At 41.0% G+C, this 263,314-nt stretch overlaps 1 protein-coding gene, 1 non-coding gene and 1 pseudogene across 2 annotated transcripts; all 3 read right to left on the bottom strand.

The window, feature by feature from the left end:
* Positions 1 to 64,297: 64,297 nt before the first annotated feature.
* Trnas-gga (transfer RNA serine (anticodon GGA)) lies at positions 64,298 to 64,381 on the bottom strand. The gene is given in 2 exon segments: positions 64,298 to 64,332; positions 64,342 to 64,381. It is a non-coding gene; the product is annotated as a tRNA-Ser (tRNA).
* Positions 64,382 to 87,401: 23,020 nt separating this feature from the next.
* LOC126481237 (serine/threonine-protein phosphatase 5) lies at positions 87,402 to 200,476 on the bottom strand. The gene is made up of 11 exons (XM_050104850.1): positions 200,199 to 200,476; positions 181,093 to 181,334; positions 180,870 to 181,017; positions 180,626 to 180,747; positions 169,501 to 169,665; positions 153,092 to 153,197; positions 138,887 to 139,029; positions 137,031 to 137,118; positions 113,805 to 114,024; positions 113,553 to 113,634; positions 87,402 to 87,952 (listed from the first exon to the last, which is right to left on the bottom strand). Exons 1-11 carry the CDS (start codon positions 200,293 to 200,295, stop codon positions 87,893 to 87,895), a joined length of 1,473 nt encoding a protein of 490 aa, XP_049960807.1. The 5' UTR covers positions 200,296 to 200,476; the 3' UTR covers positions 87,402 to 87,892.
* A 22,849-nt stretch (positions 200,477 to 223,325) lies between these two features.
* LOC126482854 (U2 spliceosomal RNA) lies at positions 223,326 to 223,496 on the bottom strand (annotated as a pseudogene).
* Between the last annotated feature and the right edge of the window lie 39,818 nt (positions 223,497 to 263,314).

Here is a 263,314-nt window from a genome sequence, read left to right on the forward strand (position 1 = left end):
AGAATTCTCTCACTTCTGATTGCCAGATATTCATCACAGCCAATAGCTTGCAGTTCTAAATGTCGCTATCCCACATGTTTTACTTTGTATCAATCACAACATTAATACCTTTTTTGGAGCACTTTATAAACAATTTCAGAACACGCACAGATACCAAAGTGACTCCTCTTTACATAACTTAATTATCTGAGCATGCCTCTCGTTTCCCCATTACCATAAACTGCCGAATTACATATTACAGATTTCCCCAGAGCATATGAATCGTTCACACTATCCGGATACTTTATCATATACTCAGTTAATTGGTGTGAAAACATTCACTTATCACATTACCTCACATTTACACCTCTATTCACATTAATAACCCTAGTTACCAAATTTAAACTTTTTTTCTGCATCTGGTTTGTAAATGGGTGGATGTACCTAATTTTGGGATGCTGAATACACAGATAAAATCATTTTTCGCTATGATGTCATATTTCCTAGATACACAGCAGAATAAAAAATGGTGATAGCGAAAATTGACACAATTAAATCAAATAAAGATACACACTCAGAACGTTTGAAATGAATACTATTTTGTATGTATATATTGGGCATGATGCCAATAAAACGTCCAAATTATTTCAGAAGACATTTTCATCTTTAATCGTCTTTGGTTCTTGAAACATGTGACGATGGAGCTCGTCTTTTGTTTGTCGTTTCAGCACTCTCACTAACGAGACCCCAGCAGTAGTCACCCATCATCGAAGGGTTCCAATGGCCTCAGTAGCGGTGTTACATGGTAAGAATGTCTTGGTGAAAGCGTTCACCATGCTCATCGCTTACAGTTCCCAAATTTTCCGGGAAGAAATCAAGGTGAGAACGTAAAAAGTGAATTTTAAGCAACATTCTACACCCCATCTTGTTATAGTTGTCCAACAGATCATTCACAAAGATAATATAGTTTTTGTCTTTTCTGTTACCCAAAAAGCCCCTCACAATTGTTTTAAAAGAAGACCAAGCAGCTAATTGGATATCTATGAGTTTGGTATCAAAGTCTGGATCTTTCAGCAATTTTCTTATTTGTGGTCCAACAAATATACCCTCTTTCATCTTTGCCTCACTTAATTTGGGAAACTTTTCTTTTAAGTGATTGGAGGACTCTCCTTTATCCAGAGCTTTTACAGAGGTCTTGATAAGGCCCAACTTGATATGAAGGGGAGGCAACATGATTTTATCAGGCTCAACCAATGGGGTATAGTTCACATTTACGTTTCCAGGAACATATGAGTTTCTTATAGACCATTCCTTGACTGTATAGTGGTTCTTGGTGTCACAGATGTCCCAAAGGCACAAAAAGCAGTAGTATTTCGTGAATCCAGCCTGTAAACCTGTAAGGAGTGCAACAACTTTTAAATCACAGCAAAGCTGCCGTCCGTGGTCCTTATATTTCATTGCCTATAGCAGCAAAGCCATCGTTTCATAAGTTCCTTTCATGTCTACTGCATAAGCCAAAGATTACAAATGGAAATGCATTGCCATTATGCAGTAGTACTGCTTTTGGTTTTACTGGAGTCAATAAATAGTTGCCACACCTATGGATTATGTTCTACACCTAGCTGCATCATCAGACCATTGACATCTCTACATACACATATCGAATTCTGCGTATCGAAATACTGAGTGAAGAAAGCACCTCTTGATCTGAAACAGGAATTTTTGTCCCTGGAGCTAGAAGGTTCTGTTGTTGCAGTCTCGACACCAAGAGTTCAGCTTGCTGTTTCGAAAGTCTTAGTTCGCGAACCAAATCGTCCAATTCCTTTTTAAATCAATTATAATCAAACACACAAAATAACCAATAATTCACATCAGATATAATGTTCCAAACATTATACCTTTTGAAGAAACATTTTTTTTTGTTGCATAGTATTTCATTTCCTGTACAACAGCGAGAACTCTCAGTGAGAGCTGCAACTACTACCATTAGCTGGATTATAAGAACAAATTTAACAACTATCTGACATAAAGGAGGCAGGACTCCTCATGTGTATAAGGCCTCTTTGTATTGTCAGACTTGTATAGGAGCGATGTATGGCACTACTCCACATACTGTACATGATCTTCTGGGCAATTTTAGAAAATTTTAACAGTAATTAGATGGATTGATAATTCTTTGCTTATTTTTTGTCCCCATTTTTCTGAATTAGCTTGACAACATCTGCTGGATTTAGGCTGTCTGGAAAACTTCCTCTGTGAAGATATTCATTAGTTTGGTGGCTCAAAATATTATAAAGTTAAGGTGAATGACATTTAATTATTTTAATACTGATTTCGTCATAAATACTTGAATATTTCTTTTTAAGAGCGTTAATGACAACGAAAAATCCTCTTGAAGATGAAGGACGAATTTTATCAATTTTGTTTTACAAAGTTATTCTTATCTGTTAAGAAAGTGTTGTTACCTAAATTATCTGCTACTGACAGAGAAAAGTTATTAAAAGTGTCTGTCATTACAGAGCTATCTTTAATCGGTTGTTAGCTATTTTTTTACTTTCATGATTCGTTTCTCCTGTTCATTTTTCCCATGCTGCAAATGGTCCATTTATTGCTACTATAGGATTTTTTTCTTCTTAAAGAAATGTCTATTTTGATTTTCTGATAAATTTACTTAGAACTGTATAGTATGATCTATAATATCATTTAAGTCTGTCATTGTTTGTGTCCCTTGATAATAAGTCGAGACTTTTTGCAGTTTTGCATGATATTCTGACTACATTTGTAACCAAGAATTCAGGTGAATTTAATATGCTTCCATCCATTTACTTCTTAGGAAAACAGTTTTCAAAGTATGACTATGATTATGTTACAGAATACTCTATAATTCTCAGAACACAAAGAGTTTGCGTCCATCTTTGCAGTATGTGCTTCCCAATTATTTTTTTAATTCTTCAGTTCTTCTTCCATTTATTAACCTTTTGGTTTTCCAGGTAACTTTAATTTTGTCATACAACGTGATATTAAACGTCTGCAGGTGATCATCACGATCTCAGAGACCATTGATAACGTGGGTTATGGTGTGACTCTGCAGTCTTGATGATTCTACAAAAAGCTCTGAGTGGCAGTGCTGCTGGTCCAGGTGACGTGTGACACTACAGCTCCTCAAAGATGGTAAATTCCTGACTCGTTCCAAACCAGTAGTGACAACGAGTGAAAGGAGAAGATCTTAGTGAACCAAGGCAGGACCAAGAAATGGACGCTGCTATGTTGATGGAAAGCAACTAAAATCATGTAGTAGTGGAAAGGATTAAAGACCAGATGAGATACCTATAAAATTCTACAAAGGTTATGTGAAAGAACTTACTCCTCTTCTAGCAGCAATTTATCGTTGATCGCTGGAGCAACGAATGGTACCTGGCAACTAGAAAAAAGAGCAGGTCATCCCCGTGTTCAAGAATGGGCGTAGGACAGATGCATACAATTATAGACCTATATCGTTGACGTCAGTCTGTTGTCAAATTTTCGAACATGTTTTCTGTTCAAAAATCATAACGTTTTGGAGAAAGAAAATCTCCTCTATAAAAATCAACATAGATTCTGCAAAGAGAGAGATCTTGTGAAACTCAGGTCGCTCTGTTCCTCAATGAGATCCATAGCGCTGCAGACACTGTTGCTCAGGTTGATGCCGCATGCCTTGAATTCAGGAAGGCATTTGACACGGTTCCGCACTGCCGCTTAATGAAAAAAAATACGGGCTTATCGACTATCGGATTAAATTTGCGATTGTATTCAAGACTTCCTTGCACACAGAGCTCAGTCCGTTTCTCTCAGCGGAACATGATCAAGAGAAGTAAATGTAATTTCTGGAGTACCCCAAGGAAGTGTGAGATGACCATTACTGTTTATCATGTATATAAATGATGTAGTAGAAAGTGTCGGAAGCTCTTCAAGACTGTGAGTAGATGATATTGTTGTCTATAAGAAAGTAGCAACTTCAGAAGACAGTATGTTACTTATCCACAAAGGAAGTGGCTTATAAGGTTTTTGTTGGACCAGTTATTGAATATTGTACATCAATAGGAAACCCTTACCGGCCTTGACTGATAGAACAGATAGAGGACATCAAAAGAAGAGTGGCGCATATAGTCACAGGATCATTTACTCGGCGCAAGAACATTACGGATGTACTCACCAAACTCCAGTGGCAGATGTTACAAGAGAGGTGTTGTGCATCACAGAGAGATTTACTATTGAAATTTCCGGGAAGAGTCGGACAACATATTACTTTCTCCTGCATACATATTGAATAATAACCATGAAGTGAAGATTCGAGAAATTACAGCCAATACGGAGGCATAACGACAATCATTCCTCCCACTCGCCATACGCATGTGGACCTGGGTAAGGAGGATAGGTTAGTGGTATCAGAAGTACCCTCCACCACTACGTATAGTGTATATGTAGATGTAGATTGACATGAACGAACTTCGTTATCCACCAGGCATCCAGAAGATGGAGTGGTAGGGCATAAGGCAAATCTAGTACTGTGGAGAGATGGGTAACAGAAATATAGTACTTTGAGCCATCAGTGCATCGACTAGGTGGTAAGGTTAACTGCTTACAATCACAAGAAGAGTAAAAAGGAAGCCTCTTTAGCGTTGGCAGAGTCCCAGAGGTGCTAGTAATTGACCTCAGTGAGAAGGGCAGCGCAGTGCTAGATATCTGAAATAAATACCCACTGTGATGATTAAAAACTATACTTTTGCTCAAGGACAACAAATTACACTGAAGTCTCCGCGATTTATGATGGTATCCTGGACATAATGAAAGACGTAACATAGTTCTTAATGGTACATGTGAGTATTGGGACATGGTATGTTCTGGCTCAAAGTACCATTATCCAAGATAGCGGACATGACGTCATCCAAGAGAGCGGCGAAGATGTTATCCAAGATGGCGGCCGTGACATCATACAAGATGGCGGATTTTGTCGGGAAGTTTGAATTTTGGTGGGAAGATAGGTCAATTGAGCTGTCTCCACTAATCTAACCCCCTCCCCTCCCCAAGAAAAATGGCGGGAAGTTCAAATTCCAGCAGGATAATGCATCAGACCTCTGTTAAGCTAAGAAAATCGCGGGAAGATAGGTCACTTGGGCTACTCCCACTAACCTAAGTCACTCAACCACCACCTCTTCCTAGGAACTGGTGCCAAGTTTGAATTTTAATGTTAAAGGAAGGTCAGTTGGGCTATCTGTACTATGACGTTGAAAATGACGTTGAAGAAAGGACACTTGGACTAACCTCAGTCACCTGACCACCACCTCCTCCTAGGGATATGCGAGAAAAGGACTCGACCAGTGCTGGACACCAGTCTTTATTTAAACAATTTCATGCAGCACAGCTAGCCAGTGTGTTCAGAACGAGTCTGGACTCCAACTGACCTAGTACACAGTACCACCACCAGAAGATGCTCTCATCTGTGACATAATCCAAGATGGTGGGGGGAAATGGCGGGAAACAGTGTGTTCGCCAAGAGGTCCAGACTCAGACTGACCTAGTACACAGTACCACCACCAGAGGGCGCTGTCGTCCATTCCATGACGCAATCCAAGATGGCGGCAAACAGTGTGTTCACCATGAGGTCTAGACCTTGTACAGAGTACCACCACCAGAGAGTGCTGTCATTCATTCCATGACGTAATACAAGATGGTGGGGGGACATGGCGGGAAAAGGACTCTGCCTGTGATGTATATGAGTCTTTACTTTGCAGGCAGCCTATCCACCACGTGATCTAGAGTCCAACTGACATAGTACACAGTACTGCCACCAGACAGTACTGTCATCCCTCCTGTGACATAATCCAAGATGGTGGTCTGGAGGGGGAAAATGATGTGAAAATGACTCAGCCTGCGCTGGGCTGCTGGGGAGAGTAAGGAATGAGTGTACTCTATTTATTTTGGGACATTTTATTTAGGGACGAAGTATATTTATCACAATGACACAAAACACTCGCCCTGATGTGCTTGGGGTCACAATTCACAGTCTGCAGACCTGTAAACTACTTCTAAATAACGCTCTCCAGTCACACAAACAACTCCTAATTCACCAGAATAATTTCAGCACAGACATGCAAACTCTTCCTAAGTAATACAGTACACTGATGTGCAGACATGAAACAGTAAACTGTCCAAATAACGCAAAGCACAGCCTACAGACCTGCTCGCAAAATAATGCAACAGACACGCAATCAACGCCCGCAAGCACCCTCAGCCACCCCCTGTTTACTAGATCGCACAGGAGACTACAGGCAGCCCCAGCAAAGTGACGCGGCCATCAGCTGTCAAACCATGCACAGCTGCCCTCAAGCATGTGGCAGCAACATCACTTTCATACTTGATACCTAAGAAATTCCTCTCGAAATACATCTTCTCCTAGGCACCATTGCTGAGACGACCATGTGATTACATTAGATTAGATTAGATTAGATTAATACTAGTTCCATGGATCATGAATACGATATTTCGTAATGATGTGGAACGAGTCGAATTTTCCAATACATGACATAATTAGGTTAATTTAACAACATACTTAAGTTAATATAACAACTTTATTTTTTTGTGTTTTTTTGTTTTTCTTTATTTTTTATTTTTTTAAATTTTTTTTTAATATTTTTGTTTTTTTTTCTTTTTTTTCTTAATTTACATCTAAAAATTCCTCTATGGAGTAGAAGGAGTTGTCATTCAGAAATTCTTTTAATTTCTTCTTAAATACTTGTTGGTTATCTGTCAAACTTTTGATACTATTTTGTAAGTGACCAAAGACTTTAGTGCCAGTATAATTCACCCCTTTCTGTGCCAAAGTTAGATTTAATCTTGAATAGTGAAGATCGTCCTTTCTCCTAGTATTGTAGTTATGCACACTGCTATTACTTTTGAATTGGGTTTGGTTGTTAATAACAAATTTCATGAGAGAGTATACATACTGAGAAGCTACTGTGAATATCCCTAGATCCTTAAATAAATGTCTGCAGGATGATCTTGGGTGGACTCCAGCTATTATTCTGATTACACGCTTTTGTGCAATAAATACTTTATTCCTCAGTGATGAATTACCCCAAAATATGATGCCAAAATTTGCAATGACCCTTATTGGATAAGTAGCTGAACTCAAACGTTTCAGCAGATCATCAATGTGTTTCTTCCAATTTAATCTCTCATCACCTCTGGGCAGCACGTGTCTTTACGATTGATGAAAGAGTAGCACAGGGCGCACTGTTCCTAGCGCGACATGAGAGGCGCATCTAACCGTACATAACTGCCCAGCGTGACTGACACAACACCGCATGCAGCTACATAGCATTGCATATGCATCTAGCAACATTCCCAATGTTATACTGAAGCTACATGGCTATCTAAATTAATAACCGAGTCGACCTTGCGGAAATTGTGTAGTGTCCCAGAAATAGTTAACGCTCGCTTTTTTGATGTCTCAGCTAGTATGTACAGAAATTCTTGCCCTAACAGAACCTGTTTACGAAAATAGCGCAGAATAACGTCGAATGCAATCTTCCTCGCAGACCTAACATGGTGCCCCAGTCCATCACTTGTTACCCTTCCTGCTTCCAACACACACAAACGTTCCCATCACTATGAAGAGGCTTCTATATTCCAGCACAAAGGATGTGAATGAATCGAGCATTATGATTGGCTCTTATCGAATTTAGCCACCGAATTACTGATGCTGCCAGTATCAAAGCACCATCCATCTTTTCTTTCTTTCTGCAGATGGGACTTTCAGTGGTAAAATTATTTTGCGCAGATGGCTAAATTGCACTGACAGTTAAACCTGCAAAGTTGTCTACAGATCATCAAATACATATGAGACCCACAAGAATATTGGAAGCCAGGAACATACTTACCAGTGTAACTACAATTAAATATTACGATTGCTGCTACAGTCTGACACCGATCAATGTACAGGTAATGTCTCCTCTTGAATACTGTGCTTCTGGAATGAATATCAGTATCTATAGTGCACATAATTTTCCACGTAAAAAAACTCTCTTGTACCCTCGCGGATATTGATGTGATGAATCTATATGTCCCTCACGATAGGACACACAGTCATCCTCTCTAGTCATGCTACAACATAAACCACAGTAACTTTACAATGCAATATATACACATTTTACACCACTTAAGCCACAGTAACTTTACAATACAATATATACACATTTTACACAAACAGTGCAGTTATCTTGTATACGTATATGTACAGCAGCCAAAAACATTATGGTATGCCTACACTTACATCGGCTATATGTCACGATGCTCCTCAACTCTAGGGAAGCACCGTCAGCCTTTTGTTTCTTTCTACAGACGCGACATTCTGCGGCAATAAACTATTTTACACTGATCGCCATATTGCACCGACAACTAAACCTCACAAAGTGCCATACATATCATTAAATATGGCAAGACTCCTACTCAATTACACTGCTCTCCCACTGAGGGCAGGAGCTTGAATATTAGAGCGTGAAACCAATCTCCAACCCAGCAATATATTACCGCGTACCGTGCCAATGTAGTAAACATACAATTCATATCCTCTGCTATACAAAATCATCCCCTTTACATCAGAAAGCCGCCAGTGGATCGAAGTCACTCTCAGAACTGTTGTCCAAAGACTGGCTCGTCTCCCCCCCCCCCCCCCCCCCTACAGTCGGTACAAACACATTACTGTTTCTGGTCTGGAACTGCCTGCTTGCTTGCGTTTCTACACCCATCTCCAGACTCTGGGATTACAAGAACATATCTAATTTCGCATGGTTCGCATACAGCAGTATCCTACTGATCGCTAGTGCAACATAATTCCGAAGATATAGACTGGGAACTATTTCTATACAAACCTGAAACTTTAGCTAGGTGGAATGTGCTCTAGACAACTTAGTAACTGTAAACAAACAGACGAAAAATGATATTTCCACCCATGGATACCGATCTCTGAGATGTAACAGATTCGAAATCATCCCTATAATTTACAAGGTCAACTAAGGTGTTTATCATGTATAGAGACCTGGCAAACGTGTCTTCCACATGCTAAATGCACACCCCACAATCGATCTTCTATCAACTAATTAAAGGCGCGAACTGTGCACAAGCAGCCAACCGAACAATTTACATTGGAGGGAATAACGGTCAGGCACAAATGCACCTCCATATTCATTCTCAAAGTTCCACACGATCATGAAAGCTATCCGACACATACTAAGTACTAGTTCGCTATTAGGTAGCCTAGAGGACAACATGGTAATTGATCTTCCTACACTCCAACAGGCCTCTCCATTCTGACAGCTCCTACTGTTAAAGGGAAACGTGAATCACCTCCGCACAGGTCACCACTGCTGCAGGCCGAGCATGCACAGGTAGAATCAATCATCCTAAGAAATCGGTCACATATACATTTTATCCCTGTACTTACAACCATCTCAGTTGAATGACATTCGACCATGAGCTAGGTATCGGAAATACACCCTGCTGTCGGCAGTGGCTCTGGAAACAGAAATATCACTACCGTTGTTATGACTTGACATACTCTTCCCTTTGCTATCACAGTACTCCAAGTCAAATCCATACCCTCCTTACGACTGGACATGGTCATTTCCTTTCCAAAAACACATACTTTATAAACCTGATGCTCAAACGCGATCCTATCACATATCTCCTACTACTAAGTATAATACTTCGTCTATAACTGATTGCCTATGACGCAAATACTGAGAGAAAATTAGCGATGGGTGGACATGTCTCATAAGTTGTTTCTTGCGAGTCCTACCACCGTGTCCTAGAAAGAGAGACGTAATCAACCAAATGTTAAAAAACCTCGATCCCAACAACTACTGTATGTTACTGTCACAAGCGGTCTTGGTTCTTCAGGTGCACACTAGTATCCATGTTAAAACTTATACACTCCTGGTGTCAATGTGTTCTTTTTTCCATTTCCAGGAGTGTATTTGCTTTATATATCTAGATACGACATTACCTCTGAATGATGTGGTTTTTTGTCCAGACAAATACCGAGACGGTGATCACTGGAGTGTATATAATCAGACCAGCAGCGCACTTACACGTAGCCCACGATGCAACCTCGTGATAAAATCGCTGAACTTTGAAAGATTATCAGCTAAGGGACGTGATATGTAATCGGCATTTGCGACTCCCTCACAACACCCCAGCTAAATATTTCTATAGTATGTGTAAAGTATTCTGTCTCGATACCATGTCAGAGGTTCTGCTATATATTCACTGAGTTATAGGCGATGACTGATTGAGAAGGATCACAAACAGTAGTAAATCGTATGCTTATTGAGGTCGTAGGAAATGTACACTAGCTTTTTAGATCTCTAGTATTACGCTATCCACTAGAAATGGTCTGCGATTTGGAAACCAGTCCTCCCATTCAACCACATACCTACGCTGGATCACAGCCACAAGTAAATCATATTTCTGGCACTCCCATATCTCGAAACGAGTCACCTTTTCAGAACCTAGCTGCTACCGTAAAATTCCAACGCGGTTTTAGTCACCCCCTACACATCTTGCAACTGATCCCATTTCTACAGCTGTCCTTAATGTGATCATTCTAATTTAAATCGGAACTGAGCAGAAGTTGGAGAAAGACATATCCACTACCTTCTGCAACCCGTGCGGAAAGAGAACGACCTGAGTTAGTACAACAGAACTGTGTTTTGACCATTTGGTGGAAATGCGCACAATGTGGTATGTCTCCAAACTAGATACAGATACTACAGTCTGAAACAGATCCGCGTCCATTCAAATCAATCAGCCCAACATGCTATCGTCATTATTCTCTACCACACCTCCCCCCCCTCCCCCAACAGAGAAACATTACGCACTATAAAAGCGCCACTAACTTCATCTGATATAGAAGTCATCTAGGCACTGATGTTGGCACAATGACGCAAAGCTGCAGCTCGGTCCAGTGCGGAGAAAGAGATTTCGCAATGCTCCCCACAATAGCATTCCTAACGGGTCTCCCTGTCCATCATCGAATTTACCTGTCAAATTTCTGCTGCTGCCTATGTGGGACGATCCCATTAAATATGCTGTTTTTTATCCACTGCAGAGGTCAGTTAGACAGTTACAACATAAAGAAACTAGAAGAGTTTGGCTGCGTTGTGGAGAGTTTCCAAACGGGTAACTGAAAGTGATTGACGACGTCTACATTTAAACTCATCTGTCACATTGATGGAATAGATGATGGCTCTGCGTTCCCTTTCGACTGATTCCTTATATTACATTCACGTATGTGATCACTGTTTCGCTGCTAGCAACCCCCAGAAGTTGTCACCCATCCAGAAAACTCATTCCCCAACTCAACCAAGCGTTGTCAGTCAGTCATTATGTGGTAACCAACAGCGCACCAGTGCATGGATGGGATGGAAAAGACAACGCCGATGTACTGTAATAATAAGCAACACTGTTGATAGCGTGAACAGTTTTAGCAATTTTACGGTAACGCCAACACCAGCCAATGATATGACAGAATGTTTCCCCAATTTCAGTATCATACCTAAACCGCCACTTCTATACTTTGCGAATATCATTGCGAATGCAGATAGATGACTGCGCAGTACGTCTATTCAGTGTTAATTCTCGAACACATAAATCATCTAAGTATACCAGATAGTGCTCTACATATTTCTAACACCTCGAGCACAATGCTTAATTTACGATCTATCTCTCTGCGTATGAGAGTCACAGAGCATTCTAGCTGTCTTAGGGTAAAACTAGAGAGTAAAAGACCCTCCTCACGCTGTCATTGACCAACCCTCGCTGCAGCACCTTTACCGAATTAATCTGCAACCGATCAGAAGAAGACTGTTACACTCCACATCTCGTGAATGAATGCAGCTTTCCGAGTCCTAACCCATCCAAGTGCACGAAATTTCTCGAGATGCGCACATGTCGAGATGCTTAGCACTCATTATCGATGTATAGTAACAGATTTCAAAGTGTCGTGATGTAATAGCTGACGGCTAAGAAGAACAATAAACGAATGATTTTTATGCGCGATGGAGCTCTAGACGGATGGAGTTCGACGCATTTGTAAGTAAATCAACCAAGCTATCAACTCTAAAGTATCGTTCTAGAGTCTACGATCTGTACCTGGAAGGTATTGGTAAGAGGGAACATAAACACATGCACTCCTAAGGCTACAACGTTCTGCAATTAAAACGGGCTATAATGTTCGATCGCCTGCGTTTCCAACCTATCAGTCATATGGAATGTAGCGCTGTTGATATTCCAATGTAAGAAATATATTTCAAGCGCAGAACACACATCCATCTTCCCGGTTTCTCTACGATAAACTATATTATCGAACTGTAAAACGAAAAAACTACTTCCTTAAAACATTGGCTCTGCGGGATACGAGCACAATATAGCTTTCCGGAGACGTATAATGTCCACCGTTTACATCTGATCACAGTTGAGAAATTATACGATTCCTGCATCAGGCCTATATAAAATGATCGTTAGTAGCGGGGGATACCTCCTACAAAGGAAACAGATAAAAGCATAGCAGCAGAGTCCGACATGTGAAAATTACAAGTCATTCCGTCACTAACTCTGTAAACAGCGCATCTGTCAGGCAAATGCGTACACGGGCATTGCAGCGCCTCACAAGCTCCTATCGCTGATTTAGTTATGACGCTGAAGTCTCGATTTTATACCCAAGATGCGACAGGGGGGATGCAGTACATCGGCATAAATCAAAGTTCTTTTAGAGGAATGTGTCAAGTTTCATCACACATAAGATGGAAGTCCTCTGATGACCGACAGGCTTACCGTTAAGGATTGCAAGTAGACACTGTAAGTAGACGTGGCTGTATACGAGTAGAATGCAGTCTATGTCACATGACTGATCCATCTGGACAGAACAATGGAAAAATTGACATGCAGTAACTTCTTCTCTAGAATGCATCATCAGCCAACCATTAAATCGTACCTCATTACAGCTCCATCTGAATCGATCACACCATCCACTCTCTATTATCCTTTAACGCAGATGCAAGTAAGTTTAGAGGTGAATGGTTCTATGTCTTCCTGAAAAGCATCAAATACAGTAGTCAAATCGCGTGTATTACTGGTACCTCAATAGACATACAATATAATGCTGCCTCGACGGAAAGAAATTGACTGCCTCCCTGATTCCCTTCGTTTCGATGTCAACGTTTTCTTGGATTCTGCGAGGCAATGCTTATACACGGAAATACAGAAAACAGAGCAAACGCTCTCCAAATGTGGAGGTGACTGGAAATAGTCGAATACAGTGCTATATTCCACCTCCCGATCAGTGCATTTGCGCTAGGTGTTGGCCGCTGTGCCACATTTACAAGCAATTTTAGAACACAGAACGAGAGGTTATGTCATGATCGCATGGACAGATCTGACATAAAATCGATAGAATTGCGAAAAATAACCAGGCAATTGACTGAATATACACCGAAATGCGGGAAAATTGAGGAAGTAATTGCGTATCTTCTGGTTCGCGCCGAACAATTCGTACATGGGAACAAGTATGCAGCAACAAGAGGAATCCGAGAAAACGTCGACATCGAAACGAAGGGAATCAGGGAGGCAGTCAATTTTTTTTCCGTCGAGGCAGCATTATATTGTATGTCTACTGCGGTACCAGTGATCCACGCGATTTGACTATTGTATTTGATGCTTTTCAGGAAGACATAGAACCATTCACTTCTAAATTTACTTGCACCTGCCATCGGCTTTCTCGTTCATAAATTCGACAATAGCGAATTTTAAATCGAAAAATCGTTCCGGGCATTTCCTTTGACTTAACCAGCGTACTTTACAGTAACACATAAAGTCCCCGTACTGTTCGTTCAATTCCACGGAAAACTGTTGCAACTAATAGTGGAATAATGCATGCGACTTCATATTGCAATACTATTCATGCCACTAATTTCTTCATGTGTTACATGCTTGCAAATTTAGCACAAAGTGCTTCTTGATATACTGAACAGTGAATCCCGTCTGTCTATCGTTGTAATTTTTTGCTCTAGCATTGTCAACGGAAGCTTTAAATTCTTTCTACTTAGTACTGTAATTTCATTTCGTATCAAAATTGCAGTGCCCGTCGTTTATGCGAATGCTTAATAGATATTGAGGATTATCATCTCTCTCTCCTGTCATTCCCATTTATGCACAAATGCTTGTGACGATAGATTGCTAGGCTGTCTCTTTCTGTGCAAACGTCCACTGAAACTGTGAATGTCTCTCATACCACGAACAAATAGCGAATGGTAAATAGTGTTGACACCACAATTCTGCTGAACTGAAGAGAGTCGTACTGACCGAAAGATGCCACACTGCTGACTGCAATACCGAGTGCTTCTGCGAAGTTACGAGCAAAGCTGAAAGGTGTCAGGCAAATCCAACACCTTCCATGAAAACCCTGACATGATAGCAAATCTGGCAGTATGTCACATAGCTCCGAATAAATCCTGACATTAAATTAACCAAAGTAATACGATCAACGAGTGAGCAAATGGAATACCACAAACTAACACAAGAACGCCTAAATGCATGTCATACCTTCCCACCGTGAAACAGACGCAGTTCCGAGGGGAGAAACGAGAACAGAAGCCGAGAGCAGAGTCGTGTCAGCTAGAAGGCCCTACGATAAGGGACGGACACCCACATCGCCCGCCGACCGCCAAGACCACCCCCCAGCCCATGTTAAAAGATAGAGCCCTCCAGAAGAACAGTATAGATCTCACGATAACACTAAAAGGGCCACACCAGCTGCAAGTTTTAGCGTGAGACTATACGCGTCTCTGTTACGTTGCAAACATTAAAAACATTGCCCCACCACGAAAAGTATAACGTTTCTGATTGGATAGACAGAATTTTTGTAGGCGGAGCTCAAGGTTGACATTGAGACCCTGATTGGTCAGTTGAAAACACAGCCAGATATCTTTTTCATAAACCAACTTCGGTAAATTGTAGTAAAGAGAAGTTAGAGGGCGAGTTGCTTCCGAGACGGTGAGGTGTGTGGAGCTGCGCCGCCCGCCGCCCCCTGACGCTGACTAACCACCGACAAGGTAATGAAAGCACGCGATACCGCATAAGAGCGACTCAGAACTGCAGAAGTCTCATCTGTTACATCCCTTTTTTACGTAATCTAAGTGTCGATCGTCAATTAAATCTCATAGTGTTCACATTTGCTACTTGAATTTAAAATCTGAAACGCAATGATTTTTCTGTCATATAATTATTGAGAAGCCACATCAGCCGCTGTAATTTACGACAAGTTAAATAAGTAATTAAATATAATTGAGGGTCACTGTAGACCATTTTCATAGTTTTCTCTTTTATGAAACTTAATTTAAACCTAGATTATGAATGTGATATGGCATAGGTCATCCTTCGATCCATTGTAGAACTTGGAAACCGATTCAGGAAATATTCGTTCACATTTTTGTTGAACACAGTTGGTTTTTATCATCCTGTATTAAAATATTTCCTTTCATCAATAGTAAAATTTATAAACAATGTTTTGTGAGTAGAATAAAAATTCCCTTGGTAAACTTAACTGCTTTTTCGATTATTTTACCAGCTAACTAAAAATAGAAAAGCCTTGAACCCCTTCCACTAAATTTAGTTAGTATTAAGGTTCTTTTACAGGGAGTGCAGTGGAGCTGACGCGGAAATCATCAAGTATTTGGTTATATCATCGCTAGTCTCACTGAACTCTTCTGAACTCTACATGTTATGTGTGGTCTGGCGTCTCCTTACCAGCAACAGGTCCCAGGTTCAAACTAGTCAATTCCCTAAAAAACACGCTCAGAGCGTCGTTGCGCGAAAGTGGTAGGGAGACACGACTTAGAACAAACAGACACCACGCAGAATGTTAGAAAGCCGAGAAAGGTCGAGCTGTCGCCCGCACATCGTCCCTGCGTGAAGGTTGACTTGCTAAGGCCGGCCCTGGTTTAACCGAAAGCGTCCTATTTTTGCCGATTTCTGATGAGTACTGCAGTGTAACTGTTTAAGCTAGACTGCTTCAAAACATTTGAAGAATAATGAATGAAATGGGAAACAGACCATATCATTTCACTTTAATTTCCTATCATGCAATGGTTAAATGAGAGTTCTGTATCTTATTTTGAAAAATATACAGTCGATTTTGGTGCCAAATATAACACAAATATCCATACAGCAGGGGTAGTTAACGAAATAGCTGCTTTCAATTTCCACTAGAAAGACCTGATGAAGAGCACTGACAGATTCGCATCTGGATATTTTAAGTTTTTTTGTTGTTGTTATATGAGTTACGAGATGCTTATCCAAACACCACAACTGCTTTGAGGATGTTTATGACAATTTCAACGCAGTTTCAACAAATTAAAGATGATCAAAAACTATTTAAGGTTGAGTTTTGGTGAAGCGCCAACCGTCTTGCCACAGTGGTAACTCCGGTTCCCGTCAGATCACCGAAGTTAAGCGCTGTCGGGCTGGGCTACCACTTGGATGGGTGACCATCCAGTCTGTCCAGCACTGTTGGCAAGCGGAGTGCACTCAGCCCTTGTAACGCAAACTGAGGAGCTACTTGTTTGAGAAGTAGTGGCTCCGGTGACGGAAACTGACAACGGCTAGGAGAGCGGTGTGCTGACCACATGCCCCTCCATATCCGCATCCAGAGATTCCTGTGGGCTGAGGATGACACGGCGGCCGGTCGGTACCGTTGGGATTTCATGGCCTGTTCAGACGGAGTTTAGTTAGTTTTTTAGGTGAAGCAGACTGTCATATTCAGATGTTTTGTCGATAGAATACGACACAACTGCGAAATTTTTTCTTCAGTGACATTAGCAATGAGTTTTCTGCACGCAAAGCAAGGAAATAGAAAGTAAAAATTACAATAAGAACACAATTCTTGGAAATGAAAACTGTTCTCAGCCCTTAATTATAGCCTTTCTTTGTTTTACTTTGCAGCAAATGAAATCTGTTCTTTATTATACAGAGTGATTTTTTCCACCGTGTACAATCTGGAGGGATTGATCGATGAGAGGACACGCAACAAAAAAGGTCTACTGAACTTACCTCCGGAAATAGATGCTTTCCATGCTAGAGACTATTTATTCAATCACATATTGTTACAGTGACTGCGGTCTAATACGCGCTGTAACATGCATTCACAGTTACGGTATGTGTTGAAACTGGTTTCCATGTGCCAAGCTGGAAAATGGGCTGCGACAGGGAAGTGCACTTTCGCCTTTATTGTTTATTATTGTTATGGATGAAATCCTACAGCAAGTATCAGATGCAATTGGATGTCATAAAATGAAAGCAGTGCTTTTTGCCGATGACCTGATGTTATGGGGAAATTGCGAGAAGGAGGTGCAAGAGCAGTTAGATGTATGGGAGGCAACGGCAGCACAATATGGAATGCATTTCTCTGCAAAGAAAAGTGAAATAATTGTCACAACAGGGAAGAAGAATAGGCCAAATGTGGATATAACTTGTGGAGGGGAAAAACTACAAGTGGTAGAGAACTTCAAGTACCTGGGAAGCATGATTGAAAGTAAAGGGGGAAACGCAATGGAAATAAATGAAAGGTGCAGAAAAGCAGGGCAGTTCTACAAATGCAGTAGGGGGCCTATTTGGAGCAAGGAGGTGCCACAGAAATCCAAGGGAATTATATACCGAACCTACTTTGTCCCCATATTGGCAAATGGAAGTGAGACATGGGTAATGCACAAAAGCGACAAAAGTAGAATACAGGCTAGTGAAATGAAGTTCCAGAGGAGCAGGTTGAGTGTAACAAGACGAGACAGATTGCGAAATGTGTATGTGAGGGAAAGGCTAAAGGAGGAACCAGTACAGGACAGGATAGAAAAATCAAGACTGCAGTGGTATGGACACATGAAGAGAATGGATGAGGGAAGAATTCCAAAGAGGATGTTTGATCTGCAACTGGAGGGGAAGAGGCCCAGAGGAAGACCAAGAGATAGATGGGTGAAGGAAGTGAAGGAATGTGTCACGAGAAGAGGAGAGAACTGGACGAAGGTGGAAGAGGGGGAATGGTGGAAAGACAGAACGCGATGGAGAGGCTTGTGTTCCCGACAGACCCAGCCAGTGGCTGGAAACTGTCCAAGATGATGATGATGTGCCTCAACACATGCGTATACGCGCCGTGGCATGTTCTATCTCACACGTTCACATCGGCCAGGCTGCATCTGAACAGCGTAAAAGACAGCATGAATACGCTGCTCCAGTATCTCCATATCTGAAGTGGGCTCTGCATACGCGATATTTTTGAGATGGCCCCATTACCAGAAGCGCACCGGTTGTGATCCGATGAACGAGCAGGCCATGAAACTGTACCCTCTCGTCCGATCCATCGACCAGGGAAGACATGATTGATTTGCGTCCGGACGGTACCATCACGTGACAGCCACACAACCCTTCGAATAGTCACTGGTACTACTACCAGCAGAGGAGCCAAAGTCACACGCAAGAAACGCCGAGAGTTCGGACCTGTTACGCAATATGGAAGGAAGACACGTCCCAAAATACGGTCGCCAATTATCCCGGCCCACACATTCCGGCTGCACCGATGCTGATGATTCGCTGTCATGGGGGTTCTACATACTATCCCATAGATGACTGTTATCAAAGTTGAAGATACCACTCCACGTAAAGGTGGACTCATCTGTGAATAGGATGGATGACACAAATGCCGGAATCGTGGTTGGCTGGTGAAGAAACCGGTGACAAAACTGCTCCCGATGTGGAAAGTCTGTTGCTAGTAAGCCGTGCACACGCTGTAAGTGATAAGGGTGGTAACAATTGTCATTGGGAATGTTCCACACGGTCGTCTGGCTTACCCTGTACTGACGGGCCAACTGCCTTGTACTGACACGGCGGTCGCCTTCCACAGTTTTATCACATTTTTCCTCCAAGTCTGGTGTCCGAACATTTCTGCGGCGTCCTTCATGATTTCCTGCTTCCTGAAATGACAGTGACTCAGACAAACTGCGAAACACTGTTGCAAACATTGAATGCTGTGGTTGTTGTCGGCTGAGATACGCCTCTTGATACAACCTTGCTGCCTACCGCCCTTTGCCATTTACCTTTCCGTGATAAACACCCATGCCGGCAAACTCTCGATTCGAATACGCAACCATTGTGTACAATGCTGTATCGCATCCTAAGGTGAGTCAGCAAGAGAAGTGAATCCGAAACAACATTACCAATTACTATGGTAGGTGAGGGTGCTATGGCATGACGTATGAGGGACAGTATCACCCTCTAGGAGGAAACGAAGCATACTATAACTGTGGCTGCGTGGTACAGCGCGTATAGGACCGCTTTCTCTGTGACAACGTATGATTGAATAAATTGTCTCTAGCATGGAAACGATGCATTTCCGGACATAAGTTCAGAAGACCTTCTTTTGTTCCGTGTCCTTTCATCGATCAGTCCCTGGAGTTTGTACATGGTGGTAAAAATCATCGTGTACATCATAATAAAATCAATGTGCAGTACTTGCCACAAATAGTAAGATATTAATTTTGCTTCATTTTCAGTTATTTTAGAAAGTTTATTCAATTTGTTATTTATTTACGATAATGTTACATTAATTCGTTGTGTGCATTATTTTTCGTCTAGATAGTTCCTGTAAGTAATATTTTTCAGTAACGCTTCATTTATGTCAAACTCACCTTAGGAATTACAAAATTTCCTATATCTGTGTAGGAAAAATTGAAGAAAGGTAGTTTTCTGACGGAAGGAGGGGTGGGTATTTCGCAGCTTTGGCAGTTCTGTGCCAGGAGCGCAGAATCATCTCGGCTTTGAATGAACCGAAGCTGTGGTTATAAATTATTGGTATACATACTTCACGTTCGTCAGTTAATTTATTTTTCCCAGAGTTAATGGAATACTAGTGTTTTCCCATAACTTACGAAAATCATAGGATATCTCCAGCAAACTAAACGTAATAAAGAAAACATGTCTGAATAAACTGAGTCTCACACAAACTCATCACGAAGAAGGTGGACAATAAACTGCAAGAGGTTTTGCAAGCGAGGAGCGTTCAGAGCGCTAACAACACGAAAACGATGATGGTCAAAGAACGGTGAGGTGGGCACTGATGATACTCCATACGCTATTGAGTTCAGCGAAGAACAAAATACCACGTTTCTGAGGCAAAAACCGCTAACAGGCATTAAAGAATGGTCTATACAAACAATGCATACGTAGTAAAAGACATGGTAGATGACCTGCTCGTATACCGTAGCGCGCAGCGTACTAGCTTTCGAGCCAGGGAGATGACCTAGAAACGGATCGAATCGACACGACAGATTAATCGACCGTGACCTGGTACACAAGCCAGGCTGAATGTGATTTTTAGGCGGATTCCCACGCTCTTTTAGGCAGTTGGTGGCCTGGTGCATATATTCCGCTTCAGAGAATACGATACACCAACAGTTAATATACGAGAACACACAAAGCTAATTAATAGTGTTCTTCTGGATGCTCTGCCGAGGTGTTTTCACTTTATCCACAATATTTCGACGACCCACTCAGCCGTACTCCTCGGACGCTGCGAGTTTCGCTGTTGTGAAGAAGACAGCGGCGTCGATCATCCGAATAATTTGCGAAAATGAAGACAACTCGGTGGAACACCCGGAAGGACATTACCAACAAATCGTGACGAGGAGACCTGAGAGTTTACACGATTCACAGACAGATGGCTCTCACGGATTGCTTAGCGCGTGTGGCGTTAGACAGGGCGTCCGGCCACGAATTTAACTAATAAAAATTTTCCAAATCCTGAAAACGTAGACGGGACAGTCACTATGGAAAAGAGAAAAAGAGAGGAAATGATAGATGGTAATGCTAGAATTAATTCGAAATCGTGAGACTCGTCAGAAATACTAAACAACGTAAAATAAAATTACCTGTGAAATTGAAAGTAATGCTAGCCCTTACTTTCGAATAATGTATTGTAGGTATTAAGGAGACTGAATGCAGCTTCTACAGGAAGCTGCAGAATTACAACTTTACAAATGCAATAACTGGATAGTTGGAGGCCTAATTCATGATGCAACAATAGACGTACACTGAAGAGGCAAAGAAACTGGTACACCTGTCTAATATCGTTAGGCCCCTGGCGAGCACGCAGAAGTGCCAACACGACGTGGCATGGACTCGACTAATGTCTGAAGTAGTGCTGGAGGGAATTTGGCGCCATGATTCAAGCAGGGCTGTCCATAAATCCGTAAGAGTGCGAGGGAGTGGAGATCTTTTCTTCACAGCAGGTTGCAAGGCATCCCACATATGCTCAATAATGTTCATGTCTTGGGAGTCTGGTGGCCAGCGGAAGTGTTTATATTCAGATGAGTGTTCCTGGAGCCACTCTGTAGCAATTCTGGACGTGTGGGATGTCGCACTGTTCTGTTGGAATTGCCCAAGTCCGTCGGAATGCACAATGGACATGTATGGATGCAGGTTATCAGACAGGATGCTTACGCACGTGTCACCTGTCAGAGTCGTATCTAGGAGTATCAGTGGTCCCATATCACTCCAACTCCACGCACCCACACAATTACAGAACCTCCACCAGCTTGAACAGTCCCCTGATGACATGCAGCGTCCATATATTCATGAGGTTGTCTCGATACCCGTATCCGTCCATCCGCTCGATACAATTTGAAACGAGACTCGCCCGACCAGGCAATATGTTTCCATGTTTCCAGTCGTCAACAGTCCAATGTCGGTGTCGAGGGGCCCAGGCGAAGTGTAAAGCATTGTGTCGTGCAGTCATCAAGGGTACACGAGTGGGCCTTCAGCTCCGAAAGTCTATGTTGATAATGTTTCGTTGAATGGTTCGCACGCTGACACTTGATGGTCCAGCATTGAAATCCGCAGCAATTTGCGGAAGCGTTGCACTTTGGTCAAGATGAACGATTCTCTTCAGTCGTCATTGTTCCCATTCTTGCAGGGCATTTTTCCAGCTGCAGTGATGTTGAAGATTTTATGTTTTACTGGATTCCTGATATTCATGGTACACTCATGAAATGGTCATATGGGAAAATCACACTTCATCGCTACCTCGGAAATGCTGTGTCCCATCAATCGTGCGCCGACTGTAACACCACGTTCAAACTCACTTAAATCTTGATAACCTGCCATTGTAGCAGCAGTAACCGATCTAACATCCGCACCAGACATTTGTCTTATATTGGCGTTGCCGACCGCAACGCCGTATTCTGCCTGTTTACATATCTCTGTATATGAATACCCATGCTTTCCTTTGGCGCTTCAGTTTAAATTGTAGAATTAATAGCTGTAGAAAAGGCTGTTTCAGTACGGCAAATGTAAACGACTAATAACCAAGGTGCTATCATATCTACTATCTTCACCAATATGCGACTGGCTAGATGAATTTTTGACTGATGAAACCCAGTATGTTCAACAGAAAAAAATAACATCGAATGCGCTCCAAGGATCCGTAGTGGCAGAATTAATGTTCTACATTTATATAAACGATTGATGATAGAAGGTCAGGGACACTAAGAGGGTGCTCGCTGACGACGTTGTCCATAGGGAAGTAGCGTGGCTGGATGATCATAGCGGAATGCAGAAAAAGGTTTTACACAATAACCATGAAGTTTAGTAAATAGGAGTTCTCTTTAAATATGAACAAACATCAAATTACGTTAAAAACGAAAAGAAATATCCGACAGCATCCGATTATAACATTAGTAGTCAACTCCTGGAAACCTTTACGCAAGGATAGTACTAAGTACGTCTACGTAGCTATAAAAAGTAGAGGAAGACGTAGATCCAGAATTTATTTCTTTCGTAAAGGTTGTCCTTCTTGTTGCTAGCCTGTGTTTTATATCTTCTTTACTTCGGCCATCGTGAGTTATTATGCCGCCGAAACAGATAAACTGACTCACTACTTTGAGTGTCTCACTAGCTGCAATATCCTGCTTCCCTGAGACATAGTTAAGGGTAACTCTTAAATAAATTAGTCTTATTATTAGTGGTAGTATTAAATGGAAGATTTATTTTCTGTTTTTGTATTAACACTATCACTATCTTACATTTTCGTTACAACACCTGAACACTTTCTTCTATACTTTGTTCGCCATTTTCTTGTTCTGAAATCGTTAAAACAGAACAAAGCTCCGTTCCTGATGGAATACCTATTAGATTATATACTGAATTTGCGGCTGAGTTAGCCCCTCTTTTAACTATGATCTATCATAGATCTCGTTGGACACATGGAATAAATTTCTTTAATAACGTCTATGCTCACAAAATTGTTTCGTCCTTAGTATACCGGTATCGGTCAGCGATGACCGTTTTCAGATCTATTTTGAAACATATCGTAATATAACGAAGCCATGTTAGGACATGTTTTAAAACGGATGTATAAATGGTCATCGCTGACCGAAACGGTAGTCTACGGACCAAACAATTTTGTGATCACAGACGACAAGTTGCAAGGCCTACTCTGAGATTAAAAGGTTGGCACGGTAGAGGAATTCGTTGCGGGCCGCGACCATGTGGCGGGTTGTGGATGACGATGACGCTTGGTTTGGGGGGCGCTCAACTACGCGGTCATCAGCGCCCGTCCAAAGTCCCATTTTTTTCACAGTCCATTCTAGCCACAGTCACTAATGATGATGAAATGATGAGGACAACACAAACACCCAAACCCCGCGCAGAGAAAATCCCCAACCCCGCCGTGAATCGAACCCGGGATCCCGTGATCCAGAGGTAGCGACGCTAGCCACTAGACCACGAGCTGCAGACAGGTTGTGGACCTCGCTGAACTAAGTTTTTTTTTTTCGTTAGCGCGTCTTATTCGGGTCTGTCTGTTGTTACGCATGAAATTTAAGTTTCAGTAATCGGAAAACATCAATTTTTGATATGGCCGTGTTCGGAATTGTAAACGATTTTATTCTGTCCTCCTCCGTTTTCAGTGTTATTTCTTTTGTTTGAAAAAAGTGCTCATAATCGTTGCATTTCATTGATAAACTGAAGATTATACTGACTCCACGGTCTTTCCATTTGGTAAAAGAACAAGAATATTAAATATTACAATTGTGAGCGTGTGGGTGCTATTCTGTCATTCTGAACAACGGATTAATCTGAGATGTACCCTTTACCCTGTGGCTCCTGCAAGTTGCAATTTCCACCCCCACACTACTACAGAAGTCAGACAGACGCTCCTAACGTTCTAAAGAGAAATGCCTGAAAAACTTTCAGCAATAAATATCTTCTGGAGTCGTCCGCTGTAAGGAAATGACACAAAAATTCACAAAATTTCTTATGTAACTAGTGGGATACTTGAGTACTGGAGTAGTGCTAGTTAGTGTAAGAAAAACATTATTATTAGTGTAAGAAAAACATTATTATTTATTTTGCAAAAATTCTGAGAAACCACAATGGCACTTTTAGCTATGAACTGAACAAGTTATTTCCGGGTTCTTTTCGGAATGTGAAGTTACCTCTTAAAGACAGGATTCGCTAATGAACTTTCTGTACAAAGTTTAAGATTGTTATTGACTTGGCAGAATGGCTGAGAGCCGCGTCTACTCAACTTGAATAATTATCCGTTAGAATGTTGCTAGGTACGGTCGAGGCTGTCGCGTGTGAAATGCAGTGAAGTGTACTGTTGTGGAGGAAATATGGGGCTCGCAAGAGCTGTAGCGCACAATACCGTAAGCTGCGACGAATGCTGTCTGCGCCGCTCGCTACTGACAAATAAGATAACTCTCGTTCTATCTGGATTGACCTTCGCCAATCAAACTCTCCCTACGCCTTGACGAAGTCAAGGACTCCTATTCGCCCCTAGTCTAACTATTGGCGTGGACACCTTTCAGATAACCAGTCCATCGCTATGGCACTCAAAAATTCGCTTGCAGGCGTCTAACTATTGAAAGGGTACAGTACCGCCCGACGCTGAAATAGGTACAACATTCTTCGTTATTCTTGTCGGAACAACATATTTTTTGTAATAATAACTCAATTTCACTTAATACACCGAAGCCGGATACCAGTGTAGGAAAGAATGACAATTTATTTATTTAATTGATCACATGTGCACTCCCGCAAAATAAATCCCTACATCCAGTTTGGTGAGATCTGCGAAATGAATGAATGTATGGTCGTCTGCTAACCGCAGATAGTGAATGTGAATATATGATCAACTTTGAGACGGTCCTTTGGTCACCTTTGGTGGAACCAAAGAGATGAAATTTACCAGAGCTTTGAGCGCCTGAAATGTGGCTGACAAATACGGTAGCAAGGTGCTCCCCCACTTCGACAGAGGTGCGAGAGGACCTAAAGAACGGCCATGTTTTCAGTACTCTGCTGCTGGATCTTGTGTTGGTAAGACTTGTCTTAGGTGTGCTCCGTAAAGATAAAACAGCGGAGAGAATGGTATGCGCCGGCCGCGGTGGTCTAACGGTTCAGGCGCTCAGTCCGGAACCGCGCGACTACTAGGGTCGCAGGTTCGAATCCTGCCTCAGGCGTGGATGTGTGTGATGTCCTTAGGTTAGTCAGGTTTAAGTAGTTCTGAGTTCTAGGGGACTGATGACCACAGATGTTAAGTCCCATAGTGCTCAGAGCCATTTTTGAATGGTATGCATGTGGAATACTTAAGAGTATTTTAGAATAATAATTTCTCTATTTCAGGAACTTTTGTGGGGAGAATTAAATGTCAGGCAAGTAATATTAAGGGGATCGTAGTAATCTTCGGACGTGACCAACAGTCACAATGAAACCACGTGTAGAAATAAGTTGAAATACTTCCAAGTGCTAAAGTTGAGCTGAATTAATGGCGTGTGTACTATAAGTTGGAAATATTTAAGAAATGGCATGTGCAGGACTTGAAATTAGAGACGAGCACTTCCACGTGGTGAGTACGGTGTGAGTCTCAATTTGTGTATGAGACAAAGGATAAAGAGAAGTACTCGTCCATGGTATCAGTTGAGGACTCGCGTGTGTGATGAATATGTTCTTAATATTACTTTGCGTGTTATGCTTCTGTGTGACGCTTGATTCAAACTATAATACTCTGAGAGAGAAGCAAGGTGAGTCAGCCGTCTATCCAGCAACGCCACTTGGCTTGCATTGCACAAGAAGACGTGCATATATCCTCCAGAGTTCGTAGTAGGAAAGGAAAGTTACGAAGTGGGGCAGTGTCGTGTGAAACTGGGATGAATACTAATTCAAGTGGGAAAGCTGAAAGTGATGTGATTATAACGTTGTGACTATTCCTTGTGTTGTATTCCATGTTGCCAGTGTGGTGTATTTCATGTAATTTAAGTATGTGTGGTTTGCATGAGAGAGTAGCAAGATAGTTTCAGAGGCAGTGGGTTATGCATGTTCCTTTTTGTACCGCTCGGTCTGGAGGAAATTTTCGTGATGATGGGTGTGAGAGTCGAAGTGTGAGATATAGCAAAAGATCCACCATCCTATCCAGAAAGTGCACTGTAGTGTTAGATAATTACGAGACCATAAGGTAGAGAATTACCAGTGTAAAGCCATGCCCACTGGGTGGAGTTTCTCATGTGTAATTGTTGTAGAAAATGTAATGATGTGTTTAGGTTATAGAATTTATTGGAATAAAAAGGATAGTGAAAAGAAAAAGATTGGTGGCATTTTCCTTCGAATAGTATGTTGTCATGATATCCAGAATTTATAATGTGTGCGCCATTCATATTCAGTGCGATGGCCACATGTTGATCAATGCCGTTGGGTGAGAAAGAAAATGAGGTATTGCCAGTGCATAGTGAACAGTCAGAGTTGTGTAAATTATAATAGTCAGATGTGCGTTATCCATTTCTGTTGCGTAATATTCAAACAGGAGAATAATTTGTAACTTAATTGTGAGTACTAGAGCTCAAACAATGCTTAATCGCAAGGACTGAATATAGAGTCGCACTCCAATTCGCTCTCGACAGAGGTGCTCTCCCAGTGAAGTACTGAGGAAAGACTTGTTCCTCGCTCTCTTTGTTCTTGTTCCAAGAGCGACAACGGAACCGCCCCTCTCCACGCCAGACATGAAGGGGTATATTTTTCGGTCTCTTCCACTACTCCTTCAGCTCAAAGTGTCAGGAATATCGTCTGCCAATCAGCATTGCTCATCTAAAACGGGAGAATGACGTTTCGTTTAAGGCGACCAATCCGGAAATCTGTAGCATCAGTGTTTGGCGTTTGCTGTCTCCCTATGAAAATCTCTGAAACTGCGCGCTGTGTTTGTAAAGAATGCGTAGGCTGGGCGCTCCCACACAATGCAGCGGAATTTGCTTTTAAGCCAAACACGGGGTCGTCCTCCCTTTCACTTAGGCAAATGCTATTTGCTCTACGGGCGGTCGCCGGCCGATGTAGATAGGTTGACTCGTCCTCTGAAGTTAACGGCCCCCCGGCGTGCAGTTTGCCTCTCTCGAACTAAAAGCCTCTGCGACCGTCGTGTCTTCAATGTGTGTGTGCACGCCAGCCTCGAGTATTTCAATATCGGTGCGCACTTGCGATTTACTAGTTATTTACATATCGTTTACATGAATTCATACAACATTCACTTTATCTTATCGAGTTTGGGTTCGAATGAAGTGTCTTGATGTGCGGAATATGATTGTGAGGGCGGAATATGTAAGGTCAGGAGACCACGACATCTTACACAATATTTCAATAATCGTAGTCTCTCATATTACTTGAATAAAACCACATATATTGCCTTTGATCCATTAAAACCGTCACGACGTCAACTCTGGGATACTTTTACATATTTTAACAGCCTCCTATACTGCATAGTTTCCTTTTTTTTCGTTCACTAATTTGGAGGTTAAGAAAACTTCATACATTTATAATGCCATTACCTGCCCATAAAAATGTTTCTCTCGCAATAAATAAGGTCATAAATACACTCATGTTCATAAATTAAGGATAACTGCAGAATCCGGTCGCAGGTTCGAATCCTGCCTCGGGCATGGATGTGTGTGATGTCCTTAGGTTAGTTAGGTTTAAGTAGTTCTAAGTTCTAGGGGACTGATGACCTCAGAAGGTAAGTCCCATAGTGCTCAGAGCCATTTGAACCATTTTGAACTGCAGAATGTGGTGCCACACAACGTGACACTACACAAAACTGGCACTAGTAGCATAGGTACATAGGGAACAAACACGACACAGATCTGTAAGTCCACGGTATTGGTGATAAGTTGAGGAAATCGTCCTGAAACACAGGTGCTACAAAACGCCACTGTTTCCTGCGCATGTACCCTGACATCAACATGGGATATGATCACCATGCACACATACACACGCTGCACAACGGGTTGGCATAATCTGGATCAGGTGGCCGAGCAGTTGCTGGGGTATAGCCTCACATTGTTGCACCAGTGCCTGTCGGAGCTCCTGAAGTGTCATAGGGTTTTGAAGACGTGCAGTGATACGTCGACTGGGAGCGTCCCAGACGTGCTCGATGGGTTTAGGTCTGGAGAACAGGCAGGCCACTCCATTCGCCTGATATCTTCTGTTTCAAGATACTCCTCCACGATGGCAGCTCAGTGGGGCCATGCGTTATCATCCATCAGGAGAAAGGTGGGACCCACTGCACCCCTGAAAAGGTGGACATACTGGTGCAAAATAACGTCCCGATACACCTGACCTGTTACAGTTCCTCTGTCAAAGGCATGCAGGGGTGTACGTGCACCAGTCATAATCCCACCCCACACCATCAAACCATGACCTCCATACAAGTCCCTTTCAAGGACATTAAGGGATTGGTATCTGGTTCCTGGTTCACGCCAGATGAAAACCTGGCGAGAATCACTGTTCAGACTATACCTGGACTCGACCGTGAACATAACCTGGGACCACTGTTCCAATGACCGTGTACTGCGTTCTTGACACCAAGCTTCACGGGCTCTCCTGTGACCAGCGGTCATTGGAATGCACCTTGCAGTCTCCGGGCGAATAAACCATGTCTGTTTATTCGCCTGTAGACTGTGTCTGGAGACAACTGTTCCTGTGGCTGCGGTAAGGTCCCGAGCAAGGCTACCTGCAGTACTCCGTGGCCGTCTGCGGGCACTGATGGTGAGATATCTTGTGGTGTTGTACACTGTGGACGTCCCGTACTGTAGCACCTGGACACGTTTCCTGTCTGCTGGAATCGTTGCCATAATCTTAGAGCCGGCCTAAGTGGCCGTGCGGTTAAAGGCGCTGCAGTCTGGAACCGCAAGACCGCTACGGTCGCAGGTTCGAATCCTGCCTCGGGCATGGATGTTTGTGATCTCCTTAGGTTAGTTAGGTTTAACTAGTTCTAAGTTCTAGGGGACTAATGACCTCAGCAGTTGAGTCCCATAGTGCTCAGAGCCATTTGAACCATTTGAACCATAATCTTAGATCACACTTTGTGGTACACGGGGGGCCCGTGCTACGACCTGCTGTGTTTGACCAACCTCCAGTCGCCCTAGTATTCTACTCCTCATAACGCCATCAATGTGTGTTCTTTGAGCCCTTTTCAACCGACAGTCGCCATTAGCACGTCTGAAAACGTTTGCACACTTACTCGCTGCACTGTACTCTGACGCCACATTGGACGACCTGCGCGCCGGAAGGGGATGAAATGATGATGAAGACAGTACAACACCCAGTCCCTGAGCGGAGAAAATCCCCGACCTAGCCGGGAATCGAACCCGGGCCCATATGACGGCAACCCGTCACGCTGACCACTCAGCTATCGGGGCAGATACGAAATAAACAAAACTTGTTCTTTCAGGAGTTGCTAAGTAGGGACTAACAGACTTTAACTCGACGTGTAATGTGCTACAGTATTTTCATTTCAATTTTTTATATTGTAATCATAACGAATAGCAATCTCTTCCTCTTAATGAGAATACAATGAATGCAGAGATCGGCGTCACTGAGTGGCGGGATCTTTCGCAATCGTTGACGGACAATTATGTTGTGACTGTAGGCGGCTCTATGTATGTGGCTGCCAATCTAAACATCCCGGTACTCTCATCGGCCACAGGTAGTCTTTCACAGCCAATACGTCTTCCCCACACCGGCCGCTCTCCGTTGCTCCGAAAAACTTTTTCAGAAAACAATTTATTTTACCTTTAAGAAATTAGAAAAACGAAATATAATGATATCAATATTTTCCCTGACATATCCAATAAATATTCGACCCTGCGACGTCGCCCTTAACTAATAGTACTCACTACACCTGATAAAGCCGGCCGAAGTGGCCGTGCGGTTAAAGGCGCTGCAGTCTCGAACCGCAAGACCGCTACGGTCGCAGGTTCGAATCCTGCCTCGGGCATGGATGTTTGTGATGTCCTTAGGTTAGTTAGGTTTAACTAGTTCTAAGTTGAAGTTGACCTCAGCAGTTGAGTCCCATAGTGCTCAGAACCATTTGAACCATTTTGAACACCTGATAAAATGCAATAGTAGGAGTTATCCTTGTTCACCGTTTATTACCGATTTTCCAAGACGCAACGTTACAGGAACTTCCAGACATCGCTTTGAAGCATGATATACGGAAAACAGAAAAGATGTAAAAATAAAATTTCCACAATAGGCTTCAACTTAACTGTAAAAATTTATCGCCAACGGTACACTGACAACTTACGAGAAACGGCAGTTCAAGTCAAAGAAAGCTGTCACACAGAACTGTTAGCCCAGAAGAATTTGAAAAGATGGTGTTTGATCGGGTGGGAGAAGATTCACCAATAAGTTGACGTTAACAAGAGAAATCTTCTTACAGTCATAAAAATACTCAAAATTAGATAATAATTACAATACATAACAACTCCATAAAAATGGAATAATATCTATTACAATATTGTTTGACAAAATAGAAACGAAAAGCTGATTTGTAAGAAATATATAAGTATGAATACCTATTAAAATATAGGTTGCAAATGACATTCGTAAAGACCTAAAGTTTTGTTTTATTAAAATGACTTTTTCCTTCATCTGTATACATGCAAAACCGTCTAGAATCTTTAGAAGAACCTATTTCGTTTCCTTTCATATTTCATTAGCATCATTGCTAAATCAGATAAACGTTCCAAAAACATTTTAGAACGTACGTAGTTTATTACAGTTGTCAAAGGTGCTGTTAGATACATTAGAACAGCTGTGCATACGTCAACATGATTCGGTACGTTTGCCATGCTTCGCCAATAGCAGTTCTGCTATCTTGTGCACCAGACAGGTTCGATGTCTGAAGATTAAGTGAAGTTCTTATCGCCAGCAACTGTACTGGAAGCAGAGTAGGAACCTCATCAGGAAATGTGATTTAAGTTCAGTGCTTATTTTTTAAAATATGGACAAACGTTGCAGTGCTCTGATTGCGTATGTAACTTAATTATTCCAGTTTTCACTCTAAATTTGGTTGTTGATGCTGTCAGACTCTCCCCCTCACAAAGTTCGCCGAAGTTCTTCTCTAATGTTTTCGCTCGTTTGTTAGGGAGTTAACAATCCATACGCCATCAGTAGCTAAGAGTTCATATGCAGCTGCTACAACCAACCTCTCACACTGTTAATCCATCGGATACTACATTAAATGTATCTTGTACACTACATTGAACTAGTATAAGGGCTGTACGATTCAGTCCCCTTTTTGAGACTTGTTACTACGAGGCGTGTTTTTTAAGTAAGTACCGTTTTGAAATTAAAATAAGACGTGCTAAGATATCTCAATAATTTTATTTTTGCATGAAAGCCTGTACCTTAATCTACTTTTCTACATAATTTCCGTCGATATTGAGGCACTTGTCATAACGTTGTACCAGTTTTTGAATACCCTCCTCATAGAAGTCTCCGTTTTGACTTCGTCATCGTCTTGAAGACGCTGACCGCTCAGGTGTTTCTTCAAGAGCAGGGAAAGATGGTAGTCACTGGGCGCAAGATCGGGGCTGTAGGGAGGATGATCTAGAGTTTCCCAACGAAAAGATGTGATGAGATCTTTGGTCTGATTCGCCACATGCGGACGGGCATTGTTTTGCAGCAAAACGATGCCCTTGCTCAACTTCCATGGACTGTTGCTTTGATTCTGGCGTGACCTAGGCCACCCATGTTTCATCGCCCATAACAGTTTGCCTTAAGAAATCATCACCGTCATTGTGGTACCGCTCAAGGAAAGTCAATGCACTGTCTAAACGTTTGGTTTTGTGCACATCCGTCAACATTTTCGGTACCCATTGAGCGCACAATTTTCGGTTATTCAAGTGCTCGGTCACAATGCCATACAAAACACAACGAGAAACATTAGGAGGAAATCGTAAAGCGTCTGTTTTCTCTCACCTTATTGTCCACTTCCTGCACCAAACTTTCATTAACGACCGAAGGACGACCACTCCGTTGTTCATCATGCACAATTGTGCGGCCATCTTTAAATGCTCTCACCCACTTCCTTACCATTCCATCACTCATAATGTTTTCTCCGTAAACTGCACCGATCTCACGATGAATATCGATCGCTTTTAGGCCTTTAGCACTAAGTAATCTTATAACAGCCCATACTTCACAGTCGGCGGGACTCACGATTATCGGAGGCATGTTAAACACTCAGTACACAACGTAAACAAGGAAGAATCAGATTGTAATGGCGTCAGTGCGTAGATTAAGGTACAGGTTTTCATGTAAAAATAAAACTATTGAGATATCTTAGCACGTCTTTTTTTAATTTCAAAGCGGTACTTACTTTAAAAAAAACACGCCTCGTGTTATTCGAATGTAGAGCGCAGATGGTGTCGTACCGTACAGTCAACGCGTTATATGTAGTGGCTTCGGTGTTACCTTGGGACAGCTCTCGTAACAGGTTTTCAAATTATGCTGCAAACGATAAGAACGTAGTTGTAAACGTCTCCTTAAAAGTCTCCATACAGACAAAACTGGAACTGCTAGTTCACGATTAGCCTTCCGAAGAACTCGCCTACCGACTCTATGTGTGCCATGTGACGAATGGTGTCGTCCTGAACACTTGTAAGAAAAACTGTTTGCGACGCTCTTTCATTTGATGTACTTGGTTCAAATGGCTCTGAGCACTATGGGACTTAACATCTCAGGTCATTAGTCCCCTAGAACTTAGAACTACTTAAACCTAACTAACCTAAGGTCATCACACACACATCCATGCCCGAGCCAGGATTCGAACCTACGACCGTAGCAGTCGCGCGGTTCCGGACTGAAGCGCCTAGAACCGCTCGGCCACCGCGGCCGGCATTTGATGTACTGTTTACAGTTGTAAGTTGAATGTAATAAATGCTACGGAAATTCTGAACTCCAATATTCAGTTTGAAACAATCTGTACAATACTATTACTGAACATTCCTTTATGAATACTTAATATAGTGACGGTACTTTTCTATAGCTCGGCGTGAACTGACGTGGAACATAACGTTACGCAGGCTAAACACAGATTGGCTGTGGATTTGACCACAGTGCCTATTTTAAATATCACGTGGGGTTGTTGTCACAAAGTGCTAAAAAACTGTTATGCCTTGGAGTGGGACACTACGTTGAATGGTGGCGGCAGTCATCGAGGTCGGCATCTACATGGGCCACCACCCGTGGACGTGGGTGACCAGTGACTCGGCGGGTGGAAGGCCTGCCAGGCGCTCGAATGCTATAGAGAACGCCAGTAACAACGTAAACCCCCGTTGCTAATAGATATACAGCTGATTTTATCGTCAGGTCGCCTGTGGCAGCTGGGCAGGATCGGCGTGCACCACGCCAGGAATGTGCCGACGGCGGCGGAAGCAGCGGCGTCAGCTCCCAGTGACGTCACGGGGCCACTGGCGTCTCTCGCTACGGCCACGGCAGTGACAGAGGAAGTACACCTGACACAATCCCTGAAGAAGATGGCTCGGCTACGACTGTTTACCTCCTTCTGAGTCATTACTTACAAACTGGAGGGGCAGTCAAATGCAAACCCAACACCCGCCACAACGGGACCATAGAATGATTCCATTCAAAAGCAATCACTACACGTGTTAAGACTTTTATCGCACTGGGAAACGAGACGATCAATTCCTGTTTCGTAGAACGCGATCGGTCTCTGACGGATGCACAGCTGCACCCACTCGGGCACTTCCTCGTCCGATTGAAACCGACGACCACGCGTGTCTTTTTTTAGATCACAAAAGATGTGAAGATCATATGGTGAAAGATCCAGGCTGTATGAAGGATGCTGCAGTGCTTTCCAGTCAAATCACTGAAACGTTACCCTTTGTCCACTTTGTAAGTAGGCTGTTTAGGTTTTTATATTGGTAACGCCACATAGCGCTATGTATGAAAATCACTGATTGTGCTGTGTGCAGTCTGTGGCTGGTTTGAATTGTTGGAACATTCGCTATTGTAGTGTTGGGCATAACCTATACCTTTCATGGATCACATACCGCACAAAAATCTTCGTTACTCGAACTACTGCAATACAGCGAGCGCCAATACTGTCAGCAAATAAAAGATTCTAACTACTGAAGGCCCTAATCACTGGTAGGCATAGTAAGCAAATGAAAGATTTTGATGGAGAACAAAAAATGTATTTACCTTAATAGTGTTCAAAAGTCATTATATGTACACACGTCCAGATCGTCCGCTCTCTAAATCCTGCCATCTCTCTCCCCACATGCACCACTGCTGGCGGCTCATCTCCAACTGCACAACGCTACGCGCTGTTTGTTTACATCCAACTGCCCAACACTACAATAGCAAATATTCCAACAATGCAAACCAGCCACAGACTGCACACAGCACAGCCAGTGATTTTCATACACAGCGGTATGTGGTGTTACCAACATAAAAACCTAAACAGCCTACTTACATAGCCCCCATGCTCCCCACAAAAAAATTGTGTGTCTGTCAGAAAAAGGAAATTTGTAAGACTGGATGCCATGAACTGATATATATATATATATATATATATATATATATATATATATATATATATATATATATATATATATATAATGACTTTTGAACACTATTAAGGTAAATACATTGTTTGTTCTCCATCAAAATCTTTCATTTGCTAACTATGCCTATCAGTAGTTAGTGCCTTCAGTTGTTAGAATCTTTTATTTAGCTGTGTTGCATTAGTTCGCGTAACGAAAAATTTTGTGAGGTAAGTGATTCATGTAAGGTATAGGTTATTATTAGTCAGGGCAATTCTTTTGTAGGGATTATTGAAAGTCAGATTGCGTTGCGCTAAAAAAAATATTGTTTGTCAGTTTCGTGTTGATCAAAATAAGTAAAGAGAGAAATGCCTGACTGCGTTCAGTTTTACTCAGCTGTTTGAAAATCAAATAACGTAGAGGTTTTCCAGCACTGTCATTTATAATTTTTTCTAAGGGGACGTTTCAACTTGGCAGTGTGGGGACGGCCATTATCGTGCATCAGGATGACTCCGTCCGACAGCATTCCCAGAGACCGAGGCAAACAGCATAGCGAACAGTGGAAACATTCCACATCTGCCCCACCAAAGAAATCCAACGCTTTTCGCACAAGTTCCGGTAAGGTCATGAAGACATTCTTATTCATCTGCAAATGCCCTGTGCTCGTACAATTTCTCGAGCGTGGAAACACAATCAATGTGCAACGCTGTGGAGACACTTCGCAGAAATTGCGACATGCCATAAAGTGAAGACGTCCTGGAATGCTGTCGGACAGAATCATCCTGTTGCACAATACCCCCCCCCCCCCTCCTCGCATGCACACACTGCCAATCAGTCGAAGGCTACGCTTCAGCAGTTTGGCTGGGAAACACTGCAACATCCTCTGTGCACTGGCTCTTTCACGGTGTGATTTTCTCATCTTTTCCACCTGATGAAAGACATGCATGTACGTTGGTTTCAGTCGGATGAGGAAGCGCAAGAGAGAGTGCTGTTGTGGATCCGTCGGCGACCACTTCCTACGAAACAGGAATTGATTGTCTCGTCTCCCAGCGAGATAAATGTGTGTCGTGTCGTGAATACTTTTTAATGGTCCCATTGTGGCGGGTGTTCGATTTTCATTTGACTGCCCCTTACTTAATAACCCTTTTCTATAACACAGCCCACACACACACTTCAGTTTACAATCTCTCTCACTCGTCACTTAATTAGCACACCATTACTCTCACTCCCACTTAATTAATTCTTACTTTTATTGAAAAACCAGTCACCTTCTCTCGCTTCTATTAAATCATCATGTAAAAAAATTCTCTTCCTCCTCGGTAAATCATTCCACATGTTTCAATTTAGTTGAAATGAAATGATGTTATGGCATTGTTGGCCGGGAGGTCCCATTTGGGGGAGTTCAGCCGCCGTTGATGTCACTTCGGCGACTTGCGAGTCGTGGATGATGAAAGACACACAACACCCAGTCCCCTGCCGGGAATCGAACCCGGGCCCCCTGCTTGGTAAGCGGTAACGCTACTGCTACGCTACGGAGGCGGACTCCATTTAGTTATTTCTTATTTCGTTCTTATCTTTCTTCTGTAACAGGTGGTTTCTTAACCCGCTGTTTCGGTTCATCATTTGAAACTTTCTCTTTGAATCAAAAGTTTTCCTATGCTTTCCCACAACACGCAGCCTCAAAAGTACTCTCACATAAAAACTACTTACAGTATCACTTCCACTTAATCGCTGCCTCGGAGATGCTGTGTCCCATCACTCGTGCACCAAGTACAACACAACATTCAAACTCACTTAAATCTTGATAACGGAAGTAACCGATACAACAACTGCGCCACACAATTGTTGTCTTATATAGGTGTTGCTGACTGCAGCGCCGTATTCGCCTGTTTTACATACCTCTGTATTTCAATACGCATCCTATACCAGTTTCTTTGGCGCTTCAGTGTAGCTACTCACAGACTGTCTTGTAGTACCACGGTTTCTTAAATCGTTCCCTTTTACAACCAACTTCGTTGCATTCATCGGCACTTTACCGTGTGCGCTGAATCTTAGTGATACCTTACTGAATTTATATAGTTCACTTTCATCATAACAGACACAACTGCCTCCTTTGGCTGAAACACTGACTGCCCAAGTTTGACTGTGTGTTTTAGAAGAGTTGCACGATGTTTCTTTTCTTATCCTTGTTACCTATAACACTGCAAGTATCGTCAGCTTTACCATGATCCGTAGGCATAAATTCATGAAAGGAATCAGTCTTGTCGGCTTGATCCTTGGCTCTAAAAACATTTTCCTCCTCCTTCTTTTCTTTCCTCTCCCACTTACCCTTCACTCTTTGGACAAGGCGGCACAACCACACTTGGAGGCGAATTTGCGTCCCACGGAAATATATGTGCCAGTACTACTTCATTATCCACAACATTTGCAATGTAAGTAGCATCATCAATAGCTTTCTGAACTAGCCCCATAGTATCTACTCGTGCAAGAAAATCATCGCCTGCAGTTCCTCCGTGCATGACACAAAAATCAGTGGCACGTGTACTTCCCTATGTATCTGGCCCAGGCTCCGCGGCCTCAAAACGACAACCATTATCAACCAGTAGCCTAGATACTGCTGCACGTAAATCATATCATCCATGTTGCTTTCACATATTCATTTATTTCAGTACAGCACACACTTACTCCATCTGGCACTTCAGACACCGAAGTTTCACAAAGTATTGGAGCTGATACTATTACACTACCCTCCTTAATCCCCACAACGTCAGTGCTTTACACATCAAGTAAACACTCATTACCAACTTCTTTCTCCCTACTTTCTGCTTCCTCTACTCTTCTATAAGATCCAAATATTTTCATTCCAGCGAGTCACGAAATCGTCCCGCCCGTTGTCCCTTTCTTCCTTTAAATAGATCAACGGTAGCGCACAGTACTGCAGGAGCAGGTAAACTAGGTACAGAAATATTTCTGCCCCCCCCCCCCCCCCCCCGCGTCACCCGGGCAATCTTCTATTCGTGTGCTACAGCTGCGTGGTCTACTTTCATAGTCTGTATATTTTAATTCTACATATTCGTATTGCTCACCTGTGTTTGAGCTACCTCAGTTGATAATATTCTCATTGTTTCCTTCAGGGGAGCCTCCTGTGACAGCGACAGCGATATAGATGACCCTTTAATAGTTACATAAAATCCGACCAACAACAAAAGAAAAAACGACGATGCCAACACGTTAATACACCATTAGAACACAGTTATTACAACTTTTCGCCTGAATAGTTGTTCATAGTTATCATTATCACATATTTAACCACAATGAATCATACTCTTTGCCCGCAACAAAATCGCTGACCATTCCAAACGTTACACATTAGCTCACATACTCAGAACAGGATTTGCGCTCACGTTCTTCATCTTACAAGGGGAGGCCACGACGTTTGGAACGCGGATTTCCTGCAGACTTCGTACACTCGTAGTACCCCATGAGGACAATAAAATGTGTAAGCAGTAGCGCGTACTTCTCAAGCGTTATTGAGAAAATCGCAAGATAAAAATGGTTCAAATGGCTCTGAGCACTATGGGACTCAACTGCTGTGGTCATAAGTCCCCTAGAACTTAGAACTACTTAAACCTAACTAACCTAAGGACAGCACACAACACCCAGCCATCACGAGGCAGAGAAAATCCCTGACCCCGCCGGGAATCGAACCCGGGAACCCGGGCGTGGGAAGCGAGAACGCTACCGCACGACCACGAGATGCGGGCAATCGCAAGATAATTTCGTCAAATATATATCTGTGATTTGAGAAATCCCTTATACCTGGAAGGAGCCCGAAACGACTTGTTACCTCCAAGTTTTGACCGGCACAGACGGCTTTCGAAAGATGTACAATTAATCGTCGCTTTCGACATTTCGATTACAAGTTGCAGGATGGTATTTTTCGTAAAAACATGGAAAACATAAAGTTAAACGGCACCAGCTGCATTGAATAAATGCTATGTATCCGCTGCATAGGTCAGGAGTCCACTACACGCAGCAAGCGGCTACAAGGGGAGCAGGGGTTGTGTGGCGTGGACTGGGCGGTTTTTTAGGTTAGATGGCCTCGGGCAAGTACAGAAAGGGCAACAGCCTCAAAGGGTGCGGGGCAAAGTCAGGACATGCGGGGAACAAGCAGCAATCGGTATTGTAATTGTAAACTGTCGAAGCTGCATAGGTAAAGTACCGGAACTTCAAGCGCTTATAGAAAGCACAGAAGCTGAAATCGTTATAGGTACAGAAAGCTGGCTGAAGCCATAGATAAATTCTGCCGAAATTTTTACAAAGGCACAGACGGTGTTTAGAAAGGATAGATTGCATGCAACCGGTGGTGGCGTGTTTGTCGCTGTTAGTAGTAGTTTATCCTGTAGTGAAGTAGAAGTGGATAGTTCCTGTGAATTATTATGGGTGGAGGTTACACTCAACAACCGAGCTAGGTTAATAGTTGGCTCCTTTTATCGACCTCCCGACTCAGCAGCATTAGTGGCAGAACAACTGAGAGAAAATTTGGAATACATTTCATATAAATTTTCTCAGCATGTTATAGTCTTAGGTGGAGATTTCAGTTTACCAGATATAGACTGGGACACTCAGATGTTTAGGACGGGTGGTAGGGACAGAGCATCAAGTGACATTATACTGAGTGCACTATCCGAAAATTACCTCGAGCAATTAAACAGAGAACCGACTCGTGGAGATAACATCTTGGACCTACTGATAACAAACAGACCCGAACTTTTCTACTCTGTAAGTGGAGAACAGGGAATCAGTGGTCATAAGGCCGTTTCAGCATCCCTGAATATGGAAGTTCATAGGAATATCAAAAAAGGGAGGAAGGTTTATCTGTTTAGCAAGAGTAATAGAAGACAGATTTCAGACTACCTAACAGATCAAAACGAAAATTTCTGTTCCGACACTGGCAATGTTGAGTGTTTATGGAAAAAGTTCAAGGCAATCTTAAAATGCGTTTTAGACAGGTACGTGCCGAGTAAAACTGTGAGGGACGGGAAAAACCCACCGTGGTTCAACAACAAAGTTAGGAAACTACTGCGAAAGCAAAGAGAGCTTAACTCCAAGTGTAAACGCAGCCAAAACCTCTCAGACAAACAGAAGCTAAACGATGTCAAAGTTAGCGTAAGGAGCGCTATGCGTGATGCGATTCGAAAGTAAAATTCTATGTACCGACTTGACAGAAAATCCTAGGAAGTTCTGGTCTTACGTTAAATCAGTAAGTGGCTCGAAACAGCATATCCAGACACTCCGGGATGATGATGGCATTGAAACAGAGGATGACACGCGTAAAGCTGAAATACTAAACGCCTTTTTCCAAAGCTGTTTCACAGAGGAAGACCGCACTGCAGTTCCTTCTATAAATCCTCGCACAAACGAAAAAATGGCTGACATCGAAATAAATGTCCAGGGAATAGAAAAACAACTGGAATCACCCAACAGAGGAAAGTCCACTGGACCTGACGGGATACCAATTCGAATCTACACAGAGTACGCGAAAGAACTTGCCCCCCTTCTAACAGCCGTGTACCGCAAGTCTCTAGAGGAACGGAAGGTTCCAAATGATTGGAAAAGAGCACAGGTAGTCCCGGTCTTCAAGAAGGGTCGTCGGGCAGATGCGCAAAACTATAGACCTATATCTCTGACGTCGATCTGTTGTAGAATTTTTGAACATGTTTTTTGCTCGCGTATCATGTCGTTTTTGGAAGCCCAGAATCTACTCTGTAGGAATCAACATGGATTCCGGAAACAGCGATCGTGTGAGACCCAACTCACTTTATTTGTTCATGAGACCCAGAAAATATTAGATACAGGCCCCCAGGTAGATGCTATTTTCCTTGACTTCCGGAAGGCGTTCGATACAGTTCCGCACTGTCGCCTGATAAAGTAAGAGCCTACGGAATATCAGACCAGCTGCGTGGCTGGATTGAAGAGTTTTTAGCAAACAGAACACAGTATGTTGTTATCAATGGAGAGACGTCTACAGACGTTAAAGTAACATCTTGCGTGCCAAGGTGAGTGTTATGGGACCATTGCTTTTCACAATATATATAAATGACCTAGTAGATAGTGTCGGAAGTTCCATGCGGCTTTTCGCGGATGATGATGTGGTATACAGAGAAGTTGCAGCATTAGAAAGTTGTAGCGAAATGCAGGAAGATCTGCAGCGGATAGGCACTTGGTGCAGGGAGTGGCAACTGACCCTTAACATAGACAAACGTAATGTATTGCGAATACATAGAAAGAAGGATCCTTTATTGTATGATTACATTATAGCGGAACAAACACTGGTAGCAGTTACTTCTGTAAAATATCTGGGAGTATGCGTGCGGAACGATTTGAAGTGGAATGATCATATAAAATTAATTGTTGGTAAGGCGGGTACCAGGTTGAGATTCATTGGGAGAGCCCTTAGAAAATGTAGTCCATCAACAAACAAGGTGGCTTACAAAACACTCGTTCGACCTATACTTGAGTATTGCTCATCAGTGTGGGATCCATACCAGATCGGGTTGACAGAGGAGATAGAGAAGATCCAAAGAAGAGCGGCGCGTTTCGTCACAGGGTTATTTGGTAACCGTGATAGCGTTACGGAGATGTTTAGCAAACTCAAGTGGCAGACTCTGCAAGAGAGGCGCTCTGCATCGCGGTGTAGCTTGCTAGCCAGGTTTCGAGAGGCTGCGTTTCTGGATGAGGTATCGAATATATTGCTTCCCCCTACTTATACCTCCCGAGGAGATCACGAATGTAAAATTAGAGAGATTCGAGCGCGCACGGAGGCTTTCAGACAGTCGTTCTTCCCGCGGACCATACGCGACTGGAACAGAAAAGGGAGGTAATAATAGTGGCACGTAAAGTGCCCTCCGCCAAACACCGTTGGGTGGCTTGCGGAGTATAAATGTAGATGTAGATACGCAAGGCCTTCTGAAGTTTTCTGTGAAAAAACAAACCTCGTTAACATTTTCAAAAACCTGTCTTCCAGACGTTAGTTTGGTAGCAAACCATGCATAACGCCGTATTTCCTTAAAAATCGGCGCTGATAATTGGTTATGCAGTACCGAGTGTATTTTAATAGCGTCTTCCGAGAAGCAATTTCTCGTTCTCTTTCGATTAAATACGAACAGTTTTGAAGACACGGACAAGCATACATTTTCAGTATCACTTTATGCGTTTGGTCGTTTACTAGTCGATAGTTATGAATATTATATTATTTGTGATAATAAAAATTAGTAGACTGCCAAATAACATTGTACATTTAATAAAAGTTCATCCTATTACACGTATTTTTCCCATTATATCAATTTTAATATAAATAGTAAAGAAAATGACTGTCTTGAAAATAAAAAGAAAACTGACGAACGGAACTCGATCCAGCAGTCCGGTGGCTTGAACGCCAACCAATTTTTTTTTTTTTTTTTTTTTTTTTAATTTTGTTCTATAATGTTCGCTGAATTTGTTCAGGGCGTACGTCCGATGACACCCGTTCAGTTTCTTCGTTCATCCGTTCGCTCAGTTGCTTTATTAGAAAGGGAAGCTAACGCTCTGTCCGAACACGCTTTTCTTTTCTTTTCTTTCTTTGTTTTTAAAATCTCATTTTGTTCGTTATTGTATCTGCTCGAGGCGGACGTCGCAAGACAACCATTTCAGTTAGTCGTTGGTCCATTAACTCAGTTTTTTTTTATTACAGAGGGCAGCTAACCCTCTGACCGAACACGCTGAGCTACCGTGCCAGCAACACGCTGAGCTACCGTGCCGGCACCACTCGACTGCAGCCGCTTCATGGTTAAAATGGCCAAGCACAGATATACAGGGTGTTACAAAAAGGTACGGCCAAACTTTTATGAAACATTCCTCACACACAAATAAAGAAAAGATGTTATGTGGACATGTTATAGCTCATTTTAGTTTCGTCAGTATGTAATGTACTTCCTCGATTCACCGCCAGTTGGCCCAATTGAAGGAAGGTAATGTTGACTTCGGTGCTTGTGTTGACATGCGACTCATTGCTCTACAGTACTAGCATCAAGCACATCAGTGCGTAGCATCAACAGGTTAGTGTTCATCACGAACATGGTTTTGCAGTGAGTGCAATGTTTACAAATGCGGAGTTGGCAGATGCCCATTTGATGTATGGATTAGCACGGGGCAATAGCCGTGGCGCGGTACGATTGTATCGAGACAGATTTCCAGAACGAAGGTGTCCCAACAGGAAGACGTTCGAAGCAATTGATCGGCGTCTTAGGGAGCACGAAACATTCCAGCCTATGACTCGCGACTGGGGAAGACCTAGAACGACGAGGATACCTGCAATGGACGAGGCAATTCTTCGTGCAGTTGACGATAACCCTAATGTCGGCGTCAGAGAAGTTGCTGCTGTACAAGGTAACGTTGACCACGTCACTGTATGGAGAGTGCTACGGGAGAATCACTTGTTTCCGTACCATGTACAGCGTGTGCAGGCACTATCGGCTGCTGATTGGCCTCCACGGGTACACTTCTGCGAATGGTTCATCCAACAATGTGTCAATCCTCATTTCAGCGCAAATGTTCTCTTTACGGATGGGGCTTCATTCCAACGTGATCAAATTGTAAATTTTCACAATCAACATATGTGGGCTGACGAGAATCCGCACGCAATTGTGCAATCACGTCATCAACACAGATTTTCTGTGAACGTTTGGGCAGGCATTGTTGGTGATGTAGCCGGTCGGAGTGGCCGAGGGGTTCTAGGCGCTACAGTCTGGAACCACGCGACCGCTACGGTCACAGGTTCGACTCCTGCCTCGGACATGGGTGTGTGTGATGTCCTTAGGTTAGTTAGGTTTAAGTAGTTCTAAGTTCTAGGGGACTGATGACCACAGCAGTTAAGTTCCATAGTGCTCAGAGCCATTTGAAGCATTTTTTGTTGGTGATGTCTTGATTGGGCCCCATGTTCTTCCACCTACGCTCAATGGAGCACGTTATCATGCTTTCATACGGGATACTCTACCTGTGCTGCTAGAACATGTGCCTTTACAAGTACGATACAACATGTGGTTCATGCACGATGGAGCTCCTGCACATTTCAGTCGAAGTGTTTTCTCAACAACAGATTCGGTGACCGATGGATTGGTAGAGGCGGACCAATTCCATGGCCTCCACGCTCTCCTGACCTCAACCCTCTTCACTTTCATTTATGGGGGCATTTCAAAGTTCTTGTCTACGCAATCCCGGTATCAAATGTAGAGACTCTTCGTGCTCGTATTGTGGACGGCTGTGATACAATACGCCATTCTCCAGGGCTGCATCAGCGCATCGGGGATTCCATGCGACGGAAGGTAGATGCATGTATCCTCGCTAACAGAGGACATTTTGAACATTTCCTGTAACAAAGTGTTTGAAGTCACGCTGATACGTTCTGTTGCTGTGTGTTTCCATTCCATGATTAATGTGATTTGAAGAGAAGTAATAAAATAAGCTCTAACATGGAAAGTAAGTGTTTCCGGACACATGTCCACATAACATATTTTCTTTCTTTGTGTGTGAGGAATGTTTCCTGAAAGTTTGGCCGCACCTTTTTGTAACACCCTGTATATTTGACGACCGAAATTATCTTGCGATTTTCTCAGTAATGCTTGAGAAGTACGCGCTACTGCTTACACATTTTGTTGTCCTCATGAAGTACTACGAGTGTACGAAGTTTACAGTAAATCCGCGTTCCAAACGTCGTGGCCTCCCCTTGTTAGACATACAATTGCAACTAGACACCTGGAAAAACCCTTATCAATTCCTCATTGTCCATGATCTAGCAGTAAAAAAAAAAAATCGTGGTCTGAGCTGCTCTAATACTTCGGCATCATACGGACTAGAGGGCCTACTAGCCGACAGACCAACAAGACCAGCGTACATCACAACATCAGACTTCACGGCGGTTGTGACCACTGTCCATCTGGTGGGACGACACGAGCATTGGTCAGAGAGGGACAGGGCCCTCTCAGGGTGACGTATGAATCACACACGCACCGCAGTCACGCCTCCTTTTCAATGGATCGGCTGCACAGGAAGCCCCTGCAGGTAGGCGTGCGAGCGACCCCGCCGGCCTGTGTTTCGGCTGACGCAGCGATTTCCGGCAGCCTTGCGTCTGCAACTGATTCCACTACCGTTTACATAGCAACCGACCCTAGCTGCATCCACAACTACTGGATATATATTCAACAATAAACTGAGTAATGAGTAATATTGTTCTATGGTATTTGTACTTTTATTTGTACTTCTCTGAAGACGCCAGCCTTGGTGACCGAGCGGTTCTAGGCGCTACAGTCTGGAACCGCGCGATCGCTACGGTCGCAGGTTCGAATCCTGCCTCGGGCATGGATGTGTGTGATGTCCTTAGGTTAGTTAGGGTTAAGTAGTTCTAAGTTCTAGGGGACTGATGACCTCAGAAGTTAAGTCCCATAATGCACACAAGGGAGCCTTCCCATCGCACCCCCGTCAGATTTAGTTATAAGTTGGCACAGTGGATAGGGCTTGAAAAACTGAACACAGATCAATAGAGAAAACAGGAAGAAGTTGTGTGGAACTATGAAAAAAGTAAGCAAAATATACAAACTAAGTAGTCCATGTTCAAATGGTTCAAATGGCTCGGAGCACTATGGGACTTAACTTCTGTGGTCATCAGTCCCCTAGAATTTAGAACTTAGAACTACTTAAACCTAACTAACCTAAGGACATACAAACATCCATGCCCGAGGCAGGATTCGAACCTGCGACCGTAGCAGTCCCGCGGTTCCGGACTGCGCGCCTAGAACCACTAGACCACCGCGGCCGGCGTAGTCCATGTGATTGACAAGCAACATCAAGGAGAATGTGAGCTTAGGAGCGCCGTGGTCTCGTGGTTAGCGAGAGCAACTGTGGAATGAGAGGTCCTTTGGTTCAAGTCGTTCCTCGAGCGATAAGTTTAAATTTTTATTTTCAGACAATTATCAAAGTTCAGGCACTCACACATAATCAACTTCGCTCTCCAAAATTCCAGGACATGTTCAGATTTGCTTGGAGATATGCAGGATTTGACGGTCTACACAGGGAAAAATTTGAAAACGTTAAAAACATGTTTTGACAGAGCACAGGGAAAACTGTGCGACTGTGAAACTGTTGCATTCTTTTGTTGCAGTTTATGTGACAAACTGTTATGTTTTCATCACTTATTTGGGAGTAATTATCACATCCACAAGAAAACCTAAATCGGGCAAGGTAAAATCGGTTGACCTATGACCTTGCGATCAAATGTTTTCGGTTCCCATTCGAGAGGCACGTCCTTTCGTCTATTAATCGCACGGTTTTGCGGTGCGGTCGCAAAACACAGACACTAAACTTATTACAGTGAACAGAGACGTCAATGAACGAATGGACAGATCATAAGTTTGCGAAAATAAAGAAAGTAAACTTATCACACGAGGGAAGACTTGAACCAAGGACCTCTCATACCGCAGCTGCTCACGCTAACCACGGGACCACGGCGCTCCTACGCTCACAATCTCCTTGATGTTGCCTATCTTGCACATGGACTACTCAGTTTGTATATTTTGCTTATTTTTTTCATAGTTCCACACAACTTCTTCCTGTTTTCTCTATTGATCTGTGTTCAGTTTTACAAGGCCTATCCACTGTGTCAACTTATAACAAAATCTGAGGGGGGTGCGATGGGGAAGTTCCCTTGTCAAAGCCATTTGAACCATTTTTCTCTGAAGATCCAATTTTCTGTAGAGGTATAGGCTAGCTTAGCAGATAACTGCAAAAATACACACAGGAAAATTCTTTTAAAGTTGTACTGGACCATCAACATACTTTTAACAAATTGAGGGTTCAACCTATCCCTATCTTCAGTCCACTGTGTTGTAATGAGCGAAAATACTCTTTCTGCATTTGCATTGTGCCCTGATATACTGACAAAGTATTCGGCAAGATTTAACGACGATCAACAGAGCTCCAGTCATAAAAATATTTGGCCCATTGTTTTTATTACAAGAAAATCCACTAAATTCAGGATCATTACTATTCCGTTTCAGAAACTGCCTCAAATTACACAATTGGTCAACACATTTTACATCTTCAATTTCAAATCTGCAAATCTTCAAATCTTGCAAATACAAAAGGCCTTTTTCAACATAACTATAGTTAATATCTTTTTCTTATGAGACATGCTTTTGAAACAGGATAGTCGTCAAACATACAGAGCCAACGTTTTAAATATTCATGGTACGACTGATACTGCAACATAGCTTCCACTATAAAAAATTAAACTTCTTTATAAAAGCCTTCTTCTGTTGCATTTTCCAGCTTCTCTTTAACCTTCAGGCATATGAAATTTTCATTTAATCGGTCCTCAAGCACCTTACAAACGGAATTTCAATCACTTCAAGCACAGAATTGTTCTCCTTTTTTAGTCGCAGAATAATTTGGATTCAACACAGATATCAATGAATGCAAATGTCGTAAGTAGGCTTTACATGAAGTATTCTCAAAAACTGAAATAAAACACTCAGTGGTTTGCTTTCAGACAGAAAGTAAGATTTCAGAGCGGGATACATTTCCAATACCCTTTCAATGGCTGGGAGAAAAGACAGCAAACTAGTTTTCACGTCAGACAGAACTTGTTTGTAGTTTACCTCATCAAATTCACAGAAAGAGTGTAACTGTTCGGTTTTAACAGTATAAATAGAAAAATAATTATGAATTTTCACAGTGACGCTCTCCAAACAACAGATCCATGCTGAATTACATTACATAAAAAGTGAGCTGGACGTCCTACACCCATTAAATTGTTCAAAGATGTCTTTAATCTGCTGTATACATTCTTGCCTTCCTTGTGGTTTATACCACCACTTACTAGCAATATCAAAATGTTGTAGTATTTCTGTAATGTGCTGTGCAACAGTGTCAAATGTTTCATTTGCAGTAGGTTTTAGAATTACTTTTGTTTTTAAACCACCAAGTTTGTAGTCAAAATATTGAATAAGAATGGGGAACATTTTTATATTGCCACGGTTACTTCCATTGGTCAAGGCACCAAAACAGGAGGTGCCATTCAAAGCTTCCACGGTTACGTTCAAGGCATGAGGGGCAATTAGATTGTTTATAATGCTTCGAATTTCTGTTCTGGCCGAGCAGATATTTTTAGAAACATCTGAAACAAAATAAATGGTTTCATTTAATTCTGACGTGCAATCCACTGACCGAAAGCTAAAATTATGCCTAACATTATGGAACGCTAGTGCTCCTTCTCCAGCGAGAATTCGGTGACTCAAAGCGGAAGTAGAGTACTGTTGCTGAAATAATGTGTCTATCCTAGACATTGAACTGCAAACCGTAAGATTTTTCTTGTGCTTCTGAGTGGTAATATGATGTTCGAGATCTTGGCCATCTAGTGCAAGAAATTTAAAATATTTCAGTGACACAGAGACATGCATTTCGTTTTAAAACATTTATATAAATTAAATGATATGTATGCTTTGCAGAACTGGAGAATTTTATTGCAAATTCTTCTCATTCTGTTTTCCGAATATAAATAAACTGAATGACTAAGAAACCAAGAAATAAAACTACGATACTAAAACAATCTTTCGAGCTATTTCTTCGCTTTACTGGCCACTGAGACGTAAGTTCGAGCTGCTTCGAATTCAATTCTTCCTTTCTTGAAGGCAGGATATTTGTAAGAACGAACATCTGAGAATGTACACTTGCGTTTAGGTATTGCCAGATATTTTATAAAACTCACTCTGTTGCAATAAACAGCAAATCACCCGCACACATGACTACTGAGTACACGAAATGAAACCTATTATGCGACGCCAAGACATTGTGAATCCGGAACTGAAAATACGGTACGAAAATTTTAAATAATCAATATTTTCGCTCGCTTATGGATCGATTCTTGATCAACAGTGAAAAATCGGTAAAAATGGCGATCCTGCTGCCATCTTTAGAAATACGTAAGGAACTCAGCATTTTAAAGCAGATTGCTGTAGCTAGCGGCTTTCCTATAAATGACGTTACGCGCCCTTACAGTAGGCTTAAGAAACGTATAACAAACAGCAGGAACATACACTCTCACACCAAATAGAACCAGTAAATAATGAAGGAAAACCATTCCCATGAAATTGAACGGCAAAATGTCCCTTCAAATAGAAAAATGCTTTAGGAAATCTGATGTCAGACGTGGCTTTCAGGTTGACAACACCCTAAAACTAAGAATAAAACATAAACTGAAAAGGACGTATGACAAATCTGATGGCTCTGGAGTATACGGGATTGATTGCAGTAACTGTGACAAATATTATGTCCGTCAAACGGGCCGCTCTTTTAACTTAATGTTTAAAGAACATTCACAGCGACGGAAGAAAACTGCTTTGGGACAGCATTTATTTGCAACTGGTCATTCCATAGGGGACACAGAATAGTATGCGTATTCTCCACGGGGTGGAAAAATGCGGTGCTCTTAATTTGCTAGAGAAGCTTGAAATTTGTAAAGAAAAAAAGAAAGAATCAACAAAACTGCTTAACTAGCAGAGCGATTTCATGCCCATGCCTCCTTTGCTTTGTTTGACAATGTTTCACTTTAATAACTGGACGCCTCTGTTCTGTATAGTTTGTTGATACTTTCATTTAGTATAGTGTGTGTATGTGGTAAGATCTTATGGGACCAAACTGCTTAGGTCATCGGTCCCTCAGCTTACACACTACTTAATCTAACTTAAACTAACTTACGCTATGGACAACACACACACCCATGCCCGAGGGAGGACTCGAACCTCCGATGGGGGGGGGGGGGGGGGGAGAGCCGCGCGAACCGTGACAAGACGCCTGAAGACCGCGCGACTACCCCACGCGGCACACACAGTATAGAGCGCATTGCGTATTTACTTCGTTTTCTTAGGTTGTGCGCATAATTCTAGTGTTTTCTTGTTCCTTCTCTGTTTATATAATATACTTCACTAACTAGCTAATATTGTTCATGCACTCCTACGGAGTTTTATCATTCTTTTCTTGCAACGGCGTGCCGCAGGGTACGAGGGGGTCTCTGGGGGTCACGTTCCTCTAACCACTTCTCGCCTATGCGGCATTCTGACGTTAGCACTAACAGAGGGCGCTGATTATATGCGGCAGTCTGTTTTTCTTTCATTGTGACTTATTTAGCTATTTGTTTCATAGTTTTTTATGTTATTCTGTGGACTCTGGATTGTTGTTGTTGTGGTCTTCAGTCCTGAGACTGGTTTGATGCAGCTCTCCATGCTACTCTATCCTGTGCAAGCTTTTTCATCTCCCAGTACCTACTGCAACCTACATCCTTCTGAATTTGCTTAGTGTATTCATCTCTTGGTCTCCCTCTACGATTTTTACCCTCCACGCTGCCCTCCAATACTAAATTGGTGATCCCTTGATGCCTCAGAACATGTCCTACCAACCGATCCCTTCTTCTGGTCAAGTTGTGCCACAAACTTCTCTTCTCCCCAATCCTATTCAATACTTCCTCATTAGTTATGTGATCTACCCATCTAATCTTCAGCATTCTTCTGTAGCACCACATTTCAAAAGCTTCTATTCTCTTCTTGTCCAAACTATTTATCGTCCATGTTTCACTTCCATACATAGCTACACTCCATACGAATACTTTCAGAAATGACTTCCTGACACTTAAATCAATACTGGATGTTAACAAATTTCTCTTCTTCAGAAACGCTTTCCTTCCCATTGCCAGCCTACATTTTATATCCTCTCTACTTTGACCATCATCAGTTATTTTGCTCCCCAAATAGCAAAACTCCTTTACTACTTTAAGTGCCTCATTTCCTAATCTAATTCCCTCAGCATCACCCGACTTAATTAGACTACATTCCATTATCCTTGTTTTGCTTTTGTTGATGTTCATCTTATATCCTCCTTTCAAGACACTGTCCATTCCATTCAACTGCTCTTCCAAGTCCTTTGCTGTCTCTGACAGAATTACAATGTCATCGGCGAACCTCAAAGTTTTTATTTCTTCTCCATGAATTTTAGTACCTACTCCGAATTTTTCTTTTGTCTCCTTTACTGCTTGCTCAACATACAGATTGAATAACATCGGGGAGAGGCTACAACCCTGTCTTACTCCCTTCCCAACCACTGCTTCCCTTTCATGTCCCTCGACTCTTATAACTGCCATCTGGTTTCTGTACAAATTGTAAATAGCCTTTCGCTCCCTGTATTTTACCCCTGTCACCTTTAGAATTTGAAAGAGAATATTCCAGTCAACATTGTCAAAAGCTTTCTCTAAGTCTACAAATGCTAGAAACGTAGGTTTGCCTTTCCTTAATCTTTCTTCTAAGATAAGTCGTAAGGTCAGTATTGCCTCACGTGTTCCAGTGTTTCTACGGAATCCAAACTGATCTTCCCCGAGGTTGGCTTCTACTAGTTTTTCCATTCGTCTGTAAAGAATTCGTGTTAGTATTTTGCAGCTGTGGCTTATTAAGCTGATAGTTCGGTAATTTTCACATCTGTCAACACCTGCTTTCTTTGGGATTGAAATTATTATATTCTTCTTGAAGTCTGAGGGTATTTCGCCTGTTTCATACATCTTGCTCACCAGATGGTAGAGTTTTGTCAGGACTGGCTCTCCCACGGCCGTCAGTAGTTCCAATGGAATATTGTCTACTCCGGGGGCCTTGTTTCGACTCAGGTCTTTCAGTGCTCTGTCAAACTCTTCACGCAGTATCATATCTCCCATTTCATCTTCATCTACATCCTCTTCCATTTCCATAATATTGTCCTCAAGTACATCGCCCTTGTATAGACCCTCTATATACTCCTTCCACCTTTCTGCTTTCCCTTCTTTGCTTAGAACTGGGTTTCCATCTGAGCTCTTGATATTCATACAAGTCGTTGTCTTATCTCCAAAGGTCTCTTTAATTTTCCTGTAGGCGGTATCTATCTTACCCCTAGTGAGATAGGTCTCTACATCCTTACATTTGTCCTCTAGCCATCCCTGCTTAGCCATTTTGCACTTCCTGTCGATCTCATTTTTGAGACGTTTGTATTCCTTTTTGCCTGTTTCACTTACTGCATTTTTATATTTTCTCCTTTCATCAATTAAATTCAATATTTCTTCTGTTACCCAAGGATTTCTACTAGCCCTAGTCTTTTTACCTACTTGATCCTCTGCTGCCTTCACTACTTCATCCCTCAAAGCTACCCATTCTTCTTCTACTGTATTTATTTCCCCCATTCCTGTCAATTGCTCCCTTATGCTCTCCCTGAATCTCTGTACAACCTCTGGTTCTTTTAGTTTATCCAGGTCCCATCTCCTTAAATTCCCACCTTTTTGCAGTTTCTTCAGTTTTAATCTACAGGTCATAACCAATAGATTGTGGTCAGAGTCCACATCTGCCCCTGGAAATGTCTTACAATTTAAAACCTGGTTCCTAAATCTCTGTCTTACCATTATATAATCTATCTGATACCTTTTAGTATCTCCAGGGTTCTTCCATGTATACAACCTTCTTTCATGATTCTTAAACCAAGTGTTAGTTATGATTATGTTGTGCTCTGTGCAAAATTCGACCAGGCGGCTTCCTCTTTCATTTCTGTCCCCCAATCCATATTCACCTACTACGTTTCCTTCTCTCCCTTTTCCTACACTCGAATTCCAGTCACCCATGACTATTAAATTTTTGTCTCCCTTCACAATCTGAATAATTTCTTTTATTTCATCATACATTTCTTCAATTTCTTCGTCATCTGCAGAGCTAGTTGGCATATAAACTTGTACTACTGTAGTAGGCGTGGGCTTCGTATCTATCTTGGCCACAATAATGCGTTCACTATGCTGTTTGTAGTAGCTTACCCGCATTCCTATTTTCCTATTCATTATTAAACCTACTCCTGCATTACCCCTATTTGATTCTGTGTTTATAACCCTGTAGTCACCTGACCAGAAGTCTTGTTCCTCCTGCCACCGAACTTCACTAATTCCCACTATATCTAACTTCAACCTATCCATTTCCCTTTTTAAATTTTCTAACCTACCTGCCCGATTAAGGGATCTGACATTCCACGCTCCGATCCGTAGAACGCCAGTTTTCTTTCTCCTGATAACGACATCCTCTTGAGTAGTCCCCGCCCGGAGATCCGAATGGGGGACTATTTTACCTCCGGAATATTTTACCCAAGAGGACGCCATCATCATGTAATCATACAGTAAAGCTGCATGCCCTCGGGAAAAATTACGGCTGTAGTTTCCCCTTGCTTTCAGCCGTTCGCAGTACCAGCACAGCAAGGCCGTTTTGGTTATTGTTACAAGGCCAGATCAGTCAATCATCCAGACTGTTGCCCTTGCAACTACTGAAAAGGCTGCTGCCCCTCTTCAGGAACCACACGTTTGTCTGGCCTCTCAACAGATACCCCTCCGTTGTGGTTGCACCTACGGTACGGCTATCTGTATCGCTGAGGCACGCAAGCCTCCCCACCAACGGCAAGGTCCATGGTTCATGGGGGGGGGGGGGGGACTCTGGATAGCTGTTTATTATTTATGTCATTATCTATAATATTGCCACTTAGGCATATGTCAGTTACTGTCTCTTAACTCTTCCTCTTTTTAACTATCTAACTTTTGTCGTGTTTTATTTCATCGCTTTTTATTACAGTGGTGCCTCTTATACCTTACAAGCCCATTGCAGACTTTATCTATTGTATCCCCCTTTATTTTAAGTTGTTCAATTAATTATGGAAGAATATGTGTATGCCTTAAGTAGCGATATCTGGTGCACTTGCAACACAAAGCCGGCCGCGGTGGTCTAGCGGTTCTGGCGCTGCAGTCCGGAACCGCGGGACTGCTACGGTCGCAGATTCGAATCCTGCCTCGGGTATGGGTGTGTGTGATGTCCTTAGGTTAGTTCGGTTTAAGTAGTTCTAAGTTCTAGGGGACTTATGACCTAAGATGTTGAGTCCCATAGTGCTCAGAGCCATTTGAACCATTTTTTTTGCAACACAAACATCTTGTGGCTACAGTACGGCAGTTTGTTTTGAACAATAGTGCTGCTCGCAAGGGGACTCTTGCATATGCTGTTATTTGTATATATTTGACGATGCTGGTGCTAATTTTGTGTTTAACTTTTGACGATGCCACTATGGCTGCAGTACATTAGGACATGTTTTTATAGAACAGGTGTGCCTCTTCATACTTAAAGTGCACAAATGTACATGTGTGGCAGTTTACTTTTCATTACGGCCTATTTTATTGTTTTAAGCTGTAGACAATCTGCTAGTGTATTTATGTTTTCCCATATTTTGCTGCAGATGGTCATTATAGATCGAAGCCGGTAGTCTGATGAATGGTCATTATATATCGAAGCCGGTAGTCTGACGAAAAAAAAAAAAAAAAAAAAAAAAAAAAAAAAAAAAAAAAAATACAAATTTGACCACAGACGTAAAGTAAAGGAAATTTATTCTATATTCGGATCACTGTTTTATTCGAGACCATGTCGCAGCTTCTGAAATCTTTAGATAAGGAATTTAAGAAAAATAGAACGGAAATAACTGCAAATATAATTTTATTACGGTCAGCATTGCGAAAAAGGAGGACAATGTAAAAATACGCCCGGGCCCCGGACAGAGAGATAATCCGGACGTCTGGTCACGCTAGTCAGGGGAGAACACAACATGTGTGCTTCTGGCGAGCCAGACATCGGAGTAATGCAGTGAGGCAGAGTAGCTCGACAGGCTCACGTCACCTTCGTTACGTGATGAAAGAAATGCTATTACTAATGCAACAACACGTGCCAAGAGCTTTTATGAACCAGTTCTGTGCTATAACAAACTCGTTAAGCAAGCATGGCAGAATGAGGATCGCTGATATTTTCGTAGTAGCAAGACGTATGCGATAATAACAAGCGACACCAGGCAAACATTAGCCATCACTTTGCTCCATAAATACCCCAGCATTTTAGCTCGTAAGGTAGTTGGTGAGACGGATCGATGGCGTACATAACGTTTGCACTGGATTCCCTGATTATAATAAAGTAACGTCTGGCAAAAATCTCTCGTAGGTTTCTTACACTTTACAGAGCAACGACAGCCGCAACTGAGAGAGATAGCTACCTTGCTATAATCAGCAGTCGCAGAGTTCAACGCCACAGCCTGCTGATGTCGCAGATGGGTGGGCCCGGGGGTCTTCCCTATTGTCCGGAGTCGGACGCCAGGGCCTACCTGAACGGCAGGCCTAGATTGCGACCGTCTTCGCGGTTCAACTGATGAAGAAGAACGGCGGTGAACGCGGGGGGACAGAGGACTTCCCAAATCGGCGTGTGTTAAGTCCAACACACGTACCGCCTTAACTCACTGCGGTACCGCCAGCGTCGGAGCCACCGTAGCACCAACTTAATAAAGGGACAGAAAGTGCGGTGTCATTTACCTTGAGCGGGCTGAAGGCCGCTTACGACGCGAATTCTCGACTAGCTTCGACAGCTGACGTAAACAACGAGTCAAGACACTGATTGTAGCTTGTGGAATAAGTAACTAATTCTCAATACTCTTTCGCTGCACTTACCGGTGACAACAGGTCACCACCATCCTTCCGAGGAAAACTGGCAAGGAGTGAAACGAGAGAGTGCCTATTGACACAAAACCATCTCTACTTCCGCCCTCCCAACAGGCTCTTGCAGCACTCTTGATATTGACGTCCTTGCTGTTAATTTCATCGAAGGTTGTTTTGACTTTTCTATATGCTGAATCAGTCCTTCCTACGACCGTTTATTTTTCGATTTCTTCACATTTTTCCTGCAATCATTTCGCATTGGCTTACTTGCAAAAAAAAAAAAAAAAAAAAAAAAGGTTCAAATGGCTCTGAGCACTACGGGACTCAACATCTTAGGTCATAAGTCCCCTAGAACTTAGAACTACTGAAACCTCACTAACCTAAGGACATCACACACACCCATGCCCGAGGCAGGATTCGAACCTGCGACCGTAGCAGTCCCGCGGTTCCGGACTGCAGCGCCAGAACCGCTAGACCGGCTTACTTGCACTTCCTATTTATTTCATTCATAACTGACTTCCTTTCTGTATCCCTGATCTTTCTGAACTTCCTTCGTTCGTCGGTCAATTGAAGTATTTCTTTTTTTACCCAAGGTTTTACGCAATTATATTTATTGTACCCACGGCTGATTGCCCAATGTTTGAGATTGCTCTTTTTAGAAATTCCATTCTTCTTCATCTAAACCACCTCCTGTGGTATTCATTATCACAGTATCTATAGACTCAGAGAACTTCGAACACATTTCATCGTTCTTCAGTACTTCAGTATTACACTTCATTGCACACTGATTCTTCCGGATGAGTCTCTTAATCTTCATCACAACTAAATTGTGATCGGAGTCTATACCTGTTCTTAGGCATGCCTTACAATCCAATATCTGCTTTCAGAATTCCTATCTCACCATAAAGTAATCCACCTGGAATCTTCCTGTGTATGCATGCCTTTTCCAATTATACACCTCCTCCACCTTCCTCTTGTCAGTTTTGAACAGTATATTCACTGCTACTAGCTGAAATTTATTGCAGAACTCAATATGTCTTCTATCTCATTCCACCATCAGCAACCACATGTCATTGTTGCTGTAGTAGTCTTCAGACCAAAGACTGGCTGGATGCAGCTTTCCGCACTACTCTATCCTGTGCAAGCCTTTTCATCTCGGAATATCTACTGTAACCCACAACTATTTCAACCTGCTTACTGTACACATCTCTTGGTCTCCCACTACAATGTTTCCCCTCATACTTCCCTCCAATGCTAATCTGATGCTTTCTTGATATCTCAGAATGTGTCCTACTTGTTGATTCCTTCTTTTAGTCAAGTTTGCCACAAACGTCTTTTCTCGCCAATTTTCAGCACATCTTCATTTCTTATGCGATTTGCCCATCTAATCTTGAGCGTTCTTCCGTAGCACCACTTTAAAAAGCTTCTATTCTTCTATTCTCTTCTCGTCTGTAATGCTTATCGTCTACTTTTCACATTCGTACAAAGTTACTCTCCAGACAAACGCCTTCAGAAATGACTTTCTATCACTTAAATTTGCGTTACATGTCAGCAAAATTCTCTTCTTCAGAAACGAATTTCTTGCCCTTGCCAGTCTACATTTTATATCCTCTTTTTTACGTTCATCAGTTACTTCACTGCCCAAATAGCAAAAATCGTTTATTACTTTCAGTGTCTCATTTCCTAATCTAAACGCCTCAGCACTGCCTGAATTAATTCGAATATGTTCCATTACCCTCGTTTTGCTTTTGTTAATGTTCGTCTTATATCTTCCTTTCAAGACACTGTCCATTCCGTTCAACTGCTCTTTCAAGGCATTTTCTGTCTCTGACAGAAAAACTCAAAGTTTTTAATTCTTCTCTCTGAACTTTTAATTTATTCTCTAAATTTTTCTTTGGCTGCTTTTATTGCTTGCTCAATGTACAGACTGAACAACACAGGGGATAGGCTACAACTCATGTCACATCCCCTTGTCAACCATTGCTTCTCTGTCATCCCAGTCGACTCTTGTGTCATCTGGCTTATCTACAAGTTGTGTTGCATTCTCCTTTTTACGTGCACTTGGACACAGAGAACAACGAACTGATTAACAAACAAAGAGTCAATAAACGCAATTCTTTATCCAGCAGTGGTGCGAGGGGTGTTCAATAAGTAATGCAACACTTTTTTGTCTGCCAGTTTCGGTTGAAAAACTGCGGAATTTTTTGTGGGACATCATTGAATATTCCCGCTTCATCCCCTGTACGTTCATGAAGCTCCGATACGTAGCGGCGCTATATGCAGCCCTCAAAATGGCGCTTGTAATGGAGGTTCGTTCAAAGCACAGAGCTGTTATTGAGTTTCTTTTGGACGAAAACCAGAGCATCGCAGATATTCGTAGGCACTTGCAGTATTTGGCCACCCATAACAGTCAGCGATTGGCCGCCCAGAATATATAGCGAGCCCAGCCGCCGGCTCTATTAACTAAGGAGCCTTATTTAACGTTGCTCCAGATGTCTACAAGCCAGTTCTCATGTTTCTGCTCCACTAACAGACTTGTGATTTCCGCCGGAATTCTGCATTTCATTTGCACTTCCTGGACACTGGTAAAACCACCTTCAATTTTTATGATTTTCGATAAAGTAATCATCTATGAGGTCACTCCAAAAGAAATGCGCACTATTTTTGTAAAAATACAGTTTTCATTCTGCATGTGTGAAAGTTTTACAGTGTGTAGATACATCCTTCCCGCTTGTTTTCAAACTTAGGTCAACCAGTTCCCGTGAGTGGCGCCGTCACAGCATGTCTTCAAGATGGCTGCTACACTTGACGTTCGTCAGAAGCAACGTGCTTTCATAGAATTCCTGTGCTGTGAAAACGAGACAGTGGGAAATATTCACAAGAGGTTCAAAACGGTGTATAGAGATGCTGCAGTCGATCGCAGTACAGTTAGTCAGTGGGCAAGCAGGTTACGTGATGAAAGCGGGCACGGTAATATTGAGGATTGTCCTCGCAGCGGCAGGCCTCGTACTGCACACAGTCCAGACAATGTGCAGAGAGTTAATGAATTGGTGCTGCTGAAAGACACATCACAGTGAACGAATTGTCACGCTACGTTGGGATAGGGGAAGGAAGTGTTTGCAGAATACTGAAAGTGTTGGCGTTAAAAAAGGTTTGTGCCAGGTGGGTTCCCAGGATGTTGACAGTGGCTCACAAAGAAACAAGAAAAACGGTATGCAGCGAACTTTTGGAACAGTACGAGAATGGTGGAGATGAATTTCTTGGAAGAATTGTGACAGGTGATGAAACATGGCTCCATCATTTTTCACCAGAGACGAAGAGGCAATCAATGGAGTGGCATCATGCAAATTCACCTAAGAAAAAAAAAATTCAAAACCACGCCTTGTGCTGGAAAAGTTATGGCTACGGTGTTTTCCGATTCTGAAGGACTCGTGCTTGTGGACATCATACCAAGTGGAACCACCACAAATTCTGATGCATTTGTGACGACACTGAAAAAACTTCAAGCTCGACTGAGTCGTGTTCGACCACATCGGCAAAAGCAGGATGTTTTGCTGTTGCACGACAATGCATGGCCACATGTCACTCAAAAAACCATGGACGCGATCACAAAACTCGGATGGACAACAATGAAAAACCCGCCTTACAGTCCTGACCTGCCTCCATGTGACTATCATCTCTTTGGGAAACTGAAAGACTCTCTTCGTGGAACAAGGTTTGAATGACTTCGTTGTGCACCAAACAGTGGCTCCAACAGGTTGGTCCAGAATTTTACCGTGCGAGTATACAGGCGCTTGTTCCAAGATGGCGTAAGGCAGTTGACAGGGATGGAAATTATGTGGAAAAACGAAAATATTGTTCCTAAAGGATGTATCTACACATTGTAAAACTTTCAAACATGTAGAATAAAAGATGGATTTAAAAAAAATATATAGTGCGCATTTCTGTTGGAGTGACTCTCGTACAAATTGGCACGTGGTAACAGAATTAGCTATATTAATGATGTGTCGATAAACCATAGAACGGTGATATATTTTATTGCGTTATTCCTAGTTATAATACCACCCATGGCAAACGAGCCCAGAACCACACTCAAAGTCGGGTCCAATGCTGTTTCCTCGTCAATCGGCGAAAAGTCACAGGAAATTCTTCCAACATGCTTATCTTCTGAGAGTTTACGTGGAAGCAGGAACCCTCCGACGAATCAAACTTGGTGCTGGGGCCCACTAATAGCTGTGACAGTAAGTCAGCATTCGAATGCTTAGTGATGGGCCTATATGTCAGTTGATATTGGGAATTAGACAAAAATAAGGCCCACCGCTGTAGCTACAGTCCTGCTCGAGCAGTAACAGGCTGAGAGGAACGAAACAGGGACGTCAACAGCCTGTGATCTGCAAACACGTAAAAGCAGCTTCCGTATAAATACTGATGGAACTGAGTAACCCTGTAAATGATATCGACAGGCTCTTTTTCCAACTGACAGTAATTACATTGTGCCTTATTCAACGTCTTCGACGCAAAGCCAGTTAGTATGTTTGTGTAGGCCGCATGGTGTGACAACACCGCACGACACCATAAGACGAAGCATCCACTGCAAGAACGATAAGTGTGGAGGGGTCGAAGTGTATGAGACACTGGTCATTTAACAGTGCATTCTTTAAACGCTGCAAAGTGCTCTGACTATGCCGGCCGGAGTGGCCGAGCGGTTAAAGGCGCTACGGTCTGGAACAGCACGACCGCTACGGTCGCAGGTTCGAATCCTGCCTCGGGCATGGATGTGTGTGATGTCCTTAGGTTAGTTAGGTTTAAGTAGTTCTAAGTTCTAGGGGACTTATGACCACAGCAGTTGAGTCCCATAGTGCTCAGAGCCATTTGAACCATTTTTTGCTCTGACTACCACCAGACCAAACAAAAGGAAAGCCCTTGTGGCACAAGCAGCTGAATGAAGCTGCCAACTGTGCGATGTTGAGTATGAAACGAATGTAATAATGCCAGTTTTCCTGTGACTGCTTGCAGTTCCGTTACATTTGTGGGGACAGGCAAGTCTTGTATGGCACACAAATGCGACGCAGACGGATGAGTGCCGTAGGCATTAGTAAAGGCCTGGCCAGACAGAATGCGGCCTGTCCGTCCGGCCTGTGGCCTTGAACCGCAGCCTGCAGGCCGCACTGTTGTATCGCTCGTTACTGTATGGCGGCGGTCACACAGAGTGCGGCTCTGACGCACCGGCAGCCGGCCTGCCGCACCGGCCGCCGCCGGTTTGTCACAGATGACAGATTCGCCGCAAGCCGGAGCGGCTGCTTGCCTCTGTTGGCGCACTCAACTGCTCTGCTGTCACTAGAGATGGGTCGAACTCGTTCATTCCAGTGAACTACTTCATTCATTTCACTCTTTGCCGTGAAACGTTCAAATGAAGTAGTTCATTCGTGAAGTACGGAAGCCTGTCGAAGTTGCCCAGTCGCCGCTCAGCCGCTGCTACGCTCGCTTCGCCTCACTCGTACAATGAAGCTTCTTAATACTTCATAATTTTACCAACAGATGGCCGAACTATGCAGTAACGTGCACGCAACGTTTTACGCTCTTACAGCGTCTGAGTTAACTTAAATAGAGCATGGTCGAAGGGGACAAAGGAAAGATAAACAGAGAAGCCTGTCACATATAAAGAAGGTATTACAGTTAATCTTGCTCGAAATTTTCTCATGAAGCGTCCAAAAAAAATCTTTATCTGCCAAATGAAATATTATTTGTTGTATTCATGAACTGAAAAATAGGGCTACCAACGAAATGCAGTCCAATTTTATGTTCCTCGTAAAATTTAATCCAAAATAGAATGAGTATGTTTACCACTGTCACAGTCTATATACCTACGTTAAGTAATTATTCAGAAGTTTTCCTGTAGATTTTATTTTTGTTGAGAATAATAACCCTCCAGATTCAAAACGTCACCTGTCACCTGTAGTCAATGGTACGATTTCAGGTAAAATCCCTCCTTCAGTGTTATTAACAAACCTTTTATTTTCATGTTGGCTGTGCGTGCTCACACAGCCAGCCCCTTCGTTTATATCTTTAATATTCATTCGTCTGCAAGCGCGGCCAACTGTAGGCTACCCGTAGACGCGAAGTACAACTGCACAAATAGTCACGGGTAGTGATGTCAGCACTGCACGTAGCAGCTGACGCTGCCTTCCCCTCGCCCCTCACCTCCCCAACCCCTCGTAAACCTATCTTTCCCCACAAACCCCGCGCGATTCGTCGACAGGCAGCGGAGGGAGGACTGAAGTGAAGGGAGGATGGGTGACGTAGCGCCGATGTAGTGGGAGAGGGAGAGGGGAAGAGAGTGAGTGAACTAGAAAAAAGTGTGGAGTGTGCTATCTGTGAAGAGTTTGAAGTACCAGTTCATTGAAATTGAGTGGTTAGTTCACACTTCACGGAAGTGAAGCGTTCATTTGAACGACTCATTCACGAGCTCCCCATCACTAGCTGTCACACTGGAAGCAGCGGCGTGAGGCGGTTTTTGTCTTGCAGCTCGTAGAGGATGCATCATGAACACAGAGGGACTTATAGAGGAGGTGAGATAATAAAACTTTTTGTATGATACACGCGATGCTGATTGGGAGGTAGAATAATTTTGCCCTCGATATACGCTTGATAGAAAGCTGCATTCTCAAAAATAGTGTTGTCACTGTGTCGTCCATAACTTGCAATATCAACAACTGTTAACTTTTAGTATGGATCAACGATCGCCACGAGAACTAGCGAAAAGAATTGTTCATAACAGAAGAACTGGGATCCACTATCCTTCGGGCATTTTAACCTGATATGCTTTCCGTCTATGCTTCCAATGCAGTTCGGAAACCCCCAAAGTTCTAGAAATCCTTCTTCAGATTTCTTCCACATCTCTGTTGTAGGAGTAGGTAAATACTTGGGCTGTGGAACAGTCCATATTGCGTGGCACACTTCTTTCACAATTTCTGAGACTGTTGAACTCCTAAGCGAAAAGAAAAAGCTACGGTCTGGTGACTGCCGCCTGTAGCCAAGTATCTGGAAAAGATAAAGTAAATTACGCCGACAGAACGAATAGATAATATAACGACCAAAGATATGTTTGTTTAAATTCAATGACAATGTTATGAATACAATGAAACAAAACAATGTATTTAGTGGAAAGTTCTCACTAGCGGGACATACGGAACTAGATGTTACTATCGTTTGCTGTATTCGTAAACACTGCAGATAAATTTATCACACCACTCGTAACTACATCGTGGGATAGCACTTTCTTCAGCCGAACCTTTCATATGATACAGCAAAACTGAAAACAAATAATTTATATGACTTCTGTATGAAGCACAAAGAGGCCACAAATGGTAAAACTTACCTCAAACAAATGGCTAGCTGTACCTTGTATCAATTGGCTTTCTCCAGTTCGTTGTGCACTTCTCGGTGCTACCTTTTTATCAGGCGGTGCAGTTCCTCGAAACATTCTCACGACATACGAAAATATTTGAAGAACATATCTTCGTCAGACTCTAGTTCAATACACAGACGATGGTATTCTCTAGGCTTTCTGTCTTGCTATTAATGTCGTGCACCCAACATCTCTTCTTGGTGCCATTTCGTATCGCTAGTGCGAGGAGGAGTTCTCCCTCGTCCGAGCTACTCATTTCTGCGCTTAAAAAAAAAAAAAAAAAAAGAAAAAAGAAACTCGCACAAAGGTAACATGCCCCGCGTGAAGCTTCCAAATCGCCTAACGCCAAGACAATCGCGCTACGCATGCAAGCTTAATAATGGGGTTCGGCTCCTTCCACAGTGTAACAAACAGCTGACGCAGAAAGAGTCACTGCGGCCGGCCGTTGACTGTGTGGCGTCCCTGGCCGCTGACTGGCCCGGCCACGCCGTCTGTCGCAGCGGCAGGCCGGCTTCTGCCTGGCCAGGCCTTAACATGACCCACATACTCTATATCTGTATTAAAAAGTGGAACACTGTCCGCAGCTCGTGGTCTTGCGGTAGCGTTCTCGCTTCCCGCGCACGGGGTCCTGGGTTCGATTCCCGGCGGGGTCAGGGATTTTCTCTGCCTCGTGATGACTGGGTGTTGTGTGTTCTTCATAATCATTTTCGCACGCTAGTCGCCGAAGTGGCGTCAAGTAAAAAGAACTTGCAATACTGCGGCCGAACTTTCCCGCATGGGGCCTCCCGGCCAACAATGCCATACGATCATCATCATCATCAGTGGAACACTTGGAAAGATTACACTTTAAGCCTGGCTCTCATAACACTTTCAACAATGCTTCCAGATACCACAAATATTCAGCTGGTGTACGGTCAGAGACGGCCATGTCGTCCGAATAATTAGCATAGGATGGCACTTTGACATTTAAGTGGAACCTGATGGCTATTGATCGCAAAAATCTTCTTGGACGCCTCATCCAGTAAATGAATTTTTGAGAAAGAATGACGTTGCCCAAGTTTGTGTATCAGATCTTCTGGGCGGGGTAAAGGGAAGGAATCGACGAGTCTGTGGACAGGCGGTAGCTCTGGAATCTGGAATCCGCACAGCGTCGTATCCCAGCCGATGGCTCCCACAGAACGACCGAAGGCGATGCCCACTGGTTCGCAAACAAAGGTTTAAGCACATCGCAATCCAATCAAAAAATGGTTCAAATGGCTCTGAGCACTATGGGACTTAACTTCTGAGGTCATCAGTCCCCTAGAACTTAGAACTACTTAACCCTAACTAACCTAAGGACATCACACACATCCATGCCGGAGGCAGGATTCGAACCTGCGACCGTAGTGGTCACCCGGTTCCAGACTGTAGCGCCTAGAACCGCTCGGCCACCCCGGCCGGCGGAATCCTATCAATGCTGCAATTCCGCTGCTACACAGTCCCTTAGAGCAGGGGTCTCCAAACTTTTTAGTCCGCGGGCCGCACTGACTCCTCCACAAAGTCATAAGGGCCAAGATCTACCTAGTGGGATTAAAGCACCCTAGCACTCCATGATCACCGTAATGTAAGGCTAAAGGAAAGATGAAATCGCAAAAATCTAAGGTTGTGGGAACAGCTAGCACTGAAACGAACTACGATTTTTATTTAATTGCATAATTTTGATTGGTGGACGTACCTGACCAAAATTCTGGCGTATTTTATTCTGGCGAATTTCACCGACAAAAAAGTATGTCACTGCACATTCTTCACGAAAGCGTCCTGCAAAGTTAACGAAATCTCAAAATCATTGTTAGCAACACTATTACTGTAAGACGTAACAGAGGTAGAGTATGTCAACGCATTGTTATTTCAAGCGGCGCAACAGTAAGTTTAGTTATGTAGTCTTGTAGCGAGTAGCAGAGCCAATGTCGCGGTGTATTGGTCGCGATAGGCCTCGAAACTCAATTGTTGGCAGTATAGGTACCACCCCAAATATTTGGCGGGCCGGACACCGGGGATGTCCGGCCAGCTAACGCGCGCCGGTTTGCCTGGCTCTCGCGGGCCGGTTTCGGCACGCAGGCCGTAGTTTGGAGACCCCTGCCTTAGAGCATGTGGCATGGGCCGAGTCCGAAAAAGTTTTGGCTTTTATTGTCTTTCAAAGTAACATGGGCCTCGAGCCCTGGTGTTTCTCCTAAAGCACTGTCAAAGAGGGAACTGTACTATTCACGCAATGCATTGACATTAACAATCGGCACCGCAGAATTTACTTGCAACACATTGCCTTGAATTGACCATTCAGATAATAAAAACTGTCCATCCCAAAAATATTCGAACTATCTCGTGAACGTAGGATACGAAAGTGGTTTTGGTAGTAGCACGAAAAGTAGCAGGCAGCCTACACACACCTAAAACGGCAAAGGCACTTGGCTGCTGCAGCTGCAGGCTACCTAATGTTTATACATGACACGGTTAAGCAACGTGACATTCGCCCAGAGTCTAACTGAAACTTTACATTCCAATTCGACGCACGCAGTTGTATAATCTATTTGTTAGACCGCCAGATGAGCACTGAAGACTGTTTGGATGAGCACTGAAGACTGTTTGTTTGTTCTGGCAGTCAGGTTGGCCTGTCAACATGTCCGTGTGCACAGGCGCGGCCGAAAACAACATACAAATCCTGTAGGACACAGTCTAGCATCGACTTTGCTTGTCATGAACAAAATGCTCTGGCGCGCTCTGTTACGTGCAATACACGACCGTGGGCAGGACTTCCTTGTTTGCATGTGCAGAGACGTGCGCTGAAGGCGAGAAGTGCGAGTGCGGACTGGGCACGGTCTAAGCGGGAAGGTGGAGTGTGTGTATGTGTAGGGGGGGGGGGGGGGGGGGGCGCTGACTCTTGAATTTCCTCGCTCTTTTCCACTATCCGGCGCTTGTACGTCAAGTTCCTTAACTTCTACTATGTGCAGAGATTTAATTACCAACAACATGTTTTTCATGTCCCGGGTGTCCGGGCCGCCAAATATTTGAGGTGGTACCTATACTGCCGACAATTGAGTTTCGAGGCCTATCGCGACCAATACACCGCGACATTGGCTCTGCTACTCGCCACAAGACTACATAACTAAACTTATTGTTGCACCGCTTGAAATAACAATGCGTTGACATACTCTACCTCTGTTACGTCTTACAGTAATAGTGTTGCTAACAATGATTTTGAGAATTCGTTAACTTTGCAGGACCCTTTCGTGAAGAATGTGCAGTGACATACTTTTTTGTCGGTGAAATTCGCCAAAATAGAGGGCCGAATGCGAGCATCTGAAACATTATGAGTGATAACATCCCTACGCATAACGCCACTATAACTTAAGCCCCAGGTACACCTGAACTTACACTGTCTTCTTAACCCATGCAGATCTGTGACACACTGTTTATAAGATTGCCCATGCTGTGGTTTGAGCCGAAAATACACTGTGTTCCATTTATCTGATGACCATCTGTGCGGCGCAGTAGATGCCGAGCAGCGAGCACTCCGGTGCCCGGCGAACAGATGGCGTGTCTCCAGAATGAGATTTTCACTCTGCAGTGGAGTGTGCGCTGATATGAAACTTCCTGGCGGATTAAAACTGTGCCCGACCGAGACTCGAACTCGGGACCTTTGCCTTTCGCGGGCAAGTGCTCTACCATCTGAGCTACCGAAGCATGACTCACGCCCGGTACTCACAGCTTTACTTCTGCCAGTATCTCGTCTCCTACCTTCCAAACTTTACAGAAGCTCTCCTGCGAACCTTGCAGAACTAGCACTCCTGAAAGAAAGGATACTGCGGAGACATGGCTTAGCCACAGCCTGGGGGATGTTTCCAGAATGAGATTTTCAATCTGCAGCGGAGTGTGCGCTGATATGAAACTTCCTGCCAGATTAAAACTGTGTGCCCGACCGAGACTCGAACTCGGGACCTTTGCCTTTCGCGGGCAAGTGCTCTACCATGAGCTACCGAAGCACGACTCACGCCCGGTACTCACAGCTTTTCTTCTGCCAGTATCTCGTCTCCTCATATCAGCGCACACTCCGTTGCCGAGTGAAAATCTCAGCTGGGACGCTGGCTGACATTTTTGTAAATCACTTAGAAAACAAATTCTTTGATGAAAATCCTAATATCGCTGAGAAAATTGTATATTGCAGGAGATATGTGGACGACTCCATTTTATTATACAAAGGAGATAAAAATGATATCGAAAACTTAGCACAAAAAATGAGCTCTCAACACACGAAAATTAGATTCACCATGGAATTTGAAGAAAACAACCGTATAGATTACTTAGATTTAACACTAATAAAGAAAAATGGGAAGCATGAATTTAGCATATTCAGAAAACCTACGTGTACAGATCTAAATTCAACGAGCGCTCTTGTCACCCACCGCGATACAAATGGGCATATTTTACTTCGATGGTATACAGGCTACTAAGATTGCCACTAAGCCAACACGAAGTAGAAAAGGAGTTAAGTATTTTAAAACAAGTGGCCGTAGCGAACGGATATACGTGTAAGCAGGTGATGAATATTTATAGGAAGATAAAGAAGAGGCAAATGGAACAAACAGAAGGAAGGCAAGTAGCAGTTAAGAGGAACAACAAGAAAAAATATGTAGCTCTCACTTACAATGGAAGAATTGCAGACAAAATTGAAAGATGCTTTCGTAAATCCGACGTTAAAATAGGGTTCCGAACAAATAACACGTTAAAATTGAAGCTCCGGCATAGAATATGTAATAGTAGGAATAAATTTCAGGATTCAGGTGTATATAAAATCAAATGTAATGACTGCTGTAAACAATATATAGGGCAGACTGGTAGGAACTTTGAAACCAGATTCAGGGAGCACACCTACTCTCAAAACAAAACAGCTTTTGGGGCGCATATGGCTGCGACAAAGCACTCAGTCACGAATATTGAAAACAACTTAGACATCCTGCATAGAGCTCACAAGGGACAGTTTCTTAACATTTTAGAAGAGATCGAAATATACACCCACAAAAATAAAGACCCGGATTTAATCCTCAACGAACAAAGCGAATTCAATCATAACGCCTATTTTAGCATTTATGACGACCTACTAAGATGACAACTGTTGCGTATGGAGATCCAGGCCGAGGGATGAGAGATGGTGCGCGGTGGAGAAGCCGGAAGACGCGTGCAACGCCTGGCGTCGTTGACGGGGCCCTCCTGTGCGGCCCTCTTGCCCGCGGCGATGGACAGCAGACGACTGAGCGGACCGCGGCACAACACCAAAGTGGCGGGAACCACGGAAGCAGACCGTAGAAGAAAACAAGTTCACACCAGCATCATAGATATATAAATCGCCCTATGCCTTTTAGATCGTATAAAAATGATAATTTTACTGTTTTTTAATCCTGACAAGTACAGATTTTAGCTTTGACATCTACATATTTTAATTAAATATTTTTAATATAAAAAAGATCTACTGAATACAGTATGTGCAAATGGAATGTAACAAATGTACCAGACGCCACCTGTCGGTAATAGTGTTATAATTAATATAAATGACGTGCACTCTGCCAACCAATTTTATGTGACTTAGCATGTGAAAGTTGCTGAATTGGACGGGTTACTCCTGTAACTTAAATATCAGGTACGTTCTGGTACATTTGATGTTGATTAGATAGGATGAAAAGGATTTGCTTTCGTGAAATAGTAAATTAGTATAATTATTTTTACAGATCTGAAGATGGTTCTGAATGAACCGAAACGGGTCATATGAATAATAAAAAAATTTGCAATCAAGACGGATTTAAAGTAACATTATAAAATCACTGATTGCTGTTATCCCATAAGACATTATGTCTGTTTTTGGAAAGACTAATTAACAGTGTACGTGAACGCTCCGTGTTGTGGGAGCAGAAAAATAAATATTACCACAATAGGGTTTTTGTTCGTCAAGCATGGAATGAAATAGCTGAAGATTGTGGAACAGACAGTAAGTACAAAAAAGTAAAATAAATAGCTACAAAACTCCAAGAAATAAGTAACACAAACAACTTCGTTTATTTTCTAATTTTAATTGTGTATAGATACTATTAAAGTATTTTGATAATGAAATGACGTTCACAATAGTTACAGTATTTGATAATTTCGACATGAAATATATTTGCGTTAATGACTGTTGACATAGTTTTTGAAGGCCTCTCGTCTTGAAGCACTACTGTTTGCTCTGTCATTTTGGAATTCCACGTCTATATTTTCAGGCGAGGTACTGAAGAATAAATGGAAGAACCTACGTCACACTTTCCGCTCTGAACTCACAAAAACTCGTGCTCAACGTTCAGGAGACGAAGGTGGTATGCCGCATTTCCAATCCAATTGGCCGTGGCATTTCCAATCCAATTGGCCGTGGTACGAGCTAATGACCTTCCTGACTGACATAATGACGCCACGGAAGACCAAGACTGATGTACATCACAGTAAAAGAACAGCATCGCAACCCGACGACGTACCATTTTCACCATCTCTTACAGAGAAGGAGAGTGTTTCACCTGATGAAACCAACCAACCCAGGTCTTCAAGACTGTCTGTAAGTTCAGAGGGTAGCGTTTCGATGCCTCCTCCCTCACCCACCCTACACACAAACCAAAACAAGAGATCCAAGAAATCGACAAACTCTGAGTTGCTAAATATAGAGGAGCAAAAGTTGAAGCTAATTGAGCAACAAATGTCGAAATCAGAAACGCAAGATGACAGCTATCATTTTGTAGTGAGTTTGTTGCCAGCACTGCGAAAACTATCACCAGCAGTTCAGTTGAGAGTCAGGAAAAAATTTCAGCAGGTTCTTTTGGAAGAATTGGAACAATCAACCACTTCCACTGCACGTTCGTTGATGTCACCCCATGCACCTGAAAATCCAGTTGAAATCGTAATTGCTGGAAATCCGCAGAATGAAATAGTCATTTCTGAAATTGAACCTGATGACATTGTTATTTCAAGCCACCAAGATTCTGAAAACTTTGATACTTAAGTGAGTGAACTGTGATGTATTTTACTTCTCATTGTCAACTATGTCAAAATTTATTAAAAGAAAGTTTGAATCTATCACAATTTGTAAATTTTTCATAATAAAATGATTGCTGTAAACTTAATATTGTACTTACCTAATGGTGATCATAACTTTTTCAGGGGTAATAGCCATTCTGAAATTTGTGTTTTGCTTCTGTAATCTATTTGAAACAGATGACACTATATAATCAAATGTTTCTGTACTCATTCTGAAGTAACTCCAAAATTTACCCTCATATTTTCTCAAGTCACTGTACAAATGATGAAATTCTCCTAAAGCCCTCCTCTCCTTGTTGATTTCATGCACCCATTCACGACTGCGTTGAATTCTCAGAGCACTGTTTTCTAATAAAAAAGAATTTACTGGGTCGAGGAAACACGACATCGTGCCGAGACTGCTCAATTGCTGGCCAGATCGCGCGCGCGCGCGCGCGCGCGCGCGCTGTATCGTGTGAAATGTGAACGCTCCATCGTATTGCATCGCTTTGGCCATTATACTTCGCATCGCGTCGCGTCGCATCGCATCGCAGGCAGTGTAAACGTACACTCATGGAGGAACAGAGCGAGCTGAGTTTCGCAGGATCTCTGTTTGCGGAATCCATGTTGATTTTTATAGAGGAGCTGTTTATTTTCCAAAAACTTCATAATTCTTGATTATAAAACATGTTCTATAATTCTACAACAGATTGACGTCAACGATATAGGACTATAATTGTGTGGATCTGTCTTACGGCAGCCGGCCGGAGTGGCCGAGCGGTTCTAGGCGCTACAGTCAGGGGCGGCGCGACCGCTACGGTCGCAGGTTCGAATCCTGCCTCGGGCATGGATGTGTGTGATGTCCTTAGGTTAGTTAGGTTTAAATAGTTCTAAGTTCTACGGGACTGATGACCTCAGCAGTTAAGTCCCAAAGTGCTCAGAGCCATTTTTGTCTTACGGCCGTTCTTAAAAACGGGAATGACCTGCACTTCTTTTCAGTTGTTAGGTACCTTTTGTACCTTTTGTTGCTCAAGGGATCTACGATAAATTACTGCTAGAAAGAGATCAAGCTCTTTCGTATAATCTTCATAGAATCTTATAGCTCTCTCATCTGGTCCTGAACCTTTCCACTACTAAGCGATTGTAGCTGCTTTTCAATTCTGCGCTCGGTTATCTCAATATCGCTATTTCGACGTTCGCACGACGATTGAAGGGAGGGACGGTGTTACGATCTTCCGCGGTGGATCAACTTTGGAAGACCGAATTCAGTATTTCGGCCTTCTCTCTGTTATTTGCCTTTTCGGTGCCGGTGTGGTCGCTGAGAGAACGAATAGGTGATATTGACCCACTTACTGATTTTACAACGACCAAAATCTCTTACGGTTTTTACTCAGGTCGATTGACGATGTCTTACTTTCGAAATCATTGAACGCTTCCTCATTGTTCTCCTTGCGCTCATTTTCGCTTCGTTCAGCTTTGGTTGTCAGCTATTACGTAGCGCTTTTCCACACCGTGGTGGATCTTTCCCATCCCTTAAAACCTTACTCAGAACATACATGTATAGGGCATATTGAACGATGCCTTTGAATTTTTTCCATTTGTTTACATCCTCGTTCTCATCACGGAATATTTGATGCTGCCACCCGAGATATTCTGAAATTTGTATCCTGTCACCCTTGCTGAGCAAATATATCTTCCTACCTTTCTTAACATTCCTTGTAGGACCCGTCGTCATAGATGCTGTCACAGCCTTAATTGATTCACGGATATTATCCTTTTATCCTGCAGTGCACCCTACAAATAAACATCGCACTGAGTTAAATCAGGACTTCTAGTGGGCCAGATGTTGTTACTAATCACTCTTTCATAAAAAACATCGTGAATTGCGTGCAAAGAAACATTGGCCGTATGAGCTCTCGCCGAATCATGTTGACAAAATTCCAAGCCTCGTTTTTTCACTCAGTACATTAAAAAACGGTCGCAAAATGTTTTGCACATATCTTTCACTTGTAGCTGTGTCATTAAAAAAATGGGCCCATTATTCTGTCACCACTAACTGCGCATCACATCCGTATTTTCTGATTATGAAGAGGTTGCTTTAGCTTTAACTAGTAAAAGGTCGCTGACTGCGCAGCCATGTTTAAAACTCCACAACGAATGTTTATTTACGATTCATACTGTTCGGAGATAGTTTGAACAGAAGTTTCCAAGTGTTCGAGTTCCAAGTCGTGATGCAGTTCACAAATTAGTGAACAATTTCGTGAAATGGGAAGTGTTTAAGACAAGAAGCGTAAACGACGACGTACAGTGCCCACAGAAGCTCGTCTCGATGACGTTGCATACCGCCTGGAAAATTCCCCTGAAAAGTCTCTTAGACGTCTTTCGCAGCAAACACAAATATGGTGCACCTCTGTATAAAAAGATGCTGAGCTGAATGGGCTAAGGCCCTATAAAGCGAGTGGTACAAGAACTGCGACCTGGTGATCCTGCGCACAGGAGTAAGTTCCGCGAATGGCTTTTAAAACAAATGCATGACGGTGTAATGGATCCTTACCTCATTCTGTTTTCAGACGAGGCTTGGTCCCGTTTACACGGATATATTAATTCTCAAACCTGTAGATATTAGAGCGCAGATAGACTGAGGCCTCAGTCTGTTGCTATCTGTGGCTTTATAGATATGAGCAGCCCACAGTGGCTCGCCTCCCATGTATTCTTCTTTAAATTTATGTGACGAAAGCCTTCTCACTTGATATTTATCTTATACGTGACATGTAAATACTGTTTATTTCTTGTACTTCTAATCAGTACTTACACTTTTATATAAAAATTTTCCCATAATTTTGTACTTATGTTATAGGCCAATTTCAATATTTAATTTCTTATGAAGACACTCATAGAATTGTCGAAACCTGGTCAAAAGACTTAAATTTTGTGACCGAGGGCTGTAATTGCTTTAACTTTAAGTCGTTGTGGAGCTGAATAATTCGCTCTTGTCATTGCTGCGTTCGCAAACTTTTTTTTTTGGTTCGCCGCAGACAGTGGGAGCAGTATCTCAGTGACTGCATTCGCGCAATACATACACCACCAGCTCAAGGCCTTTTGGTGAGGGGCGCTACTGGGTACAACCATAAATCACAGTTGTTGCGTGTCCAGGGCATTGCGACCAGTGTGACGTAAGTGAATGACATCCTGCTATCCCTAGCCATACATTTCTGCACAGCGCCCCAGACGCCATTTTTCAGCAAGACAATGCACTACCACATGTTGCCGCACGAACATGTGCCTTCTTGGTGTCACAGGAAGTCAGACTTTTGCCCTGGACAGCCAGAGCACCACAGTCATCGCCAATCGAAAATGTGTGGGATATGGTGAAAAGACAGGTGGAGCACTGTGACCCAGTGCCAACCACCATAGATAAACTTTGGAACCTGGTGAATGCAGCATGTAGGTCTATACCACAGAACGCCATTTGCACATTATACACGTCGATGCCATTACCCATGGGACAAGTTATAAGGGCCCATGGCAGACCCTGTGGCTGCTAGGCAACAGGACACATGTTGAATCGAGGTGACTGAAATGCTAAACATTTCTGCAGAACATACTAATTTACATGTTCTGTGAACATGAACGTCCTACCTCTAGTCGATCAACGTTTTCTGTTTTTCTGAACATGAGTGTATATATAACTCTTGAATGTCACTAGCACAGAAAGATGCAGCCGAAAACAGGTTCTTGAAACTGGCTAAGTTTCACGGAAGCTCGAAATTTAGTGCGGACGTCAATACGAGATGCTTTTAATAGTTTCCACAATGAAACATTGTCTCAAAATATGGTAGAAGACCCAAAGAGATTCTGGTCGTATGTAAATTACACCAGTGGCAAAAAACCGTTAATACCGTCACTGCGCGATAGCGATGGAAATGTGTCAGTTGATGGTGCCACTAAAGCGGAGTTACTAAATACAGTTTTCCGTAATTCCTTCACGAAAGAAGACGAAGTAAATATTCCAGAATTCGAAACCAGAACAGCCGTTAGCATGAGTGACAAGTAGGTATCTTAGGTGTTGCGAAACAACTCAAATCACTTAAGAAAGGCAAGTCTTCCGGTCCAGATGGTATACCAATCAGGTTCCTCTTAGAGTATGCAGACGCAATAGCAGCTTTGTTAGCAATACAACCGCTCACTTAACGAAAGGTCTGTTCCTAAAGACTGGAAACTAGCACAGGTCACACTAATATTCAAGAAAGGAAATAGGAGTAACCCACTGAATTACAGACCCATATCTCTGACCTCAATTTGCAGTAGGATTTTGGAGCATATACTGTACTCGAACATTATGAATCACCTTGAAGAAAATCACTTATTGATACATAACCAACACGGATTCAGAAAATATCGTTCTTGTGCAACGCATCAAGCTCTTTATTCCCATGAAGTAATGAGTGCTGTCGACAAGGGATCTCAGATCGATTCCATATTCCTAGATTTACAGAAGGCTTTTGATACCGTTCCTCAGAAGCGACTGTTAATCAAATTGCGTGCGTATGGAGTATCGTCTCAGTTGTGTGACTGGATTCATGATTTCCTCTCAGAGAGGTCACAGCTCGTAATGATAGACGGTAAATCATCGAGTAGAACAGAAGTGATATCTGGCGTTCCGCAAGGTAGTGTCATAGGCCCTCTGGTGTTCCTGATTTACATAAATGAGCTAGGTGATAATCTGAGCAGCCCCCTTAGATTGTTTGCAGATGACGCTGTAATTTACCGTCTAGTAAAATCATGAGACGATCAATTCCAATTACAAAATGATCTAGAGAGAATTCCTCCATGGTGTGAAAAGTGGCAATTGGCACTAAACAAAGAAAACTGCGTCATCCACATTGGTACTAAAAGAAATCCGAAAATTTTGGGTATACGATAAATCGCACAAATCTAAGGGCTGTCAGTTCGACTGAATACCTAGGAATTATAATTAACGAGCAACTTAAATTGGACAGACCACATATAATATTGTGGGGAAGGCGAAACAAAGACTGCGCTTTGTTGGCAGAACACTTAGAAGACGCCTACATTACACTTGTCTGTCCTCTCCTGGAATAATGCTGAGCGGTGTGGGATCCTTACCAGGGAGGACTGGCGGAGGACATCGAAAAAGTGCAAAGAAGGGCAGCTCGTTTCGTGTTATCGCACGGGGTGAGAGTGTCACTGATACGATACGCGAGTTGAGGTGGCAGTCACGAAACAAGGGCGTTTTTTTTCCTTTTTTTTTTTGCGGCGAGATCTATTTACGAAATTTCAATCACCAACTTTCTCTTCTGAATGCGAAAATATTTTGTTGACACCCACCTACGTAGGGAAAAATAATCGTCATAATAACATAAGAGAAATCAGAGCTCGAATGGAAAGGTGTTCCTTTTTCCCACGCGCCATTCGAGAGTGGAATAGTAGAGAAGTAGTATGAAAATGGTTCGATCAACCCTCTGCCAGGCACTTGAGTGTGAATTGCAGAGTAACCATGTAGATGAAGATTGTTCTGAGTGTAGCTACTACTAGCTCTTGTCTGCAGGACACAACGCACACAAGGGAAATCTCTCTGCTCGAACAGGAATTCAGTGTTCCAGTTGTATTTAGAAGCTTTAATGAGCACTGAGATTAGGATGGTGAACGCACTCGACTATGTTACACTTAGTTTGCCCACTATCGGACCTTAAAAATGTACCTGATGTTCCACAACAAAATGCATGAAACAATATGAAGAATCACAATAGACACATTTGGGGAAAGCAGTATCTGGACAATCCTCAGAATCATGTTCTTGAGCTGCAGGATAAAATGCCACTTGAATCAGATCCTCGACTTCCGCAACATGTGCCGGAGTATTGTACCCAGCCGCTTGCCAAGAGTATTGAAGCATAGACTGATTTATACTCTGGAGCTGACAGCTGGTTATGAAAAATAGAATGCGTTCTCATTACGAAATTTTTGTTTCCTACTTTAATTTCGAACTCACTACAGAGGGTCCTTATAGAGTCTGCTATTCTTGTTGCAAGTATTTTATATTGCCGGAAGGAATAAACATCCAAGGTTGTACGTATTTTGTTGGTTTTGGTGGAATGGTCATACATCCAGTGTCTTTAGCTCACTGGAAATCCAACTTCTATTGTATGAGTTATATTGTGTGCAGACTGAAAGAAGGCAATCGCTGATTTTTCTCCATTTTGAATAGTGTAGCAACAGAAGTTACTTCATATTTAGATAGCGTAGCACCAGAAGTTATTTCATAATTATATTCATTTTGATCAGTGTTCCAAATGTTCTGTGGTTGTATGTGGAAACTAGTAGTTTTCCTGTTTATTTCAGTGATAAAACGGACCTCGGTCTGGCGAATATCTTTGTCTTCCTGTACATCTCTGGCTGTCATGAAAGCAGTGATGTGTCTACGGCTCCTCCGAATTCTTTCCTGAGACGTGCTGTGAAAGCTGTAGAACATTTGAACTTTGTGTGCCCAATTGCCGTTGCTTTTTGCATTGCCCAAAATATCAGATGCCAGTAATGGACAAATTTTCCTTCGTTCCTAACTATGTCTAATTGGGATAGAAGGTGTTGTTCTATCTCCAGTTGTTTGATTGCCTTGTTTCCTCGAAATGGATATTCATTACATCTTTTTTTTCTCCGCATAATCAAATATTGCTTCGATGTTCGATGTGCGTTTTACAGGTGGATGTATCTTCAATAACGAACTGTATTTCGCAACTTTATGTGGAGGTATATGATAATCATCATAAATTAATTCAAGACCTCCCGAAAATTTTGATAAGATACCAACTGTATTAGATTTCTTTTCTGGCGACGGTTCGTAGCCATAAGAATTGTTAACTTAAGTTTGAGGGGTATGTTTCCTCCAATGACACTAGCACTACGTTCTTCAACACTATCAATCGTTGCGTTATCGCCTATAAAGTCACTCCCTTCATCCACTATCCTATGTAACTTCAGTTGAACAGTCAAATGAATATTCATGTTTCTGAATAACCAGATCCACCAACAACACTGTGAAAGTGTCATCAATTGGGGCCACACTGTCTTCCGTTGGATAATGCCTTCTTAACTTGGGTTTCCACAGTATTTCAAACATTCCAAATGTTTTTGTTCATTTTTGCTGTATATGAATGAAAACGCCGACAAGCGTATACTAAACACGTCAACTACTTGCTGAGTTAACTGATTGACAGGTACATTAATTCGCCAATTTTCCAACCCCCCATCCCCTCCTCCAAGACTGCAAGCACTGTTGCGTACAAACCAAGAGCAGCACAATCTCACGCTGTCCCAGGCGTTAGAAATGAGACGGGTCTGCTTAAAAACGTGTAAATACAAACTGCTGTTTGAGCCGAGAGACGTCCGTTGTTCGGATACTCCAGTCTGTCGTAAATTCGGCAGAGCGAGGACTCTATGGCTGAATCCACTGGAAGCAGAAACAGAGACCCCTTTCTTGTTCCATGCGACCGTATTACACAACCCCTGCAAGGCAATGGCGCCCCGCAACTCCGAGAGGCATTGTTCAAACCTCTTCGGGGTTGGCGCCGCAGGTGACACTGTGTTGACATGCAGCATGTTTGGCTGTGGTCGACTGCTCGCCTGAAGTTATCGATGATCGACGACACCGCACGGAGGACGTAACGTGTTATCTCGGATGAAGAATAATTGACAGAGTTAAAAGTAGCTTCAGGAGTGGCCCGTGGAAGTTCTACAGCTACATCGACATCTATGCACTGCAAATCACGGTGAAGTGCATGGCAGAGGGTCTTCTACCTACCTACCAGTTAGGATACCTTCCTATTCCATTCACGTATAGAGTGCAGGAAGAATGATTGCTTGAATGCCTCTGCGTGTGCTGCAGTTATTTTAACCTTGTCATCACGATCCCTTTGTGAGCGATACGTAAGGAGTTGCAGTCATCATTTAAAGCCAGTTCTTGAAACTTTGCTCGTAGACTTTGTCGAGATAGTTTACATCTATCTTCAAGAGTCTGTCAGTTCAGTATCTTTGTGACACTTTCCCACGAATCAAACAAATCTGTGACAATTCGTGCTGTCCTTCACTGTATGCATTCAGTATCCCTTGTTAGTCGTATCTGGTATGGTCCCAAGCACTTGAACAATATTCTGGAACTGGCCGCACGAGTGATTTGCAAAGAATCTCCTTTGTAGACTAATTGCACTTCCCCAGTATTCTACCAATAAACCAAAGTCTACTACCTGCTTTACCCCACAGCTGAGCCTATGTGATCATTCCATTTCGTATCCCTACAAAATGTTACACCCAGGTACTTGTACGAGCTGACCAATTCCAACAGTGACTCATTGATGTTATGCCTGCCAGTTCAGTTTCTTTAGCATCCCTGTGACAATCTGCCACAGATAAAAAACTTGTGACCATTGGTGGCAGCCTTCCTCTATATATGTTCAATATCACTCTTTAGTCCTGTTTGGTAAGGGAGTAAGGGATCCACACACCAAATCAGTGTTCTAGAATGGATCATACAAGTGATTTATAACTGACCTCCATTTTAGGCTGATCACTTCCACAGCCTCTACCAATAAACCGAAGTCTACCACTGGCTCTACCTATGACTGAGGCTGTCTTGTCAACCCAAGTCATATACCTATAGAGTGCTACACCCAGGTATTTCTGTAAGTTGGCCGATTCTAATGGCGAGTCGTTACGGTCATGGAATACTACGGTTTTTCCATTTTGTGGAATGTACAATTTTACATTTCTGAACATTTAAAGAAAGTTGTCAATCTTTGCACCACTTTGAAATCTTATCAAGATCTGATGGAATATTTATGCAGCTTCTTGCAGACAGTACTTCAATACAGAGTACTGCATCACCTGCAAAATGTCTGAGGGTAATGTTAATACTGTCTACAAGATCATTAGTATACAGTATGAACAGCAAGGGTCTCAACACACTTCTCTGGATCACACTCGAAGTTACTTCTATATCTGACAATGACTCTCCAGCCAAGATAACATGCTGAGTCCTCTCTAGCAAAAACTCCTCAGTCCAGTCACCAATTTCACTTGCTACTCCACATCATCGTACTTATGACAATACACGTAGGTGTGTCACTGAGTAAAATGATTTTTGGGAGTCAAGAAATACTGCATCTACCTGCCTCCCTTTATCTAAAGCTTTTAGTATGTCGTGAGAAAAGTGTGAGTTGAGTTTCACATGATCGGTGTTTTCGGAATCCATGCTGGTTGGCATGGAGGAGGTCATTCTGTTCAAGATATCTCATTATGAAGTCTGTTGGAATCTATGCTGTTCATGTTAATAACGTCATAGACATCTAAACAGTAACCTCAGACTTTTTGCAGACAATACAGTTATCTATAATGAAGTACTGTCCGAAAAATAGCTGCATAAATATCCCATGAGATCTGTATACGATTTGAAAGAGGTGCAAAGATTAGCATCTTGCATTAAACAGTCATAAATGAAAAATTATGAACTTCACAAACCGAAAAAACTTAGTATTCTATGACTACAACATCAGTGACTCACAACTGCCAGTTCACACAAATAACTGGTAATAGCAATTTGTAGGGACGTAAAATGGAACTATGACATGGGCTAATTCCTAAATGAGGCAGGCGGCAGACTTTGATTCATTGGTAGGATACTGGGAAAATGCAGTCAGCCTACAAACTAATTGTATGTTACAGCTTACGTTAAAATGTTGCTCAAATGTATGGGACCCACACGAAATAGAACTAACAGGGGATATTAAACGTGTACAAAGAAGTGCGGTACGAATGCACACAGGTTTTTTTGACTCACGGGTGAGCGTTACAGAAATATTGAAAAACCTCAGTTGGCAGAGTCCTGAAGAAATCGCAAATAATCCCGCGAAACAGCGCTTCCAAAATTTCAAGAACCATTATTAAAAGAATAATACAGAAATATTCTTCAGATTCTTACGTATCAGTCCCGTAGGGACAGTAAAAACAAAATTGGACCACGATATTGCAGTATCTTTGTTATCAAGAAGAACGATGTAATGTTCCTCCAGACATGCATGCATGTCCGAAGGAACAACTACTGTGGTTACTACAGCAGTTGCGAAATACATGAAATGTTTTCACAGCTGGGAACAGGAACAACCATCATCGGTGTAGGGGAATGATGAGAACGTAAATTTGTACCGGACTGGACCTCGAACACTAATTTCTTGTTTTAAGCGAGCGGTCGCCTTGACCACTTTGGCTATCCATGCAAGAGTCTTCGGCAGACCCAAACTTCCATATGTCATGGTTACTGTGCCATAATCTGTACTCGAGCACACAGTATGTTAACGCTTACAGAGCAGGGCATTTTAATTGAATGTCGCTGCCTCGTACCGGCGGATAAATACAATAGTGTTGTGCCTATGCTGTTAACAGAAGGATGCAATGTCCCTTGGAACTTGAATCCACGTCCGAAGAAACAGGCACTACAACCGCTATGAAATACACTGATGGAAAAAAAAAAAAAAAAAAAAAAAAAAAAAAAAAAAAAAAAAAAATCGCAGTACCAAGGAGTTGTGCGACATAATGAAAGTTCGTTGGCGCGTTTCTACATTTGAAAGATCATGTATTTTCAAATTTCGTGCCAATCGCGTAAGAGTGGCTCTGATAGCGTCAATATGACGATGCAATTAAGGGTTGCTTTAAATGCAAGCTGTAACGGTAGTGAACCTTTCAGACTGGACGTAGGGGTTTGATGTTAGCCAAGAATGACAAAGATGCCATTCTCAGCACCTCACTGAGTTTGAACGATGTTATGTAATAAGGCTACAAGGAGCTCGGATGTTCCTTCGGCAATACTGCAGAAATGCTTGGCAGGCATGTAGCCAGTATACATGATTGCTGGCAGCGGCAGTCACGAGAATGTACAGCCAGGCTCCAGACAGAAGACCTCATGTTCGGCGTATGGCTGGAGCATCGTACTGCAGTTCCAGCAGCAATCTGAGCTGCAGTTGGCACCATAGTGACACAACGACCTGTTACAATTCTGTTACTTCAAGGACAGCTTTGGGCCAGATGCCCTGTATTGTGCATTCCACTGACCTGAAACCATTGCCCTTTGCGACTTCAGTGGTGTCAAGCGAGAGATCATAGCAGGGCAGAGTGGAGGTCTGCTGTGTTTTCTGATGAAAGCTGTTTCTGCCTCTGTGCCAGTGATGGCCATGTGTTGATTATGAGGAACTAGTTGAGGGCTTGCAACCAAACTGTCTGCGTGCTAGACACATTGGACCTACACCGGGAGTTATGGTCTGGGTTGCGATATTCTCTGACAACAGGAGCACCTCCGCAGTTATCCCACACACACTGATTGCAAATTTATTCGTCAGTCTGGTGATTTGACCTATTGTGCTGCTATTCATGAAAGGCATTCCAGGGGCCATTTTCCGATAGGATAAAGCTCGCCCACATATTGCTGCAACATGCTCTACAGAATGTCGACATATTGCCTTGGCCTGCTCAATCACCAGATCTGTCTCCAGTCCAGCACATACGGAACATCCACAAACAGTATACACTGCCCCTGTATAGGCCGGCCGAATGCAACAGGCATGGAACCTCTTATCACAAACTAACATCTGGTACCTGTACAAAACAATGTATGCACGTTTGCATTCAACATTCAGACGGTTTCATCAGTTATTAACGTATGAGCATTTTACATTTACAATGGCTTATCTGGCGTTTACTTTAAAATGTGATCTTGCAATGTTAATAATTTAAGTACGAGTATGTTGCCTAGACAAATGTATTCCCGAAAGTTTATTACTCTTCATTAATTGTTTTTTTGGTGTTGCGATTTTTTTTTCAGTCAGTGTACATGACATGACACGCATGCATGTTCGAAGGAACACTGTATCATACTTCTTAACAATACAGGCAATGTAATATGGCATTTATTCGCCCACTGTCTAAATTTTTCTGTGAATAAAACTTAATTAAAATATTCTAGGATGCTTTCATAATCTTGAGTGCTGATACAGTCACACCAAGGTGCTGTATATACTACCTGCATACAGTGCCGATAGCTCCCATGTGGAGCAAGGACAGTTATCCAACTCTGAATGGCTCATTCCGCCAACAAACCTGTCTCTGTCATCATACAATAGCAGCAGAACACTGGATCCTGACTGTTAGTGGTTGTAGTTATCGCTTAGCGCTCTGCCAGTGGGCAGTGTCCCCAGACATCTGGAGACACCCCTGCTTCAGCTCACCTGCTATAAGTGGTCAACTGCACTTATCAGAAATCCTGCTGATGGCTTCCTGTACTTGTGGGGAATAGTCCATAAAAGTCGGGCAAAATTGCCGTGACCTTCCCGTCCTTTCCTAAAAGGCAGCAAGATTTCCTACCATTTGTCAGTATTTAAACCATCACAGTTCTGCACATCTGAGTGCCACTGATCACTCTACCGAGACACAGATTATATTCCAAGAAGATTTTTATTTTCTTGTACTCACGTTGGATGCAGCCACATAAGCCAAGCGATTTTTACTTTCTCTGTTTACTGATTTCTCCGTCACCGATGTCCTCAGTATCTCTCCTAACGTGTCAAATACCTAAAAATTTCATAACTGTTCAACCAGATCAGCTATATCCAGCATTTTGACTGTACCTTTGCACAAGACTAAATCTTGCTACACTTCAGCTGAATGACTGTGGAACAAATTACCCCGTGATCTCTGTCTCACCCAAAAACTGCTCTGCATTCAAGAGGAGATTAAAGCTTTCTATCTGATCAATTGGCACAGCTTCTCTCTCAGCATATTCTAGTGGTTTTCTTTCTACCTCACTCTTCCTCTGACCAGTCAATTACTTCTCCACAGTACTGTACTGTTTCTCTTCGATGACACTATTCTCATTTGTCAAGAATGTAATGAGGAAATTGCTTAATGTTAATAAGACTGACATTTCTTAAATACCACATATTCATTAACTCTGGAATAGATAAATCAGCGTCACAGTGAATCATGTTTGTGGTTTCAAACACCAAGTCCTGGATACCGTCTTTATGTTCAAAAACAGCTAGCTGGCTGAACAGCGCCCAGTTTGCTCTGCTGATCATCCATTTTGGCAGCTTTCATTCAGAAACTGCTCCATTTGACAGATGCATACAGAGTGGGGTTGAATGTAAATCAGTAACTTCTGTGAGGGCTGGAGAACTGAGCAACAGATCTGTGACTGGTGATGACACATTACCAGTGTTGAAATGCATGTGGCTGCCAGCGGGTAAGGGTACACAGCTACACAGATACCATGATGTCAGTGTTTAGTAGTTGCAGTGCCCCACAACACGTTGTGTCACTAACCTTTCACTAGCCATGGTAAATATACTTACCAATAACTGTACCTATTTACTATACTTATGAGAATAAATCATTCCACCTCTGTATGCTGCCGACACCTAGTGAAAGTCCACCAGTTGTAGTTTCTGTTTGTTGCAAAATTAGTTTTTAGGCCCTGGGAAGTATATGTCCCATAAAACCACCTTACTTTAAAGGCCCTTTGTGTGCCCTATGCTGTACCAGGTGTATAAAAACTGCTACAACAGTCTCTTGTGAGATCACTACAGTTGCTTGCAAAGTTTGTACACATTGCTTTGTTTCTAATGAATATATTATGACTTACCAGCTAATTTATTTATTGTGTGATAAACGAAGTATCTAGCATTGTTTTCATATTGTGGTAAGTAAAATAAAAACACAAAATGCTGTTTCCTATTACTGTTTGAAATGTAATAGTAACACACAACATATCACAAATGGGGTGTGGGAAATGCAGTTACCATCATAATTTTTGGCCCTAAATCACAAAAATAATATTATCAAATAACAAATGTAATCAGTTGATCACAATTCCCTAATAAAATATGAAAGAAATTAACTTTGGTGTGTAATTACAAAGAATGCACCTGTGAAAGGGGTGCACTAATGAAAACTGTACAAGATGATCAATGATAGCATGCCCACAAAATGAGAAAACAAAAACTGAAGCTATTCTGTACTATTAATGGATAATTATAAAATGTGATCAGAGTTTTCTTTCTTCCTTCTCCAATTTCTGACTATTCTGTTTTGAGTGAATTAGTGCAATGTGGATTAGAGTTTAATGTCTTGTCAACAGTGAGGTGATTACAGACGGAGCACAAGGTCAAATTAGGGAAGGAAATTGGCCATACCCATTTCACAGGAATGCTCTCAGCATTTGTCTTAAGTCATTTAGGGAAATTAAATCTGCATGGCTAGATGGGAATTTGAATCCTCCTCCCGAATATGAGTCTAGTGCGCTAAACACTGCACCACATCGCTTGCTGTTAATTTCCCTTCTGTTTTTAAACTGTTTATTGATAATGAAACACCAGGTTCACCAGTCTTGTACCCCACCATTACCAGCAGAGTCCTCTGTAGTGCACACGATTTATCACATCTGTGGAGAAATACGTGCCTAAACAAGTGCCATGGAAATGGCAAGCATTAACACACTATCCTTAAAATTTGGTACACTGTTTTTCATTTCATAAAGTCTATATTTGAGTTTATGTGCTACATTCTTCAGTAATGAGGAAACACATCCTAATTTATTTCTGCTGTGAGGGTACAATGAAGTGAATTAATAATTCGTCAGTTCGCAAAACATCTGTCCTGTAACAGCTGATATAATTGAGAAATTGTGGTTAATCGATAGGTAACCAAGTTTAATTTATGTTATTAGGGTCAGTCGGAGTACTGAACCAATTCTCGGTTCATTGTGTTTAAATTTTTGTTATACCATTTTATTCTGAAACTGCATCATTGCAAATAGCCACAGAATCTACAGAGCTGTGCGTCTCACAGTGGAGCCACTCCAGGACAATGGTCAATGATTATCTGATCTGAGAGTGTTGAAGGAGAACTCTAAAACTAGCCTTGATCAGTCCAGTCATACTTGAATTAATAACGAGTTGTAGAGTTGGGAATTCAAGTCTACTTGTAATCTGACAAACAAAACCAGATAATCTTCCGTAACAGATGAATAGTAGTTCTTTGTAAAAAGCAATTTTCAGGAAGAACTTGTTGAAGAACTGGTGAGTTCTACCAGCTGAAGGTATTACTAATACCACATCCTATTTGATATTATGAAACTCCCTGTTTCACTACACAAACTTTTATATTGATTCTTAAGTTCTACAATTCATTGTTCCAAAGTAAAAAGTTTTAGAAAAAGTTGTATGTGTAAAACACACACATTTATTTGGCACAAAGTTAATAAGAAAATTGCAGACATGGAAGTATTCGTACGTATTTCAGTGCTTCAAGTATTTGTATGGATCTCAATGCTTCACTGCTGAATTCCTGCAAGCAATAAATCTCAATCAACGAATACCAACATCCCTGAAAATATAACACTAAGGCCTCCAAAAGCTCTATTCTTGATATACTTGACTCAGCTGTCACTTTCCGAACAGTTTGGCACAATACGTGAAAAATTTTGAACCTAGACAGAACCTGTCCGAGATCTTGGAATAAACGCCACTAATTTCCATGATAGTAATGTGACTGCAGGGTCCACAAGCTAATATTGTTATTTAGCTTTCAGTCTGGCATAACTACACATTCCAGTCAAGATTGTTGCAGGAACTCATTCGTCACATTGTCTGCAGTGCATGTTACTGAGCAGTTCATGTTTGTTACCCACAAAGTTATCCAACAGGATGATTATCTTACAGCACTGGTTTCCAACCATTTGGAGACCATTTATTATCCCATGATGAGAAAAAACAGTCCAACACCGAGTCAAAGAAAGGGGAAGGGGAGCGGGTTTGTAATTCTGCTTTAGAAATGAAAAGCTGGATTATATTTAGTTAATTTAAACAAAAACTCTTACGCTTTTTTACATTTTTGTTACACCAAAGATTAATAAATCAACTAAGACTGCTAGTAGTGTTTGTTTCTAACTACATTTTTCATATTCTGTTTGGCGTCTAGGCACTGTACATTGTAAACAATCAGAAGTACATTCACTTCCTTGCTTTTGCTTCCACTCCTATTTATCACATCTGCAAGTCCTTGTGAATGGTGCTGATAATCATGAATTTAATGATGATAACTATTCAACATCATATGACAGTATTTCGCTAGCGACTGTTGTCCTTGCACAGTTCAAGAAGTTGTACATTGGCTCAAATCTTAGTATCTGACAATTTTCCATTCATTGAAAATGTTCTTTTTAACTATAAATTTACTTTCCACTTTCCTAAATTAGGAAAGCAGTTGCTCATAGAATTTTACTGATGAAAATTGCTGACGATGACTGTATGAGCAGAAAAGGGTTTGGTGGCTTTGCTGAGAGATCGTGCTTCGTTACAAAAATGGTCTCAAAGTACATTGGTAAACAAAATACATGGATAACAAGGTTTGCAATGTGCCTGAAAGTGAATGTTTTGCCTTGTGAGATATGAACCTTACAGGCAAAAACCATGGCAAAATGACTGCTGTTCAACAAACTATAGAGCAAAGTATGATGGGAAAGGGGGGAGGTGTGTGTGTGTGTGTGTGTGTGTGTGTGTGTGTGTGTGTGTGTGTGTGTGTGTGTGTGTGTGTGTGTGTGTGTGTGGGGGGGGGGGGGGGGGGAGAGAGAGAGAGAGAGAGAGAGAGAGAGAGAGAGAGAGAGAGAGAGAGAGAGAGAGAGAGAGGGCGGGGGGAGAGGGCAGGCCAGGTAGGAAATCATATTCTCAGTGCTCACAAGCAGTAATAATAACAGGTTTACAGAAAATTGAAGAACATCAATTGTGTGGTTGTGAGATTCGTGTGAGCACATGTTAAGTTTCATTATAATTCTGTTGAAAATATGTCATGTTTTTTGAGTGGCCAAGAAATTTTGAGAGCTCTAGAGGGAGAATTTAATGATATTGGACTGGAGGAGGAATTATCTGAGTGGGAACAGTCTGAAAAAACTAGTGAAGGACTCTTCCAGAAAGGCACAACATTGACTCAAGAAACTGTTCCTAACAACTACCAGCAATACGTCTGTAGGACGACACTTTCTTGATACAATTCTGGCAACTGAAAACAGCAGCACATCTCGCATGTAACACTGGCCATCCATCCATATTCTCTCTCTCTCTCTCTCTCTCTCTCTCTCTCTCTCTCTCTCTCTCACACATACACACACACACACACACACACACACACACACACACAACACACGTGAAAATCTGGTTTTAAAAACAAATTATTTTTGACTTTGATAATCAAAATCATTAACACAGTGATAAGCTTTCAATTTTATTTTAACAAAAGTTTTTGGATGGTGTGATGATGGTAATATAATAATGATCACAATGATTATTTTTCTTTACAAAACAAACACAAATATTACTACTTGAAACATTAAAATAAAACATTTCTTCCACAATGGGAGGTATTATGAAGCTTTAAATAAGAAGTTGTATAATTACACAGGATCTATGTAGCAAGGTAAATGGAAATTAAAAATCCTGTGCTATAAAAAAACTCTTTCACAAAGTTTGGAAACAAAACTGCGAACAAGCTTTTAATTACACTTAACTGTTGTTGAACACAGTTATAAAAATTTTCACAGTGACATTGTGTTGTGGCACAGATTTTAAACTAATGTCATTGATTTAAAATAATATTCTTTTAGGCTTCTAAAATAACTGCATTTTTTCTCAACTTGATCTTCGAACATTCCTAAAACAGGGAACAACGTTGAGTCCAAAAGTCCTTCGAAAGCACCTTTTCCTTAATATCTTTGATTCTGACAAAGATAATTGTATTGGCACTTCCTCTTACGTATGTGTATTTCAAAGGAATACACTACACAATGTAACGCATCAGAGCATTTGCATATGCCATTGGTTTCAAGTTGGGATGAGGCTGGAAAAAATGAAATGAAAAAATAAAACAGAAAGATATTCACTACATCTCTCAAATTTATTATGGTTTTCATTTTACATCTAAATCTTAAGTTTGCATAATGGTAACAATGACTGCTTTGTCACAGAAGCTTCACAGTGCGATCTTTTACACTTTTAAGCCAACTAAATGGTTAGCTATTACTTACCTTCAGATGGTGTCATTTCAAGCATTTAAAATGGAAAAAAATATTCCTAACTGTCAGAACTGTTAGTTCATTCATCAGGGGGAAACAGGAACAGATTCTAGAAGGTTACGAAGGACCTGACCACAAACTTCTACCACCACAGAAAGCATAGATCGCCACTCACCACTTACAGGAAGTAGCGTCACAGACAGGCACAATGAAACAGAATTCTAGAAATATTTCAGGTTTCAGACGAAGATGTTCTGCAGAAGTAGTAAACTCGTGCAAATTCACCCAAGAATTACATCTCAGCACCTGGAGACAGTGCCCATGAATGTGAGATTCGTGCTTGGGTGAATGTGTGCGAGTTTTCTATTTCTGAAGAATGACTGACTGGAAGCATTCTTTTCCATTGGCCCGTCTGCGACACACACCACCTCTATGAGTTGAGTAGCAAACTGTTCTTTCCACGTTGTTATTTCATGCTGGACTTTCCATTTATACACGTTCCTCCTTCCTACTTTTTGCCTTTTCCCTGTCTCTTCTTTTCAGCCTCCCCCTTATGTATTAATTGCACTATTCATTCTACTTCTCATTTCTCTTCCTCTCACTCCATCTGCTGGCAAGGTGCTTATCTGTGTACTATCTTTTACCTCCTCCTCTCTCCAATGTCCCCTGCATCATCTTTGTCTCCCTTGTATCACATTACATGGATCCTCTTCTTTTTGTAATCTTAGTGAAAAGCTGCTTTCGAACATTCAAAAACCTATACCTTATAGGTATAGTATGATGATCTCATTGTTATTGTGGAAGGGGCAAATCAAAATTTCTTTTGGGTACACAACCGTTGAAACCTTAAATCCAAGTTGCTAAGAAATATGAGTACGGAATATGTTACTAACATCTGAAGCAAGGTTATTAACAACCGCACAGGCTTTGCAGTGTGTAAAGAACTTTACTTCTTTCTAACCAAAGTATATATATATATATATATATATATATATATATATATATATATATATATATATATATATATATATATATATATATATAAAAACAAAGATGAGGTGACTTACCGAACAAAAGCGCTGGCAGGTCGATAGACACACAAACAAACACAAACACACACACAAAATTCAAGCTTTCGCAACAAACTGTTGCCTCATCAGGAAAGAGGGAAGGAGAGGGGAAGACGAAAGGAAGTGGGTTTTAAGGGAGAGGGTAAGGAGTCATTCCAATCCCGGGAGTGGAAAGACTTACCTTAGGGGGAAAAAAGGACAGGTATACACTCGCACACACGCACATATCCATCCACACATACAGACACAAGCAGACGAAATATGTCTGCTTGTGTCTGTATGTGTGGATGGATATGTGCGTGTGTGCGAGTGTATACCTGTCCTTTTTTCCCCCTAAGGTAAGTCTTTCCACTCCCGGGATTGGAATGACTCCTTACCCTCTCCCTTAAAACCCACTTCCTTTCGTCTTCCCCTCTCCTTCCCTCTTTCCTGATGAGGCAACAGTTTGTTGCGAAAGCTTGAATTTTGTGTGTGTGTTTGTGTTTGTTTGTGTGTCTATCGACCTGCCAGCGCTTTTGTTCGGTAAGTCACCTCATCTTTGTTTTTATATATAATTTTTCCCACGTGGAACGTTTCCTTCCATTATATATATATATATATATATATATACACACACACACACACACATATAAAATAATTCATGTTTAAATAACTTTGCATAATCTCAGTTTGTCTTTTCACGTTTTTCCTTTGTTTTTTGTCATCATCATCATCATCATCATCATCATCATCATCTTTTGTTCTCTCAGGGGCACTTTATCAGTATATTTTATGTAGAACACTGCTTAAATTAAATTTTAGCCTATAAAAAAAGTCAAATTCTTCGTATTGTATTAAACATAGACCAGAATTGCAGTGAATCAGCATGCTTCACCACTTCATTGTAATTCCATTTGAATGAAGACTGCATATACTAGAAAATGCGCAGACTAACAGCAAGCAGAGGCCGAATGACCCAAAAGTTTTTCTATGTAAGAAAGATTTGCATAGCAATGAAGAAATAATTATGCAACTGATAAATATCAATGCAATGATTTTCACTGTTCTGTAATCTTTATTGCATTTTTACCCACATATTGCGTGTAAATTTAAGTACACTTTTCTAAAAGCCTTCAACTGTTTTATATCTTTTATCTGGGCAAGCTATTTCCAGTTTACATTTAATGACTGCCTGTGAATGAAACCAAACAAGATATCCAGTATGCCCCAGTTGGCTTATAAGAACAAAAATGTGTCAAAATATGTATTGCTTTTTTTCCAGCAACTTCCTTAATACCACTGAAATTTTGTAACACCAACTGCTTGGTACACACTTCATCGCTCAACAATACGTTAACAAATACATTAGGATGTCTGTCCATTACATTATTTGTACTATGCAGAAATCATTATTAGGGCACACAGTTATATTTTTTCCTCAGCTGCATAAGTACAACTACTGAGCAACATAAATATCAAATGTACTTCGTTTTATGTAACTATTTAGAGCAACTATAAGGGTTGGACCATGCAAGAACAAACATTTCTGAAACTGTTTCCAATTCATTTATATGAAGTATGCTCAACAACTTTATCAGCCTGACGAAGAAAACACAAAATAATTTTAAAACCTTTTTACAGAATAGCTGATGCTGAGTAAATTTTTAAATAGACCAAACAGCTAAGGTCATCAGTACCCTATTTACACTCCAGGACAGAGGCAGTGTACCCAGTCCATCTGTGTGTAGAGCAAATTCAGTGTGCAAATGTGAGAAAGTGCTCTAAATGTTGGCATAGTGTGTATCTGAGGTGGAACATTGGAACTAGCCCAGTATTCAACTAGTAGGATGCAGGAAACTGCCTAAAAACCACATTCAGGCTGGATGGCACACAGACCCCTTGTTGTCAATCCAATGGGCAGATTCGATCTGAGGTCGATTAACCTCTCCGTCCCGGAAGCAGTCGCAGTTGCATTAACACATGCATGGCCACCCAGAAAAGTAACACAATTGCCTAGCAAATCATTATATTTAACTCAATGCTTCCTACTTTTCAATGCCCTTTGTGAAATAAAATTTGTCATCTTCAGCAAAAGAAGTATTTGTTTTACCTACAACTTTGAACCATTAAATGTGAAAATTGTTCTCTGGTCTGTTTCTCTACATTTTGCAACAAGAAGTAATTGCCAGGATCTAATTACACTGAATATGGAAGATCTGGAAGCATTTCAAGAGAAAAAGAAAGATGCTGATGCAGTTTTTCAGGAACGATAAAGGAATGTTACTGTGATAAAGGAGAACACTTCTCTGCAAATGAAACTTTGGACTGAACAGCAACCTTCAATTTGCCAGCACAACAGTTCCTGCCAATCCCAGAGACTCTGTCGAGTTTGTGACAGTCACGGCTGTGGATTTCTGGACCTGCGTTATATGGTGCAGTGCTTTAGGGCTCCCCACAGTAGATAAGGGGTGCAATACTCAAAGGAAGCAGCTACTCAGGTAGCAAAGTACTTGTGGAGCACATACAGGGCCTTTTTAGGCTGACCGATAGTTTGAGGTAGTCTGATGAATACTCAACAATCGACATGCAAAGAGCAAAATCAGATTGCATTCAGAGTGAAGACACTTTGACTGTCTAAATATAGCTGGTACAATGTCAAAGTATTTGTACAAAAGTTTCCCAACATACTGCTCTCCATGAAATTTGTTGCATTCAAATTATTCTTGGCACCAAGATCTGATTGAAACACTAAGTACTAAGCTCTGAAATCTTTAGTGAGTCATGAAATCTATATCAGAAAGCCATATTATACACCAGAGGAGGGAGTGTGTACTGCAATGGACAAAAATATTGTCTCTAATGAGGTCAATTCCGAGGGTGACTGAAGTTACCTGGATGCAAATAACAGATTTAGGTGAAAGTGAGTTAATTACCGCATGTTTTTACATGGCATCTGATTCTGCTGTGTTTTAAAACCAATCAAACGAAGTCTATCCTCAGTAATGGAAATATCATATATACAGAACATGTAATATTAGTTGGAGGCGACTTTAATCTACCGAGTATGGACTGGAATGTCTATGGATTCACTGCAGAGGTTACAAATAGGGGGTCCTGTGAAGTACTTTTAAATATGTTTTCCAAAAACTGTCTTGAGCATACCACAATGGAAATACCTTAGACCTTGCAACTATAAAGAGGCCTGACCTTATCGCAGTGTCTATAGAGACGGATTAGTGATCATGATGATATAGTGACTATGGTTACTAAAGTTAATAAATCAATCATGAAGACTAGGAGATTATTTTTGTTTGAAAGAGTAGATAAGCAGTTGGTTGCATCCCACTTAAACAGTGGACGGACATCAGTGTAAATTGCACTCTGGAAAAGTATGTGACAAGTAAGTGGATCAAGGACACAAAAGTCCACCATCGCTTAAAATCAAAAATCGAAAAATGCTGATGAATCAAAGACTGTTGCACTCTCGGTGCAAAAGAGAACATGCAAATGATGACAGGCAAACTTTAGTAGAGATTAATGCACATGTAAAAAGATCGATGCGCAAAGCACACAACATCCACTGTCATATCTTAGCAAAGGATCTAGCTGAGAACCCAAGAAAATTCTGGTCCTTCATATAATCCCTAAATGGGTTGGAGGCTACCATCCAGTCACTCATTGACCAATCTGGTGTGGCAATACAAGATAACAAAATGTAAGCTGAAGTCTTAAATTTCACATTTAAAAAATTGTTCACACAGGAAAATCATACAAACATACCATTGTTTGATCATTGCACAGACTCCTTCATGCAGGGCATAATAATAGGCATTACTGGCACAAAGAAGCAACTGAAAGAGCTGAAAACATAAGTCTCCAGGTCCAGATAGAAACCCAGTTCATTTTAAAAAAAAGAGTACTCTATGGCACTGGTCCCTTACTTAGCTTACATTTATCAAGAATATCATACCCAGTGCTAAGTCACAAGTGACTCCTGTATTTAAAAAGGGTAAAAGATCTGACAGAGCAAAATTGCAGACCAATATGCGTAACACTGGTTTGCTGCAGAAGACGGAATATAATGAAGTCCTTAAGAAGTAAAAGCTTGACCACAGATCAGCATGGTTTTAGAAAGCATTGGTTGTGTGAAACTCAGCTTGCCCTTTTTTCACAATCCCCTGCGAACAATGGATGAAGGCCAACAGGCGGTGTCTATATTTCTGAATTTCTGAAAAGTGTTCGACATGGTGCTGCATTAGGTACGAGCATACGGAATACATTCCCAGATATGTGAGCGGCTGAAAGACTTCATCAGTAAACACAGTATTTCTAATAGGTGTGATGATTAAAAAAACTGCAGAAAATTTTAAGTCAATGGAGATACTAGGAAAATACAATCCTGTAATGTACGAATACAGTATTGGCAGTGTCTTGCTTGACACAGTCATGTCAATTAAATGTTGTTGTTGTTGTTGTTGTTGTTGTTGTCTTCGGTCCTGAGACTGGTTTGAAAGCAGCTCTCCATGCTACTCTATCCTGTGCAAGCTGCTGCTTCTCCCAGTACCTACTGCAACCTACATCCTTCTGAATCTGCTTCGTGTAGTCATCTCTTGGTCTCCCTCAATTAAATATCTAGGTGTAATGTTGTAAAGCAGAATGAAATGGAACAAGCATATAAGAATTATAGTGAGGAAGGCAAATGGTCAAATGCAGTTTATAGGAAGAGTTTTACAAAAGTGTTGTTTATCTGTGACGGAGGCCCCAATAAAACACCAGCGCAACCCATTGTTGAATACGCTCGAGTGTTTCGGATTGCACGATGTCGGATTGAAGGAAAATGTCAAAGCAATTCAGAGGCAGGCTGCTAGATTTGTTACCTACAGGTTTGATCAGCACTCAAATATTATGGAGATGCTTCGGGAATTCAAATGGGAATTTCTGGAGGGAAGGTGATGTTCTTTACAATGAATGCTATTGAGAAAATGTAGAGAACTGGCATTTGAATCTGAGGTTTTGGGTAAGGGTCATGAATGTGAGAAAAGAAATTAAGGCTTGTACAGATGTGCACGCACACACACATTAGTTTTTCCCACATACCATCCCCCACAGTACAGTGGCTTTCAGAGTACGTGTTTATATGTAGAAATGGAGCTCTGGCTCATACAGGGCAGGGACAGTGAATGAAACTGGCTATGTCCTGTTCATTACCAAAATATACCATATTTACCCTGAATAAAGACCCCCCCCCCCCTTTTTTTAAAATACTCCTTGAGGGAATTTTATTTTTAACATATTGTGACTAATCAAAATTATGAACTGTTTAACTGATGTAAAAAAATCTGCTTAAGAAAAGTTAATGTTATAGGTTTCCTGGCCATTTATTGATGTAACCAATGAGGGATAACTGACGAGGCAATGTATTTTTGGTGCTGAATTCCAAACCATTCTGTTCTTTACTTAAGTGTTTCCTAATATGTAAAATGTAAAGAATTACTAGGTCATGATTAATTATGACCTAATAACACACTTTATATTGCTGTGAGTGAAACAAGCACAAATTAAATTTCTAAGCTTGCTGTCACAAAGATCTGGCTGTTTCTTCTGAATATGTTGCAAGTTCCACAGATCCAGCTATGGTGGGACCTGACAAGACAGCTTTTTTCCACACGCATAGCTGATTTCACATCTCTCCCTGCATGAGAATGTGACAATATTCCTTTGTTTCTTCCTTCCAAGCACACTGCCTAACCCATTGGCTGCATACAACCAGCAGCTGACCCCCTCCCCTAGTTGTTTCCACCATACCTCCCAATGACATTGACAGCATCACTGCACAAAACATGTAAGTACGCCACTGGCTCCTATCTATACATTTCTCGTCTCCTGCAGAAATGTATACTACTGTTAAGTATTTACCTAATTTTAAGGTAAATTCAATTCAGACTACACATGGATTAATGCGAACTGCATTTTAAACGTGGTAGATGGTCATAAAATGCCAAGATTCACAGCATACATCCCTACAATTGGCAGTGCAAGTTTGCTGCCCACTCCCCACTTTATTCCCCACATCTGTAGTTCTCAGGCAAGCTGTTGTCGTTTCCCCTTCAAACCTTCACGATACTTCAAAATACAGTGTGCTCCCAATTCTTCGTGTGCAAATTATTTAAAAAAGGGGCACACGTAATACACACATAGGAACTGGCAGCACAAGTTGACAGCTGCTAAGAGCAGCAGCGGACGCTAATCCAGACCCGCAGCAGAAGACGACTGCGCCACGCCATGTCCGAGCGCATGCAGACATTGGTTGCAAATGCTGTTGCTGCTACCCGTCTAGTGGACATCATCCTGAATACATGTTTGAAAATATCTTAATTATTCATGTTTTTGACAATTCATGCATCTTCTCCCCACATTACACCAAATAATCGGAAGTATGCTGTAAATGGTGCTGCGCTTGAGCACAACTAACTGCTCCAGCAGTTTTCTTCACAGCTCAAGAAATCTCAAGTTCTGCTCGAGCTTTTGATTGCCCCATCATCTAGTGACTTCTGTTGGTTCTTCTTCTATGACCTGTAAGAGGTTTTAATGTACTATTGAGTTTAATGATGGAAGTAACTGCAAAACACTGAATGCAATGTTTTGTCAGGCACTGTTTCTATGTAACAATAATTGTAATTGCGATTCAGTTGTATTATTGAGTTTTCGCTCGTCCTGCAATCTAGTGACATCTGCTGGTAAAGTCTTCATGAAGGGTCTAGCTGCTGTAACTTATTCTCGCAACAGGAATTACAGTCTGTGTAACAGGATTTATTTCTTTTGTTGGTGTTTTAATCCTTATTAACTTATTTTCTTGTTTCAGCTAAATATTACCCTCTTGTTTTCAAGCTGTTAAAAGCTGGTAATGTTTTATCCATTTTTCCAAAATGTGGACAAGGATCGAAATGTTCATTTGCAACCCATTTGGTAAATCATTAAAACAAGTACAAGGCATATAACTTTGCTTCCACCATTGTTTCCCCAACATTTGAAGCTTTAATGAAACAAATTGGTTACACATGTATCATTCAAAGTATTTTCCATTGCTCGCCACTACTTTCTCCAATCTTTCAGGCAGTGTATGAATACTGCATCGGAAACATTGTTCATCTTATGAAACAATCCATGAATAAATCCAATTTGTGACTTCTTCATGAGATCGGAAGTGTTGGTCAGCCAGGTCATGTGCCATTGATCTAAACAGGTTATAGTCAGAGGGAGCAATGTCTGGAGAATACGGCGTTTGGGGTAGGACTTTCCACTTTAATGTTTCCAAGTATGTGTTCACCTCTTTTGCAATGCGGGGTTGAGCGTTGTTGTGCTGCAAAATCACTTTATCATGCCTCTCGCTGTATTGTGGCCGTTTGTCTTTTAATGCTCTGCTCAAATGCGTTAAGTGCATTCAATAACGAACAGCTGTGATTGTTTCACTTGGTTTTAACACCTCATAGTACATGACACTGAGCTGCTCCCACCAAATGCAGAGCATGATCTTGGAGCTGCGAATATTCTATTTGGCTGTCGACATGGAAGCATGGGCAGGATATCCCCACAACTTTTTGCGTTTAGGGTTATCGTAATGAACCCATTTTTCGTCCCCAGTCACAATGTGATGCACAAAATCCCTTCCGTTTTCGCCTCTGAAGCAACTGTTCACAAACGCTGTTCAATGTCTCTTGGTTTCAGCTCACACGGGACCCAAGTTCCTTCTTTTTGAATCATGCCCATAGCTTTGAGACATTTTGAAATGGCTTGCTGTGTCACTCCCACTAATTGTGCCATTTCTTCTCGAGTTTGACGTGAGTCTTTGGTCAGCAATGTCTCCAATTCTGCATCTTCGAAAACATTCTCTCTTCCACCACTATGCAGGTCTACGACGTTAAGATCACCATTCTTGAAGCATTGAAACCACTCACGACACATTCTTTCACTAACAGCATCCTTACCATACGTACCTGAGAGCATTCGATGAGACTCAGTTGCTGTTCTCTTCATACTGAAACAAAACAACACCTACCACAAATGACGAGAATTATTCTCATAAATTGAAATTTTCAATCAAGAATAACTTTATGAAGCAGACACAAATCGACTAATGTTTGAATGAGGTTATGTTGACCGAGGTCCAAGCTAACTGCTTTATGTCTGCAATCTGTTTCTTTCAACCGCTTCTTACATTGTTGCCACCATCGGCAAATGACCGAAGCGAAGTTGTAGACCTTGTAATATTTTTCAAAAGACATTTTCCCCTATGACTGTCAGCTTCACTAAAAATCAGCACAACCGTTAATCTATCCATACAGGTGGGTACTGTGTGAGAACTCTCACTGGAAATTTGTACAAATATAACAAATATAACATTAACCCTAATTTCTTCTGCATTTCATGAAATTTTTAATTTTTAAGCTGTTATAGCTGCTTGTTGTGGCTAATTCGTAGCTTCTCGAATGTCCCTTTCACTCATGCCATGTGATTCAAATGTCATTCAATTATTGAAGCATACTCAATACTGTATCAAGTGCTATGGCATATTGGAAAACATCGAGCCCATTTAAATGTGAGTACTGTTTGTCCAGGTTTAAAAATATATTTGCACTTCATCTGTATTAATCTACTACACAGCACAACAATATTGACCTCAGTAGCAATAATTTAATTCATGGATGTAAGATGACCATCTCTTTAGATGATAAATTTGGAAAGAACCTAATCTTTTCATCGATTAAATATGGCACCTGTTGACTCTGGAAAAAAATCTTGGGAAAACTTAGTCTGGATAGGACAAGACGGATTTCAATCTAGTATCTTTCCTGGTTTGAAGAGAGGTGTCAAAATCGCCTCTCTCCACAAGTTGGGGAAGTTATCTGTCTGCCATATGACATTAAAGCAGTGGAGCAGGATTTCCTTTGATGCCATTGGCAAATGTCTAAGCATGCAGTACTGGATTTGGCTGTGACCAGGTGTAGTATCAAAGTCTCAGACAGAACAGTCTCCAGCTCCCCACATGGAGAAAGGTTAGTAGTTGTACGTCTCAGAACTCGTGGATCTAAAGTTAATTTTCTCCCCTCTACAGTCACATAGTAGTGATGAAACACCGGATTTTGGCTGATATTGGCAGTAGTTTTAGCAAAATGCTCAGCCAGCATCTGAGCAATGTCTCCAGGTGTTGTTTGGAGACACTCCTGTTTCAGGACTGTGGCTATTGGTAAATAACTGTGTTCACTGGAAATCCTCCGGATGGCTTCCCATGCTTTTGTAAAGGAAGTGGAATGGTGGATGGTGTCCAAGAACACTTGCCATGACCTTTTCTTACTCTCCCTAATGACACACTGAACCTTGGCACATGTGACTCAAAAGACACCGAGGTTGTCTGCTGTTGGTCGGCATTTAAAATGTTGAAGAGCCGTGTACCTGTCCTGGATTGCTGAACGGCACTCATATGTCCACCAAGGCACATGTCACCACCTTAGATAACCGGAAGACTTGGGGACGGATAAGTCAGTGGCATGATGGACCACTCATGTGATGTGGTCCACTGTGATCCTCTGACGTGCATGAATTTCAACTGCAGCTGACTGCAGATTAGTGGCCAGGGGGAGAGCAGAGGACTGGTGTGCATGATTTACGGACACAGCAACACCTCCCTTGACCCTTTCCCCAGTCAGGTCATCCTAGCAATAGATAGTACAGCCCTGTAGGACAGGGGCAGCAAATGCTTTAAAATGTGTTTCCTGCAGACAGATATACACTGGGTGTTTCTGCGCTAGGAGCTTCAGTTCCTCCACATGGATACTGAACCCATTAATGTTCCACTGGAGGATGGGAGCTTTTTGTCACAGGAGTAGCACTTCCACATTTTCTTTCCGCATGGGTGGGGAGCCTACCGTATGAGGTGACTGAGCTTTGGGGCTAAATGATTGCCTCAGTCTGACATCAAGTTCCATTGGCTCTGATGAAGAATCAAGATATTCATCAGAGAGGACATGTTCGACATCATTGGACAGTGTATTTTCTGTCTCTGTTATAGGCTGATGCTTTGGCTTGCATTTTTTTTTGTCCTGAGTGGGCTTTGGGGCCACAACTGTGGCTGCAACACTTGCTGGTGGACCAGGCTGAACCTTCGGAGGGGCAGGGAGCTCCACAACTGCGGCAACCACAGACTTGTCTGCAGTCTTGGGTGGCGGTATGGGCTTCGAAATAATTGACGCAGAACAAGTGCACTGGCAGACGCAGGTACTAGTGCTGACACTGGCAACCTCCGTTTGTGCAGCAGCATCCGTTTTGGGACTGACTGACTAATAACAGACGCCATGGAGACAGCTTACATTGGGGGGCTGCATGACCTTACAGATCTTTGTGGCCTTCCCATATGAGATATGTTTAATAGTTTTTATTTCCTATATCTCCGTTTCTTCAAGAAAGACACTGAAGTCCCTACTCCAGACAGCATGATCCTCAGAACAGTTGACACACTTCACAGAGGAACAGCAAACTCCAGCAGGGGTGGCTTTCCCCACATTTGCCACATGTGGCTTCTCCTCTACATCTGACAGTAGTGTGCCCAAAGTGGTGGCACTTAAAACACTGCATCAGGTTAGGGAAATAAGGCCATATACTAAGGCAAAGGAAGCCAACCTTAATGTGCTCTGGAAGTTTTGTGCTGCTGAATGTCAATATAAACGAGTCTGACTTCACTAGAGTGCCACCCACTCTTTTCATAATGTTCTGCAGATCAACAATGCCTTCCGGGACCATTCAGCTTTCAGTTCTTCTCAGGGAATGTCAACCAGATCTCTGCAAGTCACCTTTCTTGCAGTTCATGGTGTTGTGCAGTTCAGTATAAATTGTGTACTCCCTGAGGGATTGAGCTTTTTGGAGGTTCGTCACTTGTTGGTAACTGGACGTTTCAACCACCAGGGTTCAATTTCGCAAGTGCTTGACAGATTTTAATGATTCAGCAATGTCCTCCAATCCTTTTTGTATATATAAGAGTGAAATTTTTTCAAAACTGCCCTCTTTTCTTTTAACTATTAGAAATACATTCTGGGGAAAAGCATGTGTTTTGTTACAAATAACAGAGTCAGGAGGACTGGTTACCGAGCCCTCTTTTTGATTCGGTGTTGTACCTACCAGTGGCCCATCAATTCCACTGGGAGGTGGAACAGAAAACTTCCAAGGACCTCGGGCCCACGAGCAGCTAGAGAACTGAAAGTCCACCTAAATAGAGCCCCATGTGCCTTATACAACTGAGGTGCTACAGGTTCCCCAGAAGTTGCCCACTAATGACTGTTCCACCTCAATGGCCATTAATCTCATCAGCACACCTTGAGATCGAGGTTTCTCTTTATAGAGGTTTTTACCATCCTCGCGATCTGGGCGGTCAAGCCAAGATCCCTATTCCCTGCGACACACAACATTCCACTACTGCACCATACAGTGGTCACTGAAGCATGCCCAGAGCTTAAGGTGACAAGACTGGTGGCACTTACAAGACTGGTGGCACTTACAAGTCCCCAGTTCAGGAATCCATGGTCACCAAGCCCATCCATACTCAGCAAACAAATGCTGAGCCCTGAGGAGAACAACCCCAGGAAAGGTTACAATTCTGTGTTATCTAGTTAACTGCAAATTGTGATGGAGGTCATAAAGAGTACTTATCTTTCATGTGACTTATTGCTTTTGTGATCCTTACTAGTCGCTGGCTTTTGGAACTTTAGGAACTGAGAGCGTCTTACCCCAGCACTAGCAATCAAACACTGCCTTAGTGTGGGGAGAGGAGTCCCTGTTGAGCTTCTGCACAGGGCAGTCACATGCTACTGCACTGCAGATAAGTAATGTGCAGAACATGATAGAAAGTGAAATAAATAGTTAAAAATATTAAGTCAGGTTGGGAAAAAAAAAAAAATATATATTTTCATGGGAAGGTGCACAGGATTAATTAAAAGATTTATGGTTCATGCAGTGTCGTGTTTGAGACTTGGTAATTGTCATGAAGGAACATACTGTTAGTAGAACACCAGTGAAAAGGCTTCCAAGATCAGTTATGTGATTCATTAATGTGGAAAAAAGCAAACAACTGTTAAAGAAGACTGGATGAGCATAGGAATTATTAGGGAAATGTGTTCATATTAAAGGAACAATGCAACTAAGTAATTTGACTTTTACTGTTATTATTTTACACTGACATTCCTTCTTTAACTCAGTAACTCTAATATTAAAATCTTAAATAGACATGTATTCATATTGGGCACATGATCAGGTTATATTTGTAATGATCTCTCAGCAAAGCCACAAAACTCTAATCCTATAGCTGCAAAATACTGATTATCAAAATTAAAAAGACAAGGACAGTCTTATTACAAGATTCTGTAATGCTTTAAAGTTGCACAACTGAAAATAGCATGAACAATTAAACAACTGAAAATCCAAGACAGAATCGCAACAATAATATGAAAAGGTTAGATTGTTACTAACTATATTGAGCTGCAGACAGGCACAATGAAACCACTGATATACAATTAAGTTTCCCACGTAAATGCCTTCTTCGTAAGTAGAAAATATGTCGTGGGTGATGGGGGTAAGAAAGTGGGAGGGGTAGGGACAGAAGGTAGGGGTTGGGGAAGGTTTAGTGCTGCTTGTGGGAATATGCAGGGACATGGTAAGGATGGGGTAGGGGTGCTAGGTGCAGTTGGGTTATTTGGGGAGGAGGAGGAGGAGGAGGAGTGGAAAGGGAGAGGAGTAGAGAAGAGGAAAAAGACTAGTGGGTGTGCTGGCAGGATAGAAGGCTGTGTAGTGGTGTAGTGGCAGTAGGGAAGAGGATCAGTAAGTAAGCACAGAGAATAGTGAAGCTGAGTCCAGGGAGTTACAGGAAGGTAGGATGTACCGCAGCGAAATTCCCACCTGCGCAATTCAGGTTGCTGGTGTTGCCAGAAAGGATCTAAATGGTGCAGGCAGTGAAGCACTCATTGAAGTGAAGCACAGTATGTTGGGCAGCGTGTTCAGCAACTGGGTGGTCCAGCTGTCTCTTGTCCCCAGTCCATCGATGGCCATTCACGCAGGTAAACAGCTTGCTAGTTGCAAGTTGTCATTCCCACATAGAAAGCAACAGACCTAGATGCAAGACCTGTCCCATATATCTTCCCCCAACTACAAACTCCATTTCAGTCACTGGCGTCTCCTCTCCCATCAAAGACAGGGTTTGCGTGAAAGCAGCTATGAGGTCTACAAACTACGCTGTAACCACTGTGCTGCTTTCTATGTGGGAATGACAATTAGCAAGCCGTCTGTCTGCATGAATGGCCACCGACAAACTGTGGCCGAGAGACCACTGGACCACCCAGTTGGTGAACTTTTATCACTTTTTCAGTGTATATGCCATCTGGCTTTTTCCTTCCAACACCAGCTTTCCTCAGTATAGGTGGGAACTTTCCCTGCAGTATGTTGCCCACACCCCTCTGGATTCAAACGTTTCTAGTCTCCATCCTCCACCTACCTATCCCCTTCCCTGCTCCCACCCCAGCACCACACAGCCCTCTATTCCAGCATCACACCCACAGTCTTTGTCCTCCTTTCCTTCTCTCTTTTCCCACTCCCCCCCCCCCCCCCCCCTAAACACCCAAAACCTTCTCACTGCACTGTCTGTGACTCATTATCTCCTCTACAAGCCAAGTATCAATCTATTATCCTTTTCACAATATTACCAAAAGGAAGAATTGGAAAGGTAACATGTGAGATACATGAACCTCTTTCAGGTTTACTTAATGAATCAATTGTTACAACCAAGGGAATTCTCCTTTCGAGATGGTAATACAGTCACCGAGATGGTAAGACAGTCACTCTCACAGCAGCATGATCCAAGACGAGTTTTAAGATGATGAACTAGCACATCAATCTTTATTATTGAGCTCTACATCAGCAGATTTCGATAGTATTGTGTGATTTTGGTTTGTATTGAGCAGACGCTTCAAGTTACTTTTCTGTAGTCACAAAAAAAAAAAAAAAAAAAAAAAAAAAAAAAAAAAAAAAAAAAAAAAAAAAAAAAAAAAGTTTAATGGGGGGAGTGAAAGAAAATCCTTCACACCTTTGTTTCGGATTAATACAAATTAATCCTCTAAACTATTTTGGATGGAAAAGGTGGTCTTACAAAATATTAAATGATTTTTCCTATTTTAAGCAACTGCTGTAGTTGTGGACAAGGAACACAATGCTAATTCTGCATTAGAATGTCTGTAAAACATAGTTTTCTGAAAATGAGTGTGGAGGGGGAGAATGTGGCAGGGACTGACAAAAACAGGGAAGACAACCTTTAAAAAAACTGGCGCTCACTTTTGTTTATTCTGGTTCTCAAGTAACAGTAACCTCAATCTTTGAAGGTGTGAAATGTAGTTAATTGATAATAAAACAGCATAATATGAACTCTGGATGAGAATTACGTTCACAACACGTTAGAAACAATTTATTTGCATAGGATGTAATGAAGCAGCATATGGCATATTACATATGCTTTAGAGAATACTTATATTGTAAGTACTCTTGAAGTGAGAATATTTATAAAATGGATTGCAAAAATCTATTCACCAAGAGGATGTAAATGTGAAGAAAGCTGTAAAATTGCTAGCTTGCACAACCAGGACAATCTTCTAGCAGAAGAAACTAAAGGGCTGAAGGGAAAGTGACCGAACCTTACACTCACTGGAAAAATTATCCAATATTTACTAGACAGGATGAAAGGCAAAAGCTGGGTTGTTGGTAACACAAATTATTTGAAAACTCAGAAGGTAGAGAGAGGGAACAGTCAAATCAGATGACTGAAAAACCAGCCAAGACATAGGGAGACTGAATGCAAATACAAATTGTTGTTGTTGTTGTGGTCTTCAGTCCTGAGACTGGTTTGATGCAGCTCTCCATGCTACTCTATCCTGTGCAAGCTTTTTCATCTCCCAGTACCTACTGCAACCTACATCCTTCTGAATCTGCTTAGTGTATTCATTGAGTAGTCCCCGCCCGGAGATCCGAATGGGGGACTATTTTACCTCCGGAATATTTTACCCAAGAGGACGCCATCATCATAGGAAATTTTATGGGAGGACAAGAAACTAAAGGAAATAATAAAATGAAGAACAATAGAAAAAAATACTTCAGAATGAATTTTCACTTTGCAACAGAGTAGCAAGTGTGCATCGATTTGAAACTTTCAAGCAGATTAAAACTGTAAGTCAGACTGGGACTTGAAGGTTTCTGGAAAGACCAGTTTGGTGGTAAGAATCAAGCAAACCAGAAATACAGGGTGATTCAAAAAGAATACCACAACTTTAGGAATTTAAAACTCTGCAACGACAAAAGGCAGAGCTAAGCACTATCTGTCGGCGAATTAAGGGAGCTATAAAGTTTCATTTAGTTGTACATTTGTTCGCCATTTCAGCCAATAAAGTTTTTGGTCCCTTTTTCTTCGAAGGTGCTACTGTAACTGGACTACAGTATCTGGAGATGTTAGAGAATTGGCTGTTCCCTCAGCTCGAACAAGAAGCACAACAATTCATATTTCAGCAGGATGGAGCGCCACCACATTGGCACTTATCTGTCCGTAACTACCTGAACGTCAACTACCCAAGGCGATGGAGCACTTCATCACTGGTCTCCAAGAAGCCCTGATCTTACCCCCTGCGATTTTTTCTTATAGGGGTATGTTAAGGATATGGTGTTTCGGCCACCTCTCCCAGCCACCATTGATGATTTGAAACGAGAAATAACAGCAGCTATCCAAACTGTTACGCCTGATATGCTACAGAGAGTGTGGAACGAGTTGGAGTATCGGGTTGATATTGCTCGTGTGTCTGGAGGGGGCCATATTGAACATCTCTGAACTTGTTTTTGAGTGAAAAAAAAACCTTTTTAAATACTCTTTGTAATGATGTATAACAGAAGGTTATATTATGTTTCCTTCATTAAATACACATTTTTAAAGTTGTGGTATTCTTTTTGAATCACCCTGTATTATTCTGGAGGAAAAATTCAAGTGGCACTTTTGCAAAACAGGCACCAAAATCATGACTAATGGATGATGCTCAGCAACAACGTACTGTGGGTTGCACATGTACACTCTCTGCTTGTCGCCATTTATTCTACTGCCAACTAGGTAGTTATCACACCGATATAAAAATCGTATAGTGGTTGCACATAGCTTATTACTTGAAAACAGTTGCTTCTCATGTGGCACAGCCTCTGATGGCATAGGACTTGGCAATAATGAGGCACTGTAAATAATGGTTAGAGGTGGTGATGGTGGTGCCAGTGGTGGGGTAAATCTCACTGTTGGCATGACTACATGGATAAGAGCCAATGAGCAAAGCAATGGGTTCAGATGTGTAAGATCTTCAATTGATTGACTGATTAATTGAGAGAGTATGGGACCAAACAGCGAGGTCATCGGTCCCGCGAGTCCCAAGTGGGTTACATAAGAAAGAGGGTCTGCTAAAAGTGGATGGATTCAGTCAGAGGAGTCAAATTATAAAAGAATGAACATTAAACACACACAGTAAAAGCATAAAAGATGAGACCAAATCTAGAAACAGGAAAAAAAGGGGAGGCGGTCATGGGGTCATAGACCGTGAAGACTGCAGAAGGAGTCCTAAACACAACCAACCCGCTCCTGCTCCAAGACTGAAGGAGAACCTTATATCTGAAAATAAAAACCACTTTCTCGGAGGAAACTAAGGACCAGGTCAACCATTCGTGGATCGTCTGCTAATATTAAATTTAAGGAAGCAGGAAGACTATACTTAGCACGAAGGGTCGAAAGAAGGGGACCTGCCACCAATATATGAGATATTGTCAGTCTGGCACCACAACCACATTGCGGGGGTGGGTTATTACGTAGGAGGAAACAATGGGTGAACCGGGTATAGCCAATGCGTAAATGGCATAAAACAGTGGACTCCTTCCAAGAGGGGCGGAAATAAATGCCCCAAACTGCAGAAGACTCCTTGATTGTGCAGAGTTTATTACTATGAGCAGTAGCGCTCCAGATGGGCGTTCTAGACTGTTGGGCAGAGAGAGATTTGATGTAGATCTGCATATCCACAGCTGGAATCATGAAGGGAAAAGGGGGTAAGTATCTGCTTCTCTAACCAAACTGTCAGCCAATTCATTCCTTGGGATTCCCACAAGACTTGGGATCCAGAGAAAGATGAGTGAACAGGCGGCATGCTCAAGGGCAGAGAGAAGGTCATGGATGGCAGAGACCAAGGAGTGACGAGAGTAGCATTGATCGATAGCCAGTAGGCTGCTCATGGAGTCTGAACAAATTAAAACTCTATGGAGGGAGGCCAGAGAAACAAAAAGGAGGGCCCTGTGAATGGCTAGAAGCTCTGCTCTAAATACACTACATGATCCTGGCAACAAATGGTGCTCGAAGCCAGTAGGAGACGTGAAAGCATATCCTACCTTATCAGTAGTCTTAGAACCATCAGTGTAAAAGATGGTGGCACCCTGGAACTCTACAAGGATGGCACATACAAGACGCCGGTAAACCATAGGAGCAACAGAGACCTTAGGACCCTGGAAGAGATTGGTCCTAATCCGTGGTCTAGGCACTGTCCAAGGGGAGGGGGGGGGGGGGTTGTGTATGAGAGGAAAGACATGGGGTGCAGTCCAGTGAGTGCAGATGGAGTCCCTTCAGAGGGTAGTGAGATGCATGCCAACCAGCAATACCACCTGAGGGCAGTTGTTTGGAGGGAGACATCCCTCATTGGTGAAGAGCATAGGGTACACAGGAAGTGTCAATTGAAATGCACCTAAAACTTTACTCTAGAGCAACTCTAGAGTAAATAGTTATCATGTACTGGCATTAAGTACACTTAAAATCTTATTTTTTACTACTGATTTCAGTTAGCTAGCTCTGTAGTATTCTACAGTCACTAATTCAGTCTCACTGATACCTAACTCAGTTGCAGACTCCCAAAAAAGTTAATTAATCAACTGTTTAAATAGCTGTTTCCACATTAAGTTAAGGGAATTGGTGAATGGTGACTGCATAAGAAACAAGGAGTTGGCTCTGTTGGATGTGTAGAAGGGGACTCCCTCTTCTGTGAGGAGAATATCAACAGGTCTACTGTGGTAGGCACCAATAGCCATACACACCGCACAATGTGGACAGGATCATGGAGTTTCTAAGTGGAAAGAGCTGCTGAGCCATAAAACTGACTACCATAATCGAGTCTGGACAAGACCAGAGCACGGTAAAGATGGAGAAGAGTGGAACGGTCTGCACCACAAAATGTGTGGGCCACGAGGCAGATAGCATTAAGCTTCCGCATGCATGTAGTCTTCAGGTGGCGATGTGGACCAGCCATGTCAGCTTGTTATAAAAAATAAGGCCCAAGAAACGGGACCGTGCTACAACATTGAAGAGCTGGTTGCCTAAATAAAGTTCTGGATAAGGGAGAACTGTGGGTCGATGACAAAAATGCATAACCCACATTTTGGAGGAGGAAAACTGGAAGCCATGGGCAGTGGCCCATGCAGAGGCCAGTCAGATGGTGCCTTGGAGCTGGCACCCAGTAGACGCCACCGAGTGGGAGCTGCACCAGATGCAAAGATCGTCAACGTACAATGCTGGGGTAACCAGAGGCCCAACAGAGGTCACAAGCCCATTTATGGCTATGAGGAAGTGTGTGACACTTAGAACAGAACCCTGTGGGATACCGTTCTCCTGAATCTGAGGGGTACTGAGTGAAGTGCCAACTTGAACCCATAAGAGCGGTAAGATGAAAACTCGTGGATAAAAATTAGAAGGGGACCACGGAAGCCCCAGTCGTGGAGGGTAACCAAAATGTGATGGCGCCTAACCATGTCGTACGCCTTATGTAGGTCAAAGAAAACTGCAACAAGGTGCTGGTAGTGAGTAAAAGCCTGTTGGATGGCTGATTCCAATTGGAGTTAATAGTCAGCTGGAGATCGCCCTGCCCAGAAGCCACACTGATACGGTGACAAAAGGCTCCATGATTCGAGTACCCAACAGTTTGGATTTGACCATCCTTTCGAGCAGTTTACAAAGAACATTCGTAAGGCTAATGGGGCGGTAGCTGTCTAGAGACATTGGGTTTCTCCCAAGCTTAAGGACAGGGATAACTATACTGTCTTGCCACTATGATGGAAAAGCAGCCATGAGCCAGATGTGATTGAAGACCCTGAGGAGCTGTTGCCTCTGGGGAACGTCCAAGCGTTGAATCATCTGATTGTGAATGGAATCTGGCCCTGTGGCTGTGTCTCATGAAGAACTAAGAGCCTGCACCAATTCCCATTCAGTGAAAGGTGCATTATAGGGCTCAATGTGGTGCGGGATGAAACGGAGGGGGGTCTGATCAACTCTGCATTTCAGCTGGAGAAAGGTAGGAGGGTAGGAAGCAGACGATGATGCCATCACAAAGTGTGTCGCAAGGTGTTCTGCGAGGACCAATGGATCAGTGCACAGGGACCAGTGCACAAAACTCCTAGGAGGTTCAGACTCTGGACAGTTGACTGTTGCTGGCAGCCCAGAACGCTACGGAGCTTTGACCAAACCTGAGATAAAGAGGCACATGTCCCAGGGAGGAGACATAGCGCTCCCAGCATTCCTTTTTACTCTGCTTAGTAAGGCAACAAGCCTTCGCTTGGAGACACTTAAAAGTGAGGAGGTTGGTCTGGGAGAGGTACTGCTTAAATTGCTGCAGTGCCAGAGCGGGGAGGAGGAGGAGGAGAGTGGGGAGGAGGAGGAGGAGAGCGGGGAGGAGGAGGAGGAGAGCAGGGAGGAGGAGGAGGAGAGCGGGGAGGAGGAGGAGAGCGGGGAGGAGGAGGAGAGCGGGGAGGAGGAGGAGAGCGGGGAGGAGGAGGAGGAGAGCGGGGAGGAGGAGAGCGGGGAGGAGGAGGAGGAGGAGGAGAGCGGGGAGGAGGAGGAGGAGGAGGAGGAGGGGGAGGAGGGGGAGGAGGGGGAGGAGGGGGAGGAGGAGGAGGAGGGGGAGGAGGGGGAGGAGGAGGAGGAGGGGGAGGGGGAAAGGAAGTAACAGAGGCAAAAGCTGAAGACAGTGACACCAGATGGAATGTCTCATACTTTTGGCGTGTCTCAGCGTAAGACAGGCGATTCAGGGACTTGTATTCTTGTACCATCTTTTCTCTCTTGTAAGCCGAGCAATACGGCAAGCGAAGGGAGTGGTGTTCAGCACAGCTGACACACACAGGCAGCGGAACACAAGGCCAGTCACCACACAAAGGGTCCATCGTACGGTGGGAAGACATATGCCCAAAACGCAAGCACCGAAAGCACCGCATAGGTGGAGGGATGTAGGGTTTCATGTCACATCTGTAGCACATAACCTTGACCTTCTCTGGGAGAGTATCCCCCTCGAAAGCCAGAATGAAGTTGCCATTATCGGTGCGGTTGTCTTTGCGACCCTTCTGCACCCGTCGAACAAAATGGACACCATGGCGCTCCAGATTAGCCCAGAGTTTCCCATCAGATTGCAGGATGAGGTCCCTATGAAAAATGACACCCTGGACCATATTCAGAGATTGGTGAGAAGTGATAGACACTGGGACATTGCCAAGATGAGCACAGGCATGAAGAGCTGTGGATTGGGTGGTTGAAGGAGCTTTGGTCAACAGGGAACCTGATGGCATCTCCACTTCACCAAACTTGCCCTCGATATTTTCCACGAAAAACAATGGCTTTGTGGTGGTGAAAGTGTCCCCATTCATCCTAATATGGACGAGGTAACGGGCAAGGGTTTCAACCCAAGATGGTGAGCCTGGTCCTCCTCCCACGTTGTAGCCAGGGAATGGAAGGCTGCCAGGCCATACAAGGCAGCATTTAAGGATCCTCCACCATTCAAATAGACACCCGTGTGAGAATGGCCAGATTTTTGCAGCTTGATATGCTGCATGTGCCAAGCATCCGCCCTGATACCACCCACTCCAACCAGGGGCTCTCCCCATGGGTGCCACCCAGCCACAGCAAGAGCTGTCTGGCATGGCAGCCATTGCCAGGAGTTCCGATGCTCCAAGAAGACAAGCAACCACTCCTTGGCATACATGGGTAGGGAACAGCTCAGGTATCAGTAGTGTGATCCCTGTGTTGTCAGGGGGCTCAGCCATATGGATACATAACAGTCCTACCACACGGACTTGCTACACATGCTGGTGACCTAGCAGGGTGAAGGGGGCTACACTAAGAAACAGAGAAGGGAAGGGTGGGGGGAGAGGAATCCACATGGTAGATGCTAGGGAGGGAGTTCTTCCCCATATGGCTCACACTAAAAACAGGAAATTTTGAAGTGGAGGTGAAACCTCAAGTGGGGACAAATGCCAAAATGGTGAAAAAACAGGCAAAAGGAACTAAATTGCAACCAATACAGGAAACCAGGGGAATAGCCAGATCGACATAAATCAGAACACCGAGAGGGGAAAGAGGTGGAAATAGGGAAAGGGGGGGGGATAGGGAGGGAGAAGGCAGGGAGAAGGAAATGCAGCTATGGAATGAAGAATGAGCTGCAATAGCTCGGAGCCCCATGTGCGCCACACATGAACTCACGAAAGAACCGTGAGCCTCCGGGGGATTGTGTAAGATGAAATTTATTTCACGTGGTGAGAAGAATGAAGAATATTTGGTATGTCTGATTTCATTTCAGATACGATTTAAGAAAGTCACATATTTGCAGGAAGAGTTGATTAACGCGTTCCAGATGGGAACAGTATAAGGAGGAAGGGAGGGAGGGAGGGAGAGAGAGAGAGAGAGAGAGGGATTTCAGAGCTAGCTTGGTGGCCCAGGAAATCAATCTGTGTAACTAGGCATTGGGATAATTATAAGCAGTATACGCAGAAATCAGATCAGCAGTGTACTTATGTAAGAGTTTGCAGACACATTTGTCATGAATGTTGAGCTGTAGGGAGAGCACATTTCATATGGAAAGAACAGCAAATGCCAAAATATCAATACTGCTGTTTATTGACTGACTTGACAAGTACTTGGGTATGAAGCTGGCCTTCAGCAAGATTGATGTCAGTACCCAGGATATTAGAACAAGATTTAGTAAAGGACAGTTTGAAATTGATCTGTGTGACTAAGTTCAGAGCTTCCGAGGTAATTTCAACAGTTCAGTATCATCATGGGTCAATAACTGGAAATATCGGTATAAAAGCCATGCAAGGAGGGGGGAGGGGGGGGGGGGGCACAGCAACAAAGGGCCATGCTTCTAGTAATGGCTGGCATCTAAGAGAAGTTTTTGCACAATAGGTTGCAAATATATTTTTTCATCACATTTAAGAAGAAAAACTCTGAGGAAGATATGGTTCTTGTCCCATCGGCATTTCAGTGCAATGTTATGTTACCACGTTAGATCTCTTGAGGTACGTGGCCATTTATGATAGTTGATAAATGATGCAACTGGCCATAAATACTTTTTAAATGTTTTATTTTAGAGTTATAACTAGTTTCGAACTATCATGCCAATCTTCAGATGGCTAATATTTTCAGTTGCATAAATGTTTTTTGATCAACAGCATATCATCTGCTTCTACACTGTACAAGAATATTTGTTATTTAGTGCCACTTTATACTTTGTTTCATCAATAAAAACACACTTAAGTGCTTGCATTTATTTCTAAAAAATGTGAAATAGTTGTATTCACTTCCATAAGTTCCAGTAAATGGCGATTTGTTTCAAAACACCTTACATAAGTGAAAACAATTATTTCACATTCTATCTAAATAAATGCAAGCACTTTATTGTGATTTATTGATGAAACAACTTATAAAATGGCACTAAATATTCAAATATTCTTGTGCAGTGTAGTGTAGGAGCAGACAACATGCTGTTGATCAAAACCTTTATATAACTGAAAATATTAGACATTCCTAAAGGTGACCATGGTAGCCCAAAACCGTTTATGACACTAAAACAAAATATTTAAAAAGTATTTTTCGTCATTGCATCATTCACCAATTTCAGTATAATTTCAGAGTAAACCCAGCTAACCAGTTTTAATAGTAGTGGTATGATTTCCTTAAATTCTGGTATACAGCTAGCTGAATTACCTAATATTTTTTTTACAGGTATCTATGAAACAAGACACCTAAGAATGCATCAATTGGGGGCTCATGATACTGAGCTACAAACTCCCCCATATCCTACATTTTACGTAATGCATACCTAACTCCCACCTACAGCAATCCCACCACTAGAATGCTGTATTGGGAATGATCGATGTTACTTTTTCATCAGTTGATTCAGGTGACTTCGGTATTTGCAGTTCTTGGTACAATTATAATCACATGGCTTTTACTCAGTAGCCTTACACAGAGTATATGCTCAATCATAATCACTTTTATGCAATGCCACAGGAACAATGCTTTCAAATTCTACAGGTAATCAACATAACTTACAAATCACATCAAATTTATTTTATGTTTATACTTGCAACACATTACTTATCTACAGCTCTCATTTTTCCTTGAGATTCCTATCTGATCTTCTGCGCACCCTAAAAGTCTTCATCTTTTACTGATTTCTCCGTTCCTTATTCACTACATTCCTCCTCTCATTTATTTGTTTCTCTGTGACTAAATGTTCTCCCAATTTATTTTTGCTTGATTTGCAATTACACAAGTACACATTTAGCAGATTATTATGCTTGGTGAAGTTTTTACTTTTCAGTATTGCTTTCAGTTTCTGAGTGCAAGCCTATCCCCTTCTTACCATAATAAAAGTATTGGGTTTTGACCAACATACAAGAATTTCTGCGAAGAAGAAAACAAGTCTCATGGCAGGCTATCTCCATGATTCCAATGTTGCAATAAAATTTCAACACAACATTTAAATGCAAAATATTTTCATTCATACTTACTACACCATTTGTGTGAAAAAATGTCAACTAAATAAAATCTCACGGGCAGGAAAACTGCAGCCAGCCACACTATTAAATGCATACATTATTCCACCACAACTAGTTTTGGGCCTGAGCCCATCACCAGATGGCAGCATTGATTCTTTGTACAAATATCAAATTATTTTGCTCTTTAGGGAAGGTTTTTTTTTAATTCTTTTTTTTTTTATTACAGCATAGTTGTACGCATCTGTGGTTGTGGGTGCAGACAGATAATCTATAATGCGCAAAGAAATCAAGGCAAAAATAATGCGAAATTTGTAAAAGATATCCTTGCTGCCATCTGATGATGACAAAATAGACAAAATACAGCAGTCGTCACAAAAGTTTGGCTGGTCACCATTTTTCTCATCAGTGAGATTTACTGGAACAACCACAGTATTCTCACGCCATTACAGATAAAATAAAGTAAATAAGTGCTTACCACTGCTTCATATGATGTGAATTTAGGTTTCATATCTCTGCCATTAAGTGTAATAAATGCACCTTTGTTCCCCATCGAATCACTGAAACACAACATCATTGATAAACAACTCAATGTTTAACTGGTAACGTGTATGTAGGTACCACACACACAATAGTGGAAAGACTTTTTATGAGGAGACACACACGAGAGAGAGAGACAGAGAGAGAGAGAGAGAGAGAGAGAGAGAGAGAGAGAGAGAGAGAGGCGCACCAGTAATTTGGAGCAGAAAATACTGTTATGCAGCGTCCATCGTGAGCTATTTCAAAGCCTTCATTTTTCACTTCATGGCTCCTTATAATGTAATCTAGACCATTAAGGTCAAGAAATTTCTTTGTAACATCTGGACCAAACTGTATGCCAACACCTCGCTTGCTTGGTTCTCTGCCAGGCTGAGGTTGTGGATCAGACCACAATAACTCACACATTAAACCTGTGAAGAAAAATGTATATGTTATTTATGCTCAAACAACACTATATTAAATTTATACATTTATCTTGTGAATTGTAAACCACAATGAAAAATTACAATAACAGTCTTTCACGTGACACTGAAGTACTGGTAAATTTTTATCCCAACAGGAACTGTATTAGGAGTCAAATATATGTTGCTGTTGTTGTTGTTGTTGTTGTTGTGGTCTTCAGTCCTGAGACTGGTTTGATGCAGCTCTCCATGCTACCCTATCCTGTGCATGCTTCTTCATCTCCCAGTACTTACTGCAACCTACATTTTTCTGAATCTGCTTAGTGTATTCATCTCTTGGTCTCCCTCTAAGATTTTTACCCTCCACGCTGCCCTCCAATGCTAAATTTGTGATCCTCGATGCCTCAGAACATGTCCTACCAACCGGTCCCTTCTTCTTGTCAAGTTGTGCCACAATACCTCCTCATTAGTTATGTAATCTACCCATCTAATCTTCAGCATTCTTCTGTAGCACCACATTTCAAAAGCTTCTACTCTCTTCTTGTCCAAACTATTTATCGTCCATGTTTCACTTACATGGCTACACTCCATACAAATACTTTCAGAAACGACTTCCTGACACTTAAATCTATACTCGATGTTAACAAACTTTTCTTCTTCAGAGACACTTTCCTTGCCATTGCCAGTCTATATTTTATATCCTCTCTACTTCAACCATCATCAGTTATTTTGCTCCCCAAATAGCAAAACTCCTTTACTACTTTAAGTGTCTCATTTCCTAATCTAATTCCCTCAGCATCACCCGACTTAATTCGACTACATTCCATTATCCTTGTTTTACTTTTGTTGATGTTCATCTTATATCCTCCTTTCAAGACACTGTCCATTCCATTCAACTGCTCTTCCAAGTCCTTTGCTGTCTCTGACAGAATTACAATTTCATCGGCGAACCTCAAAGTTTTTATTTCTTCTCCATGAGTTTTAATACCTACTCCGAATGTTTCTTTTGTTTCCTTTACTGCTTGCTCAATATACAGATTGAATAAAATCGGGGAGAGGCTACAACCCTGTCTTTACTCCCTTCCCAACCACTGCTTCCCTTTCATGTCCCTCGACTCTTATAACTGCCATCTGGTTTCTGTAAAAATTGAAAATAGCCTTTCGCTCCCTGTATTTTACCCCTGAGCCATCTTTAGAATTTGAAAGAGAGTATTCCAGTCAACATTGTCAAAAGCTTTCTCTAAGTCTACAAATGCTAGAAACGTCCGATCCATAGAATGCTAGTTTTTTCTCTCTTGATAATGACGTCCTCTTGAGTAGTCCCCGCCCGGAGATCCGAATGGGGGACTATTTTACCTCCAGAATATTTTACCCAAGAGGACATCATCATTGAACCATACAGTAAAGCTGCATGCCCTCGGGAAAAATTACGGCTGTAGTTTCCCCTTGCTTTCAGCCGTTCGCAGTACCAGCACAGCAAGGCCGTTTTGGTTAGTGTTACAAAGCCAGATCAATCAATCATCCAGACTGTTGCCCCTGCAACTACTGAAAAGGCTGCTGCCCCTCTTCAGGAACCACACGTTTGTCTGGCCTCTCAACAGATACCCCTCCGTCATTGTTGCACCTACGATATGGCCATTTGTATCGATGAGGCACTCAAGCCTCCCCACCAATTGCAAGGTCCATGGTTCAATATAAATGTTCCAAATCTGTATTTGTGTGCAGTGACATTTTGGCATCTAGGGGGTGGGCAGGTGGGTGAGGGGGAATTCATCATAAAGTTCATGAAATTTTAACTTGACATAGCTGAAAGATTATGAAAATTTTATTAATACAAGTGGATCTTCCCTTGAAGATGTGTTACTGTGCATTTGAGCATATATTTCACCACACAAAACTTTATTCTGAATAGGAAATGTTACAGGATCTGCTTAGACTGATGAGGGATACAGAAGCAGTAATCATAATATTATCAAATGGCAGTCCCATCAGTAGTTCTTGTAAAAGCTACACAGTAGTTCTGCTAAAACCTCACTGTCTCAGACACCTTGAAAATTTCTCAGTTAACACCTAAAGTAACACACGCTCAACAGAGAATCAACACAAACGATATTTCAGAAATATTTAGGTTTTCCTGATACTGCTGGCAACATAAAAATTTCAAGCATAATGTATAAAAATACATTTGAGAAAAGTATAAGGAAGAAAGGCAGTTCTAACGGGAGGTTTTTGTTTGGTGTGCTGATGGCCAACATTAAGAAATATAGGTTGCAGAAAATGAAACAGGGCAAAAGAAGTCTACAGAAAGTGCTTTAATGAAAAACACAATGTGTTTTTCTCACATGTACATATTACAAGGATTACATCAATGAGCCTGATCAAAAAAATAAATTTGGATATGGTAGAAGTGTCAACAGGCAGGCATCACACATCATACAAAACCATACAGCAGTCATGTAAATGTTTTGACAAACTAATCAGTGAAATAAGACCTGTTTGTCCCTGAACACTATGATATTCGGCAAATAATATAGGAAGTGACAGGCTTTCTACAACTTATACAGAGACCAGACTGAAGTTATAAGAGCTGAGGGACATCAATGGCAGGCAGTAATTGAGAATGAGTGACATAGGGTTTTAGCCTACCTTCCACGTTATTCCATCTGTACATAGAGCATGCAGTCAAGTTAACGAAGGAGAAATTTGGAAATGGTATTAACATTCAGGGAGATGAAAATAACTGAAGTTTGCTGACGATATAACATTTCTTCCCAAAAGCAAAGGACATGAAAAGAAAAGACAGTTGAATGGAATGGATAGAGTCTTGATAAGAAATAATTAGATGAGCACCAATAAAACTAAAACAACAGTAATGAAATGTAGTCTAATTAAATCATGCAATGCTGAGGGAATCTGATTAGGAAATGAGACACTACAAGTGTTAGATGAGTTTTGCTACACATGCAGCAAAACGACAGCAGCAGAAGCAAAATGGATGCAAAATACAGATTTGCAATAGCAGAAAAAGAGAAATATACATAAATCTAACATTAAGAATTAGGGTTTCTTTTCTGAAGGCATTTGTTTGGACTATAGTGTTATATGGAAGTGAAAGAAACACAGAGAAGGAGAGACTAAGATTTTGAAATTCTGTGCTACAAACAAATGCTGAAGTTGAGAGGACCAGATTGTATGGCCAAAGAAGAAGCAGTGAACTAGGAAGAAACAATATTTGCAGTATAGCTTCAATAAAGTAGGGGTCACCTGAACCATCAAGCAATAAAAAATGTAGTATTCTTTTTAGGAATTATAATGGGGTAAAAACTAAGGTGACTACAGAAAAACTACAGGAAGGAGGTTCAAGAATGTGCGTGTCATCTTAGTTACACAAAGGTGAAGGTATTTTTCACAGGATAGACTCGTGTAGGGAGCTGCAAAAAAAAAAAAAAAAAAAAAAAAAAAAAAAAAAAAAAAAAAAAATCACTAAACTTAAGATGACGACAAGTCATCAAAGTACTCCAGAATGAAACTTTCTGGCAGGCTATAAACACGTGCTGGTCCGCAAACTGAACCCAGAAATTTCCCTTCCATAGGTAATCCCCTCACTGGCTAAGCCAGGGGCGGGCAAACTTTGCACGCGGCTCATGAGCACACAGCGCTGCACGTGTGCTGCTCGCGTGCAATCGTCGACAGGGGCAGTGGCGACAGCCAGCAGGTTGCAGCAGTGTAGTACCAGGCTAAGATGCGGACGTTGAAGCGAAGCGACCACTACGTAGTGAACGTTGTATTTCAATAACCGGAAAATGCTGAGCGAATCAAGGAAACGGAGAATTGGAGATTTGCTACCTTTTAAAAAGGAATGGGAGAATCATTTTTTTTCTCTGTGCAAAAACGTGAAAATTGGAAATGTATAATATGTGACAGTATTCTCACTGGTCAGCGGAAGTTTAATATCGAACGCCATTATAATAAATTTCAGTATGTTGCCGTTCTTGGTGCAATAAAAGAGGAATTTCTCAAGCGATTTGGGGATGTATCTTACTTATCCCAAGGTTTTGAATAGTTCTCGAGACAATCTGCTGTTTCTGTAGATGATATTCATCCCAGTTTGTAAATAGAATTAATAGATCTACAGCGTAATTCTCATCTGGGAGACAAGCTCCTTTTGGCAAGACGTGTAATAGATTTTTATCATGACTTTCCATAGCAAGAGTTTCCTCGTCTCCATCGTGAAGCCATGAAGATAATGTCAATGTTTGGCTCGACATACATTTGCGAGAGATTTTTTTCTGTTATGAAAGTCTCGGTTAAGAGCAAACATCAGTAATGAAAATTTACGTAACTATTTGCGTTTGTCTGTATGTAGAAATTTTGTTGCAGACATTAAACGTATTGTAAACTCCAACTGTGATAATTAAATAAAACGTATCGTAGGTAATAGGTACTCTTTCAAACCACGATTACTTTCAAGCACTCCTACTAACCTTATTCCTTCATTCAATAAAGCAGGCCAGTAAACAAGACGCATTACAAAGTAAGAAGCGGTGAGACGGTATGGCGGGGTGGCGGGGAGGGGAGAGAAGCGGGTGGCCAGCTTGCCCCTGTGTGCGCGCAGAACACCTGTTAACTGCACACGTGCATGTGCACCGCACTCGTGCAGAATTCCTGCCCGCCCCTGGGCTAAGCTGTCCAATCATGCTCACAAGCTGTCCTCACAGCTTAATCTCTACCAATACCTCTCAATCAGGCTAAAAGGAAAAGAAGGAAAATTAGTATTTAACATATTGTTGACAAATTGGTCATTAGAGAGAGAGTGCAACCCACTGGAGAAGGAATGGAAAGGGAATTAAGCCACGTCATTTTCAAAGGAAATAACTAAGCATTTGCTGTAATGCAGACAGCACAATGAAAAGATTGCCAGAAAATAAGCATTTGGCCAACAAGGCCTTCACTGGTAGTAGACACACACACACACACACACACACACACACACACACACACACACACACACACACACAAATGCAACTTACATACATGACCACAGTCTCTGGCTGCTGAGGCCAGGGTGGGAGCAGCAGCACATGATGGGAGAAGCAGCTAGGTGGTGGAGGTAAGGAGAGGTGGGGCAGGGTAGGGATAACATGGTAGAGGTAGGGGAAACTGCTTGTGGGAGCATACAGGGACAAGGCGGAGAGAGGGTAGGGCAGCTAGATGCAGATCAGAGGTTAAATGGAGAGTGGGGGGGATTAGTGATTAGTGGAAAAGAAGTAAAAAGGCTGTGGGTGCATTGGTGAAATAATAGACAGCTGTGTAGTGCTGGAACGGGGGACAGGGAAGGAGCTAGATGGTTAAGGACAATGACTGATGAAGGATGAGGCCAGGAGAGTTACACGAACTTAGGAGAGTTCCCACCGGCACAATTCAGATAAGCTTGTGTTGGACAGCATGCTCAGCAACCGGGTTTTCCACCTGTTCCTTGGCCACAGTTTGTTGGTAGCCATTTGTGGGGGCAGAGAGCTTGTTGGCTGTCATGACCACACAGAACGCAGCACAGTGGTTGCAGCTTAGCTTGTACAACACATGACTGATTTCACAAGTAGCCCTGCCTTTGATGGGACAGGTGATGCTTGTGACCGCACTGAAGTAGGTGGTGGTGGGAGGATGTATGGGACAGGTCTTGCATGTAGGTGTATTACAGGCATATGTGCCAAGAGCTAAGGAGTTGTGTAGGGATGGACGAGGATACTGTGTAGATCTGGTGGGAGGGGTGGGAAAGACAGTGGGTAGGACATTCCTCATTTCAGGGCATCACCAGAAATACCTCTGCTTCGATGGCTGCCACCCATTCTACTCCAGGAAGACCCTTCCACACAGCCTAGCCACCTATGGCCATCGCAACTGCAGTGACGAGCAGTCCCTCTTCACAACAGTAATTTCCCTTCCAACCTTATACAAAAACTGATCTCCAATGCCTTATCTCTCCAGTCACCCACCACGTCCAAAATCCCATTGTCTGGCCACAGAGGAATATTCCCTTTGTGACTTAGTACTAACCAGGACAAGAGCAACTGAATCACATTCTTCACCAGGGTTTTGACAACCTCTTGTTATACCCTGAAGCGAGGAATGTCCTATCCACATACCTCCCACCCTTACCACAATGGTATTCTGCCACCCACTGAACCTACAAAATAATTATTCTCTTCCATCCCTACACACACAACCCCTAGACTCATGGTTCATATTCCTGCAATAGAACTAGATGCAAGACCTGTCCCATACATCCTCTCACCACCACCTATTCCAGTCCAGTCACAAGCATCACCTATCCCATCAATGGCAGAGGTACCTGTGAAACCACTCATATTGTGATCTTAAAGCTGGGCTGCACCCGCTGTTCTGCAATCTACATGGTCATGACGGCCAACATGCTGTCTGTCCCCAAGAAACAGCTGGACCACCCAGCTGCTGCGTGCATCACCCAACATGACGTTCATTTCAATGACTGCTTCACAGCCAGTGCCATCTGGATCCATCCCAACTGCACCAGCTTCTCTGAATTGTGCAGGTGGGAACTATCTTAACTCTCCTGGCCTCAACCTTCATTAGTCATTGTCCTTATCTGCCTATCCCCTTCCCTGTTTCCATTCCAGTACTACACAGCCCTGTATTCCACCAACACACCCACAGTCTTTCTACTTCTCCCCTTTTCTGCTACAACCCCGTCAACCTGCCCTCCATCTAACCACCTGCATGCACCTAGCTTCCCTATCCTATCTCCACCTTGGCCCTGTATGCTTCAACAAGCAGCACTTTACCATCCCCCACCCCTACCCTGCTATCACTTCCTCTCCATGCTCCGGCCTCCTCCTTACCCCCCCCTAACCCTGCTGCTTCTCCCATCATGCACTACTGCTCGTAGTCTGGCTTCATCAGCCAGAGATTGTGGTCTTTTTGTGTGTGCGCGTGCGTGTGTTTATTTCTGACAAAGGCCTTGTTGGCTGAAAGCTTACTTTCTGACAGTCTTTTTTTTTTTGTGCCTATATGCAACTCAGCACCTCCGCTACATGGTGGGTAGTAATTATCATTTTATAATATTGTCACATTCTATGCTGGATTTTCCATTGTGTACACAAAGGTACTATCGCAAAGTTCCATGCAAAGATCACGAAACTGAAGGCAATAGAGTGAGGCTGGAGGAGAGTCCTTAGGAAGCAAATGAAGGCAAAGGTGAACACAGGCCACCGCATGAAGCCAAGGTGGTGTAAGGTTCATGCCCACCAGAAAAGTTGCAAGTGGTGTGAAGTTACTTCAAGTCGCCACAGCAAGTGCCAAAAGTGGACTCCAGGAGGTAACAGAGAAGAGGAATGCACCCCATACTGGTGATCATAGGAGTCATTGAAGAAGGAGGCATAGTATGGGTGACCATGCATGGCAGACGAATGGCATGCATACCTGCTGAGGAGAAAGTCATGGCAGTAGGACAGTGGTACGATTCTTCAGTAAGATGATCTCGGCTTGGGGAAGGCCAGCATATACCAGATTCCCTGTTAGTGTGGTAACACTTATTGGTCAGACAGTGCACACCATTGAAGATCAGTGCTGAGAACATCAAAGGCACACACGACTGGAGTATTCAAACAAGTCGGCAGTCGCAAAGCACTGTTTGTCCAAAATACATGAGATGGCCTTGGCCAAGACTTCTACATACTTGGACAGTGTGGTTTGAGAAGCCGTTTAAATTCGCATAAAGGATGAACTTGTCAACCACGACTGCAGTTATAATCTTAGCAAGGCTTGGGAACCAGCACTGAGCATAATTAAGAAGACACTCAGCAATGAAAACAATCTGGCATGCTGGCCAGACGTACCAACTACATTGATGCTCCACAGACACCGACCCCTGCATCTCCACGACTGTCGATGTGTGCCCATGGAGGGAACGGCCCGTGGGGGGAGGGGATATAAGGTGGCCACCTGCCCTCGGGAGCTCAGTTTGTCAGTTCACCTGAGGCAACATGTCTGATTGCTGAAATATTGTGCCAGTTGGACACTGTGAACATGCAGTACACCCGAGGACTCTTCGATCAGGACAGTGGTAGTTCAGCAGCTTCGGCATACAAACTCTCAACCTGGCTAGTGCAAAAGGTGCCAGTGGCCAAAAAGATGCCACGATGGTGGATAGTGTTGAGTTGGTGTAAGGGGGATGGACGTGCAGACGTGTATACAAAGCACACATAGTCTAGTTTCGAACGGACAAGGGACAGGTACAAACAGAGGAGAGTGGTTCAATCTGCACCCCTGGAAGTACCATTGAGGACACACGGGACAGTGAGGGACCACGTGCAGTGGGCTGCCAGGTAAGACAAATGGGAGGACCAAGAGTGTTTCCTATCGAGTATGAGCCCCAAGAATTTTGTAGAGCAACAGACCCAAGATGTAAAGATGGTGGGGGATAAACCAACTGTGCCGCCAAAAATTCATACAGATGGTTTTGTCAGTGGAAAAACGAAAGCCATTGCCGATGCTCCAGGAGTAAAGATGATCAAGACATTGCTGAAGACTCGTGATTTTGTGATATCACAGAAAAGCCAAAACCAGACTAGAGGAGCATTTGAACTGCCGCCCTCCCAAATAAGAGTCCAATGTCTTAGCACTGCACCACCTCACATGATTTTGATAAAGAAATGCTCCAAAAATTAAAACGAGATTACTTTAATCCTGTCTTACAAGGTCAAATATTCCTCTTTGTTAGTAATGTGGTGATGTATTGACTTCTCCAAACACTGCACATAATAGGTTGTTACGTCTATGGCAGTGTTGCTTTAATCTAAAAAATCTTATGCGTGTGGAACACGTATTCTACTATCTGAGGAGCTACTTTGAATGTGTGGTGCATGCCAGACTTACACAGATGTTGCTAAAATTCACAACCATACACCACGGGGCAAAATATCAACCCATCATATCACAGAATTGACATGAGTCTCCAAATTGAAGCTCCAAATCAGAGACCAATTAAACATACACATTGCTACAAATCATTAACTTCCTTCTTGTGAATTCTTGAAATTTTCCCAGTGAAAAGAGTATTCCAAGAAGTTTCAAGTTTGCAGTAGGATTACATCAACTTCTTGCTACAATATTTCAGCTGACAACATTTAGCCGTCTTTAGGTGAGTGTTTTGCACTGGAGATTGCTAGTTCACTTTGCTAAATTTACATAAAAAATTGGTGTAGAGAGGCATGTGCTAAGGAAGTTGCTACATGAATGACCTCTGTCGAACTATGCACCCTCTTTGAAAATTGCTCCATTTGTGTCGCCCAGGTGCATGTGTAATGGCAATACCTCATGCGTTTGGTCTGTGGAAATGCGCACTCCCAGAGTCAAAATTCTTATGTCCAAATTAATAAAAACAATCGTTGCTAGATGTGTCATGAGTCATAAAATGTTTTCTTTCAGAAGAAATTAAAGATCATTAGGTCTCACACCTTATCCAGTTGAATGTTGTCATCACAAATAATAAGATCTTCTGTCAAACGAATTGCTACCAATTCCTTAACAATTGAATTACGGAAGGATCTCGCCTAGGCCAAGGTTTCTGTGGCAGAATAATCCGTGGACTATCCTGTGGAGATACAATGCTCAGCTATGGCTGACTTGCAAAGGAGCTGGAGCACCTACAAACTATGTTCAAAGATAATGGATATTCTACCAATCAGATCAGCACAGCTTTTAAGGAAGAAGAAATTTTACCACCCACAAGATCAAGAAGGGAATTTGTTTGTTTGTTTTGTTTTAGGGTGCAAAACCAACTGGGGTCGTATGTACCCAAGCCAAATCTATAGAACATGAAGACAGAGAGCAGTTAAAAATGACTACACGTCATTCCCAATCGCCTTAAGAGAAGACAGCTAAAAACAGGGATGTGGAGAAAGGGCTACAAAATACACCATAGAGAAATGGAGGCCCATACTGCTACAACAGATAAAAAATAAAATGCAGCCAAAAGTCCGCGTGCCATTCGCCAAACCAGCCGAAAACTCAGACGGCAAACCTAAGCGGGAATGTAAACAGTTAAAAAATGGGCATCCCGTCTGTAAATAGTGACCATTTAAAACTTGGGCTCAATGTGCACAAAGTGGTGGGGGGGAGTGCCACTTAAGAAATGGCGATGGTAAAAAGGCAGTGCCCAATACGCAACCTAGTTAAAATGACCTCCTCCCGGTGGGGAGGGGGAGAGGAGGGCGGGTGAGGGGGGGTGGAGATGTCGTTCAAGTTGGTGGGAGAGGCTTAATAATCTGCAGCTTACTCCCTTGCAGGGAGAACCAATGGTGATGCCACGTCCTGACACATGGCAACACAGAGGCCATTGGAGGGAATATAGGAACTAGTGGGATAAGGTATGAGGACTGTAGCCTTGGCAACAGTGTCAGCAGCCTCCTTTCCTGGTAGACTGACATGACCAGGAACCGATATAAACATCACAGTGGCTCCATTGGGAGTTAGCAAGTGACGGTTTTCCTGGACCCGTTGGACTAAGGGATGGGCGGTACACAGCGCACAGAGACTTTGAAGGGCACTGAGAGTGTCGGAGCAGAGGACACAGTTGAAAAGCATGTGTCACCAGATGTACTCTTTGGCCTGATACAGGTTGAAGTGTTGGACCGTAAATACTGAGCAATGAGCTGGAAGCCGATACCGAAAAACGTCTGCGCCATTGACGAAGGCACACCCGACACCGTGGTCAGTCTGAGAGCCATCAATGCACACAAAGGTACTACTGCGAACCTCCATGTGAAGGTCATGAAACGGAAGGCAATAGGGCAAGGCTGGAGTAGTGTCCTTAGGAAACGAATAAAAACGAAAGTGAACACGGGCCACCGCACAAAGCCAAGGTGGTGAAAGGTTCACACCCACTGGGAAAGTTGCCGGTAGTGTGAAGTTAAGCCGCCAGAGCAAGTGCCAAAAGCAGACTCCAGGTGGTAACAGAAGAGGGACGTGCCCCATATGGGCTATCAAAGGAGTCATTGACGGAGGTGGCATAGGATGGGTGGCCACGCATGGCAGATTAACGGTATGCATGCCTGCTGAGTAGAAAGTCATGGCAGTAGGACAGTGGTAGTTCAGCAGCGTTGGCATACAGACTCAACTGAGCTAGCATAAAAGGTGGGTAGTGTTGAGATGGCATAAGAGGGATAGCCGTGCAGATGCATAAACAAAGCACACAGTCTAGTTTTGAATGGACAAGGGACCGGTACAAATGGAGGACGGTGGTCAAAACATTGCCGCAGTCTGGGATTTCTACAGAAAACCATTCATGACATGCGTGGACAAAGTGACGAGATGGTCCACTGCAGAACAGTGTGCTCGAAATCTACACTGCGCAGTGGTTAGTAAATTGCGAGACTCTAGCCACCATGCCAGCCGGGCATGAATCATACATTCCATCACCTCTAAACACAGCTGGTGAGAGAGATGGGGTGGTAGTTAGAAGGAAGGTATTTGTTCTTACTGGGCTGAGGTATTAGTATGACAGCAGCTTCACACCAGTATTTGGAAAACGTGCCCTCTGCCCAGATGCGGTTGTACATATTAGGCAGAAAGTGCTTGCCTGCAAGAGAAAAGTGCTGCTACATCTGAATGTGGACAGTGTCTGGCCCTGGGGCGGAGGATCAGGATGAACTGAGAGCATGATCTAGCTGCCTCACAGTAAAAGTGTCATTGTAGCACTCACGATTCTGAGAAGGGAAGGGTATTGCCTGAGCCACCTTCGCCTGTTTCCAATGCCACTGTCAGGCCAGAAAGCGGAGAATGGATCTTGGTCCCAGAGAGCTGTCAGAGATTTGTCCACACAACAAAGAATGGAGTGGAACTGTTAAAAGAACTAGTGAATGAAATCCAGCTAGCTTTTTTGCTATCCCAAAGAACGTGACAACACTATTCATAATGAATGCAGTTTGCCATCATGGGATGATGATCAAAAACATGGAGAACATGTCTCCATGCTCGAATTGCATCACGGCATGCCTCAGTCCACCAAGGGACTGGGACGCGGCATAGGAAGAGGAAGTGAGAAGAATGGAATGTTCTGCAGCATTAAGGATAATGTTTGTAAGGTATTCCACCTGGTCATCACAAATAGGGAAATCTTGTTCTTTGAAGGACACCAGGGAGGAGTAAAGCCGTCAGTCAGCCTTAGTAAGATGCCACTTAGATGTGCACACAGGTGTTGCACTTTGAGCCTTTCCAGTTAGAGGAAGGTTCAGGTTTGGTTCGCTGGAGGGACATAGGAATTCTTCACAGGAGTACTCTTTCTGTCCTTTCCAGCCTGCTGGTTGTGTAGCTGGTGGCACTGCTCCTTGAGGCAAGAGTTTGACGGCTTGTTGCACAGATGGGTGAGGGGACAGCGGCACTAGCTCGACACTAGGCAACTTCACAAGCTCAGAGCTGAATTTGAGGTTGCACGTCTGCCTACCACATGTTACACATTTGTCTGAGTGTCAACAAGACATTCTAGTGTGGTTGAAACAATGACACTGGTGGCAGTGCTTCAGGTGCAGAATGTACGGTCGGACTGGTGATAAGTTCATAGCCTGCTTTGATCTTGGACTGAAGCACCAGTCCATCAAAGGTGAGAAAAAGAGTGCTTGTGGGCACTAAGAAGGAATCTAACTTTTTCATCCCCCCATGGAGGGCAACGACACCCTGATCAGAGAGGTATGATTAGATTTCGGCCTCGGTCAGACTGTTGAGCAGCCTAGTGTAAATAACAGCACAGGAAGAATTCGAAGTCCTATGGGTCTCAACACAAACAGGATAGCCGTGGAAAACCGACGTGGAAAGCAGTTGTTGTTATCAAGAATCAGTAATAGTCTCCAAAAGCAAAGTGTCATTTTGTAAATGAGAGCAGGATTTCACAGGGCCGGCAGTTGCATCAACACCTTTCTGAATAATAAACGGATTTACCATTGAGAAGGGCTGACTGTCTTCAGTATGTGAAACCATGAGGAACCGTGGTACAGCTGGAAGGGTCTTTGAACTGTTAGCCTCATTCCATTTATATTTTGTAGACTTTAATTGTGAAGATGAAAGGCTCATTGCGAGAAAATCTCCCACGATTGCCAGTGTCTCTGATGGCGTGCTCCTTCCAACTGGGGGTCCCCTTCACAACGGGGCGCACCCACCTTAGGTGATTGATTGTTCACATCTCAGGTCACACCTCCCAAACACCTGGCGGAGGGGCCAAGTGGCAAATTGGGAAGATTGCAGCTCAGGCGAACACCCCTCCCTGGGCCTGGCCTGTACCAGGGGGGTATGTGAGAATCCTACCTGTTGACCTGGGGCTGGGAATTACACGTTATCCAGGCACCTGCTACGCGTCAAATGTGTGGGCTGGCCTTCAGGAGCACACGGGGAAAAATAGGAAAAAGATGAACGTCAAATGCCCAAGCAGAGGAAGGATAGGAGAAGGGAAACAAAGAAAGGAGAAGGGAACGAAAAACAGTGGGGAACTGTTCTTACGTCAGCGACGGACAGTGGGGAAGGTTCCCAGTAACACCTCAGACACATTCCCCAATGGAGGGGAAAAGAACAGCAAGAGAATTGACATGCAGCATGAAAGGGAAAATATACTGCAAAGGCTGGAGCCCAATGGTAGCTACGCACAAACCTGCCAAAGGGTGGCGAAACCCCAGGAGGGGAGGATGGGGTGGGGGGGGGGGGGTGGGGTGGGGGGTATGACATCAAGAAGGGTTCAAATCCAAGGCATTCCTCTTGCACAATGGCAATAGTTTGTTAAAATTAGGCATTATCATAAGGAAATAATATGTAAAGTAATCTTCTGCCCATCAGCAAAGGCATGTGGTGCTCTTGTTCGGCGAAGCATGATCTGGGATTGTGCGGGGCTGGAATCTATGGAATATCTTGCCAATGTGGCAAAGCCTACATCGATCAGACAACATGCACAGAGCATGAAAGACATGTTGAACATAATCACCACAACCACCTTTTGCAACCCAGTATGTCAGTCATAGCAAGATTAATATGTGGCTACATGAGCCAACATTTGCTCTTGGCTACTATCTGTAAACTCCACAGCCACTGTGAAGCCACATACAAATGGAAGCTTCTTCCTGAACTGACAGCTACTTGTCTGAGGGAATGAATTACCTGCCAAATGCTAGAGCTCTGGACAACTTACAAACCTACCCTTTGCACTGGAGTGGAGCCTTCAGATAGATCACTCTCCAGTCCCAAGAGATGAGTGATCATATAGTGGCTAACAAGGGGAGGGCCCGACATGCGGGTCACCAATTTTGATCATGGATGTTTAATCTAAACACCTTTCAGCCATCTGAATTTCCAATTGTTATTTTATTGAGAAACCAATTTCAGCAATATATTACAGTCTTCAGATATTTGCAAGGATATCACCTACTGGAAATCAAGAGACACATGTTTTGGCTTTTTATACGACACTCCCTAGTTTTTGAAAAAACTAAGTGAATGCTGATGACAAAAGTTATTGTCAATGCTATATATCAAAAGACCATATAAAAACAAACATTTAATATTAATATAATATGGGGTTCAAAGTTAATAATGTTCAAGCAATTACAATTTTTGTGGTTTCACAGCATAGCTTGGGTACAATTCATTCAACATGCCTAGCAGAGCGATGTCGGTGGGTGAGTGGTAACGGCATTAGGTTACCAAACTACTGGTCTGTGTTCGATTCTTGGCCATGACTTTTTTCCATTCAATATTTTTTCAGTGAATCTGATAATACTGTGATAATCAGAATACCATTCTTTCCTTTTTCGAAGTAAAACATTGAGAAGCGTGGTTAATTAGAATATGAACTATTTTCATTGTGATATGAAAAAAGTACAAAAATACACCCACAATATATTATATAATCTTACCTGACTGTCTATGCATCTGCATTCTTGCAATCAGTCGGGTGAAACTTATCACAGACATGGGCAAAAAATAAATATGTGCAACACATGAATGATATCTCACTGCACTGACATGTTTTCCAGTACACCATTCATGGAAAATATATCTGAGTCATGCTGCTAGAAACAGATCATCGTATATCAATTTGGATGTGTACCAAGAGTATAAAAGCGTATCTTGAAAGACAGATATGGAGAACTGGTTGTGGACCATGTAATGGGACACCCTTTCTAACATAACCTTTTTCCTTATAGAAGTAGCCAATACCAGGATTAATCCCGAATCTGGTATTGGTGAACATTCTTGACTGTTTCCCTGGAAGAATTTCATTTGATTTCATATACGATGTATTATATTTCAGGCTTAAATATATAAAAAGAAATTAAGTTGTTACAATCGATACAGCTAAAATTATTCTTCTTGCATAAAATTTGGAATTGTGAAATATTTGGCATACTTAAAATTCATTTTAATAAATGCACAATCGAATGCTAATTATTAAACTTATTTCTGGATTCGTTTATTAAATAGTGTTCTAACTTGGTGACGATTCTTCTTTTTTCAAGTAAGTATGTAGACTCTCTTGCTTTGTAAACTCTTCGCAATATTGTGAGTACCACACAATTTAAGAAGTAGTGGCCATGCCTCTGATGGAATCAGACTTGTTTTTGATTGTATCACTAATAATTTAATTTGTGGTGTGACAGAAGTGGAAATTGTAAATACGGTGTGATACGGAGAAACGTGACGAAGAATAAAACTCAAGAATAATACAGGCAAATTTTCTTCAGTTATTTAGTCATCAGGAACCCACAGTGTTATAAATCAAAAGTTCAGCCATAAGAATGTACCCCTAGACACAATAACTGCAGCCAACAACAAGACATGAAAATGAAGATAAGTAAAAAGTATTTCTTTTGTATATATTACACCTCTTGACACATTTGAAAATTTAATGGTGATGTGTGAGAGGGTAAGATTACAACCAGCACTTGAATTTTGATGGCATCCACCCTATATTTTAATTCTCTGCTCTGCTGCGATATCGCTTTATTTTGAAGTCATGTGATGAAATGGTTTAGCTACTGGAGGAAGGAAATATAACACAGTTGATAGAGAGAGGTATGTTTCGGTGGTATCACCTGCACAGTGCAGGTCAGCTGAACATCACCATCTACGAAAGCCTTATCGTAGCATGTCCTGTATCATGCTGAAAGTAAGTGCCAATACCTTATACATACTTATTTGATTACTAATCACATCTCCCGATGTTTTACTTTAAAAACAGGAGGAAATAAAGGTATTCCTATGATCAGTATATTATCAGATGTATTGAAAAAATATCAAGTGAAAAAATCCACAACCAAAGATGTAACACAGACCAGCAGTTTGGTAGTCTAATACCTTGACCACTCGACAGATGACTTTTCTCTTCTACATGTGTCAAATGATGGGTACTCAAGCTACAGCAAGAAAAACAAAAAACATTAATAATTCTATCACCATGAACTTTGGACCCTATATTGTCACATAGAAGAAGGTGTAATTAAATGAATGATGAACACTAACTTCACTGCACGACGGTTTATTCAGCACTTACACATACAAGAGCATGGAGTGAACTGCCTCCGGCCAGAACACACACACACACACACACACACACACACACACACACACACACACACACACACAGAACATTCCAGTACAATGATTCTTGACGTCTGTGGATACTTCTAGAATGTACTCTAACCGCATATAGAAATTAAAACTGCACAGTCCAGGTGAGTTTTGAACTCATGACCCTTCATGTAACAGTTTAGTATCATAACCACTACACCATGGTGCTACTCTGCTTCTTCTGTGACATTGCTCCCTCCTTAAGAGAACAGCGTCTCTGTGTTACATTCTCCTAGTACGGGAAAGAGTCATCGGTCCTGCATACTCTGACTCCTGGTGACTGATTCTCATCCTGGCGGTGATATTCTTAGAACTTCTTTCACCGCTACGCTCTTCGTCACCTTTCCACTTGTTGCCTGTCGCTGGAGCTTTGAATTTACTCTGGGTTGCAGCATTCTTAAAGGGCTTCATTCGAAAGATGATCTTTCCTCGTCTTGTGTTGGGGTCAAAATTTTCAACTTCATAAGTAACATCAGACAACTGTCTTACAACCCTATAACGTCCAAAGTAGCGCCTGAGGAGCTTCTCAGAGAGACCAACCTTCCGAAAAGGAGTGAAGATCCAGACGAGGTCACCAGGCTGGTAGACAACAGGGCAGTGGCTCACGTCATACCTTCGGCGATCTTTTCTAGAGCCTGCAGCGCGCGGAGTCGAGCGAACTGCCAAGCTTCCTCAGCTCTGTTTAACACCAGGCCGATGTAATCGTCATCCACATCATCAGGATGAAATGGAAACACAGTGTCCATCATCCTCGTTGCCTCACACCCATGCACCAGGAAAAATGGCATAAATACTGTGGTGTCTTGTTTGGTGGTGTTGTAGGCAAACATCACAAGAGGTAGCACTTCATCCAAGTTGCTCTGCTCAACACTGATGAACAATGATACCATGTTGGCCAAGGTTTAATTAAGGCATTCAGTATGCCTGTTACTTTGCGGATGGTAGGCAGTCATCATGTGATGAGTAATGCTGCACTGACAGTTTACCTCTGTCACAAGATGCGATTGAAAAACTTTCCCTCGATCCGTACTTAATGACCCTGGGGCACCGTGTTTTAATACAATGTCTTCCGTGATGAATTTGGCTACCTCGGATGCTTTGGTTGTTTTCATGGCATTTGTAATGGCATAGTACGTCAGATAATCAGTGCAAAAAATAATCCATCTATTGCCACTAGCAGACACTGGAAATCGTCCGAGGAGGTCAATCACAACACGCCGGAAAGGCATTTCGGCTGGTGGAATTGGTATGAGTCGACCAAATGGTTTCTGAGGAACTGCCGTTCTCCTGTGGCACTCTCGATAGTGCAACGTGTAGTGACAGACACTCCTAAATAAACCTGGCCAGAAAAATCTCTTGCGGATTCTATCGTATCCTGGAATTTCTGTAGAACATCTAAGCGCATGTGTTTAGGAATCACTGGTAGCCACCTCTTTCCAAACGGATCACAGTTTTTCTTGCAAAGTAATACATTAACTACCTTAAATTGTCCTTTCACATCCTCTGACCGATTTAAGGCAAGCATAATTTGAGTTATCTTGGTGTACTACTCCTGCTTAGCAGAGAGATCCTGGAATGCAGCGAGATAGTCACCATGTCCATCAAAGTCTTGATGGTCTTGCACAGGGCTTCTTGAGACATTTGGCATCTTGGCGTTTTCTTCCAATTTTGTACAGTATGGTAATGTCATACTCTTGAAGACGTAGTGCCCACCTGGCGAGTTGTCCTGTTGGATTGAAGAATGGCAAGTAGCTTCTTGTGTTATCCCTTAGTGAGATCTGGTGATGGTCGAGCTAGAAGATCTTGTCTCGTAGTGGCAGTGCTAATTTCACCCACAGACTCGGCATCGGAGGTTTCTAGGATGCTCAGCCGTTTTTCAATTAACGGCTCAGCGTTTGCTATGCACATGCGTCTTGGAAGGATCTGGGGTTCTCGGCGACAGTTAACTATCTACAATTCACTGAATCCATTCTTAAACGAGACGACAGAGGCTGGGATGACCAAGTTATTCTTCAGTGGTACGCTTCTATTATATTCAACTACAAGATTCATGGGTTGATGCATGGCATGACATGTGACAGTTACCTTTCTAGTGCTGACAGCAGGAATTATCACTTCATCCAGCACACACAGTCTCCACACACTCTGATGTGCATCTTCCTATCCATAGTATCTCATCTCGTCTAGCACAATCTTCGAGTGACCACAATCTATAACTGTCTCAGAAGCTTTCAAAAAGTCCCATCCGAGAATGACGTCATGACTACACTCTTGTAAGACAATGAATTCTAAGGGCTGTGTATAGCCACTTATACCCACACGAATGGTACATCTTCCTGTAGGTTTTACATATTTTCCATTAGCCACCTTCAGCAGAGATGTTTTCTGCAACTGGCGATGGCACTTCTCTGAAATGACTGAATATGATGCTCCAGAGTCCACAAGAGCTTAGGCTGGTCGGCCATCCATGAGGATATCGACATAGTTTCCAATCGTTTTTGTAGTGATCGACGGCAGAGGATTTTTCTCTTCGGTGGCTTCACTTCCAAGGAAGGTCGCACCATTTAGTTTTCCAGGTTGCGGTGGCTAGGTGATCAACTGGAGCTCCTAAATGTTGACGGAGACCTTGGTCGGCATGTTGGGGAGCTTCCTCTCCAGCGGCTAGCCTGCGGTGATGGTGACCTACGTCATTCTGCACCCACATCATCTTGTTCATCTTCGTTGTCCCGGAGTTGGCGTCAGTTAAGATCGGTCTGCTGTCTTCTGGTGCAGGTGTCATCAAATATCTTCCGTCTTTCTCAACAATAGTACATTGCTCATCCCGCTCATCCACAGTGGAAACATAAAGGTTGGTTATCCTGGGTCCTCCAGAGTCAGTCTTCCTTGGTGCCCAAACAGGTTCCTCATGCGGCATTGTAGGAACGCAACTCTGCCTGGGGCTCGACTTTTTCACTATTTTAAAGGGAAATGAAGGACAAGAGATTGGGTTCAAGGTCTGTTCCACTTCCTCCCTTATGACCTCTTGAAGCGTCTGTTTTTGCTCACCATGCAATCCAAGTGCCTTCTGAACTTCCTCTCTCACTATCTGCCAAAGAACACTTGTGAAACCAGTTGCCTCCTCCATCAGACACTGATATGATGTTTGAAAGCCGTTCAAACTTCTTGCATGTAATTCTTTTTTGATGCATTGTCTCGATATAATGGCACCATTTTATGAAGTCGTCTGCTGTCGAAACCTCCTTCAGGAGTCGGGATTGATACATGTCCTCAGCAACACCCTTCATGAGATGTGCAATCTTATCTTCCTCCTTCATTCTAGGATCCACTATTTTACACAGCTCCAAGACATCTTGAATGTAGGATGCTGTAGTTTCTCCTGGATGCTGTGCCCTGCACTTTATCTTCAGCTTTACACTTCTGTCTTCGTGTGTCACCGAAATACTTGCAGAGTTCCCCCTGGAATACTTCCCAACTTGTGAACTTCTCCTCATTGTTCTCATACCATTGCTTGGCAGTGCCCTCCAAGTAGAAAAATACGTTGGCTAAACACACTGTGTCATCCTATTTGTTAAATTTGGCTATATGCTCATATACCTTCTGCCACTTGTTTGGATCTTGGCCATTGTCACCCGAGAACCCGGAAGGACGTCTCATGTGTTGGCACACAGTTGCTGTCATCGTAACGTGCTCTACTTCTTCTGTCTGATAGATTGCTATCTGTTGAATATGGCTCGAACTCAGATTTCTCATCACATAAACGGCAGTTCTGTCGTGGCCTGATGGGAGCCACTGTGTTGTCAATTATGTGTGCTATCACAAGTTCCAATACCCAGCGTCTCCACCAGGATAATGTCACATAGAAGAAGGTGTAATTAGATGAATGACAAACACTAACTTCACTTAACGAAGGTTTATTCAGCACTTGCACATACAAGAGTGCGGAGCAACCTGCCTCCAGCCAGAACACACACAGTATACAGCTACAGAACATTCCAGTACAATGATTCTTGACATTTGTGGATACTTCTAGAATGTACTCTAACTGAATATAGAAATTGAAACTGTATGGTCCAGGTGAGTTTTGAACTCACGACCCTTCGCGCAACAGTGTAGTATCACAACCACTACATCACTGTGCTACTCAGCTTCTTCTAAGACAATATTAAACTTATAAAAATGTTTGTTTTCATATGATCTTTAGATGTATAGCATTGAAAATATGATTTTCTGTTATCAACTTTGATCCTGATTTTTTCGAAACTTAAGGTGTGTGTATCAAAAGGCTGAAACATGTAGCTCTTTATTTTTAACATAGAACATCCTTGCAAAACCTTATCAAAATCAGTGACTCACCCATCAGAACCTACCCATGTAAGAAATATTTTCAGCAAGTGGTGTCTCATACCTATTGTTAAAATGTGTACAGATGGCTGTGGGCCCAGTTTTCACCATTAATCTTACACCCCAAAACAAGGATTAGCTAAGTATTATGAAAGAACAATTAAATCCCAGTACACTAAAAACAGTGTGTAGGTAGTTTAAGCAAGCAATTCAGAAGAGGTATGTTACAAAAAAAATGACATGGGATTCTACAAATCATTAATGACAATACAGAAAATGCATTTATCATTTTAAGTAATAAAACCAATCGACTTCATAATAGAAAATTAATGTCCTGTACTCATAAAGAAACTAAGAGCTGAATTTTATCATTACATATGCAGGTTTTAGCCAAATTCCTATGAGGGATGAGACGCTATTGGCCTAGGGAAAGTTACCTTTAATAAGCACAAACAAGTTATTTTGTGTGGCTTTTAATAATACTGAAATTTATGTACAAATAAAAAATCAAGTATAGGGTTTGGAAAAAAGTACAAGGCAACTGACTGTAAAAGCATTTTTTATGAAAGAGTAAAGAAAATCAAGTCACAAAACAAGCTTTCGGCCAACAAGACCTTCGTCGAAAAAAAAAAGACAAAACACATGCAAATGAAACTCATACACACATGACCAGTCTCTGGCAGGTTGTGTGTGTGTGTGTGTGTGTGTGTGTGTGTGTGTGGTCAAAGCTCATTTTGTAACAATCTTTCTGTTGTGCCTATCTGCGGCTCAGCATTTCTGTTATACGATGAGTAGCGACTATCCTTTTCATAATATTGTTACATTCTTGTGACGAAGCAAGCTGGGATTTCTTTACTTCCTCTCGTTTCGCCATCTGCCTCCTTAAATTCACTTTTTTCCATTTTTGCCTAATTACCATTAACATACATGAATATAAACTGCATTTCCATTAAAGAGAAAGGTTGGCCCTCAGTCTTAAGAAATATACCACCAGATCTAATTTTGTGCTTAGTTTTGTGTATGTAATTAATTTCCTAATTTATTTTCACTATTCCTAGTTAAAATCTTTTGTTATTGGGTGAAATCAGTAATTGTTTCGTGACTTAAATTCTGTTGTTGACTTATAAACAAATATAAATTCTGCACTAATTATAAGCATTTGGAGAATGAACTACTAGGATTCTTTAAGTATTTATTTGGCTCCAATCGAAAACATATTAGCAAAGCTAGCCCTTGATTCCAAAATAATTACCATGTTTGTCAAAAGCATATTTGCGTAACTATATCTGTTGATTTCATTATTTAACAAATAATTCAGCCTCACTTTTATGATAGAAGGAACTGTTAAAAAGAAGGAATTTTTCGATGTATTCAGTTAATTGAATGAGTTATGTTTTAATTGTAATTTTTGTAAGTTAAACATCGAACAATGTATAGTTTCAGTGCCTGTTTTTGCGAGGACATAGAAAGGCCTGATTTTTGGTCCTGAAACAGTCAGTCCACAGCCGATTTTCAGATGGGAAGTCTGTATCAATTACAGTAACAATAATGCATTAACTTAACAGTGGAATTAATGTAAGGCCAATAGGCCATAAGTTAAAATAATGACAGCGTCTGTTCAATTTGAGAAATCGTTGTCACATGTACCTCATTATTCTGCAAAAGCTGAGCTGTGTGGTTAGGTATTTACTGCTCATAGATGTTCAACAGCAAACTATTATAGCAGTATGCTGATGTTTGCCTGCAAGCTATTAATGAGGCTTATTTACCAATAGTGAACTGGCCATATAACTGTGTAATATTGGGGGGTTGTGAACAGCGAAAATAAAGAACTGTGAAAAGCAACTGTGCAACTGTCAGCTATATCATTTACAGAAGTCAGTGTTGAACTTCCAACCCCAATTTTTCAGCCAGTATAACAATGCAGTATGTTGACACCGAGGACTACCAACAAAGGAGTAAAGCAGGCGAACATCACATTCTGTCCTGGATTTTCCATTGTTTAAAGAAAAGCAAGATGTGAAAATTTTTACCTTCTTCTGGTGGTTGCCTGTTTCTATCAATCTTTCTCAAATCTTCCAATGTGACACTGTCGTCTGAAAACAGGCCACCATGCATAACCTGAAAACATAAATGCCATTATATATGTATTCACTATGCATCCTCCCACCTTCTCTCTCTCTCTCTCTCTCTCTCTCTCTCTCTCTCTCTCTCTCTCTCTCTCTCTCTCTGTGGTGTTGTGCGTGCGTGCGTGCGTGTGTGTGTGTGTGTGTGTGTGTGTGTGTGTGTGTGAGAAACAAATGTGCACCTACTTCTGAATTAGTATCCTAGACCTAAATTTATCAGCATAGAATAAATGTAAAACATATAAAGCTTGAAATCTGTGACACATATCCTAGCCTGTGTAAACTACCATAAAAAATTTGATTATCTCTCCTTTGTTTATGTTGATAACTAAGCCAGAAACTGAAGTGACTCACATCACCTCCAAAAGATGTTAAAATACAATTTTCAGATACTTTACATAAAAAAATGAAAACCTATTGAAATAGCAAAGAAAGTGCAGGAGCACGTTTGGATACAACAAAATTAATCAAATGGTGTCCTGCACATGGTGGAATTCCTCTTCAGTTTTTCTTCCTGTCTAATAATTTTGTAGTTCTGAATACATTCAGCAACTTATGATAATGGCTTCAATTCAGAGAAGAACACAGTTCCCAAATTTCCCCGAGGTATGCAGCATCCAGCTGAAGCCTCTCACTGACGATTACTGTACAGCTGCCAAATTGATCCTTGGTTGACTGCTATGTTTCATTCGCTGTTTTACGTAGTCCCAACATTTACTATTGGGTTAAGAACAGGTGATTTAGTGGGTCAGTCGATGGGCAATAGGGTGTCCGAGTGTTCATCATACCAGGACTGTACATATACAGTCTTGTGAACACGACTTATCTTGGAAGATGAGTGTCCACAGAATAATCACAGAAATTTAAAAGAAAGTGCAACACTGTCACAAAGAATTCTGAAATTAACGTTCTGGTTCACATTTACAGCAACCTGAAGGTGTGGTCCTCAGTCAATGTCTAAAAAACAAAACACCGAACCACTTCCAACACGAACTGCAGGTTAAATGTGCCAGTGGGCTGTTGCTGCATTCACTGCCTTGCATAATTTGAAAAGAGGCAAAATCATGAGTCTCTGACACATATACTACAAGCCTACAATCAGCTACTGTCCAGTTTCTTGTTGTTTGGGCCATTGAAGATGTGCAATTTTATGTGATGCCTGTGGGCAATGGCCATGTGTGAGATACCAGGCTCCAAACAGAAACTACAAGCAGTTTCTTCCACAGTGTTCACTCAGTAACTGTTCAGGTGGACCTGCATTCATTGGCAGCAGCAATTCCTATTTGGTTTGAAATTTACAGTCATTGGCAAGGCATAGCCCTCATTTATGATCCTTGTAGGTTAGGATCTTTTTACAACCACTCTTCTCATACAACGTTAAACATCCACTAGTGGTACACTCTGATGACTATCAGGTATCAATTCTACACCACTCCTAAGTGACCAATGTGCTTTCCTAAGTGAACGACTGATATTTTGTCCTGTGAGCTCCAGTGCAGATGCTGGGGGTGGGGGTGGGGGGTGGGGGGAGGGGGGGAAAGCTATGAAAACCTGCATGTCCATAAAGTTTCCTTGTACTGCGAACACAAAGTGAAGACTAGTGAGCAGCAGAAATGATAAAATAAGGACAAGGACTCTGATCAATATCACAATTATGACTTATTGCTGCTTATTCTATCATCATAATGAAAGGAATTACATTATTGAACATTTACTTTCATATATAGCATTCTAATAATGAAAACTAATGCTTTTATACTTACTAGTACTCTATCATTTAAACAATGGCACAGCGGCAGCCAGTTGTAAACCTCTGTAAAAAGTTCAGCCATCTGCGCAGTGTACTTTGCCTTCACCTCTCCTTCAAAGCCATACATCTCATTCATCACTCTACTTTCATGGTTACCTAAACAACAACAATTTCATAAGTTTTAATATTTAAAGCTAGAGTGGCCTGCTACCTTTGTAGTAAGTACCAAAATTTCCTACAAACAGATTAATAAGTGCATGATATGCTGGTAAAATGTCACATACCACTGTGTGCATTTGAAAATAAAATAATCTTACAGTTTTTTGCTGCGCAAAAGAGATATATATAGTCAACCTTTACAACCTGCAATCCAAACATTCTGCTAACAGCAAGTGCTTAAAGTAAATTTAAGGAATGTTTGAGTATTTGATTACAGTAGTATACGTTAAACATAACTGCCTAATATTTTTTCAAAAAATAATGTAACACCCTCCATTGCACAAAGTAATGTTGTTGATAATCTCTACAAAAAATCAGAGACTGACATCCTCAGAACTGGCCATTACAAACAATATTTTATTGCTGAATTGTATATCCTAGTTGGACAGTCCCCCAGTTTGCTTTTCTCACAAGGCTGGTACACCCAGAGGAAAAACAGCTTATTCCACAATTATTATTTTCTATGACAGATTGGTAAACTCAATATAAAGCTGGAACAACGGGATATGGTAGTACTAAGTTGGCAGGTGCCCGATTTTGTTTAAATGTGCGGGAGTCAGAAATTTTTTAAAATTAAGAATGACAGAACAAAGAAGTTATTATTCATCTTAAGTTTTCTATGCCATGATGCCATACAAAATTCTTTTTGCAGCTGTTTACTGCATCCAACAATGATGCCAATACCAATCAAAAAACAAAGTAAATATTGATGTAGATGTTAAGTATTGCATGATGAACAACTAGTTAAAATGTTACCAAATGGATACTGTACTTCCATATCTGTGACATACAGTGATTAAAATTTAATTCTTGTGTGAGCTTATTTCCAGTATAGAAAAAAAGCCATTCCTACACATGAGGAATAGAGTAGCTACTGAGTTCACATGGAGATTACAACATTGTATAACCAGAGGACACGTGAATGCAGCTTTTTGCCTTCTTTCTGACTGAGAAAGGTAGAGTCATTAGCACGAGGGATATGGGAGCTACATACTGACAGGTCACATACATGTCGCCGGATGTAATGAAGTGACTGCACAACGAGGGGTGATGAGACAGCTTCAGGACAACAGTGTAGCAAGAAGAGTAGGCACAGGATCTTCCAGAAAGACTACACCACAAGATGATAAAATTGTTCGACCAGCTCTAATGGTGTCAGAAGACAACAGCTCGAATCTGGACACTGATTACTTGCAGTGTGTCACAACAAGTCACTTGGAACAGATTACTGGGTGCCAGTTTGTGTTCTTGAGTTAGTTTGGGTTGTTTACTGCTGGCTTCATGTCACAGAGACTTGCACAGTAAAGAGCCAGAGTCAAATGGGTCACTGAGTGACGTTCTACGGTATTCAGCTACCTCTTGTTTCTGTTGGTGGGGGTCAGATTGTTGTTAACATGCCCACAGAGACAAGGTGAAAGGTCACAGAGAGCACAATTCTTGAGACCCATGAAACCTGAACTAAAATCATGGTGCAATGAGCTATTGGGTATAACAGGAATGATTATCAACTGTTGTAGGGAGGATGAATGTCCACCAGTATGTGGCAATAACAATAGACGTTATTGTCATATGCTTCATGACTAGGGAACCAAATGGCTCATTCCAGCAGGATAATGCATGATCCAACATCTGCCAATCATTTTGAGGAATGCATGGATCCTTGACTGGGCTAGCCGGTCCCCTGATTTCCCATCCATGTCTGGGACACGATGGACAGACATACATTCATACCAGTCTCCAGCCAATAATCTTCACGAACTGACACACCTTGAGTCTAAGGCATGGCAACAAATTCCTCATGATTATATTCAGAGGCTACTAGCTTGCATGTGATAACACCTCATGTGATAACACATAACTGACATCAGTTCTGAATGGAAGTTTTCAATCAACATAGGCTACAAAAACATTTTTTAAATTACATCAATTAGGGAAAGGATAATATAATCTTTGAATATAAAAAAAATAAAAAAAAAATAAAGTCATGGCTCATCATGAGAAATATCCCATATGCTCAAAAATAAAAAGATAATTTACCACTTGAATAGATACTCCAACTTCAGTTTTATAGGATGAAACATAAGTTTTGACATGGACAAGGACCTAGAAAATAAGACTGACAAATGACAATCAATGTGTGGAATAATATATAAAGCATTCCAGAACAAAATTAAAATTTTATAAAACCACCACTACACTTGTGCTGCTATATGGAAGTGAGTCACAGACCACCCCCTCCCCAAAAAAAGAGTGGCAACAAAAACTATGAGTACAAGAAATGAGATTTCTTACGAAATTGAGGTTTTAGTGGAGATGACCATATAAGAAATGAAGATAGGACTGAACCAGTCTTGTACAGTATTAACAAAACGATCGAAGAAAATAAACTAGTGAAAAGTTACCTACAAAACACGAGTGCAGAGAGAATTCTACACCTGATCCTGCTGTACTAGCCTAGAAGAAGGGTCACAGGTAGAGACAGAATGAGGTGGCAGTGAAAAGTGAAGATGGAATAGGCACAGGTGCCTAAGCCTTGAAGAGAAGAAGAAGCAGAAAGTCTAATCATTTGATACCTGTTATCTGAAGAACATCTCCACATTTGATAAATATCAAACTGGTGTTTTACAATTTAACACTTTCCACTTCCATCAACATAATAATATTAAGTTTTTACTATGTCTCATTTAATACTCTGGCCAAGTGAAAAATATTAATACATGTTTCAAGCCAAACATTATCAGGCAATACACACTGAATGTATAATATATTAAGTTCAAGTTTTTTCCATGACATTAGGAATACGAAATTTTGTGGGCTGTTGCCAATTTTTCACTGCACATATTCGCGAAGTGTTTGTTGCCCAATAAAGGATAGTGAATTAGTGTCTATTCCAAATTAAGTTTGTAACATTCTCATGCAGTGGCTATGATCTGTGTATGTTCTCTGATTTCTCATTCACCAACTGATGTTGTTCTGTTTAGAATCTGAATTTCTTTCACGTGAGGAACAAGTTTCTAACATTTTACTATTGACTAGAGTACTTCACAGATCTGCTCCACAATGTTGCTTGTCATTTCACTTCCACTTCTGCATTAAATACTGGATACATTTTCTATTTGTAAAAAGACATTCAGCAGGTAGGACATTAAAATCAAACCTATATCATCATCATCATCATCTATCTACATATGGGAATTATCATTTTTAAATACATGTATTATTGATAAACAAGGAAGAATGAAGAATAATTATGTACAGTAATTCCATTTACATAATCATCATATGAAGCTTTGAAAATAATTATTTCAATTTTAGTGTTTAGTATGGGTTCTGTATGTTCAAAAGCTTGCCTCATTGCTAATGATGTAATAACACACACACACACACACACACACACACACACACACAAGTAATGTGCATATTTTTTTTTTCCAACACACACACACACACACACACACACACACACACACACACACAAGTAATGTGCATATATTTTTTTCCAAATTTAAGGACAAAAAACTGGGGTGCATGAATCAATTGTAACAAAACTGATACTGCTCTGCCTCCAACAATAGATGGTGTTATACACTGAGGCAACAAAATTCATGGGGTATTTTTGTGTACACAAGATGTAATAGGGCAAGTGCATTGCGACAACTCACATTTGCATTGAAGTGTGATTCATGTGAAAAGGTTTCAGACATGATTAGGGGCACACATGGGAATTAACAGAATTTGAACACTGAATGATAGCTGGAGCTAGACACATGGGACATTCCATTTTGGACATACGTTAGGGAATTAGTTCAAATGGCTCTGAACACTATGGGATGTAACATCTGAAGTCCTCAATCCCCTAGAACTTAGAACTACTTAGACCTAACTAACCTAAGGACATCACACACATCCATGCCCGAGGCAGGATTCAAACCTGCGACCATAGCAGTCGCGCGGTTCCAGACTGAAGTGCCTAAAACCACTCGGCCACACCAGCCGGCTGTTAGGGAATTCAATATTCCATTATCCACAGTGTCAAAAGTGTGCCGAGACTACCAAATTTCAGGCAATACCTCCCACCACAACAATGCAGTGGCTGACAGCCTCCATTTACACCTAAATCTACATGGAAATTCTGCAAATAACATTTAAGTGCCTGGCAGAAGGTTCATCGAACCAACTTCACAATAATTCTCTGTTATTCCACACTAACAGTGCATGGAAAAAACGAACACCTGTAACTGTCCATGTGAGCTCTGATTTCCCTTATTTTATTATGATGATCATTTCTCCCTATGTAGGTTGGTGTCAACAACATATTTTTGCATTCGGAGGAGTGAGTTGGCGATTGAAATTTTGTGAGAACATCTCGTCGCAACAAGAAATGCCTTTGTTTTAATGATGTCAGTCCCGATTCCTGTATCATGTCCATGACACCCTCTCCCCTATTTCCCAATAATACAAGAAATGTTTCTCTTCTTTGAACTGTGTTTAGTAACTGCTTTAACAGCACTGCCATCGACAGTGTTTCAATAGCTATCAGGCAGAGAAGGCAGTGACTATGTATTTCTGCTAGCATGCTTTACATATGACCAGTATCACTTTGGATTCATTGTGAAAACTATTATAAGCATCTCGCATTGAAGTCCGCACCAAATTTTGAGCTACTGAAAAGATCGCCAATCATGGGGGTTTGTGTTGGTTTAAATTTGACATGCTTTTTTGTTGTTTCTGCAACAGTATTCTAACTCATTTTCAGTATTAAGGGGTTGGTTGGTTGATTCGGGGGAGGGAACCAGTGATGTCATTGGTCCCATTATATCCTTTCAAAGGAACCATCCTGTCATATGTCTGAAGCGATTTAGGGAAATCATGGAAAAACTAAATCAGAATGGCCGGACACGAGTACGAACCATCATCCTCCTGAGTTAGAGTCCCATGTGCTAACCAACGCGTGTGCTGTGTCAAAACTCACAGGTTATGTTCGCCCTTACTAGTGCTGAGCATCCTATATGATAACTTAATAACACCACCTGGTGCTTACTGTAAATATATGTGTACAATGTATTAAGAAATATATAAATAGTAGATGAGCCGCGAATGTCGACAGAAAAAAAAACAGGTGGTGAGCGCGGGCGACTTCAGCGATGCAACAACTTGCCTTCGCTCGGCCCAGAGATCCCACCTGAGCGATGCGCAGTAGCTAGCCGCTGTCTTGGAGAACCGACAGTAGCAACGAATAATTAATCAACTGTCAAAAGTTGGCGTGGCACTGCATGTTTGTTCATTTTAAATGGTCCTATGGTATGATATAAAGAGTGAGTTAGTTCCCACGTAAACCTCTCACCGACTAAGTGGATATATCGGTGTGCATCTGGGTCTGATAGAGTGACCCACTGCGTGGTGTAGTGAGGCACCGCAGCTGGCGGTTAAGGCTTGGGTGAAGGAAAGGAGTTATGATTGGTAGTACCAGTATTTTAATTTGGGTACAGTTCACAGAGGCAGAGTGGCTATTTAGTCTTTTAGGCCCCTGCTCATATACGTGGCTGTGACGGTCGTTTCCTCCCAATGCTGAGTAACAGAATATACAGAGATTCTGTTGGATTTTCTGAATAGTCGCTGGTGATACACCGGTTTTGGCGAATTTAAGTGCACAAGCTATCAATTGTCGTCGTCTTGTGGGCAGTTTTGGTCAAAGGTTGCTGTGGTAAATCCAGCGCGATCCTGGTTAGAGAGAGAAGTAGATAGCAGGTGCTGAGTTTTTGGGCACTGGTGGAACCAATATCCTGTCCGTGATGTACGATTAGTGGTCTCAGCTTGCCCACAGGTAATTGGGTTGTTAGCCATTTTGTTGAAATGGTTTGGTAGTGGTTGGTGTGTGTGTGTGTGTTTGTGTGTGTGTGTGTGTGTGTGTGTGTGTGTGTGTCAAGAAGGGAAAGCCTCAAACACATGTTCGTAGTCGTTGGTTAAATACCACTATCTTACAGCGGACCGAGACTTGGCTGGAATAAATATGAACTGTTTCACTATACTGTGATAGAGTACACCAGCAGTTGAGTGGATAAGGGACAAGAAAATGAAGGAACCATTTTACAAGCAGCACACAGCTAAACAAAAACTTGATTAGCCAAAGTGACGAGTGGCCGAATTCAAGTAGGGCACTTAGCGGGTTGTGTATTGTCAACGCCTGAAGAGGTTCAGAATTTTTTTAAATTGTCACTTAAGGTTAGACTTCAAGTGGCGGTGGCACTTAGGGTTTTTGTTTAATTTTTTTTTATTACTGAATTTCCGTGTTGTGGGGTGTAGTCTTTGATGGCACTTGCTCACTTACATGAAGGAAATTGTATCTAAATACCTAGAGAAAATAAACTAAAGTTTTCTTGGGTTAACTTAAACCTTACGTGTATTTAATTAGTATCTGGTGTGTGTGTGTGTGTGTGTGTGTGTGTGTGTGTGTGTGTGTGTGTGTGTGTGTGTGTGTGTGTGTGTATTTTACGAGGAAAGAAAAGGGTGAATTCCAGAGATCTTAATACCGCGTTGCAGGATATGAGTATACGCTGGTATTTGTAAGTTTGCCTAATCAAAAGTTCATTGATTGACTGGAACCATGATTAACCTACAGAGGGTAGATATTCTAAAAAGTTAAAACAATTTAATTGATTAAAAGAGTGTGTAAGTAAATGCAAGAAGACTTGAAGTTGTCGTAATTTATTACGGAAAGGTCAACGATTACACTAAGGACAAAGATTAGTAAATCTGAAGTACGTGACTTATTATTTACATAGCAATGCTGGGCTAATTGGAAAGAGATTTAGTGGTAGCATAAACTATTTCAATTCTTATCAATATTGGTGGAAGCGTCTTAATACTCACTGGTCATAACACGACGGTATATGGAATAGGAATTTTGTAAGTAATTAAAAAGTTACGAGTCTTTTCCAGAGATAATCTACTGTGTTGTGAGAATTTCGTTGTGTGGGAGAACAATTGCAAGCTAGTTGGGGCGTTTATCTCGACATAATATATACAGGTACTGTATTTAAAGAGATTTGATGCTTGGATTTGACCAGTAGCTTAGATAATGGGAGTTGTTATCTAGATCGACCTATCTCGTAACTACTGCTTTACATTAGTGATAATTGTCATTATAATGTTTGGATGTGTCTATTAGTAGTGTAATCGTGTCAGTGTTTGATCTCGATGTTGTGTAAAGTAAGGGTGCGGTCTTTCATTATTCGATATTCGAGCCGGCTGCATAGTCATTGGTTGAGGTTGCCACAGTAGTAATTATACTAAGGGTGATCTGTCTTCAATTTGTTCCTTGAGAGTGTGATTACAGTACAAGCTCGACTTCAGGTAGTAGTCAGGCACTCTACTACGGCTGGAATATTCTAAAATCAGATAGCAATCTGCAGTCACAACATCAAGTGTAAAATTAAAAACTGTACCTAATTAAAGCTGTAGTGGTCAACTGGTTCAGCCAAGTATTTTGCACGGCAGGAAACCATACATTAACGGCATAGTGATGTTGGTACAGTATGATTCATTGCCGTTGTTCAGTCCGAACCAATGGGAATCAGTTGTGTCATTTGTTAATTTATTTGATATAAATCTCTTAATTGCTGTTGATATTTCTTTGAATTCAAGCCAGAACTGGTCAACACTTATACACTGTTAATTTGGAAGGAGTGGAGGATGTCTCTCAGGAAGGTGTCAAGTGAATTTTGATCTGCTTTTTTGAATATGTATATTTTTCGTTATTTTTTGAGAATTTAGAAGTTACAGCATACAGTCTCACTAAGACAACCCTGTGTTCACCAATCTCTCTATCCATTTTGATGCTCGTGATTAGCTCCGGATTATTTGTTGATAAGACATCAAGTGTGTTTTCATCGCCATGAATTTAATATTTGAGTGGGCTCATGAACTAACTGGTCAAAATTTTCAGAAAATAATGATAGAATCTTTGTAGCAGACAATGCGCCATGTATTTGGCCCACAATTGTTTGCAATTGGTTCTAAGAACATTCTGGACAGTTCGAGCGAATGATTTGGCTATCCATCAAACATTTATGAGGCATAATTGAGGTCAGTTGATGCACAAAATCCTGCACTGATGACACTTTTGCAATTATGTTTTGCATACGCGAGTTACAGATATGAAAGTAAAATTGCACTTTAGTGTAGTGTTCTGTGTGTTCAATTGTGAATGGGACAACTCGGCTCATGTTCACTGTTTAGTCCATCAACTCACCTCTAAGCCTCGTTTAAAGCCCAGACCATGCAAGCATCATCATCTTGGGGCAAAACGTTGTCACCATTGGAAATTGCCCATGGAAATGGTGTATACCACACTGATGCCATGTGAACATTCAACCACTCTTATGACATACAAAATATTAAAGATCTGCACTCTAGTGGTTGTCTGCAGTAAACCACTACCTATAAATTATTGCTTGTATGTACCACAAGCCAAAGGCAAAATAGTGTATGCTGTTTTTTGGAGACACCAGAACTGTGTCGACCAAGACAGTACACACACACTCCACGTGATCTATTTGGCCTCTACATGCCCCTTAAGAACTATACAAACAACCTAACACTACTGTTTAGAAAGAAAGCACACAAGGAAACATGTACAAGGGAACCCTGATCACTGACTATTGAATGATTTATCAAGTGCTGATCTGTTTAGAAGAGAGTGGGGGCAGCCAGGCACCAACGCGTCTTTGGCATGCAGCTCCACAGGTTCAGAACAGAGGTGGGTCAGCTATGTTCTGGAATGACAGAGGCCTCTCAGTATTATCAAGAGTGAGTTGCAGGCTGAACAGTATTGAGGCAGATTCCTCCAACCAACAGTAAACATTGCAGTGATGCGTTCATACTTTGGGATGATAACACTTTGGCACACTGCATCCATCTTATGAAAACCATCCTAAGAAGGCAGGAATGAACTGAAGCAATATTGCACATTATCTACTGACATGAACTCAATTGAACACACTTGGGATCAGTTGAAACCTTTAGTGTCACTGGAGGAACTGTACTTGGACACTGGATGTCCTCAGGAAGGCCACTGTCTAACAATGGGACAGACTTAGGTAATCTCATCTTCTGCCCTTTGTACACCGCATGCCGAATCGTATCCAAGCGAGGTGAAATGACTCTGTATTGAATGCTACACAGCACCAATTTCAATCCGACATCCAAATATGAGCCATTTCAAACAAACTGTCTATTTTAATATAATAGAGGGAAACTTCCACGAGGGGAAAAATATCTTTTTTCCCCCCTAAGTTAAGTCTTTCCGCTCCCGGGATTGGAATGACTCCTTACCCTCTCCCTCAAAACCCACATCCTTTCGTCTTTCCCTCTCCTTCCCTCTTTCCTGATGAAGCAACCGTTGGTTGCAAAAGCTTGAATTTTGTGTGTATGTTTGTGTTTGTTTGTGTGTCTATCGACCTGCCAGCACTTTCGTTTGGTAAGTCACATCATCTTTGTTTTTAAACTGTCTATTTTAGATAGATTTTGTGTGGCTTATTCTTTCATACCCTGTTTCCTCTGACAAAGCCCATATGCATTCAAAAATATGGAGGAGCTGCAAAACTTTTTTGGGGCAGTTTGTAATGACAATCATTTTTACAAAGGCACATAATCCTCTTCGTTTCATTCTGGTACCTCGATTATTAAAGATGTTAACTGATTCTTTCACAATTTTTTGTAGAAAAACTTCATAATTACAAATAAAAAGCACATACTGTGCAAGTTCTACAGCATTAATACATTTTTGTTAACTGATTTTAAGCTTTTCACAAAAAATTACATTGCCACAAAATCAGATAAATTAAACACTACCGAGCTTCTAAACAAGTGGGAATATTTGAAAAAAGTCAATTATTATCTGACTCCCACATGTTTCCAAGTCCTTCCTCAAGATGCTACTTAGTTAGTGAAAGATGTGTAACCTTGAACCAAGTGTCTCCTAAAGTGTATGGACTTCCAAACCTACATAAGCACTATGTACCCATCCATCCAGTTATATCCTCATTCACAGCTCGCAAATAAATTGGACAGCAGTTAAAGAAAAAATTCAAATTGAAAACACTGTATTTCTAACTTGGTGGACCTCATAAATAAAATACAAGGTCTACTCATCTAACACAGTGTTAAATTAGTAGGGGAATGTGCTGATATTCTGACAGGATTGATGTGCAGATCTTATGTCAGCCCTGTCTATGTGGATGACTTGACAGTGTCCACTCAGACTATTTCCAGTTCCAAGGGCCTCTGTGTAAACAGTTAGATGGCATAACTATAGGGTCTGACAACACTTAGTAACACACAAACAAGCAGCTTTACACTCAAGGGTGCACATTTTATTATCTGCCCCCATGTCCAAAGAATATTTCGAAGGGTGTGCAGCTATCTGTAGTTGTTTGCTGATGATGCCGTGGAGTATGGTAAGGTGTCAAAACTGAGTGACTGGATGAACATACATGATGACTTAGACAAAATTTCCAGTTGGTGTAATGAATGGCAGCTATCCCTAAATGTGGAAAAATGTAAGTTAAATATAAAAACAAAGATGAGGTGACTTACCGAACAAAAGCGCTGGCAGGTCGATAGACACACAAACAAACACAAACACACACACAAAATTCAAGCTTTCGCAACAAACTGTTGCCTCATCAGGAAAGAGGGAAGGAGAGGGGAAGACGAAAGGAAGTGGGTTTTAAGGGAGAGGGTAAGGAGTCATTCCAATCCCGGGAGCGGAAAGACTTACCTTAGGGGGAAAAAAGGACAGGTATACACTCGCACACACGCACATATCCATCCACACATACAGACACAAGCAGACATATTTAAAGACAAAGAGTTTGGGCCCATAAAGGTTAGGTGGTTGTGTTGCCGCCAAAACACGTTAAAGGACGGAGAAATTCGGGAAAATTTCGAAAAAACTGCGTGTAGTATATTAAAAGGAGTGGTATTGTGGTGGCAGATTATGAAAATGAGGCTAACAATTGTCTGACGAAGAAATAATGGCGTTAAAACCTGTGGGAAGCGGCTAAAAATGATCGGTGATGTGGGAAAAACGGAAATGGAAATAAAGCGAAAGTTATTAGAACTGGCCCAAACTCTTTGTCTTTAAATATGTCTGCTTGTGTCTGTATGTGTGGATGGATATGTGCGTGTGTGCGAGTGTATACCTGTCCTTTTTTCCCCCTAAGGTAAGTCTTTCCGCTCCCGGGATTGGAATGACTCCTTACCCTCTCCCTTAAAACCCACTTCCTTTCGTCTTCCCCTCTCCTTCCCTCTTTCCTGATGAGGCAACAGTTTGTTGCGAAAGCTTGAATTTTGTGTGTGTGTTTGTGTTTGTTTGTGTGTCTATCGACCTGCCAGCGCTTTTGTTCGGTAAGTCACCTCATCTTTGTTTTTATATATAATTTTTCCCACGTGGAATGTTTCCTTCCATTATATTAAAAATGTAAGTTAATACGGATGAGTAAGATCAAGACTGTAATGTTCGAACACAGTATTACTAGTGTCCTGCTTGACACAGTCACGTCATTTAAATATCTGGGTGTAATGTTGCAAAGCAATATGAGGTGGAACAAGTATGTGAGAACTGTGGTAGGGAAAGCAAATGGTTGACTTCGTTTTATTGTGAGAATTTTAGGATAGAGTGGTTCACCTGTAAAGGAGATTGCATATAGGATGCTGGTGTGACCTATTCTTGAGTACTGCTTGAATGTTTGGGATCCGTATAAAGTTGGACTGAAAGAAGACATCGAAGCAATTCAGAGGTAGGCTGCTAGATTTGTTACCAGTATGTTCGAACAGTGTTTAAGTGTTTAGGAGATGGTTTGGGAACTCAAATGGGAATCCCTGGAGGGAAAGCCACATTCTTTTTGAGAAACACTACTGACAAAATTTAGAAAACCAGTATGTGAAGCTGACTGCTAAATGATTTTACTGCTACCAACATACATTGTGGATAAGAACTACAAAGATAAGGTACGAGAAATTGGGCCTCATATGGAGACATACAGATAGTCATTTTCCCCTCACTCTATTGGTGAGTGGAACAGGAAAGGAAATGACAAATAGTGCTACAGGGTACCCTCCACCGTGCACTGAAAGTAGCTTGCAGAGTACTGATGTAGATGCAGAAGCAGAGATGGCCACAACAATATTTATTGTCTCGACGAATCATTATAATAGTGTCCTCACTTACCACATATTGCACAGAAATCAAAAATCATGTTCTCTGTTCTTCCTTCACACATCAGCAGTACATGGTGTACAATCTGATACCTATGACAGATACCAAAGATTGTAACCAGAACACTGAAATCCTGCCACTATAACATTTCGCACTATTCAAGGAACACTACAGCCCACAGTACTTTCAACAGTAAAGATAGAACAACTACTAGCCAACAGTGGGATATACAAACTTATTTTTCCTGATTGCAGTAAGTTTTATATTGTTCAATCAGGCAGAGACATAACAACTAGGTCGGCTGAACATGAACCCAACTGGAGCTTGCAGGATTATGACTCTACATTTGCTGAGCGTGTACTAGGTGAGGGCCACAGTTACAAGCCACAGTCCATGTCTTCCACTTAGCAAATAAAGACCAAAACCTTAATCTGTTGGAGGCCCCTGGAAATCAACAAAAATGTGATCCACAGTTCGAATTTTAATATTATATTAGTTTTCCAATACTTCCCTCACTGTTCTATTCTATTTCTCCACGTTTCCTCTATTTATTTTATTGTGATTGTCTATGTACACTGTATATTTTGTTGTTAGAATTGTCATTTCCATCTTTTACTCTGTTTCTGTATCATCTTCCGCACACAATACCTCTTCAAGCTTTTTTTCGGTACTCTTGTTATGTACTAATGTTATTTATTGGGATTGTAAATGAAATTTAAATTGTTGTATAGGCAGTTTATCTGAGTTCAATGTTAATGTTGTTCTGGTTTGTTCCCTTTATATTTATTTACTTTTTAACATTTTAACTGCATCATCACTTGACTGTCAGAGATGACATTTTGTGTGTTCATACATCACTCTGTGTGTAACAACTTTTCAAAGATGTTCCTGAGCATTGCACCTCCTTTAACAATGATAGCCAGTTTAAGTCTAAACATGGCCTTGTAATCTAAAAACTGGTACACAAAAATAAATTATTATAACAGAACATGATCAATATTGTGCTTTTACATTTACTATTATAATATTAATGTATACTTTGGAAAATCCAGGATGGAATGTAACAATACCAGAGAAAGAAAGTTGCTACTCACCATAATAGCGGAGATGCTGAGTCGCGACAGGCACAACAAAAAGATACGTACAACTTAGCTTTCGGCCATTAAGGCCTTTGTCAGCAGTACACACACACACACACACACACACACACACACACACACACACACACACACACGGAAACGCAACTTGCATACACATCTGCAGTCTCAGGTAACTGAAACCACACTTTTTTGTTGTGCCTATCACGACTCAGCATCTCTGCTATATGGTGAGTAGCAACTTTTCTTCTCTGGTATTGTTAATGTATACTTTGTGTTTTTAAAAGCATGATATGCTTGTTCAGTAAAGCAGAAAAACCTGCATTAAGGCACTTGCAAATTTTCAATTTAAAAAAAATTTGCATTATCTATATCAGTTTCATACAATTAACTTATACCCCAAGTATTTTCATTTCACTGTATTGACATTAAGATAAACACTGAGTTTAAACTTACTGAGGGTTCATAAAAAGAACAAGATAACATTTTACTGACATGGGTAACATGAACCACTTCCGCAGGCAGCATGAAAATTCACCCGTGTAGCTCTCTGAACCATAATACTTGACAGTGCCACATTTTTACCAACAAATTCTGAAGATCACTACCAGCTGAAGAGGGAAAATTAATTCTCTAACCTAATAATAAAAAAAATTACAATACTTATATGACAGTAACTTACCTCGTGCCATGAAGAAATGATTAGGATATAGTAACTTGAAACCAAATAATGTAAATATACATTCAACTGAGAATGAACCTCTGTCAACAAAGTCCCCATTAAACAGCTGGTTTTTCATTAAGGAAAAAGGTCATAACATATGATTGGAAACACCTAGGTGGAATACAAAATAGAAAATATGGCAGGAATAAGAATAAATCATCGTCTTATAGTTAGTTAATGTACTGAGTGGAAGATTGGCAGATACAGATAAACTCTTAACTAAGCTTTTAGCCCCCCCCCCCTCTTCTCTCTCTCTCTCTCTCTCTCTCTCTCTCTCTCTCTCTCTCTCTCTCTCTCTCCCCCCCCCCCCCCCCCTCCCCGCGAGTGGGGCAGGTTGAGGGGAACGAACTGAAGCAGCATACGAGGGATGGAGGTAGGTCTGGCACAGGGGCTAGTAGCTACTGAGGCCTGTAGTTTTGCTTGATGAAGCAAAGTGTTGTAGACTGTTCCCTTCTATGTAATTCTGAGGAATAGGTACTGTAACGCAGCAAGTTATTATGAGAAGATATTCGTTGCAGTAAGGCATGCAGCCGTTTGGTACGGTGGCTGGAGGGGGCCTATGTTTTTTTTTTGGTTGATTTACTCACAACGTGAGAACATACCATAACAGTCAGTCAATATGAAGATTCACACCCTCTACGAATCCAAACAAATTATATTAGTTACTACCCGATTTTGTTCAACTTTGGCACACAGCCTTTTGTTATTAATGGAACGACACTGTCAAAATTTCAGATTTTTATTTATTATAGTGCTGGAGATAAACAAAATTACCTAAAAGTCCTAAAACAAATGCTTGTTTTTTAAAACCAAGTTAGGAACAAATACAGACTGACTTGCATCATCATTTGAAGCCATTACAAATTTATCATTGCATAAAATCAATTAAAATTTTCTTTTCAAACCTGTAGTCACTGTGCATTACGTAACACAAAAATAGGTCAAAATTATTATTCGATTATATTTTGTTGTGTGAGTGCGTGAGAATGATTGAGAGTGTGTATCTGGGACATACATTGAAACTTATTTTACATAAAACCTTGTACAAATAGACCATGGGAAAGTTATGGTGCAACCGTGATTCACATGACGTATGTTGGTGTGAGCTCGCTTTTGTATAAAAGCAGCTAGAATGAAAGTTAGAGGTGGAATAAGTTTATTTATCAATTTGGAGAATAATTCGTTGTTGTTGTTGTTCTTGTGGTCTTCAGTCCAGAGACTGGTTTGATGCAGCTCTCCATGCTATTCTATCCTGTGTAAGGTTCTTCATCTCCCAGTACCTACTGCAACCTATATCCTTCTGAATCTGTTTAGTGTATTCATCTCTTGGTCTCCCTCTACGATTTTTACCCTCCACGCTGCCCTCCAATACTAAATTGGTGATCCCTTGATGCCTGAGAACATGCCCTACCAACCGATCCCTTCTTCTAGTCAAGTTGTGCCACAAATTTCTCTTCTCCCCAATCCTATTCAATACCTCCTCATTAGTTATGTGATCTACCCATCTAATCTTCAGCATTCTTCTGTAGCACCACATTTCAAAAGCTTCTAGTCTAAACTATTTATCGTCCATGTTTCACTACCATACATGGCTAGACTCCATAGAAATACTATCAGAAACCACTTCCTGACACTTAAATCTATACTCGATGTTAACAAATTTCTCTTCTTCAGAAACGCTTTCCTTGCCATTCCCAGTCTACATTTTATATCCTCTACTTCGACCGTCATCAGTTATTTTGCTCCCCAAATAGCAAAACTCCTTTCCTATTTTAAGTGTCTCATTTCCTAATCTAATTCCCTCAGCATCACCCGACTTAATTCGACTACATTCCATTATCCTCGTTTTGCTTTTGATGATGTTCATCTTATATACTTTCGAGACGGTTTAAATTCCATTCCACTGCTCTTCCAAGTCCTTTGCTGTCTCTGACAGAATTACAATGTCATCGGCGAACCTCAAAGTTTTTATTTCTTCTCCTTGGATTTTAATACCTACTCCGAATTTTTCTTTTGTTTCCTTTACTGCTTGCTCAATATACAGATTGAATAACATCGGGGAGAGGCTGCCATCTGGTTTCTGTACAAATTGTAAATAGCCTTTGGCTCCCTGTATTTTAACCCTGCCACTTTCAGAATTTGAAAGAGTATTCCAGTCAACATTGTCAAAAGCTTTCTTTAAGTCTACAAATGCTAGAAACGTAGATTTGCCTTTCCTTAATCTATTTTCTAAGATAAGTCATAGGGTCAGTATTATCTCACGTGTTCCAACATTTCTACGGAATCCAAACTGATCTTCCCCGAGGCTGGCTTCTACCAGTTTTTCCATTTGTCTGTAAGGAATTCGTGTTAGTATTTTGCAGCAGTGGCTTGTTGTTGTGGTCTTCAGTCCTGAGACTGGTTTGATGCAGCTCTCCATGCTACTCTATCCCGTGCAAGCTTTTTCATCTCCCAGTACCTACTGCAACCTACATCCTTCTGAATCTGCTTAGTGTATTCCTCTCTTGGTCTCCCTCTACGATTTTTACCCTCCACGCTGCCCTCCAATACTAAATTGGTGATCCCTTGATGCCTCAGAACATGCCCTACCAACCGATCCCTTCTTCTGGTCAAGTTGTGCCACAAACTTCTCTTCTCCCCAATCCTATTCAATATTTCCTCATTAGTTACGTGATCTACCCATCTAATCTTCAGCATTCTTCTGTAGCACCACATTTCGAAAGCTTCTATTCTCTTCTTGTCTAAACTATTTATCGTCCATGTTTCACTTCCATACATGGCTACACTCCATACGAATACTTTCAGAAATGACTTCCTGACACTTAAATCAATACTGGATGTTAACAAATTTCTCTTCTTCAGAAACGCTTTCCTTGCCATTGCCAGCCTACATTTTATATCCTCTCTACTTCGACCATCATCAGTTATTTTGCTCCCCAAATAGCAAAACTCCTTTACTACTTTAAGTGCCTCATTTCCTAATCTAATTCCCTCAGCATCACCCGATTTAATTAGACTACATTCCATTATCCTTGTTTTGCTTTTGTTGATGTTCATCTTATATCCTCCTTTCAAGACACTGTCCATTCCATTCAACTGCTCTTCCAAGTCCTTTGCTGTCTCTGACAGAATTACAATGTCATCGGCGAACCTCAAAGTTTTTATTTCTTCTCCATGAATTTTAATACCTACTCCAAATTTTTCTTTTGTTTCCTTTACTGCTTGCTCAATATACAGATTGAACAACATCGGGGAGAGGCTACAACCCTGTCTTACTCCCTTCCCAACCACTGCTTCCCTTTCATGTCCCTCGACTCTTATAACTGCCATCTGGTTTCTGTACAAATTGTAAATAGCCTTTCGCTCCCTGCATTTTACCCCTGCCACCTTTAGAATTTGAAAGAGAGTATTCCAGTCAACATTGTCAAAAGCTTTCTCTAAGTCTACAAATGCTAGAAACGTAGGTTTGCCTTTCCTTAATCTTTCTTCTAAGATAAGTCGTAAGGTCAGTATTGCCTCACGTGTTCCAGTGTTTCTACGGAATCCAAACTGATCTTCCCCGAGGTTGGCTTCTACTAGTTTTTCCATTCGTCTGTAAAGAATTCGTGTTAGTATTTTGCAGCTGTGACTTATTAAGCTGATAGTTCGGTAATTTTCACATCTGTCAACACCTGCTTTCTTTGGGATTGGAATTATTATATTCTTCTTGAAGTCTGAGGGTATTTCGCCTGTTTCATACATCTTGCTCACTAGATGGTAGAGTTTTGTCAGGACTGGCTCTCCCACGGCCGTCAGCAGTTCCAATGGAATATTGTCTACTCCGGGGGCCTTGTTTCGACTCAGGTCTTTCAGTGCTCTGTCAAACTCTTCACGCAGTATCGTATCTCCCATTTCATCTTCATCTACATCCTCTTCCATTTCCATAATATTGTCCTCAAGTACATCGCCCTTGTATAGACCCTCTATATACTCCTTCCACCTTTCTGCTTTCCCTTCTTTGCTTAGCACTGGGTTTCCATCTGAGCTCTTGATATTCATACAAGTCGTTCTCTTATCTCCAAAGGTCTCTTTAATTTTCCTGTAGGCGGTATCTATCTTACCCCTAGTGAGATAGGCCTCTACATCCTTACATTTGTCCTCTAGCCATCCCTGCTTAGCCATTTTGCACTTCCTGTCGATCTCATTTTTGAGACGTTTGTATTCCTTTTTGCCTGTTTCACTTACTGCATTTTTATATTTTCTCCTTTCATCAATTAAATTCAATATTTCTTCTGTTACCCAAGGATTTCTACTAGCCCTCATCTTTTTACCTACTTGATCCTCTGCTGCCTTCACTACTTCATCCCTCAAAGCTACCCATTCTTCTTCTACTGTATTTATTTCCCCCATTCCTGTCAATTGCTCCCTTATGCTCTCCCTGAATCTCTGTACAACCTCTGGTTCTTTTAGTTTATCCAGGTCCCATCTCCTTAAATTCCCACCTTTTTGCAGTTTCTTCAGTTTTAATCTACAGGTCATAACCAATAGATTGTGGTCAGAGTCCACATCTGCCCCTGGAAATGTCTTACAATTTAAAACCTGGTTCCTAAATCTCTGTCTTACCATTATATAATCTATCTGATACCTTTTAGTATCTCCAGGGTTCTTCCATGTATACAACCTTCTTTCATGATTCTTAAACCAAGTGTTAGTTATGATTATTTTGTGCTCTGTGCAAAATTCTACCAGGCGGCTTCCTCTTTCATTTCTGTCCCCCAATCCATATTCACCTACTATGTTTCCTTCTCTCCCTTTTCCTACACTCGAATTCCAGTCACCCACGACTATTAAATTTTCGTCTCCCTTCACAATCTGAATAATTTCTTTTATTTCATCATACATTTCTTCAATTTCTTCGTCATCTGCAGAGCTAGTTGGCATATAAACTTGTACTACTGTAGTAGGTGTGGGCTTCGTATCTATCTTGGCCACAATAATGCGTTCACTATGCTGTTTGTAGTAGCTTACCCGCATTCCTATTTTCCTATTCATTATTAAACCTACTCCTGCATTCCCCCTATTTGATTTTGTGTTTATAACCCTGTAGTCACCTGACCAGAAGTCTTGTTCCTCCTGCCACCGAACTTCACTAATTCCCACTATATCTAACTTTAACCTATCCATTTCCCTTTTTAAATTTTCTAACCTACCTGCCCGATTAAGGGATCTGACATTCCACGCTCCGATCCGTAGAACACCAGTTTTCTTTCTCCTGATAACGACATCCTCTTGAGTAGTCCCCGCCCGGAGATCCGAATGGGGGACTATTTTACCTCCGGAATATTTTACCCAAGAGGACGCCATCATCATGTAATCATACAGTAAAGCTGCATGCCCTCGGGAAAAATTACGGCTGTAGTTTCCCCTTGCTTTCAGCCGTTCGCAGTACCAGCACAGCAAGGCCGTTTTGGTTATTGTTACAAGGCCAGATCAGTCAATCATCCAGACTGTTGCCCTTGCAACTACTGAAAAGGCTGCTGCCCCTCTTCAGGAACCACACGTTTGTCTGGCCTCTCAACAGATACCCCTCCGTTGTGGTTGCACCTACGGTACGGCTATCTGTATCGCTGAGGCACGCAAGCAGTGGCTTATTAAACTAATAGTTAGGTAATTTTCACATCTGTCAACACCTGCTTTCTTTTGGATTGGAATTATTATATTCTTCTTGAAGTCTGAGGGTATTTCGCCTGTCTCATACATCTTGCTCACCAGATGCTAGAGATTTGTCAGGACTGGCTTTCCCAAGGCTGTCAGTAGTTCTAATGAAATGTTGTCTACTCCCGGGGCCTTGTTTCGACTCAGGTCTTTCAGTGCTCTGTCCAACTCATCACGCAGTATCATATCTCCCATTTCATCTTCATCCTCTTCCATTTCCATAATATTGTCCTCAAGTACATCGCCCTTGTATAGACCCTCTATATACTCCTTCCACCTTTCTGCTTTGCCTTCTTTGCTTAGAACTGGGTTTCTATCTGAGCTCTTGATATTCATACAAGTGGTTCTCTTCTCTCCAAAGGTCTCTCTAATTTTCCTGTAGGCAGTATCTATCTTACCCCTAGTGAGATAAGCCTCTACATCCTTACATTCGTCCTCTGGCCATCCCTGCTTAGCTATTTTGCACTTCCTGTCAATTTCATTTTTGAGATGTTTGTATTCTTTTTTGCCTGATTCATTTACTGCATTTTTATATTTACTCCTTGAATAATTCATACTTTGATTATTTTGATTAAACAATATACTAGAAATTGAAGTCTTAATGACATTAATTACTATCAGATTATTGACTGGATAAGGCAAGTATTGCCGTGAGAATGATCTGGAAGGAACATTCTGAATGGTCGTTTAGATCAACAGGCAATCAGAATTAAGCTGATCCCGCGCGAATATAGCAGAGTGGGCAGTGAGTGGAATAGTTTGAGAGAGTCGCTTGCTAATCGGCCTACGGATAACACCATGTTAGATAGCTCTGCAAAATGAAGGAATAGTGAGTTAGTTGCGGTTCGAATACCTCGTGACTGAAGTGACTGGAGTTACGAACATTGTAATGAAATGTTTGGTGTTTATAAATTAAATAGTTTGAGAGTTATGAGCATGTGAACTTCCTGGTCGTAGTAACCATTCCGCGTGGCATGTTTCATGATCTGTAGGAAATAGTTTGGTGAGCACTTCTTTCGAAGAAGACCACCGAAATGACCAAATGTTTAACTTGCGAATAGTTGTGGGTTGGTATCTGGTAGAATGTGAAAATTAATCAGGTCAGACTTGCAAAAATTGCGGCTGCTTTTCGAGTGAAACTATGTTGTACAGACAGTGAACTTTGAACGATAGAGCATTACCATATTAAATACAGACTTTATAGCCATTTCATGTGTTTCCACATGAATAAAGCAGATTCAAACTAATTTTAAATACTTTCTGCAAGTGGACTGTATCCTCCGAACGATCGATTAAAAAAAAATGAACTTTCAGGAATGACTTTCAACTCTAGCTACGCAGCCTCTGTGTGGTAGGTATTAGGTAGTGGTTTAATCAATGCTGCTTTACACTGCCTAGCACATATCTGCTACTACAGAGTGAAGTGACATGGGAAAGAAGGATATCGAGGTAGGTGGACTTTCGATAAGTGAAAGAATTCAGACAACTGACTCCGCCCCACTGCAGTACTTAGGACTAGATTCAGATGGTACAGATTGTGAAGCAGCCAATGAAGTTTAGCAGGCTGTGTTCAGCTGGATGCACTAGTTGAATTTGCTCTTGGACAGAGTTTGGTAATTGTCAAATACATACCACGCACCAGGAGGAAACTGCAATGGATTGTTGCTTGACATGACTGGTTTCACACACGGTGCTGCTATAGATGGGGTAAGATCTGCTTGCGAAAAGACTGGAATAGGATGTGCTGGGTGGAGGTTTTGGGAGACTGGCAGAACACAACTTTGAACAGATGTTCCTCAGTTCAGGACATAGTGAAAGCTGGTCAGGCCCTTGTGGAGAACTGTTACACTGTTCCCATCTGTGTTAGTATGAGGTGCTCAAAATTAATCACCACCTTAAAAAAATAAATATACGCAATTCAGTTTGTTCGCTTGGAGGTACACAGCCTGCAGTCCCCGCTACACAATGAAATACCCACACCACAGCGTAGTAACAAAATGTTAGGGAAGCCAAGCCAGAATGCACAGTGCTCTCCACTTTATCAACTGGTTGTGCCACATTATTTTGGCTCCTCTAATGTTGCACTACGGTACTGACTACAGGCATTGTACATCCAAGCAAACAGAAAAATTATTATGTACCTTTATGTTTTTGATATGATATGCAACTTGGCAGCTCAGTGATAAAGGGCCAAACTATTAATCTGAAGGTCTTTTGTTATAATCCCAATCCATACTAGGATTTATACCTGTCGCCTTTCACTTCTGGCAATGTTTATTGATGTAAAAATGAGGTGTGGCATCATGGTTTTATGTCCATGTTAAACTGTATGTCACCATAGAAATGGGTGGACAAGTCAGTTCAATAGATCAGAGGAATTCAATGGCGTAACGCCTCCGACAGGACCAAGGCTGGAAAAGCATTGTGGTGTTCAAACTAGTATGTGGTTTGATGACAGCTTTACCTTACTTAAATTAAGACTCTATGACTTATCTTGTACTGGGTAAAAAGGGATGTGCTCAATGCCAATTAAGGGCAGGGCTAGCCACAGCATACCACACTTCAGGTGTGCAGGACAAGGCCTGCCCTACCTCAGCTTTGCTCGGTCCTACTCTGAAGTACACGGAACAGTGCGACATTTCAATGAGTATTGCGGTGTGGCATTTTTCAGTCAGCATAGCTCTCTCCAGTTCAGGTGGCAGATTGCACAGAAAGAGGCAGTATGGTGGTCTATTGTCCAAACCTTTAAAAACGAATGGGAGAATGGAGGCGTGAGAATTCTCAATATATTTTGTGCACTTGTGTAAGCAATGAGTACTGCAAATCTGCTAAAAAATGACATTAAAATACCACGCAGAAAGAATTTATGGATTTAGTTGACAATGAAAGGGCAAAAATTACAACAGTCGACAGACAAGATTCATTACTCAGTACATCAAGAAGTACTTGGTGCTAAAGTTGCATGTATGGAACACACGAAGAAATTGGTGGTACAAAAAGTAAAATTTCTGATGTCACATGCATTATTCCAGTCAGTTGAAACAATAGAATTGAACAAACAGTTTGGAGAGTTTATATATAACTGAAAAGTATGAGCGTTAAGTAAAGGGCCATACCTGGAATTATTTTACAATCTGAAACCCACTATTGTTGAATTTATGAAGGAAAATGAGTGCAGGAATGAAAATTAGAACATCCGGAGTAGATCGCACTTTAAGTGAACTTGACTGGTCACAATAAGACACTGCAAAGTGAGAAACATCATCTTCCAGATTTGATAGGGATGCATTTCAAAAGAAAATTGCATTGTATAATGGACATATTCTGATAAATACAGTCCAGTTCCCTAAGCTCACTAGCATTACAAAAAACCTGTGGTCTAAAGAATTCATTGTGGCCTTGACACAATTACAAGGATAGTTTTCTAAACATTTTAAGAACAATGCCAATATTACATCTGTTTTGGACTTGTTTTGAGACAGTTGGACATTCCAGTTGAAAGCGCCCCAGTGCATGTGCAGATGTAACTGATTGACCTGCTATGTAATTCCCTTTTTAAAGACAAAACCTTTCATGTTAAATTGTCCAGAATGTCTACATTGCTTTCCTCAAGCAGACTTTCCACTTCTCCATGATCAGGTTGCAGACATGCTACAATATTTTGACCAACATGTGCAGGATTTTTTTTTTCTATTACAAAACTAAACAGGTCATGATTATGTGGTAACCTGGGTGCAAAAATCTTTGAAACTGCCTGCATCAGCCTATATGCCAATAATCTGTACCGGATAAAAAAATGTACAGAGTCTTCAATGCTCCATGCAATTAAGTAATATTCTAAATTTGTTTTGTTTTTGATCTACATTGTACAAAAATGTGAAATATAGAGCCTTGTTGTATGCAGTGAAACTGCATTGCCATTAAAATATGGCACATTCCCAGTTTCCCCTCTTCTTCCTCCTCACAATCAGAAAGCATGGTGTGGCTATGGTAGGGGGTGGGGGTATGGGTCAGCCAGGCTGAGCACTGTGGCACTTGTTACAGGGCACAGCTTGCAAGCCAAATTCTTGCCCACTCCTGATTAAGGGATTAAGCTGGGTGGTTGGAAAATTAAGAGCGTATGTGGATATGATATGGGGGATCTACACTGATGAGCCAAAACATAATGACCATTGCCCACTGTGAGGTGGTGTGCTGCTGGCTGGTGATGAAAGGCACATGACATGGTAAGGGAAGTATATGTATGGAGCAGAGACGATTGGGAAATTGTTCTAGCGACAATAAGAGGTGTAAATGCCAAAATACGCCAACTTAGAAGACTTCAACAAAAGTCAGATTATTGTGGTCCAGTGGTTGCAAGCGAGCATCTTGGAAACAGCAAAGCTGGTCAGCTGTTTGGTGCTGCTGTGATTAGTATCTAGGGAAAGTGATTGAAGAATGCTGAAACCACGAGTAGTTGACGAGAAGTTTGACGTCCAAACCTCATTACAGAAAATATGGATTGGAGGCTTGCCCACACTCTACAGCAGGATAGGTGGCAATTCGTAGCAGAGTATAGTGCTGGCACAGGCACAAGTGTTTTGGAGCATTCCAGTCAGCGTCGTGTTGAACATGGTGTTCTTCAGCAAGGACCACTACGTATTCCCATGTTGATCCAACAATATCATCAATTATGATTACAGAGGGCACAGATCACTGAGATTGGACTGTGGATCAATGGAATCATGCTGCCTGGTCAGATTGATCCCATTTATTGCTAAACCAAGTTGATGGTAGTGTAGATTGGCCATCATAAAAGCGAATGGCTGCTTGAAACATGCAGCGTGCCAAAGACGCAAGCCGGTAGGAGCAGTATTATGTTACGGGGAACATTCGTGTGGGCTTAGATGGGACCATGACACCTGTGGACTACATGAACTTTGTAGGGGCCATCTGTAACCCCTTGAGCTTGATGTATTCCTCAAAGTGATGGCACATTCCAGCAGGATAACTGTCATTGTCACAAGGACAGAATCGTGCTGCAATGGTTTGAGGAACATGATACTGAACTCGTGCTGATGTCTTGGCCACCAAATTCAGCTTACCTGAACCTAATACAACCCAATGGGACACTATTGGGCGCTAACTTCGTGCCCGCAAACCAACCGCTCGTAAATTATAGGAAGTTTGTGACCTGTGCGTAGGTATCTGGTGCCACAAACCTTGATAGATTTCTATCAAGTACTTGACGAATCCATGGTATGTAGAATTGCTGCTGAACTGTGTTCCAGAAGTGTGGCAATACACTTAAGTAGGTGGTCAAAATGTTTTGGCTCATCAGAGAATTTGTTGGCTTTGTTTGGGAGGATGGGGACTGTGGAAGACAAAGACTTTCAGCATATTGTGTAAGAATTGCTCATCAATGTGACTGTGCTATCTATGAATGGTTAGCCTGTACACGGGAGACTTTGGTGTGGAATGGATAACAGCAGCTTTTCTATGCACACGGTTTTTATTTGTGGCCACAGCTCTGCAGCGGATGTATTTGTATCTTCCGCATGACGCAGAGAAATGAGGATATAGTTGGTCAGGCATCGAAAGAATGAGGTGGCAAGTTTGCAGCTGGCAAGACATTGTTAGTACTCAATCACAGCAAAGCAAAGGTGATCAGGTGGCTTGTTTGGGTAGAGATGGCAGTAATAATGACAAGTAGCCAAGGATTCAAATGCTAATGGGATAGTGATCACATGTGAGCAAGAAGTGGATGGTTTCAATGTAAGAGGGTGGGATCCAGGAGTTGGAGGCATTATCAAATAAGGCAGAAATTCATTCTGGGGTACAAAACAATTAGCAACAAAGTGGTGCCTAGGATAGTTAGGTTTATGGTTTTACAAAGCATACAGAACGGGCTGTTGGCTCGATAAAGAATATGGATTCTAAGTAGTAATTCTGGGATGGTCCTTAGGGTCGGAGTAGAAAGTGCAGCTTATGGTGAACTTCTGGAGTGAGATCCTTCCAGGAATTCATTGTGATATGTCACCAGCACGATGGAAACCATTTTCAGAGAGAATGATCACATCAGATCTGTTTCATGATTGAAGACAGCTCCTCTTTCTTCATAAAGTAGTTTGTCTTGTTGAGAATGGACCTAGGAAAGGACAGCAAGACCAGACTGGAGGTGAAGAAGTGCTCTAGAGGTTATAGTTGGAAAAGGAAAGATAGGTTTAACATCCTGTCAACAATGAGGTCATAGGAGTTACAGCAGAAGTAAACTGGTCACCCTGCCATTTGTCTTAAGTGACACAGAAAACCAAACTTCTGGATGGGGACTTCAGCTGCTGTTGTCCTCAATGTAATTCCAATGTCTTATAACACAGTGATATCTCACATGTCATGACTGCAAGGGTATGTGGATTGGGAGAGGCAAGGTTCAATGTTAGCTTCTGACTGGTTTTGGTCAAATGGGGTTGACAGGGAAACAAAAATTCATTTAAGATTGGGTGAAGGAGCTTAGATCAATCCAGTACAACTGAATTTGGGTGTGGAGTTAGAAAATACTGAAAAGATTATGTATTGTCCTGACATTGATTGAGTGGCGAGAGCACGTGTTGTGTCTCACATGGAGAGGAACAGGAAGTAATAGGAAAGGAGGTGCTAGAGGACAGTTAGTGGAGTGGAAGCAGAAAGGGAAAATGTGGCTTCAACATACTCATTTGGGTGCAGGCAGGAGAACTCCTTTGTGGTACACGATGGAACTTGTGGGGCAGGGGCAAAAGAGCAGGGGTTGAAGAGAGGAAGAGAGAGACTGGAGAGAACAGTATGACATTACATGAAATGAACTACACAGATACACTGGGAAGCTGTTGGGAGGAGTAGACAAGGTAGGGGTAGAGGTCTAAGTGGGATAGGGGCAAGCAGAGATTGAGGCCAGGGTTGCTGCAAGGATGATTCTAATGAACACAATACAAGGGAGATAGTAAAATGGTGGTTTGTAAAGTTCTTAGAATCACCACAAGAGGTCAGCACTAGTGCAACAAGTTGTTCACGTGATATTCATTGGACTGTTGCCTGTAAACATGTGCCACGTCAGTGCTCTTGGAAGAGAGCTGTGGCAATGACGTGGCTCTGTCGTTGTTCCCGTGAAGAGATTAGATTCGAGCAGTGATTAATTACTTTGTAAAGAAAGGTATGAAAGTAAAGGGCATTCACGCCAATTTCCAGAATACACTGGGGGACTCTGCTTCTTCATATTCAACTGTTGCCAAGCAGACAAATGAATTTAAATCTGGCCGGGAGAGCTTTGATGATGATCCACACTGCGGTCAGCCAAGATGTGCAACTACTCCAGAAATCATTGCAAAAGTGCACAAAATGGTCATGGAAGATCGCCAATTGAAAGAGCACAAAATTGCTCACGCTTGCCAGATGTCTTCTGAAAGGGTATATCACATTTTAACAGGCGAATTAGAAATGAAAAAGTTACCTGCAAGGTGGGTGCTGCGACTCTTGACACGTGCCCCGACACGCCGTCGCCACGATAAAATGACATGAACTAAGGTATGAATTGGTGCCACACCCACCTTATTCACCTGATATCGCTCCGTCAGACTTCTACCTCTTCCCAAAACTGAAAATTTTTCTTGGTGGATGAAGATTCATTTCAAACAAATAACTGATAGCTGGAGTTGACAACTATTTTGCAGGCCTGGAGGGAACTCTTTTTCGAGATGGGATCAAGGCACTGGAACATCGTTGGACCAAGTGCATTAATCTACAAGGAGACTACATTGAACAATAAAAAAGAGTTTCAGTGATGTAAGAATTTTTTTTCTATTCCGTTCCAAGAACTTTTCAAACCACTTTCATAATGAAGAACACGAATTGTATGGCATGGGTTGTGAAGATGGTACTGAGAGACCGGCATGTCAACAATTCAATTTTTTGTATGTTCCAGCCGTTGAGCAGTTATCGATGCAGATGATGGGTGGGTACTATGTCTACTATGCCTTGTAAAGCACTATAGTGTTCAAACAAACTTCTGATTCGCAAAACGTTTTAACTTACAATTTCACAGGCAGGCATTTCCCCTACATCATTACAGCATTTGATTGTCTCCACCACCCAGTTGGTCATAATATAAAACCTAAACTAGTATAATGTTTCCTTTCACCATCTTTGAACTACTCATCCCTCCCATCAAGTTTTCCCTTTATTGACTACTTATTTTTCCTTCTTCCCTCTAAGTTTTGGAATGCATCTCACCGTATTTTCATGACTAATTCTGCACTAACTTCTTTTTTCTCTTCCCTTTCTCTGTTGATGTTAGTTTTTGTCTTATCTATGTTCCAATGTTTCATCCTTTATCTCAACCCATTCTAGTGAGCAAAAATCTATTTCTTTGTATTTATAAATTTTACTTTATCAGACTTCCCTCCAATTTTTATCTCACTTTCCTCCTATGTTTATAAATTGTTAATAAGAACTTGAGGTGAATACGAACCGTCCTTCATTGATATAGTTGAGTTTGGATAGGATTTGTGAACATGCGTTCAATGGACCTTATTTCTAAATACCCTGCCAGAATGTCACATCAAGCAATCAGCTGGGATCAACAGGAACAGAATGCATTGACCAGTGTGACTGCCAGAGGGTGTCATCACTACACCGCGGGATGGCCTCATGGAGACAGATCCTTTGCCGCGCCCGCCTCCTCTCGTCCTACCAATAGAACTCAACCTGCCCACATTGCAACAGCTGAGACCTCCTACATCTGGTTATGGGCCTCAGGAGGTGGCCCACATACCCTTCTGATTGTTATCCGGGGAACGTTTCTGCCAGAGCAAAGGCCGGATGGCGGGGTATGACTGGCCTGACGTGCCCCGCAGCCACAGCTTCCGATGTTGTGCTCCCTATACAACGACGGTCCGCCCTTTGGTGGGGAGGAATGTTCCGGTGTAATATTAAGAGCCAGTATGTCGGCCAGGAACATTTATAGCAGAGAGGGCTGTGAAGACAACATCAGTCTATAGTACACTGATCAACCCCTCTCTAGGACGACACCGAGACAGGAGGTGCCTCTACACGAAGAGAATATAAGCACTGCGCCACCTAGCCGCAGCCCGAGATGAAGACAAGCCATCCTACAAACGCTACAGCTGTGACTTAGGAAACTTATCATTTCAGTGTGCTGGAATTGTACATGAAGAGATTGCTTATGTTTCATGTTATCCTTTGCTTGCGACATCCCATTGTAAATTTCTCCAAGTTAAGTATTGTCATTTGTCTTATAATAATAAACTTCATGAACATGATTTGCTTGAATTGTTGTCTAGCAATCCGAGAAGCCAATTTCCTAGGCCCCCCTATATTAGACGAGTGGGCAGAACGCAACAAAATTTCTGAAGTTTGAATGAAGTAGGAAACATAGAAAATCTGAAAGGGAAATGCGAAGGATCTGCTAGACCTCCCAGAAGCATACCCTATCCTATCATATCAGAGGCACGACCACATGTTAAAGAAATCACATCACATACCAAATCTGCTACACAGTCTTTCATGTGAGCATGATGACTAGCCAGACCTCTACCTGAATGAATGGCCACTGCCAAACTACGGCCAAACACAAGGTTTATTATCCAGCGCTGCCAAGCATAACACACTGTAAAACTATAGCTCATTCACATAAAGTGCCACCCGGATGCTACACCCTAATACCAGCTTCTCTTAGTCAAGTAGATGATAATAGACCTAAAAACACATCCTTTGGGAACTCAGCCCTGCCAGCCCCAAATCTGACCAGTTTCTGTCCCACACTCACTTCCACACTTACATTTTTCTCTGTTCAGTCTTCCTCTATCACAGCCCTCCCTTTCTCTCTCTGCTTTACTGTGTGCCACACACGGCTTCCAATGTCTGCACCAATGTGAGCTCATTGGTCCTGCCCATTCCACTGCTGCCTGTCTCCCCCCCCTCCCGCCAGCTGGCAGCCTATGCTTTGTTCTCAACTTTCTTGCTCCTCTCTCCAACTCCACTTTACACAGCATCTCACGCAGTGGGCTGTAGTGCCAAGAGGATGTAGTTGAACATTTTTGTTAGTTAGCATTGGAAAGGACACTGAAAACTCAATGATGTTTTCAATCTTGTTAATGTGCCTGCTGAACACTCAAAAAACCAACTATAATGTAAAGTGGTTAGCTTAATTCTTCCATTGTTTGCATTAAGAAACCAAGTAAAACAGCCGACTAAAACTTGTTTTTAGCTGTACTGTGCTTTACTAGGAATGGTTCTATTGGATGTAATATGCCCTCACTTTCATCTGAACTGTAAACTAACTTACCCAATCCATTATATGGATGCTTCCAACTTAATGTTATATATAAAACACTTTGAAACATTGTGGGCTTTTACAAACACACAAAGAATGTCAGAACTGAGGATTGCATAATGTAATAGAAAAAGATTCTAGCAATAACTCAAGAGTGAACAGATTCTTCTGTTAATTGACTCTGTGATTCCTGTTTTCTTCGCTCAGCACAAGTATCATGCTGATTCGGAAATGTTATTCTAAAACATTAAAGCTTTAATCCAAGTCATGTGGGGTTATCATTGGTGAGTACAGCTTAGTTGACTTTATGATTTAAGCATTTATGTCCAACTACCATTATATGGGTTAATGCCATGAACGTAAAGGATACATAAGGATTTTCTTCTGAAGGAATTCCATTAAGTTCAAATATATTCATGAGATCATAGTACTGGCCGTGTATATCTCCACACACTGTGAATTTCTTACCATCTGGAATGCTAATGTCTACAAGGGATGGTTGTTTCATAAAAAGTTGTTTCACATCTAGTAATATCTGCAACAAAAGATCCAATTATTAGCCATTATGACTTACATCATAAACAAGTAAAAAAAAAAAAAAAAAAAAAAAAAAAAAAAAAAAAAAAAAAAAAAAAAAAAAAAAAAAAAGAAAGAAAGAAAGAAAAAAAAAAAAAAAAAGAAAAAAGGCTGTAGTGTGTCAGTTTTTTATGGAAGTATGATTACATCTATCTCTTTCAGTATTTTCTGTAACTAGATAAGAGTTTCAAATACAAAATTAAGTATAAATTACACACTCCATTTTACCATTTTAGTTAAAATTTTCGTAACAAACGAAAACTGTCAACACAATCAAAACTAGTAGCAGAACCAAATGACAGCTCCTCTTTTTCAGGGTTGTAAGGGACTATATTGTTTATTTTGATTAATTGTGCATCATGATCAGATAGTCCATTAACAATTGAGAATACCTTAATTGTTTCAGCCTGAGCACTGTCTATAAAAATGTCATTAGTGCCCTACCATTTTGCTGCACAAAAGTTGGGAAATTTGGTACTGAAATTAGATTGAAACACTCAATGATTCCAGTTCACTTCTCCTGTCAGTATCTGAAGAAATCTACACTGAAATCTCCAAAAACTATGAACTGTTTTATCTTGTCTGACAGGCAGCTCTATAATGCAACTAGATTTCTTAAAATCGTTGGCTGTTTCCTAGAGGCGATCTGTAGATCATTAAAATTACCAGAGAAGTATTCTCCAGTAACAACTCACAAGCATATGGTTCTAGTCCTGGTTTACATGGAAATGATGCTCTTCGCTGATCCCTGATATTCAACTTCTCTATCCTGATGCTATTTGGTGTTCAGAGACATACAGAATGTCTAACACATCAGAATTTTCCACATCTTCTAGGCATACAAGAAGCTCGTCTGGCTTGTTTTCTAACTCCCTAAATGCTCTGACGGAACAAATTAATTTTACTTTTCTGAAAACTGTTACATATATTCCTATTCTGCTCTAATTTCTTTCAATAATGTGACTATAACCTGACTGATCTAAGAAAAATGTGCCCACCCGACTCCAGTAACCACAGGGCTGTTGTCTTGTGCACAGTGGCCCAATTCCATTTTGTACACTTTGCTTAGCTAATATTTCCTTCCACTCCTCTTCATGTGCAGACCACTACTTGTGTATCCCCAGCTCCCAACTGCAGCAACAGGCATAGCAAAGATAACTCGACTGCTTCAGTCAAAAGTAATCTACTCAATTCCTTGTTTATACAGCTAACAACCATGTTAACGCAGGGCTGGCCATTGTGTTGTAAAACCAGCACAATCTCAATATGAGTGTATGCTGTTGTTGCTCCTATTTGCTCTAGTTTACCTTACAACTCTACAATACAGCGCCTTATAATTATCACTACATTTATTTTACAATCTTGATAATATTTTCCAAATATTATTTTATTATAACTTTACAGAAGCTCTCCTGGTTCGCAGGAGAGCTTCTGTAAAGTTTGGAAGGTAGGAGACGAGATACTGGCAGAAGTAAAGCTGTGAGTACCGGACGTGAGTCGTGCTTCGGTAGCTCAGATGGTAGAGCACTTGCCCGCGAAAGGCAAAGGTCCCGAGTTCGAGTCTCGGTCGGGCACACAGTTTTAATCTGCCAGGAAGTTTCATATCAGCGCACACTCCGCTGCAGAGTGAAAATCTCATTCTGGAAAGGTTTAAAAGAAGTTAAATGGACTTGACATTAATACTTAAAATTAGGCTAATTCATGAAACTGGAAGCAGAGACAATTAACTGAAGTTCACATATATTTTTGTGTGTTAACTGCAGTCTATAACCATTTGAGAAAGAAATTTCATGTATATTAAAAATAACTGCAAAATACAGGCGAAGTGTAGTGAATCTCTTACATTTAAACAAAAGTGTTTATATTTTTCTTGTTCTGTAAGAGTATTATGTAACTTTGGCTCTCACAAATTCAGTATGCTGTTATTTGTAAAATCTTACCGAGCTTAACTGTTACAAAAACTAGTATGAAATATTGATTAATCATAGGCATTAACTTCACAGTGCATTTAATATCATCACCTTAACACAAGTTAGTAATTGTTAGTAATAACTTCAACAGGACACAATTCATAATAAGTATGAATTGGCAACAATAAATTGTCGTTCAATAAGGAAGGACAACATTCAGTGTTTTTAATCCATACTTTTACACTCCTTCAATAGCACAATGCACAGATGTGTGTCCCTCCCCATGCCCCTTCTTTGTACGCACTGCTTGGTAGCAATGCTCTGCATGCCGACACTGGACATTGCTGGGACAGCTTGGGAAGGGAGGAGAGTGAAGAGCAGATCATGGGGTATGCTTATCCAAACAGGCAGATACCTGAGGGCAGCTGATGTTATTGTATGTACAGCAGCTTGCTTACTCAGCATCACTCATTGTAACAAGTCTACTGATATGTGAATGCAACTGCATTTAACAGCTAGTTTACTAACAAGTTAGGAGAGGTTGAATGGCTCTACAACAGCTGTATTTCATGTATTAGTAAACTTTACAATTTTTAAGTAGCTCCCTTGAAATGTTTAAAGATACTTTCATATTTACAGTCACATGATCTAAAATAACTAAAAAAAATTAAATAGATAACTCAGGGTACAAAAATTTCTAGTGCCAGGAAGCAGAAACTTCATGATGAAGTGAGATATAATAAAACTAGGCACTTTACTGAGTATGTTAGGTTTATAAACCTGTATTTTAAAAAGTTGTGAAGGCAGCCAAACAAGTGGCAACAAAAATGTAATGTTACAACATAAAAGTATGACAAAAGCAGTGTGGTCCATTGCCTAATCACAGTTAGAGATTAGAGATAGTAGTAATTTAAAATCTAGTATTAAAGTAGATGATAGCCTTACTGTAAACCCAGATCAAATACCAGAGTTCTTGAATGAATTATTCTAAATGTGGCAAAGTCAGATGTTGACATAGCAGAGCCAATCCCTTTGGACTCCAAGAAGCTGAGTATCTCACAGATTTTTAAAACTGTCTCAATAAATAATGTGGAAAATATTACATTGTTGTTGTTGTGGTCTTCAGTCCTGAGACTGGTTTGATGCAGCTCTCCATGATACTCTATCCTGTGCAAGCTTCTTCATCTCCCAGTACCCACTGCAGCCTACATCCTTCTGAATCTGCTTAGTGTATTCATCTCTTGGTCTCCCTCTACGATTTTTACCCTCCACACTGCCCTCCAATACTAAATTGGTGACCCCTCGATGTCACAGAACATGCCCTACCAACCGATCCCTTCTTCTAGTCAACTTGTGCCACAAGCTCCTCTTCTCTCCAACTCTATTCAATACCTCCTCATTAGTTATGTGATCTACCCATCTAATCTTCAACATTCTTCTGTAGCACCACATTTCGAAAGCTTCTATTCTCTTCTTGTCTAAACTATTTATCGTCCACGTTTCACTTCCATACATGGCTACACTCCATACAAATACTTTCAGAAACGACTTCCTGACATTTAAATCCATACTCGATGTTAACAAATTTTTCTTCTTCAGAAACGCTTTCCTAGCCATTGCCAGTCTACATTTTATATCCTCTCTACTTTGACCATCGTCAGTTATTTTGCTCCCCAAATAGCAAAACTCCTTTACTACTTTATGTGTCTCATTTCCTAATCTAATTCCCTCAGCATCACCCGACTTAATTCGACTACATTCCATTACCCTTGTTTTGCTTTTGTTGATGTTCATCTTATATCCTCCTTTCAAGACACTGTCCATTCCGTTCAGCTGCTCTTCCAAGTCCTTTGCTGTCTCTGACAGAATTACAATGTCATCGGCGAACCTCAAGGTTTTTATTTCTTCTCCAAGGGTTTTAATACCTACTCCAAACTTTTCTTTTGTTTCCTTTATTGCTTACTCAATATACAGATTGAATAACATCGGGGATAGGCTACAACCCTGTCTCACTCCCTTCCCAACCACTGCTTCCCTTTCATGTCCCTCGACTCTTATAACTGCCATCTGCTTTCTGTACAAATTGTAAATAGCCTTTCGCTCCCTGTATTTTACCCCTGCCACCTTCAGAATTTGAAAGAGAGTATTCCAATCAACATTGTCAAATATTATATTATCATTAAAAAATTAAAACTCTGCTGGATGGCATAGGATACCCACTAATGTGATTAAAAAAATATCAAATAATAGCACCTCCACAAACTAAGAAGAATCAACCAACCTTTTAAAAACATTGATGCTTTCCTGATGGGTTTAAGTATGCTGAAGTCAGACCACTGTTTAAAAAAGGGTCGAGGGAAGACATGCGAAACTATTGCCCTATTTCTAACCTTCCAACCCTCTAGTTGTACATTATACTCAACTGCTTGATAATGATCAATGACAATCTTGCCACAATTTTTTGGTCACAGTTATTCTTCAACACCAATGCATTTTCTGTGAAGTACAGAACACTAGAATACACCCGACATTAATATACCTGTGAGTGTGGGCGTGTTGTAACTTATACTATACTCCAAATTGCTTGTCAGGCTATTTGCTGCTCACTACTCTTACAAGTACGTGATCCTCTCCATCAAAATCTCTGCACAAGGGCCCTATATTCTCTGTCACCTGGCTAAGCTTGGTTGGTTGGTTTAAGGAGTAAAGGGACCAAACTGCAGAGGTCATCGGTCCCTTTTTCCAAAATACTAAAAATACCCACAGAGAATAAAAAAATTTTTCAACAGAATAGGAGACAGACGACACAGAACAAAAGAAATATAGACAAGGACCAGACAAAACGAAATAAAATCACACGAAGTGTGACGGTGGTTGGCCGACCATAGGAACAAAAAAAAAGGGAAAAGCTAACCACCGAAAACACATTAAAAACTTAGTTTAAAACCGTAGGCCAAAGGCCAGAATCAACACACAAAACAATAAAATAAAACAGAAACACTCAGATTAAAGAATAAAAACTCCCTGCCCAAATAAAACGTAAAACTAAGGCAGCCGTAACAGGGTCATCAGATAAAATGGCAGGGAGCGTATCAGGCAGCGCAAATGTCTGCCTGACCACAGCCAAAAGGGGGCAGGCCAACAGAATGTGGGCCACTGTCAAAGCCGCCCCGCAGCGACATACAGGAGGGTCCTCCCGGCGCAGTAAATAACTGTGTGTTAGCCGGGAGTGGCCAATGCAGAGCCGACAAAGGACGACTGAGTCCCTGCGGTTGGCTCGCATGGATGACCGCCACACAGTCGTCGTCTCCTTAATGGCACGGAGTTTATTGGGCGTGATCCGATCGCGCCATTCAGCGTCCCAAAGCGCAAAAACTTTTCAGCGGAGGACTGCCCGCAAATCAGTCTCTGGGAGGCCAACATCCAGAGCTAAGCTTGGCACTAGGTTTCATAATGCTTGTCACCTGGCATTCAACACCTAGCTTTTCCTTTAGCATTTGGTCTATACCCCTCCTGTGACTGCTACCTAGCATCAAAACTCTCTTCTATTTGACTTTTCTACTGACCTAGCCTTAAATTTATTCCTTTGAGTGAACACTCTACTAGCTCAAAAACTAAATGAGGTTGTTCTCTGATTGGTTTTTGTCCCTTCAAGCCATCTAATTCAAAATACTCAGTTTCTAATTCTGCCTGAAGGACACAAATCTATCTTTCCTGTTCAATGATTGACAACATAATCTACAACTCCATCAGAGAGCTTCATCTGACACTTTACTAACTTCCTCACTACAATCACCCCAGGGAAACAACCCACTGCACCAATCCAACATGTTTCTCCTATCCTAACATAAGGCAACTTTCACATGTGCCACAGATGACACTGAATACACTTAAAGTAATAATATGTAGAAAAACTTATCTTTGGGTTAGTGTACAGCTAACATCTAGCTGTCAGGCGAACATAGAAGAACAAGAATAAAAAACACCACTCAGATCTTTGCTGAATGTTAAGTTTTAGGTAGCAGAAGACTTGAAATGAACAAAAAGTACAGAGCATGATTTTTCTAACAATTTTAAAAAGACACTATCCAGGAATTGTGAACAGCACTTATGTATCCAAAACACAAAAAATTCTGCAACTGCTGGTGTTTATGTCATAGCACTGAGTGCAGCCATCCACCACAACTGTCTACAGCCAAAAATTGTAGGTATTTTGGTAGTTTTCCTTTTATCATACTTTAAATTAAATCTATGCCAGTTTTAGTACATTAGCAATTGAAAATCAGTTTTGCTTAGCATGTATGGCATGAATAAATGACCAATGACACTGCATCAGATTGGAATTAATGTTTTTCTGAGGCTTAGCATACCTATTTAATTTAGTGATGCTTTGTACTGAGAGGACTTATTTAAAGTTACAGCACATGGCACTAAACAAAACACTTTGAAGCTCAACCAATAAATAAAGCTTGTAAACTTTTGGAGTAAGTAGCAAAACATCATGGTTGATATTCCAACCTGAAGTTTCCATTGTTCGATTAAACATCAGAAAAAGATCATTTCACAAATTTACTCTAAAGACTATTCTGTAATCAAAATACTCTTATGTCTGTCATAAATTTGCAAAAATTTTAAAGCAAAGTGACTACTAGCAATCTGCAAATAATACCACACGAAGCCTAGGTAATAATTTACATTTGGTTTCAATACTTCCAACTGGAAGCAAAGCACTATTTTAATTTAACCATTGAATTTTACTAGAGCCCTTATTATCAATGTAAAGTTCTTTGTCAACAGTATTTACTTGATTATAAAATTAACCATTGCACAGTAAGCTTCTGTTCACTTCAGACAAATATACGAAATTTTAAGAAACTGCAAGGGACAGCACTTAAGGCAGTATCACAGTCAAGGCACTTTCTGCCATTGCTCTCTCTTCTAATCTGTTACGCCCCAATGGCACTGACTAAACAATTAATTACAGTAATTGTAGACTTGTCAATCTGGTTGTCAATGAACAAAATAAGGTAAAGTGCTGTGATGTTAAAGGACCTTAAGTGGTGACAATAATTATTCCTGTTGACAAATTTTTTTTCAGAAAGTAGAAGTTCATATGAAGTTCATATCTCTGTTGCTTTTGGGCAATGAAAGAATTCATTGGCAACAAAGGAAAACTTCTAGCAAGGCCAAGATTCGAACCCGGGTCTCCTAAGTTTTCTATGCCACCTTGGCACAGTGGTTAGATAACTGCATGAACTATCCACACATGCCTCCCCCATACAATCCAAATTCTCACTTTCCACACACTAAAAAAGTAGCATCCTTTAGCCCTTTTCTTCTTTTTGCTTTCCACATCACACGAAGTGCCACACAAGGTCAGGCAAAGAGCTCTGCACAGAATGATCTTATTAGCCTTCATGGTGTGTATATACCTATAGGAGTGGTGTTTTCCTTCCAGACAATTTATTGACAAAGCATCCACGTAGATCTTTTAGTTTTCTGTTCGATTTTTCACGATAGGTTGTATTATTTATGTTCTTATGACCACAATTTAACAAAACTTAAGTCTCCAGTTGTTGGATAAGCTACATAACAAACATTTAATATAAATGTTCTCATAACTTATAGAGAACAGAAATTAAAAGATATCTTTGGTAAATAGTAGTATTTATACTAATTTATACTACTGTTCACCAGAGGTGCGGCCGTAATACAAATTCTGGAACTAACCACTCCAGTCTTAACCACTGAGCTTTTCTGAGCTCAACCCTTTGATTCTAAGTACTATTATGGAGCGTTCTAGTAATTACAAAATTACCCCAGGTGGTAACAAATCCTCCGCCATCAGTGGCGCAACTAGTCTATCGGATTCTGGGGAGACTAGGCTGAAACGCTATATCCCAAACCAGAGGAAATCGAAGTCTTTTGACCGACTCATGCCCAAGGTCGAAACATTTTTTGGAACTATCAATATTAACTCTCTCTTGACACCAGGAAAACTCTATAAATTAGGAGACACACTAAAAGAACAAAATATCAAAATTTTAGCCCTGCAAGAAACAAGGTTGCCTGATGAGAATACCATGGATTTTGAAAACTACCGATTGTTTAAAAGTAAAACAGACAAAAGAATTCTTAAAAACACTCCACATCTGGGTGTTGCATTCGCAATTTCGCAAGACATTCTTGGCTCCGTAATCGAAGTAAAACCAGTAAACAACAGACTAATGACAATTTCCATGAAATGTGCAAATAAAATGTACTGTTTAATTAACGCACACATGCCTATCAACCAGGAGAATAAAACAAATCCAGAAAAAGTAAATTAGTCATGGGAAGTGTTAGAGAATACAGTCTCCAAAATTCCTCAAAATTATGTAAAGATTTTAATGGGTGATTTTAATGCACAGTTAGGGAAAGAGAGAAAATTTAGAAAAACGGTCGGTGAATTCCCTGCACATAAATGGACCAATCAAAATGGAAAGAGGCTGGTAGAATTTTGCAGAAATTTCAATCTCAAAATTATGTCAAGTCATTTTAAGAAAAAACCTTCAAAACAAAAGACATGGCGATCACCTAACAAGGACATAGGTGAATTCCAAATTGACCATATTGCAATCTCGTATCCATGTCACAAAGAAATTTTAAATGTTCAAGTTCGTAAAGGCGCCAATATTGACTCAGACCATTACTTAACCCGTGTGAAACTAAAGCTAAAACCCCAAAATTTCAACAAAAGGACACCATTAATCCCCAAATTTGACACCAGTAAAATCCAACCATCATTATTAGCAGACGAATTTGACAAAACAAGTGCACAAAATTGGGAACAACTCAAACACAAGATTATCAAAACAGCTCAAGATCAAATTCCTTTACGAAAACACAAGAAACATGCTTGGTGGAATGAAAACTGTGATCATGCAATCAAAGCCAGACAAGAGACATTTAAAGCATGGAATAGCAACAAGACAGAAGACACATATGATACATTTCTGACAACTAGAAAAGACACTTCAAAACTAATTAGACAAACAAAAAGACAATATGAGAATAGTCAACTCTTAGAAATTGAAGAAGATTTTCAGAAATACAACACCAGAAATTTTTATAAAACTTTTAAAACCAAAATAAAGGGGTACCAACCCCAAAATCTTTGCTTCAAGAAGGAAAATGGACAGTTGGCTCTTAACAACCAAGAAAATTGCAAAGAACTTTCTAAATATTTTAAGAATCTTCTAAATTGCCCCGAGCCCACAGAAAGATTTCCACCAAAAATTCCCCAACAATGCAATCCAGTTTCACTTGCACCAAATGAAGAGGAAATCATTAAAGAAATTCATAGGTTGGAAAACAACAAAGCATCTGGTGAAGATGGAATTGTTGCAGAACTTTTAAAGGCAGCTGGTCCAAAAACCGTTAAAGAAATTACTTCAATCATGCAAAACATTTGGCAAACTGAAAAAATTCCTGATGAATGGAAAACCGCCTTGATTCACCCACTTCATAAGAAGGGAGACAAAACTGATGTTAATAATTACAGAGGAATTTCTCTTCTTCCAGTCACATACAAAATCCTCTCTCAATGTCTTCTGAACCGAGCACAACAACAAGTTGAATGGAAAATTGGCGAATATCAAGCAGGTTTCAGGCCAAATAGATCTTGCCCAGAACAGATTTTAGTCCTCAAACTAATTCTCAGACATCAAAAAATTTACAATAAAAAACTAGTTTGTACCTTTGTAGATTTTAGAAAGGCTTATGACTCAGTGGATCGTGAATCTCTTTTCCAAATTGTGAAAGAACAAGGCCTGGATCCTAAAACCACGGCAATTATCAGAGACACGCTAACTGGTACAAAATCAAAAGTAAAGTTCAGAGGAGAAATTTCAGAATCCTTTGAAATAAAAACAGGCGTGAGGCAAGGTGATGGACTCTCTCCGTTGCTATTTAACTGCGTTCTAGAAAAAGTAATACAAGAGTGGCACGAACGAAAATTGGAGTTCAAAATTGACCAACCAGTGAAATTAGGACGAACAAATATTCGAATAGACTGTTTGGCCTTTGCAGACGACTTGGTTATTCTAACGCAGGACATCCAAATTGCTCAGAAACAAATAGAAATTCTTAAAGAAACAGCAGAAAGAGTAGGTCTCCAAATCTCATTTGAAAAAACACAGTATATGACTAGCAACAAACTGGCACCCAAACTTTTGGAAACTAAGTATGGAAAAATCAAAAGAGTTTCGCAATTCAAATATTTAGGTGAAACAATCTCAGAGACTGGTCTAGAAAAAATTGGAAATGAAATTCGTTGTCAAAAGATGGAGACAGCTTTTAGACTTACAAAAGACATCTACAACAAAAAATGTCTCTCGAGGTACTCTAAATTGAGACATTACAACACGGTCATAAAACCAGAGTGCCTTTATGGGGCTGAAACGCTAATTTTAAACAGAGAAAAGGACATTCAAGAAATCCAAAAAAGAGAAAGAAAAGTAATCAGAAAAATTCTAGGTCCAAAATATACTGAAGAAGGAACATACAGGCTAAGAGCAAATAGTGAAATTCAACAATACACCAGCATATATTCGGATATGAAAAAACGCAGATTAAAATTTTATGGGCATATTAAAAGAATGGATGCTACCAGACTAACTAAACAAGTAGTGGAATTCTACGAAAATCGAAGTAAAGCTAAATTTGAGACAATAAAATGGATTGCTGCTATAAAAGAGGACATGAAAGAGGCAGATATAAAACAAGATGAAATTCAAGACAGAAAATTATTTAGGCAAAAAATTCATGACTGGGTAGTTGGTCAAGCTGAAAAACCAAAGAAAACTGGAACCACATGGTCTGATGAAAGGAAAAGATCTCATTCCGAGAGAATGAAAACAATTTGCGCAGAGAGAAAGTCTAAAAGATAATAACTGAATGCCCCGTGATTGTACTTCGCGTGGTCCAGTAGGGCCCAAACGTGAATAATAATAATTTATACTAAATTACCTTGTATGCATACTTCCTATGAAGCTTCCGTTGTTCTTTATACTGTTGCATAAGGTCTACCATGAACTGCAACGTAACCTTCCCATCTTCTAATTTGGGTCCATCATAATCATCTTCTATGGCTGTAGAGATATCAGATATCACAAACTAAGCTTTACAAATGCAGCAACATGAATACAGTTTATATACAAAACTCATTAAATATCCTTCACAACAAACGTTAAAAAAGATTGTGGCAACATACTCATGTTTTCCAGTTCAATTGTGTCAGCTATACTTTTCTTCCCATGATCGACTGCAATGGCCTTCTCAAATGCAATTTTCTTCACCATTTTGTTACACTGGGCATATTTGGCTTTTGCATCTTCATCATTTGGTTTAGCTTTTGTAACCTGGAAAAACAAAACATCTGTGAAATATCTTTCATGACATACACTTTTACACAATGATATTACATACTTACTTACAGCTTCAAAATCTTTCAAAGCCAATTTGAATTTCCCAAGTGACATATATGCTGCTGCTCTCCGATAATATCCTTTAATGTACGTCTTGTCTAAGCTTATTGCCTTAGAAGCATCTGTCAATGCATAACCAAAGCATTCTGTTCTTAAGTATGCAAAACTCCTGTTGGCATAATAAACAGCAACATTTGGATTTGCTTCAATTGCTTGTGTATAAAAGTCAATTGCTTTATTATAATCTTGATCTGAAATTAAAAATGGAGATAGAAGTAAATACTTTACATGATCCTTCTTGTTAAATTAAATGTAAATCTACAATGACACAGATAATATATACTTTCCAAATCTTGCGTATAAAATTACCAAATGTTTTAATTCATCTTTCGTTCAACAACTTCATTAATGTTACAACAATCTTATGTCTTTCTATATTTTCAAGTTTTTCAGCATAATAGAGATTTATGTAGCAAATAATATGCCTAATTTATTTTTCTTTAAAAATGTCTGTACTGCTTGAGACAAATCCTTTCATTTCTTTGCAAGAAGTAGTTATGCAACACATACAGACAACACCAACGACAATGTGGCAGCCTATGAAGCTGACAACTAAAATAAAGAAATTTTACACAGCCCCATCATGGAGTTTAAAGCAGTCAGTAGATATACAGGGTGTTTCAAAATGAACATACAGGTTTTAAGGTGCTGTAGCATTTACTACGTTCAACTTACAATTGAAAATAATATACCAAATGAAAGAGCAACTCAAACAGTTTTGTTTGTATAGCTGTGTGCTATGGGAAGAGTATGGAATGACAAAAAGTGACTGAAAATGTGTTGAAAGAGTGCAAGTCTTTCACGCTTAGCCCCAAGAAATATCCCTGCAGAAAGTTTATGGGTCTTTCTTTTTCGGTGAATCAACTGTAAATGATGTTTCTTATCTTGATATGCTACAGCTATAGCCTGTGAATCAATGGGAAAAAGCTGAACAACACATCTATTTGGGAACAAGGTGATGCGTCACAACACTGGCATACCACAGTACGCAACTGGTTCAACGCCGATGTATCCGACTGGTGGATTTGGCACAAGGGGCCGGTTGACACAGCATTTTATGCACGACACGATCTGATGCAATCATGTGTATGTGCCTCCAATGCCAGCTGATCTATCTGGCTTTAAAAACAGTGTTATTGCAACAGTTACTCCTGAAACATTGATCAAGGTTTCAGAACAACTCGCCTATCGACTTTGTGTGATAGGTGTTCACTCTGAATAATTTTAAGAAAAACTATGTGTGTGTGTGTGTGTGTGTGTGTGTGTGTGTGTGTGTGTGTGTGTGTGTGTGTGTGTGTGTGTCTTTCATTTGGTTTATTATTTATAATTGTAAGGTGAATGTAATATGTGCTACAAAGCCTTAAAACACGTGTATTGATTTTGAAACATCCTGTATAGTCTGTAGGATGGGTGTGTGCATGATGGGTAGTTTAAAAGCTAATAATGAACAGAACATTGCACTTTTGTAATTAGTATCCTTTTCTTGGCATGCCAGTGAAGATTTGACACTGTGCAATGTGTTTTAGCCAAATATCTGATTGGAAATCTGCTCAAGGGACACCTTGTGCCTAGCATTTTGTTTTCATATCTACTGCTGAAGTTACTCAATTTGCACTCAAAATAAACACAGCATGTTCTTGAGTTGACATACTCATCTAGTTTATAACATAAAATTTGGTTGAAAGGACATCCGCAACTGACTATCATGGAAACACATAACAGAATGCTTCAAACAGTTTTACTGGTTCAATAACAACCAGTTTCACGTGATTATAAGCCCACCTTCAGGTGAACATGACTGCAATAGAAAAATGGAGAAACTATAATAAGGGATGAGCAATCAATGGAGAGACGTCTACAGACATTAAAGTAACCTCTGGCGTGTCACAGGGGAGTGTTATGGGACCATTGCTTTTCACAATATATATAAATGACCTAGTAGATAGTGTCGGAAGTTCCATGCGGCTTTTCGCGGATGATGCTGTAGTATACAGAGAAGTTGCAGCATTAGAAAACTGTAGCGAAATGCAGGAAGATCTGCAGCGGATAGGCACTTGGTGCAGGGAGTGGCAACTGACCCTTAACATAGACAAATGTAATGTATTGCGAATACATAGAAAGAAGGATCCTTTAATGTATGATTATATGATAGCGGAACAAACACTGGTAGCAGTTACTTCTGTGAAATATCTGGGAGTATGCGTGCGGAACGATTTGAAGTGGAATGATCATATAAAATTAATTGTTGGTAAGGCGGGTACCAGGTTGAGATTCATTGTGAGAGTGCTTAGAAAATGTAGTCCAGCAACAAAGGAGGTGGCTTACAAAACACTCGTTCGACCTATACTTGAGTATTGCTCATCAGTGTGGGATCCGTACCAGATCGGGTTGACGGAGGAGATAGAGAAGATCCAAAGAAGAGCGGCGCGTTTCGTCACAGGGTTATTTGGTAACCGTGATAGCGTTACGGAGATGTTTAATAAACTCAAGTGGCAGACTCTGCATGAGAGGCGCTCTGCATCGCGGTGTAGCTTGCTCGCCAGGTTTCGAGAGGGTGCGTTTCTGGATGATGTATCGAATATATTGCTTCCCCCTACTTATACCTCCCGAGGAGATCACGAATGTAAAATTAGAGAGATTAGAGCGCGCACGGAGGCTTTCAGACAGTCGTTCTTCCCGCAAACCATACGCGACTGGAACAGGAAAGGGAGGTAATGACAGTGGCACGTAAAGTGCCCTCCGCCACACACCGTTGGGTGGCTTGCAGAGTATCAATGTAGATGTAGATAGGAGGAAAAAAACTATGAGAATATCAATTAACAATGAAGGAACTTACATCATGAGGCACATGGCCACTGCACAGCAGGCTGCAGGCAGGTGACAGCCACTAGTGAAGCCAAAATATGGTACAGTGCAGGGGTAACATCACAGAAAATTTATCTACTTTAACACGCCTACTTTTTGTGATTGTTAATTATTTTGATCACCAGTGGAAAATGTGGGAGCTGTTGTACAAAAGTGAGTAGTGGGATTCATTGTGAGGATTTTAGTAAATAGCTTCACTGGTGTGAATGTAATGACAACACTGGGATAGTTGCCTAGGTCCCCTTGATTTGTTGGTTGAGAGTTAAGGGACTAAACAGCAAAGTTTTCAGTCCCTCAGTCAAGAGGTCATTCATTCCCTCAGTAAATAGGTAATTCATCTGGAGTTAAATACACCTGCAAGAAATTTTAGATCATGGAAGCATATGAGAGGGATAAAAATGAAGCATTTAAAGCAGTATTGGTGACAGGGATGAGAAATAATTTACAGAGAATACAGGGCAGGCTGGTACGGAGGTCTGTGTGGATGTGTTGTCTCCCAGGGCTTACCTGTGGTGAGAAAAACCCCACCCACAACTGACCCCACATACCCAATGGAGGGTCAAATAGTCTCAAAACAATTACAGTGTACAGAATGCCTTCTAGCTAGGAGATTCAGAACAGTGAAAGTGAGGTCAAAAGTGTAATGGACTGAAACTTATAAAACTAGCTCAGAGAAGTAATCAGACCAGGTGAGTGTCCCCTGGGGCTCTGCAATCAACAAGAGCTGCCCCTCACACAGCCATACCACTTCTGATCCAATATAACCAAAGCATTAAAAAAGGAAACAGAATCATTATTTTTCAGAGTGGTACCCCTAAAATGGAGCAGCAGAGAAAGGGGCTAACCACATCTAAAAGCAATAATATCAGAGTAGAAGAGGAATGACTGAGGCAAATAGCAAAGAAGGTGGGGTCAAAGGTCAGCCAGAGCCCCACTGCCAACTCAAAAGTAGCTTAAAATGTCATATGTGACAATAAAAACAAGTTTTGTGGAGAAAACTATAAATCTATTCAACTGTCAATGAGCTATCTGCCAATATTGGAGGGAAAGACTTCAGAAGACTACACTTAGAATGAACAGTCAGAAAGGGGGGCGGGGGGGGGGGGGGGGGGGGGGGGGAGGAGGGAGCATTCTGCCAGAATGTGAGCTACTGTCTGCAACCACAACAGGGAGTGGGCTCATTACACAAAATAAACCATGAATTAATTTGGTGCAATTGATGCATAGGTGACACACAACAGTGGATTCCTTCAGGGAGAAACAGGAGAAGGAGTGCCGTGCAGGAGTCTCCTTGATAGTGCAGTGTTATTAAATGGAGCTGTAACCCACCATACATTGTCCCATCTCAGAGTGAGGAGAGATCTTATTTGCACCTGCTGCAGCTGGAATCATCAAAGCAGATGTTGGGTGTGTAATGGATTCTTTAATCAGTCGGCCAGTTAGGGAAATCCACAAGCTGGGACATAACTGAGCAGACAGTATGACTTATGTCAAGAGAGGAGTTCCTGAGCCACTACAAATAAAAACAAGGTCAAGGTAGGTCTGCTTAACAAAATGTAGGGCTCTTAAGGGCTAGCCGCTCTTCCCAAAAAATACTACACATGCCTGGGAACAAATATTGTACCCAAACAGTGGGAGGTGTGCTATCCATGGTTTGGAGCTGTCAGTATAACTGATGGTAGCATCCTTACACTCCTGAAGAATACAAGGGGAGCAGCTGCCGAAATGTGAGAGAGACAAACTTTAGTATAGATTGTGCTTAATTTGTAGTATGAGTACTAACCAAGGGTGTGAGGGAGTGAGAGAGCAGAGATGGAAAATATGACTAGCACCTGATAAGGAGGTGAGTCGGAGGACCTGTTAGAAGACCATGAGACACATTCCAACTGGTAATCCACATGGAGGGCAGATATCAGGGCATCTATGTTCTTTGCATGCAAAATGATGTAGGAAAGTTGGATGATAAGGATATTTTCAGAGCATGAATTGTTACTGTCAGAACTGAATTTTTTTTTGACAGGTGGGGGGGGGGGGGAGAATAGCAGCAGTGTGCAGTTCAATGATAGGGAGATGTTTTCAGCTTGTTGTTTATGGGTTTAAAAGGTAGCCAGGTAAAATGAGGACACTGATACTGTGCAAAGTGGGCCACAAGATTTTCAGCAAGAACTGAAGCATCGGTACAAATGCCAGGAGGCCCAAAAGACTACAGAGTTTGGTGCACACCTGGAATGAAGAGGCATACACTTCCATCATTCTTGCTTCCTATGTTTAATTGGGTTATGAGCCTCTAGCACGAAGCTACAGAATAGTGAGGAGGATGGTCTGAAATATGTTGATGGAGACAGAGCCAGGACCTTCAACAATCCTAAATAGCTGCTGCATTGTTTTTGGTCCATATGGCACTGGCTAGCAGCAGAGGGGGGCCTGTAGGAAGGGGAATAAACACTCCAGCGGTGCAGGTGGTCACAATGGAGATGTCTCCCACAACGTCGTCAATGCAATCTGACAGATGGGGGCGAAGTTTCAGCACAGATACACAACTGTCAAAGAGTCCATCGTGGTAATTAGTCCATCAGACAGTGACAAAGAAGTGCTGGCATCACTAGAAGGTGGTTGCTGTCACAAAGATTGTTGTAACGAAACCACAACATTGTGAGGCAAGTAAAGGGGACCTCGCACACTCAGTGTTTATTGTGCAATACTATTGTGTCAATATGTTGCAAGAAAGTGCGATGTCAATGACAGCACAATGTTATCGTGCAATATTTATGCCCCGAACAGGTCAGTCAGTACTCTGCCTTCATAGCGTACATGTTGGCCCTCAACAATGTGGAACACATGTATTTCGATTGAGTAGCTTGCCTTGCAAAAACATAAGCAGAAATTATGCAGAATGGATGAAACAGTTCTCTGCTGTAAGAACTGTTGCAAACAAAATCAAACCATTATTTATTAATTACTGATTGTAAGTTTATATGGTAACTGGTGTTACAACTGTTACTTTTCACAGGCTAGGAACTGTTTCTGGCTCTCAGCTCTTCACACTGTATGCCCCCAGACCCCGTTTCAATTAATAAGAGACGAAATGTTACCCAAATGCTCAATCTATACAAGGTGTTCTACCTTATTAGACTACCTTAAGCCAGGTAAAACCCAACATCCATCAAACAGCTATTGTCTGTGATTAACTTCACCTCTGTGTTCTGCAAACTGCTTGGGATGATATTAGCCCAATGATTATGCTGGATTTTTGAGCCATGGGGCCATGTTAATTCCTATTGCTGTGGTCTCCATGGGAGACACATTCCATGATTGTCCATCTCATTCGGTTGGATACCTCAATCCCATGGGGTTTCTTGAAGTGCCAACACCTCACTGTAGTATTATTGACCTGCATAAGGCATACCACACCACTTGACACCATCACATTTTATTTAACCTCCATGAATGTCCCTCACGGTTTTTTTTTCGTCAGTTTTTCTCTGACCAGTTGTTTCAGGTTAAGTTGGTAAGTCACTCAGCTCTCCACGGATGCAAGAGAAAGGCATGTAATAGGGCTCTGTGCTGAGTGTTACGCTACTCCTTACGACAATCAGTGTTAGTGAATCTGTTGGACCAGTGGCTATACCCATGTTGTATGTCAACGACTTCTGCATTTGATATAGGTCCTGGTCTGTAGCCTTGGATGAATATATGCTCAGAGGTGCCATCTTTACTGCATCTGCTTGGACACTTTCCCATGGCTTCTAGTTCTCCCATGAAAAACCAAGTCACGCAATTCTGTCACCACATCACGGTCCATTCTGACCCTGAACCCTACTCGGGTGCCCTGTGCTTGGACATCGTTCCACAGTTACGATTTTTGGACTTGTGTGGCTGCCCCATATTCGTCAACTGATGTCTAGCTGCATACAAAAGCTTAATGCTTTCTGCTTCCTTGCCCACATCTATCTGAGTGCAGATAGCACTTCACTCTTCAATATTTACTGGGCTCTGGTCTTGTTCTTATTTGCCTGTGGTTGTCAGGTTCATGGCCTGGTGGCATCTTCAGTTTTGAAATCATTGAACCCAGTCCATCAGTGTGGAGTAAGACTGGCTATTGGTACCTTCTGGACTAGTCCTGTAGACCATCTCCTTGCAGAGACGGGGCTCTTCCCTCTTAAGTTCCGACAGTACAATTCGTACTCACTTGTACCACCACCATCTGAAAATATCATCCAACTTCCCTTCATCATTTTGCATTAAAAGAACGTTTACTTCCTGATACCTGCCCTCGATTTGGATTACCAGCTGGAATGTACCATGCAGCCTTCTATCAGGTAATCCAAATAACCTCCGTTTTAAAGGTATCCTCTCTCCCACCCTCTCACTCCCTTGGTTAGTACTCCGACTAGAAATTAGGCCCATTCTATATCAAGGTACTAAAGTTCATCACCCACATGATGTTTCGGCATCTATTCCTTCTCTGATATTCGAGGGTGTTAGGATGCTACAATCACTTACATTGACAGCTCTAAAATCATGGGCAGGACATCTCCATTGGTTGGTTGGGAACAACATTTGTTGCCACGCATTGTGTAGTATTTTTACAGCAGAGCTGCATACCATTACCACAGCCCTACATTTTTGTTAAACATCTTTATTCATATTTATTTGCCATTGACCATTAACGTAACAGAATAGGCTTTATGACTTATACACAACACTGATATGTTCAGTTCTATACATAATTACATATGTTTTAACATGTGTTTCATATATTTCATTACATGCTCAATCACAGATATTTATAATTGATTATATACACAATTACAAGCATTTACAATGAATTACCTACACGACTAAAACCATTCAGCCATATACAGGGTGATTCAAAAAGAATACCACAACTTTAAAAATGTGTATTTAATGAAAGAAACATAATATAACCTTCTGTTATACATCATTACAAAGAGTATTTAAAAAGTTTTTTTTTTTTCACTCAAAAACAAGTTCAGAGATGTTCAATTGGCCCCCTCCAGACACACGGAGCAATATCAACCCGATACTCCAACTCGTTCCACACTCTCTGTAGCATATCAGGTGTAACAGTTTGGATAGCTGCTGTTATTTCTCGTTTCAAATCATCAATGGTGGCTGGGGAGAGGTGGCCGAAACACCATATCCTTAACATACCCCCATAAGAAAAAATCGCAGGGGGTAAGATCAGGGCTTCTTGGAGGCCAGTGATGAAGTGCTCTGTCACGGGCTGCCTGGCGGCCGATCCATCGCCTCGGGTAGTTGACGTTCAATTCAGACGATAAGGTTTCATAACTAACCTTTTTCGTAGGACTCTCCATACAGTTGATTGTGGAATTTGCAGCTCTCCGCTAGCTCTGCGAGTCGATTTTCCTGGGTTGCGAACAAATGCTTGCTGGATGCGTGCTACATTTTCATCACTCGTTCTCGGCCATCCAGAACTTTTCCCTTTGCACAAACACCCATTCTCTGTAAACTGTTTATACCAACGTTTAATACACCACCTATTAGGAGGTTTAACACCATACTTCATTCGAAATGCACGCTTGAACAACTGTCGTCGATTCACTTCTGCCGTACTCAACAACACAAAAAGCTTTCTGTTGAGCGGTCGCCATCTTATCATCAACTGACGCTGACGCCTAGTCAACAGCGCCTCAAGCGAACAAATGTACAACTAAATGAAACTTTATAGCTCCCTTAATTTGCCGACAGATAGTGCTTAGCTCTGCCTTTTGTCGTTGCAGAGTTTTAAATTCCTAAAGTTGTGGTATTCTTTTTGAATCACCCTGTATTTTAAATTTTAAGACATTCATATTTCTTCATCAAAAATTCTGTTACATTATAAAATGGATTTCACCCAGCCAGCTGTACAATTGTCTTTGAAATAGTTTAGAAGGCATGGACCATGCTGAGGGTGGTAATTTGTTAAAGATTATTAGGGAGCCAACTTTGGGTGAGTGGACTGTTTTTACTAGTTTGTGTCTCAGAAAATCCTTTTAAATTTTTCCTCTGTTGTGTTTGTGTATATCTCTTCCCACATGAAATTCTTTGATACTTGTTTTGATGCATAGTGGTGAGACACATATATACAGATTTACAATTTTAAGTATATTGAGTTTTCTAACAGATCAGCTGTGATCTGTTGGTCCAATCCTATACATTTTTCTTAAGACTTTTTGTATCTTCAATACATCAGCTATATGTGTGGAGTGGCCCCATACTGGCAGGCTGTAAGAAATATGAGACTGGAACAGTCCAAAATATGTCAATCTTGAATAGTTAGGAGTAACTAAATCTCTCAGTTTCCACATTAGGTATGTTACCCTTGATATTCTTATGCAACTGTGATGTGTTATCCACAGCTCAATTTGGAGCCAATGTGGAATCCTAGAAGTTTAACTGTCCTAGTTTCTATACCATTAAAGAGTCCTAACAGAAGATTCTGGGTCTCATCAGGGTTACACAGCAGTTAGTTAGAGGAGAACCATTTTATTGCAGCATTTAATGATTCCAATGACAGACCTACCTCTACCTTATTTTAACTTTTAAAGGCTTGGGGGCCCCATGCTTACAACACAAATACTCACAAAAGGGTTGAACCCCCTTGGGGCTCCACTCTTGATGCTGCAATATATACAGTAGAAATATCTTGATAAAAGAGCTGGAAAGAAAGATCTAGAACCACAGAAGGAGCTACTCAGGATGACTGCAGGTAGTAAGGAGAGGCATGTTTGAGAACTAGGAGCTGATAGGAAGGGCAGGAGCAGCATGATGTGGTTTGACAGTTTTGTTGTAAGGAGCAGGAACTATTTCCAGCTGCAACAGTTGAGCAGAGAAGTCTCATGCAGAATTAGGAAGAGGACACGTGCAGTAGAGTTTACCCATGAATGGGAATAGTAGGGACAGTGCTAATGTCAGGAAGAAGCAGGAAGGAGAAAGCTGTATTGGTACACATTTACAAGAGAAGTTAGGATCACAGAATCAAGTCAGCAGCTTCTTTTTCAAGTGAAGTGCAGAGCTGAATCAGGTAAAAGGGGACTTACAGCCTTTACATGAAGATTTAACTACGGATGATATGGTTGTAATAGTAGGTGTGGCACCCAACAGCTTTAAATGGGACAGAGGGAGTCAGGGCCTGCACCTTAATTGAGCAGGGAAAGTAAGCCTGGTGCAGATAATTAGTTAAAGTATAGACGGTGGCAATGGACCACGCATGGTCAAATCCATGATGTTATGAGTAGCGTATTGAGGCTTCTTTTAGGCTAAATGATAAGAGGATGCCTTCCCTAATAGTGTCTTGCACAATATTTTGACAAACAGTCCAGTTGACTTACTCTGATACTACTAGTTGTGCTGTGATGTGTACTTGCTATCTGGATCCCCATCAGATTGGTTGGAGTCCAGACAATGACTACATGTAACAACATAACTTAAGGCAATTAGGCAGGTTGTCAAAATATTGTGCATAAAATGGAAACAACCCAGGTGAACACTACGTACACCATTAAAATTCAGCATGGTATTGTTTTGGAAGGGTGGCGCAGGTTGGGGGTGGGTGGATGTAATTTAGGAGTATTTTAGTTTTTCTTTTTGTATAGTTTCAGGTTTTTTGTTATGTAAGGAGTATAAATGCCATTTTTGTTATTTACACTTTGTTTAGGAAGTGAGTTTAGTATGTGCATTTTTTTGGGAGGAGCGGGGGGGGGGGGGGGGGGGGGGGGGGGGTAAGTGGTTTAAAGGGTTGGTTGGGTTTGGGAGGCATGTGTGGCCTTTATAGATATTGCTTTGTTTTTTTTTTTATGTTGTGTGTTCAAGAGTGTGTGTGGTTGGCAGCCTAGATTTGTGTGCTGTCAGCTCCAGTTGGTAAGCTATTATTATTATTATTATTATTATTATTATTACATGTATGGTGTGTGTGGTTATATTTATTACCGTGTGTTTCATGTATATCAATATTAGTGGTGATGCAAGTTTTTATGAATTTCTAGTTTTGTTGTTAGTGTTCAGTAATTGTGGTGGGTTGTGATTGGTGGGTTTCATAGATATGGGTTTATCACTGTTGGCGAGGTTATGTTTTCGGTATTAGTTATGTGATCGGGGTTTGGTTTCCTGGTGTTGTGGACTGTTATACAGGTCAAGTGAAATTTCCAACACACATTTTTTTGCGCATTTATTATTTTTTGGTCTTGATTGCTGAGGATTTTGTTTTCTTGAGTTTAACATTTCCGTATTAGTTTTGATATGTCATCACTATTAAAATTGTCATATTTAGTATGCCCCACCCACAGCAGATTTTACACTGCATTCGCAGCTGTGTTAGTCCTAGCTTCTAAGTATAATCTATTGTAGATCCCTCAAACTAAAAAACTATGGCCAGTATTTGAAGAAAGGACAGGTCTCACCAGTTTACAAAAAGGGTAATAGATGTGATCCACAAAACTAATGTCAAATATCCTTGACATCAATTTGCTGTAGAATGTTTTAACATATTGTGATCTCAAACATAATGAAATATCTCCAACAGAACCACCTTTTGCATGCCAACCAGTTTATTCGATTCAGTACCACACCTATGCTTATTATCAAAAGTATGATTTTATGGGATATCAAGCAACATTTGTGACAAGATTGAGGATTTTCTGGTGGGGAGGGTGCAGTACTCTATTTTGGATGGCGAGTAATTAACAGTTGTAGAAGTACCTTCAGGTGTGCCCCATGGAAGAGTGTTGGGGCCCTTCTGTTCATGTTTTATATTAATGATATTGTGGACAATATTAATATTAATTTCAGACTTTTCGCAGATGATGTAGTTATCTATAATGAAGTACTGTCTGAAAGAACTTACATAAATATTCCGTCAGATCTTGATAAGATGTCAAAGTGGTGCAAAGATTGACAACTTGCTTTAAATGTTCAGATACGAAAAATTGTACACCTCACAAAATGAAAAAACCATAGTACCCCATGACTATAATGTCAATGACTCGCAGTTAGAATCGGCCGACTTACAGAAATACCCGAGTGTAGCACTTGACAGTGATATGATGTGGGATGATCAGACAGTCTCAGTCATAGATAAAGCTGGTGGTAGACTTCGGTTTATTGGTAATACTGGGGAAATGCGATCAGTCTAAAAAGGAGGTTGGTTTTAAATCACTTGTATGATCTATCCTGGAACACTGCTTTGGTGTGTGGTTCCCATACCAAACAGAACTAAAGAGTGATATTGAACATATACAGAGAAAGGTTGTACCAATGATCACAGGTTTGTTTGACCCATGGGAGTGTCCCAGGGATGCTGAAGAAACTGAACTGGCAGTCTAAGACAAAACTATCTTGAGAGCCTTATTAAAAAGTTTCAAGAAGCAACTTTAAATGATAATTCTAGGAAGATACTACAAACCTCTATGTTAGGCAGTTTCTTGTTCCATGGATAATTTACTTGATAAATCATAATGAAGTGGAAACAGTCATTTTACATTCATGTCACAAATTAATTTGTAAATATGACTACATGTTCAACATTTATCAGTTTTTCCTTTCTTAAAAAAAAAAAATAAAATAAAATAAAAAAATAAAATAAAAAAAACGCAGATCTGAGAATAGAAATAATTCTACAGAATAGGAGGAGCTGTCAAGAAGAATGTTTTTCAGTTTATTTTCAAATTTTGCTTCGCCATCAGAAATTTTATATCACTGAATAAGTGATACAAATTTTTAGTTCCAGCACTGTGCACCTCTTTTGTGCTAAAGACAACCTTAATGTGGAATAACGAAAGCCATTTTTCGTTCCGGTACTATAATTATGTACATTATTGTTCCTTTTGAACTGTACTGCACTGTTTACAACAAACTTCATGAGGTGTACTGTGAAGCAGTAGTTATAATGCCGAACTCACACAGAATTCTACATGATCATCACAGGTGAGCACCACACACTATTCTTACAGCAAGGTTTTAAGCAATTAAGACCTCCTTCCTTAAAGATGAGTTACCACAGAACATTATTCCATATGACATTACTGAATGAAATTCTACAAAATACGTCAATTTTCTGATTCATCTTTCCCCAATACATATTACACAGAGATTACTTAGAAATTCAGAGTAGGAGTCAATAATAATAAAAAGGGGGACTGCAAATGAATACCAATAATACCTAACCAATTCTTTGTTTTATTTTTGTATTTTTAATTCAACAGCTCATTCCTCATAAGGGGTTCAAGACCCAGTTTTTCAGACAGGCAGAAAGGAAGACATGGAGATTTACGAGACATACAAGTATTGTCGTGGTCTTCAAGTCGGCTGCAAGTGCAAGTGGTGTGTGTACAGTTGAAAGTGTGAAAAGACAATCAACAGGGCACAATAATTTTTCATGTTATTATACTGACTTGGTCCAAGTATGTACAAACATAAGAGAACTGAATTTTTGGTAGAGCCAAATGAGGTATTGTATTGGTTAATACACTGAACCAAGATTTGATAGGATTGAGGTAGGTGATTTGTTCAGTCATCCTGATTAAGGTTTTCCTTGGTCACTTCAGGGAGATGATGGGACGGTTCCATCAACAAGGCCACAGCTGACCATCTGTCCTCTCTTCATTAAAAATGTATGCATATTCACATCAGTATACACCACTGTCATTAAACTGACAGATCCTTTAAAATTGTAAAATGATTATTGAATGAATAATTTACTAACAACCACCAATGATATCTTTTCCTTACAAACATAGTCTTGGGCTGTAAGTAATACTCTGAATCACAACAGCACTATAATACACATCAAATTGGAAGGTACCACATTGCAGAGAGGATGAGAGTGGTGGGGAAGTGTGGGGCAGATGAGGTTTGCTCACACAAGACAACAGATGTGGTAGGCAACTTCCATGTTGCTAAGCACAACAAGCTTCAGGCAACAATGGATAAAACTGCATCACCAATTAAGTATGGCCATGTCACAGTGTGGGTGAGAGCATTTATTGCTATCTGGCACTGCTCTTGATGTCAGGAGGAAAACAAACTGTGTGATGGAAGTTAGTAGAAGCGGACATGCAGAAAGTTTCAAAGTTGGGACTCTTAACAGCATGACGTGCACTATAATAAACGGGTCGACAGAAGCGTCTGATCCCATGCGTCGGCTTTGACCCGTGACGTAAGGGTGTTGTCGTGTGTGACGTCATGACGGCGCGGAGTTTGGTTTGAGTGTGGCTGTCTCCAGTTCTGTTTTATCTTATTTTATTTACTTTTCTGATCTGTTCGTTCTATCTCTTGAGATTTTTTTAAAATTTAAAAACACTTATTACTTATTTTAATTATCTGTTTCCTCGAATTTCTGTTTTAGTTTATTATATTTATCTTTCTGATCTGTTCGTTCTATCCCATGAGATTTTTTTTAAAAAAAGACAAAAAACACTAATCAGCTACTGAAGCATCTATCTTCTATGGGTTGCAGGGGTTACGACCCCTGGGGAGGTGGGTGGGTATTCATGCATGGCTGTCTTCACTTACACGTTGTAGCTACGCAAGGCGTCTAAATTTGTTTATATTTAGTTTGCCCCCCACCCAAAACACCCCATTTCCCGCGCTTGTCCTGTTAGTGTCATTAGGCTTCTTGTGGAAAGTGTGTGTGTGTTTGTTTTTGTTTCCGCCATATTTGTGACGTCATGGGTCAAAGCAGACGGGTGGGATTGGACGCTTCCGTATTTCCATAATAAACTATCATCAAAGTTCACGGAAAAATTTCTGAATGAGGTTAAACTTCAGCATTTCTCAGGCAGATCTATAGAAACAGTGATCCTATTACTGTAGTGTAGTCAGCAAATCTGGATTTCATTACTACTAATGTCTTGTGTGTTACATACAGTAAAAATATATACATATTTTATTGGGTTACGAAGTACTTCTAATTTAACTGTGTTTCTTTTAAACAAAAGTGGACCCCTCTCACCTCAAATTCATGTTAAAAGTTAACATTTTATTGTTCTATTAACTACTATTTCCAGAAATAACTTTTACTTCAGAGCTTAGTAAACATAATTGCAATTCCTCAGTGACAAGGGGTAGAGGGGGAGATTGTTAGCTAATCCAACAGTTATTAATTGTTAGCTACTGCAACAATATTTGAAGCACTAATTATTTCTCAGGCAAGTTTAAATATTTATTGGTTATTAAACTATTTTTCACAGTGTTATTCATAACAAAGAATATATACAGTGATGGAGAGGAAAACTTGATTCAGAATATTATTAATGCTATTTAAAGTCATCTTCAAATAGAATTAAAGGTGGGACATGTGAACATTACAACCCAAAACTTTTTTTTAAGTTGCTTGAAAACCCATGTAAATCTTAATTCGTAACTTACTCTACAAACAGCAAACGTGCACTTTTGTCGTGGTAGAAAGAACACATGGTAAAACCAACAATGTAGACTTAGAAGACTGAATGCTAGCTTGGGAAAGAATTGATGGTGGTGGGATGGATGGCTAAATCAGCTGTGTCTTTTCCAAAGAACACTCCTGGCATTCATCTCAATTCCAAAAAACTGCAGAAAATCATATCTGGAAGGCTGGATGAGACTTAACACATCTTCTCAATGGGATGTCTAGTGCCTAAACTCCTGGCCATCTCCGAGTGTTCTTATGTTCCTGTTTTATTTTTCACAGATTTTAGCAAAATTTAGCATTAAAAAAGGGTGAAAACAAAAAGTGGCAAGTGAAGCAGAGCAAACTTTGTGCCAATTTTAAAGTTTGTCAACAAAAGAAAGGAACTGAAAAAAGAATGGCGGAACAAAGTAAACAGATATAGAGACCACCAACTAAAGGTTACAATAGTGAATGTACTGAGGCAATAAGCTGACCAGAAATTACATAAATAAATAAAAATAAATAAAATAATAGTTTGTACAGAAATCCTAGCAAAAGGTAAGCAGTAGTAAAAAAATTATTTTCTGCTGAAAAATCTAGCATTTGTATACTATTGATAATAGATTTGCAACTATATAATTTGTAGTGACGAGGGCTGACAAATAGCACACCAAAGCAAATGTGTAGAAGAAAATATTTCAGGAAAAATTAAATCTTCAGCCATTGGGAATAAGTCCACTGAGCAATAAAGGATTACACTGGCAATTTTAATGGAAGACATATTTCCAGGTGTCAGGAGCACCACGTAACATGTGAGGGGAAAAAAAAGGAGGAAGAAAGAAAAGTGTATCATGAGAGAAAACTGTATAATAAATTGCCAAAGGAAATGAGGAAGATTATGAGAACACATCTGTCAAAAAAGGCATCAGGAATATTCATAAGTAATGAATGCTACACAATTATAGATTACTTAGGGTAGTGATGGAAGGGGATAACTACAGCACCTCGTCACATTTCAATACATGTTCAGGAGTTACTGCTTATACAAGAAAATTTGTCAAGAGGTGAAAGGCACAATAGTAATGTACAACCACTCAGTTTTCAGGTGGACTGAGGGGAATGGCTGATGAATGTGGCATGAGGCACAGTAGCAGCTTCACAGTCCAGGAGTCATTCGTGAGTGTCTTGAGTGCTTGTGGCAGTTAAGAACCAAATTGTTTTGTATTCCAAGCCTCGTGAAACTAATTGTGAGTTAATCAAGAACATTACAAAATACGGATTACCAAATGAGCCAGTACAGCTGTTAAGACACTGAGCTCAAATTCAGGATGACGAGTTGCTTCATCCGACCATCCCGATTTGGGTTTTCCTAGATCACCAAGGCAAATGCTGGGATAATTCTTAATCAAGGTCACGGCCAATCATTTGTCCTATCCTCAAAGCATGTGCTGTGTATTATATATTTTGATCTATTGATTTGTACTGTATTACATTGACAAATCCTGTATCATTGTGAGATGATGCTAGGCTGAATAAGACAAATAAAACAATCAGAACATTGACTTCTCGGTTAACCCTCTTTTGCAAATATGATCAGATCTCCTACAACGGCAAATGTACTTATTTCTTCCTTCACACTGACATAACATTCAAAATGGAAAAAAATATTAGTCTAAGTGTCATGAGTAACAGTTTAGGAATGAGACACTTGGTTATTCAGTTTATCACTTTAGCAATTTGACAAACGTCTTTGTAGCAGTGACAGGACATTGCAAATCACATTTATGTGATTAAATGCACAAGTGACATTGTAGATGTCAAGATTAAGTTAAAACTGTTCACTGATCATGTAACTGTGTAATACTACTCACAGTAGGTGCTTGGGCACGATATAGACACAAAATCCAATGACTTTGTGATGAACTGGACCAAGGAACGTATGGGCCAACTTTGTCACAGTTGCTGTTAAGACATTATTCCACCAAACTCCTGAATTTACAACATTTTCTTATTACTACACTGACAAATATAAACAATCAGAATACAATCACGAAATTTACATTATAACACACATCTGAAAACAACTTTCCACAGCATGCACAGATGCCAAGCTCTTCACCAGAGTAACATGCCAATGGTGCAGGAGGCAGAGTAAAAAAAAAGTGTGGAAGAATGTCAAGCCTTGAAAACTACTGTTGCGTACATGTAAAGCTTTCCAAGTCTGCTGGCAATGACATAAGCAAAGATTTTCTATACATTACAACATTTGAGTTCGAGTTAGATAAATATGTCAATGATTGTGAAGAGGGTAAAAAGTTCACGGCACTTCAAAGATATAAAGCTATAGTAATTTTTGTTTAAGAGGAACAGAAACTAGTGAATGGTGTTACATTACATTCAAGACTTAACACTCCATTGCAATTCCTGATTGGCTAATTACAGGACATTTTCCAACAAAAAAGGTAGTCTAGTCATACAAGTAGGATATTGTACAAATTGTAAGGAATGTTAACAAGAAATGATCCACACTGTCCCAATTGTTTGGACACAACATATGAGGGCATCAATTCTGTAAGAAACCACCTTACAGGATCTTATATGGACAGAATTGGAAAACAATGGATAGGCTTTGATAAAGTCAATGATGAATCTACTGACAACACGGTAAACATAAGGTAGAAGCTACTTTATGTTTTCAAACTTGAGAAATAACCAAAGCCAGCTTGCTTTTAATGCTGGTAAAAATTCAGGGTAGACAAAAAAAGTCTAAAAATACTCAGATCGAACCTGTTCCTCTGGAGTGAAGTAAGTTTCATTGTAGTCACATTTTCTCGCCACAAACTGGAAACAGTAACAATACACTGACCTATCCATATCATGACCTTACTGATAACTTGCTGCAGGATTTATAAAATATTGGTTTCCTGTCCACCAATATGTGACATAGGAACCACATACATTTCATACTGCAATAAAATTTGTAGTTCAAAAGTTAATTTACCATGTTTTCATGAAATAATGCCTTGGCTCCACCGGTAACTCTAAAAGGACTGTTAGCCGCAATAAACAATAACTTAATATTTTGCATTACTGATAATACAGGTTCTGTGCTAATAGGTAATATCAATACATGAAAGTACATCAAGTGTACAGTTTTTTAATGTGTGGCTAGATAATAAAGTTGTAAGTTTTCTAGTCTAATTCTAGCGGTTCTGTCTGGGTATTAAAAATAACTGCTGAAATAAATCTTAGTGCTTCAATACTCCACTGTTACAACGATAACTTACATACGTTCGTACAGCGGACTATCCTAATGCTTCTGCCTCATTGTAAAGTTTGAAACATAGTCATATATATAGGCCTAGGTCTAATAAACGAAACTCTACGACTTTTGAGGGGCCAACTATTTTTCATGGGACGGGATTAATTTATTTTCTGTATTTAACTGAAAACAAATATTCAAAGCTGGCACAGAATTAACAAATACTATGACACGAGGATTAGGGCCTAATGTACTTCGCAGCCTCTCGGCTACGACTGCGATAATGTAATTTACAGAGTACAGGAATACATCGTTTGGACCAGGAAATATATTTAAGGAGGTTATTAATACGCGCACGGCAATGTAATGTAGACTTCTTAAGGAAACTAGTGACCGTCGAAAATTTAAAATGATTAAACTCTTATAAGTGCAAAGCCGGCCCCAGCAACTAGCAACGAAAATCAATTCAGAACTGTCAATATCACAATTATACAGAAGTAAATAACAACTGTTATACTTATGAAACTGGAAGACTCGTACTTCTAAAGCACAAATTGGCTTCCTCTTTCAATTTCTCAGCCCTCTCTGCATCAGCAGAAGAGACGGTGGCGCTTGTTGATGTCTCGTTTCCACTCATCTTTAAAACGTTTTTCACGTTTTAAAAGAAGCTTGTAAACTGCCAAAATGCTTCCGGAAGGGATATTTAAAGCATACACTTCTTCCTAATTCCGACATAACCTATAACAGCACCCATACACAAATTTCCCTGCTCAATCACTGCCATCACCGGCTTCGTAACACATGAGACCAAAGACACCTCTACGAGAGCTAATTACTTATCTTTACGCGAGTAGAAAGATCTTTGCAAATCACGAGTCGCAGAATTGGTACTGATTGCTGGAAACTGAATTAAGCGAGGATTTTCCTCCTAGCGAGTGTGGGCAATAGTAAAACATGGAGGTGAAGCAGAAACTAGTGGAAGTATGAACTATATTATCTACGACCGGAAAGTCACTATTAAACAAAATAAGCGTAGTAGAGGAGAGTGAGTCTAGTAGGACATGGGGTAAGAGTGGGCACAAAATAATTTTAATAAAATAACATTTGAGACACTTGTACCTTCATGTTGGTAGTTCCTTAGAATGTAATAAACAATAACCCAAAATTTGGCAACCATCCAGTTATTGTTGCAAGCAAGAGAAGTTAAAATACGATTTTTGTCCTTTCACCTTCGATTTTTCTGAAAGTTCAAGATTATTTTAAAAGGTTAGCACTGAGAAATATTTAAAGTTGTGGTTTACGAATCTGTAATCAGTGCCACAACTTTTTCTTGGGTAACGTTTCATGTAAACAAAATACATTTGCTACAATTTGGTTTCATATCCGGAATAGCCCCTTGAGACAAATGTAGACAATTGAAGAGGGGTAAGTGCAGGTACCACTACAATGGAGGGGTATTTGTTGAGAGGCCAACGAACATGTGGTTTCTGAAGTGGGGCAGCAGCCGTTTCAGTACTTGCAGGGGCAACAGTCCGGATGATTGACTGATAAGGCATTGTTAACATCAAACAAAACTTCCTTCATGTCCTGATATTGCGAACAGCTGAGAGCAAGGGGAAACTATAACCATAATATTGCCTGGGGCATGCATCTCTAATGTATGGTTAAATGATGATGCGCCCCCTTGGGTAAAACATTTCAGTGATAAAATAGTTGGGTTGGGTTGTTTTGGGGGAGGAGACCAAACAGCGAGGTCATTGGTCTCATCGGATAAGTGAAGGACGGGGAAGGAAGTCGGCCGTGCCATTTCAAAGGAACCATCCTGGCATTTGCCTGGAGCGATTTAGGGAAATCACGGAAAACCTAAATCAGGATGGCCAGACGCGGGAGATAAAATAGTCCCCCATTCGGATCTCCAAGTGGGGATTACTCAGGAGAATTTCATCATCAGGAGAAACAAAGATGGAATGTTAAATTCCTTTATCGAGAAGGCAGGATAGCTAATTTAAAAAGGGAAACAGATAGGATGTGGTTAGATGTAGTAGTCAAGACCGACATAAAGCCCACACATACCACAGTAGTAAAAGTTTACCTGCCAGTAGCTCTGCACATGATGAGAAGAGACTGAAGAAACGTACAATGAGATAAAATAAATTATTGAGCTAGTTAAAGAAGACGAAAATTTAATTGGAATTCGATAATAGGAAAAGGAAGAGAAGGAAAAATAGTAGGTGAATATGATCTGGGGGAAAGGAATGAAAGAGGAAGGTGCCTGGTAGAATTTTGCTAGAGCACAATTTAATCATCCCTGACACTTAGTTTAAGAACTGTAAAAGAATATTGTACATGTGGAAGAGACATGGAGGCACTAGAAAGTTTCAGATTGCTTATTTGATGGTTAGACAGAGATTTAGGAACCAGATTTTAAATTGCAAGACATTTCCATGGGCAAATGTGGACTCTGAACACAATTTGTTGGTTATGAACTGTAGATTAAAATTGAAGGAAATGGAAAAAAGTAGGAAACTAAGTAGTGGGTCATGGCTAAGTTGAAAGAACCAGAGGTCGTTGAGACTTTCAGAGGGAGCATTGGGCACCAGTTGACTAGAACAGGAGAAAGGAATACAGTAGAAGATGAATGGTTGGCTTCAAGAGATGAAGTACTGAAGGCAGCAGAGGATAAAATAGGTAAAAAGGCAAGGCCTAGTAGAAATCCTTGGGTAACTCTAAAGATATTAAATTTCATTGATGAAAGGCGGAAATTTAAAAATGCAGCAAATCGTGCATATGAAAGGGAATGTAAACTTTTAAAAATGAGGTTGACAGGAAGTGCAAAATTGCTAAGCAGGAATGGCTAGAGGACAAGTGTAAGGATTTAAAAGAAGATATCACCTACAGGAAAATCAAACATGGGTTTGGGAAAAAGAGAAGCAGCTGTATAAATCCCAAGAGCTCAGATGGTAAACCAGTCCTAAGCAAAGAAGGGAAAGCTGAAAGTTGGAAGGAGTATATAGAGTGTCTAAAGAAGGGAGATGTACTTGAAAGCAATATTGTAGAAAGGGTAATGGACGCAGATGATGACGAGGTGGGAGATATGGTACTGTGAGAAGAATTTGACAAAGTTCTGAAAGATCTATGACTATAATATTAATGAGACACTGTCGGAATCGGCCAACTCCTACAAATACCTGAATGTAACGCTTTGTAGGGATATGAAATGTAATAATCACATAGCTTCAGTTGTGAGTAAAGCAAGTGGCAGACTTCAGTTCATCGGTAGAATACAGGGGAAGTACAATCAGTTTACTAAGGAGACTGCATACAAACCACTCCTGCAACCCATCCTAAAATATTGCTCAAGTGTGTGGGACCTGTACCAGACAGAACTAACATAAGATACTGAATGCATACAGAGAAGGGCAGCACGAATGGTCACAGGTTTGTTTAATCCAGGGGAGAGTGTCATAGAGATACTGAAGGAACTGAATTGACAGACTTTTGAAGACAGATGTAAACTATTCTGAGAAAGTCTTTTAGCAATGTTTCAAGACCTGGCTTTAAATGATTGCTCTAGGGATACACTACAAACTGCTAAGTATTGCTCACATAGGGATCATGAGGATAAGGTTAGAATAATTACTGCACACACAGAAGCAGTCATACAAACAATCATTCTTCCCATGCTCCATACGTGAATCGAACAGGAAGAAACCTTAATAACTTTAAAATGGGACATACCCTCTGCCATGCACCTTACGGTGGTGTGCAGATTATAGATGTATATGTAGATGTAGATCTAAGTAGAAACAAGGCCACAGGAGTAGACGATATTCCGACAGAACTACTGACAGTCTTGGGAGAGCCAGCCATGATAAAACTCTTCTATCTGGTGTGTAAGATGTATGAGACAAGCGAAATAATCTCTGACTTCACGAAGAATGTAGTGATTCCAATTCCAAAGAAAGCACTTGCTGGCAGGTGTGAAAATAACCGAACTATAAGTTTCATAAGTGATGGTTGCAAAATACTTCAGAGGCACATATGCAGGATGGGCCTGACATATTGCAAGAATGTATATATAAGTTGAGAATATAAATAAAGCATTACTTAAGGTATTAATTAGTATAAGTGGTTGTATCGATTGTGGCATGCAACTGCTGAAACATTAGAATAATTACGCATTTCAATTGTCTTGCCGAGAAGATGGCACCTTTTTTGTTCTTGTAGTAGTCCAGATCAGACACATATCTACCATTGCTGCAGATAATTATTTGTCACACCGCCATTATTACTGTTTCTGTTTTATTGAGATGCAGTCTCACTAGGCGTACTCATAGTTACACACAGCAACAGAATTAACATAACTGTTAACGTAATTCAATTTAGTGTAATGTTTTGTGAATACAATGATATTATTTAATCTTGTGTTTCATTTATGTTGCAAGCTATTGTTCTAATTAAACAGCGTCTTGGCGTGGCTAAAGACTCCATGTTACAAATCTTATGAATGGTCCAGTATGAGTCACTGCTTTGGAATTATTCAATTTATGAAGTCCAATAAAGAAATATTATCAGAAGTGTGACTCACAGTCAAACTTACACTGAACAGACTTTACGCAAAAACCATTGTCAAGCGCCCAAAGTCTGTATTAAGCACCATTAGAAATTTATACTCTGATCTCACACTATTATCATTATCTATTATTATTTGTCAGTCATCTGATATTCTCGAACCAGACAGGAAAAGCCAATAAATTAAAATACTAAAATGAATTCTTTACAGAAAAATGGGAAAGATGATAGAAGCTGACCTTGGGGAAGATCAGTTTAGATTCCAGAGCAATTTAGGAACACACAAGGCAATACTGACCCTACGATTTATCTTAGAAGATAGGTTAAGAAAAGGCAAACCTACATTTGTAGTATTTGTAGACTTAGAGAAAGTTTTTGAGTATGTTGACTGGACTACTTCCTTTCAAATTCTGAAGGTAGTAGGAGTAAAACAAAGGGAGCAAAAAGCTATTTACAACTTGTGCAGAAACCACAATGCAGCTAAAAGAATTGAGAAGTATGAAAGGGAAGGCAATGGTTGAAAAAGAAATGAGGCAGATTTGTAGCCTATCCCAAGTGTTATTCAATATGTACATTGGAAACGCAGAAAAGGAAACCAAAGAAAAACCTGGAATACGAATTAAAGTTCAAGGAGAAGAAATAAATACATTGAGGTTTGTCGATGATATTGTAATTCTGTCAGATACAGCAAGGGACTTGGAAGAGCAGTTGAACAGATTGGTCATTATCTTGAAAGGGGAGATATAAGATGAACATCAACAAAATCAAAACGAGGATGATGCAATGGAATCGAATTAAATCAGTTGATGCTAAGGCGATCAGATTTGGAAACAAGACACTCAAGGTAGTAGCTGATTTTTGCTATTTGGGCAGTAAAATAATCGATCATGGCGAAAGCAGAATTGATAAAAAAACTTAGACTGTCAATGGCAAGAAAAGTATTTCTGAAGAAGAGAAATTTGTTAACATAGAATATGGATCTTAGTATTAGGAAGTCTTTTCTTAAGATATTTGTCAGAAGTGTAGCCATGTATGGAAGTGAAATATGGACGATAAATAGTTTAGACGAGAAGAGAATAGAAGCTTTCAAAATGTGGTGCTACAGAAAAATGCCGAAGATTAGATGGATACATCTCGTAACTAATGAGGAAGTACTGAACAGAGTTGGGGAGACACGGAATTTGTGGCGCAACTTGACCATAAGAAGGGATCGGTTCATAGGACACATTCTGAGACATCAAGGAATCACCGATTTAGTATGGGAGGGAAGCGTGGGAGGTAAAAATCGTAGAGGGAGATCAAGAGGTGAATATACTAAGCAGATTCAGAAAGAGATGATGCTTGTTTGAAATTTCGTTATTTTACGTCTTCCAGTTCTGCAGCACTCTTTGAAATTAAGCAACCATCCACTCCTTTCCTTGAAAACTCTGTAATCTATGAGATGCATAGTTTGATGTGCATAACGTAGGTCACTGTCATGCACATTCTGTAAATCGTATTGACCAGCCTTAAAATGCACAAACATCAGTTTTTGTAACAAGTGCACTTTGTCCTCCCTCGAATATCCATAATTTTCTTTATGCACTGCACATTCATATTGCTGCAGACTTATTCGAAATCGGTTCATAATTGCTTTTTTTGGTATGCTGCGTATGATCTTCTGTGTATGTAACTATGTTTAGTGTCTGCTCCTTGAACAATGATTGTCCTGTACTATGTTTCGGTGTAGATACGATTTGTAACTTCCTGTCCAACAAGGATGATGAACTACATCTGTTTCAATATCACTTTCTCTTATTAAGTGCGTATCATCATCGTTGTATCCTTCATGTACATTGTCCACACAGTCGAACGGATATGACACCGCAAAATCCACTGACTCATCTTGCAGAAGCGCTAATATTTCTCCTGCCACTTCTTTCTCACTCTGTGAAATTCATTGTGTTCCTTTCTGATGTAATGTGGACTTCAGCAACTGTTGTTGTAGATATAATGCAATGTTTGCTTTGTTTATTTGCTATTGCTCTGCTTTGCACTGTAGCACTGTTGTGATTTACTCGTTGACTAAGCAGTTAAACTATGCTCTGTAGCCTATGCTCACCACTTGGTACCTCCAGTCCCGCACACTCTTGTCATTAGCAGTCAATATTGTGGATGCATGGTAGACAGTATGTGCGGCTTTGAATGTCGCAAACATCATTGGCCTTTTGCAGCATCACAGTGAAGGGGTTCCTTGTTAGCCAGTGAAGAAGCATTATGTAATTCCACTATGATGGACGAGGAGTAATTATGACCAAACTTTAACACACACTGTAAATCGCGATCTAGAGAATTATGTGCTGCGTAAGTTGATTAAGGAAGGAAAAGCTCCATCTAGGATTAATAAAAAAAGGTTCAGAAAATGCATAGGCAACACAGATTGATGACCTCTTGGGTAAAAGAAAAGAACATGGAAAAGAACGAGAAGTAAAAATTAGTAGAAATTCGTGCATCTTATAACAAACTCGTGGTGGATCCACCTCTGAACTTATCCCATCCATAATGCATGATGTATCCACCTCTTGACCCTGTCCTGACCATATTGTTTGGTGGATTCACTTTTGAACCTACCCCTGATGTACCGTGTGATGGGTCCACCTATGAGCTCTATCCTGAATCTAACCCAAACCTACCACGTGCCTCGAGGGCACCCTCATGTGAAAGCTTCAGAGGCACATACAGATACAGAAAAATAGCACAATTGCACTAGATGTTGACAACTGTACTACACATGCAAGCAATCTTAGAATACATGGCTAGAAGTGATGTCATGATTATATGAGCAGAAGTGTCTTTTAAATCGGTAAAATTATAGAAACTGACGGAAACTATGCATAAATTGAGGAAAAATATGCCAAATGCAGGGAAATTTAGGGATAATGACGCAGTACTTATATATCCGCTCGATACAGAAGAATTCTTGTACATGGTAACGAGTATGTGATAGCGAGAGAAATACGAGAAAAAGTTGAAATGGAAGCACTGAGAACCAGGTAACAGTCATTTTTCGTGTACAGTGATAAGACAGCTGAAACAGAATGTTTAACGTGGGTGGCCATCAAATGTAGAGTGATAAAGTTATATATTGCATATCACAGGCTCAGATGTTACCCCAAAGTTATCAGCATTCACCTTATTGATTGTTATAAAGTGTCCTTAGTTAAAGAGCATTGTATTCCCAGCCTGGGGCCCCATTCTGATATCGTTCATACCGATTGGTACAGTAGGTTAGCCCCAGTAGTGACGTCATTTTTGGTTTTTATCCGAAGTTCCTATTCAGTAAGCTTCTGAGACCTGTGACCGATCGGTCCCCCTGCCGATTTTTCGAAAACTGTCCCGAGAGGTTTTGTATTTCGTTATGGCTCTCTCATTCGGTTTGGTGTGGTTTATTAACGACTAGAATTTGTTATTTTAAACTTACTGAGCGGTTTTAGCTTCGAATTTAGTGATTGTGTTACTGAAGAATCACCAGGACATCTCTGAGTGGAAAGTGAGTTCGTAATAGACTGTTTTCCTTTGTTAGAAATGTGATTTGTAGTGTTGTTACTGTGAATGATAATAACACAAAAAACAGTTTTGGTCAATATTCTCACAAAATACTTGTTATTGTTACTTAATTAAGAGTTTAAAAATCATTAAATTTCAAAAGGTTGGCTCTGCTTATGTATGTGACTTACTAGTGACTTCGCGTACTTTTTCTGCAAATGGTTCATTTATTGATTATCGGAATGCATTTAAAACTTTAAAGTAACAGTGCAAAGTAATTTGTGAAGCCTGATAGAGGAAACCTTCCAAAATTCCATGCATTTACGGCTTATGCCACATCATTCGGCAATGAAGTCAGCCTGTGTCTCTCTTGATTGTAATTATGAGGAACTAATAGTTATTGGCATATAAGTTATAGTAGCCAGGTTTGTGGGAAAAAAAGTTGCTTAGGCAACGAACTGCGGTGGCGAAGGTCGTAAGTTCGCATGCCGCTAGGCACGAAAATGATTTTTTTTTTCCTGTTCGTGTTTGTAACATCATCAAAGTTAAGCATTTTTCTGAAATATTCGTCGTTATTTACACGTAAGAGCGTGCTTTATCAGTAATGAGTATCTTCGATTTCGTGACTTCCATATCTTTAAGAAATGAAAGATGAAGTTGCTGTGTGTGAAACAACTGACAGTGACATTTATACTTTTTCTTATCACAAATAATTCATATTTTTTCTGAATGCAGAGCGATTTCCGTGAGAGAAGTCAGACAGAAATCTAAGAGCACAACTTTAGTTACTGTGACTGAAACTAGCAGAAATCGTCTTTATACTCCCTCTAGCTTGTCACAAGTATTTATCTGTGATAGAACCCTTAACAACAGTAGACAGAAATGAAAGATTTCCGCCACAATATTTTCAGACTATACCACCATATATGAAACATTTTCATTCATCAGATGCATGTTATAAACTACAATGAACTTCTATAGCTGCACTCGCCACACACTCTCGAAAAGGCGTTTTTTTAAAATTTTAGTTTTATGAACCAAACTGTTGATGTATCATATTGGAAAGAAGGCTATGTCATCAATTGGATTTCTAGGAGCGAGTACAACCACATTCTATGCATCTTTTTAATGTTTAATACTCTCTTAAATAATTTTTATGGGTTTGTGGAGATGTGTTCTGTCTTTGTAACTAATTGAAGGCAGTTTGTTTATGGCCATATGCGTTTCGCTTTTTTTATTTATGAAGCATCTTCATGAACAAAAGAAGTGGAATGCTTATGAAAATAAACAAACTGCCTTCAATTAGTTGCATAGACGGAAAGTATCTCCACGAATTTTGAAGCAACTAAGGAATGACGGAAAACAAAAAAATTACGAATTTCTCAGGTGTTTCTATAGATGTATTTGTACAATGTGGTACTACACTCCATTCCTAACTCATATTCCTAAACGTAAAATCCAAAACAAGACGTCGATCTGAATGAGAATAAAATGACAAAATGTGACATTTATGACAGTTTCCAGAACACAGTCAATATTCTATCGTTATCATGCATTCATGGAAGCCCATGGTCAACGAAATTTGAACAGTATTACGCACTGTAACCACACTTTTCAGTACTGTGAAGAATAGCGTGCCTGTGTCGGATGCTAGCCGGTATGAGTCCGTGCCACTGTGGCGTTTCAGTGCGCAAGCGCGGATCTGAGGCAGATTGCTTTTGATTGGTTGGCGCGAGGAGAACTGTCATCAGAGTTTCTGTTCACTAGACCACTCGGCATCGCTTCCGAAATGCTTATAGAATAATATTGTGGCTGTCCTTCGAAAACAAGACCGTTCGGTGCGCTCGCGTACCGTACCGATCGGCAAAATGGCGGAAAGATACAGAACAGGGCCCCTGGGGACTGTGATATACGACTACGGAATGGATCACGTGTTTGACCCTGTGGAATACTGTTTATGTGTTTTAAACTCTAACAAAAAGTATATGCAATGTACTTCTCTGTACTCACTACCAATCACAACCACACAGTGTCAGCTGACAAATACCTTACAGAACAGTTGCTGCATGGTTTTTAACAACATTCTGCTGTATTTCTATTGAGATAATAGGATATATACAAGCTGACAGTTGTCTTTGACGCTTTCATGAAAAAGGAGAACCATCTGCCTCTAAATTGGAATGGATCTGCATTAAAGGGTGACAAAAAGTAGAGAGGGAATGTAATGATGTACGAGTTAATGGCAGACTGATGATGCATTCTAGGGAGAGGGAGATGTTGTGACAGGCCATTTATCACATATTTAACCATTTTTTCTTTTGTTGTCTTGAGATGTATCAGTTGTGTGGTATAACCTAGGTTCGACTCATATCCAATAGTATGTTCTGTGTGTGAGTTAGGGCACTATCTACATACAATCGTTAACAGCAAACCTCTCCATACCACGAACAACTAAGGACTTTCAACGCATGTGTGATGAATCATGTCCATCAAACCGATGGAAGACCTATTTTGGCACCCTCCTGTAGATGAAAGAATATATATGCAAAATACTCCATTTCCCTTCCACATCTTGGACATAAATGGAGTCTTCATTTTCATAACTGTAGTGATTATAAGTTGGTGACAGGAGTTTGAGAGGAAGTGCAATCCCTGTGTATACAACTACTTGAGCAGATGTTGTGTGTGGAAGAGACTGTGTTCTGGTTCATGGAGTTAGTGCAGCATGGCGTGTAACTTAACATGTCAAACATCACCGCTATGCATTTGTCTATTTCCTCATAAGATGTCGTTGATTCATGCGGTTTCCGTTGCTGATGATGATTTTATAGGATTGATGCAAGCATAGTGTAATTTCCGAACTGGAATTGGATGTGAACAGTGAGCGCTATACAGCTCCAGAATGCTATATAGCGCATGTATCACAAATAATCTATGTTTTTTTCTCTTTGTTGTAAAAGGTAGTAGTTTTATCATCTTAAACAGTCTCACCCTAGAGAGTGAAACAGAAAACTCGCAGGGTAAATGTATGTCGGGTGCTGGAAATGTATTTCTTGCATTGGAGTATTATAGTGTTGCATCAGAAACGACACTGCTTTAACATTATAGATGTTTAAGTGCATAACCATGTAGTTTTAGGAGGGTGTGTTTTATGTTGTATAATCTTTTCTCTCTTTCCAATACCTTCTTGGTATGGAATCTCAACACTGCAGAATTGTTGATCTAACACCTGCATACGACACTGTGAATCATAGGAAACTGTTAAAGAAAGTGTATGACCTTACTAAGGACTACCAAGTAGTATCCCTTATTAGCACCTTCCTTCAAAACAGAAGATTCCAAGTTTCATTACAGGGTAAGAGGAGTAGATGGCGAATGCAGAAGAACGGTCTCCCCTAAGGCAGTGTGCTTGCTCCAGCACTGTACCATATCTACACAAATGACCAGCCAATACCAGCAAGTACTAGGCTCTTCATCTATGCCGATGACACAGCAGCAGCTGTTCAGGGGTCCTCCTTTAAAGAAGTAGAGGGAAAACTGTCTCTAACAACGGATGAACTCTCCAAGTACTATGATGCCAACCACCTGCAGCCCAATCCAAGTGAAACTCAAGTGAGTGCCTTCCACTTACGAAAAAGGGAAGTGCAGCAAAAGTTGGATATCACATGGTAAGGAGAGCAACTGATACATTGCCCAACACCAGTCTAACTAGGCGTCACACTGGACAGGGCTCTAACGTACAGGCAGCAATGTTAAGCGTAAAGGGATACTTAAGAGCTGATTAGTAGCAGCTGGGGAGCCAACCTGCACCGACTAAGGCCTTCTGCACTTGCACTTTGTGTATCAGCCACTGAGTATGCTGCTCCTGTGTGGAGTGCTTCAGCTCATGCTAAGCAAGTCGATATTGTGGTCAATGACACCGCAAGAATCATCTCAGTATGCTTGAAGCTAACACCAGTGCAGAAATTATATCCAATTGCTGGAATAGCCCCATCCAATTGTAAGTAGGGTGTTTAGGTTTTTATGTTGGTAACGTCACGTAGTGCACTGTATGAAAATCACTGGCTGTGCTGTGTGCAGTCTGTCACTGGTTGGCATTGTTGGAATTTTTGCTATTGTAGTGTTGGGCAGTTGGATGTGAACAGCACGTAGCGATGGGCAGTTGGAGGTGAGCCGCCAGCTGTGGTGGATGTGGAAAGAGAGATGGCAGAGTTTTGAGAGCGGGCGATCTGGACGTGTGTCCGTCAGAAAAACGAAATTTGTAAGACTGTATGTCATGAACTGATATATATATATATATATATATATATATATATATATATATATATAATGACTTTTGAACACTATTAAGGTAAATAGATTGTTTGTTCTCTATCAAAATCTTTCATTTGCTAACTGTGCCTATCAGTAGTTAGTGCCTTCAATAGTTAGAATCCTTTATTTAGCTGGCAGTATTGGCACTCGCTGTATTGCAGTACTCCGAGTAACGAAGATTTTTGTGAGGTAAGTGATTTATGAAAGGTGTAGGTTATTGTTAGTCACAGCAATCCTTTTGTAGGGATTATTGGAAGTCAGATTGCGTTGCGCTAAAAATATTATGTGTCAGTTTAGTGATAATCAGAATAAGTAAAGAGAGAAATGTCTGAGTACGTTCAGTTTTGCTCAGCTGTTTGAAAATCAAATAACATAAGGGGTTTACCAGCACAGCAATTCATAAATTTTTCTAAGGGGAGGTTACACAGTATCTGGAGGGCCACTGCTGCAGACAATGAGAGAACAAAGCAGGTGAATAACCGCCGACATCCTCTGTATGGTCATCAGACAGCAAGATCCCACTTTAAATCCCTCAAGAATTTCCTTGCTAGGACTGCGCCACTGGAGGGAGCACCAGAAGCAATTCGTCTTGCAACATGGAAGAGACGTATCACCAAAAGAAGAACTAGCTCTTGGTGCAAACCTACAATACCCTGTATGGAGGTCCCTCAACCACCTAAGAGTGGGTGTCCCCCAATGCAAGACCAACCTGAAGAAATGGGGAATCCTTCCAGCCAGCACAGACACCTCTTGCGATTGTGGGGCTGAATTAGATCCAAGCCACCTACTTGTATGTCCCCTCCTGGACAACTCGTGTACAATGCAAGATGTTTACAAAGGAAATGAAAAAGCAATTGCAGCTGCTTTTGGAAACGCTTACCGGACACGGAAATAAACGTGTGAATGACTACAGAATTGATAGCACAAGTGATTTCTGTAAAATGTTTCAAACTGCTCCTGTATGTAGCTCCATAATGTATAAACCATCCGTTTCTTCTTCTTCTTAATCGTCCGTTATATCACCACAACACTCCCAAATGTATCAGGTTTGTATCTGCTGTACACCAATGAGGATTTCTAACCTCCTCAGCATGTATGCATCCCGAGAGATCATGTGTAATTGGATGGGTGACGTGAGTAATATTGGTACAGCACAGTCCTCGCAGGACAGTAGTTACGGTATTGGAATGAGATTACTGGTCTACATCACAGGCATCAGTCAGTTGTGCAAGTCTGGAACATGTGTTATGCTCTTTCCGAAAGCAAAATATCGAAGTGTGTTGATTACATGGAACTCAGATCGTTCTGTTCCTTAATGAGACTCCAGATGTAGGGAGTGTAGTGCCCTTCTGTTTCTGATCAGTTCCTAATTAAATCACAGAGAATGTCACAGGGAGGATTAGTTGAAGACAGATGCATAGGGAGACCATCTAGAGTTTTGCTCAGGATCCACGAATGGGAAAATACTTTGTGACTCCCATTCACATAGGGAGAGATGGACAGTCGTAATAAAATCTTACCGAATTTATAAAGTGTTTCGGCTAAGGAACGTAGTTTTTCCATATCCTCTCTGATGATGGCTATTTTCTAGGCTATTTTCTTCTCTAAGAAACAGTATTTATATAATGTGATGATACAGCCCTCGCAGAGTAATTGGGGGGGGGGGGGGTAGTTTAGCGATGATACAGAAATTGAAAATCATGCTGCAATGTCATTGGCTGATAGCATGACGAGATCGATGGGATGAGATGTTTTGGTGACGTGGCAAATGGTTGAAAGTGATGGTTTGCAACTCGAGTAATTGTTTAAAATGTGTTTAAATTACGGAAACGGGGTAAAATTACGAACATTGATAGCAAATACTTAAAACTGAGGTAAATACGAAAAAAGGGGATGAATGAGGGTACTTAAATCCTTGCCTGGATGTATGGAAACATTCCATTCCTCCACTGATGTGATTGACAACTGATGATCCATACTGTCTGTGCTCGATGGTTAAGTCCTGCAGAATACCACCTTGTTCCACATGCATTATGCATTGTAAGCCATAAAATGAAAGATGCAGTCTCCAAAGATTTGGTGGTCATCATGAGCGCCACCTAGGACATGTAAACAATGATCATATACCTGGCTGTGATGTGCCCCGCCAATATCTGCATATGAGAAATCAGTACTCAAATATTCAAATGTATCTAAATTCCTAAGGGATCAAATTGCTTAGGTCATCGGTCCCTAGACTTACACACTACTTAAATTAACTTAAGCTAACCTATGCTAAGAACAACACACACACACGCATGCTCGAGGGAGGACTCGAACCTCCGACCGGAGGGGCAGCGCAGTCCGCGACGTGACGCCCCAGATCACGTAAGAAACAGATTGACTGTCCTTATGGCAGAACAGGCAACCGTAAAAATAGTTTTCCCGTCGGTCAACAGGTGTCACAAGCGACGCAACAACGCTAACTGACCTGTCCATGTCGCGGAATTGGCAACGCTGTATCTTCGGTGACGTGAATGATGCTGATTTGCGTTCGGCTAGAGCGCTGGGCGCGAAGTGCATTCGTCACACTGCTGACTGTAGCTCATGATCGGCTGTGGTTTCTCCCGAGTTTTCAATCTAAGAATGTAGATTAGCTCCTGCAATTCTACAAACCAAGTTTATTTCTCGCAATCATATGCGAAATGAAATAAATGAAAAGTAACACACAAACATTTCTCGCGAGTTACTGTTTAAATGCAGACTGTATTGCAGTCACAAGGGTTTTACACTCGCCTTCCATGCCGTCTGTTTCCTCTTTGCTATACAGCTCTTCTGATATGGATTATGGTGGTAAAAAAGATCTCCACGTGCAGGTTAACACTAGAAAGTTTTCAAAATCCGCACTCGGTTAAGATGAGAATTAAGGCTGGACATATTTCAGTGACAGTCATTTCAAATTTAAATTCTTTTACTTTGCATGCAACTTATCGTAAATGATATAAGAGTGGCACAAAACGATGAATTTTGGTTTGTTGTTGAAAGGGGGCTGCAAACGCGGTAATATACAGGTGAAAGCGTGTTTTTCGAGCATATTTTGGCGGTGTCAACTTTGAAGAGCCACAGACGGCGAACCATAATTATGTTAAAAATTTACTTCGTACAGTTTGAAGATAACCCACAAATATTCGCAACAGACGTACGCCTTTACCTGCAACACAGTTATTACTGGGGATATCCACAGTCGCGCAGACCTGTTACTATAAGTAGTGTTGCTTTCGAGTGAAATCTGTGTGAGGATTATTAGCGCACAGATAAAAAAAAATTAAAATAGGCAGCGTCTATAGTTTGCATGTTATGCTCGTTCTCTTCCATTCTCCTCCCTTCATTCCAGTATAAACGCTTGTTCACAAGTATAAACGAATGGCAGTGAACATTAGCGAATTATTTATGAATACTCGTTTGCAGCAGTGTAAACGAGGTTTTATACTCGTTCACTTCGTTCGCTCTAGTATATACTAGGATTTAGAGGGACCGATGATCTAGCAATTATTCATTTATTTCACTGTTGTGATTTCAGCTCTAGAGCCATTTTCAAGTACCAAGGGAAAGGTCTTGTAAGGTAATGCTTCTTAAATTGTTTTCCAAATGTTACCACACTATGCTTTGCATTTTGTTATCCATATGTTATCAACTATCACCATCATTCAGTATACGAAATGGATTGAGACAAGGAGATCCATTGGCGCCAATATTATTCAATTTGGCCCTGGAAAAAGTAAGCCGTGACACTTGTCGAACCAGAGAGATGGAGATGGTGGGAGCAGACACAATCTTGGCATTTGCTGATGATGTTGTGATCCTTGGCGACACTCTAGAGCAAGTACGCAGGGATACTTCCCGATTCCTCCACAATGCAGAGAAAATTGGGCTGGTGGTGAACGAGGAAAAAACTAAATATCTTGTTGTATCACGCCGCCGAGATCTCCCTCCTTCCATTGATGTCGACAGGCATACCTTCGAACGAGTTGAAGAGTTCAAGTACCTGGGCTCCATACTAACAAATAGAAGTGAAGTAACGAAAGAAGTACAGCAACGTATAACAAATGCTAATCGCATGTTCTTTAGCCTGAACAATCTTTTCAGATCTCGGCTGATATCGCAGAAGAACAAGATCCACCTATACACGACACTGGTGAGACCAGTACTTTTATACGGCTGTGAAACTTGGGCAACATCAGCAACAGCAGAAGAAGCAATATGTGCATTTGAAAGGAAGGTACTTCGGAAGATATATGGACCCATCTACAATGCCATGGAAGGTAAATGGGAACGAAGAAAAAAAGAAGATTTATACCAGCGGTATGGAAAGCCACACATTGGACGAATATTGGCGCAGAAGAGACTCCAATGGTTTGGCCACATCCTACGGGCAGACGGATCCCTTCCAAACAGAGTCCTCCACTCTCAACCCACAGGAAAACGCCCTAGAGGACGCCCAAGAACTCGATGGAAGGATAGGATAACAACGATCCTGAAAGAAGTGGAACCAGCAGCCGTGGAGGAGGACGCCAACGACCGGATGAGATGGACTGCCATCTGCAACAGCTCCCTCCTCTCGTGTAATTGACAGACACTGCGTGTGTGTTTTTTTTTGTTTTTTTTGTTTCTGTAATGTATCCCTCTTGCCTTTAAACCTTTGATTGAATGCCCTGTTTATTTTTTCGTTTTTCTTTAAGCTGTAATGTACATATGTAACTTTTACTACTGTATAGAGTACTTTTGTAAGTCTTTTTGTCTTTACTTTTCCTTTTGTTCTTCTTGCTGTAGGCCTTAAAGGCCCGATAAGGCAATAAATGATGATGATGATGATGATGATGATATGTTATATTGGTTTCAGTTTTTACATTGCACACAAAAATGCCTCTACACCCAAAATTACGATAGTGAAGTGAATAAACAATTTAAAAACAAATCGCAGCAAAGATTTCATTTAAAATTTATATGATATGATTCTTGTACAGGAAGGGCTGCCATGTCATATCGAATATAACATCGACAACATTTAAATAGGATCGAATGCTTATGGCTCTTTATTAATTCTTACTCATAAGTAATTTATTGATTTACCTGAATATAAAATCCACTCGCGTAACCTTTCTTTATCTTTGACGGGAAATCTGAACATTTTTAGTTCAGGATTTGTTCGTCTACTCCTTCCGCAGTTGTCATACCAAGGACCTACGAGTATATCGACTCGATCCACTACCACCGGTATGTCAGAAACAGCTGTACTTCACAGACGCCAAATAGTGGAAAGCTGCACGCGTTCGGCCGATGTTGCCACATATTCCACAGAACGGAGTGCCATCTAGTGGTTGATTCCAGAAGTAAGGGTGTGACGCTGTTGCCGCCTGGTGGCCGTTCCCTGACAAGGGTTGCCTGCTAGACCAAGCGATTGGGCAATCTGTTTCTTACGTGATCTGGGGTGACGCCTCAAACCACGCGGCCACTCTGTGCGGCAAATCAATACTCTTGGTCTCTTCGAACACAGAACACCGAGACGTCTGCTACCCATTGACTGTGGAACATGAGTTTAAATGTAGGTCGTCACCTTTGGAGAGCTGTTTGGAGATGCTCCACAATGCTGCAAACTCTTCCAATTTCCGTATGTTGCGATGTCTCCCACATTGTTGTCAATAAGAAACACCAACTCTGACTTTTATCTCAACCATCCTGTGTGTTGTAGTAACTTAACTTTCACCATGTGATGTCCATCTTTCTGTGAGAACCGATAGATCGGAACATGTTAATGCCGCTTTAGCACTTGACACAGATCTCAAAGTCATGGTAGAAAAACAAAACGTATGGCGGTGTACAAACTGTAGTAATGCATTGCTTGGGTGTGTTACAGCAGAAAAACAATGCATCAAACTGCTTTTGAAAGAACAACAGAGGAGCCCTCTCTTGTGATTGATGATCTATTGGATATGGTTCTCCTACAGTACTGGCGAGAAAACATTACAGAGGTCTGTGCCAGCGACTTTGATCACTGGCTGCCTGCTCCAATGGACCAATACGCGTATATTTAATAGCATCACCACAGATGCTCGATGTCAACACACAGGCGCTACTTGTTGCCAATATATCAGAAGAGAGAGACTGAATTTACTTTAAGCAAATGAGTAACTGACTTACTTTTAACGTAAGAATAATAAAATCGTGACTAAGGCAGCAGAAGTTGCTCTCTAAGCTAAATACAGAATAAATGAAATTCTGCCCTTTTAATTTGTGCTGTATCTTTAGTTATTAGTTTTGCCAATGCGATTTTAAGTTACTTTAAGGGGAGCCAGAGGTGGTCAAATCCAAAAAATTACGATTTTCTTTTTGCTACCGAAAATTAATTGGAACATTCCTCTTTAATGTAAACTTTGAATTATTGTTCTACTCGCCCTAGAAATGGAGTTATTACCATTTTCCTCCACGCCTGCAGAGGAAATGGGCGGCCGCTGAATGCATCTAACACCCTCTCGTGACTTCCTGGCGAACTGCTTGGGATTTTCTCGGCCCGTTACGCATACAGCACCTTATGTTACGCATACAGCGAGTGTGCAAGGGTTGGCTACATTGTTTTCTGTGACAAATGAAGCGCTAGGAGCGCGGAACATCGTCTCTTTGCTGTTTACCGTTTCGAATTAGTTCAGCGTTGTGCCTGTTATTGGTAGTATTATACTTCTTGTGTAAAGCATTGTTCTGGTTACGATGACACGTTTTAGTAACCGTGTATATAAGAAGAGGAAGAATGTAGGGGAAAGAAAATTAACACTAATACCAAGTTGCAATACTGCAATTACTGAAACAGTGCGTTATTCTGCTAAGCAACACATGGCCGGCCATAGTCCTGTGACATCTTCTAGCAAGAAGCTGACTGGTGGACGTGACAGATTTCGTGAATATGTTAGTGACAGTGATGATATTAACGAAGTACTGAATATTGGATTATTATCTTCTGTGCTGAAAGAAAGTGTTCTGTGCAAAATGTGTTCAAGTGTAGGAGTGGGTCTAGAGATAACAAAGCACTTTGGTTTAGCTTGTGAGATGAAGATAATCTGTGCATGTTGCAAGTATCAAGTGACTTTCTACAATTCACAAGCCAGTCTCTTTGGTGAAAATGGACGATCTAGAGTGTTTCATGTGAGTGTTCGACTTGTGTATGGTCTTCAATCCATTGGAAAAAGGGTCTGCTACTGGTAAACTGTTTTGTGGTATTATGAACTTGCCATCGCCTCCAAGCAAATTTGGGTACTACTGAGAACTGGTAGGATTCTCTGTTGTAGATGTGGCTTTGAAAACCATGAAGGAAGCAGTGGAGGAATCTGTAGAAATGAACGGTGGTTCTAGGGATTTGGTAGTGGCATTAGATGGTTCCTGGCAAAAGAGGGGTCATAAATCCCTGAATGGGGTTGTAATTGCTACTTGCAAAAGTGATAGATGTTGCAATATTATCAAAACATTGTAGGTGCAAAAATAAAATCAAAGGAGAGCACAGTGGAACCTGTGAGGCAAATTTTAGTGGATCAAGTGGAGCAATGGAAGTGGATGGAGTGAAACAAATTTTTGAACATTCAGTTCCCAGATACAACGTTAGGTACAAATACTACCTTGGGGATGGTGACTCCAAAGGTTTCAAGACTATAGAGGAACTGAAACCATATGGAAATGAATTTGTAGTTGAAAAGTTGGAATGTATTGGGCATGTGCAAATGCGTATGGGTGCACGGCTTCAAAGGCTCAAACAAACTTTGGGTTCAAGTAAGCTCAGTGATGGAAAGACAGTAGGAGGTAGAGGCAGGCTTACTGATGAGGTGATTGAACGTCTACAGAGATACTATGGGTATGCTATAAGGCAAAATACTAGTAATGTTAGTGACATGCAAAAAGTAGTGTGGGTATTGTTCCTTCATACTGCCTCTTCCAATGAATACCCTCAACACAGCCTGTGCCTAAAAGATTCCTGGTGCAAATATAATGCAAAAAAGGATTATGATCACAAACATGGTTTGCCAGCAGCTATGATAAATGCAATAAATGACTTAGCACAGCCAGAATTGTTACACAAATGTCTACACAGAAAGACACAGAATCCTAATGAGAGCGTAAACAATTTGATTTGGAAAGCGATTCCTAAAAGGGTGTCTGTAAGCATAAAAACACTGCACTTTGGCATTTATGATGCAATAGCAACCTACAACCATGGGAACAATGTGAAGTGTGAAGTTCTGAAGGCATTAGGATTTACAGATGGGTGAACACTGTACGAGCACTAAGAAATATTGACAGAGAAAGGATAAGAGGAGCAGAAAGAAGAGAAAGGCATATGAAGTATGATGGAACAACAGGCCAGAAAAGAAGACAGAAGAGGAAGCTTTTAGAGGATGAAGAAGAAGACCCTGATAATCCATCCTATAGTGCAGGAATGTATTGAGAAACTTTGATAGCCATTTCCAGTAAATTAGAATTTTTCGAGTATAAGGAACATTTTCTCAAAATCCACTCAAGCTAGAGAGATGAAATTTTTATACAGCACTCCTAGTGGTGAAACTTACATTGTAAGACAGCCATTTGGCAATATGTTCAGTAGTTTCATTTCAGTTTAATTATAAAGCAATTATTTGTAAAAAAATTTGGGTCATTAATAAAAAAATAATTGGAAGGAAACTAGAAAAGATACTCCAAAATCCCTCTGTCATAACTGCAATACTAAACCACTCTATATGTAAAAAAAATTCAAATTTTTCTATTTGGTAGTTTATTCATAAATGTTCCTCAAACTTAGTGATTTCAACATGGGCAGCATAGGCACCTCCGGCTCCCCTTAAGGGAGGGAAGTTGATACTCAGAATTGCGAATTGGTTAAGCCTCTGTTATGGAATACAAGAACGAATAGTCACTGAGGCACCAAAACTTAGACTGCACCTGGTCATTCGCAAAGAAACAGAACTGGCACTAAATAGTTAATCAATTTTCGTATTTTTACGAGACTCCTAGATTGGAAAGGAAAGGGACCTCACTTGGTAATAATGTCTGAGGACAATAATAGCACAGGCACCCTACCAGTTTTAACCATCGCACGTTATTATTTAAGAAATTTAGTCATTCAAATTTGTGAAAGAAAGGCCACTGGGTAATGCCTGTACAATATCGGTAATACTTTGTCAGTTAATAGTCTCATGATGTTGTAGTTGTGCAGACGATAGAGAATATAGCCGACGGCAGAGCTGAACTGCTGCTAGTTGTGAACCATGAGCCATTTTCAGAGCCACTGAAAGTTATGAGACAGGCAATAGTTACAATTGTAGCTTCCTCCACCTGTCCGCTCCGATTGCGCTCTCAATACTCACGGGTTAACAAAGGGATGCACCTACACTGGTGCAATCATAGCTGCAAACCATTCTCTACAGTAGCGTCCAATAAAATCTTTTGCACTTTTCAAGACTCAGCTGCTCTTCTTCCTCTCTGCTCACAGTGTAATGGAGACTTTCCATGTATAAACAAAGGCACAGCTACTGCCATTTCGTTGTTGCTGTTGATACATTCAAATAAAATTGGCTTGGCTCTTGCCCAGCGATTTACAATATTTACATTATAATTACAATCGATTATATACATTCAGGAATTAATACACTATTACATCCATTAGGTATTAAACATACTTTCTGTAATAAAGTTTACAATTTCAGAATTGGCAGTTCAGCGCAAGTTATCAACGGATATTAAATGGCGAAATCTTTGGGACGGTGCACAAGGTATTTTATCTGCGTTTTTGGAGTTACAAGCTCTGGTTCTCTACCAGGTGAAGTTAGCGAAGCTTTTATAGTTCGTTGTTTTATTCCACTTGATGTTATAATAATAGCGAAGAGAGAGAGAGCGACTGTGCTGTTAACGAAGTCTCTGGCACCATTAGACTGTCGTTTTTCTAACGTAGTAATCAAAGGAAAAGGAGATCAGGATGTGTAGAGGGCGATATTTATAGACCGTCATTCAGTATCGATGAATTGTAGGTGTCGTGCTTCTGAATATCTTTGTGCAGTCCGCGTATACTCTATATGATTGTGAATTTCCTTCTGTTGCATAGTTGTGAATTTCCTCCTGTACGTCAGTGTGCTATTTTTCTCGTTGTGATAGCCCTCTACCTAGTCAGTGACGGGTGGAGGACTAGAAAACCTCCTAACTAATGGAACAGTGGTGTCACAACGTGATGAGATTTCCAGAGAACCAGCAGGAGTCTGGGACTTGGCGGGGGACATCTCTTACTCGTGGAAATAATGTAGATTCAATCACTATATATCGAAGACTGGAAGATTCGTAAGAATAAGCAGTTAGCGATACTCTGACGAAAGGGGAGTTCAGAGGTGCGCTCTAAATCGCTTCTTCTAAGTGTTGTGGACAAACATATTACAACCTTTCACATTCACCTCGCGATGTGACTGTGATGAGAAAATTAGGAGCTAATATGAAGATTTTTATGGAGAGACAATCAGTTCCGAGTTTTGTTTTCTTGATAAATAAGAGGCAACATCCTTCGTGAATTTTGTGTGCCTATAAATGGATTGAGTGACATCTCAATAGCTGGACTAAATTTACATTTACATCTATATGCTTTCTTCACAAGCCATTGTACGTTGTTTGGCAGAGGGTACTCTGCACCACTGCTAGTCATTCCCTTTCCTGTTCCACTCGCAAATAGATAGAGGGAAAAAACTCCCTGTACGCCTCCTTATGAGCTCTAATTTTTCGTATCTTATCTTCATGGTCCTTATGTGAAATGTACCTCGGCAGTGGTAGAATCCTTCTGTGGTCGGGTCTCTGAATAGCGTTCCTCGAAAAGAACATCATCTTCCCTCCAGGGATTTCCATTTGAGATACCTGGTGAGTGTAATCCGACTGCTGGAAGAAAATCACTCACCTGCAAAGTAACTCTCATGATCAGTTTAATTAATCAGCCTATCAATAACATGCTCATTGGTGGCTGGAAGAGAGGGCTAGAGTACCACGGATATGATTTGGGAGTTGGAGCAGTAATCAGATGTTTTCTCGTTGCGGCGAATACTTTAACGAAATTTTAACCTCCCACCTACACTGGAAGAGATGACCATCATAATAAAATCAGCTATGTAACTGAATTTATAAAGTGATATGTCGTATAAATCTGATATTTACATCTTCTCTTTGCTGTTATCTTAAGAGACTTCGAATGTGGCAAAACATTTGTTTACTTTGAGTTCGAAAGTGAGTACACATCCTGTAACAGAGGTAGAGCATGCTCTTAAGATTCCATCATGAGTCATCAATGAGTTTAACATTCTAGTCCTGTGATTCAGGACGTAACAGATATTAAGCTGATTAGAACGGATTTTTTTACCTGGTGATAGAATACTTAGAGGAAATACAGGGTGTATCATAATTAATGGCGTAAACGCATACAGTTGAAAGTACACGATACCAGAAGCAAAAAAGTCTGAGAAACGTAGGGTCGAAAATGCATACCTTAAGAGCTATGAGCAATTTTTCATCTTCGATACTGTGAAACAAATCTCTTCTACTGCAAGCTCCTTGCTTTCCATAGTTTAGGAAGTGGCAGTATGGACCAAAACAAGAAAAAAAGTCCAGTAAATAAGTGCCCTAAAATGCATACCTTAGAAGTTATGAGCATTTGTTCGTTAGAAGAGTTATGATTCAAAGTAGCGAAGATGAAAAAGTGCTCATAGCTCTTAACGTATGCATTTTAGAGCACATGTTTACTGGACATTTTTTCTTGTTTTGGTCCATACTGCCACTTCCCAAAATATGGAAAGCAAAGAGCTTGCAAATAGAAGAGATTTGTTTCACAGTATCGAAGATAAAAAATTGCTCGTAGGTCTTAAGGTACGCATTTTCGAACCTTTGTTTACTGACGCCTTTTTGCTTCTAGTATCGTGTACTTTCAACTGTATGCGTTAATGCCATTAGTTATGATAACCCTGTATAGCCTATGCCACACTGTTAGAGGATTTTCACAACAGGTTACTGTCCTTAGGCGATGTGAAAACGCGTGTGAGCCCCAATTTCTCCTGTCTTTGGAAATACCTTCTATAAAATGTAGAAATCTACATTTCGCGTGAGAAATTCGGTCTATAGTCAACAACATCCATGTCTTGGATTGGGTAAAGTGGATTTTTTAAACTGGGAAGAGTCTATGTCAGGGTGGAATTGGAATTAGAACTATACATCCAAGCGGCACCCACTTGTCCCACAGCGCGCAGCTGACAGTGGCATGAGTGGACCTGTGGCTTTGGTCGACTGGAAGTCGCGGCTTATTTTAGTCTGTGACGGGCGGTTAGTTACAAAGAATGCTCCGGCCTTTTGGCTCTTGCCCACAGTTACGGGGACAAGTCCTGGCAGCAGCGCTCCTTGGGTGACTGACTAGCGAAGTAACTAGCATGCCAGGTGAGAGGCGGCAGAAGCAGATATGTGTTGCGCGAGAATAATCAATATGAAGGGTGTTAGCACTGTATGTTTAATCTACCCATGTAAACTGAACAGTTGACAGGTTGGTGACAGTCTCTCTGACCTCTGATAGTTCAGTAGGACAACGAGTGGCTGCTGCGAGATGAGCATGCGGCTTCTGGCGTGGGCAATGTGTGGAGGTGACCTATGGAAGTTTCCACGATCTCTAACATCTAGCCATGACAACTATTACTATCGAATGGATCATGGTTTAAGTGTACTGCGTGTACTGCTTCTTAATACATCGCAGTGACTCTGTCTTGCAGTGGTATTTGATGTTGTCTCTATCCTATCATGCAGTAGACCCTTTCTCCCCCTTCCAAATGTAGCTGAGGGAACCACTTAGGAATTATATGCTGCTTTAAAAAACCTAATCGCAACATCAAATTCCTGATTGATCAGTTCATTGTTTCCAGTTGTGGTACTGCGAGCACACATCTGTGAAACCCCTCCCACAAATTGTTTACAGACATGGCACAATTGAGCTGAAATTTGAAATTCTCAGCTACCTCCAATGTAATGGACTTTCTGCCAAACGACCTAACTGTATCAGATCCACCAAGAGGAGGTAGGTTAAAAATCCGGAAGGAAGAGTAGGTTTTGGAACCTGGGAAGTACGGGATCGAATCCCAGAATTTTTGCCAGATATACCAGTCCTAATATCCCGCAATAGGAAGCAAGGAAAAACTGCCTTGCACAGAGGTATTGACTTAATTAATCAGTCAATCAATTTGATAGAGTGGGGGGCCTATTTCCGAGACACCCACAACTGGGGATTTACCAAGTATCCAATATCTTGTGCAGAACAAAAGAGGGGTTAATATAGTTCCTAGTGGCATTCGACAGATGTTCACTGGTCAGAAAGGAACTCTGCAGTGAGAGAGAGAGGGGGGGGGGGGAGAGGGGAGCGAGAGAGAGAGAGAGAGAGAGAGAGAGAGAGAGAGAGAGAGAGAGAGAGCATGTGTTTCGACAGGAATTTTCCCAAATGGATGCCAAAGAATTGCCCCCACCTGATGCTTTATATGAGAGGAAGTACCTCAGGGGCGAGGGGAGAGGGGAGGAATGGTGGGGATGTCGCTTCCTCCAGCATCCGCTGTTGGTGGTGAAGCGGGTACGTGCTGTATCCCCGCTTACAGTCCCTCATGTGCAGTGAACCGGCATTTATCACCGCGCCCACGCACTGTGCTCATGGGAGAGGCTTTGTGGCAATAAATGACTAAAGCGGTTTCTGGACAGGACACATTTATTTTTCCTGCCGTTACAATAAATGACAAATAATATACTTCGCTAATGTCCGCCTATATAGGCGCGTTGCACTGGCGGCACGGCTCGGTCACCGATCCCGGAGGGTGCACACTCCAGTGACGAGCCGTGGCGCGACCGCGCGGACCGAGCGAGACAAAAGGCCGCGTCACAGAATGTTCTGCTCTTGGCGCGACCGGAGGCGCCGTAACGTCCGCGAAGAAGCGAAAGACAATTTAACGGCGACTGCGTTTACGACCGCGCGTACGCATTTACGGCGGAGTCACGTTGACTCGACGCACGTGGTCCGCGGCGGAAGAACTGGGGAGACGTGTGTCGCGTCGCGTCGACTAGCTCGCACTGGTGGCAGCTTTGTTCCCGTGCGGTCCGGTGTGCGACGCACCGTTGCCGAAATTCCGCATAACGGTACAGCTGCCCCTACTTGTGTCTGCAGTGCCGTAGTTCAGCCCTTCGTGCGTTGGACGGTGCTGCCGCCACAGTGGTATTGTGAACTAGCTCAGTCAGTATCTGCATAGCAGGATGGATCCATAGAACAGCTGCTTCCACTTACCTGATGTGGAAGGTGTGTGTTTGAGAGCAAATTGTGCAGTTGCTGCAACCAGAAGTAGCCACTTGAGTTGATGCTGCCACCACGAACAAAGGGGACCATGACTGTGGGGTGACCTGGCTGCCACATGGTCATAAAAATGTAGCTTGCATTCGCTGTTGCAGGCAGCAAAGCTCTTTGGGCGCTCATTATGCATAATGTAATTTCAGTATTGATCAACAGTCTCTGTATGGTTAACATGCTAATAGCAGGAGACGTGTGCTTAATGGTAGACGGCTGGTGGTCACTTGCGGTGCAATGTGCAGTTGTGCGCCAGGGCGCTCCCTGGCTTCAGGTGGACGCCGTGTGCATGCCTCTTGGGCAACTTGGAGAGCTGCAGTGGACACCAGTGTGTGACACGGGGCAGCACAGTTGACGGCGTGTGTGATGGTGCGAGGGTGTGGTTTTTAACAGTGTAATTATGTGTGGTGAGTAATGTTGAGGCGAATTCATGACGTTTTCCTTGTGCGATAGGAAAAACAGCGATCTATTTAAATATTTAATTACATCTTTTCGACGTGTTTTACAAGATCTGCATCTTCTAAAATTAAATAAACACCAAAGAATGATGAGCTTCTCCTGCCAAATAAAAAAGAGATCCAACCCCTGCAAACTGAATTTCATAAACACATTATTCTTTGCTACATAATTGACACTGATTTCAATTACGTGTCACGAGATCCTGCCTCTCCAGCACAGACTGAGTCTTTTTCCCGCCAGTTTCCTAGCAGGTGTGGAGAGGGGGAAAGTGGGGGAGGGAATGAGATGCTGAGGGATTTCTCAGATGGGGAGTGGTTAATTAATATACCGATTTATTTACTTAGTCTATAAATTTGATCCCCCCATGAACCATGGACCTTGCCGTTGGTGGGGAGGCTTGTGTGCCTCAGCGATACAGATGGCCGTACCGTAGGTGCAACCACAACGGAGGGGTATCTGTTGAGAGGCCAGACAAACATGTGGTTCCTGAAGAGGGGTAGCAGCATTTTCAGTAGTTGCAGGGGCAACAATCTGGATGATTGATTGATCTGGCCTTGTAACACTAACCAAAACGGCCTTACTTTGCTGGTACTGTGAATGGCTGAAAGCAAGGGGAAACTACAGCCGTAATTTTTCCCAAGGGCATGCAGCTTTACTGTATGGTTAAATGATGATGGCGTCTTATTGGGTAAAATATTCCGGAGGTAAAATAGTCCCCCATTCGGATCTACGGGCGGAAACTACTCAAGAGGACGTCATTATCAGGAGAAAGGAAACTGGCATTCTGCGGATCGAAGCGTGGAATGTCAGATCCCTTAATCAGGCAGGTAGGTTAGAAAACTTAAAAAGGGAAATGGATAGGTTAAAGTTAGATATAGTGGGAATTAGCGAAGTTTGGTGGCAGGAGGAACAAGACTTTTGGGCAGGTGAATACAGGGTTATAAATACAAAATCAAATAGGGGTAATGCAGAGGTAGGTTTAATAATGAATAAAAAACAGTAGTGCGGGTAAGCTACTACAAACAGCATAGTGAACGCATTATTGTGGCCAAGATAGACACGAAGCCCACACCTACTACAATTCTACAAGTTTATATGCCAACTAGCTCTGCAGATGATGAAGAAATTGATGAAATGTATGATGAGATAAAAGAAATTATTCAGGTAGTGAAGGGAGACGAAAATATAATAGTCATGGGTGACTGGTATTCGAGAGCAGGAAAAGGGAGAGAAGGAAACACAGTAGGTGAATATGGATTGGGGGAAAGAAATGAAAGAGGAAGCTGTCTGGTAGAATTTTGCACAGAGCATAACTTAATCATAGCTAACACTTGGTTCAAGAATCGTGAAAGAAGGTTGTACACATGGAAGAATCCTGGAAATACTAGAAGGTATCAGATAGATTATATAATGGTCAGGCAGAGATTTAGGAACCAGGTATTAAATTGTAAGACATTTCCAGGGGCAGATGTGGACTCTGACCACAATCTATTGGTTATAAGCTGTAGATAAAAACTAAAGAAACTGCAAAAAGGTGGGAATTTAAGGAGATGGGATCTGGACAAACTGATTAAACCAGAGGTTGTACAGAGTTTCAGGAAGAGCATAAGGGAACAATTGTCACAAATGGGGGAAAGAAATACAGTAGAAGAAGAATGGGTAGCTCTGAGGGATGAAGTAGTGAAGGCAGCAGAGGATCTAGTAGGTAAAAAGACGAGGGATAGTAGAAATCCTTGAGTAACAGAACAAATATTAAATTTAATTGATGAAAGGAGAAAATATAAAAATGCAGTAAATGAAGCAGGCAAGAAGGAATAGAAACGTCTCAAAAATCAGGTCGACAGGAAGTGCAAAATGGCTAAGCAGGGATGGCTAGAGGACAAATGTAAGGATGTAGAGGCTGATCTCACTAGGGGTAAGATAGATACTGCCTACAGGAAAATTAGAGATACCTTTGGAGAAAAGAGAACCACTTGTATGAATATCAAGAGCTCAGATGGAAACCCAGTTCTAAGCAAAGAAGGGAAAGCAGAAAGGTGGAAGGAGTATATAGAGGGTCTATACAAGGGCGATGTACTTGAGGATAATATTCTGGAAATGGAAGAGAATGTAGATGAAGACGAAATTGGAGATAGAATACTGTGTGAAGAGTTTGACAGAGCACTGAAAGACCTGAGTCGAAACACGGTCCAGGGAGTAGACAACATTCCATTAGAATTACTGACGGCCATGGGAGAGCCAGTCCTGACAAAACTCTACCATCTGGTGAGCAAGATGTATGAGATAGGCGAAATACCCTCAGACTTCAAGAAGAATATAATAATTCCAATCCCAAAGAAAGCAGGTTTTGACAGATGTGAAAATTACTGAACAATCAGTTTAATAAGCCACAGCTGCAAAATACTAACGCGAATTCTTTACAGATGAATGGAAAAACTAGTAGAAGCCAACCTTGGGGAATATCAGTTTGGAATCCATTAGAAATATTGGAACACGTGAGGCAATACTGACCTTACGACTTATCTTAGAAGAAAGATTAAGGAAAGACAAACCTACTTTTCTAGTATTTGTAGACTTAGAGAAAGGTTTTGACAATGTTGACTGGAATACTCTCTTTCAAATTCTAAAGGTGGCAGGGGTAAAATACAGGGAGCGAAAGGATATTTACAATTTGTACAGAAACCAGACTGCAGTTATAAGAGTCGAAGGACATGAAAGGGAAGCAGCGGTTGGGAAGTGAGGGAGACAGGGTTGTAGCATCTCCCAATGTTATTCAATCTGTATATTGAGCAAGCAGTAAAGGAAGCAAAAGAAAAATTCGGAGAAGGTATTATAATCCATGGAGAAGAAATAAAAACTTTGATGTTTGCCGATGACATTGTAATTCTGTCAGAGACAGCAAAGGGCTTGGAAGAGCAGTTGAATGGAATGGACAGTGTCTTGAAAAGAGGATATAAGATGAACAAAACGAGGATAATGGAATGTAGTCGAATTAAGTCAGGTGATGCTGAGGGAATTAGATTAGGAAATGAGACACTTAAAGTAGTAAATGAGTTTTGCTATTTGGGGAGCAAAATAACTGATGATGGCCGAAGTAGAGAGGATATAAAATGTAGACTGGCAATGGCAAGGAAAGCATTTCTGAAGAAGAGAAAGTGGTTAACATCGAGTATAGATTTAAGTGTTAGGAAGTCGTTTCTGAAAGTATTTGTATGGAGTGTAGCCATGTATGGAAGTGAAACACGGACGATAAATAGTTTGGACAAGAAGAGAATAGAAGCTTTCAACATGTGGTGCTGCAGAAGAATGCTGAAGATTGGATGGGTAGATCACATAACTAATGAGGAGGTACTGAATAGAATTGGAGAGAAGAGGAGTTTGTGAAACAACTTGACTAGAAGAAGGGATCGGTTGGTAGGACATGTTCTGAGGCATCAAGGGATCACCAATATACTATTGGAGGGCAGCATGGAGGGTAAAAATCGTAGAGGGAAACCAAAAGATGAATACTCTAAGCAGATTCAGAATGATGTTGGTTGCAGTAGGCACTGGGAGATGAAGAAGCTTGCACAGGATAGAGTAGCATGGAGAGCTGCATCAAACCAATCTCAGGACTGAAGACCACAACAACAACAACAACAACAACAACAACATAAATTTGATATCAAAAGTGCGTTTGTATCGACGTGAGGGAGGGGGGAAGAGGTTGGGTATATTCCAGAGGCGTGGGTTAGGTGGAAGAGGAGGGGAGTGAGGGGTTTCTCAGAAGGATGGATTATCCCCAGGAGAGCCATAAATCAATTGCATGGTGTCATAAATTAATTAACAGAACAATATGTTAAGGGGAGAGGGATACATGGGGGAAGGGCCCATCATCTGGAATAAATTTGACAACTATGCAGGGTGGAGTAGAAACGACTTTACACTACTACTAATGGGCAAGTTTAGTGTAGTAAGCCCCTTTATCAGATCTGTTGTATGTTCTAAGTGTTCTGCCAATAAAACACAGTCTTTGGTTCATCAGCCTCACAAAATTTTTTATTTATTCTTTCCAAGTTTAGTTGCTTGTAATTGTAACTCCTAGTTTTTTGCTCGAGTTTGTGAACTTTAGATTTGATTGATTTATTGGTAACCGAAGTTTAACGGATTCCTTTTAGAAATCAGGTACATTACCTCATACTTTTCATTAGGGTCAATAGCCAATTTTCTCACCATAAAGATAATTAAATCATTTTGCAACTGGTTTTGATCTAATAATGACTTTACTAGACGCTAAAAGTCAGCATCATCTGCAGAAAACCTAAGACAATTGCTCATATTCTCTCATATATCGTTTGTCTAGATAATGAACAGCAGAAACCTTATAATACTATCTTGTGGTACACCAGAAATCACTTCTGTGGTACTTGACGACTTCCCATCAGTTACTACGAACTGTGACTTCTCTGACAGAAAATCATGAATCTAGTCACATAACTGAGACGCTTTCCATAAGTAGAACTATCTTGTATGTTCGGGCTCACTTTGGATCACTAGCTCACTCACGAGTTCGTTCGCTAGTTCACCAAAAGTTAGTCAGAATATATAAAATACTTCTACTGTAATATATACTTTCAGCCCAAATCCACTCTATTTTATAAAAGGTGAATGTAAGAAAATAAATTTTAAATTTTTTTGTAAAAGGTGAATGTAAGAAAATAAATAAAATGAATTGGTTTATGAAAATTATTCACTAGCAGTCATGAGATTTTTATGAAGAGCAGTTTGTAAGTATCATTTTAAATAAAGTCTGTTTACGGTTTTACCACATTCACATGTAACTTTAATTGTCTGGTAATAGTATACACATTCTCTACATATATTTCAGTATCCAACTTTTCCATGTATATCTTTATGAAATTCAGTAATATTTTTTTCATCCATACAATGACTACATTGCTTTAGCTGTATGGTATCATCTATTAAAAGATTATAAATAAAATAAAAATTTAAAAAATTCACATAACCAATAACTCTATATCAAGAAATTTATTATTTTTATTTTTATATTTCTTCATGTCTTGACATCTCAATTACATCTGCCCATTTTCAATTAATTCATAATCCGAATTACCAATTAATTTAGAAAATCTATATGGCAAAACAATCTTAAACTCGTTATTAAGCTCCATATAAAATTTTTCTCCATATATAGTATTTGAATATTGATATCCAGTAACATTATATAAAACATTTACCTCTAATTCACATATATTTTAAAATCTCTTACGAGACATTTGCGTTGTTGAGCTTCTTGATTAGAGTCTATTTATTTAGAAAAAAAAATTAATAGAGAAAGAATTATTTTTATTTTTTGCTATTTAATTTTATACACTATAAATGGATTCAGAAAACAATAACAACCCTCCTACAAAGGTTTCTACTGTTGTGGAGATAGCAGAAACGATATATAATACACCTGAATTAGTTTCCTTATTTTTTTAAAAAAAGAAGAGGTAGATGATTACGAATATGAAGATTATCCTGGTTATCATGAAGATGATAATGAGTAATATCCATATGGTAATGTATCTATTTTATTCTCCAAAATATATCTTTTATTATCATGAGGGCTCAATGGTTTCTTGTGTACTTGTATTTCAACTGTATATATTTCGTGATTTTCACTTCAAATCATATTAATTCTTCTGTACTGTTCTCTATTGTTAAACAAACAATCTTTGTAATCTTTTAAACTTAGTCTATTTTTAACAATACATTTCTTAACTCCTTTAGAAGATTTCTATATTTTGTCACCAACTTCATAAGCATACATTTTTGCTTGTCAACCACAATATTCTTCCATTGCTTTTCCATTACATTCATCTTTCATTTTATCTACAATTCTCTTGTTTACTCATGGAATACCATAAATATTATCTGCTGGATAATCACTTGTATCAAAGTAATTAATCATTGCTTTCATGTCCTCATAAAAATCTTCGTTTCAGTATTGTAAATGTAACTGTCTGTATCTTGGAAACACAACTCAATATTCTCCCCATATTTCGGTTTCATTATTCTATAGTGAAAATCATACATCAGTTCTTTAGATAAATCGAGTATGCTCATTACAACATAGATAGACTTATTAAAAGTGATTTTTGTCTTATTCATATGAATAGCAGCAAGGTTTTCATTAAATATAGTTCTTCCTTTAAAGTTTTGCTTTGCTATTAATTTATCACATTCTCCTTCACCTGACACTAATTTTATATCAGCTCTATTTCTAATATTTTCCATTGTCTTGCCAAAGACCGAGTTATTCATCAGCTTAAAGAAATCTTTCTCATTATCATTTTTGTCTTTAGTTCTCATTTGAGAATTCAAATCTATATATTTCTTCAACCAGTCTGAGTGATTAACTTTCAAAAATCTGTGTATTTTTGTCAGTTTTATTCCTAGAGGTAAATACTGTTTAAGATTTCTATAATGAAGTACATATTTATATTTATCATTCAGAGTTGTCAGCAACTTGCTTTCTTTCGTTCCTGACACCATTTTATTTTCAGTAGCTAATGGTAAATCTTTATCAAAGCATGCAATTCTTTCGGATATTCTAAATCTGCTTCAAAAACATATCAAATTTTAGCAGTATCTGACATCTCACTTATTTTGTATTGTATTGTATTTTTATTGATCCAGGCAATCATAGTATTGTACAGCTGTACATATGATATTGGATAGGTCAAGAGAGCTATTTACAGTAATTTTTACAAATTGATGTTTACATTATTTTGTAGCAAGGAAATTATCTTTCTTCAACAAAACAGTTAATACAAATCAAAGAGATGTAAGGTTTTACATACGATATTGGATAGGGCAAGGGAACATATTTGCAGGTAATATTTAATAAATTGTTTTTACATTATTTTGCAATGAGGAAGTTAGCTATCTTTAACAAAACAGTAAATGCAAATGTTGTATGGTAAAATACAAACAGCCAATACAAATGTAATAGTAAAGTAGTCCAGTGTATTTCATAGACATGCACAGTATATAATTTTCAGACCTAATTGAACATTTATCATATTTTTTACATTTTTAACCCCTTTCAAAAAAATGATCAACTGCATAAAAGCAATGGTCCAAGAGATATTTTTTTAACTTATGTGTGAAGGCTCTTGGGTTCTTTGTTGCTTTGATTTCATTGGGTAAATTATTATACATTTTTATCCCAACATTTAAAACACTTTTTTGGTAGCAGGTAGTTCTGGACTGAATCATATGTAGGTCAGATTGCTGCCTTGTTGCATAGTTATGAATATCTCCATTGAATCTCAGTGTGCAGTCATTGTTTAACAGGTATGACTTGACAAATGAGACGATATTATAAATGTAAGCAGAGGGCAGTGTCATAATGCCATTTGTTTTGAAATGTTGTCTGCATGATTCGTTATGTCTTAGATTACATATTATGCGTATTGCCATTTTTTGCATTTTGAAAATATATCTACCTCCAGGTGAGTTCCCCCAAAATATGATTCCATACTGTAATGTAGAATGGAAGTAAGCATAATATACATGTATGAGAACAGATTTTGTGACTGATTTTTTGAGTATCCTTAAAATGTAACACACAGTTGAGAGCTTTTTTGAGATATAATTTGTGTGTGTCTCCCACTTAAGATTTTCTGCAAGCCATATGCCAAGAAACTTGACAGAGTTCTGTAGAATCAGAATTGTTTGGGTCATCCCATTTAAATTCACCATAAAGTAAATATTGAATGTAGCTTAACCATATAAATTGTTTGCATCTAAATATTCTAAATAATTCGATAATTTCATCTTTCATCATAATCTTTTATACATTTATTATTTGCTTTTACATATTTTTTACAACACTGTGATATTACTCCTCTTGTTGCTTTTTCTACTAAAAGAATCATAACATAATCATGTAATAAATCAAGTGGTTGTTTAGTCATTTTTAACATTGCTTCCCAAGATAATGCTGGTGCTGCAAAATACCAAGTGGATCTAATTCATATGCTTTTTTACAAGTTTTTCTAAAATTTTCAAGTACATCTGCTAATAATAATACCTCAGTTTTAAGATATAGATCATGATATTCACTGAGTTTTTCGTATTATATTTTTCCCAAACTCTTTTTGAATGTTTAAAATCTTCATCACTTATTTTGCAGTCATTCATTGTAAAATTCTTCTTTTGCTGGTAATTGTGTTTCTTCAAATTTCTTCCAAGAATCCATGTAATCATATGGATATACATCTTTTCTGATCACTAGAGCAAATAACTCTTCTGGGTAAAATTTTCTAATGTGTTTCATTTGATACTTTTTCAGATTTGATGGCAGTTTGTTATGTGAAGAAGCCATAAATTTAAATGTGTCAATAAATCTCATCTTTAATGATTCTGTCTTCTTTTCAAAACTAATATATCTATCTTCACTCTTTGGTATTAAATCAATGTCTTTATTATCACAATCAAGTTATTTCACAAACAAATGAGAATTGTATCCAGATAAGTTACGAAAATAAACTGGTACAAAGCTAGGATGTTTTAACTATAAAGTACAATTATAAATATTTCAGTCAAATGCTCATGGTGACAAACCTTTTCTTGTATAATGACATCCACCCAGTGTACAAACTTTAGATTTAATATGTCTTGATTGTTCTTCAGTAGTTAGAGGGCTCATTTCTTCAACTTCAGAATAAATTCTTCCAATTTCGTCTACCTCTTGTTTTATAGATTCAATGAATTTTTAAGACAATTTGGTACACTATAAATAACAGGATCTTTATAGTGGTCATTTATATATTTTTTATAATAACAGACTCCACTCGGTTCACGCTTTTGATATTTCATTGTATATGAATTTTGTGGATTCAGTTGACAGTTGTCCATTTTCAATAGTAAACTTTCAAAATCAGCATAAATAACAAATGGAACTTCCTGTGTATGTTGATAACTTTTAAAATGAACATATGAACCTTTTTCTGGCATGGCATTTCTACTTTTAATGATTTGTTAATGAAACAGTTCTTTGAATGATCATCTAAATTTAGTAAATACGTATCACAAATAAATTTTGCTTCTGTGTGTTTTGCAGTTTGACTTGTAACAAGTCTAGATAAGTCTTTTATCCAACAATAGTGTGAATTTTCATCATCTTTAAAATACAAGAAATTTACATGTTTCTTTTTCTTACATTTCATAACTTGTAATGAATACACTTGATATTATTCATCAAATGAATAAACATTAACAGATACATTAATTCTATTCTCAGTTTTTGGAATATGACCAATCACAATAGGGATTTCAATATTTTCAAGTTTCTTATCAAGATCAAGACCACATTTTTATATTTTGTTACTCTTTTTAAATTTTTATAAACAGGATATGTGGTTCATGGTGTGGGTTCCTGTTGTCATGCCCTAGTTCATGAACCACGAGCAATGTATGAGTGGCCAAATAAGTGGTCCTGACAGTCGGGATACCAGTTACTTTGCAATAAGGCTGGGCATCTCGGACATATTCTGAGTCGTGGTCACCTTTGTGCTCAGAGAGCAAAGATACCAAATCAACCGTTAGGGGTAAAACTCAATGGGACCTGGGGCAAATAAGGCTAGCAACCTGCTTCCCTGGTACTTTAAATATGATGCTGGCAACAATCAGAGCAAGATGCCTCAGACCTTTAGAGGTGACGGAGTCCCACCTCTAATTGACAAACCAGGGACTTCTAAGATAGGACTTGGCAAACGAATGGTAACGACATGGGGAGCTATTAATATCAATGGGGGCTACTCTGGGAAGAAAGTAGAGCTGGCCTCCTTTTGACAGCATGTCTTATGTCGCATAGTATAATGACTGAATGTTTTGGGAAAGACAGCTACAGTACACAGATATTGAGTACACGTTTCATTGCCTGTTAATTCGAAGTTTACTACTTTTCAGCATAATATGAATACATTTCTTCTTTCAGCTCAATAATCCATTTTGTATTTTTTCCAGGAGAAGCTTTTCGTGATATTAATGTGCTATAAGCAGTTAGTTATTAAACCTGTTCTGGTACTTGCATTTTTTTACCCAGTTGTCTCTATCATTTATGAATGTGATCACATATACTGTACTTGTTTCATAACCTTGCTACAGCTGACTCATGACGAATGACGTTATTAATCCTTATTTCCAGCAATAAGTCAAAAGCAAATATTTTCATGCCCCAGCAATTAATTATCGATCCCAATGCAATGCATTGCTAGCACAAAAAAAATTATTAACAGTCACAACTATTACCGGTATACAACTAAATAATGCTACCAGGTTAAGATATATTTCTAGTCCTAAATATAATGCAAATTTCTCTGATGTATTGAATCCATTATATCTATGTATTATTGGACTACAGACCTTGAGTGATAGTTACAGTGTGTTACATTTTAAATATGTCCTATGTCACTTGAATGATGAGTTCTGAGTAATACTGAATGATGTTTTGTAATAATGCATAAATGCTATGCCAATGATTACTGTAATGAGATGTATTATTAAAGATGTTTTGTAACACTGCATAAATGCTATACCAATGATTACTGTTATAAGATGACTTATGCATAAATGCAATGTCAATGATTAGTGTAATGAGATGACATAATGCGAATAATTACTGTAATGAAAAGACTTATGATGCCACTAATTACTGTAATTAGATGACTTATGAATAATGTTCTGTAATAATTACTCTAATGAGATGACTTATGCAGAAATGCTATTCCAATGATTACTGTAACTAGATGATTTATGCATAAATGCTATGCCAATAATTACTGTAATAAGATGACTTATGATTAATGTTCTGTAATACTCCATACATACTACTTAAATGTTGTGTAAATAGCCAATGAATGCCACTAATTATTCAGAGTTTTTGATACACTAGTGTAATTCTGAATGATGACTAGCATAAGATTTAATGTCCTTAACCTTCTGACCTAATTACCAGCAATTACTGCAATATCCATATGTTCTGTCCGTCCTCATGATCATGGAGCACTATATTTGGTTTTTGCACTAATTCTGTGTTGATGTAAGAGAATGGATTCTACGAGAATGTGGTGTTGACATATCAAGCTGTCCACCACCTTGAATGATGGAGATGCTACTATGGACTTACTGTTTGGTGTACCTAATGTACTACCAAAATGATAACATACAATATTAATTCAAGATTTCAGTGTCTTGGCTACACTGATGAATACTTCAGGAAAGAGAACTTCAGATTGTCTCACTTGGTATTGTGGTTCTGTAGAAAGATATGGACTTTCAGCACAGCTATGTGCAACCCACTGTGCTACAACCATGATGCTATCCTTCCCATTCCTTTCCTAGTTCTAAATAAAATGATGAAGACTTATAAAGTGCGAGTGCACTTCATTTCATTTGTTAATATCATCAGATGTCCTAAATATGCTAAAGATTTTTGTAGTGCGTGTGCACTTTATTTCTTTTCTTAATGTATTCAGTACTTGTAAAATGCTAAAGACTTTTACAGTGCGTGTGCACTTTATTTCATTTGTTAATGCATTCAGTTTTTGTAAAAAATGCTAAAGACTTACACAGTGTGTGTGCACTTCATTTCATTTGTTAATATGATCAGTTGTCTTAAATATGCTAAAGACTTATACAGTGTGTGGGCACTTTATTTCATTTGTTAATGTATTCAGTTCATGTAAATGTGCTAAAGACCTCTACAGTGCATGTGCACTTTATGTCATTTGTTAATACATTTTGTACTCATTCGAATGCACTATTTCATTTCTTAATATGTTCTGTACTTATTGCATATACATTTTGTCATTTCCTAATATGTTCTGTATTCAGTGCATGTGCACTCTATTTAATTTCTTAATATGTTCTGCACTTATCAATAATGTATATACTCTGTGACTATAGCCTTAGTAACTAAATAGATTATAGAAAAATTTATTGCTCATGGCAAGTCCAATTGACTCACCATCGCTGCCAAATTATGACAAATTAGAGCAGAAATTATGACAAATTATATAAAATCAGTCCACTAATCAATCAGATACTGATAAACTTCAAAGAATTCTATGCACCTACTAAGGAGCAAGCTATAGATGAATGCATGGTGAAGTTCAATGGGCGAATCGCATTCATATCAATATATGCTCCAAAAGCTAATCAAGAGGGGATACAAAATCTGGGTCAGAGCTGATAAGCTTGGATATATTTGTGATTTTCAGATATATACTGAAAAAGTTGAAGGCATAGTGGAAAAATCCTTAGGAAAGAGAATTGTGAGAGATATGTGTAAAGGCTTGGAAGGAAAGGGATATCACATATACTTTGACCATTTTTTTACCAGTGTCTCACTTTTACAGAACCTATAAGATGACAGACTTTTTGGCTGTGGAACAATTAGATTACACAGAAAAGGAGTTCATACACTAAAAACAAAGAGTTGCAAAGAGGAGAGTTTGACTGGTCAGTTCATTCTGTTGGCATTGCCTGCATCAAATGGAAAGACAAACGTGTAGCCATGTTGCTGTCTACAGCTGATTTGCCTGTATGTGTTGAAGAAGTCAGCCGTAAAGAAAAGGATGGAAAAATCACAAAGATACCTTGCCCAAAAATAGTGATATCATTTAATGCAAATATGGGATGTGTCGATAAGGCAGATATGATGAACAGTTTTTATGCTATAGACAGGAAATCACGAAGGTGTGGGCCAAGATTATTTTGGTGTATAGTTGATATTTCTATTGGAAATGCATTTATTCTGTTTCGATTATGTAATCCAACAGTGAAGCAACTGCTAAAGGATTTTCGAAGATGTGTTGCCACAGGCCTGGTAGGCAGTAGTGTCTTCAAAGATAGTCCTGGCCATCCCAGTACACCATCAGGATCATCTGCAAAAAAAATTGAAAACCGTTGTTCCCCATGAGAAACGTGTATCGGAAGTAAAACATCTGCCAAAACATGGAACTTCAAGGCGCTGTGTGCACTGCAGCATAAAGAAAGAACCCCACAGAAGCAGATGGACATGTAGTCACTGCCAGGTAGCCTTATGCTTATCTGCAGAAAGGAATTGCTTTTTACTGTATCATCAAAAGTGATGACATTTAGCAGGCAGTGGCTCCATTTGAAACCACCTTGTATGTATTCAGTTTATGTATATTTCATTTAATTTTACATTTTTCTGTCTCACTGTATGAAAATTAATACAATAAAACCAAGGAAAAATTAAAAATTAATTTTTTTTATTTTGCCCCTGAAAGGGTTAAACTCCGCAAACAATGCCTGGCACTTTAGTGTGAGGTCCAATACTGTTTCATAGCAGGAGTAGGTAGCGGAGTTCTGTCTGTCGATAGATGGTCACTGTTTACACCACTGATCAGTGTGCGGCCGTCGATAGGTAGTAGTAAGGCCTTACCCAGGTCCAGCAGACGATTATAATGTCTCAAAAAAAATCTGCACCCAACACTGGCTCTACAGTGTCAGCCATGAAAAATGAAAAGTGTCCATGGGCGTGGGCTGCGTTTGTCCAGAGGATGTACCTATCACAGGTATCAATGAATCGTTCACAGCACGTAGTTGTCTAGTGGATGGTGCATGCTTTCCAAGTGCCAGATGAGATGGCAGTGTGCTAATGTCAGTGCCCGTGTCGACTAGGCATTACATGTAGTGGTGCTGGTGCGGCATAGAGGTTATGAGAGTATTGATAGAGGCCAACGACAAGGCTCACTGGAAACACGCCACCAACGCCCTCTCAGCTGTCAATATTTAGGATCGCCATTGCAGACTGCAGGGCCAGTTCAGTCAGTTCAGTTAGCGCCATGTGAGATCCAGCATATGACTGAGATGGAGCCGCAGACTTAGCCTTTAGCACAGAGACAGGCAGCACGTAGCAACCTTGTAGTGGACATAATGGACTTCTACTTCAACAGCTTTGAGGCTACATGGACTATACAGAAAAGAGCTTGTACCACAGCACATGGAAACTTAAGTACCTCTTTGTTTATGAATAAATAATCCAATTATTAATTGTGTGCAGTTTGTGTTGTAGAATGAGGATACCAGTCACCAACCAACATCCTCTCCTTGCTACCCATGGTGCAGCTCTACAGAGACAACGAGACGATATGTTGTTGCTGTTGTTGTTGTGGTCTTCAGTCCAGAGACTGACTTGATGCAGCTCTACATGCTACTCTATCCTGTGCAAGATTCTTCATCTCTGAGTAAATACTGCAACCTACATCCTTATGAATCTGCTTAGTGTATTCATCTCTTGGTCTCCCTCTATGATTTCTACCCTGAACACTGCCCTCCAATACTAAATTGGTGATACCTTGATGCCTCAGAACATGTCCTACCAACCGATCCCTTCTTCCTAGTCAAGTTGTGCCACAAACTTCTCTTCTATCCAATCCTATTCAGTTCTTCCTCATTAGTTATGTGATCTACCCATCTGATCTTCAGCATTCTTCTGTAGCACCACATTTCAAAAGCTTCTACTCTCTTCTTGTCCAAACTATTTATCGTCCATGTTTCACTTCCATACATGGCTACACTCAATACAAATACTTTCAGAAACGACTTCCTGACACTTAAATCTATACTCGATGTTAACAAATTTTTTTTCTTCAGAAACGCTTTCCTTGCCATTGCCAGTCTACATTTTATATCCTCTCTACTTTGACCATCATCAGTTATTTTGCTCCCCAAATAACAAAACTCCTTTACTACTTTAAGTGTCTCATTTCCTAATCTAATTCCCTCAGCATCACCTGACTTAATTTGACTGCATTCCATTATCCTCATTTTGCTTTTTATATCCTCCTTATATCCTTTTTATATCCTCCTTTCAAGACACTATCCATTCCATTCAACTGCTCTTGCAAGTCCTTTGCTGTCTCTGACAGAATTACAATGTCATCGGCGAACCTAAAAGTTTTTACTTTTTCTCCATGGATTTTAATACCTACTCCGAACTATTCTTTTGATTCCTTCACTGCTTGCTCAATATACAGATTGAATAAGATCGGGGAGAGACTATAACCCTGTCTCACTCCCTTCCCAACCACTGCTCCCCTTTCATGTCCCTCGACTCTTATAACTGCCATCTGGTTTCTGTACAAATTGTAAATAGCCTTTCGATCCCCGTATTTTACCCCTGCCACCTTCAGAATTAGAAAGAGAGTATTCCAGTCAACATTGTCAAAAGCTTTCTCTGAGTCTACAAATGCTAGAAACGTAGGTTTTCCCTTCCTTAATCTCCCTTCTAAGATAAGTCGTAGGGTCAGTATTGCCTCACGTGTTCCAACATTTCTACGGAATCCAAACTGATCTTCCCCGAGGTCGGCTTCTACTAGTTTTTCCATTCATCTGTAAAGAATTCGCGTTAGTATTTTGCAGCTGTGACTTATTAAACTGATAGTTTGGTAATTTTCACATCTGTCAACACCTGCTTTCTTTGGGATTGGAATTATTATATTCTTCTTGAAGTCTGAGGGTATTTCGCCTGTTTCATACATTTTGCTCACCAGATGGTAGAGTTTTGTCAGGACTGGCTCTCCCAAGGCTGTCAGTAGTTCTAATGGAATGTTGACTACTCTGGGGGCCTTGTTCCGACTCAGGTCCTTCAGTGCTCTGTCAAACTCTTCACGCAGTATCATATCTCCCATTTCATCTTCATCTACATCCTCTTCCATTTCCATAATACCGGGTGATAAGTTTGACTGGGCTCCGATTTGTCGGATCGAGTCGCCCCTTGCTCGCGACTGCCCCAAGCAGCCACAGCCGCAAGGGCGTACACAGGCGCACCGATAGCCACGTTAACATTTAAACAAGCCAGTGAACTTAGTGAAGTCTTGCCCTAGATGTTTTGCTCACCATAAGAGAGAGGACTGCCCCTCACGTAACTTAACATGTTACATGTATGGAAAAAAGGCCATGTCCAAGCAGTTTGTTTGCAAAGGCACAAAAACGCCAATTTTACCCGCTCTCAGAGAAAACATGCTCGTACACATGCAGTGAATATAGTGTTTTCCAAACCTACAACAGGTTGCCACAAACGAAAGATTAAGGTTGTGCCTCATTCTCGCCCTAGTGCTGTGCAACAACTTTCTGACAAACTATTTGTCTCATTACGCATTGCTGGCCGTCCTGTGAACTTTCAGTTAGACACAGGTGGCTCACTAACATTGCTTAATCGTGCCAAGTACGAACAGTTAAGCTCACCACGCTTTATAAATACAGCAAGCACTTCACGGCTTACAACGGACAGGAAATTCCAGTGATTGGACAGTGCAGTTTGCCTGCCATATATGAATCTCACACTAGGACAGTGAATTTTACTGTGTTGAAGTCAAGAGACAGTGAGAACATTTTCGGTTTAGATGCCTTTGATTTTTTTGACTTAGCATCCACGACAATGTACTGTCGGTCTCTACATTTGTACCACAAGACAGAGTAGATAGTTTGCTTAAAGAATTTCCTAAACTATTTACCGTAGGAATGGGAAAAGCTAATAACTCTGTAGCGCATGTTACACTGAAAGACAATGCACAGCCTAAGTTTTTTCAAGCCCACCCCGTTCCAATTGCTTTACGAGGTAAAGTAGTCAGTAAACTGAAATAATTACAAGGTAATGGTGTAATTGCTCCCATTCAAGCTAGTCAGTGGGCAAATCCACCAGTTTTGTTGCCTAAACCTTCTGGTCGCATTCGTCTTTGTGTTGACTTCAAGTCTGCAGTCAACCCACTGTCGGTGAGGAACTCATGGACACGCCTGGTGCAGGACGTTACTTTTGTAAGGTAGATTTGCGTGATGCCTATTTGCAAATTCCAATGGATGAAGAATCATAGAAAGTGTTTGTTGTAAATACACGCTTATGATTGTTCAAATATTTGCATTTGCCCTTCGGCAGTGCTTCTAATACCCGCCATTTTTCAACGTTACTTGCAACAGCTGACTACAAAAGTGCCATTTTGCTCAAACTACCTTGATGATATTGCTGACTCAGGTCGTACACCAGAGGAACACATTGCCAATTTGCGTGCTCTATCTCGAGTGTTGTCAGAAGCAGGACTCAAGTGTCGTCTCGAAAAGTGTGACTTTTTTCAAACTTAGGCCATGTGATAAACAGTCAGGGTGTGCATCCCCTCCAATCTCATTTGCTTGCAATCCGTGACCTGCCTGTTCCTCGCAATGTGTCACAACTGCAGTCAGTAGTAGGCAAGATGACGTACTACATTCGGTTCATATCAAATGCCGCTAAGATCGCGGTTCCATTATATTGCTTGCGTCGCAGAACTGTGCCTTTTGTGTGGTGTAAAGATCGTAAAGATGCGTTTCAGAAACTCAAAAATGCTTTGCTTAGTGACAGATGTTTAGTGCATTTTGACCCTGCCAAGCCAGTAGTTTTGCAAGTCGACGCTTCTACTACAGAATCGGCTCTGCGCTTTCACACAGAATTGGTGCACAGGACAGACCTGTTGCTTTTGCTTCAAAATTGTTAACTGAATTCAGTGAAATTACTCTCAAATTGAAAAAGAAGCTCTCGCTAATGTGTATGGTGTGATAAAATTCCATCACTAGTTGTATGGTTGCAAGTTCTATTTAGCGACAGATCACAAGCCTTTGCAGTCCTTGTTTCATCCCTCAAAACCAGTTCCTACGCGTATTGCTCGAAAATCGCGACAATGGGCTTTGTTGCTTTCGCAGAATCAGTATGAAATTGTTAGAGACCTACAGCAAAGCATGGCTATGCAGACACCCTATCTCGCCTTCCGATTGGCCCCGATTCTGATTTTGATGCCTCTGCCACATTTTGTTGGCATATCGATGCGCAAAACTAAAAAATGAATTGCTGAAATCTTTTCCCTTGAACCACAGAAAAATAGCACAGGCCACGAGAGCAGACCCAGACCTCAAGATTTTGCTGCATTACATTCGCATGTCTTGGCCTCGTTCATTGAACAGTATCCAGAACTCAGTTGTGCGCCGATATTTTGCACGTCGGCATAGACTTTCCGTTTAACAAGGTGTGATTCTAGTTCAAAATGGCCATGTACAATCGCGTGTGCTTATTCCCAAAGCATTGGAAAAGGATGTGTTGGGATTGCTCCACTAAGGACCTTGGGGAATAGTTCCCACTAAAACGGTTAGCCGCTGGCACTCTGCTTTGCAGGGCATGGACGCCCGGATTGAACAGATGACGTCACAGTGTCGCGCATGCGCGGAGAACCAATCCACTCTGCCACAGACATTTGCAGCTTCACCTTTGCAGGACCACTTTGGAACACTCGTTGGCTCATAGCGGTAGACTCTTTTAACAAGTTCCTATTTGTGGTGCGTATGGCTTCCACCACATCACATAGCACCATTAAAGCGTTGTCCTCAATGTTTTGCATTGAAGGTTTGCCAGAAGTACTTGTGTTGGACAACGGACCACAGTTCACTTCACGTGACTTTGAACAGTTTTGTGAACACAATGGCATTCGTCATCTAACAAGTGCTCCATTTCACCCACAGTCCAATAGAGAAGCAGAACACTTTGTATGTACTTTCAAACAACAGATGACCCAGCTTCACACCACCCACACATGGAAACAGGCACTGCAACTGTTTCTCGCTTCCTATCGCTCCCACCCTCGAGACGGACCATCACCTGCAGAACTTCTACATGACCGCTGCCATCGGACGTTGCTACACTTGTTACATCCTCTGCAGCATCCAGCGCCGCCAACGGTCCGCAAGTATCGTTTAGCGCCACGCGATCTTGTTCTTTTCAGGGTTTATGGCAACTGTGGGCACTGGGAAAGAGGCGTAATCCAGGAGTGCATTGGCTCAAATACTTAACTGTAGGTCCCGATGGTTTGCAGTGCCACCACCAGAACCAAATTCGCGCATGTCACTTGCCCCATGATTATGCTGCTTTTCTTCCCCCAGATTAACAGCTTCAAAGGACCATACGGCCTTCGCAGCAGCCTGCTGGTGCCACCTGGGTACCCCAGGAGGAGCGGATGGACTATATGCCATTGCCCCTGCCATCTCCGCTCGCTGAGCCCATGGACCTGGATCCGCCATCGCCGTCATTACCCCAACAAACATCCTCAGGCTTGGACGTGTGCTCTGGAGCAGTTTTCCAGAGGATGTTTCTGTTGCCTCGCAAGCCAGATGGCGGGGTACGGCCGGGAGTCTCCTGTCCTCCACAGTCACTGCTCCTGGCCCATCACAAAATCCAGTGTCCTGTCTGTCTCCTTGTTGTCGTGCGGCATTTCAGGGGGGAGGAATGTGCTCACATACACTGGCATCAGCACACCATATGGCATAGAGGTTACGAGAGTATCGATAGAGGCCAACGACAAGACTCGCTGGAAACACGCCGCCAACTCCATCTCAGCCGCCAGCGTTTAGGATCGCGGCTGCGGACTGGAGGGCCAGTTTAGTCAGTTAGTTCAGTTAGTTCGAGTCTGCATGCCATGTGAGATCCAGCGTATCACCGAGACAGAGCCGCAGACTTTGCCTCTAGCACAGAGAAGGCAGCATTTAGCAATCTTATAGTGAACATAGCGGACTTCTACTTCAACAGCACTGAGACTGCGTGGACTATACAGAAGAGAGCTTGTACCACAGTGCATGGAAACTTAAGTCAAATATCTCTTTGTTTATGAATAAAGAACCAGTTATTAACTGAATGCAGTTTGTGCTATAGAAAGAGGATACCGGCCACCAACCAACATCCTCTCCTTGCTTCCCATGGTAAAGCTCTACAGAAGCAATGAGGCAACATAAAAGCAGTTAAAGAAAATATAACAGTACGCTCTAAGATGGTTGTCATAGATGAAGAGCCATGTGCCATTAGAATGTAGACACAGGATGTGATGGGTGTTGTCATGTTTCGTAGTAAGCAGGGAAGTGACGTGATGCACCTGTGTCAGACTGCTGTACTAGTTTGGGTAGCTGCAGGGTGGATGGTAGTAGCATGCGTCAGCACGAAAGTATGCGTGGAACCAGCAGGGGCAATGCGGCCGAGTACGTGCAGTATCCTGGCAGGGTGAGTTGTGATGGTTAGGTGCGGGTTGACAGCCAGGCGTGAATGTGGCAGGTAGTTCTTTACATTCCACTACAAATGCAGTGCCTGGGTCCGTCGTGATATCTGATTGTTGGGGCCTCACTGCAGCGGTGTCTTGCAAGGCTACTGCGAATGTGGCATGGAAGGACTCGCTGTGGTTGGAGCAGCTTGGTGACTGTCTGTTGGCCAGACACTGTGCACTGAGAACTGCGTTGTGGTCTTTGTGGGTACAGCCAGTGTGCAGGTTGGCCCAGGCTGGCTGTAGATGGGACCACTGTTTACGTCAGTGCTGGAGCCAATGCGAGTGTATATCAAGAGGTGATGTTGCGTGAAGGCAAGGTTTCGGTCGGCAAGGCATGACTGGGTTTCCAGCACTTTGTCCTCATGCATTAACATGGCTGTCAGTGAGTTTCCAGGCAGCTTGAGAAGCCATAGAGAGCACGATCTGGTAGGACATTTGTGTAGATTCGAAGCATAACCTGTGGCAGAGTACTGAAGGGGATGTAACACCTATTTTTGACCTATTTTGTACCCGTATCGATATTTCTATGTCAATTGTAATATTGCTTATGTATAATGTTGTAACAGATGCAACATTATACATAAGCAATATTACAATTGACATATAAATATCGATGTTGTTGTTGTTGTTGAAGACAACAACAACAACAACAACAACATCGATATTTCTATGTCAATTTAACATTGCTTATGTATAATGTTGTATCTGTAATGGAAATTCTTTGACTGTGTATACATGTTTCAGTTATGTGAAACTTTTGAACAATATTGTTTAAATTATGCTTGTGGATTTAAATAACTAATGGAATGATTGTTACGTAATTTACTGTAAATGACTTGATCCATAGTAATGGAACATAGGGTTGAATGTAAAAGATGTGGGGAAGCCCCGCAGCTATGGAAGTAGCCTTGCAGAGTGGAAAAGGTGTGGTTGCTGCACATGTGGCAACTAGTCCTTTGTGACAGATAAGGAGCCTGGGCTGAGCAGTGCTGGGGTTAACGTCTCGTTAGCAGTAGCGGATAATTGCGGCTCATATTCCTAGAGTTTTGAGGCCAGAAGAGCTAAAGGGCCGTATTTATGGGCCTCGGGTGCTGCATTTGGTGATACCATTATCATGGCATGGTTTTTGGCCCTATAAAAATATAATTTCGATGCCAAGATGATGTGTAACAGGGCGAGACCAGCAGTGTTGCTATGACTGCATCACTACCAGGTTAATAGCCACTGAAAATTGCGCCACCAGTGCCACTAGCCTTCCACTAAATTGTTTATATTTAGCACTCTTTAAATGGACCAGGTATTTGTGAAATTTGTCTGATTTTAACAATAATTGTGATCCAGAATGAGATTTTCACTCTGCAGCGGAGTGTGCGCCGATATGAAACTTCCTGGCAGATTAAAACTGTGTGCCCGACCGAGACTCGAACTCGGGACCTTTGCCTTTCGCGGGCAAGTGCTCTACGAACTGAGCTACCTTCTACAAGGTTCGCAGGAGAGCTTCTGTAAAGTTTGGAAGGTAGGAGACGAGGTACTGGCAGAAGTAAAGCTGTGAGTGCCGGGCGTGAGTCGTGCTTCGGTAGCTCAGTTGGTAGAGCACTTGCCCGCGAAAGGCAAAGGTCCCGAGTTCGAGTCTCGGTCGAGCACACAGTTTTAATCTGCCAGGAAGTTTCAATAATTGTGATGTTGCCAAAAACTCTGTTTTATACCCGTGATTATCCCAAATCACAAACCTGGAAGGATTCCTATCCTAGTGAATTTAATTCAGAGTCTCCTAATTTATTGAGAGAAAGTGGCTGAACTTGAATTTATTGTTATGTTGCCAGTTGCACAGCCAACTATATTTGTTGATTAGGTCAAGAGACTGCTTATGAAAGCACATTTGTTATTTAGAGTTATAGTTTGTTGTGCTATATTTAATTAATAATTAATGATAAGAATACTTACCAGTTCTCATACATACCGGTTAGCTTTGTTAATGAGCATGGCTCTTCAAACCATGAAAGTTTATTGGGCCTCACGTACTAGCAAAGTTAGTTAATGAAGCATTTCAAAGGCTCCTTCATAGCCAGAGTAGTTAGATTTTCATTCTGTTTAGTTGCTTCATACCGAGTTTAATAAAGAACTATTTACTGTGTTATCTACTCTAATTTAGCTTCATTAATGCACAGACATAGAGACCCTGTACTAACCAATGAAGTTATAGATTATGATCATTAGTGGACCCCCTGATTTAAATTAAGAATTATTTGAAGCTTTTTCCCTGTTCAGTATTGCAACAAATTTCACGTGTTTCAGTAATTGGTTATATAAACTGATGCACGTAGTTCATTTAAGGTATGTGTTGCTGAGGGGCATATGTTACTGTTTACTATTTCGTTGGTCATTTGTTTGTTAGTAGCACATTTATCTGCAAGGTTAGGTAACTGTGTTCTATTAAGAACAGTTATAAGGAAAGAGTTTAGTGTGTATGTGTCAAGGAAAGTTAGGTTAGCCTAAGCACTGCCTTATGCTTTATCGTTTTGCTTGACACCAGAATGCTTAATTAGGCTGGCGACCGCTTTTAATATGTAATGTTACAACTTGCTTTTGTGCTGGGAGAACGTCTGTTACCTGACCCACTGGTTTACTGTTAGTTACTCTGTGCTGGAGTGTTTCGGAAATGAATCCTAGTTTGATTGTTCTGCTTCCATTAGGTTATCTCAAGACCATCTTTCTCAAAAATTCCTCGCAGAGGTATAACGTTATCACCGATTGCCATTTAAGGTGGTCGGTGTTAGCATTACAGGGTATCATAGCTAAGCAACATCTCGGCGACGGCTATGTGGAGTTGTTCAGGTTAACGTGACAGGAACTGTAATATGATCATCTTTGCTGTCTTGTATCTGTCAGGAAATGGCGCCTGTAATAGGAGGTCGCTGACACGACAGGTGTTGGTGTGGAGGTGGTTCACAAGCACCAAAAACTTGCCATGGTCGTCAGTGATCCCAGCTGACACCATCATGCACTCTCAGAGTGCAAACCATACTTGTGGAGAATTAACTTGTAGCAGTGGCAGACGTAACTCAGCATGTAGCCAGTGGTAATCTTTCTGGTGTTGAGGGGCCGGGTCCTGTATCAGGTTTTTGTAATCGTACGAAGTACATGGTGCGAGTTAGTCAACTCTGTCTGGTGGCACTGGTAGAGGCGACAGCTGGTGTTGCCGCACGACAGTCGCGCCCGATTATCAAGGGACGCGGAGCGGGTGATGTGGCTGGTGTGTTGGTGTCATGGAGCACAGCGTTATGGTGAGGACCCGAGAAATGCGGCGCGGTGGACAGGTCCTGGTTGGTGGCAATCGTGGCGGATGGTGAATCAGTGTAGGTCACCCAATGCAGCGGCTGTTGTAGGTACTCCTCTTGTTCCAACGGTGCATGGGTCGCAGTTGCTGTCAGGCTCGCCATATTGATATGCTTTGGTTGTGAGGTGTGAAAACGATGCCCCGTTACAGGAAGATACAGTGTGCCTGCTTGTTGAGTGGCTTCACGTGGCAAGTGTGGCACGGAGCGCTACGAGGCTGCTCGGGTAACGTACGGTACCGCGCAGAACCTAAAGTTCAGGCGTAGGCTGTGGAAAAACATGGTCTGGCACAGGAAGGTCACTTATAGGATGGATTTGTACGCAATAACCCGTAAATATCGGTTCTCTGCAGTGGAAGGCGGTCATACATGGTGGCGATTGTTTATCAACAATTGCGGTATTCTGGAGGGTGTCCGTAATTTGGTACATTGCACATGGAACGTCGATATGCTCTGAGTCATTGGAATGAAAATGAGTGCGGTGTAGTTCGTTAATAGTCACTGATCGGTATCATAGTAGCACTGGTTAGGTGGGAGGCGGAGACGGTGGCAAGCAGCCATTGTTCACCGTGTATGGTCACTGTTAATGTAGTACAGTTAATTAAGGAAGTGGCAGGCTTCGTCTCACCAACTTCATTAACAACATCGTATTTGATTTGCGATTTAGTTTGTTCTTCCGTTTGGCGTAAGGTAAAGATGCGCTGGTTCGGCGGTTGTTGAAACAATGGGAACAAACTTGACCGTTCGAGAACCACAGTTTCACTGGTTATATTGTCTGGGAATAGAGGCACAAATAAATCATGTGTAGTGATGCTTGGCCATGAAGCACCGTCGTGAGGCGCATTCTTCGTGGTGTGAAGTTTTTATCCCACGGTGAACGGCGGAGTGACGGCGCGAGTATAACTCGGTATTTCGCGGTGCGGTTGAAAAGAAAATAACGGGATCACCATGTAGGCAGTAGGGAGCCGACGAAGTAAGTACGATGATAAATAATCACTCGCACTCCCGTCACTTACGATGAATACTTTTACTGTCGCAGCGTATATAAATTGGGTTTAGCATAGAGCACATACTACGCAGAACAGATCTGGCAAAGTTATAGTTGTTCTTGCTGCGGCAGGACAGCGATATAATTGATGGGTAGAGCCAGTGGAACTATGTCCCCACTTGCCTTTTGTCATGCATGTTACTATGCTGGTTGATATCATGTACAACGTTATCAGAGCATTAAATTACTGAAAAGCAAGCACTGCCTGCTCATCGTGGGGCAGATTATGAAAAGATATATTTCTGCATAGCATATGACTTTGGCACTTGGTTTCAAAATAGTCTTTTAGGGTTTTCTAAAACAATATCGAAATTTATATAAGTGTTGTCGAATGGACATAGGTGAAGACTTCCGCTTAAATGCATGAAAATTCAACTCACTTTCCATTGGCTTGTATAGTGATGTGATATTGTGTGGCCATATCGGTGCTTATTTTATAGAAACTGTTTTAAATTTCTTAACAAAAGTAGCGAAATTCACATCCCTGACAAATTTAATTTGCGGTAGCCCCCAAGTAACACACTTAACATCCCTGACAAATCTTATTTGTGACAGCCCCTCAACTGCATTCTATATGACTATGGATACAAAGTCAACATTTCAACTTTCACTAAACAAATCTCCATCTGCAAATCACAAGATGGAAAAAGCAGTCTTTCAATTTTTCTATATTATTGCAGTCATCTGTTAATCCTGCTCTGGCAAATGCCAGGATAGAGAAGACATTTCTGTTCTTTTCTATTAGGTTCATCCTATTGTTCAACATTTGCAAAAGGTAATAAAGGGAACTAATGTATAGAGTTTTCTAACTTTTTGCATACTTTTGAAATATATGTTGTGATATATTTTGTTTCTTCGTCGAGCCGGCCAGGGTGGCCGAGTGGTTCTAGGCGCTACAGTCTGGAACTGCGCGACCGCTACGGTCGCAGGTTCGAATCCTGCCTCGGGCATGGTTGTGTGTGATGTCCTTAGGTTAGTTAGGTTTAAGTAGTTCTAAGTTCTAGGGGACTGATGACCTCAGAAGTTAAGTCCCATAGCGCTCACAACCACCATTCTTCGTCGAACTTTGACATGAAAAAATATGTTCAAATGTGTGTGAAATCTTATGGGACTTCACTGCTAAGGTCATCAGTCCGTAAGCTTACACACTACCCAACCTAAATTACCCTAAGGACAAAAACACACACCCATGCCCGAGGGAGGACTCGAACCTCCGCCGGAACCAGCCGCACAGTCCATGACTGCAGCGCCACAGACCACTCAGCTAGGCTTTGAGGTCATTTCATATGATATCAATGTAGCAATTTCACTCTTAAATGTAGTTATTTCATCTGATACCATTGTACTAATTTCATTTTTCAGTATGGTCATATTACCTAATATTCTTTGCAACATTTATCGAAAATCAAGCTCACTAGAAGCTTGTATGGCCGGAAACGTAACGTCGGCTAAAGATCGAACCATCGCGTTTGCAATCTGTTCATTACTGCTAGTTGACATCATCTCTGACTGAAATGTGTCACTTTATAGTCTGGGAGACGAGTCTTTGGTACTGACAGCTCGGTAGCGTCTTTCCGTTGCCTAGCGACCGCAGGCAGGCAGCCAATGACGGCCTGACTTTGAGCGGGTAGCAAGGGCCACGTTGCCGCTCTGAAACCCGGTCGCGCGCGCTTATGAAACTTACCAGTGTCTGGCGTGCAGGCGGTGCGGTCGTTCGTCGTTTGTCTGAAGTTGAATTCGCAGTTTATTTCGTTTTTGTTGTTTTTAGTGTTTCTTTGTTTATGTTTCGTTGTAAACAATGTCTAGTGCGGCAGGTAGTATCAGCCCAACACAAGAAGTGAAACGGAGGAAGAAAAGTGTGCTACACACCCAGGCCCTTGAATTCGTGTGCTCTGTGAGGGATTACTTTGAGAAAGAAAAGGACAAAGGTGGGCCCTTAATTCCTGTTGTTCAGTTTGTGAAGAGAACTGCAGCAGCATTGAAAATAAGTAAGAACACTGTTGTAAAGATAGGGAAAGAACAGTATAGTGTAGGTTTGTGACGAGAGTGGCACAACAAAGAAGCGACCGAGAAATAAGCAGGTGACAGCTTTGGACGATTTTCAGAAAGACGCTATTCGTCGTCATATATACAGCTATTGTAAGAGAAGGGAACATCCCACTCTATCTAAATTACAGGTGTCGCTTCAGAAAGACGATCTTTTTAAATGGAGCAAATTTTTACTGCGTACAGTGTTGAAAGACATAGGGTTCAGCTATTCACTGTTTAACGGACGCAAAATATTAATAGAAAGGACAGATGTACACTCTGGAAATGGAAAAAAGAACACATTGACACCGGTGTATCAGACCCACCATACCCTCTCGCAGAGGGCTGTACAAGCAATGATCACACGCACGGCACAGTGGACACACCAGGAACCGCGGTGTTGGCCGTCGAATGGCGCTAGCTGCGCAGCATTTGTGCACCGCCGCCGTCAGTGTCAGCCAGTTTGCCGTGGCATACGGAGCTCCATCGCAGTCTTTAACACTGGTAGCATGCCGCGGCAGCGTGGACGTGAACCGTATGTGCAGTTGACGGACTTTGAGCGAGGGCGTATAGTGGGCATGCGGGAGGCCGGGTGGACGTACCGCCGAATTGCTCAACACGTGGGGCGTGAGGTCTCCACAGTACATCGATGTTGTCGCCAGTGGTCGGCGGAAGGTGCACGTGCCCGTCGACCTGGGACCAGACCGCAGCGACGCACGGATGCACGCCAAGACCGTAGGATCCTACGCAGTGCCGTAGGGGACCGCACCGCCACTTCCCAGCAAATTAGGGACACTGTTGCTCCTGGGGTATCGGCGAGGACCATTCGCAACCGTCTCCATGAAGCTGGGCTACGGTCCCATACACCGTTAGGCCGTCTTCCGCTCACGCCCCAACATCGTGCAGCCCGCCTCCAGTGGTGTCGCGACAGGCGTGAATGGAGGGACGAATGGAGACGTGTCGTCTTCAGCGATGAGAGTCGCTTCTGCCTTGGTGCCAATGATGGTCGTATGCGTGTTTGGCGCCGTGCAGGTGAGCGCCACAATCAGGACTGCATACGACCGAGGCACACAGGGCCAACACCCGGCATCATGGTGTGGGGAGTGATCTCCTACACTGGCCGTACACCACTGGTGATCGTCGAGGGGACACTGAATAGTGCACGGTACATCCAAACCGTCATCGAACCCATCGTTCTACCATTCCTAGACCGGCAAGGGAACTTGCTGTTCCAACAGGACAATGCACGTCCGCATGTATCCCGTGCCACCCAACGTGCTCTAGAAGGTGTAAGTCAACTACCCTGGCCAGCAAGATCTCCGGATCTGTCCCCCATTGAGCATGTTTGGGACTGGATGAAGCGTCGTCTCACGCGGTCTGCACGTCCAGCACGAACGCTGGTCCAACTGAGGCGCCAGGTGGAAATGGCATGGCAAGCCGTTCCACAGGACTACATCCAGCATCTCTACGATCGTCTCCATGGGAGAATAGCAGCCTGCATTGCTGCGAAAGGTGGATATACACTGTACTAGTGCCGACATTGTGCATGCTCTGTTGCCTGTGTCTATGTGCCTGTGGTTCTGTCAGTGTGATCATGTGATGTATCTGACCCCAGGAATGTGTCAATAAAGTTTCCCCTTCCTGGGACAATGAATTCACGGTGTTCTTATTTCAATTTCCAGGAGTGCAGTTGCATGGCGGTGCAGATTTCTGCACAGGATCATGGGTGTGGAATTCGAAAGTATAGTGTGGTTAGATGAAACTTGGGTCAATGCCAGCCATTCTTTACGTAGAGGCTGGAATGATGGAACGCCCGAGGGGACAATGGCAGTGCCTGTTGGCAAAGGAGGGCGTATTATTGTCTTACATGCAGGAACATCGAAAGGTTTTGTGCCAAACTGCTTGAAAATGTTTCGGTCAAAAAAGACGGGAGATTACCATGAAGAAATGAACAGTGTAATATTTCAAGAATGGTTCGAGACATCGCTTATGACGAATCTGACAAGTCCATCAGTGATTGTTATGGACAATGCGCCTTATCATTCCGTTGTTCACGATAAGGCACCAACCTTGGCAACAAAAAAAGACGATATCATTCAGTGGTTGAAACGGCGAAAAGTAGATTTCAGAGAAGATTTAAGGAAGGCGGAACTGCTTGAAATTGTGGCACAAAAGAAACCCCAATTTCCAACATATGTAATTGACGAGATTGCTAAAAGGCACGGGCATGAAATCGTTCGGCTTCCTCCATACCACTGTCACTTCAATGCAATTGAAGGAGTGTGGGCGTACATAAAAAATTACATTGCTGCAAACAATAAAAAATTCACGATCTCTGAAGTGGAAACTCTCCTTCCAGCAGCTATCAATAAAGTGACAAGCGAGACGTGGGCTAAAATTGTAAACAGCACTGCAAGTGCCATCAGAGAGGCGGCCAAAACCGAACGGGTTGTGGAAGAATGCATCGAAAATTTAATTATACATCTGGGAGAGAGCAGTGATAGTTCGAGTAGTGCTGAGGAAGACAATGTCAAATCAGATTCTGACAGTGATGTGAGTGGTGTTTTTCCATTACAGTAACTACAACGTATTAAGGAATGTAAGGAGGGAGTTTGCTATCGATCTACAACCAGATCATCATATTGTGAGTACTTTCTTCAGATTATAACTCTTAATACACTGACCAATTATTCTGTAGCTTGTAGTAGAACAAATTAATAATGCTAATACTTAACAATGGAAACCAAAACTGCTAATGTTCAACAACTTGCGAAAATAGTTTTCATTTCAGTTGTGAAGTTTAACAAATAACTTTATTATGTTTCAGCATCTTAGATACTTGTACTAAATAGCTCTTATCAGTTTTCGAGTTAATATATTTCAAGCATCAACTTTAAATAAATTCACGCGTACCAATACGACTTGTATTTTGTCTCGCTTTTATTTCTGTTGCTAAACAATGCGTGTAGCAGACGGCGCCGCGTGCTGTGAGCCACGTTCGGCAACAGCGCCGTCTGCCCGCCGGAACTGTCAGTACTCAGTACCAATCACTCGTCGCACGGACTATAGATTGCGTATTTGTTTCACACACAGAAGCATTAATATACTCCATCTCTGGATTAATTTCTACTTCGTTAGATTTTCGTCAGAAAAGATGTTACCAGATGTTGCCATTTTTGTATATTATCAATTTTTACCATAACACTGAAAGATTAAAAAAGTCGCACTGAAGCGTTTTTTTGCAACAAAAACATTAGCTGCTATGGAATATATCAACAACGCAACTGAATGACCACAATACTGATTGCTTTCACCTGTACGGTCGAATACGTCAATACGGGTGGGATGCAACAAAATCTTACATTTTGGATCACCAAAACTACTTATTACTATGTTTGTTACTGTCCACTGTATTGAAATGTATGAAAGTATGTGACTAATTAAAATAGAAAAGATGTGTACTTGCTGACATAGTACTCACTACTTCAAGCAGGAAAGCGCAGTTATGAATTCTCTCTTACCTTAAATGTTTTCATTCTACTTTGGTTTGTTCATTTTCTTTTTTTACAGATTTCTTTGCCTTTTATTTTCGTGATTCATTTCAGTGGATTTGCCTTCGACTGATTTGTGTATCGTTATACTTATGTTTTGAGCGAGCACTCGACCATGAAAGCAAGGAAAACGATTAGAATAACAGAAACAATTACATTTTCTTTAATAATTGTACAGGCGCGGTCGCCAGTGTGAACTAGCTACCACCTCCGCCAAATAAAAAATCGCCGAAGCTGTTGATGAATGCACGACGTATTTATTCTAGATTTGTATTGGGGGCAGCACAATTTAAGATGCAGACAGTTGGAATTTTGAAATCTAAATTGCTTATCGCGACCTGATAATCGCTTTATGCAGTATCATTAGCTAAAACTGTCGGATTTCTTTTCCAAATGGCTGCAGGTTCAAGTCGTACAATAAGCGAAAAATAAACATTGAAAATCTGTTATAAAGTTACGCCAACGACGGACTGGTACCACTTCGATATGTTGAGCCTCTCCACAATGGGCTGAAAAATAAAATTCATAATACATTGGTAGTTAGCACAAATATATGAAATATGGCAAGAAAGTATTCGAAGGCATTTTGATTGAGATTCAGCTTAATATTTTACAAATAATACGTAATTACAGAGCAGGACGCTTACATGATGAAACCGATGTAGTAAAAGAAGAAAGCGAACAACCAGGCATCTCCTAGGTGCCATCAAAAACACTGAAGGCGGCGCCTTCGTTTATTTGTACAGATAAGGCAAATATTAACATATCGACCCTTCGTTCACCATTCTTTGTACAAAAAGTAAATTTTTTGAAAGTGATATTACAACCTGAAGGCTAATTCGAACTCAATACTGCTTTATGAAGCATGGTACTATCTGACGTGGATTTCCATTCATGGTAGATGGCCCTGTAATCAAAAAATATCAAGTGCCCTTGATTTAATTAATCATTTGAACACACTTATATAGCCATTTAAAGGGGGACCAACAGTTTATTGAGAACTCCAAACCATGGAACACAGTTATAAATCATTGCCACAGTAGAAGGAATTTGTAAATTATAGAAAAAAATCCAACAGCCAACTGAGAATTGAATGCTCAGCTTTTGTATTTGTAGCCTGATATTTGCTCTCAGCCTCTAGCCACAGTCTGGCTTGTCATAGCACGACTTATTGCATGCTGTGTGCATGTGTGAAAGGAATCAATTGATGGAGGTCTTACACGGAAACACAATGTGTCTTAATTATGCCATGTGACTATGGAAGGGATTATTGCGATCTTACATAACAAGCAACTATCACCGTCCAAGAGCTTCAATACTTGCTGCTGTGTGAATCTGCTCTCATTCTGCTTCTGTTTGTTCAACAGTCAGTGCTTGAATGATTTGCGAACATGAATAGTTAGCACCATGGCAAAAAATTGGGCTTTGTCTTCAACAAACTAAATAAATATTTTGTGAAGTGGCAAATTTTTCTAAAACCTGGTGATATGATTCTCATTCTAGCCTCCAGGAATTCCTTGAAACCAATTCGTACTTGTAATAAAGTAACACAGCATCATCCAAAGTGACAGAACATGTTCCAAAAGTATTTGAAATGAAAGAATGCACTTGCTAAGATTCATACTATTATAGAACAATCAAAGTTGTAAAGGTACATTAACCGCAGTAAGTGGGATGCGACAGAACGACGAAACAGTATCGACATAGACGATTACAGATTATTTTAACCCGAGACAACTAAATATCTCAAAAATGATGTACCGTATGAAAAAAAAGCTCTAGGTGAAAAGTTAATAGAGGAAACGGACATCTGTCTTCGCTACAACTGGCCACCTCCTAACCACCTCTCTTGATTGGGTGGAGTCAACTATGTATTTTCAAATGGGACCTATCATTTTTATTGCATATTAGAACTCTACTCCAAAAAACCAGTAAGTTTTACTCAAACCCCTCTTATCCATTCATGGTCGGTGGCACTGTAACCAACAAATATCAAGCACGCCTGTTTTTGCAATTAAGAACCGACACATTTAATTCTACATTTTATTTCCATTTTAAATGAAAAACTGTTGTGTTGTAACACTTGATATTTAGGTTTAAAATTTGCTTTAGTTTTGAAAATTTGATTGTACAGTGCAATATGATTAGCCATTTCAATGTCTGGTGAGAAATTATGTTTAGCGTGATCCAGGAACAATGAGATAGATGTAATTGGTTTCTTTTCCCACCTGGATGCTTGATGTCAGTAAGTCCCATTGCGTCTTAACATTGGTTTCGGTGAGTCCCCTGGCTTCTCACACTGGGGTGTTTGATTTCAGTGATAAGGGTTGGGGTTGGGTTGTTGTGGGGGGGGGGGGGGGGGGGAGACCAGACAGCGAGGTCATTGGTCTCATCGGATTAGGGAAGCATGGGGAAGGAAGTCTGCCATGCCCTTTCAAAGGAACCATCCCGGCATTTGCCTGGAGCGATTTAGGGAAATCATGGAAAACCTAAATCAGGACGGCTGGACACAGGATTGAACTGTCATCCTCCCAAATGCAAGTCCAGTGTGCTAACCACTGCGCCACCTCGCTTGGTCGGTGTCTGACAAATATGCCAGAACAACAACTTCGGCAAGTCACATTTGAAGAAATAATTGGTAACAACAGGCACTCACAATTTTGGAGACTGCTACAAGAATCCCTCTCACATTATTCTATCCTGGACAGCATGCTGTGGGCAATCTGAACGCTTAAACTTCCATCGCTCATTCAGTTTCCGTTAATCATGAGATAACTTGATACTACTGAGAACAGGTTATGTTTGGCTGACAGGTTACATAGAATCCTGCAGCAACTCTAGGGAACTGCAGTTGCCTCCCACAACACTCAGTGTTCGCTAGCCAGGGACATGGAAGAGCCACAACAGCTCAGCATGAACTCAACAGACTGAATTGCCCCAAGCACTCACAATGGTACACAACATGCCATATCGGCACTTATCCGTAATCGCATGGAGGGGTAATCACCTCTCTTCAGTGTGCAAAGTTCCAGAGGTTCTCTGATGTGGTGACTGGCCTGGGAATAACCAGGTTGTTGACTGGCAGTGGAGCTAGCTGGAATGGCGGCAGGTGACACATGGCTGGAGGACTGAGAGGGCCAGGAAGAAGTGGTGTGGTCGGTGTCCTGCTCAAGCAGTGTTACTGTGTTAGTATCAGGTCTTGATCAGAAAATGTGATAAATGTATTTTGTGGAGATGTAAGCAAATGTACAAAGTCAACATTTGTGTTAAGGTATCATTGTACTGCACCTCTGAGAGTTTATTGAATAAGCCTCTTGGAAGTGTTCACCACTGTTTGTCATATTGTATCTCTTGTAAAATAACAAGTACTATTTGTGGTTCAGAGACAAGACAGTGGTACTTTAAAAAGGAACACTAAAAGCTGTACTTATAAGGCACCGGAATAATAAACTGCTAGTTTTTGTAGCAGTCTGACACTGCTGACCTCATTATGGGTGCTTGTGTATTATTTATTAAGCTGATGATTTGTTGTTGTTTCCAGTGCATAACTTATGCCTGTTTCAGGTTAATCAAACCAACGTCTAAGAGTACATGAGGGCACAGTCTGTGCCAATGAATTCCATGTAATGTTGCTTATGTAAAAGGGAAACACACCATATACACATTCTGGACTGCTGAATTACTGGACGTGGCAATGGTTGAGGTGTGCTGCAAACTTCTGTAAATGAAGCTGTATTAGGGTGTTCATCTACTTGGTTCTAATGTGGATCAAAAGTCCAGTGGATCCACGATTATGGTTTGTTCTATAAAGGGGAGTAAATGAACATGATTGTATTATGGTTTTATAAAAACAATAAATTTGGATTTGGCATTTACCGTTTTTAGAGATTATTGTATTGTCAGCACATTCACAGGCAACCATGGATGTTCTATTCTACGATCATTCACTAGATTGCATGGGACCACACAAAATTGGAAAAGTTGATGGGATGGAGTGCAGTTGATGAGATCTTAGGCGTTAGCCAGTTTTTCAATTCACTTGGCTTCTGATTGCTACAAGAAAGTTATAAGCGTGTGTTTGACGGGGGTACATTTCTCAGCTTCTGTTTCAAAGCTAAGATGCCATGCTCCTCCATAGTCATTTGTTTATTACGTGGAGGCATGAAATACCTATACAGTGGGTCCCAAGAGGAATGGTCAATATTCAGGGATATGACACGAACAATCATCTGAAACAAAAATATTCACATGCACATAAGATGCATTCCAAATGATTTCTGAGGCAGAACACCTTTTTTGTAAATTATTGTTCATTGTCTGTATTATTTGATACATTGCTAGGTTTACAAACTTACAACAGTTACTACGCAGCAGTGTCTATGATGCAACTAGTTCCTCTCAAGTATTCACCTTTTATTTTTTAAACCTCAGACTTCATCCAACTTCATAAACAAAAATTTAATGGCTTAAGGTCTGGCTATCTTTGTGGGCAGTTGATTGTACTACTATGAACAATCAAGTGACTAAGGTAAGTGCAGCTGAGATATCCCCTCATGTTTCTGGTAAAATGTGGAAGGACAGCGTCTTGCTTGAAGCACATTGCAGTCCATGTGGATATTTCCCTATTTCTCTATTCTAAAATGACTGGACCTATCAACATATTACCTACCATATGACACCACACACTGGTCGAAAAACGAACTTGGAAACAGGTTTCCACTGTAGCGTGTTGGTCGTCCTGTGACCACTGGTGATTATTGTGTGTGTTATTGATTCCATTCCTTGTAACTGTGGCTTCATCAGTAAATAGTATTAATGGAAGCAATTAACAATTGTCATACAACAAGCGACAAAATTCAAGGTGTGTGGCACTGTCACCAATGTGAAGATTATATAGATACTGTATGTGAAATGGGTACAAGTTTTCCATGTGTAATGTTTGCCATACACATATTTGTGGGACATTGATATGTGCAGATAGTTGCTGTGTGCTAGACTATGCTGCACTATTTCAACAATGTGTTGTTATTCCTGCACAGGTTCTAGAATGACGCATTCTGAAGAAAAATAGAAACTTGGGAAGAATACCTGATTCATGGAATGTACTGGAAACTTTGGTAAACACTCTTTGATCAGGAATTCAATGTGTAAGAAAGTGCTGATGGTAGTCTTTGAAAGCAGTAGGAGAACTACCACTGCAGAAGCTGTACATGTGTGTCATATCTGTATATTCCTCATTAGCGTAGATGGGTGGCATTTTAGCCAGTGTGTGTACAAACTCAGTTAACTGATGCTTCTCTCTGATACATTCTCAGTCCCCCTCAGTACTTTACTCACAACTCATCATGGATAACAGCATGCTCAACATGCTAGTTTAATAGCAGAAAGACATCCTGAAGAAAGACATTGATAGCAATGAGATAAGTTGGGCTAGAATTAAATGTCAAAGAGTAAGGCACATATGTGCTTGCCACTAGCCCGAAAACTAATGTACATTAAGTGTCTCCTATATTGGAAAAAATTTGGAATAGGGAAAATGTCCATATGAAGCTTTTTGTTTCAAATGAGCATTCCTGTCATATCCCTAAATATTGAACATTCCTCCTAGGACACCCTATATTCCGTCTTGACCGAGATTATGTAGGTCAACATAAATTTGGTCTCAGGTTGGGTGAACTGTAGAACTGGATGGTCCAACCAGAAATGTGGACATTTTACTGTAACTGGACTAAGGATCACATATGATACTGGTAGGTTAGTCTCTGCAGGATTCTGTACGTGTTGTGGTAGGCATTGATTACAAGATGAGATCATCGTAAGCAGTTTGTGGTTGACACAAAAACTTACATAAAATGTGTTTTACCACTGCAGTACACAAAGTGTGTTTTAACATTCCAGCACACAGTTCTAATGTTCGGGTGTGCAATGCAGTTGTTATGGCAGTTGACTTGAGAATTCAGGATTGCTAAATGTAAAGTGAAAATATTATTTTCTTAACACAATGTGCACAGCGAAATTACACTACATTAAAATAAACTGCAACTAACATTTATTTCACATAAAATATAATTGACAATTTACTGCACAAATAACCATCAGAGTGTCAAAAATTTCAAAGGAAGCTGTTCCGATATCTTCACTTTTCTCTTTAAGCCTTGAAATAGAAAGCTTTGCTATTAAAAAATAAGAAAAAAAGTGCACCAACATTTTATTTATTGTGACAATTTATTTAGTGTTCATTTACCTGGAATTCCATGGAAACATTCACTTCTGATTACGAAGTTGGTGTTTCACTGC

This window comes from Schistocerca serialis, chromosome 5 (genome assembly GCF_023864345.2).
Source record: "Schistocerca serialis cubense isolate TAMUIC-IGC-003099 chromosome 5, iqSchSeri2.2, whole genome shotgun sequence".
Lineage (NCBI taxonomy): Eukaryota > Metazoa > Arthropoda > Insecta > Orthoptera > Acrididae > Schistocerca > Schistocerca serialis.

Coding starts and splice junctions, on each gene's coding strand:
- LOC126481237 (XM_050104850.1), bottom strand. CDS start 200,295: ATGAGTGGAAACGAGACATCAACAAGCGCCACCGTCTCTTCTGCTGAT. Junction 153,198..169,500: donor CTTCAGAAGAAAATCCTTAT/GTATCCTTTACG, acceptor ATGAAAAACCAG/CTGTTTAATGGGGACTTTGT. Junction 114,025..137,030: donor CAGGCAACCACCAGAAGAAG/GTAAAAATTTTC, acceptor TTTTCTTCACAG/GTTTAATGTGTGAGTTATTG.